Source organism: Chiloscyllium plagiosum, unplaced genomic scaffold (assembly GCF_037043375.1).
Source record: "Chiloscyllium plagiosum isolate Xiang-an unplaced genomic scaffold, Cpla_swu_hap1 HiC_scaffold_39, whole genome shotgun sequence".
NCBI lineage: Eukaryota > Metazoa > Chordata > Chondrichthyes > Orectolobiformes > Hemiscylliidae > Chiloscyllium > Chiloscyllium plagiosum.
Window position 1 is genome coordinate 88509071 of NW_028270177.1, and position 288358 is coordinate 88797428.

The following is a 288358-nucleotide window of genomic DNA, read 5'->3' on the forward strand; positions in this document are numbered from 1 at the left end:
GAAGGACACACACACACACAGTGAGGGAGCTACACGCAGACACACGGCCAGGGAGGGACATGCACCCACACACAGTGAGGGGACTACCCGGAGACACACAGCGAGGGAAAGACATGCACCCACAAACCGTGAGGTGGATACACGCAGACACACAGCAAGGGAAGGACGTGCACACATACACAGTGAGGGAGATACCCGCAGACACACAGCGAGGGAAGGACACGCACACACACAGTGAGGGGGATAGACGCAGACACTCAGCGAGGGAAAGACATGCACACACACACACACACAGTGAGGGGGATACACACAGACACACAGCGTGGGAAGGACATGCACACACACAGTGAGTGGGATACACGCAGACACACAGCGAGGTAAGGCCACACACACACAGCGAAGGAAGGACACACACTCACACAGTGAGGGAGATACACGCAGACACACAGCGAGGGAAGGACACACACACACACAGTGAGGGAGCTACACGCAGACACACGGCCAGGGAGGGACATGTACACACACACAGTGAGGGGTCTACCCGGAGACACACAGCGAGGGAAGGACATGCACACACACACACACAGGGAGGAGGACGCGCACTGACACAGCGAGGGAAAGACATGCGCCCACACACAGTGAGGGGGATACACGCAGACACTCAGCAAGGGAAGGACATGCACACACATACACAGTGAGGGAGACACACGCAGACACACAGCAAGGGAAGGACATGCACACATACACAGTGAGGGAGATACCCGCAGACACACAGCGAGGGAAGGACACACACACACACACACAATGTGAGGGGGATACACGCAGACACACAGCGAGGGAAGGACACATACACACACAATGAGGGGGATACACGCAGATACACAGCGTAGGAGGGACATGCACACACTCAGTGAGGGTGATAAACGCAGACACACAGCGAGGGAAGGACACACAAACTCACACAGTGAGGGGGATACATGCGGACACACAGCGGGGGAAGGACATGCACACACACACACCGTGAAGGGAATACACGCAGACACAAAGCGAGGGAAAGATATGCACCCACACACAGTGTGGGGGATACATGCAGACACACAGCGAGGGAAGGACGCGCACACACACACACAGTGAGGGGGATTGACGCAGACACACAGCGAGGGAAGGACATGCACACACACACAGTGAGAGTGATACACGCAGAAATACAGCGAGGGAAGGACATGCACATACAAACAGTGAGGGGGATGCATGCAGACACACAGCGAGGGAAGGACACGCACACACACAGTGAGGGGGATGGACGCAGACACACAGCGAGGGAAGGACATGCACACACACACACACACAGTGAGGGGGATACACACAGACACACAGCGTGTGAAGGACATGCACACACACAGTGAGTGGGATACACGCAGACACACAGCGAGGGAAGGCCACAAACACACACAGCGAAGGAAGGACACACACTCACACAGTGAGTGAGATACACGCAGACACACAGCGAGGGAAGGACACACACACACACAGTGAGGGAGCTACACGCAGTCACACGGCCAGGGAGGGACATGCACACACACACACAGTGAGGGGACTACCCGGAGACACACAGCGAGGGAAGGACATGCACACACACACACAGTGAGGGGGACCCGCACTCACACAGCGAGGGAACGACATGCACCCACACACCGTGAGGTGGATACACGCAGACACTCAGCAAGGGAACGACATGCACACACATACACAGTGAGGGAGATACACGCAGACACACAGCAAGGGAAGGACATGCACACATACACAGTGAGGGAGATACCCGCAGACACACAGCGAGGGAAGGACACGCACACACACAGTGAGGGGGATAGACGCAGACACTCAGCGAGGGAAAGACATGCACACACACACACACACAGTGAGGGGGATACACACAGATACACAGCGTGGGAAGGACATGCACACACACAGTGAGTGGGATACACGCAGACACACAGCGAGGTAAGGCCACACACACACAGCGAAAGAAGGACACACACTCACACAGTGAGGGAGATACACGCAGGCACACAGCGAGGGAAGGACACACACACACACAGTGAGGGAGCTACACGCAGACACACGGCCAGGGAGGGACATGTACACACACACAGTGAGGGGTCTACCCGGAGACACACAGCGAGGGAAGGACATGCACACACACACACACAGGGAGGAGGACGCGCACTGACGCAGCGAGGGAAAGACATGCGCCCACACACATTGAGAGGGATACACGCAGACACACAGCAAGGGAAGGACATGCACACATACACAGTGAGGGAGATACCCGCAGACACACAGCGAGGGAAGGACACACACACACACACACAGTCAGGGAGATACACGCAGACACACAGCGAGGGAAGGACATGCACACGCACAAACAGTGAGGGGGATACACGCAGACACTCAGCGAGGAAGGAACACATACACACACAGCGACGGAAGGACACACACACACAAAGTGAGGGATATACACGCAGACACACAGCTAGGGAGGGACATGCACACACACACAGTGAGGGGTCTAACCGGAGACACACAGCGAGGGAAGGACATGCACACACACACACAGTGAAGGGGTCAAACACTCCCACAGCGAGGGAAAGACACACAAACTCACACAGTGAGGGGTATACCCGCATACACACAGAGAGGGAAGGACACACACACACACACAGTGAGGGGGATACCCGCTGACACACAGCGAGGGAAGGACATGCACACTCACACAGTGACGGGTTCAAACACTCACTCAGCGAGGGGGGACACGCACTCACACAGCGAGGGAAGGACACACAAACACACACACACTGAGGGAGATACACGCAGATATACAGCAAGGGAAGGACATGCACACACACTCAGTGAGGGAGATACACGCAGACACACAGCGAGGGAAGGACATGCACACACACACAGTGAAGGGGCTACACGCAGGCACACAGCGAGGGAAGGACATGCACACACACACACAGTGTGGGGGATACACGCAGATATAGAACATAGAACATAGAAGAAAACAGCGCAGTACAGGCCCTTCGGCCCTCGATGTTGCGCCGATCCAAGCCCACCTAACCAACACTAGCCCACGCTCCTCCATATGCCTATCCAATGCCCGCTTAAATGCCCATAATGAGGGATAGTCCACCACTGCTACTGACAGGGCATTCCATGAACTCACGGCTCGCTGAGTAAAGAACCTACCCCTAACTTCTGTCCTATACCTACCCCCCCCCCCACTTAATTTAAAGCTATGCCCCCTTGGAATAGCTGACTCCATACGTGGAAAAAGATTCTCACTGTCGACCCTATCTAAACCTCTAATCATCTTGTACACCTCAATCAAGTCACCCCTAAACCTTCTTTTCTCCAATGAAAACAACCCCAAGTGCCTCAGCCTTTCCACATACGATCTTTCTACCATACTAGGCAACATCCTGGTAAACCTCCTCTGCACCCGTTCCAGTGCCTCCACATCCTTCCTATAATATGGCGACCAAAACTGCACACAATACTCCAGATGCGGCCGCACCAGAGTCTTATACAACTGCAACATGACCTCAGTACGCCGGAACTCAATTCCTCTCCCAATAAAAGCCAGTACGCCATATGCCTTCTTCACCGCACTATTTACCTTGGTGGCAACTTTCAAAGATCTGTGTACATGAACACCAAGATCCCTCTGCTCATCCACACTACCAAGTATCGGACCATTAGCCCAGTTCCCCATCTTTTTATTACTCTTACCAAAGTGAATCACCTCACACTTAGCTACATTGAACTCCATTTGCCACCTTTCTGCCCAGTTCTGCAGCTTATCTATATCCCGCTGTAACCTGCCATATCCTTCCTCACTGTCTACAACTCCTCCGACTTTCGTATCATCCGCAAACTTGCTCACCCAACCTTCTAACCCCTCCTCCAGGTCATTTATAAAAATGACAAACAGCAATGGTCCCAAAACAGATCCTTGCGGAACACCACTAGTGACGGCACTCCAAGATGAACCTTTGCCATCAACTACTACTCTCTGTCTTCTTCCAGCCAGCCAACTCCTAATCCAAACCTCCAACTCACCCTCAATGCCATACCTCCGTATTTTCTGCAGTAGTCTACCATGGGGAACCTTATCAAACGCCTTACTAAAATCCATATACACCACATCTACCGCTTTCCCCTCGTCCAACTCATTAGTCACCTTCTCAAAGAATTCAATAAGGTTTGTGAGGCACGATCTGCCCTTCACAAAACCACGCTGACTATCCTTGATCACATTATTCCTATCCAGATGTTCATAAATCCTATCCCTTACAATTCTCTCTAAGATTTTGCCCACAACAGAAGTGAGACTCACCGGCCTATAGTTACTAGGGTTATCCCTACTCCCCTTCTTGAACAAGGGAACCACATTTGCTAGCCTCCAATCTTCTGGCACTACTCCTGTAGACAACGAGGACATAAAAATCAAGGCCAATGGCTCTGCAATCTCCTCCCTTGCTTCCCGGAGAATCCTAGGATAAATGCCATCAGGCCCAGGGGACTTATCTATTTTCACCCTTTCCAGAATTTCCAACACCTCTTCTCTACATACCTCAAAGCCATCCATTCTACTTAATTCTGACTCAGTACTCGCATTGACAACAATGTCCTGTTCCTGATTGAATACAGACGAAAAGTATTCATTCAGTGTCTCCCCAATCTCTTAAGCCTCCACACGCAACGTCCCACTACTATCCTTGACTGGACCTATTCCAACCCAGTCATTCTTTTATTCCTGACATACCTATAGAAAGCCTTCGGGTTTTCCCTAATCCTACCAAATAAGGACCTTTCATGTCCCCTCCTTGCTGCTCTTAGCTCTCTCTTCAGGTCCTTCCTGGCTACCTTATAACTCTCAATCGCCCCAATTGAACCTTCACGCCTCATCTTTACATAGGCCGCCCTCTGCCATTTAACAAGGGATTCCAATTCCTTATTAAACCACGGCTCCCTCACACGACCCTTTCCTCCCTGCCTGACGGGTACATACTTATCAAGGACACTCAATTGTTGCTCCTTGAACAAGGTCCACATATCAATTACGCCCTTGCCTTGAAGCTTACTTTTCCAAGCCACACATCCTAAGTCATGCCTCACCGCATCATAATTTCCCTGCCCCCATCTATAACTCTTGCCCTGTAGTGCACACTTATCCTTCTCCATCACTAGAGTAAAAGTCACCGAATTGTGGTCACTGTCCCCAAAGTGCTCACCTACCTCGAATTCTCACACCTGGCCTGGTTCATTACCCAGAACCAAATCCAGTATGGCATCACCTCTTGTTGGCCTATCTACATATTGCGTCAGGAAACCCTCCTGCACACATTGGACAAACACTGACCCATCTAACGAACTTGAGCTATAGCTTTCCCAATCAATATCAGGAAAGTTAAAGTCCCCCATAACAACCACCCTATTACTTTCACTCTTCTCTTGAATCATCCTCGCAATCCTTTCTTCTACATTTCTAGGACTATTAGGAGGCCTGTAAAAAACTCCTAACAGGGTGAGCTCACCTTTCCTATTCCTAACCTCAGCCCAAACTACCTCAGATGGCGAGTCTTCATCCATCGTCCTTTCCACAGCTGTAATACTATCTTTGACAAGCAATGCCACACCTCCCCCTCTTTTACCCCCACCTCTGACCCTACTAAAACATTTAAACCCTGGAACCTGCAACAGCCAATCCTGTCCCTGTTCTACCCATGTCTCCGTAATAGCCACAACATCGAAGTCCCAGGTACCAACCTACGCTGCAAGTTCACCTACCTTATTTTGTACACTTCTTGCATTGAAGTTTACACACTTCAAGCCACTTTCCTGTTTACAGGCACCCTCCTTTGAAATTGATGCCATGTTCCTAACCACCCTACACTCCAGGTCCTGCACCCTAAAGCTACAGTCTGGGTTCCCATGCCCTGGCAGAGTTAGTTTAAACCACCCCCAAGCGCACTAGCAAACCTCCCGCCAAGGATACTGGTGCCCCTCAGGTCAGGTGCAGACCATCCTGTTTATAGAGGTCCCACCTTCCCCAGAAAGAACGCCAGTTATCCCAATACCGGAATCCCTCCCTTCTGCACCATCCCTGTAGCCACCCATTTAACTGTTCTCTCTCCCTATTCCTCGACTCTCTATCACGTGGCACGGGTAACAAACCAGAGACAACAACTCTGTTCGTTCTAACTTTGAGCTTCCAACCTAGCTCCCTGAAAGCCTGCCTAACATCCTCAGAGCTCCTCCTACCTATGTCATTGGTGCCAATGTGGACCACGACTTCGGGCTGATCCCCCTCCCCCTTAAGGACCCGGAAAACACGAGGGAATGACGTGCACATACACACAGTGAGGGGGATGCATGCAGACACACAACGAGGAACTGACACGCACACACACAGTGAGGGCGATACACACAGACACACAGCGAGGGAAGGACATGCACACACACAGTGAGGGGGATACACGCAGACACACAGCGAGGGAAGGACATGCACACACACACACAGTGAGGGGGATACACGCAGACACACAGCGATGGAGGGACTTGCACACACACACACACAGCGTAGGAAGATACACGCACTCACACAGCGAGGGAAGGACATGCACACACACACACACAGTGAGGGGGATACCCGCAGAAACACAGCAAGGGAAGGATATGCACACACACAGTGAGGGGGTCAAACACTCACACAGCGACGGGGGCACGCACTCACACAGCGAGGGAAGGACACACAAACACACACACACTGAGGGAGATACACGCAGACACACAGCGAGGGAAGGACATGCACACACACACGCATGCAGTGAGGGGGATTCCCGCAGATATACAGCGAGGGAAGGACATGCACACACTCACAGTGAGGGAGATACACGCAGACACATAGCGAGGGAAGGACATGCACACACACACAGTGAGGGGGATACACGCAGACACAGCGAGGGAAGGACATGCACACACACACACAGTGAGGGGGATACACGCAGACACACAGCGAGGGAAGGACATGCACACACACACACAGTGAGGGGGATACACGCAGAGACACAGCGAGGGAAGGACATGCACACACACACACACACACAGTGAGGGGGATACACGCAGACACACAGCGATGGAGGGACTTGCACACACACACACAGCGTAGGAAGATACACGCACTCACACAGCGAGGGAAGGACATGCACACACACACACAGTGAGGGGGATACCCGCAGAAACACAGCAAGGGAAGGACATGCACACACACAGTGAGGGGGTCAAACACTCACACAGCGATGGGGGCACGCACTCACACAGCGAGGGAAGGACACACAAACACACACACACTGAGGGAGATACACGCAGACACACAGCGAGGGAAGGACATGCAGACACACACACACACAGTGAGGGGGAAACACGCAGACACACAGCGAGGGAATGTCATGCACACACACACATTGGTGGGGATACACGAAGACACACAGCGAGGGAAGGTCATGCACACACACACAGTGAGGGAGATACCCGCACACTCACAGCGAGGCAAGGACATAAACATACACACAGAGGGGGGACACGCAGACACACAGCGAGGGAAGGACATGCACGCACACACAGTGAGAGAGATACACGCAGACACACAGCGAGTGATACACGCAGACACACTCGAGGGAAGGACATGCACACACACACACAGTGAGGGGGATACCCGCAGAGACACTGCGAGGGATGGACATGCGCATACAAACAGTGAGGCGGATACACGCAGACGCACAGCGAGGGAAGGACATACACACACACACAAACACACACACACACAGAGTGAGGGGGATAAAGGCAGACACACTGCGAGGGAAGGACATGCACACGCACACAGTGAGAGGGTCAAGCACTCACACAGCGAGGGGGGACACGCACTCACACAGCGAGGAAAGGACACATAAACACACACACACATTGAGGGAGATACACGCAGACACACAGCGAGGGAAGGACATGCACACACACGCACACAGTGAGGGGGATTCACGCAGATATACAGCGAGGGAAGGACATGCACACACTCACAGTGAGGGAGAAACACGCAGACACACAGCGAGGGAAGGACATGCACACACACAAAGTGAGGGGGACACACGCAGACACACAGCGAGGGAAGGACACACACACAGTGAGGGGGAAACACGCAGACACACAGCGAGGGAAAGTCATGCACACACACACAGTGAGGGGGATACAGGCAAACACACAGCGAGGGAAGGTCATGTGCACACACATAGTGAGGGAGATACCCGCACACTCACATCGAGGGAAGGACATACACATACACACAGTGAGAGTGGACACGCAGACACACAGCGAGGGAAGGACATGCACGCACACACAGTGTGGGAGATACACGCAGACAAACTCGTGGGAAGGACATGCACACACACACAGTGAGGGGGATACCCGCAGAGACACTGCGAGGGAAGGACATGCGCATACATATAGTGAGGGGGATACACGGAGTCGCACAGCGAGGGAAAGACATGCACGCACACACAGTGAGGGAGATGCACGCAGACACACTCGAGGGAAGGACATGCACACACACACACAGTGAGGGGAATGCACGCAGAGGCACTGCGAGGGAAGGACATCCGCATACTCACAGTAAGGGGGATACAGGCAGACACACTGCGAGTGAAGGACATGCACACGCACACAGTGAGGGGGATAAACGCAGACACACAGCGAGGGAGGGACATGTACTCACACACAGTGAGTGGGATACACTTCACACAGCGAGGGAAGGACATGCACACACACACACAGTGAGGGGAATACACGCAGACACACAGCGAGGGAAGGACATGCACACACACACACACAGTGAGGGGGATACACGCAGAGACACAGCGAGGGAAGGACATGCACACACACACAAACACAGTAAGGGGGATACACGCAGACACACAGCGATGGAGGGACTTGCACACACACACACAGCGTAGGAAGATACACGCACTCACACAGCGAGGGAAGGACATGCACACACACAGTGAGGGGGTCAAACACTCACACAGCGACGGGGGCACGCACTCACACAGCGAGGGAAGGACACACAAACACACACACACTGAGGGAGATACACGCAGACACACAGCGAGGGAAGGACATGCACACACACACGCATACAGTGAGGGGGATTCACGCAGATATACAGCGAGGGAAGGACATGCACACACACACAGTGAGGGGGATACACGCAGTCACACAGCGAGGGAAAGACACACACACAGTGAGGGGAAAACACGCAGACACACAGCGAGGGAAAGTCATGCACACACACACATTGGTGGGGTTACACGAAGACACACAGCGAGGGAAGGTCATGCACACACACACAGTGAGGGAGATACCCGCACACTCACAGCGAGGCAAGGACATAAACATACACACAGAGGGGGGACACGCAGACACACAGCGAGGGAAGGACATGCACGCACACACAGTGAGAGAGATACACGCAGACACACTCGAGGGAAGGACATGCACACACACACACAGAGTGAGGGGGATACCCGCAGAGACACTGTGAGGGATGGACATGCGCATACAAACAGTGAGGGGGATACACGCAGACGCGCAGCGAGGGAAGGACATACACACACACACAAACACACACACAGAGTGAGGGGGATAAAGGCAGACACACTGCGAGGGAAGTACATGCACACGCACACAGTGAGAGGGTCAAGCACTCACACAGCGAGGGGTGACACGCACTCGCACAGCGAGGAAAGGACACAGAAACACACACACACACACTGAGGGAGATACACGCAGACACACAGCGAGGGAAGGACATGCACACACACGCACACAGTGAGGGGGATTCACGCAGATATACAGCGAGGGAAGGACATGCACACACACACACAGTGAGGGAGATACACGCAGACACACAGCGAGGGAAGGACATGCACACACTCACAGTGAAGGAGAAACACGCAGACACACAGCGAGAGAAGGACATGCACACACACAAAGTGAGGGGGACACACGCAGACACAGAGCGAGGGAAGGACACACACACAGTGAGGGGGAAACACGCAGACACACAGCGAGGGAAAGTCATGCACACACACACAGTGAGGGGGATACAGGCAGACACACAGCGAGGGAAGGTCATGTGCACACACATAGTGAGGGAGATACCCGCACACTCACATCGAGGGAAGGACATACATATACACACAGTGAGAGTGGACACGCAGACACACAGCGAGGGAAGGACATGCACGCACACACAGTGTGGGAGATACACGCAGACAAACTCGTGGGAAGGACATGCACACACACACAGTGAGGGGGATACCCGCAGAGACACTGCGAGGGAAGGACATGCGCATACATATAGTGAGGGGGATACACGGAGACGCACAGCGAGGGAAAGACATGCACGCACACACAGTGAGGGAGATGCACGCAGACACACTCGAGGGAAGGACATGCACACACACACACACAGTGAGGGGGATGCACGCAGAGGCACTGCGAGGGAAGGACATCCGCATACTCACAGTAAGGGGGATACAGGCAGACACACTGCGAGTGAAGGACATGCACACGCACACAGTGAGGGGGATAAACGCAGACACACAGCGAGGGAAGGACACACACACACAGAGTGAGGGGGATACACGCAGAGACACAGCGAGGGAAGGACATGCACATACACACAGTGTGGTGGATACACGCAGACACACAGCGAGGGAAGGACATGCACGCACACACAACGGGAGGGGGTTACACTCAGACACACAGCGAGGGAACGCCATGCACACACACACAGCGAGTGAAAAACATGCACACACACACAGTGAGGGGGATACACGCAGACACACAGCGAGGGAAGGACATGCACACACACACACAGTGAGGGGGATACAGTCAGACACAGAGCGAGGGAAGGACATGCAAACACACACAGTGAGGGGAATACACGCAGACACACAGCGAGGGAAGGACACACACACACAGAGTGAGGGGGATACACGCAGACACACAGCGAGGGAAGGACATGCACACACACACACAGTGAGGGAGATACACGCAGACACACAGCGAGGGAAGGACATGCACACAATCACAGTGAGGGAGAAACACGCAGACACACAGCGAGAGAAGGACATGCACACACACAAAGTGAGGGGGACACACGCAGACACACAGCGAGGGTAGGACACACACACAGTGAGGGGGAAACAAGCAGACACACAGCGAGGGAAAGTCATGCACACACACACAGTGAGGGGGATACAGGCAGACACACAGCGAGGGAAGGACATACACACACACACAAACACACACACAGAGTGAGGGGGATAAAGGCAGACACACTGCGAGGGAAGGACATGCAAACGCACACAGTGAGAGGGTCAAGCACTCACACAGCGAGGGGGGACACGCACTCGCACAGCGAGGAAAGGACACATAAACACACACACACACTGAGGGAGATACACGCAGACACACAGCGAGGGAAGGACATGCACACACACGCACACAGTGAGGGGGATTCACGCAGATATACAGCGAGGGAAGGACATGCACACACACACACAGTGAGGGAGATACACGCAGACACACAGCGAGGGAAGGACATGCACACACTCACAGTGAAGGAGAAACACGCAGACACACAGCGAGGGAAGGACATGCACACACACAAAGTGAGGGGGACACACGCAGACACACAGCGAGGGAAGGACACACACACAGTGAGGGGGAAACACGCAGACACACAGCGAGGGAAAGTCATGCACACACACACAGTGAGGGGGATACAGGCAGACACACAGCGAGGGAAGGTCATGTGCACACACATAGTGAGGGAGATACCTGCACACTCACATCGAGGGAAGGACATACATATACACACAGTGAGAGTGGACACGCAGACACACAGCGAGGGAAGGACATGCACGCACACACAGTGTGGGAGATACACGCAGACAAACTCGTGGGAAGGACATGCACACACACACAGTGAGGGGGATACCCGCAGAGACACTGCGAGGGAAGGACATGCGCATACATATAGTGAGGGGGATACACGGAGACGCACAGCGAGGGAAAGACATGCACGCACACACAGTGAGGGAGATGCACGCAGACACACTCGAGGGAAGGACATGCACACACACACACACACAGTGAGGGGGATGCACGCAGAGGCACTGCGAGGGAAGGACATCCGCATACTCACAGTAAGGGGGATACAGGCAGACACACTGCGAGTGAAGGACATGCACACGCACACAGTGAGGGGGATAAACGCAGACACACAGCGAGGGAAGGACACACACACACAGAGTGAGGGGGATACACGCAGAGACACAGCGAGGGAAGGACATGCACATACACACAGTGTGGTGGATACACGCAGACACACAGCGAGGGAAGGACATGCACACACACACAACGGGAGGGGGTTACACTCAGACGCACAGCGAGGGAACGCCATGCACACACACACAGCGAGTGAAAAACATGCACACACACACAGTGAGGGGGATACACGCAGACACACAGCGAGGGAAGGACATGCACACACACACACACACTGAGGGAGATACACGCAGACACACAGGAAGGGAAGGACACACACACACACACAGTGAGGGGGATACAGTCAGACACAGAGCGAGGGAAGGACATGCAAACACACACAGTGAGGGGAATACACGCAGACACACAGCGAGGGAAGGACACACACACACAGAGTGAGGGGGATACACGCAGAGACACAGCGAGGTAGGGACATGTACTCACACACAGTGAGTGGGATACACTTCACACAGCGAGGGAAGGACATGCACACACACACACAGTGAGGGGGATACACGCAGACACACAGCGAGGGAAGGACATGCACACACACACACAGTGAGGGAGATACACGCAGACACACAGCGAGGGAAGGACATGCACACACTCACAGTGAGGGAGAAACACCCAGACACGCAGCGAGGGAATGAAATGCACACACACAAAGTGAGGGGGACACACGCAGACACACAGCGAGGGAAGGACATGCACACACTCACAGTGAGGGGGAAACACGCAAACACACAGCGAGGGAAAGTCATGCACACACACACAGTGAGGGGGATACAGGCAGACACACAGCGAGGGAAGGTCATGTGCACACACATAGTGAGGGAGATACCCGCACACTCACATCGAGGGAAGGACATACATATACACACAGTGAGAGTGGACACGCAGACACACAGCGAGGGAAGGACATGCACGCACACACAGTGTGGGAGATACACGCAGACAAACTCGTGGGAAGGACATGCACACACACACAGTGAGGGGGATACCCGCAGAGACACTGCGAGGGAAGGACATGCGCATACATATAGTGAGGGGGATACACGGAGACGCACAGCGAGGGAAAGACATGCACGCACACACAGTGAGGGAGATGCACGCAGACACACTCGAGGGAAGGACATGCACACACACACACACAGTGAGGGGGATGCACGCAGAGGCACTGCGAGGGAAGGACATCCGCATACTCACAGTAAGGGGGATACAGGCAGACACACAGCGAGGGAAGGACATGCACACGCACACAGTGAGGGGGATAAACGCAGACACACAGCGAGGGAAGGACACACACACACAGAGTGAGGGGGATACACGCAGAGACACAGCGAGGGAAGGACATGCACATACACACAGTGTGGTGGATACACGCAGACACACAGCGAGGGAAGGACATGCACACACACACAACGGGAGGGGGTTACACTCAGACGCACAGCGAGGGAACGCCATGCACACACACACAGCGAGTGAAAAACATGCACACACACACAGTGAGGGGGATACACGCAGACACACAGCGAGGGAAGGACATGCACACACACACACACACTGAGGGAGATACACGCAGACACACAGGAAGGGAAGGACACACACACACACACAGTGAGGGGGATACAGTCAGACACAGAGCGAGGGAAGGACATGCAAACACACACAGTGAGGGGAATACACGCAGACACACAGCGAGGGAAGGACACACACACACAGAGTGAGGGGGATACACGCAGAGACACAGCGAGGGAGGGACATGTACTCACACACAGTGAGTGGGATACACTTCACACAGCGAGGGAAGGACATGCACACACACACACAGTGAGGGGGATACACGCAGACACACAGCGAGGGAAGGACATGCACACACACACACAGTGAGGGAGATACACGCAGACACACAGCGAGGGAAGGACATGCACACACACACGCATGCAGTGAGGGGGATTCCCGCAGATATACAGCGAGGGAAGGACATGCACACACTCACAGTGAGGGAGATACACGCAGACACATAGCGAGGGAAGGACATGCACACACACACAGTGAGGGGGATACACGCAGACACAGCGAGGGAAGGACATGCACACACACACACAGTGAGGGGGATACACGCAGACACACAGCGAGGGAAGGACATGCACACACACACACAGTGAGGGGGATACACGCAGAGACACAGCGAGGGAAGGACACACACACACACACACACACAGTGAGGGGGATACACGCAGACACACAGCGATGGAGGGACTTGCACACACACACACAGCGTAGGAAGATACACACACTCACACAGCGAGGGAAGGACATGCACACACACACACAGTGAGGGGGATACCCGCAGAAACACAGCAAGGGAAGGACATGCACACACACAGTGAGGGGGTCAAACACTCACACAGCGATGGGGGCACGCACTCACACAGCGAGGGAAGGACACACAAACACACACACACTGAGGGAGATACACGCAGACACACAGCGAGGGAAGGACATGCAGACACACACACACACAGTGAGGGGGAAACACGCAGACACACAGCGAGGGAATGTCATGCACACACACACATTGGTGGGGATACACGAAGACACACAGCGAGGGAAGGTCATGCACACACACACAGTGAGGGAGATACCCGCACACTCACAGCGAGGCAAGGACATAAACATACACACAGAGGGGGGACACGCAGACACACAGCGAGGGAAGGACATGCACGCACACACAGTGAGAGAGATACACGCAGACACACAGCGAGTGATACACGCAGACACACTCGAGGGAAGGACATGCACACACACACACAGTGAGGGGGATACCCGCAGAGACACTGCGAGGGATGGACATGCGCATACAAACAGTGAGGGGGATACACGCAGACGCACAGCGAGGGAAGGACATACACACACACACAAACACACACACACACAGAGTGAGGGGGATAAAGGCAGACACACTGCGAGGGAAGGACATGCACACGCACACAGTGAGAGGGTCAAGCACTCACACAGCGAGGGGGGACACGCACTCACACAGCGAGGAAAGGACACATAAACACACACACACATTGAGGGAGATACACGCAGACACACAGCGAGGGAAGGACATGCACACACACGCACACAGTGAGGGGGATTCACGCAGATATACAGCGAGGGAAGGACATGCACACACACACACACACAGTGAGGGAGATACACGCAGGCACACAGCGAGGGAAGGACATGCACACACTCACAGTGAGGGAGAAACACGCAGACACACAGCGAGGGAAGGACATGCACACACACAAAGTGAGGGGGACACACGCAGACACACAGCGAGGGAAGGACACACACACAGTGAGGGGGAAACACGCAGACACACAGCGAGGGAAAGTCATGCACACACACACAGTGAGGGGGATACAGGCAGACACACAGCGAGGGAAGGTCATGTGCACACACATAGTGAGGGAGATACCCGCACACTCACATCGAGGGAAGGACATACACATACACACAGTGAGAGTGGACACGCAGACACACAGCGAGGGAAGGACATGCACGCACACACAGTGTGGGAGATACACGCAGACAAACTCGTGGGAAGGACATGCACACACACACAGTGAGGGGGATACCCGCAGAGACACTGCGAGGGAAGGACATGCGCATACATATAGTGAGGGGGATACACGGAGTCGCACAGCGAGGGAAAGACATGCACGCACACACAGTGAGGGAGATGCACGCAGACACACTCGAGGGAAGGACATGCACACACACACACAGTGAGGGGAATGCACGCAGAGGCACTGCGAGGGAAGGACATCCGCATACTCACAGTAAGGGGGATACAGGCAGACACACTGCGAGTGAAGGACATGCACACGCACACAGTGAGGGGGATAAACGCAGACACACAGCGAGGGAGGGACATGTACTCACACACAGTGAGTGGGATACACTACACACAGCGAGGGAAGGACATGCACACACACACAGAGTGAGGGGGATACACGCAGACACACAGCGAGGGAAGGACATGCACACACACACACACAGTGAGGGGGATACACGCAGAGACACAGCGAGGGAAGGACATGCACACACACACAAACACAGTAAGGGGGATACACGCAGACACACAGCGATGGAGGGACTTGCACACACACACACAGCGTAGGAAGATACACGCACTCACACAGCGAGGGAAGGACATGCACACACACACACAGTGAGGGGGATACCCGCAGAAACACAGCAAGGGAAGGACATGCACACACACAGTGAGGGGGTCAAACACTCACACAGCGACGGGGGCACGCACTCACACAGCGAGGGAAGGACACACAAACACACACACACTGAGGGAGATACACGCAGACACACAGCGAGGGAAGGACATGCACACACACACGCATACAGTGAGGGGGATTCACGCAGATATACAGCGAGGGAAGGACATGCACACACACACAGTGAGGGGGATACACGCAGACACATAGCGAGGGAAAGACACACACACAGTGAGGGGAAAACACGCAGACACACAGCGAGGGAAAGTCATGCACACACACACATTGGTGGGGTTACACGAAGACACACAGCGAGGGAAGGTCATGCACACACACACAGTGAGGGAGATACCCGCACACTCACAGCGAGGCAAGGACATAAACATACACACAGAGGGGGGACACGCAGACACACAGCGAGGGAAGGACATGCACGCACACACAGTGAGAGAGATACACGCAGACACACAGCGAGTGATACACGCAGACACACTCGAGGGAAGGACATGCACACACACACACAGAGTGAGGGGGATACCCGCAGAAACACTGCGAGGGATGGACATGCGCATACAAACAGTGAGGGGGATACACGCAGACGCGCAGCGAGGGAAGGACATACACACACACACAAACACACACACAGTGTGAGGGGGATAAAGGCAGACACACTGCGAGGGAAGGACATGCACACGCACACAGTGAGAGGGTCAAGCACTCACACAGCGAGGGGGGACACGCACTCGCACAGCGAGGAAAGGACACATAAACACACACACACACTGAGGGAGATACACGCAGACACACAGCGAGGGAAGGACATGCACACACACGCACACAGTGAGGGGGATTCACGCAGATATACAGCGAGGGAAGGACATGCACACACACACACAGTGAGGGAGATACACGCAGACACACAGCGAGGGAAGGACATGCACACACTCACAGTGAAGGAGAAACACGCAGACACACAGCGAGAGAAGGACATGCACACACACAAAGTGAGGGGGACACACGCAGACACACAGCGAGGGAAGGACACACACACAGTGAGGGGGAAACACGCAGACACACAGCGAGGGAAAGTCATGCACACACACACAGTGAGGGGGATACAGGCAGACACACAGCGAGGGAAGGTCATGTGCACACACATAGTGAGGGAGATACCCGCACACTCACATCGAGGGAAGGACATACATATACACACAGTGAGAGTGGACACGCAGACACACAGCGAGGGAAGGACATGCACGCACACACAGTGTGGGAGATACACGCAGACAAACTCGTGGGAAGGACATGCACACACACACAGTGAGGGGGATACCCGCAGAGACACTGCGAGGGAAGGACATGCGCATACATATAGTGAGGGGGATACACGGAGACGCACAGCGAGGGAAAGACATGCACGCACACACAGTGAGGGAGATGCACGCAGACACACTCGAGGGAAGGACATGCACACACACACACACAGTGAGGGGGATGCACGCAGAGGCACTGCGAGGGAAGGACATCCGCATACTCACAGTAAGGGGGATACAGGCAGACACACTGCGAGTGAAGGACATGCACACGCACACAGTGAGGGGGATAAACGCAGACACACAGCGAGGGAAGGACACACACACACAGAGTGAGGGGGATACACGCAGAGACACAGCGAGGGAAGGACATGCACATACACACAGTGTGGTGGATACACGCAGACACACAGCGAGGGAAGGACATGCACGCACACACAGCGAGTGAAAAACATGCACACACACACAGTGAGGGGGATACACGCAGACACACAGCGAGGGAAGGACATGCACACACACACACACAGTGAGGGGGATACAGTCAGACACAGAGCGAGGGAAGGACATGCAAACACACACAGTGAGGGGAATACACGCAGACACACAGCGAGGGAAGGACACACACACACAGAGTGAGGGGGATACACGCAGACACACAGCGAGGGAAGGACATGCACACACACACACAGTGAGGGAGATACACGCAGACACACAGTGAGGGAAGGACATGCACACAATCACAGTGAGGGAGAAACACGCAGACACACAGCGAGAGAAGGACATGCACACACACAAAGTGAGGGGGACACACGCAGACACACAGCGAGGGTAGGACACACACACAGTGAGGGGGAAACAAGCAGACACACAGCGAGGGAAAGTCATGCACACACACACAGTGAGGGGGATACAGGCAGACACACAGCGAGGGAAGGACATACACACACACACAAACACACACACAGAGTGAGGGGGATAAAGGCAGACACACTGCGAGGGAAGGACATGCACACGCACACAGTGAGAGGGTCAAGCACTCACACAGCGAGGGGGGACACGCACTCACACAGCGAGGAAAGGACACATAAACACACACACACACACTGAGGGAGATACACGCAGACACACAGCGAGGGAAGGACATGCACACACACGCACACAGTGAGGAGGATTCACGCAGATATACAGCGAGGGAAGGACATGCACACACACACACAGTGAGGGAGATACACGCAGGCACACAGCGAGGGAAGGACATGCACACACTTACAGTGAGGGAGAAACACGCAGACACACAGCGAGGGAAGGACATGCACACACACAAAGTGAGGGGGACACACGCAGACACACAGCGAGGGAAGGACACACACACAGTGAGGGGGATACAGGCAGACACACTGCGAGTTAAGGACATGCACACACACACAGCGAGTGAAAAACATGCACACACACACAGTGAGGGGGATACACGCAGACACACAGCGAGGGAAGGACATGCACACACACACACACACTGAGGGAGATACACGCAGACACACAGGAAGGGAAGGACACACACACACACACAGTGAGGGGGATACAGTCAGACACAGAGCGAGGGAAGGACATGCAAACACACACAGTGAGGGGAATACACGCAGACACACAGCGAGGGAAGGACACACACACACAGAGTGAGGGGGATACACGCAGAGACACAGCGAGGGAGGGACATGTACTCACACACAGTGAGTGGGATACACTTCACACAGCGAGGGAAGGACATGCACACACACACACAGTGAGGGGGATACACGCAGACACACAGCGAGGGAAGGACATGCACACACACACACAGTGAGGGAGATACACGCAGACACACAGCGAGGGAAGGACATGCACACACTCACAGTGAGGGAGAAACACGCAGACACGCAGCGAGGGAAGGACATGCACACACACAAAGTGAGGGGGACACACGCAGACACACAGCGAGGGAAGGACATGCACACACTCACAGTGAGGGAGAAACACGCAGAAACACAGCGAGGGAATGACATGCACACACACAAAGTGAGGGGGACACACGCAGACACACAGCGAGGGAAGGACACACACACAGTGAGGGGGAAACACGCAAACACACAGCGAGGGAAAGTCATGCACACACACACAGTGAGGGGGATACAGGCAGACACACAGCGAGGGAAGGTCATGTGCACACACATAGTGAGGGAGATACCCGCACACTCACATCGAGGGAAGGACATACATATACACACAGTGAGAGTGGACACGCAGACACACAGCGAGGGAAGGACATGCACGCACACACAGTGTGGGAGATACACGCAGACAAACTCGTGGGAAGGACATGCACACACACACAGTGAGGGGGATACCCGCAGAGACACTGCGAGGGAAGGACATGCGCATACATATAGTGAGGGGGATACACGGAGACGCACAGCGAGGGAAAGACATGCACGCACACACAGTGAGGGAGATGCACGCAGACATACTCGAGGGAAGGACATGCACACACACACACACAGTGAGGGGGATGCACGCAGAGGCACTGCGAGGGAAGGACATCCGCATACTCACAGTAAGGGGGATACAGGCAGACACACTGCGAGGGAAGGACATGCACACGCACACAGTGAGGGGGATAAACGCAGACACACAGCGAGGGAAGGACACACACACACAGAGTGAGGGGGATACACGCAGAGACACAGAGAGGGAAGGACATGCACACACACACAGTGAGGGGGATACACGCAGACACACAGCGAGGGAAGGACATGCACACACACACAACGGGAGGGGGTTACACTCAGACGCACAGCGAGGGAACGCCATGCACACACACACAGCGAGTGAAAAACATGCACACACACACAGTGAGGGGGATACACGCAGACACACAGCGAGGGAAGGACATGCACACACACACACACACTGAGGGAGATACACGCAGACACACAGGAAGGGAAGGACACACACACACACACAGTGAGGGGGATACAGTCAGACACAGAGCGAGGGAAGGACATGCAAACACACACAGTGAGGGGAATACACGCAGACACACAGCGAGGGAAGGACACACACACACAGAGTGGGGGGGATACACGCAGAGACACAGCGAGGGAGGGACATGTACTCACACACAGTGAGTGGGATACACTTCACACAGCGAGGGAAGGACATGCACACACACACACAGTGAGGGGGATACACGCAGACACACAGCGAGGGAAGGACATGCACACACACACACAGTGAGGGAGATACACGCAGACACACAGCGAGGGAAGGACATGCACACACTCACAGTGTGGGAGAAACACGCAGACACGCAGCGAGGGAAGGACATGCACACACACAAAGTGAGGGGGACACACGCAGACACACAGCGAGGGAAGGACATGCACACTCACACAAGGGAGGGGGTTACACTCAGACACACAGCGAGGGAACGCCATGCACACACACACAGCGAGTGAAAAACATGCACACACACACACACAGTGAGGGGGATACACGCAGACACACAGCGAGGGAAGGACATGCACACACACACACACACACTGAGGGAGATACACGCAGACACACAGGAAGGGAAGGACACACACACACACAGTGAGGGGGATACAGTCAGACACAGAGTGAGGGAAGGACATGCAAACACACACAGTGAGGGGAATACACGCAGACACACAGCGAGGGAAGGACACACACACACAGAGTGAGGGGGATACACGCAGAGACACAGCGAGGGAGGGACATGTACTCACACACAGTGAGTGGGATACACTACACACAGCGAGGGAAGGACATGCACACACACACACAGTGAGGGGGATACACGCAGACACACAGCGAGGGAAGGACATGCACACACACACACAGTGAGGGGGATACACGCAGACACACAGCGAGGGAAGGACATGGACACACACACACAGTGAGGGGGATACACGTAGACACACAGCGATGGAGGGACTTGCACACACACACAGCGTAGGAAGGTACACGCACTCACACAGCGAGGGAAGGACATGCACATACACACACACAGTGAGGGAGATACACACAGACACAGAGCGGGGGAGGGATTTGCACACACACACAGTGAGGGGGATACCCGCAGACTCACAGCGAGGGAAGGACATGCATACACAGAGTGAGGGGGATACACGCAGAGACACAGCGAGGGAAGGACATGCACATACACACAGTGTGGTGGATGCACGCAAACACACAGCGAGGGAAGGACATGCACACACACACAACGGGAGGGGGTTACACTCAGACACACAGCGAGGGAACGCCATGCACAAACACACAGCGAGGGAAAAACATGCACACACACACAGTAAGGGGGATACACGCAGACACACAGCGAGGGAAGGACATGCACACACACACACACACTGAGGGAGATACACGCAGACACACAGGAAGGGAAGGACACACACACACACACACAGTGAGGGAGATACACACAGACACACAGCGAGGGAAGGACATGCACACACACACAGAGAGGGGGATACCCGCAGTCACACAGCGGGGGAAGGATATACACACACACACAGTGAGGGGGATACACGCAGACACACAGCGAGGGAAGGACATGCACGCACACACAGTGAGGGAGATACACGCAGACACACTCGAGGGAAGGACATGCACACACACACACAGTGAGGGGGATACCGGCAGAGACACTGCGAAGGATGGACATGCGCATACAAACAGTGAGGGGGATAGACGCAGACGCACAGCGAGGGAAGGACATACACACACACACACACACACACACACACACACAGAGTGAGGGGGATACAGGCAGACACACTGCGAGGGAAGGACATGCACACGCACACAGTGAGAGCGTCAAACACTCACACAGCGAGGGGGGACACGCACTCACACAGCGAGGGAAGGACACATAAACACACACACACTGAGGGAGATACACGCAGACACACAGCGAGGGAAGGACATGCAGACACACACGCACACAGTGAGGGGCATTCACGCAGAAATACAGCGAGGGAAGGACATGCACACACACACACAGTGAGGGAGATACACGCAGACACACAGCGAGGGAAGGACACGCACACACACAGTGAAGGAGAAGTACATGCACACACACAAACAGAGAGCGGGATACACGCAGACACACAGCGAGGGAAGGACATGCAGACACACACGCACACAGTGAGGGGCATTCACGCAGAAATACAGCGAGGGAAGGACATGCAATCACACACACAGTGAGGGAGATACACGCAGACACACAGCGATGGAAGGACATGCACACACTCACAGTGAGGGAGAAACACGCAGACACACAGCGAGGGAAGGACATGCACACACACAAAGTGAGGGGGACACACGCAGACACACAGCGAGGGAAGGACACACACACAGTGAGGGGGAACACGCAGACACACAGCGAGGGAAAGTCATGCACACACACACAGTGAGGGGGATACAGGCAGACACACAGCGAGGGAAGGTCATGTGCACACACATAGTGAGGGAGATACCCGCACACTCACAGCGAGGGAAGGACATACACATACACAGAGTGAGAGTGGACACCCAGACACACAGCGAGGGAAGGACATGCACGCACACACAGTGAGGGGGACACCCGCAGAGACACTGCGAGGGAAGGACATGCGCATACATATAGTCAGGGGGATACACGGAGACGCACAGCGAGGGAAAGACATGCACGCACACACAGTGAGGGAGATGCACGCAGACACACTCGAGGGAAGGACATGCACACACACACACAGTGTGGGGGATACACGCAGACACACAGCGAGGGAAGGACATGCAGACACACACGCACACAGTGAGGGGCATTCACGCAGAAATACAGCGAGGGAAGGACATGCAATCACACACACAGTGAGGGAGATACTCGCAGACACACAGCGATGGAAGGACATGCACACACTCACAGTGAGGGAGAAACACGCAGACACACAGCGAGGGAAGGACATGCACACACACAAAGTGAGGGGGACACACGCAGACACACAGCGAGGGAAGGACACACACACAGTGAGGGGGAACACGCAGACACACAGCGAGGGAAAGTCATGCACACACACACAGTGAGGGGGATACAGGCAGACACACAGCGAGGGAAGGTCATGTGCACACACATAGTGAGGGAGATACCCGCACACTCACAGCGAGGGAAGGACATACACATACACAGAGTGAGAGTGGACACGCAGACACACAGCGAGGGAAGGACATGCACGCACACACAGTGAGGGGGACACCCGCAGAGACACTGCGAGGGAAGGACATGCGCATACATATAGTCAGGGGGATACACGGAGACGCACAGCGAGGGAAAGACATGCACGCACACACAGTGAGGGAGATGCACGCAGACACACTCGAGGGAAGGACATGCACACACACACACAGTGTGGGGGATACACGCAGAGACACTGCGAGGGAAGGACATCCGCATACACACAGTGAGAGTGGACACGCAGACACACAGCGAGGGAAGGACATGCACGCACACACAGTGAGGGGGATACCTGCAGAGACACTGCGAGGGAAGGCCTTTCGCATACATTTAAGTCAGGGGGATACACGGAGACGCACAGCGAGGGAAAGACATGCACGCACACACATTGAGGGAGATGCACGCAGACACACTCGAGGGAAGGACATGCACACACACACACAGTGAGGGGAATACACGCAGACACACAGCGAGGGAAGGAAATGCACACACACACACAGTGAGGGGGATACACGCAGACACACTGCGAGGGAAGGACATGCACACACACACACAGTGAGGGGGATACACGCAGACACACAGTGATGGAGGGATTTGCACACACACACAGCGTAGGAAGATACACGCACTCACACAGCGAGGGAAGGACATGCACATACACACACACAGTGAGGGAGATACACACAGACACACAGCGAGGGAGGGACATGCACACACACACAGTGAGGGGGATACCCGCAGACTCAAAGCGAGGGAAGGACATGCACACACAGAGTGAGGGGGATACACGCACTCACACAGCGAGGGAAGGACATGCACACACACACACAGTGAGGGGGATACCCGCAGAAACACAGCAAGGGAAGGACATGCACACACACAGTGAGGGGGTTAAACACTCACACAGCGACGGGGGCACGCACTCACACAGCGAGGGAAGGACACACAAACACACACTCTGAGGGAGATACACGTAGACACACAGCGAGGGAAGGACATGCACACACACACGCATTCAGATAGGGGGATTTACGCAGATATACAGCGATGGAAGGACATGCACACACTCACAGTGAGGGAGATACACGCAGACACACAGCGAGGGAAGGACATGCACACACACACAGTGAGGGGAATACTCGCAGACACACAGCGAGGGAAAGACACACACACAGTGAGGGGGAAACACGCAGACACACAGCGAGGGAAAGTCATGCACACACACACATTGCTGGGGATACACGAAGACACACAGTGAGGGAAGGTCATGCACACACACACAGTGAGGGAGATACCCGCACACTCACAGCGAGGCAAGGACATAAACATACACACAGAGGGGGGACACGCAGACACGCATACACGCAGAGACACTGCGAGGGAAGGACATCCGCATACACACAGTGAGGGGGATACACGCATACACACAGCGAGGGAAGGACATGCACACACACACACAGTGAGAGGGATACACGCAAACACACAGCGAGGGAAGGACATGCACACACACACACAGTGAGGGGGATACACGCAGACACACAGCGATGGAGAGACTTGCACACACACACAGCGTAGGAAGATACACGCACTCACACAGCGAGGGAAGGACATGCACATATACACACACAGTGAGGGAGATACACACAGACACACAGCGAGTGAGGGACATGCACACACATACAGTGAGGCGGATACACGCAGACTCACAGCGAGGGAAGGACATGCACACACAGAGTGAGGGGGATACACGCAGAGACACAGCGAGGGAAGGACATGCACACACACACACAGTGAGGGGGATACACGCAGACACACAGCGATGGAGGGACTTGCACACACACACAGCGTAGGAAGGTACACGCACTCACACAGCGAGGGAAAGACATGCACACACACACGCAGTGAGGGGGATACCCGCAGAAACACAGCAAGGGAAGGACATGCACACACACAGTGAGGGGGTCAAACACTCACACAGCGACGGGGGCACGCACTCACACAGCGAGGGAAGGACACACAAACACACACACACTGAGGGAGATACATGCAGACGCACAGCGAGGGAAGGACATGCACACACACTCAGTGAGGGAGATACACGCAGACATATAGCGAGGGAAGGACATGCACACACACACAGTGAGGGGGATACACGCAGTCACACAGCGAGGGAAAGACACACACACAGTGAGGGGGAAACACGCAGACACACAGCGAGGGAAGGTCATGCACACACACACATTGATGGGGATACACGAAGACACACAGCGGGGGAAGGTCATGCACACACACACAGTGAGGGAGATACCCGCACACTCACAGCGAGGCAAGGACATAAACATACACACAGAGGGGGGACACGCAGACACACAGCGAGGGAAGGACATGCACGCACACACAGTGAGGGAGATACACGCAGACACACAGCGAGTGATACACGCAGACACACTCGAGGGAAGGACATGCACACACACACACACAGTGAGGGGGATACCGGCAGAGACACTGCGAGGGATGGACATGCGCATACAAACAGTGAGGGGGATACACGCAGACGCACAGCGAGGGAAGGACATACATACACACACACACACACACACACACACACACACAGAGTGAGGGGGATACAGGCAGACACACTGCGAGGGAAGGACATGCACACGCACACAGTGAGAGGGTCAAACACTCACACAGCGAGGGGGGACACGCACTCACACAGCGAGGGAAGGACACATAAACACACACACACACTGAGGGAGATACACGCAGATACACAGCGAGGGAAGGACATGCACACACACGCACACAGTGTGGGGGATTCACGCAGATATACAGCGAGGGAAGGACATGCACACACACAGTGAGGGAGATACAGGCAGACACACAGCAAGGGAAGGACATGCACACACTCACAGTGAGGGAGAAACACGCAGACACACAGCGAGGGAAGGACATCCGCATACACACAAAGTGAGGGGGACACACGCAGACGCACAGCGAGGGAAGTACACACACACAGTGAGGGGGAAACACGAAGACACACAGCGAGGGAAAGTCATGCACACACACACACAGTGAGGGGGATACAGGCAGACACACAGCGAGGGAAGGTCATGTGCACACACATAGTGAGGGAGATACCGGCACACTCACATCGAGGGAAGGACATACACATACACACAGTGAGAGTGGACACGCAGACACACAGCGAGGGAAGGACATGCACGCACACACAGTGTGGGAGATACACGCAGACAAACTCGTGGGAAGGACATGCACACACACACAGTGAGGGGGATACCCGCAGAGACACTGCGAGGGAAGGACATGCGCATACTCACAGTAAGGGGGATACAGGCAGACACACTGCGAGGGAAGGACATGCACACGCACACAGTGAGGGGGATAAACGCAGACACACAGCGAGGGAAGGACACACACACACAGAGTGAGGGGGATACACGCAGAGACACAGCGAGGGAGGGACATGTACTCACACACAGTGAGTGGGATACACTACACACAGCGAGGGAAGGACATGCACACACACACACAGCGAGGGGGATACACGCAGACACAGAGCGAGGGAAGGACATGCACACACACACACAGTGAGGGGGATACACGCAGACACACAGCGAGGGAAGGACATGCACACACACACACAGTGAGGGGGATACACGCAGACACACAGCGATGGAGGGACTTGCACACACACACAGCGTAGGAAGATACACGCACTCACACAGCGAGGGAATGACATGCACATACACACACACAGTGAGCGAGATACACACAGACACACAGCGAGGGAGGGACATGCACACACTCACAGTGAGGGAGAAACACGCAGACACACAGCGAGGGAAGGACATGCACACACACAAAGTGAGGGGGACACACGCAGACACACAGCGAGGGAAGGACACACACACAGTGAGGGGGAAACACGCAGACACACAGCGAGGGAAAGTCATGCACACACACACAGTGAGGGGGATACAGGCAGACACACAGCGAGGGAAGGTCATGTGCACACACATAGTGAGGGAGATACCCGCACACTCACATCGAGGGAAGGACATACATATACACACAGTGAGAGTGGACACGCAGACACACAGCGAGGGAAGGACATGCACGCACACACAGTGTGGGAGATACACGCAGACAAACTCGTGGGAAGGACATGCACACACACACAGTGAGGGGGATACCCGCAGAGACACTGCGAGGGAAGGACATGCGCATACATATAGTGAGGGGGATACACGGAGACGCACAGCGAGGGAAAGACATGCACGCACACACAGTGAGGGAGATGCACGCAGACACACTCGAGGGAAGGACATGCACACACACACACACACAGTGAGGGGGATGCACGCAGAGGCACTGCGAGGGAAGGACATCCGCATACTCACAGTAAGGGGGATACAGGCAGACACACTGCGAGTGAAGGACATGCACACGCACACAGTGAGGGGGATAAACGCAGACACACAGCGAGGGAAGGTCACACACACACAGAGTGAGGGGGATACACGCAGAGACACAGCGAGGGAAGGACATGCACATACACACAGTGTGGTGGATACACGCAGACACACAGCGAGGGAAGGACATGCACACACACACAACGGGAGGGGGTTACACTCAGACGCACAGCGAGGGAACGCCATGCACACACACACAGCGAGTGAAAAACATGCACACACACACAGTGAGGGGGATACACGCAGACACACAGCGAGGGAAGGACATGCACACACACACACACACTGAGGGAGATACACGCAGACACACAGGAAGGGAAGGACACACACACACACACAGTGAGGGGGATACAGTCAGACACAGAGCGAGGGAAGGACATGCAAACACACACAGTGAGGGGAATACACGCAGACACACAGCGAGGGAAGGACACACGCACACAGAGTGAGGGGGATACACGCAGAGACACAGCGAGGGAGGGACATGTACTCACACACAGTGAGTGGGATACACTTCACACAGCGAGGGAAGGACATGCACACACACACACAGTGAGGGGGATACACGCAGACACACAGCGAGGGAAGGACATGCACACACACACACAGTGAGGGAGATACACGCAGACACACAGCGAGGGAAGGACATGCACACACTCACAGTGAGGGAGAAACACGCAGACACGCAGCGAGGGAAGGACATGCACACACACAAAGTGAGGGGGACACACGCAGACACACAGCGAGGGAAGGACATGCACACACACACAAGGGAGGGGGTTACACTCAGACACACAGCGAGGGAACGCCATGCACACACACACAGCGAGTGAAAAACATGCACACACACACACAGTGAGGGGGATACACGCAGACACACAGCGAGGGAAGGACATGCACACACACACACACACTGAGGGAGATACACGCAGACACACAGGAAGGGAAGGACACACACACACACACAGTGAGGGGGATACAGTCAGACACAGAGTGAGGGAAGGACATGCAAACACTCACAGTGAGGGGAATACACGCAGACACACAGCGAGGGAAGGACACACACACACAGAGTGAGGGGGATACACGCAGAGACACAGCGAGGGAGGGACATGTACTCACACACAGTGAGTGGGATACACTACACACAGCGAGGGAAGAACATGCACACACACACACAGTGACGGGGATACACGCAGACACACAGCGAGGGAAGGACATGCACACACACACACAGTGAGGGGGATACACGCAGACACACAGCGAGGGAAGGACATGGACACACACACACAGTGAGGGGGATACACGTAGACACACAGCGATGGAGGGACTTGCACACACACACAGCGTAGGAAGGTACACGCACTCACACAGCGAGGGAAGGACATGCACATACACACACACAGTGAGGGAGATACACACAGACACACAGCGAGGGAGGGATTTGCACACACACACAGTGAGGGGGATACCCGCAGACTCACAGCGAGGGAAGGACATGCATACACAGAGTGAGGGGGATACACGCAGAGACACAGCGAGGGAAGGACATGCACATACACACAGTGTGGTGGATGCACGCAAACACACAGCGAGGGAAGGACATGCACACACACACAACGGGAGGGGGTTACACTCAGACACACAGCGAGGGAACGCCATGCACAAACACACAGCGAGGAAAAAACATGCACACACACACAGTAAGGGGGATACACGCAGACACACAGCGAGGGAAGGACATGCACACACACACACACACACTGAGGGAGATACACGCAGACAAACAGGAAGGGAAGGACACACACACACACACACAGTGAGGGAGATACACACAGACACACAGCGAGGGAAGGACATGCACACACACACAGAGAGGGGGATACCCGCAGTCACACTGCGGGGGAAGGATATACACACACACACAGTGAGGGGGATACACGCAGACACACAGCGAGGGAAGGACATGCACGCACACACAGTGAGGGAGATACACGCAGACACACTCGAGGGAAGGACATGCACACACACACACAGTGAGGGGGATAACGGCAGAGACACTGCGAAGGATGGACATGCGCATACAAACAGTGAGGGGGATAGACGCAGACGCACAGCGAGGGAAGGACATACACACACACACACACACACACACACACACACACACACACAGAGTGAGGGGGATACAGGCAGACACACTGCGAGGGAAGGACATGCACACGCACACAGTGAGAGCGTCAAACACTCACACAGCGAGGGGGGACACGCACTCACACAGCGAGGGAAGGACACATAAACACACACACACTGAGGGAGATACACGCAGACACACAGCGAGGGAAGGACATGCACACACACACACAGTGAGGGAGATACACGCAGACACACAGCGAGGGAAGGACACGCACACACACACAGTGAAGGAGAAGTACATGCACACACACAAACAGAGAGGGGGATACACGCAGACACACAGCGAGGGAAGGACATGCAGACACACACGCACACAGTGAGGGGCATTCACGCAGAAATACAGCGAGGGAAGGACATGCAATCACACACACAGTGAGGGAGATACACGCAGACACACAGCGATGGAAGGACATGCACACACTCACAGTGAGGGAGAAACACGCAGACACACAGCGAGGGAAGGACATGCACACACACAAAGTGAGGGGGACACACGCAGACACACAGCGAGGGAAGGACACACACATAGTGAGGGGGAACACGCAGACACACAGCGAGGGAAAGTCATGCACACACACACAGTGAGGGGGATACAGGCAGACACACAGCGAGGGAAGGTCATGTGCACACACATAGTGAGGGAGATACCCGCACACTCACAGCGAGGGAAGGACATACACATACACAGAGTGAGAGTGGACACGCAGACACACAGCGAGGGAAGGACATGCACGCACACACAGTGAGGGGGACACCCGCAGAGACACTGCGAGGGAAGGACATGCGCATACATATAGTCAGGGGGATACACGGAGACGCACAGCGAGGGAAAGACATGCACGCACACACAGTGAGGGAGATGCACGCAGACACACTCGAGGGAAGGACATGCACACACACACACAGTGTGGGGGATACACGCAGAGACACTGCGAGGGAAGGACATCCGCATACACACAGTGAGAGTGGACACGCAGACACACAGCGAGGGAAGGACATGCACGCACACACAGTGAGGGGGATACCTGCAGAGACACTGCGAGGGAAGGCCTTTCGCATACATTTAAGTCAGGGGGATACACGGAGACGCACAGCGAGGGAAAGACATGCACGCACACACAGTGAGGGAGATGCACGCAGACACACTCGAGGGAAGGACATGCACACACACACACAGTGAGGGGAATACATGCAGACACACAGCGAGGGAAGGAAATGCACACACACACACAGTGAGGGGGATACACGCAGACACACTGCGAGGGAAGGACATGCACACACACACACAGTGAGGGGGATACACGCAGACACACAGTGATGGAGGGACTTGCACACACACACAGCGTAGGAAGATACACGCACTCACACAGCGAGGGAAGGACATGCACATACACACACACAGTGAGGGAGATACACACAGACACACAGCGAGGGAGGGACATGCACACACACACAGTGAGGGGGATACCCGCCGACTCAAAGCGAGGGAAGGACATGCACACACAGAGTGAGGGGGATACACGCACTCACACAGCGAGGGAAGGACATGCACACACACACACAGTGAGGGGGATACCCGCAGAAACACAGCAAGGGAAGGACATGCACACACACAGTGAGGGGGTTAAACACTCACACAGCGACGGGGGCACGCACTCACACAGCGAGGGAAGGACACACAAACACACACTCTGAGGGAGATACACGCAGACACACAGCGAGGGAAGGACATGCACACACACACGCATTCAGATAGGGGGATTTACGCAGATATACAGCGATGGAAGGACATGCACACACTCACAGTGAGGGAGATACACGCAGACACACAGCGAGGGAAGGACATGCACACACACACAGTGAGGGGAATACTCGCAGACACACAGCGAGGGAAAGACACACACACAGTGAGGGGGAAACACGCAGACACACAGCGAGGGAAAGTCATGCACACACACACATTGCTGGGGATACACGAAGACACACAGTGAGGGAAGGTCATGCACACACACACAGTGAGGGAGATACCCGCACACTCACAGCGAGGCAAGGACATAAACATTCACACAGAGGGGGGACACGCAGACACGCATACACGCAGAGACACTGCGAGGGAAGGACATCCGCATACACACAGTGAGGGGGATACACGCATACACACAGCGAGGGAAGGACATGCACACACACACACAGTGAGAGGGATACACGCAAACACACAGCGAGGGAAGGACATGCACACACACACACACAGTGAGGGGGATACACGCAGACACACAGCGATGGAGAGACTTGCACACACACACAGCGTAGGAAGATACACGCACTCACACAGCGAGGGAAGGACATGCACATATACACACACAGTGAGGGAGATACACACAGACACACAGCGAGTGAGGGACATGCACACACATACAGTGAGGCGGATACACGCAGACTCACAGCGAGGGAAGGACATGCACACACAGAGTGAGGGGGATACACGCAGAGACACAGCGAGGGAAGGACATGCACACACACACACAGTGAGGGGGATACACGCAGACACACAGCGATGGAGGGACTTGCACACACACACAGCGTAGGAAGGTACACGCACTCACACAGCGAGGGAAAGACATGCACACACACACGCAGTGAGGGGGATACCCGCAGAAACACAGCAAGGGAAGGACATGCACACACACAGTGAGGGGGTCAAACACTCACACAGCGACGGGGGCACGCACTCACACAGCGAGGGAAGGACACACAAACACACACACACTGAGGGAGATACATGCAGACGCACAGCGAGGGAAGGACATGCACACACACTCAGTGAGGGAGATACACGCAGACATATAGCGAGGGAAGGACATCCGCATACACACAGTGAGGGGGATACACGCATACACACAGCGAGGGAAGGACATGCACACACACACACAGTGAGAGGGATACACGCAAACACACAGCGAGGGAAGGACATGCACACACACACACACAGTGAGGGGGATACACGCAGACACACAGCGATGGAGAGACTTGCACACACACACAGCGTAGGAAGATACACGCACTCACACAGCGAGGGAAGGACATGCACATATACACACACAGTGAGGGAGATACACACAGACACACAGCGAGTGAGGGACATGCACACACATACAGTGAGGCGGATACACGCAGACTCACAGCGAGGGAAGGACATGCACACACAGAGTGAGGGGGATACACGCAGAGACACAGCGAGGGAAGGACATGCACACACACACACAGTGAGGGGGATACACGCAGACACACAGCGATGGAGGGACTTGCACACACACACAGCGTAGGAAGGTACACGCACTCACACAGCGAGGGAAAGACATGCACACACACACGCAGTGAGGGGGATACCCGCAGAAACACAGCAAGGGAAGGACATGCACACACACAGTGAGGGGGTCAAACACTCACACAGCGACGGGGGCACGCACTCACACAGCGAGGGAAGGACACACAAACACACACACACTGAGGGAGATACATGCAGACGCACAGCGAGGGAAGGACATGCACACACACTCAGTGAGGGAGATACACGCAGACATATAGCGAGGGAAGGACATGCACACACACACAGTGAGGGGGATACACGCAGTCACACAGCGAGGGAAAGACACACACACAGTGAGGGGGAAACACGCAGACACACAGCGAGGGAAGGTCATGCACACACACACATTGATGGGGATACACGAAGACACACAGCGGGGGAAGGTCATGCACACACACACAGTGAGGGAGATACCCGCACACTCACAGCGAGGCAAGGACATAAACATACACACAGAGGGGGGACACGCAGACACACAGCGAGGGAAGGACATGCACGCACACACAGTGAGGGAGATACACGCAGACATACAGCGAGTGATACACGCAGACACACTCGAGGGAAGGACATGCACACACACACACACACACACAGTGAGGGGGATACCGGCAGAGACACTGCGAGGGATGGACATGCGCATACAAACAGTGAGGGGGATACACGCAGATGCACAGCGAGGGAAGGACATACACACACACACACACACACAGAGTGAGGGGGATACAGGCAGACACACTGCGAGGGAAGGACATGCACACGCACACAGTGAGAGGGTCAAACACTCACACAGCGAGGGGGGACACGCACTCACACAGCGAGGGAAGGACACATAAACACACACACACACTGAGGGAGATACACGCAGATACACAGCGAGGGAAGGACATGCACACACACGCACACAGTGAGGGGGATTCACGCAGATATACAGCGAGGGAAGGACATGCACACACACACACAGTGAGGGAGATACAGGCAGACACACAGCAAGGGAAGGACATGCACACACTCACAGTGAGGGAGAAACACGCAGACACACAGCGAGGGAAGGACATCCGCATACACACAAAGTGAGGGGGACACACGCAGACGCACAGCGAGGGAAGTACACACACACAGTGAGGGGGAAACACGAAGACACACAGCGAGGGAAAGTCATGCACACACACACACAGTGAGGGGGATACAGGCAGACACACAGCGAGGGAAGGTCATGTGCACACACATAGTGAGGGAGATACCGGCACACTCACATCGAGGGAAGGACATACACATACACACAGTGAGAGTGGACACGCAGATACACAGCGAGGGAAGGACATGCACGCACACACAGTGTGGGAGATACACGCAGACAAACTCGTGGGAAGGACATGCACACACACACAGTGAGGGGGATACCCGCAGAGACACTGCGAGGGAAGGACATGCGCATACTCACAGTAAGGGGGATACAGGCAGACACACTGCGAGGGAAGGACATGCACACGCACACAGTGAGGGGGATAAACGCAGACACACAGCGAGGGAAGGACACACACACACAGAGTGAGGGGGATACACGCAGAGACACAGCGAGGGAGGGACATGTACTCACACACAGTGAGTGGGATACACTAGACACAGCGAGGGAAGGACATGCACACACACACACAGCGAGGGGGATACACGCAGACACAGAGCGAGGGAAGGACATGCACACACACACACAGTGAGGGGGATACACGCAGACACACAGCGAGGGAAGGACATGCACACACACACACAGTGAGGGGGATACACGCAGACACACAGCGATGGAGGGACTTGCACACACACACAGCGGAGGAAGATACACGCACTCACACAGCGAGGGAATGACATGCACATACACACACACAGTGAGCGAGATACACACAGACACACAGCGAGGGAGGGACATGCACACACTCACAGTGAGGGAGAAACACGCAGACACACAGCGAGGGAAGGACATGCACACACACAAAGTGAGGGGGACACACGCAGACACACAGCGAGGGAAGGACACACACACAGTGAGGGGGAAACACGCAGACACACAGCGAGGGAAAGTCATGCACACACACACAGTGAGGGGGATACAGGCAGACACACAGCGAGGGAAGGTCATGTGCACACACATAGTGAGGGAGATACCCGCACACTCACATCGAGGGAAGGACATACATATACACACAGTGAGAGTGGACACGCAGACACACAGCGAGGGAAGGACATGCACACACACACAGTGTGGGAGATACACGCAGACAAACTCGTGGGAAGGACATGCACACACACACAGTGAGGGGGATACCCGCAGAGACACTGCGAGGGAAGGACATGCGCATACATATAGTGAGGGGGATACACGGAGACGCACAGCGAGGGAAAGACATGCACGCACACACAGTGAGGGAGATGCACGCAGACACACTCGAGGGAAGGACATGCACACACACACACACAGTGAGGGGGATGCACGCAGAGGCACTGCGAGGGAAGGACATCCGCATACTCACAGTAAGGGGGATACAGGCAGACACACTGCGAGTGAAGGACATGCACACGCACACAGTGAGGGGGATAAACGCAGACACACAGCGAGGGAAGGTCACACACACACAGAGTGAGGGGGATACACGCAGAGACACAGCGAGGGAAGGACATGCACATACACACAGTGTGGTGGATACACGCAGACACACAGCGAGGGAAGGACATGCACACACACACAACGGGAGGGGGTTACACTCAGACGCACAGCGAGGGAACGCCATGCACACACACACACAGTGAGGGGGATACACGCAGACACACAGCGAGGGAAGGACATGCACACACACACACAGTGAGGGAGATACGCGCAGACACACAGCGAGGGAAGGACATGCACACACTCACAGTGAGGGAGAAACACGCAGACACGCAGCGAGGGAAGGACATGCACACACACAAAGTGAGGGGGACACACGCAGACACACAGCGAGGGAAGGACATGCACACACACACAAGGGAGGGGGTTACACTCAGACACACAGCGAGGGAACGCCATGCACACACACACAGCGAGTGAAAAACATGCACACACACACACAGTGAGGGGGATACACGCAGACACACAGCGAGGGAAGGACATGCACACACACACACACACTGAGGGAGATACACGCAGACACACAGGAAGGGAAGGACACACACACACACACAGTGAGGGGGATACAGTCAGACACAGAGTGAGGGAAGGACATGCAAACACTCACAGTGAGGGGAATACACGCAGACACACAGCGAGGGAAGGACACACACACACAGAGTGAGGGGGATACACGCAGAGACACAGCGAGGGAGGGACATGTACTCACACACAGTGAGTGGGATACACTACACACAGCGAGGGAAGGACATGCACACACACACACAGTGACGGGGATACACGCAGACACACAGCGAGGGAAGGACATGCACACACACACACAGTGAGGGGGATACACGCAGACACACAGCGAGGGAAGGACATGGACACACACACACAGTGAGGGGGATACACGTAGACACACAGCGATGGAGGGACTTGCACACACACACAGCGTAGGAAGGTACACGCACTCACACAGCGAGGGAAGGACATGCACATACACACACACAGTGAGGGAGATACACACAGACACACAGCGAGGGAGGGATTTGCACACACACACAGTGAGGGGGATACCCGCAGACTCACAGCGAGGGAAGGACATGCATACACAGAGTGAGGGGGATACACGCAGAGACACAGCGAGGGAAGGACATGCACATACACACAGTGTGGTGGATGCACGCAAACACACAGCGAGGGAAGGACATGCACACACACACAACGGGAGGGGGTTACACTCAGACACACAGCGAGGGAACGCCATGCACAAACACACAGCGAGGAAAAAACATGCACACACACACAGTAAGGGGGATACACGCAGACACACAGCGAGGGAAGGACATGCACACACACACACACACACACTGAGGGAGATACACGCAGACACACAGGAAGGGAAGGACACACACACACACACACAGTGAGGGAGATACACACAGACACACAGCGAGGGAGAGACTTGCACACACACACAGCGTAGGAAGATACACGCACTCACACAGCGAGGGAAGGACATGCACATATACACACACAGTGAGGGAGATACACACAGACACACAGCGAGTGAGGGACATGCACACACATACAGTGAGGCGGATACACGCAGACTCACAGCGAGGGAAGGACATGCACACACAGAGTGAGGGGGATACACGCAGAGACACAGCGAGGGAAGGACATGCACACACACACACAGTGAGGGGGATACACGCAGACACACAGCGATGGAGGGACTTGCACACACACACAGCGTAGGAAGGTACACGCACTCACACAGCGAGGGAAAGACATGCACACACACACGCAGTGAGGGGGATACCCGCAGAAACACAGCAAGGGAAGGACATGCACACACACAGTGAGGGGGTCAAACACTCACACAGCGACGGGGGCACGCACTCACACAGCGAGGGAAGGACACACAAACACACACACACTGAGGGAGATACATGCAGACGCACAGCGAGGGAAGGACATGCACACACACTCAGTGAGGGAGATACACGCAGACATATAGCGAGGGAAGGACATGCACACACACACAGTGAGGGGGATACACGCAGTCACACATCGAGGGAAAGACACACACACAGTGAGGGGGAAACACGCAGACACACAGCGAGGGAAGGTCATGCACACACACACATTGATGGGGATACACGAAGACACACAGCGGGGGAAGGTCATGCACACACACACAGTGAGGGAGATACCCGCACACTCACAGCGAGGCAAGGACATAAACATACACACAGAGGGGGGACACGCAGACACACAGCGAGGGAAGGACATGCACGCACACACAGTGAGGGAGATACACGCAGACACACAGCGAGTGATACACGCAGACACACTCGAGGGAAGGACATGCACACACACACACACACACACACAGTGAGGGGGATACCGGCAGAGACACTGCGAGGGATGGACATGCGCATACAAACAGTGAGGGGGATACACGCAGACGCACAGCGAGGGAAGGACATACACACACACACACACACACACACACACACACAGAGTGAGGGGGATACAGGCAGACACACTGCGAGGGAAGGACATGCACACGCACACAGTGAGAGGGTCAAACACTCACACAGCGAGGGGGGACAAGCACTCACACAGCGAGGGAAGGACACATAAACACACACACACACTGAGGGAGATACACGCAGATACACAGCGAGGGAAGGACATGCACACACACGCACACAGTGAGGGGGATTCACGCAGATATCCAGCGAGGGAAGGACATGCACACACACACACAGTGAGGGAGATACAGGCAGACACACAGCAAGGGAAGGACATGCACACACTCACAGTGAGGGAGAAACACGCAGACACATAGCGAGGGAAGGACATCCGCATACACACAAAGTGAGGGGGACACACGCAGACGCACAGCGAGGGAAGTACACACACACAGTGAGGGGGAAACACGAAGACACACAGCGAGGGAAAGTCATGCACACACACACACAGTGAGGGGGATACAGGCAGACACACAGCGAGGGAAGGTCATGTGCACACACATAGTGAGGGAGATACCGGCACACTCACATCGAGGGAAGGACATACACATACACACAGTGAGAGTGGACACGCAGACACACAGCGAGGGAAGGACATGCACGCACACACAGTGTGGGAGATACACGCAGACAAACTCGTGGGAAGGACATGCACACACACACAGTGAGGGGGATACCCGCAGAGACACTGCGAGGGAAGGACATGCGCATACTCACAGTAAGGGGGATACAGGCAGACACACTGCGAGGGAAGGACATGCACACGCACACAGTGAGGGGGATAAACGCAGACACAAAGCGAGGGAAGGACACACACACACAGAGTGAGGGGGATACACGCAGAGACACAGCGAGGGAGGGACATGTACTCACACACAGTGAGTGGGATACACTACACACAGCGAGGGAAGGACATGCACACACACACACAGCGAGGGGGATACACGCAGACACAGAGCGAGGGAAGGACATGCACACACACACACAGTGAGGGGGATACACGCAGACACACAGCGAGGGAAGGACATGCACACACACACACAGTGAGGGGGATACACGCAGACACACAGCGATGGAGGGACTTGCACACACACACAGCGTAGGATGATACACGCACTCACACAGCGAGGGAATGACATGCACATACACACACACAGTGAGCGAGATACACACAGACACACAGCGAGGGAGGGACATGCACACACTCACAGTGAGGGAGAAACACGCAGACACACAGCGAGGGAAGGACATGCACACACACAAAGTGAGGGGGACACACGCAGACACACAGCGAGGGAAGGACACACACACAGTGAGGGGGAAACACGCAGACACACAGCGAGGGAAAGTCATGCACACACACACAGTGAGGGGGATACAGGCAGACACACAGCGAGGGAAGGTCATGTGCACACACATAGTGAGGGAGATACCCGCACACTCACATCGAGGGAAGGACATACATATACACACAGTGAGAGTGGACACGCAGACACACAGCGAGGGAAGGACATGCACGCACACACAGTGTGGGAGATACACGCAGACAAACTCGTGGGAAGGACATGCACACACACACAGTGAGGGGGATACCCGCAGAGACACTGCGAGGGAAGGACATGCGCATACATATAGTGAGGGGGATACACGGAGACGCACAGCGAGGGAAAGACATGCACGCACACACAGTGAGGGAGATGCACGCAGACACACTCGAGGGAAGGACATGCACACACACACACACAGTGAGGGGGATGCACGCAGAGGCACTGCGAGGGAAGGACATCCGCATACTCACAGTAAGGGGGATACAGGCAGACACACTGCGAGTGAAGGACATGCACACGCACACAGTGAGGGGGATAAACGCAGACACACAGCGAGGGAAGGTCACACACACACAGAGTGAGGGGGATACACGCAGAGACACAGCGAGGGAAGGACATGCACATACACACAGTGTGGTGGATACACGCAGACACACAGCGAGGGAAGGACATGCACACACACACAACGGGAGGGGGTTACACTCAGACGCACAGCGAGGGAACGCCATGCACACACACACAGCGAGTGAAAAACATGCACACACACACAGTGAGGGGGATACACGCAGACACACAGCGAGGGAAGGACATGCACACACACACACACACTGAGGGAGATACACGCAGACACACAGGAAGGGAAGGACACACACACACACACAGTGAGGGGGATACAGTCAGACACAGAGCGAGGGAAGGACATGCAAACACACACAGTGAGGGGAATACACGCAGACACACAGCGAGGGAAGGACACACGCACACAGAGTGAGGGGGATACACGCAGAGACACAGCGAGGGAGGGACATGTACTCACACACAGTGAGTGGGATACACTTCACACAGCGAGGGAAGGACATGCACACACACACACAGTGAGGGGGATACACGCAGACACACAGCGAGGGAAGGACATGCACACACACACACAGTGAGGGAGATACACGCAGACACACAGCGAGGGAAGGACATGCACACACTCACAGTGAGGGAGAAACACGCAGACACGCAGCGAGGGAAGGACATGCACACACACAAAGTGAGGGGGACACACGCAGACACACAGCGAGGGAAGGACATGCACACACACACAAGGGAGGGGGTTACACTCAGACACACAGCGAGGGAACGCCATGCACACACACACAGCGAGTGAAAAACATGCACACACACACACAGTGAGGGGGATACACGCAGACACACAGCGAGGGAAGGACATGCACACACACACACACACTGAGGGAGATACACGCAGACACACAGGAAGGGAAGGACACACACACACACACAGTGAGGGGGATACAGTCAGACACAGAGTGAGGGAAGGACATGCAAACACTCACAGTGAGGGGAATACACGCAGACACACAGCGAGGGAAGGACACACACACACAGAGTGAGGGGGATACACGCAGAGACACAGCGAGGGAGGGACATGTACTCACACACAGTGAGTGGGATACACTACACACAGCGAGGGAAGGACATGCACACACACACACAGTGACGGGGATACACGCAGACACACAGCGAGGGAAGGACATGCACACACACACACAGTGAGGGGGATACACGCAGACACACAGCGAGGGAAGGACATGGACACACACACACAGTGAGGGGGATACACGTAGACACACAGCGATGGAGGGACTTGCACACACACACAGCGTAGGAAGGTACACGCACTCACACAGCGAGGGAAGGACATGCACATACACACACACAGTGAGGGAGATACACACAGACACAGAGCGGGGGAGGGATTTGCACACACACACAGTGAGGGGGATACCCGCAGACTCACAGCGAGGGAAGGACATGCATACACAGAGTGAGGGGGATACACGCAGAGGCACAGCGAGGGAAGGACATGCACATACACACAGTGTGGTGGATGCACGCAAACACACAGCGAGGGAAGGACATGCACACACACACAACGGGAGGGGGTTACACTCAGACACACAGCGAGGGAACGCCATGCACAAACACACAGCGAGGAAAAAACATGCACACACACACAGTAAGGGGGATACACGCAGACACACAGCGAGGGAAGGACATGCACACACACACACACACACTGAGGGAGATACACGCAGACACACAGGAAGGGAAGGACACACACACACACACACAGTGAGGGAGATACACACAGACACACAGCGAGGGAAGGACATGCACACACACACAGAGAGGGGGATACCCGCAGTCACACTGCGGGGGAAGGATATACACACACACACAGTGAGGGGGATACACGCAGACACACAGCGAGGGAAGGACATGCACGCACACACAGTGAGGGAGATACACGCAGACACACTCGAGGGAAGGACATGCACACACACACACAGTGAGGGGGATAACGGCAGAGACACTGCGAAGGATGGACATGCGCATACAAACAGTGAGGGGGATAGACGCAGACGCACAGCGAGGGAAGGACATACACACACACACACACACACACACACACAGAGTGAGGGGGATACAGGCAGACACACTGCGAGGGACGGACATGCACACGCACACAGTGAGAGCGTCAAACACTCACACAGCGAGGGGGGACACGCACTCACACAGCGAGGGAAGGACACATAAACACACACACACTGAGGGAGATACACGCAGACACACAGCGAGGGAAGGACATGCAGACACACACGCACACAGTGAGGGGCATTCACGCAGAAATACAGCGAGGGAAGGACATGCACACACACACACAGTGAGGGAGATACACGCAGACACACAGCGAGGGAAGGACACGCACACACACACAGTGAAGGAGAAGTACATGCACACACACAAACAGAGAGGGGGATACACGCAGACACACAGCGAGGGAAGGACATGCAGACACACACGCACACAGTGAGGGGCATTCACGCAGAAATACAGCGAGGGAAGGACATGCAATCACACACACAGTGAGGGAGATACACGCAGACACACAGCGATGGAAGGACATGCACACACTCACAGTGAGGGAGAAACACGCAGACACACAGCGAGGGAAGGACATGCACACACACAAAGTGAGGGGGACACACGCAGACACACAGCGAGGGAAGGACACACACATAGTGAGGGGGAACACGCAGACACACAGCGAGGGAAAGTCATGCACACACACACAGTGAGGGGGATACAGGCAGACACACAGCGAGGGAAGGTCATGTGCACACACATAGTGAGGGAGATACCCGCACACTCACAGCGAGGGAAGGACATACACATACACAGAGTGAGAGTGGACACGCAGACACACAGCGAGGGAAGGACATGCACGCACACACAGTGAGGGGGACACCCGCAGAGACACTGCGAGGGAAGGACATGCGCATACATATAGTCAGGGGGATACACGGAGACGCACAGCGAGGGAAAGACATGCACGCACACACAGTGAGGGAGATGCAAGCAGACACACTCGAGGGAAGGACATGCACACACACACACAGTGTGGGGGATACACGCAGAGACACTGCGAGGGAAGGACATCCGCATACACACAGTGAGAGTGGACACGCAGACACACAGCGAGGGAAGGACATGCACGCACACACAGTGAGGGGGATACCTGCAGAGACACTGCGAGGGAAGGCCTTTCGCATACATTTAAGTCAGGGGGATACACGGAGACGCACAGCGAGGGAAAGACATGCACGCACACACAGTGAGGGAGATGCACGCAGACACACTCGAGGGAAGGACATGCACACACACACACAGTGAGGGGAATACATGCAGACACACAGCGAGGGAAGGAAATGCACACACACACACAGTGAGGGGGATACACGCAGACACACTGCGAGGGAAGGACATGCACACACACACACAGTGAGGGGGATACACGCAGACACACAGTGATGGAGGGACTTGCACACACACACAGCGTAGGAAGATACACGCACTCACACAGCGAGGGAAGGACATGCACATACACACACACAGTGAGGGAGATACACACAGACACACAGCGAGGGAGGGACATGCACACACACACAGTGAGGGGGATACCCGCCGACTCAAAGCGAGGGAAGGACATGCACACACAGAGTGAGGGGGATACACGCACTCACACAGCGAGGGAAGGACATGCACACACACACACAGTGAGGGGGATACCCGCAGAAACACAGCAAGGGAAGGACATGCACACACACAGTGAGGGGGTTAAACACTCACACAGCGACGGGGGCACGCACTCACACAGCGAGGGAAGGACACACAAACACACACTCTGAGGGAGATACACGCAGACACACAGCGAGGGAAGGACATGCACACACACACGCATTCAGATAGGGGGATTTACGCAGATATACAGCGATGGAAGGACATGCACACACTCACAGTGAGGGAGATACACGCAGACACACAGCGAGGGAAGGACATGCACACACACACAGTGAGGGGAATACTCGCAGACACACAGCGAGGGAAAGACACACACACAGTGAGGGGGAAACACGCAGACACACAGCGAGGGAAAGTCATGCACACACACACATTGCTGGGGATACACGAAGACACACAGTGAGGGAAGGTCATGCACACACACACAGTGAGGGAGATACCCGCACACTCACAGCGAGGCAAGGACATAAACATACACACAGAGGGGGGACACGCAGACACGCATACACGCAGAGACACTGCGAGGGAAGGACATCCGCATACACACAGTGAGGGGGATACACGCATACACACAGCGAGGGAAGGACATGCACACACACACACAGTGAGAGGGATACACGCAAACACACAGCGAGGGAAGGACATGCACACACACACACACAGTGAGGGGGATACACGCAGACACACAGCGATGGAGAGACTTGCACACACACACAGCGTAGGAAGATACACGCACTCACACAGCGAGGGAAGGACATGCACATATACACACACAGTGAGGGAGATACACACAGACACACAGCGAGTGAGGGACATGCACACACATACAGTGAGGCGGATACACGCAGACTCACAGCGAGGGAAGGACATGCACACACAGAGTGAGGGGGATACACGCAGAGACACAGCGAGGGAAGGACATGCACACACACACACAGTGAGGGGGATACACGCAGACACACAGCGATGGAGGGACTTGCACACACACACAGCGTAGGAAGGTACACGCACTCACACAGCGAGGGAAAGACATGCACACACACACGCAGTGAGGGGGATACCCGCAGAAACACAGCAAGGGAAGGACATGCACACACACAGTGAGGGGGTCAAACACTCACACAGCGACGGGGGCACGCACTCACACAGCGAGGGAAGGACACACAAACACACACACACTGAGGGAGATACATGCAGACGCACAGCGAGGGAAGGACATGCACACACACTCAGTGAGGGAGATACACGCAGACATATAGCGAGGGAAGGACATGCACACACAAACAGTGAGGGGGATACACGCAGTCACACAGCGAGGGAAAGACACACACACAGTGAGGGGGAAACACGCAGACACACAGCGAGGGAAGGTCATGCACACACACACATTGATGGGGATACACGAAGACACACAGCGAGGGAAGGTCATGCACACACACACAGTGAGGGAGATACCCGCACACTCACAGCGAGGCAAGGACATAAACATACACACAGAGGGGGGACACGCAGACACACAGCGAGGGAAGGACATGCACGCACACACAGTGAGGGAGATACACGCAGACACACAGCGAGTGATACACGCAGACACACTCGAGGGAAGGACATGCACACACACACACACACACACAGTGAGGGGGATACCGGCAGAGACACTGCGAGGGATGGACATGCGCATACAAACAGTGAGGGGGATACACGCAGACGCACAGCGAGGGAAGGACATACACACACACACACACACACACACAGAGTGAGGGGGATACAGGCAGACACACTGCGAGGGAAGGACATGCACACGCACACAGTGAGAGGGTCAAACACTCACACAGCGAGGGGGGACACGCACTCACACAGCGAGGGAAGGACACATAAACACACACACACACTGAGGGAGATACACGCAGATACACAGCGAGGGAAGGACATGCACACACACGCACACAGTGAGGGGGATTCACGCAGATATACAGCGAGGGAAGGACATGCACACACACAAACAGTGAGGGAGATACAGGCAGACACACAGCAAGGGAAGGACATGCACACACTCACAGTGAGGGAGAAACACGCAGACACACAGCGAGGGAAGGACATCCGCATACACACAAAGTGAGGGGGACACACGCAGACGCACAGCGAGGGAAGTACACACACACAGTGAGGGGGAAACACGAAGACACACAGCGAGGGAAAGTCATGCACACACACACACAGTGAGGGGGATACAGGCAGACACACAGCGAGGGAAGGTCATGTGCACACACATAGTGAGGGAGATACCGGCACACTCACATCGAGGGAAGGACATACACATACACACAGTGAGAGTGGACACGCAGACACACAGCGAGGGAAGGACATGCACGCACACACAGTGTGGGAGATACACGCAGACAAACTCGTGGGAAGGACATGCACACACACACAGTGAGGGGGATACCCGCAGAGACACTGCGAGGGAAGGACATGCGCATACTCACAGTAAGGGGGATACAGGCAGACACACTGCGAGGGAAGGACATGCACACGCACACAGTGAGGGGGATAAACGCAGACACACAGCGAGGGAAGGACACACACACACAGAGTGAGGGGGATACACGCAGAGACACAGCGAGGGAGGGACATGTACTCACACACAGTGAGTGGGATACACTACACACAGCGAGGGAAGGACATGCACACACACACACAGCGAGGGGGATACACGCAGACACACAGCGAGGGAAGGACATGCACACACACACACAGTGAGGGGGATACACGCAGACACACAGCGAGGGAAGGACATGCACACACACACACAGTGAGGGGGATACACGCAGACACACAGCGATGGAGGGACTTGCACACACACACAGCGTAGGAAGATACACGCACTCACACAGCGAGGGAATGACATGCACATACACACACACAGTGAGCGAGATACACACAGACACACAGCGAGGGAGGGACATGCACACACACACAGTGAGGGCGATACCCGCAGACTCACAGCGAGGGAAGGACATGCACACACACACAGTGAGGGGAATACACGCAGACACACAGCGAGGGAAGGACACACACACACACACACACATTGAGGGGGATACAGTCAGACACAGAGCGAGGGAAGGACATGCAAACACACACAGTGAGGGGAATACACGCAGACACACAGCGAGGGAAGGACACACACACACAGAGTGAGGGGGATAAACGCAGAGACACAGCGAGGGAGGGACATGTACTCACACACAGTGAGTGGGATACACTACACACAGCGAGGGAAGGACATGCACACACACAGAGTGAGGGGGATACACGCAGACGCACAGCGATGGAGGGACTTGCACACACACACCGCGTAGGAAGATACACGCACTCACACAGCGAGGGAAGGACATGCACATACACACACACAGTGAGGGAGATACACACAGACACACAGCGAGGGAGGGACATGCACACACAACACAGTGAGGGGATACCCGCAGACTCACAGCGAGGGAAGGACATACATACACAGAGTGAGGGGGATACACGCAGAGACACAGCGAGGGAAGGACATGCACATACACACAGTGTGGTGGATACACGCAGACACACAGCGAGGGAAGGACATGCACACACACACAACGGCAGGGGGTTACACTCAGACACACAACGAGGGAACGCCATGCACACACACACAGCGAGGGAAAAACATGCACACACACACAGTGAGGGGGATACACACAGACACACAGCGAGGGAAGGACATGCACACACACACACACATTGAGGGAGATACACGCAGACACACAGGAAGGGAAGGACACACACACACACACACACACACAGTGAGGGGGATACAGTCAGACACAGAGCGAGGGAAGGACATGCAAACACACACAGTGAGGGGAATACACGCAGACACACAGCGAGGGAAGGACATGCACACACACACAGTGAGGGGGAGACCCGCAGTCACACAGCGAGGGAAGGATATGCACACACACACAGTGAGGGGGATACACGCAGACACACAGCGAGGGAAGGACATGCACGCACACACAGTGAGGGAGATACACGCAGACACACAGCGAGTGATACACGCAGACACACTCGAGGTAAGATCATGCACACACACACACAGTGAGGGGGATACCGGCAGAGACACTGCGAGGGATGGACATGCGCATACAAACAGTGAGGGGGATACACGCAGACGCACAGCGAGGGAAGGACATACACACACACACACACACACAGAGTGAGGGGGGATACAGGCAGACACACTGCGAGGGAAGGACATTCACACGCACACAGTGAGAGGGTCAAACACTCACACAGCGAGGGGGGACACGCACTCACACAGCGAGGGAAGGACACATAAACACACACACACACTGAGGGAGATACACGCAGACACACAGCGAGGGAAGGACATGCACACACACACGCACACAGTGAGGGGCATTCACGCAGATATACAGCGAGGGAAGGACATGCACACACACACACAGTGAGGGAGATACACGCAGGCACACAGCGAGGGAAGGACATGCACACACTCACAGTGAGGGAGAAACACGCAGACACATAGCGAGGGAAGGACATGTACACACACAAAGTGAGGGGGACACACGCAGACACACAGCGAGGGAAGGACACACACACAGTGAGGGGGAAACACGCAGACACACAGCGAGGGAAAGTCATGCACACACACACAGTGAGGGGGATACAGGCAGACACACAGCGAGGGAAGGTCGTGTGCACACACATAGTGAGGGAGATACCCGCACACTCACAGCGAGGGAAGGACATACACATACACACAGTGAGAGTGGACACGCAGACACACAGCGAGGGAAGGACATGCACACACACACAGTGAGGGGGATACCCGCAGACACACAGCGAGGGAAGGACATGCGCATACATATAGTCAGGGGAATACACGGAGACGCACAGCGAGGGAAAGACTTGCACGCACACACATTGAGGGAGATGCACGCAGACACACTCTAGGGAAGGACATACACACACACACACAGTGTGGGGGATACACGCAGAGACACTGCGAGGGAAGGACATCCGCATACACACAGTGAACGGGATACAGGCAGACACACAGCGAGGGAAGGACATGCACACGCACACAGTGAGGGGGATAAACGCAGACACACAGCGAGGGAAGGACACACACACACAGAGTGAGGGGGATACACGCAGACACACAGCGATGGAGGGACTTGCACACACACACAGCGTAGGAAGATACACGCACTCACACAGCGAGGGAAGGACATGCACATACAAACACACAGTGAGGGAGATACACACAGACACACAGCGAGGGAGGGACATGCACACACACACAATGAGGGGGATACCCGCAGACTCACAGCGAGGGAAGGACATGCACACACAGAGTGGGGGATACACGCAGAGACACAGCGAGGGAAGGACATGCACATACACACAGTGTGGTGGATACACGCAGACAAACAGCGAGGGAAGGACATGCACACACACACAACGGGAGGGGGTTACACAGACAGACAGCGAGGGAACGCCATGCACACACACACAGCGAGGGAAAAACATGCACACACGCACAGTGAGGGGGATACACGCAGACACACAGCGAGGGAAGGACATGCACACACACACACACACACACTGAGGGAGATACACGCAGACACACAGGAAGGGAAGGACACACACACGCACACAGTGAGGGGGATACAGTCAGACACAGATCGAGGGAAGGACATGCAAACACACACAGTGAGGGGAATACACGCAGACACACAGCGAGGGAAGGACATGCACACACACACAGTGAGGGGGATACCCGCAGTCACACAGCGAGGGAAGGATATGCACATACACACAGTGAGGGGGATACACGCAGACACACAGCGAGTGAAGGACCTGCACACACACACACATTGAGAGGGATACACGCAGACACACAGCGAGGGAAGGACATGCACATACACACACACAGTGAGGGAGATACACACAGACACACAGCGAGGGAGGGACATGCACACACAACACAGTGAGGGGATACCCGCAGACTCACAGCGAGGGAAGGACATACATACACAGAGTGAGGGGGATACACGCAGAGACACAGCGAGGGAAGGACATGCACATACACACAGTGTGGTGGATACACGCAGACACACAGCGAGGGAAGGACATGCACACACACACAACGGCAGGGGGTTACACTCAGACACACAACGAGGGAACGCCATGCACACACACACAGCGAGGGAAAAACATGCACACACACACAGTGAGGGGGATACACACAGACACACAGCGAGGGAAGGACATGCACACACACACACACATTGAGGGAGATACACGCAGACACACAGGAAGGGAAGGACACACACACACACACACACACACAGTGAGGGGGATACAGTCAGACACAGAGCGAGGGAAGGACATGCAAACACACACAGTGAGGGGAATACACGCAGACACACAGCGAGGGAAGGACATGCACACACACACAGTGAGGGGGAGACCCGCAGTCACACAGCGAGGGAAGGATATGCACACACACACAGTGAGGGGGATACACGCAGACACACAGCGAGGGAAGGACATGCACGCACACACAGTGAGGGAGATACACGCAGACACACAGCGAGTGATACACGCAGACACACTCGAGGTAAGATCATGCACACACACACACAGTGAGGGGGATACCGGCAGAGACACTGCGAGGGATGGACATGCGCATACAAACAGTGAGGGGGATACACGCAGACGCACAGCGAGGGAAGGACATACACACACACACACACACACACACACACAGAGTGAGGGGGGATACAGGCAGACACACTGCGAGGGAAGGACATTCACACGCACACAGTGAGAGGGTCAAACACTCACACAGCGAGGGGGGACACGCACTCACACAGCGAGGGAAGGACACATAAACACACACACACACTGAGGGAGATACACGCAGACACACAGCGAGGGAAGGACATGCACACACACACGCACACAGTGAGGGGCATTCACGCAGATATACAGCGAGGGAAGGACATGCACACACACACACAGTGAGGGAGATACACGCAGGCACACAGCGAGGGAAGGACATGCACACACTCACAGTGAGGGAGAAACACGCAGACACATAGCGAGGGAAGGACATGTACACACACAAAGTGAGGGGGACACACGCAGACACACAGCGAGGGAAGGACACACACACAGTGAGGGGGAAACACGCAGACACACAGCGAGGGAAAGTCATGCACACACACACAGTGAGGGGGATACAGGCAGACACACAGCGAGGGAAGGTCGTGTGCACACACATAGTGAGGGAGATACCCGCACACTCACAGCGAGGGAAGGACATACACATACACACAGTGAGAGTGGACACGCAGACACACAGCGAGGGAAGGACATGCACACACACACAGTGAGGGGGATACCCGCAGACACACAGCGAGGGAAGGACATGCGCATACATATAGTCAGGGGAATACACGGAGACGCACAGCGAGGGAAAGACTTGCACGCACACACATTGAGGGAGATGCACGCAGACACACTCTAGGGAAGGACATACACACACACACACAGTGTGGGGGATACACGCAGAGACACTGCGAGGGAAGGACATCCGCATACACACAGTGAACGGGATACAGGCAGACACACAGCGAGGGAAGGACATGCACACGCACACAGTGAGGGGGATAAACGCAGACACACAGCGAGGGAAGGACACACACACACAGAGTGAGGGGGATACACGCAGACACACAGCGATGGAGGGACTTGCACACACACACAGCGTAGGAAGATACACGCACTCACACAGCGAGGGAAGGACATGCACATACAAACACACAGTGAGGGAGATACACACAGACACACAGCGAGGGAGGGACATGCACACACACACAATGAGGGGGATACCCGCAGACTCACAGCGAGGGAAGGACATGCACACACAGAGTGGGGGATACACGCAGAGACACAGCGAGGGAAGGACATGCACATACACACAGTGTGGTGGATACACGCAGACAAACAGCGAGGGAAGGACATGCACACACACACAACGGGAGGGGGTTACACAGACAGACAGCGAGGGAACGCCATGCACACACACACAGCGAGGGAAAAACATGCACACACGCACAGTGAGGGGGATACACGCAGACACACAGCGAGGGAAGGACATGCACACACACACACACACACACTGAGGGAGATACACGCAGACACACAGGAAGGGAAGGACACACACACGCACACAGTGAGGGGGATACAGTCAGACACAGATCGAGGGAAGGACATGCAAACACACACAGTGAGGGGAATACACGCAGACACACAGCGAGGGAAGGACATGCACACACACACAGTGAGGGGGATACCCGCAGTCACACAGCGAGGGAAGGATATGCACATACACACAGTGAGGGGGATACACGCAGACACACAGCGAGTGAAGGACCTGCACACACACACACATTGAGAGGGATACACGCAGACACACAGCGAGGGAAGGACATGCACACACACACACACAGTGAGCGGGATACACGCAGACACACAGCGAGGGTAGGATATGCACACACGCAATGTGAGGGGGATACACGCAGACACACAGCGAGGGAAGGATACACACACACATAGTGAAGGGGATACACGCAGATACACAGCGTAGAAGGGACATGTACACACTCAGTGAGGGGGATACACGCAGACACACAGCGAGCTAAGGACACACAAACTCACACAGTGAGGGGGATACCCGCAGACACACAGTGAGGGAAGGACATGCACACACACACACAGTGAGGGACGACCTGCACTCTCACAGCGAGGGAAAGACATGCACGCACACACAGTGAGGGGGATACATGCAGACACACAGCGAGGGAAGGACATGCACACACACACAATGAAGGGGATACACGCAGACACACAGCGAGGGAAGGACACACACACACATAGTGAAGGGGATACACGCAGATACACAGCGTAGGAGGGACATGCACACACTCAGTGAGGGGGATACACGCAGACACACAGCGGGGGAAGGACATGCACACACACGCACAGTGAGCGGAATACACGCAGACACAAAGTGAAGGAAGGACATGCACAAACACACTATGAGGGGGGACTCGCACTCACACAGCGAGGGAAGGACTTGCACACACACACAATGAGGGGGATACACGCAGACACACAGCGAGGGAAGGACATGCACACACACACAGTGAGGGGGATACACGCAGATATACAGCGAGGGAAGGACATGCACATACACACACACAGTGAGGGAGATACACGCAGATATACTGCGAGGGAAGGACATGCACACACACACACAGTGAGGGGGATAAACGCAGACACACAGCGAGGGAAGGACATGCACACACGCACAGTGAGCGGGATACACGCAGACACACAGCGAGGGACACACAAACTCACACAGTGAGGGGGATACATCCAGACACACAGCGGGGGAAGGACATGCACACACACACGCAGTGAGCGGAATATACACAGACACAAAGCGAGGGAAGGACATGCACACACACACACTGTGAGGTGGGACCCGCACTCACGCAGCGAGGGAAGGACATGCGCGCACACACAGTGAGGGGGTACACGCAGACACACAGCGAGGGAAGGACATGCACACACACACACACTGTGAGGGGGATACACGCAGACACACAACGAGGGAAGGACATGCACACACACACACACACTCAGTGAGGGGGATACACACAGACACACAGCGAGGGAAGGAGATGCACACACACAGTGAGTGGGATACACGCAGACATACAGAAAGGGAAGGCCACACACACACACAGCGAAGGAAGGACACACACTCAGACAGTGAAGGAGATACACGCAGACACACAGCGTGGGACGGACATGCACACACACACAGTGAGGGGGACCCGCACTCACACAGCGAGGGAAAGAGATGTATCCACACACTGTGAGGGGGATACACGCAGACACTCAGCGAGTGAAGGACATGCACACACATACGCAGTGAGGGATATAAACGCAGACACACAGCAAGGGAAGGACATGCACACACGCACAAAGTGAGGGGGATACACGCAGACACACTGCGAGGGAAGGACATGCACACATACACAGTGAGGGAATTACCCGCAGACACACAGCGAGGGAAGGACACGCACACACACACAGTGAAGGAGAAGTACATGCACACACACAAACAGAGAGGGGGATACACGCAGACACACAGCGAGGGAAGGACCCACACACACACAGTGAGGGGGATGCATGCAGACACACAGCGAGGGAAGGACATGCACATGCACACAGTGAGGGGAATACACGCAGACACACAGCGAGGGAAGGACACGCACATACACACAGTGAGGGGGATGCATGCAGACACACAGCGAAGGAAGGACACACACTCACACAGTGAGGGAGATACACGCAGACACACAGCGAGGGAAGGACACGCACATACACACAGTGAGGGGGATGCATGCAGACACAAAGCGAGGGAGGGACACACACACACACACACATATACACAGCGAGGGAGTGACACACACACACACAGCGAGGGAGGCACACTCACATACACTGCAAGAGGGACACACATACTCACAGCAAGAGGGGGACACACACAGCGATGGAGGGACACGCGCATGCGCAAACACACAAACACCGACACACAGTGAGAGCTTGACACGCACACACACAGCCAGGGAGGGACATCGACACACAGCCATGGAGGGACACAAACAAACACACATACACACACACACACACACAAAACGAGGGAAGGACACACACACACAACGAGGGAAGGACATGCACACACACAGCAGGGGAGGGAAAATACACAAACACAAAGAGCGAGAGAGGGACACGCACATAAACAACAAGGGAGGGACATACACACAGGGAAGAATGGACAGGCAGACACACAGCGAGGGGGAGGGCATGTGCACATAAATTGAGAGGGGGCACGCACACACAGCCAGAGTGGACACGCACAGACATGGCGAGGGGAGGACACACGCACACACACATACACACAGCAAGGGGGGACAGGCACTCACACAGCGAGGGGCGATATGGACACACAATGGTGGCGATATGCATAAAGAGCAAGGGGGCACACATGCACACAAGGGACGGACACACACTCACAGAGCGAGGGAGTGACACGTGCACACATAGCAAGAGGCACACACACACATGCACAAAGCAAGGGAGGGACACGCACACATACACACAGACACACAGCAAGGGAGGGACACACACACACACACAGACACACAGCGAGTGAGGGACACGCACAAACACACATAGCGAGGGAAGGACACTCACATACACGGTAAAAGGGTCACACATACTCATAGCAAGAGGGGAACGCACACACAGCAAGGGATGGATATGCGCATGCTCAAGGACACAAACACAGACACACAACGAGAGAGGGACACGCACACACATAGCCAGGGAGGGACATGGACACACGCAAACACACACACACAGAGGGCAGGATACTGATACTTAAACAGTGAGGGAGGGACACACATGCACACACACACACACACACAGAGCAAGGGGGTAACTCACACGCACACACACACAGCAAGGAAGGGACATGCACACACACAGACAGCGAGGGTGGAAACACACACACAGGCACGCACACACACACACACACACTGAGCGAGGGAGAGACACACACACATAGAGCGAGGGTTGGACACACATGCACACACACAGAGCAAGGGAGGGACACGCACACACACCGACAGCAAGGGAGGGGGACACACACACACAGTGAGGGAGCGACATGCGCATGAGGAAGCACACAAACATAGATACACACAGAGTGAGAGAGGGACATAGACACACGCAAACACACACACACACACAGCAAGAGAGGGACACGCGCACAAACAGCGAGGGGGAGACACATGCACACACAGCAAGGGAGGGCCACGCACACACACGCACAGCAAGAGGAACACACATACACACGCACACACACACACACACACACACACACAGAGGGCAGGATACTGATACATAAACAGTGAGGGAAGGACACACATGCACACACACACACACACACACACACACACACAGAGCAAGGGGGTAACTCACACGCACACGCACACAGCAAGGAAGGGACATGCACACACAGAGACAGCGAGGGTGGAAGCACACACACACAGAGCGAGGGAGAGACACACATAGAGAGAGAGAGCGAGGGATGGACACACATGCACACACACAGAGCGAGGGAGGGACACGCACACACACCGACATTAAGGGAGGGACAAACACAGACAGTGAGGCAGCGACATGCGCATGAGGAAGCACACAAACATTGACACACACAGAGTGAGAGAGGGGCACGCGCACACACAGCAAGGGAGCTACACATGCACACAGAGGGAGGGAGGGCCATGCACACACACACGCAGCAAGAGGACACAGACAAACACACACACACACACACACCAAGGGGGAATCTCACACATACATAGTGAGGGAGGGACACGCACACACACAGACAGCGAGGCTGGGCACACACACACACACACACACACACACACACACACATACAGCGAGGAAGAGCCACGCACACACACACGCAGAAAGAGTAACACACACACACACACAGAGCGAGGGAGGGACACACACACAGACAGCAAGGGAACGACATGTGCATGAGGAAGCACACAAACACAGATACACACAGCGAGAGAGGGACACGCACACACACAGTCAGGGGGAGACATGCACACACACACAGCGAGAGAGGGACACGCACACACACAGCGAGGGAGGGACACATACACACACAAAGAGCAAGAGAGGGACACGTGCGCACACAGCGAGGGGGAGACAAATGCTCACACAACGAGGGAGGGCCATATACACACATGCACAGCAAGAGGGACACACACACACACACGGAGCAAGGGAAAAACTCACACATACACAGCAAGGGAGGGACACACACACACACACACACAGCGAGGGACGGACACACACACACACACAGTGAGGGAGGGACACACACACACAGTGAGGAGGGGGACACACAAACACAGTGAGGAGGGACACACACACACACAAACACAGCAAGGGAGAGACACGCACACACAGCGAAGGAGGGACAAGCACACACATGTCGAGGGGGAGGGCATGTGCACAGAAATTGACAGGAAGCACGCACACACAGGGAGAGTGGACACGCACAGACACGGCGAGGGAGGGACACACGCACACAGAGCAAGGGGGATATGCACTCACACAGTGAGGGACGGACACACACACAGAGCGAGGGAGTGACATACGCACACACAAGAGGGGGACACACACACAAAGCGAGGGAGGGACACACACATACACACAGATAAGGGGATACACGCAGACACACAGTGAGGGGAGGGACACACACACACAGTGAGGGAGTGACACTCACATACACATCAAAAGGGACACATACTCACAGCATGAGGGGGACACGCGCGCACACACACACACACAGAGCAAGGGAGAGAAGGACATGCACACACAGCGTGGAATGGACACGTGCATACAGCAAGAGGGGACATGCACTCACACACGCACAGTAAGAGGGACACACACACACATAGGGGGAACTGACACATACACAGCGAGGGACATGCACACACACACACACACACACACACACAGCGAGGGAGGGACACGCACAGACACAGACAGCGAGGGTGGTACCACACACAAACACACAAACACACACACACATACACACACACACACACACACACACACACATACACACACACACACACAGAGCGAGGGAGAGGCACATACACACACAGACCGAGGGAGGGACACACACAGACACAGCGAGGGAAGGGCATGCACACACACACAGCGTGGAAGGGACACGCACACACAGTGAGGGAGCGACATACACAAACACACACAGCGAGAGGGGACACGCACAGACACGGCGAGGGAGGGACACACACACACACACACACACACACGCACACACAAGAGGGGGACACACACACACAAGGCGAGGGACACGCACACATACACACAGTTAAGGGGATGCACGCAGATACACAGCGAGGGAAGGGACACACATACACACACACAGCGAGGGAAGGACACTCACATACACTGCAAGAGGGATACACATAAACTACAACAGGGACACACATACTCACAGCAAGAGGGGGGCACGCACACACAGCGAGGGAGGGACACGCGCATGCGCAAGCACAAAATTACAGATACACACAGCGAAAGAGGGACACGAACACACAGCCAGGAAAGGACATGCACACACACAACGAGGGAGGGACACACACAAACACAAACACAGAGCAAGAGAGGGACACGTGCACACACGACGAGGGGGAGACACATGCACACACAGCGAGGGAGGGCCACGCACACACACAGCGAGGGAGGGCCACGCACACACACGGAGATTGGGGGACACGTACACACACAGTGAGTGGGGGACACGGACACACACAGCGAGTGGGGGACACGCACACACACAGCGTGGGAAGGACACGCACACACACAACGACGGAGTGACACGCACACACACAGCGAGGGAGGGACACGCACACACACAGCGAGGGAGGGACACACACACACACACAGCAAGGGAGGGACACACACACACACAGCGAGGGTGGGACACACACACAGCGTGGGAGGGACACGCACAGACACAGCGAGGGAGGGACACACAAACACAGAGCAAGGGGGGATATGCACTCACACAGTGAGGGAGGGACACAGACACAGAGCGATGGAGTGACACACGCACACACAAGAGGGGACACACACACACAAAGTGAGGATGGGACACACACACATACGCACAGTTAAGGGGATACACGCAGACACAGCGTGGGGAGGGACACACACACAGTGAGGGAGTGACACTCACATACAAATCAAGAGCGACACATACTCACAGCATGAGGGACACACACACACACAGCGAGGGAGGGACGCGCGCGCGCACACTCACACACACAGTGCAAGGGAGAGAAGGACATGCACACACAGCGTGGGAGGGACACGCGCATACAGCAAGGGGGGACATACACTCACACACGCACAGCAAGAGGGATACAAACACACATAGGGGGAACTGACACATACACAGCGAGGGACACGCACACACACACAGCGAGGGAGGGACACGCCCAGACACAGACAGCGAGGGTGGGACCACACACACACACACACACACACACAGTGAGGGTGTGACATACACATACAAACACAGAGCGAGGAAGGGATACACACAGACACAGCGAGGGAAGGACATGCACACACACAGCGTAGGGGGGACACGCACACACAGTGAGGGAGCGACATACACAAACACACACAGCGAGAGGGGACACGCACAGACACGGCGAGGGAGGGACACGTACACACACAGCGTGGGAGGGTCATGCACACACAGTGAGGGAGGGACACGCACACATACACACAGTTAAGTGGATACGCGCAGACACACAGCGAGGGAAGGGACACACATACTCTTACACACACACACACACACACACACACACACAGCGAGGGAAGGACACTCACATACACTGCAAGAGGGATACACATACACTACAACAGGGACACACATACTCACAGCAAGTGGGGGGCATGCACATGCAGCGATGGAGGGACACGCGCATGCACAAGCACAAAAGTACAGATACACACAGCGAAAGAGGGACACGAACACACAGCCAGGAAAGGACATGCACACACACAGCGAGGGAGGGACACACACAAACACAAACACACACACACAGAGCAAGAGAGGGACATGTGCACACCCAACGAGGGGGAGACACATGCACACACAGCGAGGGAGGGCCACGCAAACACACAGCGAGGGAAGGCCAGACACGCACACAGCGAGTGGGGGACACGTGCACACACACAGCGAGTGGGGAACACGCGCATACACATAGCGAGTGGGGGCATGTGCACACACAGCGAGGGAGGGACACGCGCACACACAGTGAGTGGGGGACACGCGCACACACACAGCGAGTGGGGGACATGCACATACACAGCGAGTGGGGGACACGTACACACACAGCGTGGGAGGGACACGCACACACACAGCGAGGGAGGGACACGCACACACAGTGAGGGGGACACGCACACACTGCAAGAGTGAGAGATATGCACTCACAGCAATGGAGGGACACACACACAGCGTGGGAGGGACATGCACACACACAGCGAAGGAGGGACACACAAATACAACGAGGGAGGGACACGCACACACATACAGCGAGGGAGGGACACACACACACACACACACACACACACACACACAGCGATGGAGGGACATGCACACGCAAAGCAAGGGAGTGACGCGCACACACACAGCGAGGGAGGGACACGCACTCACACAGCGAGGGAGGGACACGCACTCACACAGCGAGGGAGGGACACGTACACACACAGCGAGGGAGGGACGTGCACACACACAGCGAGGGAGAGACGCACACACACAAAGCGAGGGAGGGACACGCACACACAAAGTGAGGGAGGGACACGCACACACACAGCGAGGGAGGGACGCACACACACAGCTAGGGAGGGATGTGCACACACACAGCGAGGGAGTGACATGCACACACACACACACTCACACAGCGAGGGAGAGACACACAGAAACACAGTGGATGAGTGATACGCATACACACACACACACATGCAGAGCGAGGGGAGGACACCCTCACACGTTGAAAAAGGGGCACACACACTCACAGCAAGAAGGATAGGCACACACACAGCGAGGTTGAGACACGCAGACACAGTGAAGGTGGGACATGTGCTCAAAAAGCGAGAGGGGACACATACACGGCGCGGGGATATGCACACACAAAGTGAGGGAGGGAGACACGCAGACATACGCACACACAAACACACACATTGAGGGAGGGACACGCACGAACACACAGGGAAGAGGGGTACGTGGTCACACAGTAAGGAGAGTTACACACACACACAGCGAGGGAAGGACACACACAGACACACACAGCGAGGGAAGGACATACATACACACACACAGCGAGGGAAGGACACACACACACACACACACACATAAACAGCGAGGGAAGGACACACACGCACACACACAAACACAGAACAATGGAGGGACACGTGCACACACAGGGAAGAGGGGTACGTGGTCACACAGTAAGGAGAGTTACACACACACACAGCGAGGGAAGGACACACACACACACAGCGAGGGAAGGACACACACATGTGTCTCCTCGGACGTGTAATCGTCCAGCTCTCACTCCAGTCTGCTCCCTCACCGGGTCACCGTCTCTGTGACTCGCAGGTACAACTTGGCCTCGATCCTCAGTCCTGATTTGTATTCTCCCAGGTGTGAGTCAGCCTCAAGCTCCTGCTCCAAGTTGCTTTCTCACACGGTCACTCCCTCTGTGACTCGGTGCTGATTTCGAGCCTCCTGCTCTGCTTTTTACCAACTCCAAGTCCCAATCGGCCTCGATCCTCACTGCTGATTTATATTCTCCCGCTTTGTGCTGCTCTCTCTCAGGTTCTCTCCCCTTGTGACTCCCAGATGATGGTAGACCTCAAGCCTCAGCTGAGATTTATAACATCCCATTCCGCACTGCTCTCTTACAGGATCGCCGTTGTGCCTGGAATACAGAGGGTAAGAGGAGGATTAGACAGAGCAGAGGGTGTTACAGTGATTGAGGGAGCTGTAGGGAATGAAACAGATTATCTGGGGAGTTAGGCAGACCTGCAGTAACTAAAGAACGTTACTGGAAGATACAGCGAGAGTTGCAATACTGAAGAAGGCAAAGGAAGTAGAGAGATGGTGGCTTGTTCATGACGGTGCTTTGTAGAGTCTAAAGGGCTTCAAAGTTTGTGAGAAGATTTGTAGCTCGGGTGCTCGTTTTTGTGGATCTGTTCGCCGAGTTGGGAATTTGTGTTGCAGACGTTTCGTCCCCTGTCTTGGTGACGTCTTCAGTGCTTGGGAGCCTCCTGTGAAGCGCTTCTGTGATGTTTCCGGCAACGATATTGATTTGCATCTGCCGCTTCCGGTTGTCAGTTCCAGCTGTCCGCTGCAGTGGTCGGTATATTGGGTCCAGGTCGATGTGCTTATTGATGAAACTGTGGATGAGTGCCATGCCTCTAGGAATTCCCTGGCTGTTCTCCGTTTGGCTTGTCCTATAATAGTAGTGTTGTCCCAATCGAACTCATGTTGCTTGTCATCTGCGTGTGTAGCTACTAAGGATAGCTGGTCATGTCGTTTCGTGGCTAGTTGGTGTTCATGGATGCGGATTGTTAGCTGTCTTCCTGTTTGTACTATGTAGTGTTTTGTGCAGTCCTTGCATGGGATTTTGTACACTACATTGATTTTGCTCATGCTGGGTATCGGGTCCTTCGTCCTGGTGAGTTGTTGTCTGAGAGTGGTTGTTGGTTTATGTGCTGTTATGAGTCCTAGTGGTCGCAGTAGCCTGGCTGTCAGTTCCGAAATGTCCTTGATGTATGGTAGTGTGGCTCGTCCTTTGGGTCGTAGCATGTCTTCATTCCGTTGTCTTTCCCTGAGACATCTGTGGATGAAATTGCGTGGAGTTTGACCCCACCCCGCAGCTCACCAATAGGATAAACAACACACTGAGAAACCTACAAAAAAAAGGACAGATAACCAGGTTTGACCGACAGAGAATGAAAACTGAAAGCAACGACACCCTCAGATTCTATGGACTACCTAAAGTGCACAAACCAGACATCCCACTCAGACCTATAGTATCACTACCAGGGACACCATCACACAAACTGGCTAAAGAACTACAGCAGAAACTGAAACACCTGATCAGCGGATCCAGACACTCTGTAAAGTCAACACAGGAATTCTTGGACATCATCAGAAATATACACATAGACAAGGAAGAAACTATGGTCTCATTCGATGTAACGGCACTGTTCACCTCTATGGACCAAACCCTAGCCAGAGAAACAATAGCCAACCTGCTGGACATACAGAACTGACAACAGGACATTGAACCTATCAACAAAGACGGCATATCAAACGACTGGGCGTGTGCCTCACAACACACTTCACAGTCAACAACCAAATATATGAACAAATCAACGGCACACCCACGGGCTCACCGATCTCTGGACTCATAGCAGAAGCGGTAATGCAAAGATTAAAACAAACTGTCTTACCGCACATTCAACCAAAACTCTGGGTCAGATATGTGGATGACACCTTTGTAATCATTAAGAACACAGAAATAGAGAACACACACCCGATCAGCAACGCCACACTCACAGGAATCCGATTCACCAGAGAGGAAGAAAAGGACAACCAACTCCCATTCCTCGACGTGATGGTACAGAGAACACCGAACAGAGAATTCACCACAAAGGTATACAGGAAAGCCACACACACAGACCGAGTCCTGAACTATAAAAGCAACCACCCCAACATGCACAAAAGAATTTGCATCAAGACACTGTTCAAAAGGGCAACAACACACAACAGTACACCAGAACTGCAAAAAGAGAAAGAAGAACACCTATACAATGTATTCGCCAAAAACGGATACCCCCACAATTTCATTAGGGATTGTCTGTATGGATTTGCTAGACGACTGTCCTCTGACATTGATGAGGGCTGTGCAGATGATGTGGTTTATATGGAGTTCATTAAGGTCTTTGACGAGGTCCCACACGGAAGGCTGGTCCAAAAGGGAAGATCCCATGAGATCCAAGGCAAGTTGGTAAATTGGCTCCATAATTGGTGGAGGGTTGGTTTTGTGATTGAAAGCCTTTGCCCAGCGGATGTACAACAGGGATCTGCGAAGGAGCCATTGCTGTTCATTATGGACATTAATCACTCGGATGTGAAAGCAGAAGGGAACATTAGTAGGTTTGCAGATAACATAAAAGGTGAGGGTGTTGTCCATAATGAGGGGGATGGTCTCAGGCTGCAGTCTGATATCGATCATATGATAAACTGAACAGAGTAATGTCAGACAGAGTTTACTTCTGATCACTGTGAGGTAATGCACTGTGGGAAGTCAAATAAACGAATGATATACATAATGAATGGTAGGTCCTCCTGGAGTACTGAGGAACACAGGGACCTTGGTGGGCACGTCCCTGGATGTCTGAAGGTGTCAGCACAGGTAGACAGGTTGGGTAATACACCTGAATTGGAACAGGAGGGGGACCCACATCCTGGTGGGGAACGTTACTGGAGCTGCTCGAGAGGATTTAAACTCGTCGGGAAGGGCTGTGCGACCCCAAAGAGTCGTAAGGCCGGAAAGAAAGTTGAGGCTGGTACAAATGCTCAAGAGAGCAAAATAAATAGACGAGGCAGGCAAGAACATAGCAGACAATTAGGGAAAACTGATGGATTAAACTGCAGTTATTTCAATGCAAAGGGCCAGACAGAGAAAGCAGATAAACCCAGAGCATGGATGGGAACATGGGATTGGGATACCATAGGTATTACAGAGACACAGCTGAGGGAGCAACAGGACCTGCAGCTCAATGTTCCGGAGACAGATGCTACAGGAAGGATAGAACAGGAGGCAAAACAGCAGGAGAGCTGGTGGTTTTGACTGGGAGAAATATCCCAGCAGGACCTAGAGGGAGTATTCATGCAGGATCGCCCCGTTAAGCGATATCTGTGGAACTGAGAAATAAAAATTGGTCATTAGTTTTCTACGGTCGTACTACAGCAATAGGCAATGGGAGATGAAGGAGCAAATATGTCAGGAGATTTCAGATATCTCTGAGAATAATAGGGTTGTAATGATAGGGGATCCTAACCGTTCCAAATCTGGACTGGGATTGCTACTAAGTTAAGCACCTGGATGGAAGGAATTTGTTAAGTGTGTTCTGAAAACCCCCAGTCATTATGTAAGTGGCCCAACTGGAGAATGGGGCTAAACCTGACCTCCCCTTGGGAAACAAGGTAGGGAACGGGACTGAGGTGTTAGTGGGGGAGCACTTTGGAAAATTACCACAATTGTATTAGTTTGAAAATAGCGATGGAAAAGGACAGGCCTGGTCCACAAGTTAAAGTTACTCAATGGAGCAAGATAGTATTAGACATGAATTTTTAAAGTAGATCTGGGGAGGCTATTTGCAGATAAATCGAAGTCTGGCAAGTAGGAATATTTTAAAACCTAGATAAAAGGAGGGTTCAGCGCCTGCGTGTTCCTGTTAGTGTGCAGCTCAATGCTGACTGAATTGGGAAACACTGGCTGAGTTTCGAGGCTGTGGTCAAGAAAAAAGAGGTCACATGTCAGTTATAACTGGCTGACTCAAGGGAATTCCTTCAGGAGCATCGGGGCTGTAGAAATACACTTAGGATGGAAATCAGGAATGTAAAAAGGGGACATGAGATAGCTATGACAGAGAAAGTTAATGAGAATCCAAAGAGACTCTAAGAGCAAAAGAATAGCTCGGGACAAAACCGGTATCCTTAAAGATCATTGCAGCCAACGATGTGTGAAACTACAAGATCCGAATTAAATATTTCACTTTGGAACTTACTGTGGATAAAGACTGGGGCGCTCAGGGAACTAAGCAGTGTTCGGCCTTACTACTATTGGAACACTGTGTGCAATTCTGGTCTCAATGCCATCGGGAGGATGTCGTGGAACATGAAAGGGTTCAGAAGATATGACCAAAGTTGTTGCCAGGGTTGGAGGGTTTGCACTTCAGGGAAAAGCCTGAATAGGCTGGGGCTGTTTTCAGTTCAAGATGGGAGGCTGAGGAGTTAACCGATAAAAGGTGTTTAAAATTATGATGGTCATCGACAGGGTCAATAGGCAAGGTCATTTCCCCAGGCGAGGGAAACTTTTCAAAGGGGTCTAAAGAACAACTGGCTCCCGCAGAGTGGATGGAATAAGCTGCCAGAGCAAATAGTGGAGGTTGATAGAAATACATTTAAAAGGCATGAGGATGGGTGTATGAATAGCAAGGGTTCAGAGGAATATTGGCAAAATTGTGCGAAATGTTACTAGAAACGCCATGCAGGAGTTGGACCGAAGGGCCTGTTTCCGTGCTGTACATCTCTATGACTCACTGTCTTGAAATGAGTCCACATTATAGAAAAGGAGGTGCTGGAGGTTTTAAAACATAGAGGTAGATAAATCCCCAGGACCTGATCAAATGTATCTCAGGACATTGTGGGAAGCTGATGAAGAAATTGTAGGGCCCCTAGTAGAGATATTTGTACCATAGAGAGCTGCATGTGATAGGCTGTTAGACTGGAGGGTGGCATTTTGGACAATGAAGAAGTTTTTCTGAGATGACAAAGGGATCCTGATGAAATGTGTGAATGGCTGAAAAACTGTAGATGGAGTTCAATCTGAATAAATGCAAGGTAATGCATTTGGTACCACAAACACGGGCAGGACTTATACAATTAATGGCAAGACCTTCGGTAGTGTTGTTGAACAGAGGGACCTCAGGGTTCAGCTACATAATTCTTTGAAGTTTGCAACACGGAGAGACAGGATAGCTTTAAAACGGTGCTTGCCTCACTTGCTTTCATTGCTCAGTCCTTTGGATATAGGAGTTGGGAAATCGCATTGAGATTATACAGGCCATTGGTGAGCCCTCTTCTGGAATATTGTGTCCAGTTCTGGTTGCCCAGTTATAGGAAGGATATTATTAAGCTGGAAAGGGTTGGGAGGAGTTTTACTGGGATGTGGCTGGGTACGAAAGGCTTCAGTATAAAGAAAGGCTGAATAGGGTGGTATTTTTCACTGAAACCTGAATGTTGACAGATGACCTCATAGAAGTTTATAAAGTCATGAGGAGGATAGATAGAGTTAATGAGAGTTGTATTTTCCCATGGACAAGGGAGTTTCAAGACAAGGCACCACATTTTTAAGTTAGAGCAGAGACATATAAAATAAAAGACATGAGAGGCACATTGCACATTGAGAGGCTGGGTTATGTGTGAAATGAACTTCCCAAGGTAGGGGTAAACATGGAGACAATTACAATGTTCAAAAGACATTTGGATTAGTACATGAATAGGAAAGGTTTGAAGGGATATGATCCAGGAACAGGCAGGTGGGATGAGATCCGTTTTCGAGTTTGGTTTGCGTTAACCAAACAGTGTGGTATGATCTTGACTATGATTATAATGTTACGCCATCAATTAAGAAAGGCTGCAAGGAAAAAGCCAGGGAACTACAGACTGATGAGCGAGACATCAGGGTGGGTCAGTTGTTGGAGGTCATTCTGAGAGGTAGGCCTTACATGCATTTTGAAAGATAAGGCCTGATTACGGACAGCCAGCATGGCTTTGTGTGTGGGATAACATGTCTCACAAACTTGACTGGAGTTTGCTCAAGATGTGACCAAAAAGATAGGTGAAGGCAGAGCAATAGACGTTGCATCTGGCTTCTGCAAACCCTTGTTCAGGATGTAGCATGATACATTGTTTAATAAGGGTAGATCACAAGGGATCAGGGAGAGCTAGCCAACTGGATACAAAATGGGATGACAGTGGGAGACAGAGGGTGGTGGGAGAGGGTTTTGTTCAGACTGGAGGCCTCTGACCAGCAGTGTGCTGTAAGTATTGGTGCTGGGACCACTGTTGTGCACTACTTAAATAAACAATTTGAGTGTAAATATAGGAGTCCCTGTTAGTATGTTTTTGGATACCAAGATTAGTGGAAGAGTGGGCAGGGAATATAGTTATCGAAGGGGATGTTAATCAACTGGGCGAAGGAATGAAAGATGGAGTTTAATTCAGGTGTTGGATTTAGTTAAGACAAACCAGAGAGGACTAACACAGGTAATGGTTGGGCCCTGGACAGTGTTGTAGAAAAGGGAGAGACCAAGGGGTGCAGTTACATTGTTCCTTGGATTGGCATCACAGGGCGACAGGGTGTTGAAAACAGTAATTGGCACACTTGTCTTCATTGGTCAGAGCATTGAGTACATGAGTTGGAGATATTGGTAACACTGTCGTCAATATTTCTCCTGGGCAGAGGAGGCCACGGGGTGACCTTATAAAGGATTATGAAACCAATTAGGGTCGAAGTAAGGTGAATTGCCAACGGTAGGTGAGTCTAAAGCTAGAGGCATAAACGTGAGATGAGAGAGAAAGGATTTAAAGAGGGAGCTGAGGGGCAACATTATCCACACAGGATGGTGCAGAGAAGGAATGGGCCGCCACAGGAAATGGTAAAAGCAAGTACAATTACAACATGGATTAGATACTCGGGCAGGTACGTGGAGAGGAGAAGGTTTGAAGGGATATGAGCCAAACACAGGCAAACGCGACACATTCCATTTAGGAAACCTTGGCCAAAGAATCATGCCGCACAGAAACAGACTCGATGTCTCTAGTTATTGGAGGAGGAGACTATCGTGACAAGGCATGTTGCAGAGACTGAAGCAAGTTACAGTGATATGGATGGTCATCTGGACTGGAGGTATCAAATATGTGAAATAATTGGTGATAATGGAGGAGATGACAGAGATAGGAAATGTTATGGGAGTTAGAATGATTGAGGACACTGGTCCTCAATACAAGCCATAGATACAGTGTTGGAGAGGGAATGGGGAACAGAAAGATCCCAGGCAGCTTTACCACCCTCTCGTGGGATGCCTGCTTTCCCCTCAGTTGTTCTGATGCTCCCGAAGAAAGCACAGGCCTGAACTGATAACTGGGAACTCCCGATGCTGTCTCATTACAACAAAACTTGCAGCAGGCGTGGTGATTGAGCCTTGGGTGTGTTTGTACTGTGCTCCCCCTCCAGCACTTTCTCTATGTCATGTCTTGTTAGCTGATGTTTGGATCCCCCTTATTACTTTCTGCTCTGTGCACTGGAGTGATCTTACCTGGCAACAGGATTTATTGAAGACTCCCGACCTCCCTGACTTTGTCTTTCTGGCTGACCAACCATCGTCCCAACCAGCAGTTGGTAAGTCTATTGAGTCAGGAACTCCATGAGTACCTGTAGAAGACACAGAAATAGGCAGAATGGGAAATTCCACTAATGCTTTGAGGGTTACACATATAGAATGGCACTGAGCTAACAGTCTCCATTTCTGACCTGTGCTGCCTCATCTCTCTGGAGTGGAGAATTCTGTTGGCTGATGATCTGGAGTAGCTTCAAGAGTGAGCGACGCTGACAGAGGCAGCAATTAGACCCACACAATGAGGGATACTGCATGGAGAGGTACTGGGTCACATCACCAGAGTGCCGGGTCAAACAATTGTGCAGGAAGAAAGGGTTTTGATTCATGTTGCACTGGGATATTCAAACTGTGAGCAGGCAAAGTGATGGCCTAGTGGCATTATTGTGTGACAATTTATCCAGAAACTCAGCAAGTGTTCTCTAGACACAGGTTCAGATCCCACCATTGCAAATGATTGAATGTGATTTAAATGCTTCAAAAACGATGTAATTAAAAACCTGTAAATGAGTATTAAACAATTGCTGATGTTAAGAAAAATCCATCGGGAGGGCCAGGACAGGCAGCTCACTGTTCCAGGTGACAGATGCTGCAGGAAGGAAAGAAGGGGAGCTGAGAGAGGAGGAGACCTGCTGGTTCTGATTGGGTGAAACATCCCAGCAGGACTGAGAGAGGATATTCCTACGAGACCGCTCAGTGACGCTGTGTCTTCCCTTTCCTCTGATTATTCTGCAGACCCCGAGAGCCCCGCCCTCCTGCACCTTGACCTTCTCAAGATGGCAGCCCTCAGGCCCGCGCTCCCTCTTCCCTCAAACAAATGGCGGACGTGACCCTGGGCCGCTTCCCTGATCAGAGACCGCCGCCTACTTACCCGGGCCTGGAGGGTCTTTGTCGAGTTATTTTTAACCTTTATCCGGGATTTGTGAATTCTATCCGCTCCTTTCTCCCAGAGAGGCTCCCACACATCGGCTCGGAGCGCCGCTCTCTGAAGCCGATCGCAGCCGCTGCTGGAGAAAGCAGCTCCATGTCTCTCTCTCTCTAATGATCAATGCGACACTGCGCATGCTCTACATAGAAACCAATTGCGCGTGCGTCTGAGGTTACCGGTGAGTTTATAGTGAATATTCATATCTGCACAGGATCATGGGTGAAATATTAGTCATTAACAATTGCTCTGTCGAGTTACCGTTATTGAGATGATTAGTATGCAAATACATTGTTCGGATCAACTTAACCATACTAACCAGGTATGCAAATTACCAATCGTTCTGGGAGTTTGAAAATAAGTTTCTTACTCGAGTTGTGTAAACCGATCTGTGAATTATTCACGCTGACCTGTGATTTTTTCTCAGCTCGTCCCCCTACACTATTGCAAAATCACCCATGTGTTTATCTAAGGATTGTTTAAATCTCCCTAATGTACGTTATCAGATTTACATCTCAACTATTTCTTACAAATCTCACATTGATTCATGGGAGAGGTTTAATGCTCCACGATATGGTGAGAATGATCAATCCTGCAAAATCTTTTGCTTTGTGACCAATCCTGAAGCGTTCACTCCCCGAGAATGCTTTGGCCCCGGTCCTCACTCACTCTGGTTAGACGACCGGCCGCTGCTCTCCTGTTCCGGCCCTTCCTCCCAATTGCAGAGTTGATTCAGGGGCGACTCAGCAGGCGAAGGGACAAGGGAAGTTAGAGTCGATGCCTTGTGATGTGGTGAAAATGTCCCGAATCTTCGATCGAGAGGCCTGAGTTCATTTGTGCAGGTGTGTGTAAGAACGACTTTATTAAGAAAAAAACAAGGGAAGGCAGGAACAGAGTACAAACAATAGAACATGCAAACAATGTGGTGGGGCTCTCAATGCTCTGGTGCTTTTAGTCTTTACCATGTGTTTCAGGGCCCCAGTGCATCCCAGTACAGACTGTGCCACTCCTCCTTGTGCACAGCCAGATACCACGATTATGGGGCAAAGTGATGTGGTGGGGTACAGATTCTGGTGCTGGCAGAGCACAGCAGGTCAGGCAGCATCCGAGGAGCAGTAGAGTCGACGTTTCGGGCAAAAGCCCTTCATCAGGAATAAAGGCAGAGAGCCTGAAGCGTGGAGAGATAAGCGAGAGGAGGGTGGGGGTGGGGAGAAAGTAGCATAGAGGACAATAGGTGAGTGGGGGAGGGGATGAAGGTGATAGGTCGGGGACGGGGGGAGGGGGGAGTGGATATGTGGAAAAGGAGATAGGCAGGTAGGACAAGTCAGGACAAGTCACTGGGACAGTGCTGAGCTGGAAGTTTGGAACTGGGGTGAGGTGGGGGAAGGGGAAATGAGGAAACTGTTGAAGGCCACATTGATGCCCTGGGGTTGAAGAGTTATAGAACATAGAACATAGAAGAATACAGCGCAGTACAGGCCCTTCGGCCCTCGATGTTGCGCCGATCCAAGCCCACCTAACCTACACTAGCCCACTATCCTCCATATGCCTATCCAATGCCCGCTTAAATGCCCATAATGAGGGAGAGTCCACCACTGCTACTGGCAGGGCATTCCATGAACTCAAGACTCGCTGAGTAAAGAACCTACCCCTAACATCTGTCCTATACCTACCCCCCCCCCCCCCCCTCAATTTAAAGCTATGCCCCCTTGTAATAGCTGACTCCATACGTGGAAAAAGATTCTCACTGTCGAACCTATCTAAACCCCTAATCATCTTATACATCTCTATCAAGTCACCCCTAAAAGTCACCCCCCAATGCGAGGCGGAAGATGAGGCGTTCTTCCTCCAGGTGTCTGGTGGTGAGGGAGCGGTGGTGAAGGAGGCCCAGGACCTCCATATCCTCAGCAGAGTGGGAGGGAGAGTTGAAATGTTGGGCCAGAGGGTGGTGGGGTTGATTAGTGCGGGTGTCCCGGATATATTCCTTAAAGCGCTCTGCTAGGAGGTGTCCAGTCTCCCCAATGTAGAGGAGACCGCATCGGGAGCAACTGATACAATAAATGATATTAGTGGATATGCAGGTAAAACTGATGGATGTGGAAGGCCAAACGAATGAGAGTGGCGGTGGAAGGGTACTGTTGGGGACGTCGGGAGAGGTAAAAACAGAGGGCTTGGAGGCCCTGGTCATGGCGGATGGAGGTGTAGAGGGATTGGATATCCATGGTGAAGATGAGGCGTTGGGGGCCGGGGAAACGGAAGTCTTGGAGGAGGTGGAGGGCGTGGGTCGTGTCTCAAATGTATGTGGGGAGTTCCTGGACTAGTGGGGATAGTACAGTGTCGATGTAGGTAGAGATGAGTTCAGTGGGGCAGGAGCATGCTGAGACAATGGGTTGTCCAGAGTGGTCAGGCTTGTGGATCTTGGGAAGGAGGTAGAACCGGGCAGTGCGGGGTCCCGGACTATGAGGTTGAAAGCTGTGGGTGGGAGATCTCGATGTTATGAGGTTCTGTATGGTCTGGGAGATGATGGTTTGGTGATGGGGGTGGGGTCATGATCGAGGGGGCAGTAGGAAGAGGTGTCCTCAAGTTGGCGGTTGACTTCAGCGGTTTAGAGGTCAGTGCGCCAGACTACCACTGCGCCCCCTTGATCTGCTGGCTTGATGGTGAGGTTGGGATTGGAGGGCTGCGCGTTGTGAGGGTGAGAGGTTAGAGTGGGGGAGGGGTGTAGACAGGTTGAGGCGGTTAATGTCCCGGCGGCAGTTGGAAATGAAGAGGTCGAGGGCATGTAATAGGCCAGCGCGGGGTGACCAGGTGGATGCAGTGTGTTGGGGGTGGGCGAAGGGGTCCTTGGAAGGTGGGCGGGAGTCCTGATTGTGAAAGTAAGCTCGGAGGCGGTGGAAGAAGTGTTTGACGTCACGGCGTGTATTAAATTCATTGATGCGTGGACGGAGGGGGATGAAGGTGAGGTCTTTGCTGAGAACTGATCGTTCGTCCTCAGTGAGGGGAAGGGCTGGAGGGATGGTGAAAACTCGGCATGGCTGGGAGCTGGGATCTGGTGTGGGTGTGGAGCTGGGAGTGGGGGCGGAGCCTGTAACTGGAGTGGGGGGAATGGGGGTGGAGTCAAGAGCAGTGTTCCACCCCCATTCCCCCTACGCTGACATCATCATCCGGGGAAAAATACTTCCACTGTCTACCTTTGTAATCCTCTGATCATCTTGTATGTCTCTATCAAATCCCCTCTAGCATTATTCTTGCCAATGAGAAGAGTTTCAAGTCTCTCAGACTTTCCTCACAAGACCTTCTCTCCAGACCAGGCAACATTCTGGTAAATCTCCTCTGCACCGTTTCCAATGTTTCCAGATCCTTCCGGAAATATGGGCACCAGAACTGAACACAATATTCCAAGTGTGGCTGTACCAGCATTTTGTACAGTTGCAGTATGGTATTTCAACTTCGGAACTCAATCCCTACACGAATGAAATCTAACGCACCGTTTGCCATCTTAACAGCACTATCAACCTGGGTGGCAACTTTCAGGGATCTATGTACATGGACTCAAAGATCTCTCCGCACACCACACTACCAAGAATCTTTCCATTGACCCAGTATTCAGCGTTCCTGTCATTCTTCTCAAAGTGCATCACCTCACATTTCGTTGCATTGAACTCTATTTGCCACCTCTCAGCCCAATTCTGCAGTTTATCCAAGTCCTCTTGCAACCTGTAACTTTCTTCCACACTGTCCACTACTGCACTGACTTTAGTGTCGTCTGCAAATTTCCTAATCCATTCCCCGATACCTGCAGTGGTCCCAAAACAGATCCTCGTGGCACGTGACTACTAACTGGACTCCAGGCTGAATATTTTCCATCAACCATCACTCGCTGCCTTCTTTTAGAAAGCAAGTTTCTAATCCAAACTGCTAAATCACCCTCGATTCTATGCCTCTGCATTTTCTCCAACAGCTTACCACGTGGAACCTTGTCAAAGGCTTTACTTTTGTCCATGTGCACCACGCCAAATGCCCTACCCTCATCTACAAGCTTGGTGACCTTCTCAAAAAACTCAATGAGGTTTGTGAGACATGACCTGCCCTTGACAAAACCAAGTTAGCTATCTGAAATGAAATTGATGTTTGCCAGATGATTATAAATCTTATCTCTCATAATTCTTTCCTCAACCTTTCCTTCAACAGAAGTAAGGCTCACTGGTCTATAATTACCTGGGTCATCTCGACTGCCTTTCTTGAACAAGGGCACAAGATTTGCAATCTTCCAGTGCTCTGGTACCAAACCTGCAGACATTGACAACTCAAATATCCAAGCCAAACGCTATGCTACCTTCTCCCTAGATTCCCAGAGAATCCTCGGATAAATTCCATCCAGCCCAGGAGACTTGTCTATTTTCACTCCTTCCAGCATTGATAACACCTATTCGCAACAAAGCTCGATCCTTTCTACTCTAATATTTCATACCTCATTCTCCTCCTCTATAACATTCTTCTTTTCCTGAGTGAAGACCGATGAGAGATGTTCATTTAGCATCTCTCCGATCTCCACAGGGTCAACACTCATAGAACATAGAACATAGAAGAATACAGCGCAGTACAGGCCCTTCGGCCCTCGATGTTGCGCCGATCCAAGCCCACCTAACCTACACTAGCCCACTATCCTCCATATGCCTATCCAATGCCCGCTTAAATGCCCATAATGAGGGAGAGTCCACCACTGCTACTGGCAGGGCATTCCATGAACTCACGACTCGCTGAGTAAAGAACCTACCCCTAACATCTGTCCTATACCTAGCCCCCCTTAATTTAAAGCTATGCCCCCTTGTAATAGCTGACTCCATACGTGGAAAAAGATTCTCACTGTCGCCCCTATCTAAACCCCTAATCATCTTATACACCTCTATCAAGTCACCCCTAAACCTTCTTTTCTCCAATGAAAACAACCCCAAGTGCCTCAGCCTTTCCTCATACGATCTTTCTACCATACCAGGCAACATCCTGGTAAACGTCCTCTGCACCCGTTCCAGTGCCTCCACACCCTTCCTATAGTATGGCGACCAAAACCGCACACAATACTCCAGATGTGGCCGCACCAGAGTATTATGCAACTGCAACATGACCTCAGGACTCCGGAACTCAATTCCTCTACCAATAAAAGCCAGCACGCCATATGCCTTCTTCAGCGCACTATTTACCTGGGTGGCAACTTTCAAAGATTTGTGTACATGGACACCAAGATCCCTCTGCTCATCCACACTACCAAGTATCCGACCGTTAGCCCAGTACCCCATCTTTTTATTACTCTTTCCAAAGTGAATCACCTCACACTTAGCTACATTGAACTCCATTTGCCACCTTTCGGTCCAGTTCTGCAGCTTATCTATATCCCGCTGTAACCTGCCACATCCTTCCTCACTGTCTACAACTCCTCCGACTTTCGTATCATCCGCAAACTTACTCACCCAAGCTTCTAACCCCTCCTCCAGGTCATTTATAAAAATGACAAACAGCAATGGTCCCAAAACAGATCCTTGCGGAACACCGCTAGTGACGGCACTCCAAGATGAACCTTTGCCATCAACTACTATCCTCTGTCTTCTTCCTGCCAGCCAACTCCTAATCCAAAACTGCAACTCACCCTCAATGCCATACCTCCGTATTTTTTGCGGTAGTCTACCATGGGGAACCTTATCAAACGCCTTACTTAAATCCATATACACCACATCTACTGCTTTCCCCTCGTCCACCTCCTTAGTCACCTTCTCAAAGAATTCAATAAGGTTTGTGAGGCACGACCTGCCCTTCACAAAACCATGCTGACTATCCTTGATCACATTATTCCTATCCCGATGTTCATAATTCCTATCCGTTACAATTCTCTCTAAGATTTTGCCCACAACAGAAGTGAGACTCAACGGCCTATAGTTACTAGGGTTATCCCTACTCCCCTTCTTGAACAGGGGAACCACATTTTCTAGCCTCCAGTCTTCTGGCACTACTCCTGTAGACAACGAGGACATAAAAATCAAGGCCAATGGCTCTGCAATCTCTTCCCTTGCTTCCCGGAGAATCCTAGGATAAATGCCATCAGGCCCAGGGGACTTATCTATTTTCACCCTTTCCAGAATTTCCAACACGTCTTCTCTACATACCTCAAAGCCATCCATTCTACTTAGTTGTGACTCAGTACTCACATTGACAACAATGTCCTGTTCCTGATTGAATACTGACGAAAAGTATTCATTCAGTGTCTCCCCAATCTCTTCAGCCTCCACACGCAACTTCCCACTACTATCCTTGACTGGACCTATTCCTACCCTCGTCATTCTTTTATTCCTGACATACCTATAGAAGGCCTTAGGGTTTTCCCTAATCCTACCAACTAAGGACCTTTCATGTCCCCTCCTTGCTGCTCTTAGCTCTCTCTTCAGGTCCTTCCTGGCTACCGTATAACTCTCAATCGCCCCAATTGAACCTTCACGCCTCATCTTTACATAGGCCTCCCTCTTCCATTTAACAAGGGATTCCAATACCTTATTAAACCACGGCTCCCTCACACGACCCTTTCCTCCCTGCCTGACGGGCACATACTTATCAAGGACTCTCAATAGTTGCTCCTTGAACGAGCTCCACATATCAATTACACCCTTGCCTTGAAGCTTACTTTTCCAAGCCACACATCCTAAGTCATGCCTCACAGCATCATAATTTCCCTGCCCCCATCTATAACTCTTGCCCTGTAGTGCTCACTTATCCCTCTCCATCACTAGAGTAAAGGTCACCGAATTGTGGTCACAGTCCCCAAAGTGCTCACATACCTCTAATTCTTACACCTGGCCTGGTTCATTACCCAGAACCAAATCCAGTATGGCCTCACCTCTTGTTGGCCTATCTACATATTGTGTCAGAAAACCCTCCTGCACACATTGGACAAACACTGACCCATCTAACGAACTTGAGCTATAGCTTTCCCAATTAATATCAGGAAAGTTAAAGTTCCCCATAACAACCACCCTATTACTTTCACTCTTCTCTTGAATCATCCTCGCAATCCTTTCTTCTACGTTTCTAGGACTATTAGGAGGCCTGTAAAAAAAACTCCTAACAGGGTGAGCTCACCTTTCCTATTCCTAACCTCAGCCCAAACTACCTCAGATGGCGAGTCTTCATCCATCGTCCTTTCCACAGCTGTAATACTATCTTTAACAAGCAATGCCACACCTCCCCCTGTTTTACCCCCACCTCTGACCCTACTAAAACATTTAAACCCTGGAACCTGCAACAGCCAATCCTGTCCCTGTTCTATCCATGTCTCTGTAATAGCCACAACATCGAAGTCCCAGGTACCAACCCACGCTGCAAGTTCACCTACCTTATTTCGTATACTTCTTGCATTGAAGTATACACACTTCAAACCACTTTCCTGTTTACAGGCACCCTCCTTTGAAACTTATGCCATGTTCCTAACCTCCCTACATTCCAGGTCCTGCACCCTAAAGCTCATCTTCCCATTCTGTCTGTGATTGGCCCTATTCCTACGCTAATCATTTTTATTCTTCACATACCTATAAAAAGCTTTAGGATTCTCATTTATTCTATTTGTTCGTGACTGGCATGTCCTGTCTTTGCTCTTTTTAACTCTCTCTTTAAATCCTTCTTAGCTGATCTGTAATTCTCCATCGCCTCATCTGAACCATCTTGCCTCATCAACACCTAAGCCTCCCTCTTCTTCGTAACAAGAGATGCAGTTTCCGCAGTAAACCACGGTTCCCTTACCTTATCACTTCCTCCTGCCTGACAGGGACATACCTATCAAGGACACGCAATATCTGTTCCTTAAATCAGCTCCACATTTCCATTGCCTGCACCCCCTGCATTTTGCTACCCCATTCTGTGCATCTAATTCCTGCCTAATAGCATTATAATTGCCCTTGCCCCATCAATAATTCTTGACCTGTGGCAAGATTCCTTTCCATCACTAAACCACATTTAATTGAATTATGGTCACTCTCTCCAAAGTGCTCACCTACAACTAAATCAAACACCTAGTCTGATTCATTACCAAGGACCAAATCCAATGTGGCCTCCCCTCTTTTCGGCCCTTCAACATACTGTGTCAGGAAACCCTCCTGTACACATTGGAGAACAACTGATTCATCCGACATATTAGAGTTATAGCGTTTCCAGTCAATTTTGGGGAAGTTAAAGTCCCCCATAATGACCACCCTGTTACTTTCACTCTTTTCCAGAATAGTTTTGCTAATCCTCTCTTCCACTTCCCTGGAACTTTCGGAGGCCTATAAAAAAAAACTCCAAGCAGTGTGACCTCTCCTCTCCTGTTTCTAACCTCAGCCCACACTACCTCAGGAGACTAGTCCTAATTACTAGTTCTCTCAGTCACCGTTATACTCACCTCGACTAACATGACATGCATGGACCTGTTGCAGTGCTTCAAACTCCATGAGGCAGCCATACTCTCTGTCAGACAGACTCAGTCTGGAACCTCCTCTGTCCTTAAGACCTTATGCACTGCCTGTGCTCCTCCATTTCCCCTTTGCACGTTCCCTTTCCAATCCACCCCACCTGCATCACTCCACGACTGGTGCTGTCAAGGGCAGAAATCTGTGGAATAGCCTCCCTAACCTTCTCTGTCCTCTTTTAAGTTGTATTTTAAAATCATTCTCTTTAATCAACGTTTTGATCATCCATGAAGCACCTTAGGAAATTTGCCATTGTAAAATATTCCAAACAATGCAAGTAGTTTTTGTTATTGCTGTACATTAGGAGAAACAGGAATGATGCATTGAAAATTCTCACAAAAAAGTCACTGACAAGTGTGGTGTGCAGGCCATCACATTGGGATGGGCAATAAACAAAGAAATAACTATTGCCTGTAAAAATAGTATGGCTATTACCATGGGTGATTTTAATCTACATGTAGATTGATCGAACCAGCTCAGTCAGGGTAACCTTGAGTTTATTAAGTGTATCCATGATAGTTTTCTTGGACAGTATGACAAGGAACTGACAATGGAGCAATCTATCCAGGATCTGGCCGTGTGCAATGAGATAAGAATAATTAATGACCTCAGAGTTAGGGATCCTCTTAAAAGAAGTGATCACTGTACGGTTGAATTTAGAATAAATATGGAGAGTGTGAAGATAAAATCTAATACCTCGGTCCTGTACTTGAACACGGGGAACTACAATAGAATGAGGGAGGACCTGGATAAAGTAGACTGGAAACAAAGATTTTATGGTGGGACAGTTGATGAGCAGTGGAGGATTTTCAAAGACATTTTACAAAGTGCTCAGCAAAGGTATATTCCAGTGAAAAGGAAGAACTGTAAGAAAAGGCATATTCTGCGATGGGTACCTAAGGAAAGTGATCAAACTGAAAGAGAAGGCATACAAAGTGGCCAAAAACGGCATGAAACTAGAACTGGGAAAACTTTAAATGTCGACAGAAAGCCACAGAAGAGCTATAAAGAAACGTAAGATAGAACATAAGAAAAATAAACTAGCACAGACTGTAAAGACAGATAGCAAAAGTTTATATAAACATATATAACGAGAAAAGAGTGGCTGAAGTAAATGTTGGTCCTTTGTAAAATGAGAAGAAGCAGTTAGTTATGGAATATCACAGTGGAGGACTCTAATATCCTGCCAGTAATTAACAAAGGGACAACAATAGGTGAGGATTTGGAAACTATCATTATTACGGAACAGCTAGTGTTGGACTGTTGGAGGTAATTGAGCTAATGATAGAAAAGTCTCCTGACCCTAATGGAATGTATCCCAGGGTACTAAAAGAGATGCCAGGAGAAATAGCAAATGCACTGGCAGTAATTTTCCAATATTTGCTGGACTCTGTGGCAGTCCCAGCAGATTGGAAGGCAGTAAAAGTGACGCCACTGTTTTAAAAAGGTGGACAAAAGATGGGGAATTATACACCAGTTAGCTTTTTCTCTGAATTGGGAAAGATATTGGGTCTATTACCAAGGAAGAAATAGCAGGGAATCTCAATAGAAATTGTTCCATTGGACAGACACAGCATGGGTTCATGAAGGGCAGGTCATACTCGAAATCTTTTGGAATTCTATGAAGACAGTTCGAGCAAGTTGGACAACGGGGACCCCGTGGATGCGGTGTACCTGTATTTTCAAAAGGTCTTCAAAAAGGTGCTGTGCAAGAGGTTGTTGCCTAATATAAGGGAGCATGGCATTAGGGGTAGATTATTAGCATGGATAGAAGATTGGTTGACTAACAGGAAGCAAGTATGGGGATAAATGAGTCTTATTCTGGCTGGTGATCATTGACTAGTAGTATGCCTCAGGGATCAGTGTTGGGACTGCAATTATTTACAATTGATACAGATGATTTGCAGTTGGGGACCACATGCAGGGTGTCAAAGTTTGTATATGAGACTAAGATGAGTAGCAGAACAAAGTGTGTGGAGGACTGTGATACTTTGCAGAGGAACATAGATACATTGAGTGGAGGGCGAAATGGTCTGGCATATGGAATAGAATGTTCATAAATGCAACATTAAAAAAATAATTGAATTTCAAAAAGTTGCATCATTTGCTATGCAGAGGCTCCCCAGTATGCTTCTGCATGAGGGTTGGTCACCAGATACAACAATCAATTCAGAAGGCAAATAGAATTTTGTCCTTCCTTGCTGAAGGGATTGTGTTTAAAAGCAGAGGTTATGTTCCAGCTGTATTGGATGCTAGTGAGACCACATCTGGAGTACTGCATATAGTTTCTGTCTCCTTACTTGCTCAAGGATGTACTGGCACTAGAGGGGGTGCAGAGGAGGTTCTAGGTTGATTCCGGAGTTGATGGGGTTGGCTTAACAGAGACTGAGTAGATTGGGATTATATTGATTGGAATTCAGAAGAATGGAAACTTATAAAATAATGAATGGAATGGATAAAACAGAAGTCGAGAGGATGTTTACACTGGCAGGTGAAGCCAAGACAAGAGGGCATCACCTCTAGATTAGAGGCAGCAAATTTAGGACGGAATTGAGAAGGAACTTCTGAACCACTATGGAATTAATTGCCCAGGGAAGTAGATGATGCTGGTTCAACAAACGTTTTTTAAGCTCAGGTAGATTTTTTTCAAAAAAATAATTAATTATATTGCACTCCCAGAAACATCGTGTGTATTTCTCCTTCCACAGATACTAGTGATCAATGCCAAAGCCCTGGTGCCTGTGGAGAGGGTAATGTTTGACTTCCTTGTACTACTGCAGTTTGTATGATGAAGGTGCTCTCACAACGTGGTTGGGTGAGAGACATAACAAATTATTCACTCAGCGATAGTGAAGAGTAGAAGATTTCTGTACAAATCAACAAGTTTTTAATTTCACAAAAATATTATTGAGAACCTTTGACATAAGGCAACAGATGAAGAATATAATGTCCGGTGATCAAAACCATTGCCAAATAAGCAGTTTTTCAGGACTGCCTTAAAGGAAGAAAGCAGATCTTAGAGAGTTAGGGTGGGAATTCCAGACCATGTTGCCCTGGAAGCGATAGAAACAGTCACACAGGTGAACTCAAAAATGAACACATTGTTGTGAATCTGAACTAAAATGAGTTATTGAGATAGGAAGTGATAGGAATGATTATAGCCAGGAATTAAATCAAAGGTGCGAAAGTAAATTGTTGTTGCTTATAAATGGGAGCCTTTTGATGGATCAGCAAGTTGTGGTACAAGTGAGCACTTGGGCAGTAGAGTTTTCAGTATTCTGGCGATTATAGGGACGGTGAGTGTGGGATGCTGGCCAGGAGTGAGTTTAGATAATGAAATCTAGAGTTAACAAATGAATGAAAGAGAGTTTCAGCAAATGAGCTGAGACTGTGTTGAGGTCAGGTGATATCACTGATGTTGAAATAGTGGTCTTGGAGTGGGACTGGGCTGTCACCCTCACCTCTGGAATTCGGCTGTTTGTCAGTTTGTGAATCAAGTGGCCGAACACAAACTGGGCGTGGCTGAGCAAGTTATTGCTGAGCAGGTGCTTGACAGCACTGATGATGACACCTTCCATCACTTCACTGCTGAGCGAGGGAAATCTCATGGAGGGATATTGGCTGAGTTGGCTGTGCCCTGTGTTTTTGTGTTGAACATCCCTGGGCAATGTTCCACAATGTCGGTAGGTGCCAGTGCTGGAGCAGTACTTGTCTTGGTGGGCAGCAAGTTCTGGAGCACAGCCATCAGTCTTATTGCCACAATGATGGCAGGGCTATTGCCTTGTCCATTTCTTGATCTGAAATCAAATGAGTTTTCAACCAATTCGATTCACATCTGTGATGTCTGGGACCAATGGTGAAGCTCATCCACTTGGCACTGCTGGCTAAAGATTGCTGCAAATGCTGTTGTCTTATCTGTTGCATGGATGCATGAAGCCCCTCCATCAGTAAGGGTCGGGATTTCTGTGATGCTTCCTCCAGTGAGTTGTTTAATTGTCCATCACTATTCATCAATGCAGGCGTGGCAGAGCTGCAGAGCTCACATTTGATACATTCGTTGTGGGATAACTTAGTTCTATTTGGTGTTGCTTGCACTGTTTGGTATGCTGGTTTGGTCCCTGCACCAGGTTGGCAACTCATTTTTAGGAATGCCTGGTACTGCTCCTGGCATTCCCTCCTGCATTCTCGATTGAACCAGGGTTGATCCCCTGGCTTGATGTTAATAGTTGAGTGGGGGATATACCAGGCCATGAGATTTCAAATTGGGATGGAGTACAGTTCTGCTGCTGTTGTTGGCCTACAGTGAGTCAGAAGTTGCAGGGTCAAGAGGGCTGATTTTGTGGTTGTACTTTCCTGTGCATTGGTAGATGTCATGTGGTCCATCCAGTTTCATTCCTTTGTTGTGACTGTGCAGCGATTAATACAATGAGTGATTGGGTTGGCCACTGTCAGGAATGCAACTTTTAAAAACAGGTTTTGTGATTTACATATGAAAGTGAAACTATCATGGTATTCTGACAGATGAAAGACTCAACAGACAACCAAGGTATTTTTCAATGTATAATTTCAGTTACATTACAATGTAAATTTTTGCTATAAATTCTGTGCCTTAGAATTGTGCCCTACACACACAATCACCTGATGAAGGATCGGCGCTCCGAAAGCTAGTGTGCTTCCAATTAAACCTGTTGGACTATAACCTGCTGTTGTATGATACTTCACTTTAGAATATGACAGCACTACTAACAGGGCTGCAAGTAAACAGGCTCAGTCCAGTTAATCAAAACATTCAGAAGGATTTCCTCCAAGTTTGATGACGCAATATTAGTCAAATCCGTCAACTTCAAGCTGCAATGTTGCTTTTAACAAAAACTTCAGGCTGACACAAAGCTCCCCATCCCATTACAATGTGGTAACCGGGCCCAGCCCAGGAATTGGAACTGGGACATTTGTGGACTGTGATCTCAAAGAAAGTGAGCAAACAGAATTCTGACAGATTAGTTCTCAAAGATGAGTAGCAGGTTTGAGACAAGGCAGGTGGTATGCCGCCTTGCACTTAGCTTAATTTCATTTCGTATTTACAGTCGTGTTTTGCAAAATATAAAGAACTAGTTTGTTTTCCATGGTTGGGGAGTTTTATCCTCGTTGATCACAGTTGCTGCCTCTCGCTCTCCAAGTCAAATCATAGGATCGATGACACAACAATAAACTGTAGGTGCTGGAGATCTGAACCCCAGAAACAAAGTGCTGGAGAAACTCAGCAGTTCTAAGGGCATCGGTGAAGAGAAAAAAATGTTTCATTTCAAGTTCACTGACTCTTCTTCTGAACGGACGAAAGGTCATGAGACGTTAAACTTATAATGTTTTATTCCCCTCAGAGATACTGCTGGACCTGCGGTTCTCCAGCACTGTGCTTTCTATATTGAACTTTATTTACAAAACAGACCAGAAAAATACTAATCCCCAAAGGTTCATTGCAAACATGAGCATAGTTTCCACACTTGAGTTACACAAGCACGCCTCAGTTTAAAAACAAGATTTAACTCAACGTGACATTCCATCTCAAAATTAGCCAAGTTACACCAGTAATAAAGCTCATCCACCCAATGAGGCACATCAGCACAACATCCTGCAGTGTTGCACACAGCCACCTTTACTAAAGAATGATCACATGTCACAAAATTGAAGGCTGAGAGCATGTCTCTCTAAAGGAGCTGAAGTCATAACTCTCAATTCTTGGAAGGATTTTTATTAAACCTGATTGAACATTTAAATCTCAGGGCATAATCTTTGTTTTTTTTAAACAACGTTTGTGGGAAACATCCCACATCTTGCTAAAGGTACAGTTCAGTCTGATACATAGAGCCAAAGGTCAAGCAAACATCACACTTTCCATTCACTCGTACAAAGGGCTGACATCACATTTCTTCAGGATTTAAAGTATTTTAGAAATTGTTTGTAAACTCATTTGTCACATTAAAGAACTAGACAAAAATGTTGTTGTATGCAATAAGAGTGAAGCCTGTGACAGCAGATTTATCTTTGGAGGACAATGTGTGTGCTTTCTAATTTCTGGGAGCACTTTGGGACACTGCTTCCAGATGGTGATAGTGAGTATATCTGGAATGCACTGTTTAGATTTGAGAAACTATGGGAGACAATCTGTGGTTTCACTAATACTTGGCTTGCGTTGCTGGTGTACAGTAAGCAATTCATAAAGTTACTTATGTATTGTTGTTGACTACCCGAATGGTATTCAAATCTGCCAGGTTGCCTTCAATAGTGTGAATGCATCTACTGTAAATATTTGGAATATTCCAGAACTGCCCAGTGCTTGGCAAATTCAGGGGGGCGGGGACAAAAAATCACATTGAGTAATTTGAAATTAAGAATCCAAGAGGACGTAACCACTGAAGTATTCAATTCAAATAATTAAATGGAGTACTCACATTTAAAATACCTCTTATCCACAGTAATGGATGGACTGACAGAATTGAGACTAAATTCCGAGCTGGGTAGTGTGAAATGTGCTCTGATAATGTCACCTGCATTTACCAACTATAATTTGGCAAGCTCAGAAATTAAAAAAAAAACAATACGAGCTTCATTGCTGCTCCAGTCGGGTCCCAAGCTCTGTTATTTTTTTCACAATGTTCAGGTTTATTGCATACACTCTGAAACACGTGGTTCTTCTACAGATCCTGCAAGTTTCCCCAATGAGCATAGTCCATCCAAATGATGTTGCTAACTTTGGCCAACTCATTTCGTTCCGAGCCTCTATAACCTGAAGGGTGACCAGAAGCAATTACTCCATATGTGGGAACATTACCGATGAGGATTTTTTCCTTCAGAATTGACTTCCATATATTCAGTGCTCAGAAAAGATAAAAAGCTTGTTACCTTTTATAGAGCAATGATTCAGTGGGAGTAAAACGCCAACCTTTTCTTGCTTAACAATCAAGCTGCCTAAATTCTAAACATGAACACTTCTTAATAGTTCACTAGAGCCTAACGAAATATTTTGAGCGAAACAAATCACATGCTACATAGTTATTCAGATAATAAAACAAGTTTGGTCATTGAAGAACCCAGAGGAAAAGGTCATGAAACAATTCGAGTTTGATATACCTCAATCATCATTTCAAGTGCATTCTCTGCATAAATTCTCCTTTTCATGCTCGAAGTATTCAACTTCTTGAATAATTGAGAGAATGAAATCACAGTTGTGCAACACAAAATCAGACCCTTCAGTCCATGCTGACCAGATATCCAAAATTAATCTAGTCCCATTTGCCAGCATTTGTTCCATATCCATCTTAAACCCTTTCTACTGATTATCAGTTTATTTTACTTTTTCAGCACTTGAAACACTGACATTTTCTTTTCTCCCAACGTTGGTTAAAGAAATCATAAGTTCATTCATCTAGGTTAATTTTGTAATCTTTCACAAAGAAACAAGTGAGAACAACATCTAGCTGAGTGCAAAACAAAATACTGCAGCTGCGTGATATCCGTGAACACTCTAAAGCTGAGGCACTGATACTGCACAAGTTTGTCAGCACGGTTTCAATTACTGACAATAATTTAGTAATGTCTTAGCCTTCCCATAGTTTAGGTAAATGTGAGATATCTGAATTTCATGAATTGGTTCCTATTGCACTTTCATCAACAAAAATTATTCTTGGTTTAATCTACTCAAAGGAGAAAGTGACGACCAAAGAAGCTGGGCATCAGAGTCGAAAAGTGTCATGCTGGAAAAGCACAGCAAGTCAGGCATCATCCGAGAAGCAGGAGAGTTGATGGCTTGGGCATAAGCCCTTCATCAGGAATCACAGGCTTCAGAAAAATAACTGGCATAGACTTATGCCAATACATACGTAGAAGGGTCAAAGCACGTCACTATCAGATTAGAGACGAATTTCAGATTTGGTACCATTCAGTGCAACATTTCAGTATGATATTTACATATGTACCTAAAAGAGAAGTTGTCTATAATTACAAGCTGTAGAATGATTATAGAATCAAACTTGGAAATAAAGCTGGTGAACAAGAATGGCAAAGTGAAGTCCCATCAGTATCGCCTTGGGCAGTGTCAAGTAAGAATTTGAGAGCAGAGTTGCCACTTTGGTGTAACCTGCAGTCTGGCCAAATTGCAGCAAACATCTGTTCAATTTTATCTGCAAACTATTGAATGCAAAATCCTCCTTGCACAATAATGAGGCAGCATTTTGGGATGTCATTTTTAAAATATATTATTTTCAAAGTTACTCACAATTAAGAGTGATCACTTGGTGCTGTCTGCATAACACAGTACGAAAAGGAATTAACAGAAAAAAAACCATTATAACCCAAACTCAGAGTCACTAATTTTTTGATATTGCATTGGTAAAGCATTGATAAGTAATCGATTTTTAAAAATAAATACAGATACATTTACTAACTACATTGGAGTACAGTCAAGTTTATTACTGAACAGTGACAGGATTAGACAAACCCCGCATGGATTTAAGAGACGGGAATCATACTTAGCAAATCTACTGAAAGAATCTACAGAGGCGAATATTAAAGTAAGAAATTTGGAAAAGCTGATCATTAAACATGGTAGACTCGGTTTTGTGAAAGAGAAACTATATTTGACAAATTCGCAACAGTTCATTGAGGACATAACAAGCAGGGATGATAAAGGGCAATCCAATGAGGTTCTGTATTTGGATTTTAAAAATGCAACTGATAAGGTGCTACATAAAAGTTAATTGCACAATTTAGGAGCTCATGGTATCGGTGTAATGTATTAGCATGGACTGAGGATTGGTTAACCACACTGGCAGTTGCTGAGTCCTCACTTGCAGTACTGTATACAATGATAGCTCCCATATTTAATAAAGGATAAACCAACATCGGAGACCATTCAAAAAAGATTCACTTAGCTGCTTCGAAGACGAAAGGGATGATCTATTAAGAATAGATATGCAGGGGTGATCTTATGGAAACAAGATTCTGAGGAGCTTGACAGAGTAGTTGTTGACTAGATCTTCTAGCACCAGTGAAGTCTCAAACCAGGGGACATTACATAATGGAACATTCATTTTAGAAAAAGTAAAGATTTTTTTCTCTCAGTGAATGGCTAGAATTTTCTCACCCAAACAATTGTGAAAGTTAACTGTGGGAGGGGAATGGTTGGGTGACTCTTCGGAGGGTTGTTCTGGCTTGTTGGACTGAAAGGCCTGTTTCTACACAGTAGGGAATCTATGATTCTATCTCAAATTATTTTAAGAGGGCAGATAGTTTTTTGAAATATTGAGCAGTTGAGGGCTATGCGGAACAAGCATAAAAGAGGTGTTGAGGTCTGGGGTGGCCCAGACATGATCTGATAGAATGGGGGAACAAGCTGAAGGGAATGAATGCCCTACGCCTGCTCCGATTCCTTGAGGTGAAAATGTGTTGCTGGAAAAGCGCAACAGGTCAGGAAGCATCCAAGGAACAGGAGAATCGACGTTTCGGGCATAAGCCCTTCTTCAGGAATGAGGAAAGTGTGTCCAGCAGGCTAAGATAAAAAGTTGGGAGGAGGGACTTGGGGGAGGGGCGTTGGAAATGCGATAGGTGGAGGGAGGTCAAGGTGAGGGTGATAGGCCAGAGTGGGGTGGGGGCGGCGAGGTCAGGAAGAAGATTGCAGGTTAGGAAGGCGGTGCTGAGTTCGAGGAATTTCACTGAGACAAGGTGGGGGGAGGGGAAATGAGGAAACTGAAGAAATCTGAGTTCATCCCTTGTGGTTGGAGGGTTCCCAGGCAGAAGATGAGGCGCTATTCCTCCAACCGTCGTGTTGCCATGGTCTGGTGATGAAGGAGTCCAAGGACCTGCATGTCCTTGGTGGAGTGGGAAGGGGAGTTAAAGTGTTGAGCTACGGGGTTTCAGAGGTGTTCTCTGAAACATTCCGCAAGTAGACGGCCTGTCATCCCAATATAGAGGAGGCCACATCGGGTGCAGCGGATGCAATAGATGATGTGTGTGGAGGTGCAGGTGAATTTGTGGCGGATATGGAAGTATCCCTTGGGGCCTTGGATGGAAGTAAGGGGGGAGGTGTGGCCGCAAGTTTTGCATTTCTGCGGTTGCAGGGGAAGGTGCCGGGAGTGGAGGTTGGGTTGGTGGGAGGTGTGGACCTGACGAGGGAGTCACGGAGGGAGTGCTCTTTTCGGAACGCTGATAGGGGAGGGGAGGGAAATATATCCCTGGTGGTGGGGTCCGTTTGGTGGTGGCGGAAATGATGGCGGATGATACGCTGTACATGGAGGTTGGTGGGGTGGTAGGTGAGGACCAGTGGGGTTCTATCCTGGTGGCGGTTGGAGGGGCGGGGCTCAAGGGCGGAGGAGCGGGAATTGGAAGAGATGCGGTGGAGGGCATCGTCAATCACGTCTGGAGGAAATTGCGGTCCTTGAAGAAGGAGGGCATCTGGGTTGTACGGATTTGGAACTGGGCCTCCTGGGAGCAGATGCGGTGGAGACGAAGGAATTGGGAATATGGGATGGCGTTTTTACAGGGGGTAGGTTGGGAGGAGGTGTAGTCTAGGGAGCTGTGGGAGTCAGTCGGTTTATAGTAAATGTCCGTGTTGATTCGGTCGCCCGAGATAGAAATGGAAACGTCTGGGAAGGGGAGGGAAGAGTCTGAGACGATCCAGGTGAATTTGAGGTCGGGGTGGAAGGTGTTATTATGTGGATGAACTGTTCAACCTCCTCGTGGGAGCATGAGGCAGCGCCGATACAGCCATCGATGTAGCGGAGGAAAAGGTGGTGTGTGGTGCCAGTGTAGCTGCAGAAGATGGACTGTTCCACATATCCTACGAAGAGACAGTCCCTCCTCCCTACCTTTTATCTTAGCCTGCTGGACACAATTTCCTCATTCCTGAAGAAGGGTTAATGCCCGAAACGTCGATTCTCCTGTTCCTTGGATGCTTCCTGACCTGCTGCGTTTTTTCAGCAACACATTTTCAGCTCTGATCTCCAGCATCTGCAGTCCTCACTTTCTCCTCGAAGAGCACAGCAGGTCAGGGCACATCCATGAAGCAGGAAAGTTAATGTTTCGGTCATAAGCCCTTCATCAGGAATTCATTTCAGAATTCACTTTTTCCTAATCCTCTGAATGAAGAGAGTGAGTCAACATTTTTAATTTGGGAATTCTTCCTCCGAACAGCTTTTGTTTTCGATCTCCAGTATATGCAGCTCCTTGTTTTATTTTAAATCAGCAATTATTTTGCATGCTGCAGTAGTAATGGACGACCTGATCTGGGAAGAAGCGGAAGGGGTGAGGACAGAAGAGCAGGCAATGTGTCAGTCACAGCTTAAGGCCTTGTCCACCAGAATATGAATCCTGAGGTTAAGGTAAAGGAGTGCTTGTCAAAAGCACCGCACTGGAATTGGACATCATTTGAACAGATGTGACAGATCCAGAGAAAGTGGGAGGATGCAGTTTCTCGCGCAGCTGGTCATTGAGTGGCACAGTGGCGAGCAATACTGGCTTACAGCACCAATGACCTGGGTTCGATTCCACCCTTTGGTGATATTCTGTGCGGTGTTTGCACCTTCTCCCTGTGTGTGCGTGAGTTTCCTCTGGGTGTTTGGTTTTCCTCTCACAACCAAAAATGTCCAGATTAGGTTCAGTGACCTCACTAAATTGGTCCGCAGTATCCAGGGATATGCAGCTTCGCTGGATTGTCTATGGGAAATGTTGAGTTACCGGGGTAACGTTTGGATTTGTTGGTCGGGATGTTATCTGGAGGGTCAATGTGCACTCAGTGGGCCAAATGGCCTGGTTCCACACTGCATGGCTTCTATAATTTCTATGTAGTTGTCTGTGTTTAAAAACACTTCCCAGGAGCCGATGTGAATATTGAGTCACAATTAATTAGAATGGACAGCTTTGAGGTATGTAGGGAAGAGGTGTTGGAAATTCTGGAAAGGGTGAAAATAGATATGTCCCCTGGGCCTGATGGCATTTATCCTAGGATTCTCTGGGAAGCAAGGGAGAAGATTGCAGAGCCATTGTCCTTGATTTTTATGTCCTCGTTGTCTACAGGAATAGTGCCAGTCGACTGGAGGATAGCAAATGTGGTTCCCTTGTTCAAGTAGGCGAGTAGGTATAACCCTAGTAACTATAGGCCGGTGAGTCTCACGTCTGTTGTGGGCAAAGTCTTCGAGAGAATTGTAAGGGATAGGATTTATGAACATCTGGATAGGAATAATGTGATCAAGAATAGTCAGCATGGTTTTGTGAAGGGCAGGTCGTGCCACACAAAATTTATTGAATTCTTTGAGAAGGTGACTAAGCAGGTAGACGAGGGTAAAGCGGTAGATGTGGTGTATATGGATTTTAGTAAGGTGTTTGATAAGGTTCCCCGTGGTAGGCTACTGCAAAAAATACGGAGGTATGGCATTGAGGATGAGTTTGAGGCTTGGATTAGAAATTGGCTGGCTCGAAGAAGACAGAGGGTAGTAGTTGATGGTAAAGTTTCATCTTGGAGTGCAGTTACTAGCGGTGTTCCGCAAGGATCTGTTTTGGGACCATTGCTGTTTGTCATTTTTATAAATGACCTGGAGGAGGGGTTAGAAGTTTGGGTGAGCAAGTTTGCGGATGATACGAAAGTCGGTGGAGTTGTTGACAGTGAGGAAGAATATGGTAGGTTACAGCGGGATATAGATAAGTTGCAGAGCTGGGCATAAAGGTGGCAAATGGAGTTCAATGTAGGTAAGTGTGAGGTGATTCACTTTGGTAAGAGTAACAAAAGATGGGGTACTGGGCTAATGGTCGGATACTTGGTAGTGTGGATGAGCAGAGGGATCTTGGTGTCCATGTACACAGATCTATGAATGTTTCCACCCAGATAAATAGTGCAGTGAAGAAGGCAAATGGCGTACTGGCTTTTATTGGTAGAGAAAATGAGTTCCGGAGCCCTGCGGTCATGTTGCAGTTGTATAAGACTATGGTGCGGCCGCATCTGGAGTATTCTGTGCAGTTTTGGTCGCCATACTATAGGAAGGATGTGGAGGCACTGGAACGGGTGCAGAGGAGGTTTACCAGGATGTTGCCTGGTATGGTAAGAAGATCGCATGAGGAAAGGCTGAGGCACTTGGGGCTGTTTTCATTGGACAAAAGAAGGTTTAGGGGTGACTTGATAGAGGTGTACAAGATGATTAGGGGTTTAGAAAAGGTTGATCATGAGAACCTTTTTCCACGTATGGAGTTAGCTATTACGAGGAGGCATAGCTTTAAATGAAGGGGTGGTAGGTATAGGACCGATATTAGGGGTAGATTCTTTACTCAGCGAGTCGTGAGTTCATGGAATGCCCTGCCGGTAGCAGTGGTGGACTCTCCCTCTTTATGGGCATTTAAACGGGCATTGGATCGGCATATGGAGGATAGTGGGCTAGTGTAGGTTAGGTGGGATTGGATCAGTGCAACATTGAGGGCCAAAGGGCATGTACTGCGCTGTATTTTTTCTATGTTTTTTTTTCTATAAGTCCTGACACAATTTGCCTCAATAAAATGTTATATCTTCCGTTTGTCTAACATGAACTCCATCAGCCTCTCCTCAGCCCTTTAGCCTATCTGATCAGCGTCTCGGTTTACTCTGAGTTAACTATCTTCACTTTCCACTACCTCACTAATTTTGGTGTTACCTGCAAACTCACAACTCCTGCTGTATTCACATCCAAATCATTAATTATAAAATGGCAAAATCCATTCTATCCTTGTGGCCCACTGCTGGTCACAGGACTCCCGGCCAAACATATATAACAGTTCACAAACATTTCCTTCGTCTATTATCCTTCGAGCCAATTACCTCCAACTCTCCCTGTATTCCATGTGATCTCACCATGCTAACCAGTTTACTATGCGGAGCCTTTTTGAATGCCTTACTAAAGTCTATATTCTATTCCACAGTTCTATTTCTGTGCCTTTGTCAATCTTATTCGTCACTTCTTCAAAACGATAAATCAAATTAGTGGGACACGCTTATCATTTACATTTCTAAACACAAGTAAATGCTGTCCCTCAGAATCCCCTCCAACAACTTACCCACCAATGACATCAGTCCCACTTGTCTACAGTTTCCTGGCATTTCCTTACCAACTGTTCTTAAATAATGGCACAAACCTTACCTGTGACTGTCCATGATACAAATATCTCAGCCAGAGACCGTACAATTACTTATCTAGCTTCCCAACTGATCTGGGGTACATCTGATTAGTTCATAGATCATAGAACAGTGCAGCACAGTACAGGCCCTTGAGCCGTTGATGTTGTGCCGGCGGTTTCTTGTACTCTAAGGTCAGATTAACCTTCATGCCCATCATTGTACTAAAATCCACGTGCCTAACCAAGAGTCACTTAAAAGGTCAGAGGGGGTTATCCAAAATAATGCATTTTATAATATCCAGCTCCTCATCTGTAATATGGGCAATTTTCAAGATGTCACTATTCATTTCCCCAAGTTCTCTACCTTCCATAACCTACTCCACAGTAAATACTGATGCTAAATGTTTATTTAGTATCTCACCGATCTCCTGTAGTTTCACGCATAGATCAACATTGCTGATCTTTAATGGATCCTGTTCTCTCCCTGGTTACTCTTTTGACCTTAATGTAGTTGTAGAATCTCTTTGGAATGTCCCTTACCCTATTTTCGAAAGATATCTTATGTCCCCATTTTGCCCTCCTGATTTCCCTCTTGAGTATTAGCCCACATCCCTGGTTCTCCACGATGGATTCACTCGATCCCTATTGTCTGTACCAATCATATACTTCCGCCTTTTCTTGAACAGAGCCTCAATTCTGCTCGCCATTCAGAATTAGCTACACCTACCAGCCTTACCCTGCTCATAGGCAGGAACATTGTGTCGCTAGACTCTGTAACTCACTTGTGAAGGCTTCCCACTTTCCCGGCAATAGCTTCTCCAAAGCAGCTTTCAAAGTGCCAACATAAAACATTCAAAGTTGGCCTGAGTCAAACTTTAAAATTTATATTAGGAGTATTTTTCTCAGTAAGTATTTTACAACTGATAGTAACTGCATAACAGGCTCAAGATGCAGAATGGCCTCACCTGTCCCTTTGTAACAGGGGCATGGGAACAGAATTACTTCCTCCTGTTCCTGCGCAGCAGTCTTGATGCTCTGAATGATGTCCCAAGGTTATGGAAGAATTTGACAACAGCGCACATAAAACCAGGAGCAAAATTACACAAAGTAAATGGACAATAAATATATACATTGGTTTATTGGCTCTGGAAATTACCCCACCAGTCACCTTATGCAGCGGGTTTGTTACTTTTTCACTGTCACCGTTTATAAACAGTATGTAATATACACAGTCCTGCAGTGTTCTGGCACTACTCCCACATACACGGAAGAAACAATAAGAATATTGAAATATTTATGGTCCATCCCAAAGCAACGCCCATCCATTCCACTCACTCCGAGAAAATGTTCACTTTTATTGGGATATGAAAAGTGATGTCAGGAAGGGGTTAACTGGACCTGTTTGTTCAGTGACTGTGATTAATGTTAGTCTCCATGGGTTGCAATTACCCCAGTGGACGGTTTCCATCTTTTAATGATAAGTGGGTTCCGTTCAATGTGTTATCCTACAGTATGGTGGGAGCATCACCAACAGTGTTAACAGGAATCAGCAGCTCCAGAGAGACGGGGGGGGGGGGGGGGGGGGAGGAGAGATCAAAGTCTGATCACAAGAGTCTGGAATGTTTCAACAACGAATCACAATCCGAGAACATTAGACTGGAATGTTTCAACAATGGATCACATTCTGAGAACATTCGACTGGAATGTCACAAGAATGGACAGGAGTTTATACAGGGATGTTTGGTATCTTTCTACGTATTATGATCGAGGATCATTATCGTGGCGGATCAAATATGCACTTTACATGATACAATATTTTTATTAGGAGAAAGTGAAGTCTGCAGATGCTGGAGATCAGAGCTGGAAATGTGTTGCTGGAAAAGCGCAGCAGGTCAGGCAGCATCCAGGGAACAGGAGAATCGACGTTTCGGGCATAAGCCCTTCGTCAGGATTGGGGAAAGTTTGTCCAGCAGGCTAAAATAAGAGGTAGGGAGGAGGGACTTGGGGGAGGGGCGTCGGAAATGTGATAGGTGGAAAGAGGTCAAGGTGAGTGTGATAGGTCAGACTGGGGTGGGGGCGGAGAGGTCGGGAAAAAGATCTCAGGTTAGGAAGGCGGTGCTGAATTTGATGGATTTGACTGAGACAGGGTCGGGGGAGGGGAAATGAGGAAACTGGTGAAATCCGAGTTCATCCCTTGTCGTTGGAGGGTTCCTAGCCGGAAGATAAGGCGTTCTTCCTCCAACCGTCGTTTTGTTGTGGTCTGAAGATGGAGGAGTCCAAAGACCTGCATATCTTTGGTGGAGTGGGAGGGGGAATTAAAATGTTGAGCTACAGGATGGTTGGGTTGGTTGGTCCGGGTGTCCCAGAGGTGTTCTCTGAAACGCTCCGCAAGTAGTCGGGGAGACAGGCCGGCTACTTGCGGAGCGTTTCAGAGAACACCTCTGGGACACCCGGACCAACCAACCCAACCACCCTGTAGCTCAACATTTCAATTCCCCCTCCCACTCCACCAAGGATATGCAGGTCTTTGGACTCCTCCATCGTCAGACCACAACAAAACGACGGTTGGAGGAAGAACGCCTCATCTTCCGGCTAGGAATGCTCCAACCACAAGGGATGAATTCGGATTTCACCAGTTTCCTCATTTCCCCTCCCCCCACCCTGTCTCAGTCAAATCCATCAAATCCAGCACCGCCTTCCTAACCTGAAATCTTCTTCCCGACCTCTCCGCCCCCACCCCAGTCTGACCTATCACCCTCACCTTGACCTCTTTCCACCTATCACATTTCCGACGCCCTTCCCCCAAATCCCTCCTCCCTATCTTTTATCTTAGCCTGCTGGACAAACTTTCCCCATTCCTGAAGAAGGGCTTATGCCCGATACTTCGATTCTCCTGTTCCCTGGATGCTGCCTAACCTGCTGCGCTTTTCCAGCAACACATTTCCAACAATATTTTTATTATCCAATCCTGGCTTTTGTTAGCGCACCTGGTAAGTCTCAATGTTCAGTCATTAATTCTATAAATCATGTTTGACAGTATCATCCTTGCCACTGTTATTGTTCCTGCTAGGACTCTAAATCCACATATTCATTTGACAAACCACTACTAAATTGTTAAATCACTCTCTCCCTCCTTGCTTTTGGCAGTGTTACTCATGGGTTGCTATGCTAACCTGCACAGTTTCAGCTGTGAACCATGATTCGTTGTATCACAGAACTTGCTATCTAAATATTGAAAGCATTGAGGTCACTATCTTCTGTTCTGGTTACAAAATGCATTTCCTTCCTTTGTCTCCATCTCATCCCTGGCCAATATCTGAAGCTGTAATAGACAAATGAAAACAGTGGTGATCCCTTTGGCCATGAACCAATTCCTGACACTACATCCTGACCATTCCTAATTATAACTACTGCTAAATCCAGCATATACTTCACTGGCTCATCTCATCTGCTATTTGAAACATGAGCTGTGAAATACAGTCTTAAAGATGGCATTCGTCTGTTGCTGACACTCACAGCTGCAAACCTGCAGAAACAAATCTGCGTCAATACTCCACAGCTCATATCTGATATCACACAGAACTCCCCATCCATCCATCATTCCTGTGCGTACTGATCTATAATGCTCTTGGGTCCGGCAATGCCTTTACTTTAATATTCTCAAGCACGTCATTAACAGCTGCCCATGAACTATCTCTCTGTGCCCATCATACCAATCCCTAACAGTTGTTCACATTTGAACTGATTTCCATGCGTGCTCTCTCTTAGACAATGATTTTCACATCTAACACTGCCCCAGAACCACACACACGCACACATAAAACCCCTTGCCTTGAACTGATGCATGAAGATACAGAGACATTATTTTGTGGGAGTCTATTTACTGTCATTCGCAGTATAGGCGGTAAATTGTCCCGTGTTAGTCAGTTGCGTAGTGCAAATGTAGCAGCAATATACTGGCAAAGCTTTCCAATACTGCTATGCTGGACAGCTGGTCCAGCTTACTGAGCAATACACTAGCATGGTCTGCACAGCTCCACATGCTGGCCAGATAGTCCACCTTACTGAGCAATGAACTGGGATAGTCTGCCCAGCTCTCCATGCTGGGCAGATAGTCCACCTTGCTGAGCAATGCACTCCATAAGCTGCGCTGCTCTGCATGCTGGGTTGTCTACTTGTCCCAGTCAATAGTTTCTGCGTTTGTTCTGTGAGGCAGATTCAGAATTTAGTAAAACAAATTTGGTCAGCTGCTATGGCAATGCCTTTATTCAATGTTCTCATTCTTGTGACCTGACCCGCCAAGGTCTCACTGCTCCAGTTGGAACCACTCCCTTGTTTGTTCCTCATATTTCAACAACATGCTCTGTTTCTGTCTGAATTGTCCGTTTCTATCGCTAATGTGAATGTCTCTGTCCATCTGTATCTTTCCCTCGCCTTGGTTTTTGGTTGTGCATTGTGTCGAATACTTGCATTATGAAGTTCAGCAAATAATGTAATGATGTGTGTCAGGCTATTGTTCACTTCCCGCTGAGTCCCATGTGTTACTCCATGGACGGGGAGTGTGTGCTGTGCTGTTGTTCACTTCCTGGTGTGTCCCTTGAGGTGCTTCATGAAGAGCTGTGTGTGTATGCAGGGCAGCTGTTCACTTCTCGGTGTATCCCACGTCGTGCTCTATGTTGAACAGGGAGTTTCAGCATTTTGATTCATGTCTTTAAAACTTGATCTGTGCCTGTCCACTGAACGCCTGTGTTTGTCCCTTTCAGCTGATCACGTGGTCAGAAACACAAGGAGGACCCTGTAGTATAATTATAATGGAGTATCTATCTCAGTTTTAGTGGAGGGAAGTCTGATTGTCTCCTGTTATTGAAAATTTAGTGGAGGGGCTGGGGATGGTTTGCTGGAGGTTGTGCTGTGAGCTGCCTCAGACTTTCGGGGAGACCAGAGGATTTGGTGACCCATCTCTGGATGGAGCATGGGACTGTAGTTACAGCATCAGGGTCTGTAACATGAACAACAAATGGAGCAGAGGCTGCAGAGCATGGAAGCTCTGAATCCACGGACTGGGTGTATGTGGGGAAAGGGATCTGACAAATCTGTCTGTGTCTTAACGTAAGCACAGGCTCTCACACACATCCTTAAACATACACACACCCTCTTTCTCTCACACACGGACACAAACATATACATCTGCACCCCCCCCCCCCAGACCCCACCACACACACACACACACACACACATTTGCGGAAAGATTGTATTTCGTTCAAATCAACATTCAATTTTTACGCAGCCAATAATTGTGGCATTTTATAAAGTCCTGCTTTGGAAATAAAACCAGTATGACTCCAGGGTAAAACAAGTTGGACTCCACACAAGTCCTTCCATGATTTGTGCAGGGAAGGTCACTTCTTAGCAAACATAATATAATTCTTTGAGGAATGACAAAGTTGATAGTGGAGAAAGGGCTGTAGGTGTCATATACTTGGACGTTAGTAAGGCGTTTGATGAGATAGACTAATGGATAAGGTGAAGTCGCAAGGCATTCAAAGTGTACTAGCTAGATGGATTAGAGAACTGGCTGGGCAACAGCAGACAGAGAGTAGTAATGGCATGGAGTTTCTCAAATGGACAACTGTTCTGTGTGGTGTTTCACAGGGATGCCTGCTGGGACCACTGTTTTTTGCGATATACTTACATGATCTGATGGAAGGTATCGGTGGTCTGATTAGCAAGTTTGCAGATGATACTAGGATTTTAGAGTAGCAGAAAGTTGAGGGGACGGTCAGAAAACACAGCGGAATGTAGATAGATTGGAGAGTTGGGTGGAGAAAAGGCAGATGTGAGGTGATGCATTTTGGAAGATCCAATACGTGAACGAATTATACAGGAACTGGAAAAAGCCCTGGGGAAAATTGATGTACAGAGAGATCTGGGTGTTCAGGTCCATTGTTCGCTGAAAGTGGCAGGTCGATAGAATGATCAAGAAGGCATACAGCATACTTTCCTTCCTGCATTCTAACAATTTAAGAAGTGGAGAACCACAGACCAGTTAACTCGTCACCTACAGGAGAGAAACTGTTGGAATCTATTGCGTACAAGAGTAGGCATGCCATATTACAGTTGTATAGGACTTTGATTCAGTCACATTTGGAATACTGCGGACAGTTCTGGTTGCCACATTACTGAAAGGATCTGGATGCTTTGGAAAGAGGGCAGAGGATTTTCACCAGAATGTTGCCTAGTATGGAGAGAACGAAATATAAAGAGAGGTTTGGTAGATTAGGATTATTTTCATTAGAAAGACGGTGGTTGAGGGAGAACTTGATTGAGGTCTACAAAATCATGAGAGATGCAAATAGGGTGGATAGCAAGAAGCTTATTCCCAGAGTCGGGACTCAATTACTAGGGGTCAAGAATTCAATATGAAAGGGGAAAGGTTTATTGGAGATAGGCTCGAAAAGTTCTTTGCGCAGAGGGTGGTGGGTGGCTGGAATGAGTTGCCAGCGGAGGGAGTAGAGGCGGGGACGATAGCGTAATTTAATATGAGGAAGCAGAGGGTTACAAACCATGAGGAAATAGGCGACAGATTTAGATAGAGGATCTGGATCAACACAGGCTTGGAGGGCTGAAGGGCCTGTTCCTGTGCTGTGATTTTCTTTGTTATTTGTAAATACTGGCGAAAAGCGTCTCTTGATACTTGAAAGGAAAATGAAATCAAGATCAAATGTGGCATAGCAAATGTGTGGGTACGATAATTTATTGCAGAGAACGAAAGGAGACAAGGAGACGAAACAGTGACATTGCATCTGTCTTCAAAGAGGAAGATCCAGAAAATCTCCCAGAAATACCAAGTCACCACGGGACCTTTGTAACTAAAGACTAAAATAATTCATACACAGTTACGAGGTAGTATTTGGAAACAGAACTGGGATGAGGATTGATAAGTCTGACAGACCAGACATAATTCAAACTGAAATTTCAGAGAAAAAAGAAGTACACATGTTGATTGCAATAGGGGCCACTGTATTTCTCTGTATTCACGTCGGAAGGTTATAAATGCATTCAAATGGTATACGAAGGGGAGAAGTGGGAGAGTGGAGGACTACAGGCCAGTTAGTTGTTATCCACAGTAGGGAATCTGTTGCAACCTATTGTAACGAAGATCTTATTGGACACTGAGAAAGTTATAGCAAATTTCAAGTGAATTGCTGCAGAAGCAGAATCTGCACTGAAACAAACACATGCTCGAGATCACAGTTAGTCAGACAGCATCGTAAAGAGAGAGCAAGCTTACACTTTGAGTCTGCATTTATGAAAGGGAAGTTATAGTTTACGATTTTCTTCTTGAAGATATCTCTTGTATTTTTAAACAATGGCGAATCAGTGAATGTGGTACAGTCAGATATTCAGGAAGAGTTTTAATCAGCACACACAGTAAGTTAGCAGAAAACATTAAAGCAAAGTGTATTGGGAGGAACATATGCAAACAGGAGAATGTAAGCATTAGAGAAACTATTGGAGAACATAGGTGGTGGTAGAAGGTTGTTTGTGTGACTGAAGACCGGTGTATGCTGCTGTGCCACAGGTTTCAGTGTTGTGTCCCTTTAAATGCCTTCATTTAAAGGGAATCCGAATACAGACGATGAAGAATCAACTAGACTCAAAGTGTAAGCTTGCTTTCTCTTTACGATGCTGTCTGACTAACTGTGATCTCGAGCATGTGTTTGTTTCAGTGCAGATTCTGCTTCTGCAGTGATTTTCTCCTACTAGAAGTAAAGACATTCTGCACTAGTAACACAGAGAGTTGGGGAGACTGTACCTGTACAATTTGGATGTCGTGATCTAAGTAAAATATACTGATCACATATACTGAATGGGCTTTCTCCAGATTAATCCCTCAGATGGCACGATGGTCTGCTGAGGAGACTTGGTCTGGGATCAAGGCAGAAATTTGTGTGTGAAACTGGAGACGCTGATTGATTGTTATATGAGAACTTCACGTCTGTTTACTTGGGAAAAGGAGGAGGCAGGTTCAGAATTCAAGAAGATGGACTGGGAAGCTCTTTTACAGATTGATGTAAGATTTGAGCAGGGATTGATGTATTGGCTAATATAAAATTGGACCAATGCCCATGTCCAGATCAGTTACATCTCAGGCTGCAGTTGGAGACAAGGGATGAAAGGCGCTGATGCAAATGTTTAAACAGAATCTGGTCACAGGTGAGGTGTCCAAGGACTGGAGAACACCCTTTATTGGAAGGGTTGTAGAGATAGAGCAGGGAACTATACACCAGTGTGTTTCAGATCAGTGTTAAAGAAATTTTTGCACAAAGTAGGTGGTGGTAGAAGGCTGTTCGTGTGACTGAAGTCCGGTGTCCCCTGGCATACCACAGTGATCAGTGCTGTGTCCCTTATTACTTGTGGTATTCATAAATGGTGCAGGTGTGAATGTAGAGGGGGAGTGGGAGTGTGATAAGTAAGTCTGTGTTTGATACAAAGATTGACCGGGTGGTTGGCAGTGAGGAGGAAGTTCTTATGTTACAGTAAGATACAGATGGAATGGTCAGATGGCTGGATCAATGGCAGATGGAATGTAACTCTGAAAACTGAGGTGATGCACTTTGGAAGAAGGAATTAAATGGGGAATACGCAATGAATTGTAGCACACAAGAAAGCTCATAGGGAGCTTTTCTACACATTCTTGAATGTGACGCGGGAGAATAAAATGTTACGTAAGAAGTCAATGGAAGCAGTAGGCATAACCTTTACTCATCGAGGCATAGATTACAAGATCTATGTTACACTTTGGTGAGGCCAATATGGAATACTGTGTGGAGCTCTGGGAGCCACATTAGAGGAAGTATGTGATTATTCTGGAGGGGATGCAGAGATTCACCTGGATGTTTTCAATGATGGAGCATATCAGCTGTGGAGAGAGGCTGGATAAGCTCGGGTTATTTAGTTTGAATGAGAGAAGGCTGAGGGGGACATGATTCAGAAGTATAAGATTACGAGGGGCATGGACAGGATAGATGGACAGCAGCTGTTCCTTTTAGTCAAATGACCAAGAACAGGGGAGCACACTTTTAAAGGGAAGGATTTGAGGTTTCGAGATGTTTCAGTGATTGTTTTTCACCCATGGGATCTGGAATGCACTTCCTAAGGGGGGCAGTTATCACGGGTCACCTCACAACCATTAAAAAGTATTTGGACGAGCAATTGAAGTGTCATACCATTCATGGCTACGGGACTGATGTAGGAAATTTGGAATAATATAGATCGTGCTGTATTTTTGATGGTACAGAGTCTATCCTTCTGTGATTGTATGGCTGTGAAGGGTCAATTATTGAACAGCTTATGACAGTAAGTAATGGGTTTTTGGAGGAGTACATTAACAAGCGTGAAATGTAAAATCTTCTCAATGTACAATATATCAAGGTGAAATGTTGGAGAAGATAATTGTAGCTTCCTTACAGTCCAAAACTAACGAATGGAGAACAGGGAAATGGCAGACTATGAAGCATCTACTTCAGTTCTGCCTTCATGATCGGATTTTAAAAAAAAATGCTTCCAAACAATTCTGGGTCTACTGAGAAAGAAAGGAAATACAGTCAGATCACTAAATAAGCAGTTTTTGAGAAATTATTTGTACTGAAATCTGAAAAATTCCCATGGAATGATAATCTATATCTCTGATTCCTAAAGGAGGTGGCCATGGGAATAATGGATACTTTGCTTGCCGTCTTCCAAATTCCTGATGATTGAATTGACAGATTTGAGAGCAGCAAATGTAACCCCAATATTTCTAAAGGAGGCAGAGAGACAGCAGGGAATTACAGTCTGCTTCGCACCAAAGAAGCAGTCAGGACAATACAAGAGTCTATTAGAAAGAATGCTTTGCCAGGGAACTTTGAGAATTATGTTAATTTAAAAGTAGTGAACATGGATCAAGACAATATCAAATTATTAATGGTGAATCATATTTAAGAATCCGACTGCGAATTAAATTATGGCGAAGCAATATATGCAGTGAATTTGGATTTTCAGAAACATTTTTGATGACTTCCCAAGTGTAGTGTTGTGACAATACTACTCCTTTAACATGGTTATGCTGTCCTTGTTTTTCTTTCATAGGTCTTAAAAGCAGCGAATCCGAAGAGTCTGGGTTTGACAACTTGGGAATGCTTTCAAGTCTAAAATTAAAACACGTACAATGAGGAGTAAGCTATGCTAGATCCGAGAGATCTTGGTGTCCATGTACACAGATCTCTGAAAGTTGCCACCCAGGTAAATAGTGCGGTGAGGAAGGCATATGGCGTACTGGCTTTTATTGGTAGAGGAATTGAGTTCCGGAGTCCTGAGGTCATGATGCAGTTGTATAAAACTCTGGTGCGGCCGCATCTGGAATATTGTGTGCAGTTTTGGTCGCCATACTATAGGAAGGATGTGGAGGCACTGGAACGGGTGCAGAGGAGGTTTACCAGGATGTTGCCTGGTATGGAAGGAAGATCGTATGAGGATAGACTGAGACACTTGGGGCTGTTTTCATTAGAGAAAAGAAGGTTTAGGGGTGACTTGATTGAGGTGTACAAGATGATTATGGGGTTAGATAGGGTTGACAGTGTGAACCTTTTCCCGCGTATGGAGTCGGGTATTACAAGGGGGCATAGCTTTAAATTAAGGGGGGGGTAGATATAGGACTGAAGTTAGGGGTAGGTTCTTCACTCAGCGAGTCGTAAGTTCATGGAATGCCCTGCCAGCAGCAGTGGTGGACTCTCCCTCTTTATGGGCATTTAAGCGGGCATTGGATAGGTATATGGAGGATAGTGGGTTAGTATAGGTTAGGTGGGCTTGGATCGGCGCAACATCGAGGGCCAAAGGGCCTGTACTGCGCTGTATTCTTCTATGTTCTATGAATAGTTAATGACCTCATAGTTAGGAATCAGCTTGGCAGGAATGATCACAGTATGGTGGAATTTAAAATATAGATGGAGATGTGAAGATAAAATTCAATACCAGGTTCCTGTGCGTAAATGAGGGAGTCTACAAAAGAATGAGGGAGGACTTGGCAAAAGTCGACGGGAAACAAACACTTTATGGTGAGAGGTGACGAGCAGTGGGGGATTTTCAAAGGATTTTTTCAAAGTCCTAAGCTAAAAGTATATTCAGTGAAAAGGGAAGACTCTAAGAAAAGGGGAAGTCTGCCGTGGGTGCCTAAGAAAATACGCAAGGTTATCAAATTGAAAGAGATGGAATGCAAAGTAGCCAAGATCAGCAGGAACCTAGAAGATTGGGAAAAGATTAAAGGTCAACAGAAAGTCACGAAAAGAGCTATAAAGAAAAGTTGGCTAGAACACAAGAAAAAAAATACTAGCACAGTATATGAAGACAGATAGCAGATGATTCCCTAAATATATAAAATGAAAATGAGTGGCTAACTTAAATGTTGGTCCTTGAGAGGATTAGAAGGAGCATTTAGTTACAGGATATGATGAAATGGCTGAGGCATTGAACAGGTATTTTGTATCAGTCTTCATAGTGAACAACACTAATAACATGCCAGTGATCGACGAAGAGATTAAGATTTTAGATTAGAGTGGTGTTGGTAAAGCACAGCAGTTCAGGCAGCATCTGAGGAGCAGAAAAATCGACGTTTCGAGCAAAAGCCTTTCATCAGGAATGCTCTGAACTGTTGTGCTTTACCAGCACCACTCTAGAATCTGGTTTCCAGCATCTGCAGTCCTTGTTTTTACCAAAGAGATGAAGGTAGGTGAGGACTTGTGAACAATCATTATTATCGTTGGGCACGCTAATGGAGCTAAGGGTAGACGAATCTCCTGGCCCTGATGGAATGTATCCCAGGGTACCAAAAAGGTAGCGGGAGAAATAACAAGTGCACTGTGGTAATTTTCTAAATTTTTCTGAACTCTGGGGCAGTCCTAGCAGATTGAAAAACAAGAAATGGGACACCATTGTTTAAAAAGGCAGGTAGATAAAAGTTGGGGAATTATAAACCAGTTAACTTAATCTGAGTAGTGGGGAAGATGCCTTGACTGTATTATCAAGGAAGAAATAGCAAGGCATTTTGATAGAAAACGGCCCATTGCGCAAATGCAGCAAGGATGCATGAAGGGCAGATCATGCTTAACAATTCTTTTGGAAATCTACGAAGACATTACGAGCAAGACAGACAACGAGGCTGCAGTGGATGTGGTGTATCTAGGTTTCAAAAAGGATTTGACAGGGTGCCACATAGTAGGCTGCTGCATAAGATAAAGATGGATGGCGTTACGGCTGAAGTATTAGCATGGATAAAAGATTGGTTGACTAACGGGAAGCAAAGAGTGGGTATAAATGAGTGCAATCCTGTCTGGCAATCAGTGCTGAGTGGTGTGCCTCAGGGATCAGTGTTGGGGTTGCAATTATTCACAATTTATATAGATGATGTGGAGTTGGGAGCATGCGTAGTTAGTCAAAGTTTGCAGATGGCACGAAGATGAGCGGCAGAGCAAAGTGTGCAGAGTACTGTGAAACTTTGCAGAGGAAAATAGTTACATTGCATGAATGGGTAAAGGTCTGGCAGATGGAATACAATGTTAATAAATATGAAGTAATCTATTTTGTTAGGAGTACCAGTAAAAAGGATGATTCCTTGAATTGTGCAAAGATGCAACATGCTGCGGTGCAGAGGGACCTGGGTGTCCTTGTGCATGAATCACAGAAGGTTGATCAGCAGGTACATCAAGTAATTAGGAAGGTAAATGGTATTTTGTTCTTCATTGCGAAACGGTTTGAATTTAAAAGCAGGGAGGTTATGTTGCAGCTGTACAGGGTGCTGGTGAGGTCATACCTAGAATATTGTGAGCAGTTTTCGCCTCCTTACTTGCAAAGCGATGTACTGGCAGTGGAGGTGATGCAAAGGAAATTCACTCTGGTGAATCTGGAGTTGAGGGGGTTGTGTTATAAGGAGAGACAGAGTAGATCAGCATTATATTCATTGGAATTTAGAAGAATGAGGGGTGGATCTTATAGAAACATAAAACATATTATTAAGGGATAAAGTTAAAAAAAATTAGAGAGGATGGTTCCACTGGCAGGTGAAGCACGGACAAGATGGAATAACCTCAATATTACAGGGAGCAGATTTAGGATTGAATTGAGAAAGAACCTTTTCAGCCAGAGGCTTGTAATTCTATGGAATGCCCTGCCCAGTGAAGTAATTGACGCTACTTCAATAAATGTTTTTCGAGCTGAGATAGATATGTTTTGAACAATGAAGTAAATTACGGATACGGTGAGAGCGCGGGTAAGTGGATATGAGTCCACGAGTAGATCATCCTTGATGTTACAGAATGGCTGAGCAGGTTAGAAGGACCAGATGGCCTACTCCTGCTTCTAGTCCTTCTGTTCTTATGAAAGGGGAGTGGCCAGTTCTCCCAGCGCAGACCCTCTGCTTTGATTTGTTTGGACTGATTTTTCACAGACTGGCTGTTTACTGAAAGCAGGCAGCCAGTTGAGAAGCTATCAGGCCAAAGGAAGAGGTCCACGCTGATCCCCCCTCTCTCTGATATCTCTCCTGGAAGAACCTGGGTTTGATTTCCTCTTTCGAATTTTCCATGGGGTGTTTATGGGGATTGTTTCAAGTACTTCGAACAACACCTTAGATTATTTAGATACAGATTACATACAGTGTGGAAACAGGCCCTTTGGCGCAACAGGTCCACACTGACCCCTCAAAGAGCAACCCATCCAGATCCATTTGCCTACATTTACCCCTTCACCTAACACTACGCGCAATTTAGCATGGCCAATTCAACTAATAGGCACATTTTTGGACTGTGCGAGGAAACTGGAGCACCCGGAGGAAACCCACACAGACACGGGGAGAAGGTGCAAACTCCACACAGACAGTTGCCTGAGGCGGGAATTGAATCCGGGTCCCTGGCGATGTGAGGCAGCAGTGCTAACCACTGTGCCACGGTACCACCCAATGGCTTTCAACCATTTTCAGATTCTCAGTTGAGAAGTGGAGTGCTACTGAAGACCAGAAAGCTTCACCTGGAAGATTAGTTGAGTAGCCAACTTTTAATATTTTTTAACATTTATTTATAAAACTTTAAAATGACAAAAGCTGGGAATAGTCACTTTACTTCTACTTACTGTGGAACTAGTAGCATGGATATGGCTTCTAATTGGCTGTCTCTTGGTATTGTCATCCCTAATCATGTTACACAGTAATGCCCGAAATTTTTGTAGGCTGGATTGAAAGTCAGTTCTTGGTCTTCCCATGTACCTACTCCTTATGAATTTAATTTGCTAACATCATTAAGTTAGGATAATCTGTTGGGTTTTCGGATAGTTTGTTATTCTGCATGCTATTCTCTTCTGTTTGTGTTTCATTCCGTAACCTTGAAAATAAATTCTGTTTTATTTAAAACTAAGTGATTTCACCAGCTGCGTCACTCCTGGAATATCTGCCCCTACACCTGCCTAAGGCAACAAGCAAAGTTTGAGTCTGCACTACTTCCTTGAAATGACTTGAGGTGGTCTGTCCTGGCCCATAACAGTGTGCAACAGTGAGATCTATACTGGCATGGCTTGAGAATGGTAGAGAGCTGAAAAGAAGTCAGAATAAGCAGTTCCTTTTTTTGGAGTGGAAAGCAATTACGAGCAGGATGATCCCGGAATTGATGTTTGGCACCCATCTATTCAGGAAGCAGATTAAACATCTGCTCGAGGGTACTAAATGTAATGTTTCAAAGTCTGCTGATGGCACCAAACTGAGAATTGATTGGGTGAGGCGGATGTAAAGAAGTTCAAGGTAATTGAGACACGTGAAGGGGATGGGCAAATACGTGGCAGATGAACAGCAATGTGGATTGACGTAACACTGAACATTTTGGTTGGAAAAATATAATATCAGGCTAGCATTTCAAAAGGAATTGATGTGAAAATGTTGATCTGTGAAGATACTAACGTGCATACTTTTGTTGACTTCTTCACTGAACTCTGAGGTCCGTTCACAGCAGTGACTTCTGAAGCCAGGCGTCAATACTGTGATTGGCACTGGCACGCTGCCCAGTGTACATAGACCCACCAAGTGGATATATGTAACATTGAAAAGGATCTGGATCTCCCTGTACACCAGTCACTGAAATCATTATTGGAGCAACTGAAAGAAGTTAGGAAGGTAAATGATGTATTGACCTTCATTTCCGGGGAATTTGAGTCCAGAAATAAAGGTATCTTATTACAGCTGTACATGACCTTGGTGAGACCCCATCTCGAACATTGTGCAGTAGTGTGTGCAGTTTTGGTCTCCTTACCGAATAAAGGACAAACCTGACATTGAGGGAGAGCAGCAAAGAATGTCCAGACTGACCTCTGGGATGACAAACTTGTTGTGGGAGCAGTGTTTGGGGCGACTGAGTCTGTATTTCATGTGGTTTAGGAAAATCAGTGGAGATCTCAGTGAGATATATAATACTCTGACAGGGCGAGATATATTGGAAGCAGGGATGATAATTCACCTGGCCGGGACGTCTAAAACAAGCAGCCACAGTATTAGGTCCGGTCAGGGCACTCTGCATTGAGATGAGAATAAATGTCTGAACTCACAGAATGGTGAATCTGGGAGTTCTATGCTACACAAGCCTGTGGAAGCCAAGGCACTGAATTTCGTTAAGTATTTCTTGACGCGAAAGGGACAAGGTTGCAGCAGAAATTTGGTGTGGGGAGAAAGGATAAACTATCGTTATATTGAATGGGAAAGCAAAATTGGTGGACTGAAGTTCCTAATCCATATTGTTCCAATACTTAATCACTTCAAAGGATATACAGTATGCAGTGTTTGTGAAAAAAAAATGAAGAGATGTTAGACCAAAAACTAGAATGGGGAGGCTCAATGTGTTGAATGACCTCCTCCTTTCCGATGTTTCTGTACAGTCTGTGGAAAAACTCTGTAAATGTGTCACAAGCTCTCAGCTGTTAGGAAGGAGGCATCTGCTGGATCAACAGGACTGTGTTTCCCATTCCCTTTTCTGATAACGAGACTAGTGCTGAGTGTTCTGTCCAATTTTATCCATTAAGGGCTCGGAACAGTTTGATAAAATAGAATGTCTTGCTTGGCATTTTAGAGACCGTTGAAGAGTTTGCCACATGCCTCTCGTCTGGAGGTACTTTTAGGCCAGAACAGGAGAGCAGGGGAGAATCACTGCCTGAAAGTACATTGGGAAGGCAATTGGTGTTTACAATCGACATTGGCTTCAAGGTCACTGTTACTGACAGCAGATTTTAGATTTCGATATCTTATTAGTTGATTTTAACTTCCACCAGCTGTCAGAGCATTAGCCTGGTCGGGATTGGTAATCCAGTGACATTTCCACAACAGCACCATCTCCACATGGGGATCAATCGGAAACCACACTGAGCACTGCTGCTTGACAGCTCTGTCAAAAAAAAACACACACCATTTTGTCTATCGTGATGGGACTGAGGGGGTGGTAAATGGTCAGATTGTAATTATTCTTCTCTTCAGGGACTGGACATAGTTGAGGAATTTTCCACGTTGCCAGGGAGATGTCAGAGTTGGAGCCGGAATGAAACAGTTTTCCCAGTGACACGGCTTGTTATGCAGCACAAGTCTTCAGCCCTATTGCAGAAATGGTGTCAGGGCCCATTGCCTTTTTCGTACCTACTTTGTTCAACTGTTTCTTAATGTCAGGTGCAGCGAATCGAATTGGTTGGAGACTGACATCTGTGATTCTGTGGGCATCATCTAAGGAACACTTCTGGCTGAGGATTTTGCACACATTGCATACTGTCTTTTACACTGATGTGCAGCAAAGTTCAATTCTTTCGGGAAATGGCAAAGTAATAACCTAGTGGTATTGAGCTGTTAGTCTAGCGACCCATGCAATGCTCATGTGACCTGAGTTCGAATTCTGCCACAGCAAATGGTGGAATTGAAATCCAATAAATGTTTGGAATTAAGAGTCTAATGATGATCATGAAACAGTTGCTGATTGTGTGGGAAACCCATCTTGTTCGCAGATGCCCTTTCGGGAAAGAAACTGCCATTCATTCCTGCTCTGGCCTACTTGTACCTGCAGACCCATAGCAATGTGTTTGACTCTTAACTACCCTCCGGGCAATAAATGATGACCTACCCAGCGACACACTAATCCCATTGAACATTTAAAAAAAAACATTTGTGGAGTCCTCTTCCTTCGTCAATTGTTTCATAGTTTAACTCCATTTCGAACTGGCCGTGGCAGGACTGCAGAGCTTCGATCTGATCTGTTTGCTTTGTAATCATTTCGTCATCTCTATCCGATGTTAGTCCTGCTGTTTGCAATGTAAGTGAGTCGTCAAGTGTGGTATTTTTAAATGGGTTGTCATCAGTTTTAGGTACACACGGCTCTGAACCTGATATGTTCACCTACACTCGTGAATGAAACATCATTCAGCTTAATGGGAATAATGGACTGAGGAATTATCCTGGGCAAAAAGTTACAGATTGTGACTCAGTAAAATTCTCCTTCTGTCCAACTGTGATCTACACTATTACATGAATTCCCGGGTTTGAGCTGCAGTTTCTGCAATGCAATTCTACTGTCTGTCACCCAATTCATACCGAGACCCATTGCCCGTACCCCGTGAGCTACTCTGGTTTCTGATGTGGTAGCAATTCCATTTTCACATTCTCATTCCTCTGAGCGTTTGTTTATTGTGTCAAACCTCTTACTTGTCATGTTTTTAAATACTCCAAAACATATTCCGTGAGGTAGCACCATGGCTCAGTGTTTAGTGCTGCTGCCTCACAGCGCTATGGACCCAAGTTTAATTCCATCCTCCAGCGACCGTCTTTGTGGAACCTGCACATTCTCCCTGTGGGATTCTTCTGAGTGCTTTGGTTCCCTCCAACAAACCAAAAATTTCCAGGTAAGGTGCATTAGTCAGGGGTAAACATAGGATAAGAAAATGGGTGTGCTTGGTTTACTCTTCAGAGGATCAGTGTGGACTTGTTGGCCTGAAGGGCCTCCCAATGATCTCGTCTGTGTCTTTCACACTGTAACGATTCTAATTCGAACATTCATCTGAACGTTTTCCCTTGCAGTTATGCCATTTTCGGTGTTTAAATTGAATGTGCTTCACTCTGTTCTCTCCATGGCTTCTAATATGAACTCTGTATTGTAAATGATTCCAGTCTTATGTAGTTTCAGAACCAAGATATTTGTGCATTTTTTGTTATTTTTGACATCCCAGTGTACGCCAATCCAAGTGGGTCAGGACATTTGAGCAGCTTTGACATATGCCTTTGAACATGTTCAAAACCAGAAATTTCTGGAGAAACCCAGCAGGTCTGTCAGCATCTGTGGAGACAGAGAAACAGAGATAGTGTTTCAAGTCCAGCGTGGCCCTTGTTCAGAACTGGAAAGGGCTGCTTAATGCCTTGGCAAAAGTGGACGAGGGATGATAGGAAACAGAGCATGTGGAGACGCAATGGCACAGAGAGACGGGCTTTTAATTGTGGTGAAAGAGAAACAGATATAAAATTGGTGTAAATTAAAGTGTGGATGGCAGAAATGGGTTGTCTCGATTGAGTGCAGGATAAAAAAGACACAGACGAGATCATTGGGAGGCCAGGAAGTAGAATATATGAAAAATGGTGAACAGCCATAATGGAGCCAGGCTGTGAATTTGGAATTATGTATTAACTCCTGCAGGCTGTGACACATCAAAGTGTAAAGTTAGGTGTTACTCGAGCTTGGGTAATGTTTCACTGGAACATTGCAGCAGCTCAGGACCGAAATGTTAGGATGAGCGCAAGGTCGGTTATTGAAATGAGAAGCAATGAGAGGCTCAGGCTTATTCCTACAGACAGAGTGAAAGTGGTCCTCGAACCAGTCTCTGTTTGGTCTCCCCAGTGTAAAGGAGACAGCATTGTGAGAGCAATGACAGGAGACCGGATTGAAAGAGTAAAAGTGAAATGCTACTTCACCAGGAAGGTATGTTTGGGGTCTTGGACAGTGAGGAGTGAATGGGCAAGTATTACAGCTTCTGTAATTGCATGGGAAGGTGTCATGTGGGAGTTGGGAAGTGTTCGGGATGATGGAGGGTATCACAGAAGAAATGGTCCCTATAAATTCTGTCAGTGGTCACGAGGGAAAGATGTGTTTGATGGTGCTGTCCCATTGGAGATGTGGAAGTGGCGGAAGATGATTCTGTGAATGTGGATTCTAGTACAGTAGAAGTGAGGACGAGGGGAGATCTATCATTGTTCTGGGAAGGAGAGGACGGAGTGAGGGCAGAAGCGTGGGAGATGGGATAGTCACAGCTGAAGGCCCTGTCCACCGGAATTACCGGATTTCCGATTTGAAGGAAAAGGAGGTCACGTCACAAGCAGTTCACTGGAATGTGGCGTCATCAAACAGAAACAACAGAGACGGAGAAACTGGGAGAATGGAGTCAGCCTCCGCTGATCATGTGTACAGCTACATGCAGAAGTCCCCACCGAATGATTGAAAAGAACCAGACATCTAAATTGAGGCTTTCTGTCTCACATCTGATCTGAAGCGGGAAATGGAAGTAGACCCAGATCAGTGGGTATACCTGGGCAGACATTCAAGCAGATATCCAATAACGCTCAGAAATTGTTGTTTCTGTTTAAAAAGTAGGACTCGATTAGAGGATGTACCACCCATGGTTGACAAGGATACTATGATGAGCATTACAGTAGGGTCAGATTTAGGATGTTTATTTCAGGGACCATAAGCAGATGCTGGGCATGACTTTCAGCTGTGCTTCCTGAATTCCCCCCAGAAATCCCTGCCATTGCTGCTCCATCCTCTTCCCTGCTCTTCTCCCCTTCCTGATTCCAGGTTCTCCATCTCCAATTACAGAGCACATTCTCTCACATTATGGTCCCTCCCCACTTCACCTGAAGCTCTTTGACCAAGTCTACCATCCCTGCACTAGAATCAATCTGTATTTTGTGCTGCCACCTTGTCTCTGGTCTGAGTGTGGCTCGGCCTCTTCATTCATGCTGTTTAGACCTCCCACTCACATCTCACTCCGGAAAGTTTCATTCTTGGAGTAAACCGTATTGAAAACACCATTCTCCCTTTGCACTGAATTCACATTGTGATCCCAAATCCAAAAAGTACACCCAACCTTCATCTCACTCTGCTAAAGGTGCATGCTGACCGTGTGGTATAATAATTCTTTTTTTACATAGAACTGGCCAGAGATACGTTTTCACTGTAGAGATCATCACCCCCTTAGACAAAGGAATGTGTTTGCTTGACGTCTTATTAACACTAGTAAGCGTTGCAAGCTGCCCTAGTATTGTAACATGGAGAAAAACAAATCACATTATGAAGTTTGGGCTGAGTGTTGTTTACCTGTCATTTTTAATACTGTTACAAATTTGCAGTGCTTATCTTTAAATGCTTGCTCTTGAAGCTAGAATCAGATGGAGTGTTGAGGGCTGACATTCTAGAAGTTTTAATATCATGGGAGGCATGGATAGGGTGAATAGTCAAGGTCTTTTTGAGAGGATAGGAGAGTCCAAACATAGATGACGTAGCTTTAAGGTTAAAAGGAGGAAATTTAAAAGGGACAAATGGACAACGTTTTCGCACAGATGGTAATTTGCTTATGGAATGAGCTGCCAGAGGAAGATACAAATACAGCTGCAATATTTCAAAGATATTTGGACAAACATATGAATGAGAAACGTTCAAAAGCATATGGGCCAAATGCAAACAGATGAGACTAGTTTAGTTTGGAAAACCTGGTCAGCATGGACAAATTGGACCAAACGGTCTGTTTGTGTACGATATGACTGTATGAATCCAGAAAGCAAGGAAAAGGGGAAGAAAATATATGATGTAAGCAAACTGGCAAGAAATATAAAAACAAGCAGCGCAAGCTTTTTTGTGTATATAAAGAAAGTTCGAGAAGAATGTATGCCTTTTGGTAGAAATGAAGTCAGGAAAATATATTGAGGACGTTTGGAGGGTATGCCTAGAGGGAGCAGACAGATAATTTACACCAGAATTTTATATCATTCCTCACATTAGAAGGCACTGTAAGTATTTCAATGATATAATCAAAATAGCAATAGGAGGGAAGTTCTTGAACTGCCTCTAAAAAAAGGAACAAGGCTTTTTCATAAACAGATAAGAGTTAGGGTACGCAGGTCAGCAGTAATTCACAGTTTGTTTTAAAAGCAGCGGTTACAGAGTGACTGGTGTTACTGTGAGAAATATTTCATAACTCTTTGGATTGCAGGCATGTTCCAGTGAAACTGGAGACCCTACAATGTGGCACCTGTTTTCAAGAAAACAGTGAGACTGAAAGCAGTAACCATTTAGCCTCAACATTATTGTTAGGAATCTGCTAGAGTCTGCCAAGCAAGGAAGACATTGCAGGGCATTTAGAAAAGCTTCACGCAAAGTCAACATGGTTTTGTGAAAGACGATCTATATTTTGCTTGTTAAATCATGCAAAGTTTTTTCTGGAGATCCATGAGAATGTAACAAGCGGACATGATAAAGGGGGATCTGGTAGACACGAGGCTTTCTCGAGATTTTTCATAAGGTTTCACGAAATAAAACTTGTTACACAAGACAGAAGCTCATAATTTGACAGCTAATATATTAGCATGGGATGACGGTTGGTTAACACATAGAAATCGGACTGTCAGGGTTAATGGATCTTCCTGATGAAACATATCTGCTGGAGTATCACAAATATCAGTCCAATGGCAAGAATTAGTTACAATCTATACTGAAAGCCGGAGCTGAGTGCAATATATATACGAGTTTGAGGATGACACTGAGAGCCAAAAGGCAGGCTGCTACTTAATGTAGAGGACACCCACAAAAGGAACAGTGCAAAGGGATGGGATTGTTTTTGTGTCTGAAACATAACGTCAGCATGCTGATGCAGAAAATAACTAGGTTGGTTCATGAGGCGGGTTCCTGGAATGAAAGGGTTGAATTATTGAGTATATCTAAAATGGTGAGGCGTTTATTCATTGCAGTTGAAATGAATGTGGATGATATTACAGAAATGGACAAGGTGCAGAGGGGGCTTGACAAGGTAGCTTTCGAGAATGTGGATCAATTCCAGGGCAGAGAGTTGAACTCAGGGTTGTAGATACAGAATAAGTGATATCGATTTCAAACTGAGATCCAAAGAAACGTCTTCTTTCAGAAGGTAGTGAATGCCTGGAATTCCCTAACCCAGAGGTTGTGGAGACTGGGTCACTGAATGTATTGACAGACTGGCTGGATTGGGTTTTGACATAACAGCGATTTGATGGATACAAGGCGTTAGCAGGAAAGTGGAGTTGAGCCCTGACGTAGATCAGCCTTGTTCTTATTAAATGACAGTGCAGGCTTGAGGGGCCGAATAGCCTGCTCCTGTTTCTATTTCTTATGTTCTTATGTTATTCTTCTGGAAAGTAACTGGTTATTTTCCTGAAAATGGTATTATACAATGTTGCATTAAGGGAGAGCAGAGGATTTCTTTGAGCTAACGCTGGATGCGGGTACAGGGCTGTATTCACAGCGAATCTGGGTCTGTAACATGACCAACATCTGGAGCAGAAGTTACAGAGACGGGAAGCCTGAAAAGAGGGATTGGGGTGGGGGTCAATTCCTGACTCAGCCTGGATTTTCCAATTACATTTCCCAAACTACATCTAACCATCGGGGTGGCCTCGATCTGCACCTGTGTAGCAGGTCCAAAGGGCTGAATGGAACATCAGAGAATAAGGCTGAGGGACACGAGTGGGACATTCGGCCCTTTGACACAACTCCACCAGTTAATAAGGTCATGGCTCATCTCATTGTGGTCCCAGCTGCACGTTTCTCTCCAAGCACCATTATCCCTGATTCACCTGTCTATGGAAAATCAGATGAAGCCAGCCTCGATATAATATAAAGTTTCAGCCATCCCATACTTCTGGGAAGGAGAATTCCTACGTGAATAAATTCCAACTTTGTGATTTCTCCTCACTCCGGTTCTGACTGAGGTTGGAGGGTGTCACTGTTTCATTTTCTAGTCCCACTCCTTCACTGCTCACATCAGATTTTAAATGTGACCAGTTTGGTGATATGGCCGATGATAAAAGTCTTAGACTGGGTCAGGTTCAGTGATAAGAACACGTCAAGCAGATTTCTTTAGTCAGACACAAGTAACTAATATAACTAACGGAGGAGCATGGTCGATCTATGTTTCGCACTGCTGCCTCACATCACCAAGGAGCTGGGTTCAATTCCAACCTCGGGGGTCCTTTATGTGGAGTTTGAACATTCTCCCCGTGTCTGTGTGGGTTTCCTCCCAGTGTTCCAGTTTCCTTCCACAGTCCAAAAATGTGCAGCCTAGAGTGGATTGGCCATACTAATTTGCCCATAGTGCCCAGGGATGTGTATGTTAGGTGTGTCAGTCATGCGAACTGCAGGGTTACATGGATAGGATAGGGGGCAGGTCTGGCTGGGATGCTGTTCGCTGGGTCAGTGTGGATTTGATGGGCAGAATGCCCTGCCTCCACGCGGTTGAGGTTCTATAATAATATCAAGAAGTTTGGACTATACAAATACCCAGTGGGTATCTACCTGATACACGCTGCTGAAGGTCTTGTATGTTTCAGTAAGATCATCTATCTTTCTATGAGTAACCATAATATAAGGCCTTCATCCCTGGAATACATGAAGTGAAACATCTATGAACTGCTTCCAATGTAATTAGATCCAATCTCAGGGAAGTAGACAAAATATAACCTCACACCCCAGGTGAGGCTTTTGTTTTGTTTACTCAGTGCTATGAATTTTTGGAACTCTCTTTCCCGCAGACCATTGGAGGCAGCGATATTGAATATTTTTGAGGCACAGACAGAAGGTTAATAAGTAACAACAGTGTCAAGGATTATCAGGGAATGGGCAGGAATTTGCAGCATGGGGAAATGTTGGTACAAAATGACACTGCGTCAGAACATTCGACAAAACGAAATGGTAATCGAGAAAACATTTTAAAATGCTAACAGTGATAGAACAGAGTTCCAAGGACCATAGGGCTGCTCTATCATTAGAGAGAGACCACTTGTGGTCGTTTAAGCTGAGGGTCACCACACCTCGGGTGATGGGTTAAGGGTGCGACATCATGGTAACCTCTGTCAGTGTGGTGAATTGAACCGGCGCTGTTGGCCTCCATCTTTATCATAAACCAGCCGTCCAGCCAACTGAGTGGGAGACAGTGTAACTGTTACAGACAGAAACAGTCACAGGCAAAGGGCAAGAGAAACTTTCATAACAAGGAAAAAGGTACAATTCAGATAACGGTCAAAATAACGACTTAGGGTAAAAACGTTCTCTGCTAGAAATTGTATTTTATGATGAGACAAGTATTTCAAAGCCGTCTTTGGCTGAATACGATAAGGTGAGACAAATGAAATAACCAGAATTACTAATTGTGATTGGATACCGATAACCATAAAATGAGTGTAGACTTTTGATTGGCCTGTGTAAAATGTGCTTACCATTACATGGATGGAGAAAGCTGATGGAATATATTGTTGGGTGAGTGCGTCCCCTTGGGAAATGCCCTCGAGCAGGCGTTTGAAGAAAACCGGGGTAAAAGTGCCTGAGTGTTGTCTGCTCAGTGACAGGAACCCAGGGGATTGAATGACTGAAAGTTCAGTAACATGGAACTGAGAAAAGCATCAGATCAGCCACAATCTTCTTAAATGCTAGAATACGTTTGAAGGGCTGAATGGCCTCGTGGTGGTTTTGAATTGCATGCGATTTGAAAACTGTACAACTTTGTGTCTTCCCCTACTGTGTTACATCCTGGGACATTGACATTTTCCTGAAAATGGGAATTATTTGGAACACTGACTTGAACATTCCAAAATCAGCATTCTTCAGAATATTCTATCAACACATGGGAGTATTGCAAAGGCGGGAGAGAGAGAGAGAAGACTTTGCATGCAGTAGTGAGAGTTGTGGACCATGAATCGTTTTCGGGTGTCGGTGCTATAACCAATACACAGTAAGTGTGAGGAAGCAGGGAGAATACGGTGCCCTTATCCTGACAGAGTGGAGAAGGTTATTGAAGCTTGTCCTGTATTGCTGAGGAGAAAGTGAGGTCTGCAGATGCTGGAGATCAAAGTTGAAACTTTATTGCTGGAACAGCACAGCAGGTCAGGCAGCATCCAGGGAACAGGAGATTCGACGTTTCGGGCACAGGCCCTTCTTCAGGAATGAGCAGAGAGTGTTCAGCAGGAGAAGATAAAATGTAGGGAGGAGGGACTTGGAGGAGGGGAGTTGGAAATGTGATAGGTGGAAAGAGGTCAAGGTGAGGGTGATAGGTCGGAGTAGGGTGGAGGCGGAGAGGTCAAGAAGAAGACTGCAGGTCAGGAAGGCGGTGCCGGGCTGGAAGGATCCACTACAAACCTACCGACTCCCACAGCTACCTGGACTACACCTCCTCCCATCCTGCCCCCTGTAAAAACGCCATCCCATTCTCTCAATTCCTTCGTCTCCGCCGCATCTGCTCCCAGGAGGACCAGTTCAAAATACGTACAACACAGATGGCCTCCTTCTTCAAGGACCGCAATTTCCCCCCCGACGTGGTCGACGGTGCCCTCCACCGCATCTCCTCCACTTCCCGCTCCTCCGCCCTTGAGCCCCGCCCCTCCAACCGCCACCAGGACAGAACCCCACTGGTCCTCACCTACCACCCCACCAATCTCCATGTACAGCGCATCATCCGCCGTCACTTCCGCCACCTCCAAACAGACCCCAGCACCAAGGATATATTTCCCTCCCCTCCCCTATCAGCTTTCCGTAGAGACCACTCCCTCCGCGACTCCCTTGTCAGATCCACACCCCCCCACCGACCCAACCACCACTCCCGGCACCTTCCCTTGCAACCGCAGGAGGTGCAACACTTGCGCCCACACCTCCCCCCTCACTTCTCTCCAAGGCCCCAAGGGAAACTTCCATATCCGCCACAGATTCACCTGCACCTCCACCCACATCATCTACTGCATCCGCTGCAGCCGGTGTGGCCTCCTCTATATTGGGGAGACAGGCCGCCTACTTGCGGAGCGATTCAGAGAGCACCTCTGGGCCACCCGGACGAACCAACCCAACCAACCTGTGGCACAGCATTTCAACTCCCCCTCCCACTCCACCGAGGATATGCAGGTCATTGGACTCATCCACCGCCAAACCACAACAACGCGACGGTCGGAGGAGGAGCGTCTTATCTTCCGACTGGGAACCCTCCAACCGCAGGGGATGAACTTGGACTTCACCAGTTTCTTCATCCCCCCTCCCCCCACCCTGTCTCAGCCGGATCCTTCCAGCCCGGCACCGCCTTCCTGACCTGCAGTCTTCTTCTTGACCTCTCCGCCTCCACCCTACTCCGACCTATCACCCTCACCTTGACCTCTTTTCACCTATCACATTTCCAACTCCCCTCCTCCAAGTCCCTCCTCCCTACCTTTTATCTTCTCCTGCTGAACACTCTCTGCTCATTCCTGAAGAAGGGCCTGTGCCCGAAACGTCGAATCTCCTGTTCCCTGGATGCTGCCTGACCTGCTGTGCTGTTCCAGCAATAAAGTTTCAACTGTATTGCTGAACATTTCTTCAGACCGCAGACACTGCACTGAGCTGGTTGGTGAGCTCAGGCCATGCTCGGTGGGTCTTGTGGTGTGGCTCCCTCTGTGAAGAAAATGTTTCCCCCTCTGTACTAACACTTCCACCAGGACCTCCATGCCCCTGTCAACAAACTGCAGTGTAATTGACCCATATCTGCCAAGCTCAGGGTAAACTGTGCAGGGCAGCTCCAAACGGAGAGAGCTCAATCGTGTGCCCATTAGCTTTTAAAGATGGCACCAGTGCCAGGGATCACGGACTATCGGAGCATCCGGGAGGTGGTGAGGAACTCCAGCCATGATGGGTGGGATCGGGCTGGCATTGAATGACAGGGACACCATGGGGTGGCTGGGTAGTTAATGAGGTGAGTTCGATATGATAGTACCAGGAAACTAGCTCAGCCTCTTGCAGCCATCCCATCTGTCACACTCAGTGAAAATCACACAAAGATAAATTATTGTTACATTCAGCCCAATGAGTCATAGACTAGCTGTGCCCACTTTCAGTTCAGGGCTGCAGAACAAATGCTCATTCAAAACTGTCCATCACCTGAACCCACACCAATATCCGGTTCACCCTTCAATACTGGGAATACCGGTTCATGTTGCAGGGTACTGTCGAAATAACTTCATATCAGCATGCTGAAACGCGTGATCCTCAATGAAATATTATTTCAATCTCCCTCTCTATTTTTCCCAAAATTCTTTTGTTTGTTGTTATTTAAACTGATTTCCCCACCATCTTTCTCTGGCAGTGATTTTCATACTCACACCACCCGTGGTCATGGCACAATGGAGATATGGAGTTGGAAATGGATGGAAGCTGCACATCCTTTCACTTCCAGTATGGGCTGCAAATTTCCCCACGCTGGGCAGTGATCTAACACAGTGTGACTGAACAATGCACTGGGGTGGTGTGCACAGCTCTCCATGTTGGGAGGGTAACTGTTCCCGGTTTACAGACCAATTCACTGCTTGTCACTGTACAGCTACCCATACTGAACAGAAACCTGTTTTAAAGCAAGACACTAGAGTGTGCTTCATATCACCCCATGCTGGACAGACCATTTCATCTGGGTAACTGAATCAATGCCCCGGTGTTTCTGTGCTGGTCCCCATGTTGGCCAGATAGCCAGTGGCCTGGTGAGGCTTATGCAGTATTCCATCCTGGAGAGATTGCTTGGTTGTACTGGGCCTCGTCTGCACATTGCTCCATCCTGGAAGATTGCTGAGTTGTCCTGAGCCTGGTCTGCACAGTGCTCCATCCTAAACAAATTGCTGGGTTGTCCTGAGCCGGGTCTGTACAATGCTCCATCCTGGACAGATTGCTGTGTTGAACTGAGCCTGGTCTGCACAGTGCTCCGTGCTGAGCAGGTATCTCATCGAGGTTTATACGTGTCTGGGCTGGATCTGTGAAGTGGATTGAGTATCCGGTATAATTCCTTATCGAGCTATCACTCCTCCAGCTCGGCGCAGTCCGCTGTTAAACCCCGTATTTCTGCAACATGTTGTCCATTAAGTAATTAACCAATTAAAACATGAATAGCTGTCCTTCTTGCGATGCACATGAGCAGATGTACCTGAAAATATATGATGAAGGTCGTGTCAACCCGAAAGTTTTCTTATTTTAAAGGTAAGTATGAGGTGCTCTGTTTCAGATGCAATTCGCTTGTTCAAAATATTCGACATTCAGCAAAATACAATATATTCAAACACGGTCGATAAAATACATCAAAAACAAGAGCAACTTGTAATAACTTAATTCTATTGGAAAACATAACAGAATAATAATTTATTTAACTACTATACAATAACTACTTCAAAATGGCAGCATCCAATAAGCACCAGCTTTTCACAAAACAAATTCAGGAAACAGATTGTCTCACATGCGGTTCTCCAATCCAGGAGGAACGAACATAGAACATAGAACATAGAAGAATACAGCGCAGTACAGGCCCTTTGGCCCTCGATGTTGCGCCGATCCAAGCCCACCTAACCTATACTAACCCACTATCCTCCATATACCTATCCAATGCCCGCTTAAATGCCCATAAAGAGGGAGAGTCCACCACTGCTACTGGCAGGGCATTCCATGAACCTACGACTCGCTGAGTGAAGAACCTACCCCTAACTTCAGTCCTATATCTACCCCCCCTTAATTTAAAGCTATGCCCCCTTGTAATACCCGACTCCATACGCGGGAAAAGGTTCACACTGTCAACCCTATCTAACCCCCTAATCATCTTGTACACTTTTTTTTACTATACTTTTATTAAATATATCATTTTGCACAGCTTTCCAACATATGTACATAATAATTCCTGCATTTAATATTTAAGTTATAATAAAGCATTGCTAGCTGAAGTTACATTGGTGATCAAACATCCCCTTTCATTGAGGGGGAGTATATCCTTTCTTGCCAAGTTATTACTCTACACATACAGACACTGATTCTTCTATGCTTCTTTCAAAACAAACCAACTTGATCAGAATTTTCACAACTTTCCTGGTTATTGCAGTAATTATACTAAAACAAACTTGCATTTAAAATAATATTGTCAATACACTGCAACCCAACAGCATTGAATTCATTTATTTATGCACAAGGAACATTTCTTTAAAAGTGATGACTCAGATCCAGTAGAGCTAATCTGCCACAATTAAAACAGTGCATTGTAGAAGTTGAATGTTAAAGCACTAGCCAAAGCAAATTTTAAAACAAAAAATGTTTCAGTACAGTATTGCTTAAACAGTATAAGTTTTGTGGGGAAAGAAAAATGTCTTCCGGTCTTTGGTATACACAGGACCAAGAGAAAGTGTATTTTCCCCACGAGGAATAATACAATCATGCTTGTTTTATTTTGCAATCCAGCATTCAAGTGTGGCAAACAATTAATTTGAACTTTGCTCTTACAAAATAATGTTTGCACTTAGATCTATTCATACAAAGTTACCATCAAAAACAAAACAGCAAATAAAGGTCTAAGTAGACCAAACATCTGAGTGAATTCTCTACAAGTCCCTCCTCCCCATCCCACATATTTTGGTCATTTAAGGCCTCACATTGTCAAAGCCACTTTAATTTCCTACCAAGGAAATAGACACTGTGCACAATCAATGGAGTAAATCTCATCTAAATAATATTGATTGATTGAAAAACCTAAAATTACTCTAATTTCTGCATCAGGTTGGGTTAACCTGTCCAAAAGCTTAAAATGTACAACTTGTAGGAAAGCTCAGAACAAAATTTGGTGGATACAGTAAACTCAAAGTCACAAACAAGTTGAATTAAATTAAAACGAAGACTACAGCTTATAGCTTTAGTTTGACAATTAAGGTAGTGATACAAAAAACCATATAAAATGGTTTCTGCCAATATAATTAATCTTCAAAATGTGTAAATGCATTTCTGTACTTAAACAGTTTAGAATTGATTGACAAAAAATTAGGAGACGATGTATTCCCTTGTAAATACCCATCCTACACCTGAATCTCATCTTTTTAAAATCACTCCTTAAAACCTAAATTGACCATGTTAAAAATCACACAATGTTAAAAATCACACAACACCAGGTCACAGTCCAACAGGTTTATTTGGAAGCATCAGCTTTCCAAACAAAGCTGTTGGACTGCAACCTGGTGTTGTGTGATTTTTAACTTTGTACACCACAGTTCAATACTGGCACCGCCAAATCATAAATTGACATGTTTGGTTATCTAACCCAATATCTCTACGTGGCATGACGCCAGAATATATTTTATTTTGAGAATTTGTGAAGCACCTTGGGACACCTTATATCATACAAAGACAGGCTGTAGTTGTGTCACTTTCAACTTTTAACAAAACAGTTTGTCTATTAATTGTGCCATGAATGCTCAAACATTTGTCCTGTCTTTTCACCAAAATACTAGATTTAAGGAAAAAAAGCAATTCTATTCCAAAGTATTCAGACAAAACTGAAAACAATTCAGATCCAAACTCTAAACATAAATGCCAACAATTTATGCAAAACCAGTAATAGAATACAAATTGTCCTGGTTTACATACGACTAAAAATATAAAATGAAATGCCTGGTACAAGCATGTCTATTTAAATAGTAAAATAACATGTACATGGTACATGTAAATTATTTAAATTAAGTCACAGAATACATAGCACAGCTACAATGAAAAATGACTGTACATGAACATTTTAAAACAAGTTACATTGAATACATCTTTTTTCAAAAGTTACCTGATTTATCATATATAAAGTTAAACATGGCTTTAATCACTCATGCCTGACCTGCTGTGCTGTTCCAGCAATAAAGTTTCAACATTTATCTTACCATCATTTAATGGTTTCGGTGGGGTTAGGCATTTTTGAGAGGCTCCTGCAGTGTCATAGAAGGCGTCGATACACCCTATTTCTCTCTCAGAGAGAGAGAGTGCAGCAGCCGGGAGAGATTTCCTACCTTCCAACCCTGCTGAGACCCTATCAATAACTGGCAAAAGGTAAAACTAAGATTCCTGCTTCTATGAGAGCTTGGCCATCACTCCACAGGACCAGACTGCTGCTTCAAGGACCACAAGAAATAGGGTGTATCGACGCCTTCTATGACACTGCAGGAGCCTCTCAAAAATGCCTAACCCCACCGAAACCATTAAATGATGATAAGATAAATGTTGAAACTTTATTGCTGGAACAGCACAGCAGGTCAGGCAGCATCCAGGGAACAGGAGGTTCGACGTTTCGGGCACAGGCCCTTCTTCAGGATAAATGTCAAAATTAAACATAAATAAATAAAACGAAAGCATGCAGCAGGCCTGGTGATCAGTCATAGACGGTATCGGGAACCCAGCAATTCCTATCCTGTCAAAACACAGTAGAATCATCGACCTTGTGAAGAGAAAGCATCATCTCTCTCCGTCACCTCGAACTTTACAATTGGAGATGTGCAATTCACCCAATAGTCAGCGATGTCAATACCCCACCCAGCCTAAGTATTATTGTGATCTATACAGGATGCAGTGAAATGGGTTAACTGGAGCTGTTTGTTCAGTGACTATGATTGATATCAGTCTCCATGGACCCTAACTGTGTCACTGGAGAGTTTCTCCCTTCCATAATTAAGGGGCATCTTTGAACCTGTTGTCTCGTAGTACCTGTTGTCTCAGCAGCTCCAGAGAGAGGGAGAGGAAGTGAATCAGAACAATAGACTGAAATTAGATTAGATTAGATTAGATTAGATTAGATTACTTACAGTATGGAAACAGGCCCTCCGGCCCAACAAGTCCACACCGACCCGCTGAAGCGCAACCCACCCATACCCCTACATTTACCCCTTCTTACCTAACACTACGGGCAATTTAGCATGGCCAATTCGCCTGACTTGCACATCTTTTTGGACTGTGGGAGGAAACCGGAGCACCCGGAGGAAACCCACGCAGACACGGGGAGAATGTGCAAACTCCACACAGACAGTTGCCCGAGGCGGGAATTGAACCCGGGTCTCTGGCGCTGTGAGGCAGCAGTGCTAACCACCGTGCCACCGTGCCGCCCATATGTTCCAGCAATGGATCCGAATCTGAGAATATTACATTGGAATATCACTACAATGAACAGGAGTTTATCTTTGGGTTTTTACTGGCTTTCTCAGGATTGCCCATCGTTAGAGTTGCGGATCGAAGCCATACTGAGGATTATTCAAGCTGGTTACTACCCCATCCTCGCTATTATTGGTGTTCCTGGTAAGTCTATCCCTGTCAATTCTATAAACTATGGTGAAAATCATTGCTAATTCTGTTAATCATATTTCGCAAAGACGTAGAGTATTTTATTCAGTTTCGGTCACAAACTCCACTTCCTTTAAATTAATTTCAGACTTTTCACTCATAAACATCTCAGAAGGAACATGACTGTTCACAACCTCAACCTGACTTTTGCCCTGAACTGTCTTATGTCTCGATATTCTTTCTGTCATCGAATCTCCCCACACCCAACTCGATAATATCCCTAGTCTCGACCTCTGCCTCAATGCTGTTGCTGAATTAAACATCATCTAGCCCTTTGTTAACTTCATAATTTATGGCTCCCGTTGTATTCTGACCTCTCTACAAGTGACAAATATTTTGACCACCAAGTTGTTGCCGTCACTACAGGTACTTCACAACAGGTACTCTGTATCAGATTCATAATGTCAACGCACTGTAATTCAGAGGCAAAGGTGATGACTCTAAAGGCTTTGTTTGAAATCCTACCACAGCCGATGACTGAACTTAAAGTCGAATGGCAAAAATTGGAATGAAATTTCACTGATGGAAAAATTAAACAGTCAGGATTTATTTTAATATTTCACTGATAGCCTTTGGTAAAGAAACTTAACATTATTGCCCGGTCTGGACTAAGGGCGACTTAAATTCCACAATAAAATGGTTGGCTCCATGTTGTCTTGACAAATGGCTTCAAAGCCAAGGGCAATTAGGATGGACAACACATGCTGCCTTTGCCAGTGATGCTGACATACCATGAAACAACATTAAAGGTGAAATAAACCAAGGAACTGTGGATAATGGAGATCTGAAATAAAATTCTCCAGTGTCCAGAGAGAGAGCGAGAGAGAAAGGAAAAGAAAGCAAAAGGATTGCTGATGATGGATTGGATGGAAAATAGAATGACAAGTTATTCTAACATTTCTGCCTTTCCCATATTTCCGAAAATCACGTCCATTTAGGTATGTCCCTGATTAAAGTGAGTTATGTTCCCTCTGTCTCTCTTCTCTGAGTGTGATGATCTATTTCATTGGCAAAACTGGTGCGGCCCTGACAGTTGCTGAGATACAGAAGAAGGAAATGTTACAGAGGCAGCTGCTTCTTTGGAGAGAGATCTGTTACTGTGGGGCTTTCCAGAGATGCAACGGCTTTCTCAGCCAGGAAGAGAAACTAAGGAGAGGGAGGCATTTTCAACACTGAATGGGTGTTAATTATGAAGTTAACAAAGGGCTAGATGATGTTTAATTCAGCAACAGCATTGAGGCAGAGGTCGAGACTAGGGATATTATCGAGTTGGGTGTGGGGAGATTCGATGACAGAAAGAATAAAACAGTTCAGGGCAAAAGTCAAGTTGAGGTTGTGAACAGTCATGTTCCTTCTGAAATGTTTATGAGTGAAAAGTCTGAAATTAATTGAAAGGAAGTGGAGTTTGTGACCGAAACTGAATGTGTGGGGCATTGACTTGCTGCTGTCATTAGAAAGTCAGTGAAGTTTCTGTGGATGGTGTTCTCGTGTTTGTTTTGTCAGCTGCTGAGTTCATTCAGGGAGACCCGAGGGTCTGGTGATCGCACTCTGGACACTGCATTTACAGCGTGTCTGGGTCCATGGTAAACAAATGGAGCGAAGACTACACAGAAGGGAAGCTCTGGAAACAAGGAGGAGCAAAGCACTGCACTTTCCTTCCTGGGATTTCCAGGAACATTTGTCTAAGCTGAACCCATTCAGGTGTAAAGTGTGAAACCAGCTTGTTTCAAAAATGAGGTGCTCACTGAGCTGTGTCCTTCCTTCAGTATAACCTGTAGCCTCACACCAGGGACAGGACTGTGCTGACACTCAGTATGAATTTACTTGTTTTAATTCTGTAACTTTCCAGGCAGGAGTGGGTAATGTATCAACCATCTCTGAAGTGTAGTCCTCCGATGTATGACGAGATGACAGAAGCCACCGCCTGCTGAGAGGAATGCATTGGTTCCATCTCCACAGGAGAAGGTACAGAAACCAACTTCCAGATATACCAGAGAGAAGGGGGACTGGTGAAAATGAGGAAATGCAGGATATTAGAATTAATGCAGGTTATCCTTTTGGAAATCTAATTGAACTGAAGTTTCATAAGTTGCTGCATCTGATGAGTTACATCCCAGAGTATTGAGCAGATGAAAACAGAGCTAGTGAAAAAAATTATTGATTATTCTTCAAAGCTGGTTAGATTCTGGAAAGGATCCTGCAGACTGGAAAGCAGCTATTGGAAACATAAATATTTAAAACAGGACGGAGAGAGAAAACATAAAGCTAAATAGCTTGGTGAAAAGAAAAATCACTGGAACCTTTTATAAGGAACGTGACAACTAGACACTTGGAAAATAATGATACGATTTGGTAGAATCGGTCTAGATTCAGGAAAGGGAAATGATTGTCGATAAACCTTTTTGTGAAGATTGTGCATTGTGCCATCGACAATTGAGAACCAATGGGACTGGACTATTTGAGTTTTTAGAAGACGCTTGACCTGATTGAATACAGGTGAGTGGGGAATGTGAGAGTCCATGGGTAAGTCGGGGAGGAATATATTCCATATGGATTAAACATTGGTAATGGAGCTACGAGAAGAATACTGTTTTTCTCTGAACTGAAGGCTTGATGGGTGGCAGCAGGATCAGTGTTTGGTCAATAGCTGTTCACAAGGTATAAAAATAATTCACAATCAACACGACCAATGGGAAAGATGTTCTAACTCTGGTGCTTCAATCATTTTGCATGAAGAGCCACATATCACTTACTTTCTGCCCCATAAGAATTCTGTTTGCGAATTATGACCAAGGACGTCCAAGTCCTTTTCAACAATAGCTCTTCCCAATCGCTCACCATTTAATAAATGTAAGTGTACATGATGATATTTGTTGTTCAGCTTACCAGACTAAGTCCTGGCATGATGGTACCACGCGGAGTGAGTGCAGTGACTATGTGTTTAATGTGTAGGGCTCTGAGAAAATAAGAAGCTGCAACTTGATGATTATGGACGGACATTCATTATGTCCCAAACAGCAAAATAATGTGAAATTTCCATACTTTTCATTGAATGATTCATTCCCGATAGTTTACATGCATCTGCAGAGCCCCATGTCGATTGACAGAGAGCTACAGGCTCTGAATGAACTAGGGACACTTCAATGCACAGTTAGTGTTTGACACTGCATTGAATGTCACTTTGTGCACAATCCTGTCAGCAGCTACGATAACTGCATTTTTAAAGAGTTAGTCATTCCCCACCAGCTTCTGACCTCCATGGAGACCGTGGGTCTGCCTTCTTGGAGATTGAAAACAATTATTTGGAAATTATTTTTAAAAGGTTGGCTTCATTTCGAATGCCAGAAAACCATGTTGAAGTAATACTTATGTAATGCCAGAGTATGAGTAATTAAGTCACGTGGATCAATTTGGAGCAGTCTATCTGTGCAGCCCCTGCTCCTTTTGTTTGCAACATTAAAACATCTCTGACCCATTCCTGTTCCTGTGTTAGTGGCTTGAGAAGCTGATTGGCCTCTTCCTGTTCCTTTTTAATGACACCGGGAGTGAAATGGTCTCGTCCTGATCCTTTGTAAGTGGGTGTGGGAGTAAGCAGATTCCTTCTCTTCCTGTTTTATCGGCAGGAGCGACTGAATGGGCTATCCCTCTTTTTAATCAGTAGTTTTGATGGGCTGAATGGCTTCCTCATATTCTTGTGAAACCAGATTGAAGTGCTCAATGTGCTCCTCCTTTTACTGTGGAAATGTACAGTGCTGTAACATGAATGTTACCCAGATTTAAGCAGCACAATCTTGGATGTTGTCCAGGTCTAGTTGCACATGGACACAGACTGCTTCAAGAGCTGAAGAGGGACAACTTGTTCTAAACATTATGTAAACTTCAGTGAATATCCCCACTGCTGCTAAGTTTTGACTCAATGGGTTGAAAGGCCTCCGTCCAAACTGCAGGATTCCCCGCTGACAAACAGAAGATGCCTGAGCTGAGGGCGCTACCTTGAGGATCTCCTGCAGAGATGCCCCATGACCGAGATCATTGATGCCCACCAATGATAGTCATCTTCCCTTGTGCCGTGAATGGCTCCAAACAGTGGAGAGGTCACAATCGATTCTCATTAAATGTGATTTTCCTCGGGCTCCTTGATCTCATCCTCAGTCAAATACTGCCTAGAGTTCAGGGCCAGTCTCTCTTACCTGAGCCTCTGTGTTCCCTCTTTTGCTCATATCAATATGTCATGATGTAGAAGCAGAGAATGTTTTCTTCAAACAGAGGGTAGTGAATGTCAGGAATTCTCTTACACAGAGTTAGGGGAGCTAGATCACTGAAAGGGACCAGTGGTGTTCTGCAGGGAGCGGCTCTGGGACCCCTACTCTTTGTTATTTCTATAAATTATTTGGATGTGGGTGTGGAATAGTGGTTTAGCAAGTTTGTCAATGACACAAAGGTTGTTGGAGTGGTACAGAATGTGGAGGGCTTTTGTAGGTTGCAACGGGACATTGACACGATGCAGAGCTGGGCTGAGAAGTGGCAGATGGAGTTCAAACTGGAAACGTGTGAAGTGAATCCCTTTGCAAGCTCGAATGTGAATGCAGAATACATGGTTTAGGACAGGATTCTTGGCAGTGTGGAGGAACAGAGCGACCTTGAGGTCCATGTCCACAGATCCCTCAAATATGCTCCAAAAGTTGATGGTGTGATTCAGAAGGCATATGGTGTGTTGGCTTTCATTAGCAGGGGGATTGAGATTAAGAGCCGTGAGGTTATGCTGAAGCTGTATCGAGCCCTGGATAGACCAGGATATTGCGTTCACTTCTGGTCACCCCATTATAGGAAGGATGTGGAAGCTTTAGACCGGAAATTTACCAAGATGCTGCTGGACTGGAGGGCAAGTTTTATGAAGAAAGCATGAGGGAGAAAGGGCTTTTCTCATTGGAGGAAATAAACATGACAGGTGACTTGATAGAGGTGTGCAAGATGATGAGAGGCATAGACAGACTGAATAGCTAGCGACTGTTTCCTAGGGCAGAAATATCTATCACAAGGGGTGATAATTTTAAGGTAATTGGAGGAAGGTTTAGGGAGATATCAGAGGTAGGTTGTTTAGACAGAGAGTGGTGTGTGTGCGGAATGCACTGCCAGCAGTGGAAGTAGAGTCAATTCCGTGAGGGAAACTTAAGAGAATCTTGGATAGGCATATGGAAGAACGTGAACGGAAGCATGTAGGATAGTCTGATCAGGATAAACGGGTAGGATAAACGGGTCGTACAACATCGAGGGCCGAAGTTCCTGTACTGTGCTCTACTGTTCTTTGTTCTGTGTTTTATGGACGTGCTCATAGAGGTTGGATAGGGGTTTTGATGTATCAGAGGTGAGGGCTATGAAGCCTTGATCTTAGGGAAAGGCAAGGCAGGCTTGGGAGGTGAACGACATGCCTTTGTTTCTCAAATTCTCACATTCTGTTATTGGAAAAATAGATTAGATTAGATTAGATTAGATTACTTACAGGAAGGTACCTGGAAGTTCTGTTATGGAATGTTGCAGTCAAGGAGCCCAGAGGACTTTGTGAGCCATCTCTGGATGAGGTCTGGGTGCTGTATTCACAGTGAATCTGGGTCTACTAACAAATGGAGCACAAGTTGCAGAGAGGGGAAGCTCTGTAAAGAGAAATGACGGGCCGCTTTCATTTCCAGCCTGAGTTTTCCAATTACATTTTCCAAATCTCCCAAACCGAGTGTGACAGTCATGACAGAGTGAATGTTCTCCTCTGTTTCTGTGCACCAGGTGATAGCAGTAAGTGGCCTCCAACAGCTCAGATCCAGCAGGTTTGAGGGTCTGAATGGAACACAGAAACAGGAAATGACGAGCAGGAGTGGGTCCTGAGATAATTTGAGCCTTCTCCACCAGGCACCAAGATTGTGGCTGATCAGGTTTGGTTTCAGCCCCACTTTCTTGTCTGTATCCCATTAGCTATGACGCAGTCTCTGTGAAATCTTTAACTAACTCAGCTGTGAATACTTGCAATCAGAGAGGCACCACAAACTTCTGGGGAAGAGAATTCCCATTCAAATGCCCTTTTAGCATTTTTCCTCATCCCTGTGATAGAATAGGAGAGTCATACAGCATGGAAACACACCCTTTTGTCCAAATTCTCCATGCTGATCAGACATCCTAACCTGACCTAGTCCCAATGCCAGCATTTGGTCCATATCACTCTGAACCATTTCTATTTATGTATCTATCCAGATATATTTTAAACATGTAATTGTACCCGCTTTCACCACTTCCTCTGACAGCACTTTCCGTGCACCCACCAATCTCTGCTTGAAAACGTTTCCCCTCAGGTTCCATCTAAATCTTTCCCCTGTCCTATTCAACCTATGCCGTCTAGTTCTGGAAGTCCCTACACTGGGAAAAAAAGATGTTGGCCATTGCGACTATAAATGGCCCTCAGGATTTTATAAGCCTCTGTCATGTCACTATTCAGCCTCCAACAGTCCAGGGGGAAAAGCCTCAACCTGTTCATTCTCACCTGCAGCTCAATTCCTCAGGTTCCAGAACATTCTTGTAATTTTTTCTGCACCCTCTCAAGCTTAGCAACATCCATCCTTTAGTAGTGCCAACTGAATTGTACGCAGTATTCTTTCCGTGGCCTCACCAACGTCCTGTAGAAACGTAATATGCTACCCCATCTCCTATACACAATGTTCTGACTGAACATTAATACTCTGTCTACCTGCTACTCCACTTTCAAGTATCTATGAACTTGCATCCGTAGGTCTCTTTGTTCAGCAACATTCCCCAGGGTACTACCCTGCTTTAACTTACCAAAATGCAAAACTTCACAAATATCTGCATTAAATTCTATCTGCCAGTCCTTGGCCCTTTGTTTATCAAGGGTGCCATTGTACTCTGAAATAATCATCACTGTCCACCGCCCCACTTTTTTTTTAATGTTACCTGTAAACCTACTAACCATGCCTCCGATAATCACATACAAGTTGTTTATATACATGATAAAAAGCACTGAGCTCAGCACTGATTCTTTCAGCACATCGCGGCCCACAGGCCTACAGTCTGGAAAACAACGCATGATCTTCAATCCAATGTTGTATACAATTGGTTGGCCTTTCCTGAATTCCATATGACCTAATCTTAGTATTCTGTGTTCGATGAGGAACCTTATTAAATGCCTTGCTGAAGTCTGTGTGAACAATGTATACAACAGTGCTTTCCTCAATCTTTTTCGTCATTTTTTTTTCAAAATACCAATCACATTAATGAGACATGATTTCCATCGTACAAAGTCATGTTGACTATTCCTAATAAGTTCTCGTCTTTCAAAATGCATGTAAATCCTATCCCTTAGAATCCCCTCCAAAAATTTCCTCTACACTGGCATTAGGCTGACTGAGTCGATATTTCCTGTGTTTTTGGATCGCTGTTCCCTTTTCTAGTCCCACTCGTCCACTAGCCACAAAAAATAATTATAATTTGATTGGTGATATGGCCAATGATATAGTCCTCAGAGTGTCTCAGGGTCAGTGTTAGGAACAAGTCAGACAGATTTATTTAATCTGTTAAAACAACATGTATATGACCAAAGCAAAGTTGCTCAAACTATGATGGAAAGAAGAATGACGAGTGGATATTGCAAATATGTACATTGATATTTCCCTTTGAAACATACTGCAGAACACACACACACACACACACATACACACACACACATACATACACACACACACACACACACACACACACACACACACACACACACACACACACACACACACACACACACACACACACACACACACACACACACACACACGTCTGTTTGATATCAAACTGAAAAGGAAAATCTCTGCAAAGTTATCTTGAAAGAACGTTGTCCAAGTATTATTCGAACTCATGACCAAAGGAAGAATGAGAGTTTGACCCAAATGCTATTCTACTTGTGGAGTCATCAAGTCCTACAGCATGGAGAGAGGACCTTTGGCCCAAACTGGTCCATGCTGACGCAAATATCCATCCACATTAACCTCTTTTCCCAGCACATGTCACTTGTCGTCCTTTCCCGTCTATGTAATTGTCCAAATGCCGTTTAAATATTGTTAATATAAATGCTTCAACGACTTCCGCTGGCAGCTCATTCCCTTTGTGTACCACTCTTTGTGTAAAACAGTTTCCATCTGTTTCCCTTTTATTCTTTCCCATCTCACCTTAAATTGATGCTCTCTCGTCCTCAATTCCCCAACTCTGGGAATAAAGGCTCAGTCCATTCACCCTATCCATGCTTCACATAATCTTCTACACTTCTATAAGATCCCTCTCAGTCTCCTACGCTCTAAAGAAAAAAAGTTCTCATTTGTCCAACCTCTTCCTATAATTCATACTATTGAGTCCTGGCAACATCTTTGTAAATTCCGTCTGAACACATTTCAATTTAAAAACATCCTTCTGATCGCAACGTGACCAAAATTGAACACAACACTATAAGTGCAGTCTCACCGACATCCTGTAAAACTGCAACATAACTTATCAACTTCTCTCCTCCATGTCCTGACCGTTGACTGCCAGTGAGCCAAGAGCCTTCTTCACTGCCCATGTCTACCTGTGACTCCACGTTCAGAGAACGGTGGACCTGAACTTCATGGTCCCTCTGCTCATCGACACTGCTTATGGCCTTACCATTCACCATGAAACTCCTACATTGATCTAAGTTTGCAAAACATATTCCTCAGCCCACTTCTCCAGTTGATCAAGATCTGCTGCAATTTCTGATAACCTTCCTCACTGTCCACAATACCACCAGCTTTAGTTCACCTTCAAATTTACTAATCATGCCTTGTACATTCTGAAGAATATCATTGAAATAGATAATAAACAACAATGGGCCCAGCACTGACCCCTGAGGCATTTCATGTGTCACAGGCCTCCAGTCCGAGAGCATCCTTCCACTATAACCCTCTGTTTACTACCATCAAGCCAATTGTGTTACAATTTGTCAGCTCCCTCTGATTCCATGCGATTCTAACCTTCAAGACCAGCCTATCAAGAGTAATCTTGTCAAAGGCCTTACTGAAAACCATACAGACTATGTCTACCACGCTGCTCTCATCAATATTCCTGGTCACTTCATCAAAGAACTCAAAACAAATTTGTGAGGCATGATCTCCCACTCACAAAGTCATGCAATCGTTCCAGTCTAAAAACAACTATTAATAATAATTATTAAAATAAATAACAACAAACAATAATAAATAATAGCAACATGACATTTTCAGTGGACAATGGTTTGTGGCATTGGAATGTGCATCATTGGTGAAGGGCAGAATAGATTTTGTACCTGTGTCATTGAACTGCGTTGAAAAAAAACACGGGTGGCATGGTGGCTCAGTGGTTAGCACTGCTGCCTCATAGTGCCACGGATCCGGGTTTGATTTCAGTCTCGGGTGACACTTTTGTGGAGTTTGCACGTTCTCCCTGTGTTTGTGTGAGTTTCCTCTGGGAGCTTCATTTTCCTTACACAATCCAAAGAAGTAAAAGTCAGGTGAATTGGCAACAGCCTTATGTGCATTAGTTAGGGATAAATATAGATTAGGGGCATGGGACTGGGCAGGTTGCTATTCAGAGGGTCGGTGTGGCCTTGTTGGGCCAAATGTTCTGTTTCCATACTGTAAGAAATTGAAAAAAGATAAACTATTTCTAATCAAACCCTGTCTTTCCAAACATGTGCATATCTTATCCCTCAGAATCTTCTCAAGTAACCTACCTACTACAGATGTTAGGCTTCCCGGTCTATAGTTCCCACATTTTTCTTTGCTTCCCTTCTTGAAAAATGGCACAACGTTTGCTACACTTCAATATTCTATAACCTAACCTGCAGCTAACGGTGATGCACAAATATCACGCAGATCCTCGTAGTTTCTTCTGTAGCCTCTTGCAGTATTCTTGGATGCATCTGTTTAGGACAAGGAGTTTTATCCACCTTCATACATTCTAATGCATCCAACACGTCATCTCCTGTGATATTGACTAACCCCAAGATATCACCACGACCTTTGTTAACCTCCCAAGTCTTCTTGTATTTCTCCACAGTAAAGACAGAGGAGAAATATTCATTGAGAATCTCACACATCTCCTATGGTTCTAGCCATGCATGTCCACTTTGGACCTTGGGGGGTCATATTCTCATGTAGTTATTCATTTAACTTTAATATACTTAAAGAGGCTCTTTGGATTCACTCTAATCTTCTCAGATAATGCTATCGTGTGTGCCCTTTTCGCCCTTCTGATTTCCTTCTTCAGTAAACTCCTGTATTCCCCGTACACCGCCACGGATTCCCTTGATCCCAGCTGCATGGACCTCAGCCACGCCTCCTTTTGGCTGGTTAAAGCCTCAATATCTCCTGACATCCAGGGTTCCCTCTTCCTGCCAACTTTGCCTTTTACCCTCACAGGAACATTTTATCCTTGAACTCCAGCCATTCCACTTTTAAAGGCCTCCCACTAGCCGGAGGTCCCCTCGCCTCTAAACAAACTCCTCCAACCAACGCCTACAAGCTCCTATCTAATTCCATCAAAGTTCGCCTTCCCCCAATTTAGAAATTGAACATGCGGGCCAGTTTTGTCCTTCTCCATAATTATTTTAAATCTATGGTCACTGGTCTCAGCGTGCTCCCCCACTGTCACCTCTGTCACCTGTCCTGCCCTATTTCTTAGAATAGGTCAAGTTTTACCCCTTCCCGAATTGCACCCTCTACATACTGCTTGAGGAAACGGTTCTGAACACACTTAATAGATGTACTCCATCTCAGTCCTTAATTCTATGTAATTAACAGTCAATGTTAGGAAAATTAAAATCTACGACTATGGCGATCTTATTGGACCTGCAATTATCCCCAGTCTCTGCATATTTTAATTATTCTAATTCCCGTTTACTATTAGGGGGCCTATAGTACAACCCAAATAATATCATCATTCCCTTTTTATTTCTTAGCTTCCCCCACAAATCCTCACTGGATGATCCATTAGTTATTTTATCTCTGATTACTGCTGTGGTACTCGCCTTAATCAAAAATGAAACTCCCCACACCTCCTTCCACCAACTCTGTCTCGCAGAAAGCACCTGTACCTTGGTACATTAAGTTGCCAGTCCTGTCCCTCCCTTGGCCATGTTTCTGTAATGGCTTTAATATTGCAGTCCCACGTACCTCTCCACGCACTGAGTTCATCCGCCTTACCTGTCAGCCATCTTACATTGAGACAGATGCAATTTAATTCAACAGGCATTCCTTGCTCCCTGTCGTGTTCCTGCCTAACCTATCTCTGCACTTTACTGTTTGTGATTACGGTATCTCCTTCCAGCCTCGCACTTGCAACCCTGCTGTTGAGGATCCCACGCCGTCCCCCACGCCAGCCAATCGAGTTGAAATACTCCCTTGTAGCACTAGCAAACCTGCCTGTTAGGATATTAGTCCACTTCCAATTCAGGTACAACCCGTCCTTCCTGAACACGTCACCTCTGCCCCACAAAAGGTCCGAGTGATCTAAAACTCTGAATCGCTACCTCCTGTACCAATTATTTACCCACGCATTCCTCTGCCATGTCCGCCTGTTCTTACCCTCACTAACACGGAACACTGAAATTAAACCGGGCATTACCACTGCCGTGGCCCTGTCTTTTACCCTTTTTCCTCGCTCTCTATAATCACTCTGCATGACCTCATCACTACTTCTATCTGTGTCATTTGTACCAATGTGCACAATGACTTCTGGCTGCTCCCCCACCCCGGTGAGAACATACTGCAGCCGCTCTGAGACATCCTGGACCCTGGCACGTAGGAAGCTATACATCATCTTGGATTCCCATTTGCAGCCATAGAATCTCTTGTCTGATCCCCTCACATATCGAGTCTGAATAATTACTTCTGAAGTTATTCGTCTCACATAACCTTCTGACAATGGGATTTCTTCCTGAAACAGTTGGATTTGGCTGAATTGATTTGCTTCAGGCAGTGGGGAGATTCCAATGAATCATCATCAGGAATCCTCCATGAGTTGAAAGGACGACTAGGCTTTTTTTTCACTCCCACGCAGTGTTGTGTTGAGCGGCAGGGAAACAGAAAAGGAGCATTAGGCTGTTCCTTCACAGATAGGCTACATTTTTCCATCTGTAAGCTAAAACAGTAACGTTATCAGGCCCCAAACTGGACAATGTGAGCTCTCCTTGAACATTGTCTGAACTATATGACTCCATCACATTCTAGACTCCAGGTCAGTGCATAATTGCTGTTGTCGAACACCGAATCAATTCATTAACAATGAATGGCCCTACTTGTTTTGAAGATGTGTTAATATGTGCCTGCATAATGTAAACATAAGCGTTTGATGACTTCACAATATCTGTGTTAAGATGAATATGTTTTATTCTTAAACAAATACAGAAAGTGCTGGAAAAGATCAACCTGTCTGGCATCAGATATGAAGAGAAATCAGAGTTCAATGTTTCGGTCCAATGACTTTTCCTTTGAACTTGACTTGTTCTTAAATTATTTCCCCAATTTTATTCTCCCCCATAAGAAGAAATATCCATCCAGTATTCACCAACTACACTCTTCTCAAGATGTTATACGGTCAATAAAACACCTCTCATTTTCAAGTCGAACTGTTCCTTCTTCGTAACGTAATGCCTTCATCCCAAGAATGAGTAAAGAGAAAAATCTTTGAAACGTTTCGAAAGCAATATTGTTTTTATCAGTTAAAGCAATTATAACAACACATAATACATCAGATGTGATCTCAGCAATGCCCTGTACTGGTGCAAACATCATCGCTAAGATCAAACACAACACCCCTTGCACGAAACAGAATAATTCCATTTACTTCCAAATCACCAGCTACATCTTCAGAGTATTTTGATGTGATTCATGTACTAAGACACACAGATCCCTCTGTACCACTCAGTTCTGCATTCTCCTTGCATTTAAATAATTTTCTGCTGTTTTGTCTTTTCACCAAAACAGAAAATTCCCATCACAGAAATGTTGTACTTTTTTTTCTGCTGAAGGTTTGCTCAAAACTGTCCTCTGTCTGTATGCCATTGCTTGATTCTCTGCCCCTCCCCTGTCTGCATCCCATTGCAGACGCTCTGCCCTCCCACCTGTCTGTATCTCATTGCAGAGGCCCTGCCCTCCCCCTGTCTGTGTCCCATTGCAGACGCTCTGCCCTCCCCTGTCTGTATCCCATTGCAGACGCTCTGCCTCCCCTGTCTGTATCATATTGTAGACGGTCTGCCCTCGCCCTGTCTGTATTCCACTGTAGACGCTATGCCTTGCCCGTCTGTATCCCATTGCAGATACTCTGCCCTTCCCCTGTCTGTATCCCATTGCAGACGCTCTGCCGTCCCCCTGTCCGAATCTCATTGCAGATGCTCTTCCCTCCCCCTGTATGTATCCCATTGCAGACGCTCTGCCCTCCCCTGTCTGTATCTCATTGGAGACGCTCTGTCTCCATTTGACTTCTTATTGATTGACTATCCTGATGTATGAGCAAACTGAGCTCCATCCCCTTCATCCAATTCATTGGTGTGGATTATAATTTGTTGATGACCTCACACAGATCCCTGAAGAATTCCACTAGTTACAGCTTGCCAAACACAAAATAAGGAATGATCTCTTCTCTGTATTTCCTGATGCTGCCCAAGGCGTCCCTGCTCCTCCGTAACAGCCTGGGATGGTTATATGACGTCCTCCTGCGCTGTGTAATTTACTGACATGATTAACATACTTCATTCTATTCCTGTCTAACCCCATAGAGGTGTAGCATGGCCTTCCCCTGCTGTATTATCACGATGCTGACTGGCTGAATGGGATCTTTCTCTCCCTCTGTAACAGCCTTGGGGGTGAATTGACAGAACAACGGATGAGGTAGGAGCAGCAGTTGGTCATTCGTCCCCTCCAACTTGCTACTCAGTTTAGACAATGGCTTGTCTGATTTTAACTGATTAGCCATTTCCTGTCAGTTTCCAATAAACAGTGACCCTCCTGTCCATCAATGGTCAGTCAAGGTCAATCTTGAATATCCTCAATGATCCAGACTTCACTATCCTCGGGGGATGAGAACGCCACAGATCGCATAATCCAAAGGAGAAAGGAGCAACGTTATCTCAAATTGAAATGGGAGACCCCTTTTATATTAAAGTGTGTTGACTTCACCTCCTCTTTCCAGAAACAAGTGCACAGCAAATAGGAACAAACATATACCATTCAGCCCCTCAAACGTATCCCACAGTCACATTGACTGTTCAGTTAAGTATTTATCAAACGTAGCTTTTTTTGCACCCTTGGAAAATAATCCTGACACCTTAAGGCCACAGAGCATAAGAAATTGGAATTAGGCCATTTGGCCCATCAAGTCTACTTTGCTATTTGATCCTATCGGTTGTGTTTCTCAATACAACGTTCCCGCCTTCTCACTGTAACTCTCGATCGTTGTTTTAATCTAACCTTTGTCTTACAGACATGGTTGCGTCAGTGTCTTGTATGTGTGTGTGATTGCGTGTGTGTTTCTGTGTATATCTGTTTAATGGCAGGAGACAGGGTGGCGGGGGATGGTTGTTTTTTGAAATGGAAGCCTGTGGGCAGCGATGATCCAGAGGCAAAATTGTTGGGTCAACTTTTGTTTGTCATTTATATAAATTATTTAGATGAGAGTTATAGAAAGCATATTTCGCAAATTTGCGGATGACGTCAAGTTTGGGTGTACAGTGGACAATGTTTATATAATGGTGAACAACTGAAGATTACAAAGAGACCTTCATTAATTAAATCAATGATTCACAGAGATGTACAACAGTGAAACAGACCCTTCAACTCGTTCATGCCATCCGATTATTCTAAATTAATCCACTCCCTTTTGCCAGCATTTGGCCCATGTCCCAATAATCATAAAGCCATCCATTTGCCTTTTAAATGCTGTAATTGTTTCTCTGGCAGCTTATTCCACAGAAGCACCACCCTCTGCAGGAAAAAAAAGTTGTTCTTCATTGTCTTCCAAATATTTCTCTTCCCACCTTAAACCTATGACTCTCCTACCTTGGGGGGAAGGAACCTTTACCACTCACCCTAACCATGTCCTTCATAATTTTATAAACCTCTAGAAAGTGTAAATGTGACTCCAATCAAGACAGTTGGCTGTGCTTTCAGCCATCCTGGGTCTATAGTCTCAAATTCAGTAGTCGTACCTCTTCCTTCTCCATCAAGGCACGATTCCAAAAAAGTTTAATCAACTTGTTCAGACATATTATGAAACAGCTCTGTGGGATTTGAAACGGGAATTTTTGGCACAGTGATAGGGCCACTACCATCATTCAGTATTAGCCCCTAAAACTGCAACATGATGCTCCTGTGTGTTTGTTCTTCAGCCTGTTTTAGTACGCCGTGACACACTTCCACAGGACATGAATACACACCACCTTCTCCAGAGATAAGGGCAGTACCGCACGTTCATGGACAGGAATCGAATCTAGAGATTCGGCTCAGAAACGTGGGCACCACCCAGTACACAAGGCCTAAACCATGCCCAGATTTTGTGTCTTATTTTAAGTATATGGATTTATTACATTCTGGTTAATATTACCAAATTATGCAGGGGACATTTCTCATTGGAAAATAAGTACAATTTATTAGCCTCAACTATAGGATGTTGAGTGCATTCGCTGTGCCATTGCGATAAACTATGAACTTGGCTATGATTTCCGGTTTAAATGACTATTACCAGTAGTCTGCTATATCAGGGGAATAAATCTTGCAAACACACTCTGCACTATGAAGGATCTAGAGTAGATATCAATACTGAACACCAGAGACGAAGCGAGAGCACAATTCTGGGCCCAAAACACCGGTCACTATTTCAAATATCTACCATGTGGCTTCCCTATTCCTAAAATCATTCATTGATACAAGATAACTGTTTCCTTTCCAGACTCTCCTTACCCACTCTTCCCTCTGCCTGCGCAAGGCAAACCAAGCTCTGTGTCTTTGGGAAAGTCAAGGCTGTTGTTTGTGGACCTACTGGAGAGGGGAGTGTCCTTTTAGTCCGAAGGGGGAATGTAGAGGGGATAGTATTATCACCCACTGAGCTGATATGTGGCAGATGGAGTTTAACTTGGATACATGCGAGGTATTGCATTTTGGTAAATCAAACAAGGGGAGGGCTTGTACAATTAATGCTGGGCTTTGTTAGTTATGTAGAGAAGAGGGACCCGGGGCACAGGTATAATTCTTTGAAGTTTGTAATGCAGAGTGTTTAAGGTTACTTCATTGCACAGACCTTTGAAATTAGAAGTTGAGAAGTTATGCTGAGATTGTGCAGAACATTGATGAAGCCTCTTCTGTTGTACTGTGTGCAATTCTAGTCGTTATGTTATAGGAGGGATATTATTAAGCTGGTGAGGGTTGGGAAGAGATTTACCAGGTTGTTATCATGAACACTTCATCTTCTGCCTCGGGAGCCTACAAACACAAGGCATGAACATTGACTTGACCAGTTTCCAAATCACCCTCACCCACCTAGATCCCAATCCAACTCTCGGACTCAGGTCCGCCCTCTCGGGGACCTATCTGTTCATGTTCCTTCCCACCGACCGCTCCACACACCCCTCGACCTATCATTATCACCTTCCACCTTCATCCACGTATTGCCTACCTTTCTACAGCCTCACCTCACCACCCGTTTTCTATCAGCCCTCTTCCCCTTCCCCAGTCATGAAGAAGGGTCCTGACTGAAACGTTGACTCACTTGCTCCTCGGTTGTTGGCTGACCAGCCGTGCCTTTTCCACCACCACATTTTATCTACACTGAATTGTCCAGCATCTGCAGTCCCCACTGTCTCTTCGGTACAATTCTCTGTGAACATAATGCCGTTGTCTGCTGTAAACGCACATAGTCTAAGGGACATTTTCTTCAAGATCATGGATGATAGAAGTTCTCTCAATGTTTTATTGATATTGTAAAGCCTGAGCAGCAGTTACAGGATTTATAAACATTAATAAACATGGAAGCATATTCATGTTCCGATAAATCTCCAGCATTACTCCCATATCCAAGGCAGATTGAATTGAATTGACCTATCAGCCCCAACATTCGTTCCCTCAGTCACCTTCACATATCCCTATCAGAATGTGTAAATATTAATCATTATTTTGAATTTTAATAAGATAATATTCAATTGAAACGGGTGAACAGCAGCTATTAATTCAGTGAATGTTATTGATGTCAGTCTCCCTGGATCCTAAATGTGTCACGGGAATCCTATTAATTAAGGATTCGGTTCAATTTGTTATCCCATAGTATGAGCAGGAGCTCACTGACAGCACTAACAGGGATCAGCTGCTCCAGGGAGAGGCGGTGGAGAGATGATAATCTCAGAACATAAGGCTGGCATGTTCTAACAATGGATCAGAATCTGAGAACATTAGAATGGAATGTTCCATCAATGGATCAGAATCCGAGAACATTAGACTGGAATGTTCCAACAATGGATCAAAATCTGAGAACATTAGACTGGAATGTTCTAACAATGGACAGGAGTTTATCGGATGGTCCTTACTGGATTTCCCAACCTGGAATATCATTAACATGGTGGATCTATCATGTTCCGCTGGTTATTCAAGCTGGTTACTATCCCGTCCTCGCTATAGTTGGTGCTCCTGGTAAGTCAGTCTATCTGTTCATTAAGCCAGGTTAAACTGAATTGCGGCTCATATTATTTAAAATTTAGAAAGGTGCATATCAACATTTTCAATTCCAATGAAATATTCCAGTTCACCCAAATTATAGCGAGCAAATTACTCATGACAGATTACTCACCAACATGCATGGAAGAACCAGACTGTTCTCAAACTCCATAATCCTTCTAGCCCTGCACAAATGTACATATCCATATCCTCCCCACTCACTAATAATGTCCAATCCCACCACCATGATATCCCCATCTCCTCCTCAGCCTCAATGCATCTTCTGAATAAACCATCAATTGTGTCTTTGTTAAATCTGGACACAGGTTACCAAGTCCCTTGGTGGGCGGCACGGTGGCACAGTGGTTAGCACTGCTGCCTCACAGCGCCAGAGACCCGGGTTCAATTCCCGCCTCAGGCGACTGTGTGGAGTTTGCACGTTCTCCCCGTGTCTGCGTGGGTTTCCTCCGGGTGCTCCGGTTTCCTCCCACAGTCCAAAGATGTGCAGGGAAGGTGAATTGGCCATGCTAAATTGCCTGTAGTGTTAGGTAAGGGGTAAATGTAGGGGTATGGGTGGGTTTCGCTTCGGCGGGTCAGTGTGGACTTGTTGGGCCGAAGGGCCTGTTTCCACACTGTAATGTAATCTGTAATCTAATCTAAACCACATGTTAATTACAGAATAATTACTCTTGAGTATGTTGAACTTGTTCATTGCACAGAATCCGTCAGACAGACAGGCACTGCATGCTGCTTAAGTCATTGCACATAATCTAGAGGCACAGAATAATAATCTGTTGATATCTCATGAAGGACATTGGTGCAATTAAAATTGAACTATCATCATTTGTGAGAGAAAGCCCATCTGCTTACTTCATGTCCTTCAAAGAAATCATTGGGTTATCCTTCCCCAGTCAGGTCTGTGTAAACACCCAGCAATGTGTTTTACTCTTTACTGTCCTGTGGAACAGCTGAACCAGTCACTCAGTTCAAGATCCGTATAACATGCTGGCCTGGCCAGGGCTGCCCAGATCCCGTGAGGGAAGTACAAAAGTAAAGTTAGCTCCCTTCCTGTGCCTGCTTTCCTTATTCCTACTCTTCATTTCCATTCAGCTAGGTTACCATTCCCTATTGCAAGTGCAATCTGTCTGACTGAGTCTCTCCCTAAGAGTGATGGTATCTCCACGGGCACGTCTGGTACTGGTTTTACTGATGTTGACATACCGATGTAAGAAACTTTTCAATTCCATGTCAGTGGCTGTGCATAGAGAAGGAATGGGTTTTTACATCATAATACAGAAATGGAGACCGGTAAGTGAGGGAAAGGAATTATTATGGTGGGCGGCACGGTGGCACAGTGGTTAGCACTGCTGCCTCGCAGCGCCAGAGACCCGGGTTCAATTCCCGACTCAGGCGACTGACTGTGTGGAGTTTGCACGTTCTCCCCGTGTCTGCGTGGGTTTCCTCCGGGTGCTCCGGTTTCCTCCCACAGTCCAAAGATGTGCAGGTTAGGTGAATTGGCCATACTAAATTGCCCGTAGTGTTAGGTAAGGGGTAAATGTAGGGGTATGGGTGGGTTTCGCTTCGGAGGGTCGGTGTGGACTTGTTGGGCCGAAGGGCCTGTTTCCACACTGTAATCTAATCTAATAAAAAATCTAATCTATGTTCATCGCTGAGATTGTTGTTGAGGCAGTATTTGGGATAATGTGGATAGATTTTCTCTCCTTTAAAAGAAATGATCTCATTGCAACAGAGTCAGTGTAAAGGAATTCCACCAGAGTAATTCCTGGGCTGCTGGTAAAAGAGGAGTGAGCGAAGGTTAATCTGTAGAACTGCCAGAGAATAAGAGGTCATTGCATTGAAACTTGATGGTGATGGACAATCACTTGTTATGTTCTACACAGACACTGAGAAGGTGATAAATGCCATGGCTTGTTTTTTTTTTATTTTATCGGGATGCATGATTCTGGATATTTAAGTGCCACTGAGGATAATATCTTCAATCAAATCCTGCCTTGATATCCGGCTCAATCCCTCATACCTGAGCAAATCAGTTAACCCCTTTTGTTAATGTTAATAGGATGGTGTCTGTCTGGAGAGTGCGTTCTTCTCACAGAGGGTAGTGAATGTCAGCAATGTCAGTGAGAGACATGTATTCTGTGAGCCATCTCTGGGAGAGATGTGGGCCAAATATTTACAGTGAGTCTGGTTCTACAGCATGACCAACAAATGAAACCCCAGTTGCAGAGAGGAGACACTCTGTGAAGAGATGGGAGGCCTCTGTCGTAACCAGCCTGGATTTCCCATCACATTTTCCAACCCACACCAAACCACGCAGTGTTGAGGACTGAATGATATCCTGTGTTACTGCGGATCAGGTATTTGGAGCAAGTGGTCTCTAGCTGCTCCTGTTCAGGTGGTTGTAAGGACTGATTGGAACATAGGAAATAGGACTGAGGAGCAGGAGTGGGTCATTAGACACGTTGTCATTGCTCGACCAGACAGTAAGTTCATGGCTAATCTGAGTGTGGTCTCCGCAGCACTTCTCTGTCTGCCCACAATTTTACTCCATTCACGTCTGTCCAATGTTGAATAAACTCAACTTTGAATAAATACTAGTAAACTGCACAAAGTCAAAGTGCACAGGCAGCACAATTCTGGAAGGCAACAGACATTTATCTATCAGTCTTGTTCCTATCCAATTAATTCTGCTGCAGTTGATCATTTTTGATTTGTTCATGGAATGTGGCAGCTGTTGATGGGCCAACATTTATGGATCATGTGTAATTACACTGGAAGTGGTGGTGATGAGCTACGATTTTGGGATGAACTTCCGCGGAAAATAATTCTCATTTGAACAGCCCCGTGAGAACTACTCATTCCTGCTCCGACCACAGTTGGAAGGTTACTGTTTCCTTTACCGGCCCCACTTCTCCACTGGTTATAACAGATTTGAAGTGTAACCTAGTTCATTTTCCCGAAAAATGTGAGACACAGAGTCACACATGTACAGACACATACATAAATGCGCATGTCTTAAGACGAAAAAGAATAAGGAAAGGATTCCAGAGTTTCATAGTAGTTGAACTTATATCAAATGGAAAAGATATGATGTGTCCCAACTTCTATTCTGTCTGTGATATTATTCTACTCAAACAAATTGCAGGTATGAAACTTCTTCCTGAAACAGTTGGATTTGGCAGAATTTCCTTTACTTCAAGCAGTGGAGCGATTCCCATGAATCTTCAACAGGAATCCTCCATGTTTGGTAAAGATGACTCAGGGATTTTTTACTCTCGCACTTTGCTGTCAGGAGGGTCAAAATGATAGAGAGGAAGCAATCGGCTGCGGCTTACGACCATAAGATCATCGGCCGTAGGAACAGAAATTAGACCAATCAGCCCAACTTGTCCGATCCACCATTGAATTATGGCTGACATGTTTCTCAACCACATTCTCCTGCTTTCTCCCTGTAACCCTTGATCCCTTTGATACTCAAGAACCTATCTATCTCTGTCTTAAATATACTCAATGACCTAACATCCACTGCCTTCTGTGAAAATGAATTCCTTAGATTCTCCACTCTCTGGCTGAAGACGTTTCTCCTTATCTTAATTCTAAAAGGTTTTCCCTTTACTCTAAGGCTGTGTCCTTGGGTGTTAGATTCTCCTACCAATGGAAGTCTTCTCAACATCCACACTGTCCAGACCATCCAGTATTCTGTATGTTTCAATTGGATCCCCCCCCCCCCCTCATCCTTCTGAACTCCATCAAGAACAGACCCAGAGTCGTCAATCGTTCTCATATGTTAAGCTTTTCATTCCTGGGACTATTCTCGTGAACCTCCTTTGAACCAATTCCAAGGCCAGCACATCCTTCCTGATATATGGGGCTCAAAACAGCGCACAATGCTCCAAATATGGTCTGAGAAGAGCCTTATACAGCCTTAGAAGTACGTCCCTGCTTTTACATTCAAATCCTTTCAAATAAATGCCATCATTGCATTTGCCTTCCTAACTACTGACTCAACCTGCACGTTTACGTTGAGTGAATCCTGGTGTAGAAGTCCCAGTCTCCTTGCACTCCAGATATCTGAATTTTCTCCACATTTAGAAAGAAGTCCATGTTTGGATTCTTCCTACCAAAGTGCATGTTCTCACAATTCTCCACTTTGTACTCCACCCACCACTTCTTTGCCCATTATCCTAACCTGTCCAAATCCTTCCTGCCTCTTCGACATTACCTGTCCCTATACCTATCATCTTCAAATGTAGCCAGAATGCCTTCAGTTCCTTCATCTGGATCGTTAATGCATAAACTTGTGGTTCCAAAGCTGAGACTTATGGAACACCACTTGTCACCGACTGTCAACCTGAGAAGGACACTTTTATCGACATTGTTTGCTTCCTGCCAGACAGCCAAACTTCTACCCATGCTGGCACCTTTCCTCTAACACAATGCTGAAAATGTGTTGCTGGAAAAGCGCAGCAGATCAGGCAGCATCCAAGGAGCAAGAGAATCGATGTTTCGTGCCCGAAACGACGATTCTCCTGCTCGTTGGATGCTGCCTGACCTGGTGCGCTTTTCCAGCAACACATTTTCCGCTCTGATCTCCAGCATCTGCAGTCCTCACTTTCTCCTCTAACACAATGCCCCTTGCCTGACTCAGTAGCCTCCTGTCAGCACATTGTCAAAGACCTTATGGAACTCCAGGTGGACGGCGTCCATTGACTTTCCTTGTTTGAAGCTGCTCATTATGTCCTCAAGGTTTTCTAGCAGATTTTCCAGGCATGACCTCCCCTTGATGAAACCATACTAACTTTGTCCTACTTTACCATCCACCTCCAAGTATTCAGAAATCTCATACTTCACAACGGGTTCCAGGATCTTCCGCACAGCCAAGTTTAGATTAGTCAGTCTGTAAGTTTCCGTATTTTGGTTTACTCCCTTTTTAAACAGGTGTTCACGTTAGCGATTTTCCAGTCGTCTGGGAAACTCCCTGATTCGCGCGACTCCTGAAAGATTACTACCAATGCCGTCACTGTGTTATCAGCTGTCTGCCTTAGAACTCTGGATTGGAGTCCATCTGGTCCAGGTGATTCACTTACCTTCAAGGCCATTCAGTTTTTTTCAGTACTTTCTCCTTGGTGATGGCCACTATACCTACCTCTGTCCACTCACCCTTTTCAATTTTTGGGATATTACTCGTGTCTTCCACCGTTAAGACTGACACCTAGTAATTATTCAGCTCCTCAGCCATTTCCTTGTTCCACACTACTATCTCTCTTGTATCAATTTCTTGCGATCAAATGCCAATGTTTGACTCTCATTTGCCTTTTATGTATCAAAAGACGCTTTTACAGTCTTTCTTTACATGATTGGCTCACTTACTCTCATATTTAATCTTCTCAATCCTTAAACAGTAAATTCAAACTCAATTTGCTTTCAGTGACAGAAAGAGTGAAGGAAAGAGAGTGTTGCATGCAATAGTGAGAGTGGCGGAGCAAGCGCCTTGTTCAGGGCTAGGTGATATAATAGATATGGCAAAAGTGAGGACTGTAGATGCTGGAAACAAGATTTACATCAAAGTGTTGCTGGAAAAGCACAGCAGGTCAGGCAGCATCCGAGAAGCAGGAAAATCGACATTTCGGGCAAAAGCTCTTCATCAGGAATATAACAGATATACAGTGAGTGTGAGGGACTAGAGACAATACGGAAACACTTGCCCTGGCAGAGTGCGGAAGGTTATTGACGCATGTCCTGTATTGAGGGGCATTTCTTTGGATCCTCTCAGCATTGGGGTGAGCCTCCCAAATGTCTTGTCCACGTCTATCACTAATAACACCACAGACCATATCCCTCAGCTTCTTCAGAATCAGTTTGCGTCGATCTTGCAAACAACAAGGAAGAACATACATTCGTGCCTTCCATATCCAAACCAAAACTGTTGTGCAAAGTTTGTGCATCCTATGCTCTAGAAATTAGACATACAAATATAATCGGTGCTGCAGTAGTACTGGATCATCTAAAATTGCATCTACACTGCGCCAGCTAAATGATTGCTAATGCTGTGAAAAGTAAATTTCATAAATGTATATGAGGTAGATTGAAGAGTATGTTGTTGATCAAAGTAGAGAGCAGGTAATTTCGGGCGTGGTGTTGTGTGGTCACAAGGGCTAATTAATAATCTTGCTCTTAAGTAACTTTTGAGGAATCGTGACATTAATATGCTGCATTTTACACGGCGTCTGCATGCAATATACAATTTTTGAACATTACACTCAAATATCATGGAAGCCCGGGGATGAGAGGGTCAAGTGAATTGGAAAAATAGAATATGACATTTAGTGTGAGCCAAATAATGGCTGTTATTGATAGAAATACTGCAATGTCTGAAAAATACGTACATATCACTAAGTTACAAACATCAAAGAATGGGAAGGTGACTCAATGATGGTTAATGTAAGAACTTAAAGATTGCGGGAAATCAAAGAAAGCAGTTTCAGGAGATTTCCAGATATTGTGGAAACCTGAACATTCTGAGAGATTTACTTTTCTGAAAATAAGGACGGAGTAAGAGTTAAGGAAATAAAAAAGAACATGAATACAAACAAACAGGAAACACACAGACTGCTTACATCTACGATCCATATACTAAAGGAAACAAAAGCAAGGTCAAATGAGGAAAATTGTAAGGTATTAGAGAATTTATTATGGTGAAAAAGGACAAGGGCAGAGAAACTAACCAGTTACCTCACACCTGTCTTCATGGAGAAAACTCCAGGAAATCTCTGAGGCATAGCATGTGGTCACATGGGTCTTCTGAAACTAAAGACATAAAGTCAATGCGTAACAGCAACAAGATCGTACTTGAAAGTGAAGCTAGATTGATCATTGCTAAGTCTGATGGGCCAGATGTACTTCACATCAAAATGTCAGAAATAAATCAGCATATTAATTGAACTGTCGGGTGACTGTGTTTTATGTTCCTGTAGATCCTATAAAGGCTATAAGCCATTGTAGATAACTGGAAGGTAGTAAACGTGATCCAAATATATACACAGGCAAGAAGAGATAATGCAGAGGACTGCAAACCAATTAATTTTACATCTGTAGGGAAACAGTTGGAATCTACTATATAAGATGTGATATTGGGCATTTAGAAATGAACAGCAACATTGCAAAGAATCACTGTTTATTTCTGACAGAGAAATCATACCTGACAAACTTCGGAATTGTTTGAAGTTGTTTCTTGCAGCATAGACAATGGACAACCAGTGGAAGTGGTGTGTTTGGATTTTCAGAAGTCTTTCTGTAAGAACTCACACAGTAAGTTCGTAAATACAGGTTGTGCTATCCTGCTCTTGGTGGATCTTCATGCTGGCTTCGGCCTAACGCCAATTCAGGGACCAGCCAGGCGAGGAGCTATGGCCTCAGCAGCCGCCCTCAGCCCAGGCCAGGACATTCGCAACACAGTCGAGGTGACTTGAAGAAGGTGGAGGATCATACACCTGTCAATCGGAGCGTGTTTGTGAAGATTCTGGTTGAGTGCTGTAGGTTTGAAGCAGCCGATGAGTGCTGCATGCACAAATGTGTGCGAAGGATGGGTCTGACCTCGCTGCCGTGGAAAGCTCTGAGTAGTTGGACCGTTCCGTATCACCTGTCCTTTGTGCAGAAGTTTATGAAGAAAAACGACTTTGACCACAAGTCCATCAGGAAGTGGTCAGCATGTAGTGTCCTTGAGACCCTTCGGGAAAAGGAGAAGGCGGATCCTATCGAGCGGTTCCCTGAGCAGTCTGTTACAGCTACTTGGCAGAATGCCTCATCGCCAGAACTTTCCAACAAGCACCAACACATGGCTTGGCTGCTGGTGAGAAGGGCTCAGCCTGTGCGATCCTTTATGCATGCCCGGGCTCTCAGCCGCACCGCACGCTGCCCTCAAAGCGGCTGCGGGGGGGATGAGACTGTCACAAATTTCCTTCTGGAATGTGCCTATGCAGAAGACGTCTGGAGGGGAATGCAGGGGTGTTTGTCGAGGTTCATCCCGAGCAGCGCCGTGACGCGGGACTCCGTGCTCTACAGTCTGTTCCCCGGGACGAACACTGAGATGAACATCAACTGTGCCTGGAGGATCATCAACTCGGTGAAGGATGCTCTCTGGGCGGTCGGAAACCTGTTGATCTTCCAGCTGAAGGAGTTGACCCCGACTGAGTGTTGCAGACTGGCACATTCCAAGGTCCATGACTACATGTTGAGGGACGTGCTGAAGCTTGGGGCAGCTGCCGCCAAGGCACGGTGGGAAAAGACCACTGTGTAACATCTGCCTGCCTAAGAAGAACAGGGGGCCCACACAGTCACTTGGGCTCTGCTGACGCCTCAGCTAAATATATGGACATATGATTGATAAACGTACAGACCTGTATATAAGAATGATATATTCTGATCTCTGCATGTAAATGTTTACTTATTTATGGCATGGAAAATGTGAGAACTGCAGATGCTGGAGATCAGAGCTGAAAATGTGTTGCTGGAAAAGCGCAGCAGGTCAGGCAGCATCCAAGGAACAGGAGAATCGACGTTTCAGCTTATGTATGGCATGACCAACTGTACAGTCTATCAAATTATTTTATGAATTAAGTATATTTTTGAAATTAAAAAAAAGATGTGTGAAATTAAAAAAAAAAGATGCAGGATTTTCCTGGGACAGGCTATTTCGATGTGACCTTCAGGACCATAAAGCAGTGCGAGCAGCTCCTGAAGGTCTTCAAGAAGGAAGGGGAGCCTCTGTTCTCCATCTTGTCAGCTGTTGTGTGTGCGTCCTGCACAGAGCAGTCGGTTTGTTACGATTCTTATGTACAGCTCCCACCTTCCAGCTGCTGGTGTCCTCACCTTCCTGAGAAGATATGTCCAGGTTGAGGCAGAAAGCACTGATGTGGTTGACCCTTTCAGAATCTGGAACCAGCAAGCGGCACGTCAGGGTAACCCTGAGGGTCAATGCCGTGGGAACATCCTCCACCCACCCTCCAGCTTTGCAATCGGAGGGAGGAGAAGGTACATGACAGACGGAGTGCAGACAAAAGAGTGCCAAATCTGCGGAATGTCAGGCCACATTGTGGCTGACTGTAAGGTCATTATCTGTCGGAACTGCAAACAGGAAGGTCACCCGACCAAGGAATACAAAGAGGCCAAGAACTGTAATCTGTGTGGAGAGGCAGACCACGTGTACACGGCCTACCCAAGACGAGCATCCGCCACCTACGCACAGATGGCCGGCGGTGGACGGCAAAAGATAAGCAAGGCAGCATAAACCAGCAAGGGAACGGTGCCTGGTGGCGCCCAGAAGGAAGGACAGGCTGGAGCGGAGCAGATAGCAGCCAGCAGGTAGGGACAGTAGCCGATCCAAGCTCCCACAGGACAGACGGAGGCAATGGAAGAGGAAGGAACCAAGGATGCAGAGGAGTGGATTCCTATTAAAAAAAAACAGGAGGAAAACGCGCCAGGCCACCAAAACCTCCTAGCAAAGGGGGAAATGGCAGCTGCACGGTGAGGATACAGGCATCTCTTCGGATGGTGAAGATGAGCGCCATGGTGGCACAGTGGTTGGCACTGCTGCCTCAATTCCCGCCTCAGGCAACTCTCTGTGTGGAGTTTACACATTTTTCCCTGTGTCTGCGTGTCTTTCCTCCGGGTGCTCCGGTTTCCTCCCAGAGTCCAAAACAATGTGCAGGTTAGGTGAATTGGCCAGGCTAAATTACCCATAGTGTTAGATGAAGGGGTAAATGTAGGGGAATGGGTCTGGGTGGGTTGCGCTTCGGCAGGTCTGTGTGGACTTGTTGGGCTGAAGGGCCTGTTTCCACACTGTAAGTGATCTAAGCTAATGAAAGATGGGCTCAGGGAGGGTGATCATCAGAAGAAGAGACAGAGCGCTGCGGGGAGAAAGGAGGGCAGAACCTCCCAAACAGGAAACGACGAACCCTCTGAGGTGACTGGTAAAGACCACCTTCCACCAAATGAAAACTAGGAGGTACTCACCACCCCACAGCTCCAGGTAACTGGGAGCAGCGACTCTCTTCTGATCTGAGCTGAGGATTAAGGAAACCATTGCCTTCTCATGTCAAAGCCAGATTTGAGGAAGATCCTTTGGTACTCTCCCTGCAATAAACAGTTTATGCTTGAATTAAAGTCCACCCTCTGCCTGTGTCCTGTCTGCCTCCAGAGTCTGTGTCCCGAGCTGGGGAATCTCGCTCCTACAATAATCAAGGACATACAGATCAGACGGTAAACTAAAAACAGACTGAGTCATACAGGCTACATCACAAATGGCATGAAATAGGCAAGATCAACGTGAGTAAGATCAGCACTATTTGAAGTCAGAGATTCCATTCCTCAGTTTGCCAATGGTTGGGAAGATACTGTTCATGAGCCACTGGTTTGTGTGTTTAAGCTTCTGTACAGTCTGCCTGATGGAAGAGATTTTAGGTGATCCAGAGTGCGATGGGTCTTTGCTTGCCAGTCTTTCCGCGGCAACGAGCCAAGTAAATGGAGTCAATGGATGGGAGGTTGGCTTCCTTCATGGCATGGGCTGTGCACACAACATTCTGTCATTTCTCGTTCTGTTCTGGGCTGGGCTGTTGCCACACCAGGCCATTATGCACCCGGATGGTTTGCTCTCGGTGGTGTATTTGTAGAAATTGGTGAGGATCCTTGTAGGCATGCCAAATGTCCTGAGCTGCTGGAGAACGAAGAGGCGTTGTTGTGCGACTGTCACATCTAACTGGGAAGTCCAGGACAGGATGTCAGTTATCGTCACTCCGAGGAACTTAATGCTGTCCACCATTTCAACTTCAGTTCCATTGATGTAGATGGGGGCATGTTCTCCTCCTTTCTTTCTGAATTCATTGATCAGTTGGTTCGTTCGGCCAATGTTGAAAAAGAGGTTGGTCTCAGTGCAGAACGTCACAAAGTCCTATATTTCCGTTCTGTATTTTGACTTGCCATCATTTTATATGTGTCCTACTATGATGGTGTCATCAGTGAACATGTAGATAGCATTCGTTCAAAATTTGGCAATACAGTCGTGGGTGTCCAGGGAGTATAGTAGGGGGCTGAGGACACATCCTTTGGGATTTCAGTGTTGCATGTTATCATGGAAGAGACTCGCTTACCTATTTTCACTGGTTGTGCACTGTGGGTCAGAAAGTTGAGGATCCAATTTCAGAGGGCGGAGCCAAGACTAAGGTCAGGGAGTTTTGTGATCAGTCTGAAGGGAATAATGGTGTTGAAGGTGAACCTATAGTCAATGAGCAGGAATCTGACGTGGGTGTCCTTGTTATCCCGATGTTCCAGGGATATGGCACCCGCTATGGACCATTCCACTGGTAGGAAAATTGTAGGAGATCGAGGCAGGCTGGGAGATTGGAACTGATGTGGGCTATGACTAGCCTCTCGAAGCACTTCATGTCCCCCTCAGTCTCCTGCGCTCTTAAGAGAAATGTCCCAGCTTATCCAACCTCTCCCTATGACTCAGACCCTTGAATCCTGGCAAAATCCCTGTAAAGTTCCAGTTTAATACCATCCTTCCTATAGCAAGGTGGCCAAAACTAAACACAATGTTGAACTTGGAACTATTTGCAACCGTAAGTTTTACTCTGCTGCCAATTGTTATGCTGCTGTGATATTATTTTATTATTTGTATTATTCTGAAATCTCATTATTTATTAAATCCTCTGATGTCAATCCCCTCGGGTGCACGTCCTCCTGACTGCTTGAATTTCAATCAATCTATTTTGTTTGGACAGATATTTTTGAGGCCGCTGCATATCAGAGAACAGGAAGAGATGATGGATGTTTGTGCAGTGGGTGTCCTTGACTGGACCAGCTTGTCTCTCCAGGCACGTAAAGCTTTTATTGTGGGTCAGACTACCTCAGAATTGTTACATCACAGAAGGAAGCTATCCAGCCCATTGTAGGTGCATGAACAGAGAACATTACAGCTCAGTACCTGCAACATCCTTCAGCACTGCCCACAGCTCCACCGACCTGACTGTGAACCGTAAATTTGCTAACTCATCCTTCCATTCCTCATTAAGGTCATTTTCAAAAAGACAAACAACAGTCACCCCCAAACAGTTTTTTGCAGTATACCACGAGCAACTGACCTCGAGGGTGAACATTCCCCATCAACTACAACCCTCTGTCTCTTTTCAGCTAGCCAATTTCTGATCCAAACCGCTAAATCACCCTCAATTCCAATGGACAGAGTCGTCATCTCTGGGTTGTTGCCAGTGCCACGTGACACTGAGGCAAGGAATAGGGAGAGAGGGCAGTTGCACACGTGGCTGCAAGGATTATGTAGGAGGGAGGGGTTCAGGTATTTGGACAATTGGACTGCATTCTGGGCAAGGTGGGACCTGTACAAGGAGGACGGGTTGCACCTGAACCAGTAGGGCACCAATATCCTGGGAGGTAGGTTTGCTAGCACTCTTCAGGGGGGGTTGGTTAAGCTAATTTGGCAGGGGGATGGGATCCAGACTTGTAGTCCAGCAAGTAGGTTAGCTGTTTTTCAGGATGTCCAAGAATGTAGGGAGGCTGTGGAGAAGGTAGCACTGACAGGGAATACTTGCGGACACAGAGATGGACTCAAGTGTGTATACTTCAACGTAAGGAGTATCAGAAATAAGATGGATGAACTTAAGGCGTGGATCGGTACTTGGGACTACGATGTGGTGGCCATCACATAAACGTGGATAGAAGAGGGACAGGAATTGTTGTTGGAGGTTCCTGGTTACAGACTTTTCAGTAAGATTAGGGGAGGTGGTAAAAAAGGAGCGGGGGTGGCGTTGTTAATTAGAAATGGTATAACGGCTGCAGAAAGGCAGTTCGAGGGTATCTGCCCTTGGAGGTAGTATGGGCTGAAGTCAGAAATAGGAAAGGAGCAGTCACCTTGTTGGGTGTTTACTATAGGCCCCCCAATAGCAGCAGAGATGTGGAGAAACAGATTGGGAAACAGATTTTGGAAAGGTGCAGAAGCCACAGGGTAGTCGTCATGGGCGAATTCAACTTCCCAAATATTGAGTGGAAGCTCTTTAGATCAAGTAGATTGGACAGGGCGGTGTTTGTGCAGTGTGTCCAGGAAGCTTTTGTAACTCAGTATGTAGCACCCTCACTTGACCACTTCCTTCTTTCCTGACAGATATAAACTTATAAAGACACACAGTCGCTGTTGTTTGAAAAAGCTCCACATTTAAATTGTGCGCATCCCCTGCAGTTGCCTTCCCCATCCTATGTATCCTATAAACCTGTCCTAATCGCATCATAATTGCCTTTTCCCCAGCTATAACACTTGCCCTGCGGTATAGACCTGTCCCTTTCCATCGCTAAGATAAACATAACTGAATTGTGGTCACTATCAGCCAAGTGTTCTCCTACCTCCAAACCTAATACCTGGTCTGGTTCATTACCCAGTACCAAATCCAATTTGGCCTTGTACTTTGTTGGCCTATGTACATACTGTGTCAGGAAACCATTCTGCACACATTGGACGAAAACTGACCCACATAAAGTAATTGAACTGCAGCGTTTCCAGTCAATATTTGGAAAGGTAAAGTCTTCTCTAACAACTCCTCTGTTATTTTCGCTCCTATCCAGTATCATCTTTGTAATCCTTACTCTACATCTCTGGAACTTTTCAGAGGGCTATAGAGAACTGTCAACAGGGTGACCTCTCCGTTTTTGTTTCTAACGTCTTCCCATACTAACTCAGTAGTCGAGTCCTCATCAAACATTCTTTCTGCCAATGTAATATTGTATTTGATTAACAATGCCAACCCCCCACCCCCCCACCCCGCCACGTTTAGTACCTTCCTTGTACTTAATGAAGCATTGAAACCCTGGACCCTCAAAAGATCAGTCCTGTCCCTGCTCTATCCATTCCTCCAAAATGGCCACAACATTTGTGAAAAGATTTGTAGCTCGGGTGCTCGTCGTTATGGTTCTGTTCGCCGAGCTGGGAGTTTGTGTTGCAGACGTTTCGTCCCCTGTCTAGGTGACATCCTCAGTGCTTGGGAGCCTCCTGTGAAGCGCTTCTGTGATCTTTCCTCCGGCATTTGTAGTGGTTTGTATCTGCCGCTTCCGGTTGTCAGTTCCAGCTGTCTACTGCAATGGCCGGTATATTGGGTCCAGGTCGACGTGTTTGTTGATAGAATCTGTGGATGAGTGCCATGCCTCTCGGAATTCTCACGCTGTTCTCTGTTTGACTTGTCCTATAATTGTTGTGTTGTCCCAGTCGGACATCAAGCTGTACAACTGCACAATTTGGAAACAGGGAGTGATTGGAGGGATGTTAAACGAGGGCGTGTTGGATAGATAAGAATTGAGCATGAGGGGAGATCGACAGGAACAGACAGAAAATGGAAGTTTTATTTAGAAATTCCCGCGGATTGCAAGGCCTTTATCTAGTACCATACCCTGTGAGCACTGTGCGGATACTGGTTGTGGCCTCAGATCATTTATCTCCAATAATATCACATAGCTGAATTGCTGACAGTTAAACAGAGTCCAAAAGGCCAAGCGATTTTTGTTTTTGCAATTCGAAGGTGGTTAAATTTAAATACACTGTGTGAACAGCAGCAGGAACTGAGAATCCTGCTCGATACTGAGATACTGCGCCAGAAAATCTCAATGAGGTGGATCACTGACAGAGGGGAAATCAGCATCTCAGCTGTGGGCCATATAATGATTGAGAAAGATTGCACACCACTTCCCTGGTTTTGTAATACATTTCAATTTATGTAGCTCAATATCATGAGTGTATCTTATCTCTTTGTACTTTCCATAGTTTAGTATGGACAGAAAATCACTTTGTTCCTGTATTTTGTGTTCAATAATCAGATTTTACTCCTCATTCCTCACTTTAAATGTATCTTTGAATCTGTTCTTCATATGAGTTATAAAGAGTAACATTGCAACACTGATGACTGAGGAATATTATTATCCCTCCCTCCAGTCTGAACTGCCATGTCCCACAATTCTCTCTGTTTTCTGTCTCCTCCACAGTGCCATCATCACACTGTAATTGAAGTCCAGTAAATGACATTTCATCACAGTTCACAAACATCGATAACATCAATAGCACAGGCCTCATCTGCCTCTCTTTGAAACTGGAATAACAATCTGAATGGCGTTTGTCACGTTCAGTTCTCTGTTAACATATCCATGCCATTTGTCTGTTGTGACCCCACGTTTCTCAGACACACATTCCCCTCAGATCATGAACTATACAAATTGTCTCAATGTTTTATTGAAATTATAATGCTTGATCACTAGTTACAGAATGTATGTTTTCATTTATAAACAGAGAAACATGTTTCCGTTCTGATAAACATATGGCATTACTCCTGCATCCAAGGCAGATTAAATGGTTACACTCAATTCATCTACCAGCCTCAAGATTTGTTCCATAAGTCACCCTCACATATCCCATCCAGAATGCGAAAGTTTGAATCATTGTTTTGAATTTTAATAAAATATTGAATAGAAAGGCGTTGGCTGGAGCTATTTGTTCAGTGTCTGTGATTGATGTCCATCTCCGTGGATCGTAAATGTGTCACTGGAGGGTTTGCCCCTTCTATTGATTAAGGACTCGGTTCAATATGTTATCCCAGTATGGGTGGGAACATCATCGACTGGACTAACAGAGATCAGCAGCTCGAGAGACAGGGGAGAAGAGATCAGAATCTGAGAACATTACGCTGGAATGTTCCAATAACACACAGGAGTTTATCCTTGGGTCTTTACTACCTTTCTCAGCCTTTCATATCATGAGTATCACGGATCGAAGGTATCGTTTGGATTATTCAAGGTGGTTACTATCCCATCCTCGGTATAGTTGGTGTTCCTGGTAAGTCATTCCATCTGTCCATTAAACTGAGTTGAACTGAATTGCTGTTCATATTTAAATTTTAGAATTTGGAAGTCATCATTTTCAGATACAGTCAAAAATTTTATTCCTTACAAATTATAACTAGCAAATTACTATTCACAACTTACTCAACAATACACGAGGAGAAACCAGACTGTTCTTAATCTCCATGATCTTTTTTCTCCATTCAGGTTTACATTTCTACATATTCTCCCCACTCACCAATCCTGCCCAAGGCCACTAGCAGGATATTTCAGTCTCCTTCTCAGCCTCAATGCAGCTGCTGAATAATCCATCGTTTGTGCCTTTGGCAAACCCAAATATAACAGTTTCAAGTCTCTTCTAACTGTGCTTACATCACAAAATATTTGCACTTGAGATGGTTAATTTGTCCTCTCCACAAAGTCTGTCAGATGGACAGACAGTGCATTGTGCTCAAGTCATTGACTCATAATCAAGCGGCACAGAATAATAATCTTTTGGTGTCTCATGAAGGAAGTTGATGGAATGCAAATGAAATCATCACCACTTCTTTTAAACAGAAGCCTATCTGTTTGCCTCATGTCCTGTAGAGAAGCCAATGGGTCATCCTTCCCTGGTCAGGTCTCGATGTGACTGCAAACCCACAGCAATGTGCTTTCCTCTCTGCTGTACTGTGGAACAGCTGAAACAGCTATTCAGTTCAGGATTGGCATAACATGCTGGTCTGACCAGGGCTGCACATATCCCGTGAGAGCAGAACAAAAGAAAAGACAGCTCCCTTTCTCTGCCTGATTTCCATGTTCCTCCAAGTCATTTCCATTCAGATAGGTGACCATTCCCTGTTTCGAGTGTCTCCCTCCGAGAGTGATATTCATCTCTATTGGCACCTCTGGCGATGACTTTATTGATGCTGATGTACAGATGTAAGTAATGTCTAAATTCCACATCATTCGCAGTGTAGAGAGAAGGAATGTCTTTTTACAGCACAGGAAACAAGCTGAGACAGCTAAGGAAGGGAACAGAATTATTGCGATCAACCCTGAGAGTGTTGTTGAGATAGTATTTGGGGTATTGTTGACAGATTTTCTCTCCTTTCCAAGGAATAATCCTCTTGGTAGAAAGAGTGTAAAGGAGTTTCACCAGACTCATTGTTGGGATGATTGTACTATCGGGAGTGCATGAGGAGTAATCTGTAGCGCTTTGAGGAATAGGAGGTGATTGCATTGAACCTTAAGGGGATGGACAGTCACTCATTAGATTCCAAACAGACACTGATACGATGATAAATGCCATGGCTTGTTTATTACTTGGTTTACATGATTCTCGATAGTTTAAAAGCCTATGGGAACGTCCCTCTCACCCCACGCCACTCCCCATTTCGATTGAGAGAGAGGGAGAGAGAGAGGGCCATTCTTTGACCAAACTCCCCCTACATTATGAACGTCATGTTATGCACAATCCCGACAGGAGCCATAGTACCTTCATGCTAAAACAGTTAACTATTTCCATCAGCTTCTGACCTCCATGGAGAACATGGGTCTGTCTTCTCGGTGATGGAAGATGCCTCTTTGAGATTTGGCACAAAACATCTCGCTTCCTTCCTCACTGCCGGCAAACCACGTTAAAGTACCATGTGTTGCACAGGCAATGGAGCCACGAGGAACATCGTGAGCCGTCTATGAGTGCATTCACTGCTCCACTGGATATTCAGGTTGGATCACCAATGACACCCTCCTGTTCCTGTATAAGTGTCTTGGGGGACTGAATGGCCTCCTCCTGGTTCCGTAGTTTCAAGGATCTGATTGGGCTCTTCCTGTTCCTGTTTAACAGCTCAATGTACTGACCAGACCACTTCTCTTCCTGGGGAACAGGCAGCAGGATTGAATGGGCTGTCACTCTTCTTGTTCAGTCATTTCGATGGGCTGAACGGCTTCCACATATCCGTGTAACCAGCTTGAGATGCTGAATGAGATACTTTTTAAAATGTGGAAATGTGCAGTGTCTGGCCGTGCTGTTGCATGAATGTTACCGACACTTTCACAGCACAAACATGACTGCTGTCCAGGTCTTGCTGCACATGGACACAGAGACTGATTGAGGAGCTGAGGGGTGACAAAATCTTCTGAACATTGTGTGACTTCAGTGATCACACCGCCTCTGATATCATGATGGATGGGCGGTGCCAGGGGTGCGGGTGCGTAGATGTCGACCAAAGAGCTGAAGATGTTTGTACTGAGCACTTTAACTTGAGGATCTCCTGAAGAGATGATCCGGGACTGAGAGGATTGTCAGCCACCGCCCACAAACATCTTCCTTTGTGCTCTGAAAGACCCCAACTAGTGGGACGTTACCCCTGATTCCCATTCAGCCCAAATAAGTCGGTAGTCCTGATGACATTCTCAGTCAAATATTGCCTTGACATCAAGGCCATTCACTCTTTCCTGAGGCCCTGTGTACACCTCTTGTTCATTTCAATAGGTGATAGCGTATTTGCAGGGAGTGTTGTCCTCTCACAGACGATATACACTGTCAGGAATTGTCTGGGCAAGAGAGTTAAGGGAGCTACATCACTGAAACTATTTAAAGAGGAGATAGATGGATAGTTGACCTGTCAGAGAGCTGAGGCGTGTAAAGAATTGGGCATTAAAGAGGAGTTAATGTTTACAGTAGATCAGCTATTATTGTATACAATGGCTTGACTGTCCGAATTACCTGAACCTGTTCCTGATGTTCTCATTTTCTTTAATTGGAAATTAAACGGTTGTAATTTTCCTGGACGTTCTGTTATTGAATGTTGCAATCAGAGAGAGCAAAGCCTTTTTGAGTCATCTCTGAGTGAGGTTTGGCGGCTTTATTCATTATGAATCTTGGTCTACACCAAGACCAACAAATGAAGCACAAGTTGCAGAGAGGGGCCACTCTGTAAAGAGACCCGAGGCGTCTTTCGAACCCAGCCTGCATTTCCAAATGACATTTTCCAATCCATACCAATCTGTGTGTGACAGTTGCGAGGGATTGAATAAGATCCTGTGTTGCAGTGGACCAGGTATTTGTAGCAAGTGGCCCCCATCTGCTCCTTGCAGGAGCTGTGAGGGGCTGAATGGAACATTGGAACATAGAACTGAGGAGCAGGAGTTGATCATGAGACACTTTGTCACTACTCCACCAAGCACTAAGTTCTGATTATTGTCTCAACAACAGTTTACTCTCTGTGTGCCATATTCCTACATTCATTTGTCTGCCAAATGTTTAACATACATAATTTTAGATAAATGGAAATATCCAGACATCACAAACTTCTGGGGAAGGGAATTCACATTTAAAAACAGCCCTTTGAAAATCTCTTGTTCATGTTCTGTCCAATGTTCGAGGGTCACTAATCCCTTTTCCCACACCTCCGGGTGAAAGCACATTTCAATTGTAACCCGTTTAGTCATGTGTCCAATGATATCGGTCTCAGGCTGGGTAATTTCCAAGAAAAGTGTGAGACACACAAAGTTGAACTCTGAACAAATGGTAAAATGATAGCGTGTCTCAAATGATTTTCTGCCATTTTCTGCTCTAACACCTTGTTTTCAGGCAGAACACAGTCAGAGACAGAGAGAGCAATTGGCTGATGCTTCTGAGGCAGGAAATATTTTTCTCCCTCCCTGTGTGGAAAAAAAAATAATGTCAACGGAACACCAAACTGGGACATGTGTACTCTCCATGAACATGCTATGGAATGGATGATAATGGACTGTAAACTGTATGCAGCAACATTGCTTTTGTTATGCAATGTGTCTTTCATGAGCAAGAAAAAGTGCCCGCTTTATAGTTTGATGAGATGTTTATATGTGTCTTCGTAATTTTTAAAAATGGGTTAATATCTTCATAATATTTGTGTTAATATCAATACATCTCATTCGTAAAAAAAATATTCTCCAGCTTTAGCCTCCTTAGCAAGAGAAAATATGTATCCAGCTGATACACTTATCTGAAAACAGTGGTTCAATAAGATTTCTCATCTAAGACCTAAACAGATCATCCCCGATAACAAAAGGCTTTCATTTCAGGAATGAGTAAAGGGAAGCATCTTTGAAAATCTTCAAAAGGAACTATATCCGTTTTTTTAGTTTAGAGGATCAAAACTGCACCCAGTGTATCTGATGTGGTTGCAGCAATGCCCTGTACAGATGCAGTAAAACATTCCCTATTAAACCCAATAACCGTGGCCATAAACAGCATCATTTCACTTACCGTCCAAGTCACTTGCAGCATCTGCAGACAGACTTCATATGATTCATGTACCAGGAATATGAAAAATATCTGCATCACAGAGTTCTGTGATCTCTCTCCATTTAAATTGTTTCCTGCTGTTCTATCCTTCCTAGCACAATAGACAACTCATGTTGTATTATTTCTGCTGAAGGTTTGCTCACTAACCTTCCCTGTCTATATCACAATGCAGATTCACGACCTCCATTCAAAGATATATCGAATAATATTCATTCAATCCCTTCATCCAGATATTTGACATTGATTATTGATCATTGATGACCCCACAGTGATCTCTGAGGCAAAACTAGTTATATATTGGTAAAAAATATTCATTTATCTCCACTGTTTATTTCCTGTCAGGGATAGCATCCTTGTTCCTATGCAGCAGTTCAGGCGGGTTGAATGGCCTCCTCCTGGGCTGTGTAATGTACTCAACAAGCTGAATTACTTCATTCTATATATCCTGTGTAACTCCTTTGACGGGCAGAATGATCTCCTCCCATCTCATTGTAACGATCCTGTGTGGCTGAATGGGGTGGTCCCCTATCCTGTAACAGACTCGAGGGGTGGATTGAGGGAACAGCACATGGAGTACGGGCGGCAGTTGGCCATTCGGCTGTACCATTCGGAATGCTCATGGTAGATCCGATTGTGTCTAACCATCCCTCTTCTGTCTGTTCCCAATAAACATTGACTCTCCTGTCCAGCAAAGATCAGTCGAGCTCAGCCTAGAATATCTTCAATAACCGAGTCTTCACTGCTCTCTGAGGATGAGGACACCACAGGTAGCACAACACTAAAGGGAAGGGCACATCCTGATTTCACTGTGGGTCCCATTATTTTACATCTGCCTTAACCTCACATCAAATGATGCCCCTTTTCGGATATAAGGATACAATAACTATGAATAGACATAAACCATTCCGCCATCCAGCTCTGTTCCACAATACCACTGACTCTTTCCAATCAAATATTTATCAAACCCAGCCTCTGCTGCTGTCTCAGGAAGAAAATTCCTGATAGAATAACACCACACAAGCATTAAAGAAAGGAAGAGAATTAGTACATTCGGCCCATCAATTCTGACATGCTATTCAATCATTTCTTATAAGTTCCTCAACATCATTCTACTACTTTCTCCCTAGAATTCTTGATCGCCTTATAAATCAAAAACTTATTTATTTGTGTCTTAATGACACCAGTGTCTGTGTCTTTGTGTATGGATATGTGTGTGTGTCTATGTGCTTGTTATCTTTGTATCTTTTGTGACTACGTCTGTCTGTCTGTGTAATCAGACTGTGTGATTCTAACTGTGTTCCTGTCTATTTGTGTTTGACTGTATATGTCTATGTGTGCTTCTTTGTGTGTGTGTGCCTATCTCCTTGTATGCATTGTGCATGTTAGTATTTTGTGGTGTTTACCAATATTTCTGTGTATTTCAATGACTGCATCTCTGTGCAATGGGGCATCTGTTCTTTTGCGAGTGAGAGAGATGAGGTTGGAATTGCCAGTGATTTTAAATTGAGAATTGCTCTTTCCTGACTATTGCTCCTTACTGGGTTGGTGGGACGTGGATGTTTCAGAATTTCCACACAAGGCCTCCTGGTCCTTTCCGGCACCTACAAGGGTCCTCCCCACATGGCGGGTTAGGGGATGAGGGAAAGGATGTCAGGCACTCCACAACCCGGCTTGGCCCTTTCTGTCATATTCTAGGCTGTTTCTCCTGGAATGGGAGAAGGGAAAGGAAGGAGTGAGGGTGGGATGGGTATCCCTGCTGTTAGTGCTGGTTTCGGTGGATGGGGGAAGGGTGAGGTGTCAGGATGGAGTCTGTCCATTGTGTTGTATCCACGCCATGTTATTAGTGTGCAGGGCTATTGTGTCAGTGACAGAAAAAGTGGGGGAAGGAAGGTGCTGAATTCAATAGTGAGAGTGGTCATGCTTGAGCCTTATTTGGAGAGACAGTGTGAGCATTGTTCAGGGGTAGGTGCTATAACAGATATACAGTGAGTGTGAGGGAGCAGAGAGAATATAGTAACACTTATCCTGACAGAGCGGAGAGGATGGTGATGCTTGTCCTGTATTGCTGAACAATTCTTCATATCATCCCAGCGTCAAGGCAAGTCTACCTTGATGTCTTGTCCAAGTTTATTACTACTAACGCCACAGACACTGTCCCTCAGATTTCACAGAATCAGTTTGGGTGGATCTTACAAATAGCAAAGAGAAACAAACATTGGTGCGTTATATATCGAGACCAAAACTGTCGCACAAATATATTGCATCATATGCTCTGGAAATTGGATATGCAAGTATATGCAATGGCCTCGTGGTATTATCGCTGGGCTCTTAGCCCAGAGACCCAGGGAATGTTCTGAGTACCCAAGTTTGAATCCTGTCATGGCGGATGGTGGAATGTGAATTCAATTAGTATCTGGAATCAAGGGTTTATGATGACCAGTAACCCATTGTCGAATGTTGGAAATACTCATCTGGTTCACTGATGTCCTTCAGGGAAGAAAACTGCTGTCCTTACCTGGTCTGGCCTGCTTATGACTCCAGATCAAGGCAATGCTGTTGAAAATTAACAGCCCTCAGGAATGGGCAATAAATGCTGGTTATAAATTCAACGCCCTCATCCTGTAAATGAATAACAAATAATCGTGGGTGCTGCAGTAATACTGGATGGCATCAAGTTGCCTCGAAACTGCGTTAACTAAGTGACTGCTCGTGTTGTGACAAATAAATTCCATATGTGTATATCAGGTGGGTTGAAGAGTATATTGTGAACCAAACTAGAGAGCAGGTTATTTTGGATTTGGTGTTCTGTGGTCCGAAAGACTAATTATTAACCTTGCTCTGAAGCAGCTTTGAGGAATTGGGACATTAATATGTTGCATTTTACATACCGTCTGCATGCAATATAGACATTTTGAACATTATAGTCAAACATCGTGGAAGCCTGGAGGCGCGAGGGTCAAGTTAGCTCCAGTGAATTCGAAAAGAACAATATAACATTCAGTGAGAGACAAGCAATGGTTGTTCGGGTCACAGAGTCCTGCAGCATAGAGACAGGCCCTTCGGCCCAAAGTAGTCCAGTCCAGAAAAATTGTCCATTCACACTAACACCGTTTCCCTGCTCTTTCCCGGTATCCTTCTAAGCCTTTCCTGTCCATGTATTTGACCAAATGCCTGTTAAGTGTTGTTAATGTACCTGCCTCAACGATTTCCGCTTGCAGCTCATTCCATATGCATACCACCCTCTGTGTAAAAAAATGTTGCCCCTCATATTGCCGTTTATTCTTTCTCCTCTGCCCGTAAACTGATGCCCTCTAGTCCGGGATTGCCCAACATTTGGGAAAAAAGACTGAGTGCATTCACTATCCATGCCTCCCATGATCTTATACAATTCCATCAGATTCCCCCTCAGTCTCATACACGATAAAGTAAAATGTCCCAGCTTGTCAAACCTCTCCTTAAAACCCAGACCATTGAGCCCTTGGCAACATCCTTGTAAAGTTCCTCTGCAGTCTTTCCTGTTTAATAACACCCTTCCCTTAACAAAGTGAACAAAACTGAATATAAAGCTGTAATATGGCCTCACCAGCATGCTGTATAACTGCAACATAAATCCCCAACTTCGATATTCAATGACCTGACTGATGAATGTCAGTATGCCAAACGCCTTCCTCACTGTCCTGTCTATGTCTGAATCAACTTTCAGAGAACCGTTCACCTGGATTCCAGGGTCTGGCTGTTCCACCACAACCCTTAAGGCCCAATCATTCACCAGGAAACTCCGACATTGGATTGACTTTGCAAAATGCAAGAACTCACATTTCTCCACATTCAATTCCATTGGCCATTTCTTGGCCCCCTTCCTCAACTGATTAATTACTGCTGCAATGTCTGATAACCTTCCTCATTGTGCACGATACCACATTAGTTATTGTCATCTACAATCTTAATAATCATGCCTTGTACATTCAAAATTAAATCATTATACATAAAACAAACAGTAATGTCCCAGCACCAAACACTGAGGCACTCCACTAGTGACAAGCATCCTACCACTATAACTCTCTGCTTCCTACCATCAAGATAATTTTGTATCTAATTTGCCCTGTTTCCACTCAATTCCATGAAATCTCACCTCACAGAGCAGCGTACCATTGGAACCCTTATTGAAGGCCTTGCTGAAATCAATTGGACTACATATATCACCCTGCCATCAAAGAACTCTAATAAATTTGTCAGCAATGATCTCCCATACACAAAGTCGTGCTGACTGCTCCTAATCATACTCTGCCTTTCCAAATGTATGTTTATCTTATCTTTCAGAATATTCACAAGTACCTTACCAACTACAGATGTTCGGTTTACTGGTCTATAGTTCCCAGGATTTTTTTGTGGCCCTTCTTGAAGAAGAGCACAGAATTTTCTCCACTAATCCGGGACCTCACCCATGGTCACCAATGATGTAACAATATCAGCCAGGCCCCCGCAATCTCTTTTCTGTCCTCTTAAATGTTCTTGGATTTATCTGTTTCTAGAAATACTGCAAAGTCTGAAGCAAAAGTCAATTTATTTATGGTAATTGCACCCAAAAGTGAGAAAGTGACTTAATGATGCTTAACATAACAAATTAAAGATTATATTAATCATATGAAGTAACTTCAGAAGAATTCCAGACATTATGGAACCCTGAGAAATGTGAGAAATTTACAGTCCAGAAAAGGAGGGCCATGAAACTGAGAAGGAAATCAAAAAGCGAACATGCATGCTAACAAACAGGAACACAAAGGCTGCATAAATTTATATATGTATTTCAAAGGAAACAAAATAGAAGCAAGGTCAAATGTGGAAATTTGTAATCGGGAGAAGAGAGGATGTTGTGGAGAACAGGGAAATGGCCAAGAAAATAACCAGTTACTTTGCATCTGTCTTCATGGAGGAAGATACAGAAAATCACCCAGAAATACCACGTGACCATATCGGACGTCTGCAGCTAAAGACACAAAGTCAATTCCTATCAGGAACAAGATAATACTTGAACATGGAGCTGGATGAAGCATTGCCATGTCTAACTAAACAGATGTAAATCATTTCAAAGTGTCAGAAATAAATCAGCAATAGAAGTATTAATTGCACTGTCGATGACTGTATTTTATTTTCCTGTACATTCTAAGAGGGTGGAATTGTAGATAAATGGAAGGTAATAAACGTGATCCAAGCATGGTAGGGAGATGAATGGAATGGATCCAGACACCTAGACACGGAAAAAAGTGATAGTGTGAACAAATGCAGACCAATTAACTTGACATCTGTAGAGAAACGTTTGGAATCTATGAGACAGGATGCAATATTGGATATTTAGAAATTAACAGCAACATTGGAGAGAATCAGTATACATTTCTGAAAGGAAATCATACCTAATAACTTCGGAATTTTTGAAGGGTATTTGGAAGAATATATGTAAGTGGAAAGTTAAAGTTGGGTTCACCTTCAATGAAAGGCGTCAGAATATCGATGCAACAAAATGCTAAATTAGTTTCAAAGTGTATTAGTGAGACTTTACCTGGAATATTGTGTACACAGTTGGTGAGCCTGTACCTGGAGTATTGTGTGCACGGTTGGTGAGACTGTACCTGGAGTATTGCGTACAGGGTTGGTGAGACTATACCTGGAGTATTGTGTACAGAGTTGGTGAGTCTGTACCTGGAGTATTGTGTACAGGGTTGGTGAGACTGTACCTGGAGTATTGTATACAGTTTTGGTGACATAATCTGAGAAAGAATATATTGACCACAGAGGAAGTGCAATAGACATTCTCCAGATTCGTCCTTCCGATGGCGAGATTGTCTGATGCAGAAACTCAGACTGTGTTCGCTAGGGTTTCAAAGAATGAGAGGTGATCGCAGTGAAATTAAGAAAATTCACTAAACTTTTGGCAAGGTGGAAATAAACAGGATGTTTTTCTGGCTGTCTACTCTACAGTTAAGGCAAATAATGGCAGGATAAGGGACAGGCCATTTAAGACTGCAATAAGGAGGAAATTTTTGACTCGGAGAGAACTGACTAATACAGGGGCATGGAAACCTGCTGGCACGGCAAGTTTAGGGAGAATCCCCAGGTATTCAACAAGTGTGTCATGTAGAACAGAATAACCAGGGAATAGGTAGGAGTCATTAGTGACTTGCCAAGTTGCATCTAAATCAACTTTAGTGGTAGGAGTCAGAGGGTGATGGTGGAAGCCTGTTGGTGTGACTGGAGGCCGGTGTCTAATGGTGCACCATAGGGATCAATGTTGTGACCCTCAATATTTGTGATTCGGAGGTGCCTGAGTTGGACTCGGGTCGACAAAGTTAAAAATAACACACACCAGGTTTGTTCGGAGGCACGAGATTTCAAAGCGCACAACCACTTGATGAAGGAGCAGCACTTCGAAAGCTAGTGCCTCCGAATAAACCTGTTGGACTATAACCTGGTGTTGTGTGATCTATAACCTTATCATTTGTGGTATTCATATATGGTGCATCTGTAAATATGGAGGAGGGGCGGGGAGAGTGTGATAACTAAGTTTGTGTTTGATACAACGATTGACCGGGTGGTTGGCAGTGAGGAGGAAGGTCTTTTGTTACAGGAAGATACAGATGGAATGGTCAGATGGACAGATCAATAGCAGATGGAATGCAACCCTGATAAATATGAGGTGATGCACTTTGTAAGAAGGAAGGAAATAGCGGAATACTCAGTGAATGGCAGCACACTAGGGAGCTCAGAGGCAGCTTCTCCACACATCCCTGAATGTGTGTGGACAGGTTAATACACAAGTTGAGAAAGTAAAGGGGAGCGTAAGCATAGCCTTTATTCATCGAGGCACAGATTATAAGAGCTCTGCAGAACATTGGTTTGGCCAAGATGGAATACAGTGTATAGTTCTGGGATCCAATTACAGGAAGGGTGTGATTGTACTGGAGGGGATTGCAGAGGAGATTCACCAGCATGTTCCCTGGGATGGAGCATATTAGCAATGGAAAGAGGGTGGATAAGATCGGGTTGTTTACATTGGAGTTGAAAATGTGTTGCTGGAAAAGCGCAGCAGGTCAGGCAACATCCAAGGAGCAGGAGAATCGACCTTTCAGGCATGAGCCCTGCTTCAGGAAGAAGGGTTCATGCCCGAAACGTCGATGCTCCTGCTACTTGGATGCTGCCTGACCTGCTGCACTTTTCCAGCAAAACATTTTCAGCTCTGATCTCCCGCATCTGCAGTCCTGACTTTGGCCTGCTGGACACACTTTCCTCATTCCTGAAGAAGGGCTTATGCCCGAAACGTCGATTCTCCTGTCCCCTGGATGCTGCCTGACCTGCTGCGCTTTTCCAACAACACATTTTCAGTCCTCACTTTCTCCTTGTTTACATTGCAGCAGAGAAGGCTGAGGGGGGTGCGATTCAGAAGCAAGAGTATGAGGGACATGGAGGGGTGGATAGACATCAGCTGTTCCTTTTAGTCAGAGGGAGAAAAACATTCTTAAAGTAAAGGGTTTGCGATTTAGAGGGGACTTGAGGATCATATTTCACCCAGATGGTTTTTGGGTCTGGAATGCACAATTAAAGAGGGAGTTGTCACGGGTAAACTCGCATTTGTTACAAAGTACTTGGACGACCACTTGAAGTGTCATAGCATTCGCAGCTCTGGGGCTCGTGTAGAAAAGTGGCACTAATGTAGACCGTGCTGTATTTTTGATGAGTACATGGTTGTGCAAGGTCAATCATTGAGAAGCTTAAGACAGAAATCGATGGGTTTCAGAACACTCTATATGCACAAGGGTAATAAGAGTGAACTTGTAATAGCTTCATAAAGTACATCAGTGGCAAAATTAAAGGAAAAGAACGTGCAGCTTCTTTACAGTCTGAAACCAGAGAATGGAGAAGAGGGAAATGGCAGAACTATGCAGCAAATATTTCAGTTATGTCTTCACAGAAGAAAACAAAACAAAAATCAATCTTCCCAGCAATACAAGGAAAGCTTAATCTGGTGAGAAAGAAAAGGGGAGTAGAATACAATTAGCAAATAAATGTTATGGAGAAAGTACTTTAACTGAAAGTAGTGGGCTGAGACAAAGGCAACAGTGATTTATCAAATGGGAATCATATTTGAGAACCTGACTTTCAGCAAAACTATGGAGAAGCAATCAATGCAATACGATTGAATTTTCAGGAAGATTTTTGATAAAGCTCCAAGCCTACTATGCAAATTCGAATCCTATGGGACTGGGGCTAACAGAAGGTTTGCGGTTTTAGAATGGGAGAGCAAACAGGAAACAGTGAGTACTACTAAATCGATTTTGTTTACAGCAGAGGGCTCGGGGGTATAGCAGAATTCAGTGTTTGGGCTCTAGCTATTTCAAATACACACCAAACTTTTGTTAGAGGGAATCAAATGTAATGTTTCCAAGCCTGCTGAAGGCACTACTCGATTTCGGATTATGAGTGGGTTCGGAGGATGTAAGAAAAGCTCCAAGGTGACTGAGGCAAGTGAGATGTCTGTGCAAATACGGGGCAATGAAGAGCAATGTGGGTAGATGTGACGTTGTGCCCTTTGATACGAAAAAGAAAACGGTAGCCTACCAGTTGAAAAAGTTGGAAAATGTTACTCGCTTAAGGGACTTATGATACTTTTTGTTTAATTGTTCACTGACCTCCGCCGTCCACTGGTAGGAGAATTGTAGGTGATTGAGGCAGGCTTGGAGACTGGAACTGAAGTGGGACATGACTAGTCTCTCGAAGCACGTCATGCCCCCCTCAGTCTCCTGCGCTCTAAAGAGAGATGTCCCAGCTTATCCAACCTCTCCCCATGACTCAGACACTTCAGTCCTGGCAAAATCCCTGTAAAGTTCCAGTTTAATACCATCCTTCCTAAAGCGAGGTGACCAAAACTCAACACAATGTTGAACTTGGAACTATTTGCAACTGTACGTTTTTACTCTGCTGCTAATGGTTATGCTGCTGTGATATTGTCTTATTATTTGTGTTATTCTGAAATCTTATTATTCATTAAATCTCCTGATGGCAATCCCCTCGTGTGAACGTCCTCCTGACTGCTTGAATTTGAATCTATCTGTTTTGTTTGGGCAGATATTTTGAGGCCGCTGTATATCAGAGAACAGGAAGAGATGATGGATGTTTGTGCAGTGTGTATCCTTTACTGGACCAGCTTGTCTCTGCAGGCACCTAAAGCTTTTATTGTGGGTCAGAGTACCTCAGAATTGTTACATCACAGAAGGAAGCTATTCAGCCCATTGTCAGTCCATGAACATAGAACATTACAGCTCAGTATCTGCAATATTCTTCAGCACTACCCACAGCTCCGCCGACCTGACTGTGAATCGTAAATTTACTAACTCATCTTTCCATTCCCTCATTAAGGTCATTTTCAAAAAGACAAACAACAGTCGCCCAAAACAGATCCTTGCAGTATACCACGAGCGACTGAACTCGGGGATGAGCATTCCTCATCAACTACCACCCTCTGTCTTCTTTCAGCTAGCCATTTGCTGATCCAAACCGCTAAATCACCCTCAATTCCACGTCTCCGTATTTTCTGGGAGAAAGTAAGGACTACAGATTTCGAGATCAGAGTCGAAAGTGTGGTGCTGGAAAAGCACAGTATGTCAGGCAGCATCCGAGGAGCTAGGGGAAAGTGAAGACTGCAGATGCTGGAGACCAGAACACTGATTCCTGATGAAGGGTTAACAAATGAACATCGACTCTCCTACTACTTGGACGCTGCCTTATCTGTTCTGCTTTTCCAACACGACACTCTCCATATTTTCCGCAATAGTCTAATATGGGGGACTTATCAAATGTTTTACTGAAATCCTTATGCCCCACTTTACCCTCATCCACCTGTTTGGTCACTTTCTCAATGAACTCAGTAAGATTTGTGAAGCATGACATACCCTTCACGTAACCTTGTTGACTATTCCAAATCAAATGATACCTTTCTAGTTGATAATAAATTCTATCTCTTATAATCCTTTCTAACAATTTTCCGATAACCAAAGTAAGCCTGGTATATAATTACCAGGGTTGTCTCTTCTCCATTTCTGGAACAAAGGGACAACATTTGCTATCATCCAGTCTTCTGGCACTATTCCTGCAGACAATGGCGATGTAAAGATTCGAACCAATGTTCTGTAACTTCCTCCCTAACTTCTCAAAGAATCCAAGGATTAATTCCATCTGGCAAAGGGAACTTATCTATTTTCACACTCTCTGGAATAGCTAACATCTCCACCTTACGAACTTCAATCCCATCTAGTCTAATAATCTTTACTCCATATAGGCCTCGACAGCATTGTCTTTCTATTGTGAATAATGATTCAAATATTTATTTAGTGCCTGTCCTATCTCCTTAAACTACACACACAACTTCACACTACTGCCGTTGATTGACCCTAATCTTAATTTGGTCATTCTTTTATTCATGGCATACTGATAGAAAGCTTGAGGTTTTTCCTGGATCCTACTTGCCAAAGATTTCTCATGCTCTCTCTTGGCTATTCTTATCTCTTTCTTTAAGTCCTTCCAGGATAACTTTTAACTCTCAAGCATCCGAACTGAGCCTTCACGTTTCATCTTCACATAAGCCTCCTTCTTCCTCTTGACAAGAGATTCATTGTCTTCAGTAAACCACAGCAGCCTCACTCGACCACTTCCTCCTTTCCTGTCATGCATTAATTTATCAAAGACACACAGTAGTTGTTGTTTGAAAAAGCTCCACATTTAAATTGTGCCCATCTCCTGCAGTTTCCTTCCTCATCCTATGTATCCTAAAACCTTTCCTAATCGCATCATATTTGCCTTTCCCCCAGCTATAAGTCTTGCCCTGCGGTATATACCTGTCCCTTTCCATCGCTAAGATAAACATAACAGAATTGTGGTCACTATCAGCCAAGTGTTCATCTACCTCCAAATCTAATACCTGGTCTGGTTCATTACCCAGAACTAAATCCAATTTGGTCTTGTACCTTGTTGGCCTATGTACATACTGTGTCAGGAAACCATTCTGTATACATTGGACAAAAACTGACCCAGTCAATATTTGGAAAGTTAAAGTCCTCCATAATAACTACTGTTATTTTCGCTCCTATCCAGTATCATCTTTGTAATCCTTACTCTACATCTCTGGAACTTTTCAGAGGGCTATAAAGAACTGACAACAGGGTGACCTCTCCGTTTTTGTTTCTAACCCCTTCCCATACTAACTCAGTAGACAAGTCCTTATCAAACATTCTTTCTGCCAAAGTAATATTGTCTTTGATTAACAATGCCACCCTCCCCCACTCCACATGTCGTACCTTCCTTGTTCTTAATGAAGCATCTAATCCCCAGACCCTGCAACGATCAGTCCTTCCCCTGCTCTATCCATTTCTCCAAAATGGCCACAACATTTGTGAAAAGATTTGTAGCTCGGGTGCTCGTTGTTGTGGTTCTGTTCGCCAAGCTGGGAATTTGTGTTGTACACGTTTCGTCCCCTGTCTAGGTGACATCCTCAGTGCTTGGGAGCCTCCTGTGAAGCGCTTCTGTGATGTTTCCTCCGGCATTTGTAGTGGTTTGTATCTGCCGCTTCCGGTTGTCAGTTCCAGCTGTCCGCGGCAGTGGCCAGTATATTGGGTCCAGGTCGATGTGTTTGTTGATAGAATCTGTGAATGAGTGCCATGCCTCTAGGAATTGCCTGGCTGTTCTCTGTTTGGCTTGTGCTATAATAGTAGTGTTGTCCCAATCGAACATCAAGCTGTACAACTGCACAATGTGGAAACAGGGAGTGATTGGAGGGATGTTAAACGAGGGTGAGAAGACAGCATGAGGGGAGATAGACAGGAACAGACAGAAAATGGAAGTTTTATTTAGAAATTCTCACGGAGTGCAAGACCTTTATCCGGTGCCATACCCTGTGAGCACTGTGTGGATACTGGCTGTGGTTCCAGAGCATTTATCTTCATTAATATCACAAGAGCTGAGTTGCTGACAGTTAAACAGAGTCCAAAAGGCCAAGTGATTTTTTTTTTTACAGTGACAGGGTGGTTTAATTTAAACAGACTGGGTGAACAGCAGCAGGAACTGAGAATCGTGCTCGATACTGAGATATCATTAATAGCTTTAAATTAAGGTGGTGGGGGGGGGTAGGTATAGGACAGATGTTAGGGGTAGGTTCTTTACTCAGCGAGTCGTGAGTTCATGGAATGCCCTGCCAGTAGCAGTGGTGGACTCTCCCTCATTATGGGCATTTAAGTGGGCATTGGATAGGCATATGGAGGATAGTGGGCTAGTGTAGGTTAGGTGGGCTTGGATCGGCGCAACATCGAGGGCCGAAGGGCCTGTACTGCGCTGTATTCTTCTATGTTCTATGTTCTATGTTCTATATTGCGCCAGAGAATCTCAATGAGGTGGATTACTGACAGAGGGGAAATTAGCCTCTCAGCTGAGGGCCTAATAATGATTGAGACAGATTGCACACCTCTTCCCTGGTTGTGTAATACACATTTCAATTTATGTAGCTCAATATCAAGAGTGTATCTTATCTCTTTGTAGTTTCCATAGTTTAGTATGGACAGAAAATCACTTTGTCCTGTATTTTGTGTTCAAGAAACAGAATTTGCTACTCATTCCTCACTTTAAATGTATCCTTGAATCTGTTCTTCATATAAGTTATAAAGGGCAACATTCCAATACTGATGACTGGGGAATATTATTGTCCCTCCGTCCAGTCTGAACTGCCATGTCTCCCAATTCTCTGTGTTCTGTCTCCTCCACAATGCCATCATCACACTGTAATTGAAGTCCAGTAACTGACATTTCATCACAGTTCACTACCATCGATAACATCGATAGCACAGGCCTCATCTGCCTCTCTCCGAAACTGGAATAACAATCTGAATTGCATTTGCCACTTACAATTCTCTGTTAACATATCCATGCCATTTGTCTGTTATGACCCCACGTTTCTCAGACACACATTCCCCTCAGATCATGAACTATAAAAGTTATCTCAATGATATATTGAAATAATAATTCTTGCTCACTAGTAACAGAATGTATGTTTCCATTTATAAACAGAGAAGCATGTTTACTTTCTGATAAACTTATGGCATTACTCCTGCATCCAAGGCAGATTGAATGGTAACACTCAATTGATCTACCAGCCTCAAGATTTGTTCCATAAGTCACTCTCACATATCCAATCCAGAATGCGCAACTTTGAATCATTGTTTTGAATTTTAATAAACAATATTGAATTGAAAGGCGTTGGTTGGACCTATTTGTTCAGTGACTGTGATTGTTGTCAGTCTCCTTGGATCATAAATGTGTCACAGGAGAGTTTGCCTCTTCTATTGATTAAGGACGCAGTTCAATGTGTTATCCCAGTATGGGTGGAAACATCACCGACCGGACTAACAGGGATCAGCAGCTCGACAGACAGGGGGAGGAGAGATCAGAATCTGAGGACATTAGATTGGAATGTTCCAATAATGGATCAGAATATGAGAACATTAAACTGGAATGTTCCAAAAGACAGGAGTTTATCCTTGGGTCTTTACTACATTTCACAGCCTTGGATATCATTAGCAACACGGATCGAAGATATCCTTTGGATTATTCAAGGTGGTTTTTATCCCATCCTCGCTATAGTTGGTGTTCCTGGTAAGTCATTCCATTTGACCAATAAATTGAGTTGAACTGAATTGCTGTTCATATTCAAATTTTAGAATTTGGAAGTCATCATTTTCAGATACATTCAAAAATTTTATTCCTTACAAATTATAACTAGCAAATTACTATTCACAACTTACTCAACAATACACGAGGAGAAACCACACTGTTCTTAAACTCCATGATCTTTTTTCTCCATTCAGATTTACATTCCTACATATTCTCCCCACTCACCAATCCTGCCCAAGACCACTATCAGGACATTTCGGTCTCCTTCTCAGCCTCAGTGCAACTGCTGAATAATTCATCATTTGTGCCTTTGGTAAATCCAGATGTAACCGTTTCAAGTCCCTTCTAACTATGCTTCCGTCACAAAATATTTGCACTTGAGTTGGTTAATTTGTCCTCTCCTCAGAATCAGTCTGATGGACAGACAGTGCATTGTGCTCAAGTCATTGACTCATAATCAAACGGCACAGCATAATAATATTTTGTTATCTCATGAACGAAGTTGATGGAATGCAAATGAAATCATCACCACTTGTTTAAAACAGAAGCCTATCTGCTTGCCTCATGTCCTGTAGAGAAGTCAATGGGTCATTCTTCCCTGCTCAGGTCTCTATGTGACTGCAAACCCACAGCAATGTGATTTACTCTTTATTGACCTGTGGAACAGCTGAAACAGCCACTCAGTTCAGGATCGGCATAACATGCAGATCCGACCAGGGCTGAACACATCCCTTGAGAGCAGAACAAAAGAAAAGACAGCTCCCTTTCTCTGCCTGATTTCCATGTTCCTGCAAGTCATTTCCATTCAGGTAGGTGACCATTCCCTGTTTCGAGTGAAGTATTTCGGATTGAGTGTCCCTCCGAGAGTGATATTCATCTCTATTGGCACATCTGGTGATGATTTTATTGATGCTGACGTACAGATGTAAGGAAGTTCTAAATTCCGCATCATGCGCAATGTAGAGAGTAGGACTGGCTTTTTACGGCACAAGAAAGAAGCTGAGACAGCTAAGTAAGGGAACAGAATTATTGCGATCAACCCTGAGAGTGTTGTTGAGATAGTATTTGGGGTATTGTTGACAGATTTTCTCTCTTTTATAAGAAATCATCCTCTTGGCAGAAAGAGTGTAAAGGAGTTTCACCAGCCTCATTGTTGGGATGATTGTACCTCCCGGGAGTGCACGAAGATTAATCTGTAGCGCTTTGAGGGAATAGGAGGTGATTGCATTGAACCTTAAGGGGATGGACAGTTACTCATTAGATTCCAAACAGACACTGATACGATGATAAATTCCATGGCCCTTTTATTACTTGGTTTACATTATTCTCGATCGTTTAAAAGCCTCTGGGAACGTCCCTCTCAACCCACGTCACTCTCCATTTCGATTGAGAGAGAGAGAGAGAGAGAGAGAGAGCGGGTCAGTCTTTGACTAACCTCCCCACACATTATGAACGTCATGTTATGCACAATCCCGACAGGAGCCATAGTACCTTCATGCTAAAACAGTTAGCTATTTCCATCAACTTCTGACCTCCATGGATAATATGGGTCTGTCTTCTCGGTGATGGAAGATGCCTCTTTGAGACTTAGCACAAAACATCTGGCTTCCTTCCTCAATGCCGGCAAACCACGTTAAAGTATCATGCGTTGCACAGGCAATGGAGCCACGAGGAACATCGTGAGCCGTCTATGAGTGCATTCTCTGCTCCACTGGTTATTCAGGTTGGAGCACCAATGACACCCTCCTGTTCCTGTATAAGTGTCTTGAGGGTCTGAATGGCCTCCTCCTGGTTCCATAGTTTCAAGGGTCTGATTGGGCTCTGCCTGTTCCTGTTTAACAGCTCAATGTACTGACCAGACCACTTCTCTTTCTGGGGAACTGGCAGCAGAATTGAATGGGCTGTCACTCTTCTTGTCAGTCGTTTCGATGGGCCGAATGGCTTCCACATGTCCGTGTAACCAGCTTGAGGTGCTGAACGAGCTCCTCTTTTAACTGTGAAAGTGCAGTGTCTGGTCGTGCTGTTACATGAATGTTACCGACACTTTAACAGCATAAACCGGACTGCAGTCCAGGTCTTCCTGCACATGGACACAGAGACTGTTTCAGGAACTGAGGGGTGACACAATATTCTGAACATTGTGTGATCTTCAGTGATCAACCCGCCTCTGATCTCATGATGGATGGGCGGTGCCAGAGGTGCAGGTGCGTAGATCTCGACGAAGGAGTTGAAGATTTTTGTACTGAGGACATTAACCTGAGGATCTCCTGAAGAGATGATCCGGGACTGAGAGGATTGTCAGCCACCGCCCACAAACATCTTCCTTTGTGCTCTGAAAGACTCCAACCAGTGGGAGGTTACCCCTGATTCCCATTCAGCTCAAATAAGTAGGTGGTTCCGATGACATTCTCAATCAAATACTGCCTTGATATCAATGCCATGCACTCTTTCCTGAGCCCCTGTATTCATCTCTTGTTCATATCAATAGGTGACAGCGTATTTGCTGGAAGTGCTGTCCTCTCACAGAGGGTAATCACTGTCAGTAATTGTCTGGGCTAGAGAGTTAAGGGAGCTACATCACTGAAACTATTTATCGAGGAGGTAGATGGGTAGTTGACCTGTCAGAGAGCTGAGCGGCATTAAAGAGGAGTTAATGTTTACAGTAGATCAGCCATTATTGTATACAATGGCTTGACTGTCCGAATGACCTGATCTTGTTCCTTATTTTCTAATTTTCTTTAGTTGCAAAGTAAATGGTTGTAATTTTCCTGGATTTTCTGTTATTGAATGTTGCAATCAGAGAGAGCAAAACATTTTTGAGTCATCTCTCAGTGAGGTTTCGGGGCTTTACTCATGATGAATCTTGGTTTAGCCCATGACCAACAAATGAAACACAAGTTTTAAAGAGACCAGAGACATCTTTCGAACCCAGCCTGCATTTCCAAATAACATTTTCCAATCCATGCCAATCTGTGTGTGACACTTGTGAGGGATTGAGTGAGATCCTGTGTTACAGTGTACCACATATTTGGAGCAGGTGACTCCCATCTGCTCCTTGCAGGAGCTGTGAGGAGCTGAATGGAACATAGGAACATCGGACCGCGGAGCAGGAGTTGGTCATGAGGCACTTTGTCACTGCTCCACCACGCACTACGTTCTGATTATCGTCTCAGCAACAGTTTTCTGTCTGTGTATCATTTTCCTACATTCGTTTGTCTGTCAAATGTTAAACACACACAATTTTTAATAAATGGAAATATCCAGACATCTCAAACTTCTGAAGAAGGGAAATCACTCTTTAACAGCGCTTTGAGAATCTCTTGTTCATGTTCTGACAAATGTTCGAGGGTTATTAATGTCTTTTTCCATACCTCCTGGTGAAAGCAAATTTCAACTGTAACCCGTTTCGTCATGTGGCCAATGATATAGATCTCAGGCTGGGTAATTTTCTAGAAAAGTGTGAGAAACACAAAGTTGACCTCTGAACAAATGGCAAAATGATAGAGTGTCTCAAATGTTTTTTCTGCCATTGACGTTATTCTGCTCCCACAAATGTCTGGTGATGGGATTTCTTCAAGGAACAGTTGGATTTGGCTGAGTTCCCTTTGCTTCGGTCAGTGGAGAGATTCCTATGAATCCTCATCAGGAATCCTCCACGAGTGGTAAAGATGACTCAGGGATTTTCTGCTCTTACACCTTGTTTTCAGGCAAAACAAAGTCAGAGACAGAGAGAGCAATTGGCTGCTGCTTCTGAGGTAGGTAATATTTTTCTCCCTCTCTGTGTGGAAAAATACAATAATGTCAACTGAACACCAAACTGGGACATGTGTACTCTCCATGAACATGCTATGGAATGCATGATAATGGACTGTATGCTGTATGCAGCATCATTGCTGTTGTTATGCACAGTGTCTTTCATTAGCAAAAAGAAGTGCCCGCTTTATAATTTGATGACATGTTTATCTGTGTCTGTGTAATTTTAAAAAATGGGTTAATATCTTCATAATATTTGTGTTAATATCAATACATCTCATTCGTAAAAAAAATATTCTCCAGCTTTAGCCTCCTTAACAAGAGAAAATAAGAATCCAGCTGATACACTTTTCAGAAAACCGTGGTTCAATAAGATTTCTCATCTAAGACCTAAACAGATCATCCCCGATAACAAAAGGCTTTCATTTCAGGAATGAGTAAAGCGAGGTTTCTTTGAAAATCTTCGAAACGAATTATATCCGTTTTTTAGTTTAGAGGATCAAACTGCACCCAGTGTATCTGGTGTGGTTTCAGCAATGCCCTGTACAGATGCAGTAAAACATTCCCTATTAAACCCAATACCCGTGGCCACATCATTTCACTTACCGTCCAAGTCACTTGCAGCATCTGCAGACAGACTTCATATGATTCATGTACCAGGAATATGAAAACTATCTGCATCATAGAGTTCTGTGATCTCTCTCCATTTAAATTGTTTCCTGCTGTTCTATCTTTCCTACCACAATAGACAACTCACGTTATATTATTTCTGCTGACGATTTGCTCACTAACCTTCCCTGTCTATATCACAATGCAGATTCACTACCTCCGTTCGAAGATATATCGAATAATATCCATTCAATCACCTCAACCGGCTTTTTGAAATAGATTATTGATCATTGATGACCCCACAGTGATCTCTGAGCCAAAATCAGCCAAAAATAGTTTGATAAAAAATATTCATTTGTCTCCACTGTCTATTTCCTGTCAGGGACAGATTCCCTGTTCCTATGCAGCAGTTCAGGCGGGTTGAATGGCCTCCTCCTGGGCTGTGTAATGTACTCAACGAGCTGAACAACTCAATTCTATATTCCTGTGTAACTCCTTTGAGGGGCAGAATGGTCTCCTCCCTCTCATTGTAACGATCCTGTGTGGCTGAGTGTGGTGGTCCCCTACCCTGTAACAGACTCGAGGGGTGGATTGAGGGAAGAATACCTAGGGTAAGGGCAGAAGTATATCTCTGTAAAAGCATCGACGGATGAATTGAGGGAACAGCACATGGGGTAGGGGCGGCAGTTGGCCATTCGCTGTACCATTCAGAATGCTCAAGGCAGATCCGATTGTGTCTCACCATCCCTCTTCTGTCTGTTCCCAATAAACATTGACTCTCATGTCCAGCAAATATCAGTCGAGTTCAGCCTAGAACATCTTGAATAACCGAGGCTTCACTGCTGCTTGAGGATGAGGACACTACAGGTAGCACAACACTAAAGGGAAGGGCACATCCTGATTTCACTGTGGGACCCATTACTTTAAATCTGCCTTAACCTCACATCAAATCACTGCCCCTTTTTCGAATATAAGGATACAATAACTAGGAATAGACATATATCATTCCACCCACCAAATCTGTTCCACAATACCACTGACTCTTTCCAATCAAATATGTATCAAACCCAGCCTCTGCTGCTGTCTCAGGAAGAGAATACCTGATAGAATAACAAGCATTAAAGAAAGGAACAGAATTAGGACATTCGGTCCATCAAGTCTGACATGCTATTTAATCATTTCTTTTATGTTTCTCAACATCCTTCTCCTACCTTCTCCCTCGAATTCTTGATCTCCTTATAAATCAAAAACGTATTTATTTGTGTCTTAATGACACCAGTGTCTGTGTCTTTGTGTGTGTATATGTGTGTGTGTCTATGTGCTTGTTATCTGTGTATTTTTTGTGACGATGTCTGTCTGTCTGTGTATCAGACTGTGTGATTCTATCTGTGTCTGCCTATCTCCTTGTATGCATTGTGTATGTTAGTATATTGGGATATTTACCAATATTTCCGTGTATTTCAATGCCTGCATCTCTGTGCAATGGGGTACCTGTTCTTTTGTGAGTGAGAGAGATGAGGTTGGGACTGCCAGTGGGTTTAAATTGAGAATTGTTCTTTACTGAATATTGCTCCTTACTCGGTTGATGGGACGTGGATGTTTCAGAATCTCCACACAAGGCCTCCTGGTCCTTTCCGGCTCCTACCAGGGTCCTCCGCACATGTCAGGGTAGGGGGATGAGGGAATGGATGTCAGGCACTCCACCACCTGGCTTGGACTTCCTGTCGTATTCCAGGCTGTTTCTCCTGGAATGGGAGAAGGGGAGAGAAGAAGTGAGGTGGGAGTGGGTGGCCCTGCTGTTAGTGCTGGTGTAGGTGGATGGGAGAAGGGTGAGGTGTCAGGATGGAGTCTGTCCATAGTGTTTCATCCACACCGTGTTATTAGTGTGCAGAGCTATTGTGTCAGTGACAGAAAAAGTGGGGGAAAGAAGGTGCTGAATTCAATAGCTAGAATAGTCATGCTTGAGCCTTATTTGGAGAGTCAGTGTGAGCCGTGTTCGGGGGTAGATGCTATAACAGATATACAGTGAGTGTGAGGGAGCAGAGAGAATATAGTAACACTTATACTGACAGAGCGGGGAGGATGTTGATGCTTGTCCTGTATTGCTGACCAATTCTTCATATCATCCCAGCGTCTCGGCGAGTCTCCCTGAATGTACTTTCCAAGTCTATCAATAACAACACCACTGACCCTGTCCCTCAGATTTCACAGGATCAGTCTGGGTGGATCTTACAAATAGCAAGGAGAACCAAACTTTGGTGCATTATGTATCGAGACCGAAACTGTCGCACAAATATATTGCATCATATGCTCTGGAAATTGGATATGCAAGTATATGCAATGGCCTCGTGGTATTATCGCTGGGCTCTTAGCCCAGAGACCCAGGGAATGTTCTGAGTTCCCAAGTTTGAATTCTGTCATGGCAGATGGTGGAATTTGAATTCAATAAGTATCTGGAATCAAGGGTTTATGATGACCAGGAATCGGTTGTGGAAAAACTCATCTGGTTCACTGATTTCCTTCAACTCTCTCACAGACCTGTAAAGGACCTCTGCTGTTCTTCATTTACAGAAAAATCCATAGACTGAACAAACAGTTCTTTCTAGCCATATCGGAAATTAAAGGTAGTAAGTACCAAAAACTTTCATGCACTTACCCCCAAACTCCGGATTCCTCAACCGTTCCAGAAACGTCCATCGGCCTCCGAAACCAGTCCGGCGCCATTACACACGCGGCCGCTACAGCGCCCGCGGTAATAGCCGCAGACGCCGCCGATGATGACGTCACTTCCGCCCCCACCGACCTCGCAACCTTCATGATCGCGGCCCAAACAACCGCCTCCGGGATCGCCGCACAGACAATCTGCTCTGCGATCGTCATGAAGACAATCGCCAACAGATTGGCGACCTCCGCGGCTATGGGGAAGAACTCTGTCTCCGTGGTCGCCGCAGCTACTTCCGCCCCCAGTGACGTCAGCAACCGACATTTGGACCACATCGCCGCATGTGTCTCCGCCCCCCCGCCGCGACTCGTCACCACGCCTAACCCCGCCCCCCCGCCGCGTTCCGTCACCACGCCTAACCCCGCACCCCGCCGCGTTCCGTCACCACGCCTAACCCCGCCCCCCCGCTGCGTTCCGTCACCGCGCCTAACTACGCCTCCACGCCGCGTTCCACCACCACGCCTAACTCCGCCCCCCGGCCGAGTTCCGTCACCGCGCCTAACCCCGCCCCCCCGCCGGTCCAACTCCGCCCCCTACGCCGACCTCTGTCCCCGCCCCCAGGCCTAACCCCGCCCCCACATCCAGCTCCAGTCCCACACCAAGTCCTAGCTCCCCGCCCTGCCGTGTGTTCACCATCCCTCCAGACTTGCCCCTCTCTGAGGATGAAAGATCAGTCCTCAGCAGAGGTCTCACCTTCGTTCCCACACGTTCTCGGGTCAATGAATTCAATACACGGAGTGACATCGAACAATTCTTCCGCCGCCTTCGCCTCCGTGCCTTGTTCTTCAATCAAGACTCTCGCCCACCCTCAGACGACCCCTTCTCCCACCTCCAACACACCCCGTCCACCTGGACACCCCGTGTTGGCCTCCTACCAGCCCTCGACCTCTTCATAGCAAACTGCCGCCGCGATATTAACCACTACCTGAACTCCCACACCCCTCCCACCCACTCCAACCTCTCACCCTCGGAACGCGCAGCCCTCCACTCCCTCCGTTCCAACCCCAACCTCACCATCAAACCAGCTGACAAGGGAGGCGCGGTAGTAGTTTGGCGCACTGACCTTTACACCGCTGAGGCCAAACGCCAGCTCGCAGATACCTCCTCCTACCGTCCCCTTGACCATGACCCCACCCCCCACCACCAAACCATCATCTCCCAGACCATCCATAACCTCATCACCTCAGGGGACCTCCCATCCACCGCCTCCAACCTCATAGTCCCACAACCCCGCACCGCCCGTTTCTACCTCCTGCCCAAAATCCACAAACCTGACTGCCCCGGACGACCCATCGTCTCAGCCTGCTCCTGCCCAACCGAACTCATCTCGGCATACCTCGACACGGTCCTGTCCCCATTAGTCCAAGAACTCCCCACCTACGTTCGTGACACCACCCACGCCCTCCACCTCCTCCAGGATTTCCGCTTCCCCGGTCCCCAACGCCTCATCTTCACCATGGACATCCAGTCCCTGTACACCTCCATCCCCCATCACGAAGGACTCAAAGCACTCCGCTTCTTCCTTTCCCGCCGTACCACCCAGTACCCTTCCACCGACATCCTCCTTCGACTGACCGAACTGGTCCTCACCCTGAACAACTTTTCTTTCCAATCCTCCCACTTTCTCCAAACAAAAGGAGTAGCCATGGGCACCCGCATGGGCCCCAGCTATGCCTGCCTCTTCGTAGGGTATGTGGAACAATCCATCTTCCGCAACTACACTGGCCCCACCCCCCATCTTTTCCTTCGCTACATTGATGACTGTATCGGCGCTACCTCGTGCTCCCACGAGGAGGTTGAACAGTTCATCCACTACACTAACACCTTCCACCCCGACCTCAAATTCACCTGGACAGTCTCGGACTCCTCCCTCCCCTTCCTAGACCTTTCTGTTTCTATCTCAGGCGACCGAATCAACACGGACATCTACTACAAACCAACCGACTCCCACAGCTACCTGGACTACACCTCCTCCCATCCTGCCCCCTGTAAAAACGCCATCCCATTCTCCCAATTCCTTCGTCTCTGCCGCATCTGCTCCCAGGAGGACCAGTTCAAAATACGTACAACACAGATGGCCTCCTTCTTCAAGGACCGCAATTTCCCCCCCGACGTGGTCGACGGTGCCCTCCACCGCATCTCCTCCACTTCCCGCTCCTCCGCCCTTGAGCCCCGCCCCTCCAACCGCCACCAGGACAGAACCCCACTGGTCCTCACCGACCACCCCACCAATCTCCATGTACAGCGCATCATCTGCCGTCACTTCCGCCACCTCCAAACAGACCCCAGCACCAAGGATATATTTCCCGCCCCTCCCCTATCAGCTTTCCGTAGAGACCACTCCCTCCGCGACTCCCTTGTCAGATCCACACCCCCCACCGACCCAACCTCCACTCCCGGCACCTTCCCTTGCAACCGCAGGAGGTGCAACACTTGCGCCCACACCTCCCCCCTCACTTCTCTCCAAGGCCCCAAAGGAAACTTCCATATCCGCCACAGATTCACCTGCACCTCCACCCACATCATCTACTGCATCCGCTGCAGCCGGTGTGGCCTCCTCTATATTGGGGAGACAGGCAGCCTACTTGCGGAGCGATTCAGAGAGCACCTCTGGGCCACCCGGACGAACCAACCCAACCACCCTGTAGCACAGCATTTCAACTCCCCCTCCCACTCCACCGAGGATATGTAGGTCATTGGACTCATCCACCGCCAAACCACAACAACGCGACGGTCGGAGGAGGAGCGTCTTATCTTCCGACTGGGAACCCTCCAACCACAGGGGATGAACTTGGACTTCACCAGTTTCTTCATCCCCCCTCCCCCCACCTTGTCTCAGCCGAATCCCTCCAGCCCGGCACCGCCTTCCTGACCTGCAGTCTTCTTCTTGACCTCTCCGCCTCCATCCTACTCCGACCTATCACCCTCACCTTGACCTCTTTTCACCTATCACATTTCCAACGCCCCTCCTCCAAGTCCCTCCTCCCTACCTTTTATCTTCTCCTGCTGAACACTCTCTGCTCATTCCTGAAGAAGGGCCTGTGCCCGAAACGTCGAATCTCCTGTTCCCTGGATGCTGCCTGACCTGCTGTGCTGTTCCAGCAATAAAGTTTCAACTGCTGTGCTTACCAGGTCTGGTCTGAATGTGACTTCAGACCCAATGCAATGCTGTTGACTCTTAACTGCCCTCAGGCATGGGCAATAAATGCTGTTTAACCAGCGACGCCGTCACCCTATTAATGAGTAACAAATAATCGTGGGTGCTGCAGTAATAATAGATGGCATCAAGTTGCATCAAAACTGCGTTAACGAAGTGTCTGCCAGTGTTGTGACAAATAAATTCCAGAAGTGTATATCAGGTGGGTTGAAGAGTATTTTTTGAACCAAACTAGAGAGCAGGTTATTTTGGATTTGGTGTTCTGTGGTCCGAAAGACTAATTACTAACCTTGCTTTGAAGCAGCTTTGAGGAACTGGGACATTAATATGTTGCATTTTACATACCTTCTGCATGCAATATAGAAAGTTTGAACATTATAGTCAAACATCGTGGAAACCTGGAGGCTAGAGGGTCAAGTTAGCTCCAATGAATTGGAAAAGTGCAATATAACATTCAGTGAGAGACAAGCAATGGTTGTTCGAGTGACAGAATCCTACAGCATAGAGACAGGCCCTTCGGCCCAAAGTGGTCCATTCCGGACAAAATTTCCATTTACACTATAACCATTTCCCTGCTATTTCCCAATACCCTTGTAAGCCTTTCCTGTCCATGTATTTATCCAAATGCCTGTTAAGTGTTGTTAATGTACCTGCCTCAACCGTTTCCACTGGCAGTTCATTCCATATGCATACCAGCCTCTGTGTAAAAAAAGTTGCCCCTCATATTCCCTTTTATTCTTTCTCCTCTGCCCGTAAACTGGTGCCCTCTAGTCCGGGATTACCCAACAATGGGGAAAACGACTGAGTGCATTCACTCTATCCATGCCTCCCATGATCTTATACACTTCCATCAGATTCCCCCTCAGTCTCATACACGATAAAGTAAAATGTCAAACCTCTCCTTAAATCCCAGACCATTGAGTCCTAGGCAACATCCTTGTAAAGTTCCTCTGCAGTCTTTCCAGTTTAATAACATCCTTATTATTCACTTAATAAAGTGAATAAAACTGAATATAATGCTGCAATATGACCTCACCAGCGTGCTGTATAACTGCAACATAAATCCCCAACCTCGATATGCAATGCCTTGACTGATGAATGTCAGTGTGCCAAAAACCTTCCTCAATGTACTGTCTATCTCTGAATCAACTTTCAGAGAATCGTGCACCTGAATTCCAGGGTCTGGCTGTCCCACTACAACCCTAAAGGCCCAACCATTCACCATGAAACTCCGACATTGAATTGACTTTGCAAAATGCAAGAACTCACATTTATCCACATTCAACTCCATTTGCCATTTCTTGGCCCCCTTCCTCAACTGATTAATTACTGCTACAATGTCTGACAACCTTCCTCACTATGCACGATACCACATTAGTTATTGTCATCTACAATCTCACTAATCATGCCTTGTACATTCAAGATTAAATCATTATACATAAAACAAACAGTAATGTCCCAGCACCAAACACTGAGGCACTCCACTAGTGACAAGCATCCTTCCACTATAACTCTCTGCTTCCTACCATCAAGATAATTTTGTATCTAATTTGCCCTATTCCTAGTCAATTCCATGCAATCTAACCTTACAGAGCAGCGTACCATGAGAACCCTAATTGAAGGCCTTGCTAAAATCAATTGGACTGCATATATCACCCTGCCCTCGTCAATGTTGCTCGTCACGTTTAATCGAAGAACTCTAATAAATTTGTCAGCAATGATCTCCCATACACAAAGCCGTGCTGACTGCTCCTAATCATACCCCGCCTTTCCAAATCTATGTTTATCTTATCTCTCAGAATCTTCACAAGTACCTTACCAACTACAGATGTTCGGTTTCCTGGTCTATAGTTCCCAGGTCTTTCTTTGTAGCATTTCTTGAAGAAGAGCACCGCATTCCCAGTCCGCCAGTCATCTGGGACCTCACACATGGACAGCGATGATGTAAAAATATCAGCCAGGTCCCCGCAATCTATTTTCTGTCCTCTTGAAATGTTCTTGGATATATCTGTTTTTAGAAATACTGCAAAGTCTGAAGCAAAAGTCAATTTATTTATGGTAATTGCACCCAAAAGTGAGAAAGTGACTTAATGATGCTTAACATAACAAATTAAAGATTATATTAATCATAAGAAGTGACTTCAGAAGAATTCCAGACATTATGGAAACCTGATAAATGTCAGAAATTTACAGTCCAGAAAAGGAGGGCCATGAAACTGATAAGGATATCAAAAAGCGAACATGCATGCTAACAAACAGGAACACTAAGACTGCATACATCTACATATGTATTTCAAAGGAAACAAAATAGAAGCAAGGGCAAATGTGGAAATTTGTAATCGGGAGAAGAGAGGATGTTGTGGAGAACAGGGAAATGGCCAAGAAAACAACCAGTTACTTTGCATCTGTCTTCATGGAGGAAGATCCAGAAAATCACCCAGAAATAACACGTGATCATATAGGACTGGTGGATCTAAAGACACAAAGTCAATTCCTATCAGTAACAAGGTAATACTTGAACATGAAGCTGGATGGAGCATTGCCATGTCTAACGAAACAGATGTAATTCATTTCAAAGTGTCAGAAATAAATCAACAAAAGAAGTATTAATTGCACTGTCGATGACTGTCTTTTATTTTCCTGTGCATTCTAAGAGGCTGGAAAGCGAGTGTAGATAAATGGAAGGTATTAAACGTGATCCAAGCATGGTAGAGAGATGAATGGAATGAATCCAGGCATCTAGAAAGGGAAAAAGTGATAGGGTGAACAAATGCAGACCAATTAACTTGTCATCTGTAGAGAAACGTTTGGAATCTATGAGACAGGATGCAATATTGGATATTTAGAAATTAGCAGCAACATTGGAGAGAATCAGTATACATTTCTCAAAGGAAATCATACCTAATAACTTCGGAATTTTGGAAGGGTATTTGGAAGAATATATGTAAGTGGAAAGTTAAAGTTGGGTTCACCTTTAATGAAAGGCGTCAGGATATTGAAGTAACAAAATGCTGAAGTAGTTTCATACTGTATTAGTGAGACTTTACCTGGAATATTGTGTACACAGTTGGTGAGCCTGTACCTGGAGTATTGTGCACAGTTTTGGTGACCTAATCTGAGAAGGATATATTGACCACAGAGGAAGTGCAATGGACATTCTTCAGATTTGTCCTTCAGATGGCGAGATTGTCTGATGCAGAAACTCGGCATGTGTTCGCTAGTGTTTCAAAGAATGAGAGGTGATCGCAGTGAAATTTTAAAAATTCACTAAACATAAGACAAGGCGGAAATAAACAGGACATTTTTCTGGCTGTCTACTCTACATTTAAGGCAAATAATGGCAGGATATGGGACATGCCATTTAAGACTGCAATAAGAAGGAAATTCTACGCTCGGACAGAACTGACTAATACAAGGGCATGGAAACCTGCTGGCAGGGCAAGTTTAGGGAGAATCCCCAGGTATTCAGCAAGTGTGTTAAGTGGAACAGAATAACCAGGGAATACGTAGGAGTCATTATTGACTTGTCAAGTTGCATCTAAATCAACTTTAGTGGTAGGAGTCAGAGGGTGGTGGAAGAAGCCTGTTTGTGTGACTGGAGGCCGGTCCCCAATGGTGTACGACAGGGAGCAGTGTTCTGTACTTATTATTTGTGATTCGGAGGTGCCAGTGTTGGACTGGGGTGGCCAAAGTTAAAAATCACACAACACCAGGTTTATTTGGGGGTTCGAGCTTTCAGAGCGCACAACCACCTGATGAAGAAGCAGCGCTTCGAAAGCTAGTGCCTCCGAATAAAACTGTTGGGCCTGGGTAAACCTGGCGTTTTGTGATCTACAACCTTACTATTTGTGGTATTCATAAATGGTGTATCTGTGAATATGGATGAGGGGTGGGGAGAGTGTGATAACTAAGTTTGTGTTTGATACAACGAGTGACCAGTTGGTTGACAGTGAGAAGGAAGGATTTATGTTATAGGAAGATACAGATGGAATGGTCAGATGGAGAGATCAATGGCAGATGGAATGTAACCCTGATAAATATGAGGTGATGCACTTTGGAAGAAGGAGCCAGACAACGGAGTACTCAGTGAATGGCAGCACACTCGGGAGCTCAGAGGTTGCTTCTCCACACATCCCTGAATGTGACTGGCCAGGTTGATATTCAAGTTGAGAAAGTAAAGGGGAGCGTAAGCATTACCTTTATTAATCGAGGCACAGATTATCAGAGCTATGCGGAGCTTTGGTGAGGCCAAGATGGAATGCTGTGTGTCCTTCTGGGAACCACATTATAGGAAGAATGTCATTGCACTGGAGGGGGTGCAGAGGAGATTCACCAGGATGTTCCCTTGGTTGTAGCATATCAGCTATGGAGGGAGGCTGGATAAGCTCGGGTTGTTTAGTTTGGAGCAGAAAAGGCTAAGGGGGATGTCATTCAGAAGGATAAGATTATGAGTGACATGGACATTGTGGATAGACAGAAACTGTTCCTTTAATTCAGAGGGAGAAGAACAAGGGGGAGCACACACTTAATGTGAAGGCTTTGAGATTTCGAAAGGACTTTGAGGATTGATTTTTACCCACAGGATTTTGGGGTCTGGAATGCACTACCAGAGAGGGAGTTATCACGGGTAACCTCACAACTGTTACAAAGCACTTGACGACCTCTTGAAGTGTCATAACATTTCCAGCTATGAGGCTCGTGTAGAAAAGTAGGACTAATGTAGACCGTGCTGTATTTCTGACGGTGAAGAGTCTATGCTTCTATGAGTGTATGGTTGTGCAAGGTCAATCGTTGAGAAACTTAAGGCAGGAATCGATGGGTTTCAGAACACTCTATATGCACAAGGGTAATAAAAGTGAACTTGCAATATCTTCAAAACGTACGTCAATTGCATAATTAAGGGGGGGGGGGGAAGTGCAGCTTTGTTATAGTCTGAATCCAGAGAATGGAGAATGGAGAACAGGGAAATGGCAGAACTATGCAGCAAATATTTCAGTTATGTCCTCACAGAAGAAAACAAAACAACAACAACAAAAAAATCTTCCCAGCAATACTAGGAAAGTTTAATCTGGTGAGAGAGAAAAAGGGAATAGAACAAAATTAGCAAATAAATGTTATGGAGAAAGTATTTTAACTTAAAGTGATAAGCTGAGACAAAGGCAACAGAGTTATCAAATGAGAATCATATTTGAGAAAATGACTTTTAGCATAAACTGTGGAGAAGCAATCAATGCAATATGACTGAATTTCAGAACGACTTTTGCTAAAGCCCCAAGCCTACTATACAAATGTGAATCCTATGGGACTGGGGCTAATAGAAGGGCATGGTTTTACAATGGGAGAGCTAACAGGAAACAGTGAGTAGGAATAAATCAATTTTATTTAGAGCAGAGGACTCGAGGGAGTAGCAGGATGCAGTGCTTGGGCCCGAGCTATTTCAAATACACACCAAACCTTTGTCAGAGGGAATCAAATGCAATATTTCCAATCATGCTGATGGCATTAATTGATGTCGGATTGTGAGTGAGTGAGGAGGATGTAAAAAAAGCTCCAAGGTGACTGAGGCAAGTGACGTGTCTGTGAAAAGGCGAAGCAATGAAGAACAATATGGGTAGATGTGACGTTGTGCCCTTTGATAGGAAAAAGAGAACGGCAGCCTACCATTTGAAAAGGTTGGAAAATATTACTCTATAAAGGGACTTATGCTTCTCTTTGTTTCATTCTTCACCGACCTCCGCCGTCCATACAGGGCAGTGAGCTCTGAAACCAGAACAAAATACTGGGAATGGAATTGGGACACTTACCAGTGTACATAGACCCACCAGTTGGGTAGCTGTAACATTGAAAAGGATCTGGATCTCCCTGTCCACTAGACACTGAAAGTAATTTTTGCAGGAACAGAAAGAATTTAGGAAGGCAAATGGTGTGTTGACCTTCATGTCAGGGGGATTTGAGTCCAGGAGTAAGGGTGTCTTACTGCAGCTGTACAGGGCCTTGGTGAGACCCCATCGCGAACATTGTGCTGTATTGTGTGCAGTTCTGGTAAAGGCGAAACCTGACATTGAGGGAGAGCAGCGAAAGATAACTAGACTGATCTCTGGGATGACAGGCTTGTTTTGGGAGCAGAGTTTGGGGTAACTGTGCCTGTATTCCATGGGTTTTAGGAAAACGAGTGGAGATCTCAGTGAAATGTAAAAGCCTCTGACAGGGCGAGACAGATTAGAAGCAGGGATGATAATTTTGAGCCATTTCAGGGACAATTGAAAAGTTTATCACATGTCTGAACGTCGAGAGTCACTTTTAGGCCAGACCAAGAAACCACGGGAGATTCACTTCCTGAAAGTTCATGCGGAAGCAAATAGCTGTTTACAATCGACATTGACTTCAGAGTAACTATTACTGGTACCAGATTTTAAATCTCGATATTTTATGAATTATTTTTAACTTCCACCAGCTGCCAGCGCATTAGCCTGGTGTGGATTAATAACCCAATGATATTTCCACAGCAGCACCATCTCCACATGGGGACCTACCTGAAACCACATTGAGCAGGTCATTTCTGTGCTGCTTGACAGCTCTGTCAAAAAGAACTCCTACCAATTTGACTGTCGTGATGGGACTGAGTGGGAGATAATTTGTCAAATTGTAATTATACTCCTTTTAGGGGACTGGACATAGCTGAGTAATTTTCCACATTGCCAGGGAGATGGAGCTGGAACAAAACAGCTTCACCAGGGACACGGCTTGTTGTGCGGCACAACTCTTCAGTCCTGTTGCAGGAATGGGGTCAGGGCCCATTGCCTTTGTCATAATATACTGTGTTCAACTGTTTCTTCATGTCACGTGCAGTGAATCAAATTGGTGGAAGGGTGGCATCTATGATGCTGTGGGCACCATGACGAGAGCGATATGGATTATTGACTCCACACTTCTGGCTGAGGATGGTGTAGGTACTACATCCTTGTCTTTTACACTGATATGCAGGACTGTTCCATTATTTAGGATGGGGATGTTTGTGCAGCCCTTTCCTTCGTCATTTGTTTCATCATCCATCACCATATATGACTGAATGTGGCAGGACTGCAGGGCTTTAATCAGATCTGTTGGTCAAGAACGGTGGTTTTAATGGGTTAGCATGAGGTTTAAGTTCACGTGGTTCTGACCCTGCCACGTTCACCCATACTCGTCACTGAACCATACATCATGTTGATGGTCATGGCAGACTGAGGAGATTATTCCGGGCAAAATATTACAGGTTGTGGTTGAATGCAGGTCTGCTTCTCCTGCTGCTGTGGTTACAGCAGCACATGAATACGCAGTTTTGAGCTGCAATATCTGCAGAACAATTCTGCTGTCTGTCCCTTAGTTAACATCGAGACCCATTCATCCATCAGTCCTCTACTCAGTGGGCGGTACGGTGGCACAGTGGTTAGCACTGCTGCCTCACAGCGCCATGAGACCCGGGTTCAATTCCCACCTCAGGCGACTGTGGAGTTTGCACATTCTCCCCGTGTCTGCGTGGGTTTCCTCCGGGTGCTCCGGTTTCCTCCCACAGTCCAAAGATGTGCAGGTCAGGTGAATTGGCCATGCTAAATTGCCAGTAGTGTTAGGTAAGGGATAGATGTAGGGGTACGGGTGGGTTGCGCTTCGGCGGGTCGGTGTGGACTTGTTGGGCCGAAGGGCCTGTTTCCACACTGTAAGTAATCTTATCTAATCTAATGACCTATTCTGATTTCTGATGTGCTAATACTTTCATTTTCAAATCCTCGTTCTGCTGAGGGTCACTCCCCGGGTCATGCTTTCAATCTAACACATTCTGCAAAAGCATTTAACTGATATTAATTCAATTATTTAATTCGTCTGTAGTCTTTCTTCAGTAATGCCATCTTCTGTGTTTGAGGGAAATGTGTTTCCCTCTGTTTCTCGCCCTGAGCATGATTAAGAGTTATGTAGTGTCAGCCTTACGTAGTTTCAGAGGCAATGAATTCTCTAGATTCCTAATCATCTTCACCACATTGTATATTTCCTCTTTTGGTTTGATACCTTATCACTCATGGCTGCCTTGTCATCCCACGAGTATTTTGCATCTCCTTTGGGATGAATTTCTGATATCCTCCAAGTTATCCCCAGAAACCCCTGGCATTGCTGCTCCATGGTCTTCTCTGTTCGGCTCTCCTTCCAATTAACTCTGGCCAGCTCCTCCCACATGTCTTTGTACTTACGTTACTCACTTATAATCACATTACATCGAGAAAAGAGCAATAGACATAAACCGAAAGAAGGAGTTTTGAGAGATGGGACACGAAGAATAATTGGATTCTTGGACTAGATAAAACGCGAGAACGAGAGACAGAATGTAGATGTGGAGATAAGAAAAATTAGAAAACTAGATTATCGAAAGAAGTAGATGTACATCCCTCAATGCTTTGGCAATTCCTGTGTGCTGTGGTCCTTTGTATAGTGCATATACAACAGAGTAAAATGTTTTAAATGCTGGATCTGATGCCAGAATTTTTCTCTCCAATAATATGACAGACGGTAGCTTTGGAAAGAACCCAGCAGGCCAATATATTGAAATCGTGATAGAAAGGGGATTAACTGAAATAAGTTGGGACACCATAACCAAGATTTATAACACACATTACGAAAAGAATGAGAGACAAGAGTAGGGAATCCCAGAAAAGGGGGAACGTTGAGAGAAGGGGAACATATCACTTCAGACGAGGATCAAATAATGTGTTAATGCTTTATAAATGTTATACATCATGTGCACCATTTTTCGTTAACTGTGTCTCCGTTGTTCATTCAGAATGTGTTGTACACATATGAGCAATCTTCCTTATCTGAACATACACTGATTAAAGAGTGTATATAAAATCGTTTTTACTCCATTTCAAACTGTCCTGTTGTCGTGCTACCAGGATACATGAGCACTAATTGGCCACCAAAAGTCATGACCCACTATCACTAGTTTCCATACATACAGACAAGGAAGAACACCACTTTGACTGGGACTATACACACGTCCTAGGAAAGGCGAAACTAAGACATGCACAAAAGTTCTGAGAGGCATGGCCATCTAACCAGAAGTACATTAATAAACACATCAATTTAGATCCTATCTACCTTTCCTTGAAAAAAAGAACTGGAAATGACATCACCCAACTTAAGAAACCAAAACCTATAAATAGAGAGGTGGGACATACCACCAGTGTGTCACTGGAGACTCTTATTGATGCTGTTACCTAGTCATGGTGACGAAACATCTGAAAACAAACCTTCTAGCTCAGCAAGTTAACTTACATATTTATAAATTGATATTTTTCTTTTAATACTGGAATTTGGGACTACTTTGTCACTCATATTTTAACAGAGTATGAGGCGAGGTGAGTTTTTCTAGGTGTGTGGTTTTAATTAACAGAGGGTTTAGACATTGACATCATAATGGTTTGAGGCCCCGTCGTATGGAGTTTGGACAGATTTGAACAGATTTGGGGTAAAAAAGGACCCAGAAGATTCCATCAATTGGCAGTTAGTGACCTCGACCTCCAAATAAAACAGGTGAGAAAATTCATTTAATTTTGTTTCCTTGTGGTTGGTTAAATTAGAAGAAATGGCTTTTAACATTACGTTAAGAGGTTCTGGGGTTTGAAGATGATTCCCAAATTTTCCAAGAAGGCGTAGAAAGACAAAGGAAGGGCAAAATTTTCGAATTAACAATTAGATTAGAATTGTTTTTCACTAGGGACAAAAGGAAAGCTGAAATCGTAATGGAGTTGTTCAAGCACTTTGGTGTATCAGAGAAACAGGCAACTGCAGGCGAGTTGGAAAAACTTAAATTGCACATGTGGCAACAGGAGTTTGAAGATAAAGAAAGAGACAGAAAAAGAGAGAAAAAGAGAAAGAGAAAGAGAGGAAAAGGAGAGGGGGAATTTGAAATTCAGAAGTTTGGAATTAAGTAAGAAAGCTAAATTAGCAGGAAGAAAATGAAGGGAGAATGTAGAGATATATACAACCATGATAATATATTGCCATATTTCGGTGAGGAAAATGTCAAAACCTTTTTTTATTATATTTGCAAAATTGGCTTGGCAGATGGCGTGTCCCGTGAACTTGTGGGCAATGCTAGTTCAGACTAAGCTGGTAGGCACAGCTTGAAAGATATATGCAGTGCTGTTGCATGAGGGTGTAAGTGCTTATGAATATGTCAAACAGGCTACTTTGAGTGCTTATGAATTGATACTAGAAGCATATAGACAACTGTTCGGAAATATAGAGACGGAACCAGGTCAGGCTGATGTTGAGTTTGAAAGAAGTAGCCACAGTCAGTTTGAGAAATGGGTGCAGGCTTTAAAAATGGACAAGACCTGTGAGGCCCGAAGGGAGATTATTCTGCTGGAGGAGTTTAAAGACTCACTTCCAGAGATTGTAAGAATTCATGTGAATGAATAGAAAGTTTAAGAAATGAGAAGCACGGCAGTAATGGCAGGTAAATATGCATTGGCGCATGAGATGAAATTTAGCTTCTGGGAGGATTTTCATCCTGTGAGGGATAGAAATTGGGAGAAAGGGAGATTCTACACTGCAAAACATAGAGTAAAGCACACAGGCAATACTTTACCACAGGTGAAAACAAAGCCCAAGGGGGTTGAAAGGTGGTGAAAGTCCTCAGGTGTTCTCACTACAAGGGAGTGGAACACATAAAATTAAAGTGCTGATGGTTTAAGAAGGACACTGGGAAAAGGTGTTTTCACTGCAGTAAGCTGGGACACACAGTGCTGGGAATTGAAGAAAGACACTTTGGAATAAGATGTGGTAAAAGGTTAACCAAGTGGCATTAGTGAACCTGGAAAAGGAGACCCAAAGTGGAGCTGAGGAGCCTCAGGAGAGTGCACAGTCTCGACAGTGGTTGGGTATGGAGTCAGTGCCTGATTTCCATAAAGAATTCACCTCTGTGGATAAAGTTTACTAAGAAAAAAATGGGGTGGGGGGAGGAGGACAAGAAGTTATAATTTTGTGAACTACAGGATCTGTTCAGTGTCTAATAGTTGAGAAGTGAGGAGCCAGAAAGGCACAACAGTTCAGTCAGCATCTGAAGAGCAGGACAATCGACATATCAGGAATAAAGGAGGTAAAAACAACCCACCGTCAGGAATGTTGCAGGGGGACAAGGGGGCTGAAAGATAAATAGGAGAGTAGGAGATGGGCTGGCAGGAGGGTCATTGGGACGGCAATAAGAAGATGTAGGTGGGAGTGATAGTGATATATCGGAGGAGACGTTGGAGTGGGTAGGTGGGAAGGAAGTTGGACAATTAAGACAGTTCAAGGGGGCTGTGTTAATTTGAATGGTTGGAACTGGGATGAGGTTGGGGGAGGGGAGATTTGGAAATTTGTGAAGTTGACGTTGATGCTGTATATTTTGAGTGTTCCATCTGTCCTACCACCTATCCACTTCACCCTCCTCTCCGACCTATTGCCATCACCCCGCAACTGCATCTACTTATCGCCTTCCAAGCTCCCTTCCATCCAGTTCCACCCCATCCTCCTATTTAATTCTGAACCCCCTTCCCCCTCACTTAACCCCACTTTCCTGATGAAGGATTTGTGCCTGAAACGTCAACTCGCCTGCCACTCGGATGCTGCCGACCTGCTGAGCTTTTCCAGCCCTACACTTTCCAACTTGGATCTCCAGCATCTGCAGTCCTCACTTTGTCTCGGCCTCTAATAGTAAGAGATGGAAGTATTTTCACTCTTTCTGGCATTTCACTCAAGAGCGTGATAATTTGTGGAATGCAGACTGAAACTAAGCATTCCCTTGAGTAACATCAGGTTGGAGTGCCAAATCAAGATTGGGGAAGTAATATCGTGAGTGAATGACAGGGTGTCCGTTCCAGGAATACAGTTTGTTCTTGGAAAAGATTTAGCGGGATTCAAGGTGGGAGAGGAACCCCTTGTGGTTGAGAAGTCAAAGGAAGACTAGGGAACTGGGGAATTAAAATAAAAATATCCAGGGAATTTTTCAGACTGTAGTAAAAAGATCCCACTGTCATAAGTTACAGCAGGAAGGAAAAATGAAAGAAAAAAACAAAGGAGTTGATGTTCAGTGAATTCACACCCTGTATGATGTAACGATGCAGAAAATTTGTATATATTGTACACACACACACACACACACACACACGGAATCAGAATATATTGGCGAACGTTATTAAAGATAGAATCCTAAAATTTAAATGGACACCACGACACATTACTGCAGAAGGGAAATTGACTGAGTTGCACCAGATTGTGTTATCAGTAGCATACAGTGTTACAGGTAGAACATAAACTAACTGCAGGCGGTCACCTACGTGTACAGACTCAGGCTAAGTTACAGAAGCATTTATAGTGGCCTGGAAGCACAAGGACATGGTTACTTTTTGTTGTACATGCCATACATGTCAAATGGTCGGTAAGTAACAGGCAGTAATAAAACCAGCACCTTTGTTGCCAATTCCTGTATTTGAAGAACGTTTCACATGGGTTATGATTAATTGTGGAGCTCCCCTTTCTAAAATAAAAGTGGAAACCAATATCTGCTGACCAGAATGAATGTATCTACCAGATTTCCAGGGATACTTCCATTATGGAGTGTTAACGTAAAGGGGGGGGGGGAGGGGGGTTGGAGTTGGTAGCTTTCTTTACTCACTGTGGACTACGCAGTGTGATTCAGTCAGACCATGGGTCTCATTCTACCGCTCAACTATTTAAAGAAGTCATGGATAGCTTCAGCATACAGCAGTTTAAATCACGCCTGTCCCATACCGAATCCCAGGGAACCTTGGAAAATTGGCATTAGACATTGAAGACAATATTAACAGCATTCTGTCAGAATTACCCGAATGATTGGAATAAAGGCATCTTATCGTATTGATTGCCATCAGAGATGCCCCAAATAAATCTACTCGCTTTACTTCCTTTGAGTAAATATTCGTACATGAAGTGAGAGGTGCTTTGAAAAGTATTATATATAAATTGACAGGACCAAAGTCGGAAATCTCACAGTTGAATTATGTGTCTGAGGTGAGGGTGAAATTAGATGGAGTAGGTGAGTTAGCTAAACAGCACCTGAAGATGGTACAGTATAGAATGAAGCAGTTGGCAGATAAAAACACTGAAACATTGACGATTTCCTGTGGGGATGACGTATTAGTATTGCCACCAGTGGTAGGAAATCCCTTCAAAGCCAGATTTAGTGGCCCCTTTCAAATTAACATAAATGTTGAGTCAGTTAAACTATCGGGTAAAGATAGCGGATATGACAAAAAAGTGTTAGAGTGTGTCATATGAATTAATAATGCTCCAGACACATTGAAGACTGCGGAACAGAGTTATGGCTAGATAAACAAATTGTGCAGTTTATCTGTATGATGTAGTGATCTTTAGCAAGTGATCGAAAGCTCACATGTTACTTTTGGCAGAGCGTGTTGAAAGATTACAAGAAGCAAACTTGATAATAAATTTGAGAAAACAGAATTCACGAAGGCAGAGGGGACATTCCTGGGACATGATATTGGACATGGAAGGTTGACCCCATGGAACACATGGAAATTCCACAACCGTTCTCGAAGAAAGAGGTGGTTCGATTTTTGGAACTGAGTGGACTCTATCGGAACTTTCTTCCAAACTTCAGCAGAGTATTGCACCCCTGATGGATTTACTAATGAGAACACAGAATTGTGGTGGACAAAACAATGGAGGGAGGCATTTGAGAATTATCAAACAGGATTAATCATCGCACCAGTTTTAAACGCACCAAATATTTTGAAAACCTTTGAAAATTGTGTTTGATGCGAGGGATATAGGGGTCGGAAATGTACTGATGCAGAAAGATGATGATGGAATTGAATGGCTAATTGGCTACTTGTTAAAAAAACTCAATATCCACCAGAAGAAAATGCAAAATCTCCATTATTGAACAAGGAAGATTGAGTTTCATACAAGTTTAAGTTTCTTACTGGCCTGACAATATTTTAATGTTTATATGACAAACAAATTTTCGGAGATGGATGTGGGCAACAACCTCTCGCATTTTTTGGAATATTTAAAGACCAGAATATGAGAATATTTCGTTGGGGTCTTATGTTACAGACTTTAAACTTACAACATGTACATTCTGTGGGTCGTATAAATGTGATAGCAAATGTGTTATCACGGATTTAAAGGAAACTGTGGAGATAAAATTTGACTTATTTCAGTATTATATATGTTTACAGAATTAATGTGAATGGTATAACTGAAATTAATACTTTTGTATTTCATAATAATGGGATTAAGAATTAAAGGAAAAGAAATGAAGCCATCTTTTCATTCTGATGGTTCATTTTATTTCTGAAGAAGGGCGGTGTTATGAAGACGAAAACATGTCTGGTCACTTTAAGACAGAATGGGTTTTGCTGAATAGAAAGTACAGCCACAGATGTCAGCTAAAGGTCAGACTGTTTCAAATGTCACAATTCGCTGGGAAATGGATACCTGTGTTTTGGTTGCTGTTTTGACAACAATTCAACTACAACCAAAGAGTTTAAATAACGCTTAGCATACCAGAAGCCAACGGAAATCGATATTATTGTTTGAACAACTGGAAAGTATGAGATTTGTTGTAACGTGGGAAGTATATGAACCCAGCATTTTGAACACTAGACAGAGAGCCACTGCCATTCAACAGCAGAGTAACTGCTGTAGATCAGGAGTGCTAACTGGTCATCTCAAACACTCTCTATCAAAGGTACATTTTCATGTCAAACCTACTTGCAGTAAAAAAAAAACATGACCCAGGGAGATCAGCAGCTGGAAGAGTGAACACAGCGGGAAAAATAGAAACTGTGTGGTCTTGAGATTGTAATGTTTAATATGTGGGTTGTTGGAGCAGCATAATTTTCTAGAGTTGGAGTCAGATAGTAAGACGTTAAGAACAGAGGGGCTTGTATTTGTGAATAGTTGTTGTTTAGTGTTCACGATTAAAATTAAGAAATACACTTGTTAATTTTTCTTGATAGTGGAAGGTAGGAGATCTGCGTCACTCATATTTTAACAGATGATGAGGTGAGGTGAGCTTTTCTGGGTGTTTGAATTTAATTAACAGAGTGGGTCGACTACACCTTGTAATTGTCCATCCACACTAACCCCATTTCCCTGCAGTTAGCCCATATCTTTCTAGTCCTTTCCTGTCCACATATTTATCCAAATAATTTTGAAATGTTTTTCATGTACCCCCCTCAACCACATCTGCTGGCAGCTCATCCAAGTACCAACCCTCTGTGTTAAGAAGTGGCCCCTCAGGTTCACTTTTATTCCTTCCCTTTTAACATTAAACTGATCCTCTCTAGTCCTCGATTCTCTAAACTGTGGAAAAAGACTGAGAGCATACATCCTATCCGTACCCCTCATGATCTTATACAGCTCTACAAGGTCCCCCGTCAATTTCCTGCACTGTAAAGAAAAGGGACCAGCTTGTCCAACCTCTCCCTATATCTCAGACCATTGAGACCCGCCAACTTCCTTGTAAATTTCTTCTGCACTCTTTCTAATTTAATCACATCCTCCCTATAACAAATGGGACAAAACTGAACAGAACACTCTAAGTGCGGCCTTAACAAAGTCCTGTGTAACTGCAACAAAAATTCCCAACTTCTAAACTCAATGTGCTGCCTGATGAAGGCCAGTGTGCCAAATGCCTTTTGCACTGCGCTGTCTACCTGTGACTCCACTCTCAGAGAACCGTGCACCTGAACGCCAAGGTCTCTCTGCCCACTGCACCCCGTAAGGCGCTCCCATTCACAATGAAACTCCTACCTTGATTTGAGTTTCCAAAATGCAAGACCTCACACATCTATATTAAATTCCATTTGCCATTTCTCGGCCCACTTCCCCACCTGATTAAGGTCCTGCTGCAATTTCTGATAAACGTCCTCACTGATCACGCTACCACTTATTTTAGTGTCATCTGCAAACCTACTAATCATGCCTTGTACATTCTCAACCAAATCATAGATAACAAACAGCTATGAACCCAGCCTCCAGTCTGACAAGCATCCTTCCACAAAACCCTCTGCTTCCTCCCATCAAGCCAACTGTGAATCCACTTGGCCAGTTCCCCCAGCATTCCACGCGATATAACTTTCCAGAGCAGCCTGCCATGTGGAAACTTATCAAAGGCCTTACTGAAATCCATAGAGACTACGTTTACCGCTCGGACATCGTCAACCTTTTTGGTCACTTAATCAAAGAACTCGAACAAATTTGGGAAGCATGATGTCCCAATTACAAGTCTATGCTGACTGTTCCGAATCAAACCCTATGTATGTAACGGATGCAGTCAATGGTAGGCTGTCCTTCATTGTAAAATGATTCGAGTACATAAGTAAAGCCATCTTTCTGCTGTTGTAGAGCCTTGCTGAGAGAGCATTAGGGGCACTCTATACAGATTTGATCTCCTTTGTAAGGAATGATCTCCTTACCACAGACAAGGGTGATGGTAGCATGAGAATAAAGTGAATAAACTTTATTGGGCAGCACGGTGGCACAGTGGTTAGCACTGCTGCCTCACAGCGCCTGAGACCCGGGTTCAATTCCCGCCTCAGGCGACTGACTGTGTGGAGTTTGCACATTCTCCCCGTGTCTGCGTGGGTTTCCTCCGGGTGCTCCGGTTTCCTCCCACAATCCAAAGATGTGCAGGTCAGGTGAATTGGCCACGCTAAATTGCCCGTAGTGTTAGGTAAGGGGCAAATGTAGGGGTATGGGTGGGTTGCGCTTCGGCGGGTCGGTGTGGACTTGTTGAGCCGTAGGCCATGTTTCCACACTGTAATGTAATCTAAACTAAGTGTTTAATCTGTAGAGCTGTGGGAGAAGATGAAATGGCGATGCTGAAACACGAGGAATTGCAGCGATCACTTATTTCCAACATAGACATTGATAGGGTGAGAAATTCCATACTTTAACAAGGTTTCTTTTATTGCCATGTGTATCTCAGTGCAGGGAAGAACTTTACGTATGAGTAGTGGAGGCAGATCATAGTAAACATGGCCAGCCAGATCATAGGGTGGAAATAAACCTGGACAGAGTAAGGCAAACAGGTGACACTGAACATGACGTGCACGAGACAAGACCAACATGAACAAGATCAGCATTACTTGAACTTAGAGAGTCCATTCATCAATCTAACGTGGCTTTCCTAATAGGTTATATGCTTTAATTAACTCTCCCCACATTATTGTGCAGTCCGCGCGTGTGAACCCGTATTGAAAGTCATGTTGCTCACAAGCCCCAACAGCAGCCACAATACGTTCCATCTGAAACACGTAGCTTTTCCCAACAGCTTCCACCCTACATAGAGACCACCAGGCTGGCTTCTCGGAGATGAAATATGTCTTCTTGAGACGTCACAAAAAACATATGGCTTCCCTGCTCACCGCGAGAAAACCACGTTAAAGTGTCACGTGTGTATCATGAACAACGGAGCCAGGAGGAACAACATGGAGGAGTGTGTCTGTGCAGCCTCTGCCCCACTTGTTCATCATGTTAGAGCATCAATTAGGAGACACTTAACACTGCTGATGCTGGAGATCAGAGGAGAGAATCGATTGCTGGAAAAGCACAGCAGGTCAGGCAGCATCCGAGAAGCAGGAGAATCGATGTTTTGGACATAAGACATTGATCATGGATCAGCAAAAATCACCTCATTCCGCCCCGTGTAAGTTAATTGAGTTGGAAATAGCCTCCTACTGTTCCTGTGTATGTGTCTCAAGGGACTGACTGGCTTCTTCGTCCTCCAATTGGACAGGGCCAAGGGCCTGACTGGGTTACCCCTGGTTCCTGTTTGACAGTTCGATGTGCTGACAAGAGTGACAATGCTGCAGCTTTAAGAGGTTATTTTGTCCTGGTATCTTTTAAGGGAGAGATTGAATGATTGTTACCAAGCTGGCTAGTTCAGACCACTTGAGTAAACAGCTACCAAGGCCTTAGGTTAATTTAATGCAGCCTGAATGGGTGTGGACAGCTCTCACACATTAGGATCTCTGGGTTTGGTTTTTTAATAACATCAAAAATTATAGGGGTGTCCACAGAGTTGGAAGCGTCAATGAATGTCTCCTGGTTGCTACTCTCTCTGAAGTTTCTCTTGATGCTGTTTTCAATTCCTGGATTGGAGAAATATTTGTGACATTCTGTGTCTAAATTTTCCTTTTTGCCAAGGGCTGTGTTTATGGGTGGTTCCTATGTTGGACGAGTTCATTAGTAATAGTTCCTAGATCTATTATTCTGTTAAGTTGTCCAATAGAACTACGTTATTCTAAATTCCTCTTTCTTTGGTTTTACTTCATATTTCGTGTTTCAATAAGTGGTGTTTTGCTTACCACCGAGTAGTTTGACCAGTCACATTGCATCTGGAACAGAAACTTTACATTTCCTTTAAAATAAGAAAACATTAAAGTCTAGGCTACTGCCTTCAAATATTTTCGAGGGGCTCTGGTGTGGTCCATCCCACTAGACACCTTCTGTTCCTGAGTAATAGGCTGGAGGCACTGAATGGGCTGTCCCGCTTATTCTCCAATAGTGTCAATGGGCTGAATGGCTTCCTCATATTCCTGTGAAAACAGCGTTAGGTAATGAATGAACTCTTATTTTACTGTGGCAGTGCGCAGTGGCAGGCAGTGCTGTTACATGAGTGTTACGGACCCTTTAACAGCACAAGTCTCAATGGAATCTCGGTCTTGCTGCACATGGACACAGGCTGGTTCAGGAGCTGAGGGGGGATAAAATGGTCTGAACATTGTGGAATCTCCAGTGAACATCCCCACTTCTGATCTTATCGTAGGGAAGGTTTTTTTAGATTAGATTAGATTACATTACAGTGTGGAAACAGGCCCTCCGGCCCAACAAGTCCACACCGACCCGCCGAAGCGCAACCCACCCATGCCTCTACATTTACCCCTTACCTAACACTACGGGCAATTTAGCATGGCCAATTCACCTGACCCTGCACATCTTTGGACTGTGGGAGGAAACCGGAGCACCCGGAGGAAACCCATGCAGACACGGGGAGAATGTGCAAACTCCACACAATCAGTCGCCTGAGGCGGGAATTGAACCCGGGTCTCAGGCGCTGTGAGGCAGCAGTGCTAACCACTGTGCCACCGTGCGGGGAGACATTGATGAAGCAGCTGAAGATGTTTGTGAAGAGGAAGCTACCCTGAGGATTTCCCACAGAGGTGACCCAGGACTGAGACGATGAACATCTTCCTTTGTGCCATGTTTGACCCCAAACACTGGACAGTTGACTCTGATTCCCATTAAGTCCAGTTTTGTTAAGCTCCTTGATGTCAAGAGAAGTCAACCACTGCCTTGATATCAGGACCAGTCATTTTTACCTGAACCATTGTGTCAACCTCTTTTGTTCATATGAATAAGCCATGATACAGGAGCAGCAATTGTTTTCTTCAAACAGGTGGTATTGAATATCAGGATTTCTCTTCTCCAGAGTGTTCGAGGAGACAGCTGTCAGAAAGTATTTGAAGAGGAAATAGATGGATATTGACCTGTCAGAGAGTTGAGGGCTATGAGGAATTGTCCATTAAAGAGGATTTGAGACCAAGAGCAGATCAGCCATGATCTTAGTGAAGGGCAAGGCAGGCTTGGGGAGTGAACGACCTGCCCCGTTTCTGATGTTCTCACATTCTGTTATTGGAAAGTTAGTGGGTGTTATTTTCATGAATGTTCTGTTATTACAAATTGAAGTCAGAGAGACCAGACGATTTTGTGAGCCATTGCTTGGTGAGGTATGTGGGCTGTATTCACAGTAAAACTGCGTCTACAATATGACCAACAAATGAAGCGCAAGTTGCAGAGAGGGGAAGCTCTGTAAATACAGATGAGGGGCCTCTTTCATACTGAGCCTGGATTTTCCAATTACATTTCCCAAATCACCTCAAAGCGTGTGTGACAGTATTGAGAGGCTGAATGGTCACCTCTGTTTCTGTGCACCAGGTTATAGGAGTAAGTGGCCTCCAACTGTTCCTGTCTAGCAGGTTTGAGGGGCTGAATGGAACACAGAAATATGGGACTGAGGAACAGGAGCGGGTCATTAGATACTTTGAGCCTTCTCCACCAGGCACTAAGATTGTGACTGATCAGGTTGGGGTCTCAGCCCCACTTTCTTGACTGCGTCCCATTGTGCATGACTCACTTCTCTGTCATATATTTAACTAACGCAGCTTTCAATTATCTGAATTCCCTTTGCTTTCGGCAATGAGGAGGTTCCAATGAATTCTGGTCAGGGATCACCCAAAAGGTAGCACGGTGGTTAGCATTGCTGCCTCACAGCACCAGGGACTTGGGTTCGATTCCAGCCTTGGGTGACTGTCTCTGTGGAGTTTGCACATTCTCCCCTTGTCTGTGTGAGCTTCGAAATGGGTGATCTAGTTTCCTACTAAAGCTCAAACTGTGTAGGTTCGGTGGATTGGTCATGCTAAATTGTCCGTAATGTTCAGGGATTTCTAGGTTAGGTGCATTAGTCAGGGGTAAATGTAGGGGAATGGGTTGGGAAGGTTGGTATGGACATGTTGGGCCGCAGGGCCTGTTTCAACACTGCAGGGATTCCATAAAAATAAGAATGGTAATGACGACTGTAGTTTTTTTTTAGCTCGCATACATTGCTGTGATGAGGAACAATGAAGTAGAGAGAGTGCAATAGGCCATTCCTTCTCGGGTAGATTACGTTTTCTCCCTTTCTGAGCTGAATCACACAGTAATGTGATCCTCTCCCAAACTGGACCATGTGAGGTCTACTTGTACATTGTCCAAACTATGTCTCCATCACATTCCCTGTTCTATGTAGGTACATCGTTGCTGTTGTCATACACAGAGCCATACCCTTAGCAGAAACTGGTCTCGATCGATTGAAATATGTTTACATGGTCCTGCGTCATTAAAAAATAAAATGTTTAATTTATTTAGAATACCTTTGTTAAAATGAATGCATTTTTCAAAGAAATACAGAAATTGCTGGAAAAGCTCGGCAGGTCTGTCAGCATCAAGATGCCTTTTACATGCTTTAGTTGTATCAGCCTACACCACTTCCTCTGGCAGCTCATTCCATACGCACACCGTCCTCTGTGTGAAAAGGTGCTCCTTAGGCCTCTTCAAAACCTTTCTCCTCTCACTTTCAACCAATGCCCTCTAGTTTTGGACGCCCCTAACCTGGGGAAAAACCCTGACAACTCACCCTATCCATGACTGTTCTGATTTTATAAACCTTTACTGCTGCGAAATGTGACTCCAATCAACACGAATAGTTATGTTTTCAGTCATCCCGGGCCTAAATTCTGAAATGCAATACTGACAGCTCTTCCTTCTCCACCAAGTCACAATTCTAAATCCATTTTAATCGGTTTGTTCAGATGTATCCTGAGACACTTCTGTGGGCTTTACGCCTGGACCTTTGTGCCCGGAGTTAGGAACACTAGCATCACTCAGCAATACCCATAAAGCTGTAACATTATTATCCTGTGTGTTTGTTCATCAGACTGTCCTGACATGCTGGGACATACCTCTGCAACAGGCAGGACTTGAATCCAGGCTTCTAGCCCAGAGCTAGGAACACTACCACACAAGTTCAGGAATTGTACTCAAATCCAGAGCTCTGGCTCAGAGACAGGGACACTACCCACCACACTACCATACCCAGATTTTGGGTCATATTTTAGTGCCCACTTTCAGCTCGATGTGGATTTATTATAATCAGGTTACCATTACTGAATTACACAAAGCACTCCGTATTGTTAAACAAATGCATGATATTTGTCTCAACAGTAGGATGTTGAGTGTATGTGCTGTGCCATCAAAATTAACTATGAATATCTTTAATCGCTATTATTGGTAGTCTGCAATATTAGGGAAAGAGATCCTGCAGACACACTCTGCACAATGAAGGGTCTCAAATAGATATTTATTACTAAACACCAGAGATGGAGAAAGATCATAATTTTTGGCCCCAAAACAAGGATCAGTATTCGCCAACTCTAACGTGTGACTACCCTCTTCCTAAAACCATGAAATGATACCAGGCCACTGATTACTGTCCAGCCTCTCCTCCCCACTGGCTGTGTCTGCAATCTATCCCTCCTCCCCCAAACCACACAAGGCAAACCAAGCTCAGGGTTTTTGTGAAAATCAAGGCCGGAGTGTGCATGAATCCTGGAGAGGGATGGGCATTTTAAAATTGAAGGTGGGGGGTGGGGGTGAGTTGACAGTAATATCACACACTGGGCTGAGGGGTGGCAGATGCAGTTTCGTTTGGATTAATGCGAGGTGTTGGATTTGGTAAATCAAACAAGAGCAGAACCTATACAATTAAAACTAGGGTCTTTGGCAGTGTTGTAGTACAGAAACATAGGCCGTCAGGTATAATTGTTTAATATTTGCATCTCATATAGGTTGTGTGGTTAAGAAGATGTTTAGCACACATGTCTTCATTGGTCAGACCTTTGAGTATTGGAATTGAGATGTCATGTTGAGGTTGTACAGGATATTGGTGAGACCTCTTCTGGAATACTGTGTCCAGTCTGGTCATCCAGCCCGCTCATTCCATACGCACACCTCCCTCTGTGTGAAGCAGCTACTATTAGGTCACTTTTAAATGTTTCTGCTCTCACCTTAAGCCTATGTCCTCTAGTTTTGGACCCCCGTACACTTAGAAAACACCTTGGTCAAGGTCAATAATATCACTTTGATATTATTGACCTTGATATTTTTAAGCTGGAGAGAGTTCAGAAGACATTAACCAGGATGTTGCTGGGAAAGGAGGGATTGAGCTATAAGGAAAGGCTGGGTAGGCTGGGACCTTTTTCACTGGAGAGTATGAGATTAAGGGGTAACTTTACAGAGGTTTCTAAAATAATAAGGGGTACAGATAAGCTGAAGGGCTGATGTCTTTTCCCTCGAGGTGCGGATTCATAACTGAGGGATATTTTAAGGTGCGAGGAAAAAGATTTACAAAAGTCATGAGAGGTAATTATTTTAGACAGAAGCTGGCTTGTGTGTGGAATGACCTTCCAGAGGAAGTGATGAAAGCAGGGACAGCTCCAACGTTTAAAGGGCATTTAGATCAGTACATGGATAAGACATCCGTTTGGATGGTGCTGTGAGCAGCTGCCCTCTCCCTCCCCCTCTCTGAATGAATCCCTGTTGGTTTTCACCCTCTGCCAATGCCTGTGCAGTGGCGTGTGGAGGGCAGCAGAGGGTGGCATTGCATCACTTAAAGCACCACAGAGACTGCCAGACCTGCCCCACACACAGACACACAGATACACACATGGGAATGGTTAGGACACGGCGTGAAGTTCATCTGGTAACTTAAATGAAACATAAAGAAATACTCAATTCGCCTCTAAACTGTTAAAATATGAGTGACAGATCTACCAATTTCCACTGTTTAAATGAAAACATTAATTTATTTTTTTTCACTCTGAAACTGAACATTTTACATCAACTATTCACAACTATGAGAACCCCTTTCTCTTAACTACATATTACCCGACTCCAGCTCTATAACAATATACTGTCTCTGGGTCTGCCATCCTCTCATATCACAGGTGCTTGTAAGCTCTCAGTTCAGAACAGAATTCTCTCTCTCTTAAAGGTACAGTAAACACTTTCAACTTCATCACATTATACCCTGATGAATATAGATAAGTGGAACATATCCGGACTTCTCTCGCTCTGTGGTTTGTCAATATTTCATCTACTCTGTCTCGTAAGTGTCAGGATTTTTGTTGCTCCATTGACAGTATGTCATTTTTTGACTCTGTCCGTGGGAATATATCAATATTTCACTTGCTCACACTCGTGAGTATGGCAGGATTTCAGTTGTTTCATGGGGACTGTGACACTATAACAATCTCAATATTTGTAGATGCACCAAACCTGGAAGAACTCTGAAGTCTTTGGAGTACAGTGTGGAACTCTAACACGACAGTGATACGTTGGTGTAGTGTTCAGGTTGATGGCAGATTGGGATTAATGCAGAGCTGTGTGAGGTGATGCACTTTAGTAGGAAAGACAATGAAAGACAGTTTAAAACAGACTATACCACTATAAAGTGGCTGCAGGAGCAGAGAGCGCTGGGTGTATATGAGCACAGATTGTGGAAGATATCAGGACAAGTGAGGAGAGCAGAAGCTATAACAGATTAGTTTCAGTATCTTTGCTGTTTACAGGGGGAGGTGTAGGAGGGAGCCTCCGTGCTCCCTTCCTGGGAGGTGGGGGTGACGATGTGTTGTGAGCCTACCCTCCTGCCCAACGAGACCGTGGGGATTCCATTTGTACCAGCTCGATACAAAAGGGAGATGGCATTACGACCACGGTTTCTAAGTTGTGCCGGGGTGAAACGGAGCTGCTGATGGTTTTATAGTGAGAATTGTCCTTCACTGATCATTGCTGCTTACTCGGTCGGTTGGACGTGGATGTTTCAGAATCTCCACACGAGGTGTCCCTGTCCTCTCCGGCTCCTAACAGGGTCCTCCCCACATGGCGGGGGTAGGGGAGTGAGGGAACGGATATCGGGCACTCCGCCACCCGGTTTGGCCCTTTCTGACCTATTCCAGTCTATTTCTCCAGGAATGGGAGGAAGGGAGGGGATGGGTGGCCCTGCTGTAGGTGGGGGACAGGGTCATGGTGAGGTGTCCGGAGGGAGTCAGTCCACAGTGTTGTATCCATGCAGTGTTATTAATGTGAAGGAGGTGGGGGGAAGTGGAGGGAGGGAGGGGGAGAGGGAGAGAGAGAGAGGGGGAGAGAGAGAGAGAGACTTGTTCGGGGGCCGGTGCTATAACAGATACACAGTGAGTGTGAGGGAGCAGAGAGAATACAGTGACCCTTACCCTGACAGAGCAGGGAAGTTTATTGCTGCTTGTCCTATATTGCTGGACATTTCTTCAGACCGCAGATACTGGACTGAGCTGGGTAGGGAGCTCAGACCATGCTCGGTGGGTCTGGTGGTGTGGCCCCCTCTGGGAAGAGAATGGTCCCCCTCTGTACTAGCCCATCTACCAGGAGCTCCATGCCCCTGTCGACAAACCGTGGTGTAATTGCCCCTTATCTGCCATGCTCGGGGTAAACTATGCAGGGCAGCTCCAAACGGAGAAAGCTCAAACATGTGCCCATTGACTTGTTAAAGATGACACACGTGCCAGAGATCACGGAATCTCCAGGGCACCCAGGCGGTGGTGTGTACCTCCAGCCATGATGTGGGAGAATCGGGCTGATATTGAATGAGAGGGACACCATGGGGTGGAGTGGGTAGTTAATGAGGTGAGTTCGATGAGATAGCACCAGTGAACGAGCTCAGCCTCGTGCGGATGATCCCTGTGTCACACTCAATTAAAATGGCTCTGAGAGAAATTATTGTCAGAATCTGCGCAATGAGTCATAGATTCTGTTGAAACCACTTCCAGTTACAAAGCTGCAGAACAACCCCTCACCTGACTTCTCAATATTACCCCTTTTTTCCATCTTTCGTGTAAAGACTGGCTCATGTTACAGGATGCTATCGAAGTGTCTACATTTCAGCATTCTGAAACGTGGGAACACATCCTTCCATGACACTGTCTCTCAGTCTCCCCCTCTTTGTCTATGCCACAAACCCATCCCATGTGGTGATATTTAAACTGATTTCCCCGCCATCTCTATCTGGCAGTGATGTTTACACCCACTTGTCAGGGCACAATGGAGATATGGAGCTGGAAATGGATGGGAGCTTCACATCCTGTCACTTCCAGCATGGGCTGCAAGTTTCTCCGCGCTGGGCAGTGATCTAACACAGTGTTACTGAGCAATGCACTGGGGTGGGGTACACAGTCCTACATGCTGGGAGGGTAACTGTTCCTGGTTTATAGATCAATGCACTGGTTTGGTGTACACAGTCCTACATGCAGGGAGGGTAACTACTCCTGGTTTACAGATGAATGCACTCGGGTGGTGTACACAGTCCTACATGCTGGGAGGGTAACTGTTCCTGGTTTACAGATGAATGCACTGGGGTGGGATACACAGTCCGACATGCTGGGAGGGGAACTGTTCCTGGTTTACAGATGAATTTACGGGTGATCACAGCAGAGGTCGCTGTGCTGATCAGAGTATCATCATGTTGGTGGGGTGGATGTGGGGGAAAGGTGATGGTGAGGTGTTACCTGGAACGTTCTGTCCCTGACATTCTATAACTGACATTCCCCAGAACGTTCTGTCCCCAACATTCTATAACTGACATTCCCCGGAACGTTCTGTCCCTAACATTCTATAACTACCATTCCCCGGAACGTTCTGTCCCTGACATTCTACAACTGACATTCCCCGGAACATTCTGTCCCCGACATTCTATGACTGACATTCCCCAGAACGTTCTGTCCCTGACATTGTTTGTGAACGGCCGGACGTCAGTGAATTGAACAAACGATAAGATCCCGAGGGAAGAGATCCCGTTCCAGGGAGAAGGAGACACTGTTCCGAAGGCCCCTCAGGCAGTTAAAGGGGTGAATACGTTTTCCCTGCGTTTACATTTCTTCACGACACAGGATCGACCACAATTTAGACCAAAATACAGAAATTCCCAAACTCCGTTTGTCTTCAGGAATCTGGGAGAGAATCCTTCAGGACAGCAACGTTTCCACCCTCCGTATTAGGAACTGGGAAGGAGTGACCTGTATCTGCTCTCGAATGATCGACTGTGTGGGAATGTTCTAGAAACCATCTGTCCTTATGGATGTGTCTCTGTGTGTTTGGGGAAGGAGGGTTTCTTGTGGTTTATGTCATATTTTTGTCACTAATTCTGACCTTCCCATTTGTTATTCCAGCTCCAATTATTTTAATAAATCCCTGAATACAGGGACACATTTGAAAACATCACTGGGTTCCCAATCAAATGGGTCCCTTTGCCTCCAGGCTGATCAATAATGGGTTTGTTTTCCTTCCTCACAGTTAACGTAGTGACCATCTACGTCCTGCTCTATAAAGATTGTGGATTGTCTCCATGTGTCAGACGTTACCTGGGGGCCATGGCAGCGGCGGATCTCCTGGTCATTATTCTCGACCTGATCCTGAGACACATTCCCATTGTTTATCGGGAACAGTTTTATTTCCTGTACTCCGTCCCCGTGTGTAATATCCACGCCGTCCTGCTTTATGCAGCCACTGACTGCTCTGTCTGGTTCACCGTCACTTTCACCTTTGATCGGTTTGTGGCCATTTGTTGCCAGAAGCTGAAAAGTAAATATTGCAGTGAGAAAACAGCGGCTATGGTTCTGGGAGCAGTGACTGTGCTAAGCTGTTTAAAGGACATTTCCTGGTATTTTATGCTCATGGCTCGGTATCGGCTGGTGAACCTCCCCTGGTTTTGTGATGTAACAATCACTGTTCGATCTTCCAGTGTCTGGGTCACAATCGAGTTCCTCCACCACATTCTAACCCCGTGTGTCCCATTTCTCCTGATTCTGCTGCTCAATGTTCTCACCGTCAGACACATTTTAGTGACCAGCAGAGCCCGCAGGAGACTCCGCGCTCACACCAATGGGGACGCTCAGTCTGACACTGAAATGAGAAACCGAAAAAATCCATCATTTTATTGTTTGTGATCTCGGCCAATTCCATCCTGTTATGGTCAACGTTAATGCTGTTTTCTATATGGGCCCGGATGTATAAGTTTGGGTATGAGTCTGTGTATCTCCATTGTTTTGTGCAGGAATTGGGCTTCATGCTGCAGCACCTCAGTTGCTGCACAAACACCGCGATTTATGCCGTGACCCAGACTAAGTTCAGGCAGCAGCTGAAGAATGTGCTGAAATATCCCTTCACCCAGATCCATCCATCCATCAAATTCCCTCGTTAATCAATCCATCCGGGATTTTCTCATTTCAGTTCAGTGTTTTCGTGATGGAGCAGCCTGTCGCTATGGTAACAGACTGAGGGACGCGCTGGTTTGTCCATCCTTATCCCACAGGAGGGTTACAGGGAAACATTTCAATGTTTCTCACAACTCAGGGGCCGGTGAGAAAAGGCACCATCCCACTGACTGTAACCATCACTTCCATTTGAAAACAATAAAAATGTTGATTAAAGCGTGCCGAGCAGCAGAGTGACCGATGTTATTGTGTGTCTTTGTGTTGGAGAAGCTGAGCTGGACAGAGACAGACTCAGCCCCAAGTCCTGGTCCTCAGGGAAGGGGAGGGCACCGCGCCCTGAGTTCAGGAGCTGGATGTTACTCCCTCTGTCCCCCCACTGCAGCCTGGCCTCCCCATTTCCTCTCCCCTACTCTTTCTCATCACTTGTCTCTCTCTCTCTCTTTCTGCACACTCACTCTTTCTCACCACCTCTCGCTTTCACTCCCTCTCTCTCTCACACACCCCCAAACCCCATTTCTCCACCTGCCTCCACTCTTCACTCTCCCCCTCCCCTTCACTCTGCCGTCTCTGTCTCCTTCCCGCAATTCCATCTCTACCCCATATTCCCCTCCTCCTCCCTCTTTGTGTTGGAGAAGCTTAGCTGGAGAGAGACAGCCCCAAGTCCTAGTCCTCAGGGAAGGAGAGGGCAACGCTGTAAATCCACAATTCAGTGGCTGAGCTATTTCAGGTTTTGCTTTATACATTACAAACAATACACCATATACATTGTTGTATAGAGCTATTCGTCTATGCATAAATATTGGAGCTGATCTGTTTACATGTAAATATTACTGTGCATCGAACTATCTCAGTTTATTTAGAAATCTTTTTTGTATGGGAACTGTTTGTTTATAAATACAAATATTGTTGTGGATGGGAAGTGTTCATGTTTATATTTAAATCCTGTTTTGTTTTGGAGATGTTCATGCTTTTTCATAAATATTGTTGTGGATTGGAATTGATATGAATTATTTCCCAGACCACAACAACTTGCTGTATCAAAACATCTGCCCCCTTGATACCTTTTGCTCAATTCGATGGGCCCTGATAACATCAGCAACAGCACATTTGCCTTGTGTGTCAGAAAGAGTAGTTACATTTCACTTAAACCCTTCCTCAATCTCATTAAGAAGTGATTAATCAAAGAAACGACATGTTAGAAATAATTGAATGAACAACAGAAAGGAATCTTTTTTAAAATTTCACTGGAATTTCAGTGTAGATTCTGAAATCTGCTCTAAACCCACTAAAGGGCAGACTATTGTAAACTCCCCATGGGGCAGGCAGACAGACTCACAGCAATGTGCTTTGAGCCCACTAGAGGGCAGACTATTGTAAACTCCCCATGGGGCAGTCAGACAGACTCACAGCAATGTGCTCTGAGCCCACTAGCGGGCAGACTATTGTAAACTCCCAATGGGGCAGTCAGACAGACTCACAGCAATGTTCTCTGTCCCCACTAGAAGGCAGACTATTGTAAACTCCCCATGGAGCAGTCAGACAGACTCAAAGCAATGTGCTCTGAGCCCACTAGAGGGCAGACTATTGTAAACTCCCCATGGGGCAGTCAGGCAGATTCTGGACAGAGATCAGAATAAAATTACATTAAATGTATGAACAGAAGACAAGAAGCAGTGTAACGTTTCCAACATTTTACATCTTGGTAAAGCACGCTGTAATGAGGAGAAAAGAAGCATTATGTAGCAATCCAAACCAAAGAGCTTTTGGAGAGAATTACACATTAAAAAGAGGATATCTTCAACTGGACGTTAATGTAATGCAGCATTTTTTTCAGGAGCATCCAAATGTGACAGGACCGATGCTTAAACCCAGAAAAGAAAAGGGACTGTGTTCATCCAGAGAAGATGTATTCTCATTCGGATCAAACTCAATCTCAGCAGAGCTCACTGGTTCATGGTATTTGCATCAGTCTGTGCAAACACCTTGTGTAAACATGTGGAATAAACTTGTGTTAATTTGGGCCAAACTGTTGTCTTAAAATTCTTGTCTTAATTTGTGCAATAAGCCTGTGCTCAGCCAGGCAAAAATATTGGATGAATTTGTCCAAAGAATGTGTGTGAACTTGTACAAATGTCTGGTGTCAGTTTGTTGGGGAAACATGTGTGGTTTTGTGTTGTGTGTGTCTGGGGTTGTTTAGGATTTGAACCTGCAGCTTTGTGTCTGTGTCTGTGTATATATTCCCAGGCTGGGCTGAGTGGGTGGTTTGGGGGGGGGGGGGGGGGGGAACAGAGACAGGAACAGACTGGGTCAGCCCTGGTTTAACACATTGACCTGCTGATTCCTCCCAGACCCCCCTGCAATCTCACAAAGATGGTAGTTGGTGTGTTCCATACCTGGGGGAGGTGGGTTCCAGGTAATGGAGCTGGGAGCTGACTGGATCAGCTGGGATTTGGGAGGAGATGATGGGTTGCGTGACAGACCTGGGGCTATTTAAACCAGGCTCAGGAAGCCATCGTTCCTTTTGCCATGTGGTGTGCCTAAGGGTGAGTATTGGGGACTTAGTGTTTCTATGTCTCTCTGTGTGAGTATGAGTGTGAGTGAGAGAGAGAATGTGAGTTGTGTTTGAATCTCAATCCCAGGGTTGACCCTTTAAGCAGCCTCCATCCCTGATGGGACACAGAAAGAGACCTTGGGGAGATGGAGCCGACAGCAGCTGGGGGGATGGTGAGTATGGCGCTCCTTACCCTCTCCATGTCTTCCCTTGCCTCACTTTTCTCTCGACCTCACTTTCCCCCTTCACTCTCTATCTCTGTGTCTCTCCATCCACCTTTCTGTCTGTCTTGTGTTCTCTCCTTCTAACTCAATTTCTTTGTCTCTCTCTGCCTTTCTTCAATTTTCTCTCTCTCTGTCTTCTCTCTCTCTCTCTCTCTTTGTCTCTCTTTTCTTTCTCTCTCTGTCCTCTTTTTTTTCTCTCTGTCCTCTTTTTTTCTCTCTCTCTTTGTCTCTTTTTTCTCTCTCTCTTTGTCTCTTATTTTCTCTCCCTCTTTGTCTCTTTTTTCTCTCTCTTTGTCTCTTTTTCTCTCTCTCTCTTTGTCTCTCTTTTCTCTTTCTCTCTCTGTCCTATTTTCTCTCTCTCTCTATCCTCCTTTCTCTCTCTCTCTATCCTCCTTTCTCTCTCTCTCTCTGTCCTCTTTCCTCTCTCTCTGTCCTGTTTCCTCTCTCTCTCTATCCTCTTTCCTCTCTCTCTGTCCTCTTTTCTCTCTCTCTCTCTCTGTCCTCTTTTCTCTCTCTCTCTCTTTGTCCTCTTTTCTCTCTCTCTCTCTCTCTGTCCTCTTTTCTCTCTCTCTCTCTCTCTGTCCACTTTCCCCCCCTCGACTTCCCCCCCTCGACGCCCCCCTCGACTTCCCCCCGACTTCCCCCCCCGACTCCCCCCCGACTTTCCCCCCTCGACTTTCCCCCATCGACTTTCACCCCCTCGACTTTCCCCCCCTCGACTTCCCCCCCTCGACTTCCCCCCTCGACTTTCCGTCCCCTCGCCTTCCCCCTCGACTTTCCCCCCTCGACTTTCCCCCCTCGACTTTCACCCCCTCGACTTTAACCCCTCGACCTTCCCCCCCTCGACTTCCCCCTCGACTTCCCCCCCCTCGACTTTCATCCTCGACCTTCCCCCCTCAACACTTCCCCCCTCGATTCTTCCCCCCTCGACTCTTCCGCCCACGACTCTTCCTCCCTTCGACTCTTCCCCCCATCGACTCTCCCCCCCTCCCCAATGCAACAGGACTCTCACATAAACGCCCCCAAAAACACACATGCCAGTCCTCCCCTCCCTCGGTGTCTATATATATCGATATATAACGTTAAACATCACACAACAGTAGCTTTCGGAGGATCCTGTTACACTACAACCTGGTATTGTCCCAGTCGAACACCAGCATCTCCATCATCGAAATATAAAGATCACCATTGAGCTTTTAACCAGATGCTTGCTTGAAATACACACAGCAAAATCCCATGAGCAGCAGTGTAATAAAAGAATGACTAGGGTAGGAATAGGTCCAGTCAAGGATAGTAGGGGGAAGTTGCGTGTGGAGGCGGAAGAGATTGGGGAGACAATGAATGAATACTTTTCTTCAGTATTCACTCAGGAACAGGGCATTGTTGTCGATGAGAGTACTGAGGCACAAATAAGTAGAATGGATGGCTTTGAGGTATGTAGAGAAGAGGTGTTGGAAATCCTGGAAAAGGTGAAAATAGATAAGTCCCCTGGGCCTGATGGCATTTATCCTAGGATTCTCTGGGAAGCAAGGGAGGAGATTGCAGAGCCATTGGCCTTGATTTTTATGTCCTCTTTGTCTACAGGAGTAGTCCCAGAAGACTGGAGGATAGCAAATGTGGTTCCCTTGTTCAAAAAGGGGAGTAGGGATAGCCCTAGTAACTATAGGCCGGTGAGTCTCACTTCTGTTGTGGGCAACGTCTTAGAGAGAATTGTAAGGGATAGGATTTATGCACATCTAGATAGGAATAATGTGATCAAGGATAGTCAGCATGGTTTTGTGAAGGGCAAGTCGTGCCTCACAAACCTTATTGAATTCTTTGAAAAGGTGACGAAGGAGGTTGATGAGGGGAAAGCGGTAGATGTGGTATATATGGATTTTAGTAAGGCGTTTGATAAGGTTCCCCATGGTAGGCTACTGCAGAAAATACGGAGATATGGCATTGAGGGTGAGTTGGAGGTTTGGATTAGGAATTGGCTGGATGGAAGAAGACAGAGGGTAGTAGTTGATGGCAAAGTTTCTTCATGGAGTGCCGTCACTAGCGGTGTTCCGCAAGGATCTGTTTTGGGACCATTGCTGTTTGTCATTTTTATAAATGACCTGGAAGAGGGGTTAGAAGGTTGGGTGAGCAAGTTTGCGGATGACACGAAAGTCGGAGGAGTTGTTGACAGTGAGGAAGCATGTGGCAGGTTACAGCAGGATATAGAGAAGCTGCAGAGCTGGGCAGAAAGGTGGCAGATGGAATTCAATGTAGCTAAGTGCGAGGTGATTCACTTTGGGAAGAATAACAAAAAGATGGGGTACTGGGCTAATGGTCGGATACTTGGTAGTGTGGATGAGCAGAGGGATCTTGGTGTCCATGTACACAGATCTCTGAAAGTTGCCACCCAGGTAAATAGTGCGGTGAGGAAGGCATATGGCGTACTGGCTTTTATTGGTAGAGGAATTGAGTTCCGGAGTCCTGAGGTCATGATGCAGTTGTATAAGACTCTGGTACGGCCGCATCTGGAATATTGTGTGCAGTTTTGGTCGCCATACTATAGGAAGGATGTGGAGGCATTGGAACGGGTGCAGAGGAGGTTTACCAGGATGTTGCCTGGTATGGAAGGAAAATCGTATGAGGAAAGACTGAGGCACTTGGGGCTGTTTTCACTAGAGAAAAGAAGGTTTAGGGGTGACTTGATTGAGGTGTACAAGATGTTTAGGGGGTTAGATAGGGTCGACAGTATGAACCTTTTCCCGCGTATTGAGTCGGGTATTACAAGGGGGCATAGCTTTAAATTAAGGGGGGGTAGATATAGGACTGATGTTAGGGGTAGGTTCTTCACTCAGCGAGTCGTTAGTTCATGGAATGCCCTGCCAGTAACAGTGGTGGACTCTCCCTCTTTATGGGCATTTAAGAGGGCATTGGATAGGTATATGGAGGATAGTGGGTTAGTGTAGTTTAGGTGGGCTTGGATCGGCGCAACATCGAGGGCCCAAGGGCCTGTACTGCGCTGTATTCTTCTATGTTCTATGTTCTATGTAACCACAGACAGATGGTTTGTGTCCCTGATGCTGGTTAAGAGTTTGATTCTGTCTCCCGGACAAGCGGGAGCAATCCTCCTGTTGAAAAAATTCTAAACATTTCCCCCATCCTTCTCTGTGCGCCGCACTCTCTGATCCCCGTCTTGTGCTCTTTCCATATGAGATCTCCCTCCCTCCCTCTGTCTCTGTCTCTGTCTGTCTCTGTCTGTCTCTGTCTGTCTCTGTCTGTCTCTGTCTGTCTTTCTCTGTCTTTCTCTGTCTGTCTCTGTTTGTCGCTGTCCGACGCTGTCTCTGATCTCTCTTCCCTCCCTGTCTCTGTTCCCCCCTTACTCCCCCCTTACTCTGAGATGTTTCTGTTCCTCCTCTATCTCCCTTTATCTCTGAAATCTCTTCCTCTGTGTTCATCCCCTCTCACTGTCTCTATCTCCAAGATCTTTCTCTCTGTCTCTCAGATTTCTCACATTTTAGCCCCTTGGCCTATGCACATGACTCTGACATTAGACTGGGTCTTTGGAGAGAGTTTCTCATTTTAAAGTATTCATTCCCTCCTCCGGGAGTCCTTCCTCTCAGACCCCGGGGGCGTATGGAGTTTGTGTCACAATCCCAAGGCCCCGGTTCCTTTAACCCCAGGCCTTTCTCAAATCCATTTTAAACCAAAGAGCCTTCCACTGGGATAGTCAGCGCTCTCTTTCACTACTGTCTCTCTCTCTCGCCCCCTTCACAGCCCCATTCTCCCTACACCCCTCTCTCTGTCCCTGCAGCTGGAGTGAGAGAGGGAGGCAGTGCCTTCTGTGGGATCAGACTGTGCAGCAGCTCCCCCTCCATCTTTCGCTCCTTTGCCTCCCCCAGTCCAGACCAGAACACACCACCTTGTGGTTAAAAATCCCAGAGACAGCCTGAACCCCACCATTCTTCTCTGTCTGTGTGTGTCTGTGTGTGTAAATGAACGACAAGGGGACAGGATGGTTTCTGATTATTCTCTCGCTCTGTGTCTGATGATTCCTCGCGGCAGAAGTGATTTAATTCTCTCTGTCTCTGTGTCGTCCCGAGCTTCAGCTCCTGGATCCAATCTCCTCCTCACCCCCAGGGTTGGGGGGAACGGGGTGTGGGGAAACGCACTGCGAAATAAAAACAAATCAATTTGAAATAAAATACAACAGTGGCACCAAAAGCACAGCAACATCCCACAGCTCTCTGCCTTCCCCAATCTCCCACGTGATCCTGGTTCAGTTTAATTATTGCAGAATCAATGAATTGCTGACCATCACAGCGACATTGAAATACACAGACATCACAGCAGAGCAGTAGATCAGAGACTAGAAACATTAATAAACACGTACGCACAGCAAGATTCCGCCAGCAGCATTCTAACCCTACACACATCGTGGCTGATGCTGGTTAAGGGTTGACATATTTGTGTCAAATCCCAAGGCCCCAGTTACCTAAGCAAAACAGGCTTCAAACCTGTTCAAAAACGACAAGACCGCAATCCGACAGGACCCGCTTAACCAGAGGTCCCTGTAAAAGCCAGCACTCCTCCTCAGAGAGAGGAGATTAAACCTCGGGGTAATATGCAGACAAAACTTACCTGGGCCCAAGAGGCTGCAGCCTGTCAAACAGGCCTCAGGACTGTGTTCCCCCTCTGGAGGAAGCTCTTGTTTGAAGGTTTCCTGCTCCCAAACACACACTTTTCAAATCCCCAAGTGGCCAGGAAGATCCATTTGGGAGGAAAGAGGCAGCATTAGTGGGAAGGCTGAGCAGGAAAATTTTTCACAGGCAGATAGCACAGCAAGATCACGGCTTTTCCTTCTCAGTGAGACAGACAGTTTCTCAGCAACATCCAAACACAAACACGTCGGATGGTGAGTTGAGTTTTCATGTTGAAACGTTTTTGAAATGACGGGTTAACTGATTAAACAACTCACATCCTGCAACGATGGCATCAGGGCAATTGACGCACAGCAAGATCCCACAAGTGACAGTGCTGCAGAAGCTCGATAATCTGATCGATTTCATTTCCAGTTTAATTACTTCCTGTCACTCCAGAAACAAATATTGCAGCTATTTCACAATCTCACACCGCCCCCTTTCTCTCCTGTTTCTCTTGCTCTCACCATTTTCCATTTCTTTCTCTCACTATCTTTCTCTCCGTGTCGAATTCGATCATCCTGCCCTCTCTATGACCCACTTTCCTCTGATACTGTGACAATTCTTTCCAGAGGGTCAGATATTTTGGGTTAGAGTTCCCTCCCGAGGGAGTCCCGTCTCCCAGATCCTGGGGGTTTCACCTGTTTGTGTCACCAATGCCTCGGTTACTTTAACCCCAGGCTTCAAACCTGTGATCTGACAGGTCCCAGTTAACCAGAGGTCCCGACAAACCAGGCTCGTACCCCCACCCCAACCCCCGGGGGAAGAAACAGACCCCCACTCACCTGGGCCCCACGGGCTGCAGCCTGGCCTACAGGCCTCAGGCATGTGCTCCCTGCCATCTGGATGTTGTTCTTGTCCAAGGCTTTCCTGGCCCCCAGGCATTTTGGATCTTCACTTTCCTGCTTTCCCAACAAAAGTTCCTCGGGATAAAAGAAAGAAGAGAAGAGTTGGTGGAGGGGCGGGGGAGCGAGAGCAGTGTGATGACAAATTACACAGCAAGATCACATTTTAAACACAATCCCACCACTCCCTTCCCCCATCCCAAATGCATTTCATAACCTCACAGCAACATCAAAATACAAACAAATCATAAGAAAGCAATTAACCAGAGGCTGGAAACATTATTAAACACACACACACACAGACACACACACACACACACACACACACACAGTCACACACACACACACACACACACACACACACACACACACACACACACACACACACACACACACACACACACACACACACACACACACACACACACACACACACACACACACACACACACACACACACACTCACAACCAGACAGGGAGGGCTGCTCACTCTCCATACAGAGAGAGAACAGGGTTTGAGAATGAATCTGACAAATTCCATGCGCACATTTATTCTGAGTGAGGTGTTAGTGGAGCCCACCCCTGCCTTCTCTGACACGTTGCATCGTCTGTCAGTCTGCTCCCTGGGGAGGGCTCAGTCTGATTGACATGTTAATTCCCAGGTCATGAGCCTTGTGGGATCTTGCTGCCCACTGAGATGTTAATTCTGGGGCAACAAAGTGTCACCCTTCCCATTTGCTACAACTCTCTTTTTTTATTGAAGCCTTTTTAGTTGTGTCAGTGCAGTTTGAAAATATTAAAGATTACTCTCACACTAGCGTCTCAGAGCCTGACTATAGGTAGGCTTCCTGAGACAGACACACACACACACACACACACACACACACACACACACACACACACACACACACACACACACACACACACACACACACACACACACACACACACACACACACACACACACACACACACACACACCTGGCAATGGAGAGGGGGATATTTGCTGAAGTTTTCTTGGGATTTTCCTGCTGTATGTGTGATTCCCAGAATTAATCTCTGTCTCTGTCCTTGTCTGTCTCTGTGTGTGTGTCTCTCTCTGTCACTCTCTTTCCCTCTTTCTCTGTCCCTATCTCTGTCTCTTTCTCTCTGCTCGTGTGTGTCTCTCTCTGTCTCTTTCTCTCTGTTCCTGTGTGTCCCATTCTCTCTCTCTCTCTCTCTGTCTTCTCTCTCTGTCCCTATGTCTCTCTCTTCTCTGTGTCTCTGTCTCTATCTCTGTCTTTTTCATTCGGTCCCTGTATCTCTCTCTCTCTCTCTCTCTCTCTCTCTCTCTGTCTCTCTGTCTTTCTCTGTCTCTCCCTGCCCTGCTCTACATCCAGCCATTTCTAACTTGATTTTGAGACTTTTATTTCCTTTCCCTTTCGCAAAAATATTGGCAGAGTTTTGGAATTTAAATCATGGATCACGTGCTTGCTCCTCAACACCCACATTTCACCCTCACTGCTCCCCTGCCTTCACCCTCCCCCATACACACTGAGACACACACACCGACACACACACACACAGACACACACACCGACACACACACAGACACACACACACACAGACACACATACCGACACACACACCGACACACACACACACAGACACACACACAGACACACACACAGACACACACACACACACACACACACACATCTCAACACCGGACATGGGCATTGTGCACAGATTTAGTCTGGGGGGGAGAATCACTGAGGGTCTGAGCTCAAGTATCATTACAGAAATGTCTCTGTGTGAGAGAGATAGTGAGACCATGCGTCTGTGTGTGTGTGAGAGAGAGTGAGAGAGAGTGAGACCATGTCTCTGTGTGTGTGAGAGAAATAGTGAGACCATGCCTCTGTGTGTCTGTGTGTGTTTGTGTGTATGTGTGTGTGTGAGAGAGTGAGACCATGCCTCTGTGTGTGTGTGTGTGTGTGTGTGTGTGTGTGAGAGAGAGAGAGAGAGAGAGAGAGAGAGAGACCATGCCTCTGTGTGTGAGAGAGATAGTGTGACCATGCCTGTGTGTGTGTGTGTGTATGTGTGTGTGACCGTGCGTGTGTTTCCATCTGAGTGCCCAGTTTCCGTGTCAGTGCTGTCCCTCCATAATGTAACTGTGTATAAACCACGTGTTCATGTCCCTGTCCCAGTAATGATCCACAAACCATACACTGTCCCTCACTCTCATTTACTCACACTCTCACACGTGTACACACACACACACTCCCTCACACACCACATTCAGTCCTTCACACACATGCCCTTTCACACACTTGCAGACATCCACGCTGACATGCACACACACACAGTCACTCACAAATGCACGCTCAAACATTTTCACACGCACTATCACAATCTCTCTCACACACCCACACACAAACATACACACACGCACGCACACTCTCTCTCTGTCTCTCTGACATACACACACTTTCACTCACTCATTCTCACTCTCTACACTCTCTCTCACACACTCGCTTCCACATACTCTCTCAGTTACACACATTCTTACACAGACTCTCTCATACACACTTTCTGACACACGCGCCCCCACACACTCCCATTCACCATCTCATATATGCCCACTTTCACACACTCTCTCTCTCCAAAACTCTGTCTCTCTCACACACACTTGCAAAGTCTCTCGCACATGCCCTCTCTCTCACGTGCGAACTCACTCTCGTTCACTTGTACACACACTCTCTCTCACATGCACACACACACACGCATGCACTCACTCTTTCACATACACACACACTTCCTCTCTCTCACACTCTCTTTCTCGCACTCACACACACTCTCATGCATGAGCACATCATATCTCACACACGCTCACTCTCTCATTCACATGCGCACAATTTCTCTCACGTGCGCTCACTCTCACACACAGGCATTGTCTCTCTCACACACACATGAATTCTCTCTCGCTCTCTCTCAAACACACGCATTCTCTCTCTCACGCATGCATTCGCTCGCTCGCACACTCATTCTCTCTCTCATGCATGCATTCTCTCTCTCTCTCACCCAAACACTGATTCTCACTCTCTCTCGCACATGTATGCTCTCTCTCTCACACACGCATTCTCTCTGTCACTCGCACATGCGTTCTTGCTTTCACACACACAGGCAATCTCTCTCACACACGCATTCTCTCTCTCACGCACACATGCATTCTCTCTCTCACACGCATGCATTCTCTCGCTCACACACACGCATTCCCTCTCTCACACACACGCATTCTCTCTCACACGCACGCATTCTCTCTCACACATGCACGTATTCTCTCTCTCACACACACACACATTCTCTCACTCAGGCATTCTCTCTCTCTCGCACATGCATTCTCTCTCACATGCACGCATTCTCTCTCTCACACACACGCATTCTCTCACTCACGCATTCTCTCTCGCTCACGCACACAGGCATTCTCTCGCACACACGCATTCTCTCTCTCATACACACGCATTCTCTCTCTCACGCACAAATGCATTCTCTCTCTCACACGCATGCATTCTCTCGCTCACACACACGCATTCTCTCTCTCACGCACACTCATTCTCTCTCACACACACGTATTCTCTCTCTCACACACATTCTCTCTCTCACACATACGCATTCTCTCACACACACGCATTCTCTCTCGCACACACACTCATTCTCTCTCTCACACAGGTATTCTCTCTCTCACACACACATTCTCTCTCTCACACATATGCATTCTCTCTCTCACGCACACGCATTCTCTCTCGCACACACTCATTCTCTCTCACACACACTCATTCTCACTCTCACATACGTATTCTCTCTCACTCACATTCTCTCTCACATACACATTCTCTCTCACACACACACATTCTCTCTCTCACACACGTATTCTCTCACACAGACACATTCTCTCTCACACACGCATTCTATCTCTCATGCACATGCATTCTCTCTCACACACGCATTCTCTCTCACACACACACATTCTCTCTCTCACACACACATTCTCTCTCTCACACACGCATTCTCTCTCACACACACACGCATTCTCTCTCTCAAACACACGCAATCTCTCTCACACACACACACATTCTCTCTCTCGCGCACACATTCTCTCTCACACACGCATTCTCTCTCTCAGACACACGCATTCTCTCTCTCGCACACACGAATCCACTCTCTCACGCACACTCATTCTCTCTCTCACACGCATTCTCTCTCACACACACAGGCATTCTCTCTCTCGCACACATGGATTCTCTCTCACACGCACACTCATTCTCTCTCTCACACGCATTCCCTCTCTCTCTCTGTCCCTCTCTCTCTGTGTCCCACACTCTCTCTGTGTCCCTCACTCTCTCTGTATCCCACTTTCTCCTTGTCTCTCTCTCGCTCTCTGCCCTTCTCTCTCTGTGTCCCTTTCTCTCTGTTTCTCGTTCTCTCTGTTTCTCTCTCCCGATGTCTCTCCGTCTGTCCCTCTCTCTCTCTCTGGCCCTCTCTCTCTCAGTCTCTCTCTGTCCCCCTCTCTCTCTCTCTGTGTGTCCCACACTCTCTCTGTGCCCCTCTCCCTCTGTCCCTCTCTCTCTGTGTACCTCTCTCTCTGTGCCCCTCTCTCTGTGTCCCTATCTCTCTCTGTGTCCCTCTCTCTCTCTCTGTCCCTGTCCCTCTCCCTCTCTCTGTCCCTCTCTCCCTCTCTGTGCCCCTCTCCCTCTCTGATTCACTCTCTCTCTCTGTCCCTCTCTCTCTGTCTCTGTGTCCGTTCCCTCGGTTTTCCTCTCTCTCTGTCCCTCTCTCTCTCTCTCTGTCCCCCTCTCTCTCCGTGTCCCTCTCTCTCCATATCCCTCTCTCTCCGTGTCCCTCTCTCTCCCCGTGTCCCTCTCTCTCCGTATCCCTCACTCTCTCTCTGTGTATCCCTCTGCTTCTCTCTCTCTGTACTTGTCCCTCTCTCTCTCTCTGTGCCCCTCTCTCTCCCTGTCCCTCTCTCTCTCTCTCTGTATCCCTCTTCCTATCGATCTCTCTCTGTCCCTGTCCCTCTCTCTCTCTGTCCCTCTCTCCATCGCTGTCTCTTTCTCTGTCCCCCTCTCTCTCTGTGTCCATCTCTCTCTCTCTGTCCCTATCTCTCTCTCTGTCACTCTCTCCTTGTCCCACTTTCTCTCTCTCTGTGTCTCTCTTTTCTCTCTCTCTCTCTCTGTCCATCACTCTCTCTGTATCCCTCTCTCTCTGTCTGTGCCCCTCTCTGTGTCTCTCTCTCTGTCAATCTCTCTCTGTCCCTCTCTCTGTTCCTGTCCCTCTCTTCCTCTCTGTGTCCCTCTCTCTCTCTCTGTCCCTGTCCCTCTCTCTCCCTGTGCCCCTCTCTCTAGTGGGCGGCACGGTGGCACAGTGGTTAGCACTGCTGCCTCACAGCGCCTGAGACCCAGGTTCAATTCCCGCCTCAGGCGACTGACTGTGTGGAGTTTGCACGTTCTCCCCGTGTCTGCGTGGGTTTCCTCCGGGTGCTCCGGTTTCCTCCCACACTCCAAAGATGTGCAGGATCAGGTGAATTGGCCATGCTAAATTGCCCGTAGTGTTAGGTCAGGGGTAAATGTAGGGGTATGGGTGGGTTTCGCTTTGGCGGGTCGGTGTGGACTTGTTGGGCCGAAGGGCCTGTTTCCACACTGTAATGTAATCTAATGTAATCTAATGTCTCTCTCTCTCTGTCCGTCTCCCTCTCTGTTTCGCTCTCTCTATCCCTCTCTTTCTCTGTCCCTTTCTCGCTCTATGTCCCTCTTTCGCTCTCTCTGTCCCTCTCTCTCTGTGTGTCCCTCTCTCTGTCTCTCTCTCTCACTCTCTCTCTCTGTCCCCCTCTCTCTCTGTCCGTGTCCCACTCTCTCTTTGTGTCCCTCACTTTCTCGCTGTCCCTCTCTCTCTGTATCTCTCTGTCCATATGCCTTTCTCTCTGTTTCCCTCACTCTCTCTGTCTTTCACTCTCTCTCTGTGTCTCTGTCTCTCTCTGTCCCTGTCCCTCTCTCTCTGTCTCTGTCCAACTCTCACTGTCCCTTTCTCTCTTTGTCTCTTTCTCTGTCCGTCTCTCTCTAATCTGTGTCACTCCCTCTCTGTGTCCCTCTCTCTCTCTTTCTCTCTATCCGTCTCTCTTTCTGTGTCCCTCTGTCTGTCTGCCTGTCCCTCTGTCTCTCTGTCCCTCTCTCTCTGCGTCTCTCTCTCTCTCTGTGTCCATCCCTCTCTCTCTGTGTTGTCCTATCTCTCTATGTCCCTCTCTCACGCTGTCCCTCTCTGTCAGTGTCCCTCTCTCTCTTTCAGTCTATCGGTCTCTCTGTCCCTCTCTCTCTCTGTGTCCCTCTCTCTGTCTCTCTCTCTCACTCTCTCTCTCTGTGTCCCACTCTCTCTCTCTGTCCGTGTCCCACTCTCTCTTTGTGTCCCTCGCTCTCTGTGTCCCTTTCTCTCTCTGTGTCCCTCACTTTCTCGCTATCCCTCTCTCTCTGTCTCTCTCTGTCCATATGCATTTATCTCTGTTTCCCTCACTCTCTCTCTGTCTTTCACTCTCTCTGTGTGTCCCTCGCTCTCTGTGTCCCTCTCTCTCTTTGTCTCTCTCTGTCCCTGTCCCTCTCTCTCTGTCTCTGTCCAACTCTCACTGTCCCTTTCTCTCTTTGTCTCTTTCTCTGTCCGTCTCTCTCTAATCTGTGTCACTCCCTCTCTGTGTCCCTCTCTCTCTCTCTTTCTCTCTATCCGTCTCTCTCTTTCTGTGTCCCTCTGTCTCTCTGTCCCTCTGTCTCTCTGCCCCTCTCTCTCTGCGTCTCTCTCTCTCTGTGTCCATCCCTCTCTCTCTGTGTTGTCCTATCTCTCTATGTCCCTCTCTCACGCTGTCCCTCTCTGTCCGTGTCCCTCTCTCTCTTTCTGTCTATCGGTCTCTCTGTACCTCTCTCTCTCTGCGTCCCTCACTCTCACTGTCCCTCTCTCTCTCTCAGTCTCTCTCTCTCTCTGTGTCCCCCTCTCTCTCTGTGTCCCTCCCTCTCTCTCTGTGTCCCTATCTCTCTGTGTCCCTCTCTCACTCTCTGTCCCTCTCTGTCCGTGTCCCTCTCTCTCTCTGTGTCCCTCTCTCCCTCACTGTGTCCCTCTCCCTCTCTTTCTGTCTCTCTCTCTCTGTCCCTCTCTTTCTCAGTCTCTCTCTTTCTCTGTCCCTCTCTTGCTCTCTGTCCCTCTTTCGCTCTCTGTGTCCCTCTCACTCTCTGTCTGTCCCTCTCTCTGTGTCCCTCTCTCTCTCTCTGTCCCTCTGTCTCTCTGTCCCTGTATTATTGTCTCTCTGTGTCCCTCTCTCTCTCTTTCTCTCTCTATCCATCTCTCTATCTGTCCCTCTCCCTCTCTGTCTCTCTCTGTCCCTCTCTCTCTCTGTGTCCCTCTCTCTGTCTCTCTCTCTCAATCTCTCTCTCTGTGTCCCCCTCTCTCTCTGTCCGTGTCCCACTCTCTCTTTGTGTCCCTCGCTCTCTGTGTCCCTTTCTCTCTCTGTGTCCCTCACTTTCTCGCTGTCCCTCTCTCTCTGTCTCTCTCTGTCCATATGCATTTCTCTCTGTTTCCCTCACTCTCTCTCTGTCTTTCACTCTCTCTGTGTGTCCCTCGCTCTCTGTGTCCCTCTCTCTTTCTGTCTCTCTCTGTCCCTGTCCCTCTCTCTCTCTGTCTCTGTCCAACTCTCACTGTCCCTTTCTCTCTTTGTCTCTTTCTCTGTCCGTCTCTCTCTAATCTGTGTCACTCCCTCTCTATGTCCCTCTGTCTCTCTTTCTCTCTATCCGTCTCTCTCTTTCTGTGTCCCTCTGTCTCTCTGTCCCTCTGTCTCTCTGTCCCTCTCTCTCTGCGTCTCTCTCTCTCTCTGTGTACATCCGTCTCTCTCTGTGTTGTCCTATCTCTCTATGTCCCTCTCTCACGCTGTCCCTCTCTGTCCGTGTCCCTCTCTCTCTTTCTGTCTATCGGTCTCTCTGTCCCTCTCTCTCTCTGCGTCCCTCACTCTCACTGTCCCTCTCTCTCTCTCTGTGTCCCCCTCTCTCTGTGTCCCCCTCTCTTTCTGTGTCCCTCCCTCTCTCTCTGTCCCTCTCTGTCCGTGTCCCTCTCTCTCTCTGTGTCCCTCACTCTCTCTCTGTCTGTCACTCTCTCTGTGTCCATCCCTCCCTCTCTCTGTGCGTGTGTCCCTCTCTCTCTCGATCTCTCTCTGTCCCTGTCCCTCTTTCTCTGTCTCTGTCCCACTCTCACTGTTCCACTCTCTCTCTCTGTCTCTTTCACTGTCTCTCACTCTCTCTGTGTGCCTCACTCTCTCTATGTGTCCCTCTCACTTTCTGTGTCCCTCTCTCTCTCTGAGTATCACTCTCTCTCGATCTCTCTCTCTGTTTGTACCTCTCTCTCTTTCTGCATCCCACTCTCTCTGTCCCTCTCTCTGTCCCTTTCTCGCTCTTTGTCCCTTTTTCGCTCTCTCTGTCCTTCTCTCTCTCTGTGTCCCTCTCTCTGTGTCTGTGTCCCTCTCTGTGTCTCTCTCTCTCTCAATCACTCACTGTCCCTCTCGTTCTTCCTGTCCCTCTCTCTCTCTCTGTCCCTCTCTCTCTGTCTCTGTGTCCGTTCCCTCTCTGTTTCCCTCTCTCACTCTGTCCCTCTCTCTCTCTGTCCCACTCTCTCTCTCCATGTCCCTCTCTCTCCGCGTCCCTCGCTCTCCTTTCCCCTCTCTCTGTGTCCTTCTCTCTCTGTCAATCTCTCTATGTCCCTCTCTCTGTTCCTGTCCCTCACTCTCTGTCCCTCTCACCCTCTCTTTGTCCCTCCCTCTCTGTGCCCCTCTCTCGCTCTGTCCCTCTCTCTCTGTGTCTCTCTCTCCCTCTGTCCCACTCTTTCTCTGTCCCTTTCTCGCTCTTTGTCCCTCTTTCGCTCTCTCTGTCCTTCTCTCTCTCTGTGTCCCTCTCTCTCTGTGTCCCTCTCTCTCTGTCCCCTCTCTCTCTGTGCCCCTCTCTTTCTGTGTCCCTCTCTCTCTGTCCCTGTCCCTCTCTCTCTCTCTCTCTCTCTCTCTCTGTCCCTCTCTCCTTCTCTGCGTCCCTCTCCCTCTCTGTCCCTCTCTCTCTCGGTGTCCCTCTCCCTCTCTGATTCCCACTCTCTCTATGTCTCTCTCTCTCTGTCCCTCTCTTTCACCTTCCCACTCTCTCTGTGTCCCTCTCTCGCGCTCTGACCTCATACGCTCTTTGTGTCCCTCTCTCTCTCTGTGTTCCTCTCTCTCTGTGTCCCTCTCTCTCTCTCTGTGTCCCTCTGTCTCTCTGTCCCTATCTTTCAGTCTCTCTGTGTCCCTCTCTCTCTCTTTCTCTCTGTCCCCCTCTCTCTCTGCGTCTCTCTCTCTGTACCTCTGTCTCTCTTTCCCTCTTTCTTTGTGTGTCCCTCTCTCGCTGTGTCCCCCTCTCTCTTTCTGTGTCCCACTCTCTCTGTCCCTCTCTCTCTCTGTCTCCGTCTCTCTCTCTGTCCCTTGCTCTCTCTCCCTGTCTCTCTCTCTTTCTCTCTGTCCCCTCTCTCTCTGCGTCTGTCTCTCTGTACCTCTGTCTCTCTGTCCCTCTCACTCTATGTGTGTCCCTCTCTCTCCGTGTCCCTCTCTCTCTCTCTCTCTCTGTCCGTCACTGTCTCTGTGTCCCTCGGTCTCTCTGTCCCTCTCTCTCTGTGTCCCTCTCTCTCTCTCTGTCCCTCTCTCTCTTTCTGTGTCCCACTCTCTGTCCCACTCTCTCTGTGTCCATCTCTCCCTCTGTCCCTAGCTCTCTCTCTCTGTCACTCTCTCCGTGTCCCTCTCTCTCTCTGTCCGTCACTCTCTCTGTGTCCCTCTCTTTCTGTCTGTGTCCCTCTCTGTCTCAATCTCTCACTGTCCCTTGCGCTGTTCCTGTCCCTCTCTCTCTCTGTCCCTCTCTCTCTCTGTCCCTCTCTCTCTTTCTTTGTCCCTCTCTCTCCGTGTCCCTCTCTCTCTCTGTGTATCCCTCTTCCTCTCGAACTCTCTCTCCATCCCTGTCCCTATCTCTCTCTGTCCTTCCCTCTCTCTGTCTCTCTATCTCTCTGTCACTCTCTCCTTGTCCCTCTTCCTCTCTCTGTGTGTCTCTCTCTATTGTCTCTCTCTCTCTGTCCGTCACTCTCTCTGTATCCCTCTCTCTCTGTTTGTGCCCCTCTCTGTCTCTGTCTCTCTCTGTCAATCTCTCTCTGTCCCTCTCTCTGTTCCTATCCCTCTCACTCTGCCCCTCTCTCCCTCTCTGTGTCCCTCTCTCTCTCTGTCCCTGTCCCTCTCTCTCTGTTCCTTTCTCTCTCTCCGTGTCCCTCTCTCTCTCTGTGTGTCTCTCTCTGTCCCTCTCTTTCTATGACACTTTCTCGCTCTCTGTCCCTCTTTCGCTCTCTCTGTCCTCTCTCTCTGTGTCCCACTCTCTCTCTCTGTCTCTCTGTCCCTGTCTTTCTGTCTCTCTGTGTCCCTCTCTCTCTCTCTCTCTGTCCATCCCTCTCTGTGTCCCTCTCTCTCTTTCTGTGTCCCACTCTCTCTGTCCCTCTCTCTCTGTCTCCGTCTCTCTCTCTGTCCCTAGCTCTCTCTCTCTGTCACTCTGTCCGTGTCCCTCTCTCTCTGTCCGCCACTCTCTCTGTGTCCCTCTCTCTGGGTCTGTGTCCCTCTCTGTCTCTCTCACTCACTCTCTCTCTCACTCAATCTCTCTCTGCCCCTCTCGCTGTTCCTGTCCCTCTCTCTCCATGTCCCTCTCTCTCCATGCCCCTCTCTCTCCGAGGCCCTCTCGCTCTACGTGTCCCTCTCTCTCCGCGTACCCCGCTCTCCCTGTCCAATCTCTCCGTGTCCTTCTCTCTCCCTGTCCCTCTCTCTCCGTGTTCCTCACTCTCTCTGTGTATCCCTCTTCCTCTCCATCTCTCTCTCTGTCCCTGTCCCTCTCTCTCTCTGTGTCCCCCCTCTCTCTCCCCGTTTCTCTCTTTCTCTGCCCTATCTCTCTCTCTCTGTCCCTCTCTCTCTCTATATATATATATATCTCTGTCACTCTCTCCTTGTCCCTCTTAATCTCTCTGTATGTCTCTCTCTCTTGTCTCTCTCTCTCTGTCCGTCACTCTCTCTGTATCCCTCTCTCTCTGTCTGTGCCCCTCAATGTGTGTGTCTCTCTCTGTCAATCTCTCTCTGTCCCTCTCTCTGTTCCTGTCCCTCTCTCTCTGTCCCTCTCACCCTCTCTGTGTCCCTCTCTCTCTGTCCCTGTCCCTCTCTCTCTGTCCCTCTCTCTGTCTGTCTCTCTCTCTCTCTGTGGGTCTCTCTCTCTGACCGTCTCTTTCTCTGTCCCTCTTTCGCTCTCTCTGTCCTTCTCTCTCTCTGTGTCTCCCTCTCTCACTGTGGCCCTCTCTCTCTATTCCCCTCTCTCTGTGTCCCCCTCTCTCTCTGTCCCACTCTCTCTGTCCCTGTCCCGCTCTATCTCTCTCTATGTGTGTCCCTATCTCCCTCTCTGCATCCCTCTCCCTCTCTGTCCCTCTCTCTCGGTGTCCGTCTCCCTCTCTCATTCCCTCTCTCTCTATGTCTCTCTCTATGTGTCCCTCCCTTTCTCCTTCCCTCTCTTTCTCCGACCCTCTGTCACGCTCTGTCCCTCATTCGCTCTCTGTGTCCCTCTCTCTCTGTTTTCTTCTCTCTCTCTGTCCCTGTCTTTCTGTATCTCTGTGTCCCTCTCTCTGTGTGTCTCTCTCTATCCATCTCGCTCTGTCCCTCTCTCTCTCTGTCTGTCCGTCCCCCTCTCTCACTGCCTCTCTCTCTCTCTGTCCCTCGGTCTCTCTGTCCCTTTCTCTCTGTGTCCCTCTCTCTCTTTCTGTGTCCCACTCTCTGTCCCCCTCTCTCTCTGCGTCTCGCTCTCTCTCTCTGTCCCTAGCTCTCTCTCCGTCCGTCACTCTCTCTGTGTCCCTTTCTCTCTGTCTGTGTCCCTCTGTGTGTCTCTCTCTCTCAATCACTCACTGTCCCTCTCGTTGTTCCTGTCCCTCTCTCTCTCTGTCCCTCTCTCTCTGTCTCTGTGTCCGTTCCCTCTCTATTTCCCTCTTCACTCTGTCCCTCTCTCTCTCCATGTCCCTCTCTCTCCGAGTCGCTCTCTGTCCCTGTCCCTCTCTTTCTCTGTATCCCTCTTCCTCTCGATCTCTCTCTCTGTCCCTGTCCCTATCTCTCTCTCTGTCCCTCTCTCTCTGTCTCTCTCTCTTCCTCTCGATCTCTCTCTCTGTCCCTGTCCCTATCTCTCTCTCTGTGTCCCTCTCTCTCTGTCTCTCTCTCTCTCTGTCACTCTCTCCTTGTCCCTCTTTCTCTCTCTGTGTGTCTCTCTCTCTTGTCTCTCTCTCTCTCTCTGTCCGTCACTCTCTATGTATCCCTCTCTCTGTCTGTGCCCCTCTCTGTGTCTCTCTCTCTCTCTGTCAATCTCTCTCTGTCCCTCTCTGTGTTCCTGTCCTTCTCTCTCTGTCCCTCTCACCCTCTCTGTGTCCCTCTCTCTCTGTCCCTGTCCCTCTCTCTCAATCCCTCTCTCTCTCCGTGTCCCTCTCTCTTTCTATATCTCGCTCTCTGTCCCTCTTTCGCGCTCTCTGTCCCTCTCTCTGTGTCGCTCCCTCTCTGTGTCCCTCTTTCGCTGTTCCTCTCTCTGTGTCCCCTTCTCTGTCTGTGTCCCTCTCTCTCTGTCCCTGTCACTCTCTCTCTCTCTGTGTCCCTCTCTCCATCTCTGTGTCCCTCACACTCTCTGTCCCTCTCTCTCTGTATCTCTCTCTCTGTGTCCGTCTCCCTCTCTGATTCCCTCTCTCTCTGTCTCTCTCTCTCTGAACCTCTCTTTCTCCGTCCCTCTCTTTCTCTGTCCCTGTCTCGCGCTCTGTCCCTCTTTCGCTCTCTGTGTCCCTCTCTCTCTGTGTCCCTCTCTCTCTGTGTCCCTCTCTCTTTCTCTCTCTGTCCCTCTGCCGCTCTGTCCCTGTCTTTCTGTCTCTCTGTGTCCCTCTCTCTCTGTGTCTCTCTCTACCAATCTCGCTCTGTCCCTCTCTCTCTTTGTCTCTCTGTCCCCCTCTCTCTCTGCGTCTCTCTCTCTCTCTCTCTCTCTCTCTGTCCCTCGGTCTCTCTGTCCCTCTCTCTCTCTCTGCCCCTGTTGCTCTCTCTCACTCTCTGTGCCCCTCTATCTTTCTCTGTGTCCCTCTGTCTCTCTGTCCCTGTCTTTCTGTCTCTCTGTGTCTCTCTCTCTCTGTCCCTCGGTCTCTCTGTCCCCCTCTCTCTCTGTGCCTCTTACCCTCTCTGTGTCCCTCTCTCTCTGTCCCTGTCCCTCTCTCTCTGTCCCTCTCTCTCTCTGTCTCTCTTTCTCTGTGGGTCTCTCTCTCTGTCCCTCTCTTTCTCTGTCCCTCTTTCGCTCTCTCTGTACCTCTCTCTCTCTGTGTCTCCTTATCTCACTGTATCCCTCTCTCTCAATTCCCCTCTCTCTGTGTCCCCCTCTCTCTCTGTCCCTCTCTCTCTGTCCCTGTCCCTCTCTCTCTCTATGTGTGTCCCTCTCTCCCTCTCTGCGTCCCTCTCCCTCTCTGTCCCTCTCTCTCTCTGTGTCACTCTCTCCCTCGGTGTCCGTCTCCCTCTTTCATTCCCTCTCTCTCTATGTCTCTCTCTCTGTGTCCCTCTCTTACTCCTTCCCTCTCTTTCTCTGACCCTCTGTCGCGCTCTGTCCCTCATTCGCTCTCTGTGTCCCTCTCTCTCTGTTTTCCTCTCTCTCTGTGTCCCTCTCTCTCTCTCTGTCCCTCTGTCTCTCTGTGCCTGTCTTTCTGTATCTCTGTGTCCCTCTCTCTCTCTGTGTCTCTCTCTATCCATCTCGCTCTGTCCCTCCCTCTCTCTGTCTCTCTGACCACCACTCCCCACCCCCCGCCCTCTCTGTCTCTCTCTATATCTCTCTCTGTGCCTCGGTCTCACTGTCCCTTTCTCTCTGTGTCCCTCTCTCTCTTTCTGTGTCCCACTCTCTGTCCCCCTCTCTCTCTGCGTCTCTCTCTCTCTCTCTGTCCGTCACTCTCCCTGTGTACCTCTCTCTGTGTCTGTGTCCCTCTCTGTGTGTCTCTCTCTCAATCACTCACTGTCCCTCTCGCTGTTCCTGTCCCTCTCTCTCTCTGTCCCTCTCTCTCTGTCTCTGTGTCCGTTGCCTCTCTGTTTCCCTCTCTCTCTCTGTCCCTCTCTCTCTCTGTCTCTCTCTCTCTCTCCATGTCCCTCTCTCTCCATGTCCCTCTCTCTCCGAGACCCTCTCTCTCCCTGTCCCTCTCTCTCCGTGTCCCTCACTCTCTCTGTGTATCACTCTTCCTCTCGATCTCTCTCTGTGTCCCTGTCCCTATCTCTCTCTCTGTCCCTCTCTCTCTCTCTCTGTCACTCTCTCCTTGTCCCTCTTTCTCTCTCTCTGTGTCTCTCTCTCTCTTGTCTCTCTCTCTCTCTCTGTCCGTCACTCTCTCTGTATCCCTCTCTCTCTGTCTGTGTCCCTCTCTGTGTCTCTCTCTCGCTGTCAATCTCTATCTGTCCCTCTCTGTGTTCCTGTCTTTCTCTCTGTGTCCCTCGCACCCTCTCCGTGTCCCTCTCTCTCTCTGTCCCTGTCCCTCTCTCTCTGTCCCCCTCTCTCTCTGTGTCCCTCTCTCTCTCTGTGTCTCTCTATCTGTCCCTCTCTTTCTCTGTCCCTTTCTCGCTCTCTGTCCCTCTTTCGCTCTCTCTGTCCCTCTCTCTGTGTCGCTCTCTCTGTGTGTCCCTCTCTCGCTGTCCCTCTCTCTCTGTGACCTCTCTCTGTCTATGTCCCTCTCTCTCTGTCCCTGTCACTCTCTCTCTCTGTGTCCCACTCTCTCTGTGTCCCTCTCTCTCTCTCTGTCCCTCTGTCTCTCTGTCCCTGTCTTTCTGTCTCTCTATGTCCCTCTCTCTCTGTGTCTCTCTCTAACCATCTCGCTCTGTCCCTCTCTCTCTCTGTCTCTCTGTCCCCCCTCTCTCTGTATCTCTCTCTCTCTCTCCATGTCCCTCTCTCTCCATGTCCCTCTCTCTCCGAAACCCTCTCTCTCCCTGTCCCTCTATCTTCGTGTCCCTCCCTCTCTCTGTGTATCACTCTTCCTCTCGATCTCTCTCTGTGTCCCTATCCCTATCTCCATCTCTGTCCCTCCCCCTCTCTCTCTCTCTCTCTGTGTCTCTGTCTCTCTGTCACTCTCTCCTTGTCCCTCTTTCTCTCTCTCTGTGTCTCTCTCTCTTGTCTCTCTCTCTCTCTCTGTCCGTCACTCTCTCTGTATCCCTCTCTATCTGTCTGTGTCCCTCTCTGTGTCTCTCTCTCGCTGTTAATCTCTCTCTGTCCCTCTCTGTGTTCCTGTCCTTCTCTCTGTGTCCCTCTCACCGTCTCTGTGTCCCTCTCTCTCTCTCTGTCCCTGTCCCTCTCTCTCTGTCCCTCTCTCTCTCCGTGTCCCTATCTCTGACTGTGTCTCTCTATCTGTCCCTCTCTTTCTCTGTCCCTTTCTCGCTGTCTGTCCCTCTTTCACTCTCTCTGTCTCTCTCTCTGTGTCGCTCTCTCTGTGTGTCCCTCTCTCGCTGTCCCTCTCTCTCTGTGAACTCTCTCTGTCTGTGTCCCTCTCTCTCTGTCCCTGTCACTCTCTCTCTCTCTCTGTGTCCCTCTCTCCCTCTCTGTGTCCCTCTCCCTCTCTGTCCCTCTCGCTCTGTCTCTCTCTCTTTCTCTGTCCGTCTCCCTCTCTGATTCCCTCTCTCTCTCTGTCTCTCTCTCTTTGACCCTCTATTTCTCCGTCCCTCTCTTTCTCTGTCCCTCTCTCTTTCTCTGTCCCTCTTTTGCTCTCTGTGTCCCTCTCTATCTCTCTGTGTCCCTCTCTCTCTGTGTCCCTCTCTCTCTCTCTCTGTCACTCTTTCTCTCTGTCCCTGTCTTTCTGTCTCTCTGTGTCCCTCTCTCTCTGTGTCTCTCTCTAACAATCTCGCTCGGTCCCTCTCTCTCTCTGTCTCTCTCTGTCCCCCTCTCTCTCTGCGTCTCTCTCTCTTTCTCTCTCTCTCTGTCCCTCGGTCTCTCTGTCCCTCTCTCTGCCCCTATCCCTCTCTCTCTCTCTGTGCCCCCTCTCTCTCTCTCTGTGTCCCTCTGTCTCTCTGTCCCTGTCTTTCTGTCTCTCAGTCCCCCTCTCTCTGTCCCTCGGTCTCTCTGTCCCTCTCTCTGTGTCCCTCTCTCACTGTGTCCCTCTCTCTCTTTCTGTGTCCCACTCTCTGTCCCTCTCTCCCTCTGTGTCCATCTCTGTCTCTGTCCCTAGCTCTCTCTGTCACTCTCTTCGTGTCCCTCTCTCTCTGTCCGTCACTCTCTCTGTGTCCCTCTCTCTATGTCTGTGTCCCTCACTGTGTGTCTCTCTCTCTCAATCTCTCACTGTCGCTCTCGCTGTTCCTGTCCCTCTCTCTCTCTGTCCCTTCTCTCTCCGAGTCCCTCTCGCTCTCCGTGTCCCTCTCTCTCCGCGTCCCTCTCTCTCCCTGTCCCTCTCTTTCCGTGTCCCTCATTCTCTCTGTGTATCCCTCTTCCTTTCGATCTCTCTCTGTCCCTATCCCTCTCTCTCTGTCTTTCCCTCTCTGTCTCTGTCTCTGTCACTCTCTCTCTCTGTCACTCTCTTCTTTTCCGTCTTTCTCTCTCTGTGTGTCTCTCTCTCTCTTGTCTCTCTCTCTCTCTGTCCGTCACTCTCTCTGTATCCCTCTCTCTGTCTGTGCCCCTCTCTGTGTCCCTCTCTCTCTCTGTCAATCTATCTCTGTCCCTCTCTGTGTTCCTGTCCTTCTCTCTCTCTGTCCCTCTAACCCTCTCTGTGTCCCTCTCTCTCTGTCCCTGTCCCTCTCTCTCTGTCCCTCTCTCTCTCTCCGTGTCCCTCTCTCTCTCTCTGTGTCTCTCTCTGTCCCTCTCTTTCTCTGTCCCTTTCTCTCTCTCTGTCCCTCCTTCGCTCGCTCTGTCCTTCTCTCTCTCTGTGTCCCTCTCCCTCGGTGTCCCTCTCTCTCTGTGTGTCCCTCTCTCGCTGGCCCTCTCTCTCTGTGTCCCCCTCTCTCTCTGTGTCCCTCTCTCTCTGTCCCTCTCTCCCTCTCTGTGGCCCTCTCCCTCTCTGTCCCTCTCTCTCCCTCTCTCACTCTCTCTCTGACCCTCTCATTCTCCGTCCCTCTCTTTCTCTGTCCCTCTTTCGCTCTCTGTGCCCCTCTCTCTCTCTGTCCCTCTCTCTCTGTGTCCCTCTATCTCTCTCTCTCTGTCCCTCTGTCTCTCTGTCCCTGTCTTTCTGTCTCTCTGTGTCACTCTCTCTCTCTCTCTCTCTCTCTCTGTCTCTCTCTCCCCGTCCCTCGGTCTCTCTGTCCCTCTCTCTCTCTGTGCCTCTTACCCTCTTTGTGTCTCTCTCTCTCTCTGTCCCTGTCCCTCTCTCTCTGTCTCTCTCTCTCTGTGGGTCTCTCTCTCTGTCCCTCTCTTTCTCTGTCCCTCTTTCGCTCTCTCTGTCCTTCTCTCTCTCTGTGTCTCCCTATCTCACTGTGTCCCTCTCTCTCAATTCCCCTCTCTCTGTGTCCCCCTCTCTCTCTGTCCCTCTCTCTCTGTCCCTGTCCCTCTCTCTCTCTATGTGTGTCCCTCTCTCCCTCTCTGCGTCCCTCTCCCTCTCTGTCCCTCTCTCTCTCTTTGTCACTCTCTCCCTCGGTGTCAGTCTCCCTTTTTCATTCCCTCTCTCTATGTCTCTCTCTATGTGTCCCTCTCTTACTCCTTCCCTCTCTTTCTCTGACCATCTGTCGCGCTCTGTCCCTCATTCGCTCTCTGTGTCCCTCTCTCTCTGTTTTCCTCTCTCTCTGTGTCCCTCTCTCTCTCTGTCCCTCTGTCTCTCTGTGCCTGTCTTTCTGTATCTCTGTGTCCCTCTCTCTCTCTGTGTCTCTCTCTATCCATCTCGCTCTGTCCCTCTCTCTCTCTGTCTCTCTGACCACCACCACCCCCCCCCCCCCCCGCCCTCTCTGTCTCACTCTATATCTCTCTCTGTCCCTCGGTCTCACTGTCCCTTTCTCTCTGTGTCCCTCTCTCTCTTTCTGTGTCCCACTCTCTGTCCCCCTCTCTCTCTGCGTCTCTCTCTCTCTCTGTCCGTCACTCTCCCTGTGTACCTCTCTCTGTGTCTGTGTCCCTCTCTGTGTGTCTCTCTCTCAATCACTCACTGTCCCTCTCGCTGTTCCAATCCCTCTCCCTCTCTGTCCCTCTCTCTCTGTCTCTGCGTCCGTTCCCTCTCTATTTCCCCCCCTCTCTCTGTCCCTCTCTCTCTCTGTCTCTCTCTCTCTCCATGTCCCTCTCTCTCCATGTCCCTCTCTCTCCGAGACCCTCTCTCTCCCTGTCCCTCTCTCTCCGTGTCCCTCCCTCTCTCTGTGTATCACTCTTCCTCTCGATCTCTCTCTGTGTCCCTGTCCCTATCTCTCTCTCTGTCCCTCTCTCTCTCTCTCTCTGTCACTCTCTCCTTGTCCCTCTTTCTATCTCTCTGTGTCTCTCTCTCTTGTCTCTCTCTCTCTCTGTCCGTCACTCTCTCTGTATCCCTCTCTCTCTGTCTGTGTTCCTCTCTGTGTCTCTCTCTCGCTGTCAATCTCTATCTGTCTCTCTCTGTGTTCCTGTCCTTCTCTCTGTGTCACTCTCACCCTCTCTGTGTCCCTCTCTCTCTCTGTCCCTGTCCCTCTCTCTCTGTCCCTCTCTCTCTCTCTCTGTCCCTCTCTCTCTTTGTGTCTCTCTATCTGTCCCTCTCTTTCTCTGTCCCTTTCTCGCTCTCTGTCCCTCTTTCGCTCTCTCTGTCCCTCTCTCTGTGTCGCTCTCTCTGTGTGTCCCTCTCTCGCTGTCCCTCTCTCTCCATGACCTCTCTCTGTCTATGTCCCTCTCTCTCTGTCCCTGTCACTCTTTCTCTCTGTGTCCCACTCTCTCTGTGTCCCTCTCTCTCTCTCTGTCCTTCTGTCTTTCTGTCCCTGTCTTTCTGTCTCGCTCTGTCCCTCTCTCTCTGTGTCTCTCTGTCCCCCCCTCTCTCTCTGTCTCTCTCTATCTCTCTCTCTGTCCCTCGGTCTCACTGTCCCTTTCTCTCTGTGTCCCTCACTCTCTCTCTCTGTCCCTCTCTCTCTTTCTCTCTCTCTCTCTCCATGTCCCTCTCTCTCCATGTCACTCTCTCTCCGAGACCCTCTCTCTCCTTGTCCCTCTCTCTCCGTGTCCCTCCCTCTCTCTGTGTATCACTCTTCCTCTCGATCTCTCTCTGTGTCCCTGTCCCTATCTCCATCTCTCTCTCTCTCTCTCTCTCTCTCTCTGTCTCTCTGTCACTCTCTCCTTGTCCCTCTTTCTCTCTCTCTGTGTCTCTCTCTCTTGTCTCTCTCTCTCTCTCTGTCCGTCACTCTCTCTGTATCCCTCTCTATCTGTCTGTGTCCCTCTCTGTGTCTCTCTCTCGCTGTCAATCTCTCTCTGTCCCTCTCTGTGTTCCTGTCCTTCTCTCTCTGTCCCTCTCACCCTCTCTGTGTCCCTCTCCCTCTCTGTCCGTCTCGCTCTCTCTCTCTCTCTCTCTGTCTCTGTCCGTCTCCCTCTCTGATTCCCTCTCTCTCTGTCTCTCTCTCTTTGACCCTCTATTTCTCCGTCCCTCTCTTTCTCTGTCCCTCTCTCTTTCTCTGTCCCTCTTTCGCTCTCTGTGTCCCTCTCTATCTCTCTGTGTCCCTCTCTCTGTGTCCCTCTCTCTCTCTCTGTCCCTCTGTCTCTCTGTCCCTGTCTTTCTGCGTCTCTGTGTTCCTCTCTCTCTCTGTCTCTCTCTCTCTAACAATCTCGCTCGGTCCCTCTCTCTCTCTGTCTCTCTCTGTCCCCCTCTCTCTGTGCGTCTCTCTCTCTTTCTCTCTCTCTCTGTCCCTCGGTCTCTCTGTCCCTCTCTCTGCCCCTATCCCTCTCTCTCTCTCTCTCTCTCTCTCTCTCTCTCTGTGCCCCCTCTCTCTCTCTGTGTGTCCCTCTGTCTCTCTGTCCCTGTCTTTCTGTCTCTCAGTCCCCCTCTCTCTGTCCCTCGGTCTCTCTGTCCCTCTCTCTCTGTGTCCCTCTCTCACTGTGTCCCTCTCTCTCTTTCTGTGTCCCACTCTCTGTCCCTCTCTCTCTCTGTGTCCATCTCTGTCTCTGTCCCTAGCTCTCTCTGTCACTCTCTCCGTGTCCCTCTCTCTCTCTGTCCGTCACTCTCTCTGTGTCCCTCTCTCTATGTCTGTGTCCCTCACTGTGTGTCTCTCTCTCTCAATCTCTCACTGTCGCTCTCGCTGTTCCTGTCCCTCTCTCTCTCTCTGTCCCTCTCTCTCTCCGAGTCCCTCTCTCTCTCCGTGTCCCTCTCTCTCCGCGTCCCTCTCTCTCCCTGTCCCTCTCTTTCCGTGTCCCTCATTCTCTCTGTGTATCCCTCTTCCTTTCGATCTCTCTCTCTGTCCCTATCCCTCTCTCTCTGTCTGTCCCTCTCTGTCTCTGTCTCTGTCTCTCTCTCTCTCTGTCACTCTCCTCTTGTCCCTCTTTCTCTCTCTGTGTGTCTCTCTCTCTTGTCTCTCTCTCTCTCTCTCTGTCCGTCACTCTCTCTGTATCCCTCTCTCTGTCTGTGCACCTCTCTGTGTCCCTCTCTCTCTCTGTCAATCTATCTCTATCCCTCGCTGTGTTCCTGTCCTTCTCTCTCTCTGTCCCTCTCACCCTCTCTGTGTCCCTCTCTCTCTGTCCCTGTCCCTCTCTCTCTGTCCCTCTCTCTCGCCGTGTCCCTCTCTCTCTCTCTGTGTCTCTCTCTGTCCCTCTCTTTCTCTGTCCCTTTCTCTCTCTCTGTCCCTCCTTCGCTCGCTCTGTCCTTCTCTCTCTCTGTGTCCCTCTCCCTCGGTGTCCCTCTCTCTCTCTGTGTCCATCTCTCGCTGGCCCTCTCTATGTGTGTCCCCCTCTCTCTCTGTGTCCCTCTCTCTCTGTCCCTCTCTCCCTCTCTGTGTCCCGCTCCCTCTCTGTCCCTCTCTCTCCCTCTCTCTGACCCTCTCTTTCTCCGTCCCTCTCTTTCTCTGTCCGTCTCTCGCGCTCTATCCCTCTTTCGCTCTCTGTGCCCCTCTCTCTCTGTGTCCCTCTCTCTCTGTGTACCTCTATCTCTCTCTCTCTGTCCCTCTGTCTCTCTGTCCCTGTCTTTCTGTCTCTCTGTGTCCCTCTCTCTCTCTCTCTGTCTCTCTCTCTCTGCCCCTGTCCCTCTCTCTCGCTCTGTGTCCCTCTCTCCCTCTCTGTGTCCCTCTCCCTCTCTGTCCCTCTCTCTCTGTCTCTCTCTCTCTCTGTGTCCGTCTCCCTCTCTGATTCCCTCTCTCTTTATGTCTCTCTCTCTTTGTCCCTTTCTTTCTCCGTCCCTCTCTTTCTCTGTCCCTCTCTCGCGCTCTGACCCTCTTTCGCTCTCTGTGTCCCTCTCTCTCTCTCTCTGTCCCTCTCTCTCTGTGTCTCTCTCTCTCTCTCTGTCCCTCTGTCTCTCTGTCCCTGTCTTTCAGTCTCTCTGTGTCCCTCTCCATCTCTTTCTCTCTATCCATCTCGCTCTGTCCCCCTCTCTCTCTGTCTCTCTGTCCACCTCTCTCTTTGCGTCTCTCTCTCTCTGTCCCTCGGTCTCTCTGTCCCTCTCTCTCTCTCTGTGTCCCACTCTCTCTCTGTCCCTCTCTCTCTTTCTGTGTCCCACTCTCTCTGTCCCTCTCTCTGTCTCTGTTCGTCTCTCTCTCTCTCTGTCCCTAGCACTCTCTCTCTGTCACTCTCTCCGTGTCCCCCTCTCTCTCTTTGCGTCACTCTTTCTGTGTCCCTCTCTCTCGGTCTGTGTCGCTCTCTGTGTCTCTCTCTCTCAATCTCTCTCTGTCACTCTCGCTGTTTCTATCCCTCTCTCTCTCTCTCTGTCCCTCTCTCTCTGTCTCTGTGCCCGTTCCGTCTCTGTTTCCCCCTCTCTCTCTGCCCCTTTCTCTCCCTGTCCCATGTCTCCGTGTCCCTCCCTCTCTGTGTCCTTCTCTCTCCGTGTCCCTCACTCTCCCTGTGTATCCCTCTTCCTCTCGATCTCCCTCTCTGTCCCTGTCCCTCACACTCTCTGTCTCCCTCTCTCTCTTTCTCCGTTTGTCCCTTTCTCTGCACCTATCTCTCTCTGTCCCTCTCTCTCTCTGTCTCTGTCTCTCTCTCTCTGTCACACTCTCCTTGTCCCTCTTTCCCTCTCTCTGTGTCTCTCTCTCTTGTCTCTCTCTCTCTCTCTGTCCGTCACTCTCTCTGTATCCCTCTCTCTCTGTCTGTGCCCCTCTCTGTGTGTCTCTCTCTCTCTGTAAATCTCTCTCTGTCCCACTCTGTGTTCCTGTCCTTCTCTCTCTGTCCCTCTCACCCTCTCTGTGTCCCTCTCTCTCTCTGTCCCTGTCCCTCTCTCTCTGTCCCTCTCTCTCCGTGTCCCTCTCTCTCTCTCTCTCTCTCTCTCTCTGTCCCTCTCTTTCTCTGCCCCTTTCTCTCTCTCTGTCCCTCTTTCGCTCTCTCTGTCCTTCTCTCTCTCTCTGTCCCTCTCTCTCAGTGTCCCTCTCTCGCTGTCCCTCTCTCTCTGTCCCCCTCTCTCTCTCTGTGTCACTCTCTCTCTGTCCCTGTCACTCTCTCTCTCTCTTTGTCCCTAGCACTCTCTCTCTGTCACTCTCTCCGTGTCCCTCTCTCTCTCTCTTTGCGTCACTCTCTCTGTGTCCCTCTCTCTCGGTCTGTGTCCCTCTCTGTGTGTGTCTCTCTCTCTCTCAATCTCTCTCTGTCACTCTCGCTGTTCCTGTCCCCCCGTCTCTCTCTCTGTCCCTCTCTCTGTCTCTGTGCCCGTTCCATCTCTGTTTCCCCCTCTCTCTCTCTGTCCCTCTCTCTCCCTGTCCCATCTCTCCGTGTCCCTCTCTCTCTGTGTCCTTCTCTCTCCGTGTCCCTCACTCTCCCTGTGTATCCCTCTTCCCCTCGATCTCTCTCTCTGTCCCTGTCCCTCTCTCTCTGTGTCCCTCTCTCTCTTTCTCCGTTTGTCCCTTTCTCTGTACCTATCTCTCTCTGTCCCTCTCTCTATCTGTCCCTCCCTCTCTGTCACTCTCCCCTTGTCCCTCTTTCTCTGTGTGTGTGTGTGTCTCTCTCTCTGTCCGTCACCCTCTCTGTATCCCTCTCTCTCTGTCTGTGCCCCTCTCTGTGTCTCTCTCTCTCTCTGTCAATCTCTCTCTGTCCCTCTGTCTGTTCCTGTCCCTCTCTCTCTCTGTCCCTCTCACCCTCTCTGTGTCCCTCTCTCTCTCTGTCCCTGTCCTTTCTCTCTGTCCCTCTCTCTCTGTGTGTCCCTCTCTCTCTGTGTCCCTCTCTCTTTCTGTGTCCCACTCTCTGTGTCCCTCTCTCTCTGTCTGTGTCCCTCTCTGTGTCTCTCTCTCTCAATCTCTCAATGTCCCTCTCGCTGTTCCTGTCCCTCTCTCTCTCTGTCCCTCTCTCTCTGTCACTGTGTCCGTTCCCTCTCTGTTTCCATCTCTCTCTCTGTCCCTCTCTCTCTCTGTGTACCTCTCTCTCTCTCTCTCCATGTCCCTCTCTCTCCATGTCCCTCTCTATCCGTGTCCCTCTCTCTCCCTGTCCCTCTCTCTCCCTGTCTCTCACTCTTCCTCTCGATCTCTCTCTGTGTCCCTGTCCCTATCTCTCTCTCTATCACTCTCTCCTTGTCCCTCTTTCTCTGTGTGTGTCTCTCTCTCTCTTGTCTCTCTCTCTCTCCCTGTCAGTCACTCTCTCTGTATCCTTCTCTCTCTGTCTGTGTCCCTCTCTGTGTCTCTATCTCGCTGTCAATCTCTCTCTGTCCCTCTCTGTGTTCCTGTCCTTCTCTCTCTGTCCCTCTCACCCTCTCTGTGTCCCTCTCTCTCTCTCTGTCCCTGTCCCTCTCTCTCTGTCCCTCTCTCTCTCTCCGTGTCCCTATCTCTGACTGTGTCTCTCTATCTGTCCCTCTCCTTCTCTGTCCCTTTCTCGCTCTCTGTCCCACTTTCGCTTTCTCTGTCCCTCTCTCTGTGTCGCTCTCTCTGTGTGTCCCTCTCCCGCTGTGACCTCTCTCTGTCTGTGTCCCTCTCTCTCTGTCCCTGTCACTCTCTCTCTCTCTGTGTCCCTCTCTCCCTCTCTGTGTCCCTCTCCCTCTCTGTCCCTCTCTCTCTGTCTCTCTCTCTCTCTGTCCGTCTCCCTCTCTGATTCCCTCTCTCTCTGTCTCTCTCTCTTTGACCCTCTATTTCTCCGTCCCTCTCTTTCTCTGTCCCTCTCTCTTTCTCTGTCCCTCTTTCGCTCTCTGTGTCCCTCTCTCTCTGTCCCTGTTCCTCTATCTCTGTTCCTCTCTCTCTCTCTGTCCCTCTCTCTCTGTGTCTGTCTCTCTCTGTCCCTCTCTTTCTCTGTTCCTTTCTCGCTCTCTGTCCCTCTTTCGCTCCCTCTGTCCTTCGCTCTCTCTGTGCCCCTCTCTCTCTGTGTCCCTCTCTCTCTCTGTGTTCCTCTCTCTCTGTCCCTCTCTCTCTGTGTCCCTCTCTCTCTGTGTCCCTCTCTCCCTCTCTCTGTCCGTCTCCCTCTCTGATTCCCTCTCTCTCTATGTCTCTCTCTGTCCCCCTGTTTCTCCGTCCCTCTCTTTCTCTGTCCCTCTCTCGCGCTCTGTCCCTCTTTCGCACTCTGTGACCCTCTCTCTGTCCGTCACCCTCTCTCTCTGTGTCCCTGGCTCTCTCTCTGTCCCTCTGTCTCTCTGTCCCTGTCTTTCTGTCTCTCTGTGTCCCTCTCTCTTTGTCTCTCTGTCCATCTCTCTCTATCCTTCACTCTCTGTCCCTCTTTCTCTCTGTCTCTCTGTCCGCCTCTCTGTCCTCCTCTCTCTCTGCGTCTCTCTCTCTTTCTCTCTGTTCCTCGGTCCCTCTGTGCCTCTCTCTTTCTGCGTCCCTCTCTCTCTCTCTGTCACTCTCACTCACTCTGTCCCTCACTCTCTCTGTGTCTTTCTCTGTCCCTCCCTCTCTGCCCCTCTCTCGCTCTATGTGTCCCTCTTTCTCTTTCCCTGTCCCTCTCCCTCTCTGTGTCCCTCTGTCCTTCTCAGTGTCCCTCTCCCTCTCTGTCCCTCTCTCTCTATCTGTCTATCTCTCTCTCTCTGTCCCTCTCTTTTTCTGTCCCTCTCTTTCTCTGTCCCTCTCTCGCGCACTGTCCTACTTTCGCTCTGTCCCCCTCTCTCTCTGCGTCTCTCTCGCTCTCTGTGTCCCTCGGTCTCTCTGTCCCTCTCTTCTCTCTGCATCCCTCTCTCTCTTTCTGTCCATCGGTCTCACTGTCCCCCTCTCTCTCTCTGCGTCCCTCACTCTCTCTGTCCCTCTCTCTCTCTGCCCCTCTCTCTCTGCGTCTCTCTCTCTGTGATCCTCACTCTCTCCGTGTCCCTCTCTCTCTCTGTCCCTCTCTCTCTGTCCCTCTCTTTCTCTCTGTGTCCCTCACTTTCTCTCTGCCCCACTCTCTCTGTCTGTCTCTCTCTCTCTGTGTCCCTCTCTCCCTCTCTGTGTCCCTCTCTCTCTGTCCCTCTCTGTCCATGTCCCTTTCTCTCCGTGTCCCTCACTCTCTCTCTGTCTTTCACTCTCTCTGTGTGTGTATCTCTCTCTGTGTCTCTCTCTCGCTCTCTCTTTGTCCCTCTGTCTCTCTGTCCCTGTCTTTCTGACTCTCTGTGTCCCTCACTCTCTCCGTGTCCCTCTCTCTCTGTGTCCCTCTCTCTCTCTGTCCCTCCCTCTCTCTGTGTCCCTCACTTTCTCTCTGTCCCTCTCTCTCTGTCCGTCTCTCTCTCCGTGTCACTCAATCCCTCTCTGTGTCCCTCTCTCTCTGCCCCTCTCTGTCCATGTACCTTTCTCTCTGTGTCCCTCACTCTCTCTCTGTCTTTCACTCTCTCTATGTGTGTGACCCTCTCTCTCTGTCTCTCTCTGTCCCTGTCCCTCTCTCTCTCTGTCTCTGTCCCACTCTCACTGTCCCTCTCTCTCTCTGTCTCCTTCCCTGCCCCCTCTCTCTATCTCTGTGCACCACCCGCGCTCCCTGTGTCCCTCTCTATCTTTTCTCTCTATCCCTCTCTCTTTTTCTGTGTCCCTCTGTCTCTCTGTCCCTCTGTCTCTCTGTCCATCTCTCTCTCTGCGTCCCTCTCTCTCTTTCTGTCCATCGGTCTCTCTGTCCCTCTCTCTCTCTGTCCCTATCTCTCTGTCTCTCTCTCTCTGTGTCCCTCCTCTCTCTCTCTGTCCCTATCTCTCTGTGTCCCTCTCTCTGTCCCTCTCTGTCCGTGTCCCCCTCTCTCTCTGTGTCCCTCACTCTCTCTGTCTGTCTCTCTCACCGTGTCCCTCTCTCTCTCTCTGTCGCTTTCTCTCTCGATCTCTCTATTTCCCTGTCCCTCTTTCTCTGTCTATGTCCCACTCTCACTGTCTAACTCTATCTCTCTGTCTCTTTCTCTGTCCATCACTCTCTCTGTGTCCCTCTCTCTCTCTCTCTGTGTCCCTCTCTCTTTCTCTGTCCCTTTCTTGCCTGAGTGTCCCTCTCTCTCTCTCCCTCTCACTCTCTGTGTCTCTCTCCTGTGTCTCTCTCTCTCTCTCTGTCCATCACTCTCTCTGTATCCCTCCCTCTCTGTCTGTGCGGCTCTCAGTGTCCCTCTCTCCCTGTCCCTCTCTCTCTGTCCCTCTGTCTCTCTGTGTCCCTCTCTCTTTGTCTCTCTGTCCATCTCTCTCTATCCTTCACTCTCTGTCCTTCTTTCTCTCTGTCTCTCTGTCCGCCTCTCTGTCCTCCTCTCTCTCTCTGCGTCTCTCTCTCTTTCTCTCTGTTCCTCGGTCCCTCTGTCCCTCTCTCTTTCTGTGTCCCTCACTCTCTCTGCGTCCCTCTCTCTCTCTCTGTCCCTCACACTCTCTCTGTCCCTCACTCTCTCTGTGTCTTTCTCTGTCCCTCCCTCTCTGCCCCTCTCTCGCTCTATGTGTCCCTCTTTCTCTGTCCCTGTCCCTCTCCCTCTCTGTGTCCCTCTCTCCCTCTCAGTGTCCCTCTCCCTCTCTGTCCCTCTCTCTCTATCTGTCTATCTCTCTCTCTCTGTCCCTCTCTTTTTCTGTCCCTCTCTTTCTCTGTCCCTCTCTCGCGCACTGTCCTACTTTCGCTCTGTGTCCCTCTCTCTCTGTGTCCCCCTCTCTCTTTCTCTCTGTCTCTCTGTTCCTCTGTGTCCCTCTCTCTCTCTTTCTCTCTCTATCCATCTCGCTCTGTCCCCCTCTCTCTCTGCGTCTCTCTCGCTCTCTGTGTCCCTCGGTCTCTCTGTCCCTCTCTTCTCTCTGCATCCCTCTCTCTCTTTCTGTCCAACGGTCTCTCTGTCCCTCTCTCTGCGTCCCTCACTCTCTCTGTCCCTCTCTCTCTCTGTCCCTCTCTCTCTGCGTCTCTCTCTCTGTGATCCTCACTCTCTCCGTGTCCCTCTCTCTCTCTGTCCCTCTCTCTCTGTCCCTCTCTCTCTCTCTCTGTGTTCCTCACTTTCTCTCTGCCCCTCTCTCTCTGTCTGTCTCTCTCGCCCTGTGTCCCTCTCTCCCTCTCTGTGTCCCTCTCTCTCTGTCCCTCTCTGTCCATGTCCCTTTCTCTCTGTGTCCCTCACTCTCTCTGTCTTTCACGCTGTGTGTGTGTGTATCTCTCTCTGTGTCTCTCTCTCGCTCTCTCTTTGTCCCTCTGTCTCTCTGTCCCTGTCTTTCTGTCTCTCTGTGTCCCTCACTCTCTCCGTGTCCCTCTCTCTCTGTGTCCCTCTCTCTCTCTGTCCCTCCCTCTCTCTGTGTTCCTCACTTTCTCTCTGTCCCTCTCTCTCTGTCCGTCTCTCTCTCCGTGTCACTCAATCCCTTTCTGTGTCCCTCTCTCTCTGTCCCTCTCTGTCCATGTACCTTTCTCTCTGTGTCCCTCACTCTCTCTCTGTCTTTCACTCTCTCTATGTGTGTGACCCTCTCTCTCTGTCTCTCTGTCCCTGTCCCTCTCTCTCTCTGTCTCTGTCCCACTCTCACTGTCCCTCTATCTCTCTGTCTCCTTCTCTGCCCCCTCTCTCTATCTCTGTGTCCCACCCGCGCTCCCTGTGTCCCTCTCTATCTTTTCTCTCTATCTGTCTCTCTTTTTCTGTGTCCCTCTGTCTCTCTGTCCCTCTGTCTCTCTGTCCCTCTCTCTCTCTGCGTCCCTCTCTCTCTTTCTGTCCATCGGTCTCTCTGTCCCTCTCTCTCTCTGTCCCTATCTCTCTGTCTCTCTCTCTCTCTCTCTCTCTCTCTCTGTCCCTCCTCTCTCACTGTGTCCTTATCTCTCTGTGTCCCTCTCTCTCTGTCCCTCTCTGTCCGTGTCCCTCTCTCTCTCTGTGTCCCTCACTCTCTCTGTCTGTCTCTCTCACTGTGTCCCTCTCTCTCTCTCTCTCTGTCGCTCTCTCTCTCGATCTCTCTATTTCCCTGTCCCTCTTTCTCTGTCTCTGTCCCACTCTCACTGTCTAACTCTATCTCTCTGTCTCTTTCTCTGTCCATCACTCTCTCTGTGTCCCTCTCTCTCTCTCTGTGTCCCCCTCTCTCTCTCTGTCCCTCTCTTGTCTGAGTGTCCCTCTCTCTCTCTCCCTCTCACTCTCTGTGTCTCTCTCCTGTGTCTCTCTCTCTCTCTGTCCATCACTCTCTCTGTATCCCTCTGTCTGTGGGACTCTCAGTGTCCCTCTCTCCCTGTCCCTCTCTCTCTGTCCCTCTGTCTCTCTGTGTCCCTCTCTCTTTGTCTCTCTGTCCATCTCTCTCTATCCTTCACTCTCTGTCCCTCTTTCTCTCTGTCTCTCTGTCCGCCTCTCTGTCCTCCTCTCTCTCTCTGCGTCTCTCTCTCTTTTTCTCTGTTCCTCGGTCCCTCTGTCCCTCTCTCTTTCTGTGTCCCTCACTCTCTCTGCGTCCCTCTCTCTCTCTCAGTCCCTCACACTCTCTCTGTCCCTCACTCTCTCTGTGTCTTTCTCTGTCCATCCCTCTCTGCCCCTCTCTCGCTCTATGTGTCCCTCTTTCTCTGTCCCTGTCCCTCTCCCTCTCTATGTCCCTCTCTCCCTCTCAGTGTCCCTCTCCCTCTCTGTCCCTCTCTCTCTATCTGTCTATCTCTCTCTCTCTGTCCCTCTCTTTTTCTGTCCCTCTCTTTCTCTGTCCCTCTCTCGCGCACTGTCCTACTTTCGCTCTGTGTCCCTCTCTCTCTGTGTCCCCCTCTCTCTTTCTCTCTGTCTCTCTGTTCCTCTGTGTCCCTCTCTCTCTCTTTCTCTCTCTATCCATCTCGCTCTGTCCCCCTCTCTCTCTGCGTCTCTCTCGCTCTCTGTGTCCCTCGGTCTCTCTGTCCCTCTCTTCTCTCTGCATCCCTCTCTCTCTTTCTGTCCAACGGTCTCTCTGTCCCTCTCCCTCTGCGTCCCTCACTCTCTCTGTCCCTCTCTCTCTCTGTCCCTCTCTCTCTGCGTCTCTCTCTCTGTGATCCTCACTCTCTCCGTGTCCCTCTCTCTCTCTGTCCCTCTCTCTCTGTCCCTCTCTCTCTCTCTCTGTGTTCCTCACTTTCTCTCTGCCCCTCTCTCTCTGTCTGTCTCTCTCGCCCTGTGTCCCTCTCTCCCTCTCTGTGTCCCTCTCTCTCTGTCCCTCTCTGTCCATGTCCCTTTCTCTCTGTGTCCCTCACTCTCTCTGTCTTTCACGCTGTGTGTGTGTGTATCTCTCTCTGTGTCTCTCTCTCGCTCTCTCTTTGTCCCTCTGTCTCTCTGTCCCTGTCTTTCTGTCTCTCTGTGTCCCTCACTCTCTCCGTGTCCCTCTCTCTCTGTGTCCCTCTCTCTCTCTGTCCCTCCCTCTCTCTGTGTTCCTCACTTTCTCTCTGTCCCTCTCTCTCTGTCCGTCTCTCTCTCCGTGTCACTCAATCCCTTTCTGTGTCCCTCACTCTCTCTCTGTCTTTCACTCTCTCTATGTGTGTGACCCTCTCTCTCTGTCTCTCTCTGTCCCTGTCCCCCTCTCTCTCTGTCTCTGTCCCACTCTCACTGTCCCTCTCTCTCTCTGTCTCCTTCTCTGCCCCCTCTCTCTATCTCTGTGTCCCACCCGGGCTCCCTGTTTCCCTCTCTATCTTTTCTCTCTATCTGTCTCTCTTTTTCTGTGCCCCTCTGTCTCTCTGTCCCTCTGTCTCTCTGTCCCTCTCTCTCTCTGCGTCCCTCTCTCTCTTTCTGTCCATCGGTCTCTCTGTCCCTCTCTCTCTGTCCCTATCTCTCTGTCTCTCTCTCTCTCTCTCTCTCTCTCTGTCCCTCCTCTCTCACTGTGTCCCTATCTCTCTGTGTCCCTCTCTCTCTGTCCCTCTCTGTCCGTCTCCCTCTCTCTCTCTGTGTCCCTCACTCTCTCTGTCTGTCTCTCTCACTGTGTCCCTCTCTCTCTCTCTCTCTCTGTCGCTCTCTCTCTCGATCTCTCTATTTCCCTGTCCCTCTTTCTCTGTCTCTGTCCCACTCTCACTGTCTAACTCTATCTCTCTGTCTCTTTCTCTGTCCATCACTCTCTCTGTGTCCCTCTCTCTCTCTCTGTGTCCCCCTCTCTCTCTCTGTCCCTCTCTTGTCTGAGTGTCCCTCTCTCTCTCTCCCTCTCACTCTCTGTGTCTCTCTCCTGTGTCTCTCTCTCTCTCTGTCCATCACTCTCTCTGTATCCCTCTGTCTGTGCGACTCTCAGTGTCCCTCTATCCCTGTCCCTCTCTCTCTGTCCCTCTGTCTCTCTGTGTCCCTCTCTCTTTGTCTCTCTGTCCATCTCTCTCTATCCTTCACTCTCTGTCCCTCTTTCTCTCTGTCTCTCTGTCCGCCTCTCTGTCCTCCTCTCTCTCTCTGCGTCTCTCTCTCTTTTTCTCTGTTCCTCGGTCCCTCTGTCCCTCTCTCTTTCTGTGTCCCTCACTCTCTCTGCGTCCCTCTCTCTCTCTCTCTGTCCCTCACACTCTCTCTGTCCCTCACTCTCTCTGTGTCTTTCTCTGTCCCTCCCTCTCTGCCCCTCTCTCGCTCTATGTGTCCCTCTTTCTCTGTCCCTGTCCCTCTCCCTCTCTAAGTCCCTCTCTCCCTCTCAGTGTCCCTCTCCCTCTCTGTCCCTCTCTCTCTATCTGTCTATCTCTCTCTCTCTGTCCCTCTCTTTTTCTGTCCCTCTCTTTCTCTGTCCCTCTCTCGCGCACTGTCCTACTTTCGCTCTGTGTCCCTCTCTCTCTGTGTCCCCCTCTCTCTTTCTCTCTGTCTCTCTGTTCCTCTGTGTCCCTCTCTCTCTCTTTCTCTCTCTATCCATCTCGCTCTGTCCCCCTCTCTCTCTGCGTCTCTCTCGCTCTCTGTGTCCCTCGGTCTCTCTGTCCCTCTCTTCTCTCTGCATCCCTCTCTCTCTTTCTGTCCAACGGTCTCTCTGTCCCTCTCCCTCTGCGTCCCTCACTCTCTCTGTCCCTCTCTCTCTCTGTCCCTCTCTCTCTGCGTCTCTCTCTCTTTGATCCTCACTCTCTCCGTGTCCCTCTCTCTCTCTGTCCCTCTCTCTCTGTCCCTCTCTCTCTCTCTGTGTTCCTCACTTTCTCTCTGCCCCTCTCTCTCTGTCTATCTCTCTCGCCCTGTGTCCCTCTCTCCCTCTCTGTGTCCCTCTCTCTCTGTCCCTCTCTGTCCATGTCCCTTTCTCTCTGTGTCCCTCACTCTCTCTGTCTTTCACGCTGTGTGTGTGTGTGTATCTCTCTCTGTGTCTCTCTCTCGCTCTCTCTTTGTCCCTCTGTCTCTCTGTCCCTGTCTTTCTGTCTCTCTGTGTCCCTCACTCTCTCCGTGTCCCTCTCTCTCTGTGTCCCTCTCTCTCTCTGTCCCTCCCTCTCTCTGTGTTCCTCACTTTCTCTCTGTCCCTCTCTCTCTGTCCGTCTCTCTCTCCGTGTCACTCAATCCCTTTCTGTGTCCCTCTCTCTCTGTCCCTCTCTGTCCATGTCCCTTTCTCTCTGTGTCCCTCACTCCCTCTCTGTCTTTCACTCTCTCTATGTGTGTGACCCTCTCTCTCTGTCTCTCTCTGTCCCTGTCCCTCTCTCTCTCTGTCTCTGTCCCACTCTCACTGTCCCTCTCTCTCTCTGTCTCCTTCTCTGCCCCCTCTCTCTATCTCTGTGTCCCACCCGCGCTCCCTGTGTCCCTCTCTATCTTTTCTCTCTATCTGTCTCTCTTTTTCTGTGTCCCTCTGTCTCTCTGTCCCTCTGTCTCTCTGTCCCTCTCTCTCTCTGCGTCCCTCTCTCTCTTTCTGTCCATCGGTCTCTCTGTCCCTCTCTCTCTCTCTGTCCCTATCTCTCTGTCTCTCTCTCTCTCTCTCTCTCTGTCCCTCCTCTCTCACTGTGTCCCTATCTCTCTGTGTCCCTCTCTCTCTGTCCCTCTCTGTCCGTGTCCCTCTCTCCCTCTGTGTCCCTCACTCTCTCTGTCTGTCTCTCTCACTGTGTCCCTCTCTCTCTCTCTCTCTCTGTCGCTCTCTCTCTCTCGATCTCTCTATTTCCCTGTCCCTCTTTCTCTGTCTCTGTCCCACTCTCACTGTCTAACTCTATCTCTCTCTCTCTTTCTCTGTCCATCACTCTCTCTGTGTCCCTCTCTCTCTCTCTGTGTCCCCCTCTCTCTCTCTGTCCCTCTCTTGTCTGAGTGTCCCTCTCTCTCTCTCCCTCTCACTCTCTGTGTCTCTCTCCTGTGTGTGTCTCTCTCTCTGTCCATCACTCTCTCTGTATCCCTCCCTCTCTGTCTGTGCGTCTCTCAGTGTCCCTCTCTCCCTGTCCCTCTCTCTCTGTCCCTCTCTCTCTTTGTGTCCCTCTCTCTCTTCCCCTGTCCCTCTCTCTCTCTGTGTCCCTCTCTCCCTCTCTGTGTCCCTCTCCCTCTCTGTCCCTCTCTCTCTCTCTCTCTCTCTGTCCGTCCCCCTCTCTGTTTCCCTCTCTGTCTATCTGTCTCTCTCTGTCCCTCTCTTTCTCTGTCCCTTTCTCGCTCTCTGTCCCTCTTTCGTTCTCTCTGTCCCTCTTTCGTTCTCTCTGTGTCCCTCTCTCTCTCTCTGTCCCTCTCTCTCTCTCTGTGTCCCTCTCTGTCTGTCTCCTTCACTCTCTCTCTGTCCCTCTGTCTCTCTCTCCCTGTCTTTTTGTCTCTCTGTGTCCCTCTCTCTCTTTCTCTCTCTATCCATCTCTCTCAGTGCCTCTCTCTCTCTGTCTCTCTGTCCCTCTCTCTCTCTGTGTCCCCCCCTCTCTCTCTCTGTCTTTCTGTCCCTGTCTTTCTATCTCTCTGTGTCCCTCTCTCTCTTTCTCTCTCTATCCATCTCTCTCTGTGCCTCTCTCTCTCTCTGTCTTTCTGTCCCTCTCTCTCTCTGTGTCCCTCTCTCTGTGTGTGTGTCTCTCTCTGTCTCTCTCTCTCTCTCTCTCTCTCTGTCCCTCCTCTCTCACTGTGTCCCTCACTCTCTCTGTCTGTCTCGCTCACTGTGTCCCTCTCTCTCTCTGTCGCTCTCTCTCTCGATCTCTCTATTTCCCTGTCCCTCTTTCTCTGTCTCTGTCCCACTCTCACTGTCTAACTCTATCTCTCTGTCTCTTTCTCTGTCCATCACTCTCTCTGTGTCCCACTCTCTCTCTCTGTGTCCCCCTCTCTCTCTCTGTCCCTCTCTTGTCTGAGTGTCCCTCTCTCTCTCTCCCTCTCACTCTCTGTGTCTCTCTCCTGTGTGTGTCTCTCTCTCTGTCCATCACTCTCTCTGTATCCCTCCCTCTCTGGCTGTGCGGCTCTCAGTGTCCCTCTCTCCCTGTCCCTCTCTCTCTGTCCCTCTCTCTCTTTGTGTCCCTCTCTCTCTGCCCCTGTCCCTCTCTCTCTCTGTGTCCCTCTCTCCCTCTCTGTGTCCCTCTCCCTCTCTGTCCCTCTCTCTCTCTCTCTCTCTCTCTCCCTCTCTCTCTCTGTCCGTCCCCCTCTCTGTTTCCCTCTCTGTCTATCTGTCTCTCTCTGTCCCTCTCTTTCTCTGTCCCTTTCTCGTTCTCTGTCCCTCTTTCGTTCTCTCTGTCCCTCTCTCTCTCTGTGTCCCTCTCTCTCTGTGTCCCTCTCTCTCTCTCTGTGTCCCTCTCTGTCTGTCTCCTTCACTCTCTCTCTGTCCCTCTGTCTCTCTCTCCCTGTCTTTTTGTCTCTCTGTGTCCCTCTCTCTCTTTCTCTCTCTATCCATCTCTCTCAGTGCCTCTCTCTCTCTGTCTCTCTGTCCCTCTCTCTCTCTGTGTCCCTCTCTCTGTGTGTGTCTCTCTCTCTGTCTCTCTCTCTCTCTCTCTCTCTCTGTCCCTCTCTCTCTCTGTCCATGTCTCGCTCTCTCTCTCTCTCTCTGTGTCCCTCACTCTCTCCGTGTCCCTCTCTCTCTCTGTTACCCTCACTCTCTGTGTCCCTCTCTCTCTCTGTGTCCCTCACTTTCTTTCTGTCCCTCTCTCTCTGTCCCTTTCTCTCTCTCCGTGTCCCTCTGTCTCTGTGTTCCTCTCTCTCTCTCTGTCTCTCTCTGTCTCTGTCCCACTCTCACCGTCCCTCTCTCTGTGTGTCTCTTTCTCTGTCCCTCTCTCTATCTCTGTGTCCCTCCCTCTCTCTATGTGTCCCTCTCTCTCTCTGTCCCTACCTCTCTCTCTCTGTCACTCTCTCCGTGTCGCTACCTCTCTCTCTGTCACTCTTTCCGTCTCCCTCTCTCACTCTGTCTGTGTCCCTCTCTCTCTCTCTCTGTGTTCCTCTCCGTGTCTCTATCTCTCTCATTCTCTCTGTCCCTCTCGCTGTTCTTGTCCCTCTCTCTCTCTGTCCCTCTCTCTTTGTCTCTGCATCCGTTCCCTCTCTGTTTCCCTCTCTCTCTGTCCCTCTCTCTCTCTGTCCCACTCTTTCTCTGACCCTTTCAGTCTCTCTGTCCATCTTTCGCGCTCTCTGTCCCTCTCTCTCTGTCTGTGCCCCTCTCTGTGTCTCTCTCTCTGTCAATCTCTCTCTGTCCCTCACTGTGTTCCTGCCCCTCTCTCTCGGCCCCTCTCACCCTCTCTGTGTCCCTCTCTCTCTCTGTCCCTGTCCCTCTCTCTCTGTGTCCCCCTCTCTCCCTCTCTGTGTCCCGCTCACTCTGTGTCCCTCTCTCTCTGTGTCCTCTTTCTCTGTCCCTCTCTCTCTCTGTCCCTGTCTTTCTGTCTCTCTGTGCCCCTCTCTCTCTCTTTATCTCTCTATCCATCTCGCTCTGTCTCTCTCTCTCTCTCTGTCCCCCTCTCTCTCTGCGTCTCTCTCTCTCTCTCTGTCCCTCGGTCTCTCTGTCGCTCTCTCTCTCTCTGTCCCACACTCACTCTGTGTCCCTGTCTCTCTCTGTGTCCCTCACAATCTCTGTGTCCCTCTCTCTCTCTGTCCCTCTCTCTCTTTCTGTGTCCCTCTCTCTCTCTGTGTCCCTCTCTCCCTGTGTCTCTTTCTCCGTCCCTCTCTCTTTCTGTGTATCCGTCTCTCTCTCTGTCCCTAGCAATCTCTCTGTCACTCTCTCCGTGTCCCCTTCTCTCTCTCTGTGTCTCTCTGTCTCTGTCTCTCTCTCTGTCCCTCTCTCTCTCTCTCTCGGTGACCCTCTCTCACTCTGTCCATCTATCTCTCTCTGTGTCCCTCTGTTCTGTCCCTCTCTCTCTGTCCTTCTCTCTCTCTGTCTCTCTCTCTGTCCCTCATTGCCTCTGTCCCCCTCTCTCTCTGGGTCCCTCTCTCTGTGTCCCCCTCTCTCTGTGTCCCTCTCTCTCTGTGTCCCTCTTTGTCTCTCTGTCCCCCTCACTCTCTCTGTTTCCCTCTCTATCTGTCCTTGTCTCTGTGTGTGTGTGTCTCTCTTGTCCCTCTCTTGATCTCTCTCTCCCCCTCTCTCTCTCTCTGTCTCTCCGTCACCCTCTCTCTTACTCTTTGTCTCTGTCCCACTCTCTCTCTCGGTCCCTCTCTCTCTCTGTCCCTCTCTCTCTGTGTTGCTGTCAAATATCTGAAGGACAGGGAATCCCTAAGTACAGACGCAGATGTAAACTCAATTTAAACTCTCTCTCTATCACACACACCCACACATAGAAACTGAATATAATGTGGAGAAATGTCCATGTGCAGCACAGATTTCCAAACTAACTCAGTGACAGACGAAAACTCCACTCTCTGCCAAGTCCCCACTTCCAGACCCAGGGAGGTTTTCTGACCCAGGGCAGGTTTCTGACTGGATATTATGACATTGCAACGTGTAGCTACTGAGTGTAACAGTTTGCTACATCCCATCATGTCATTTATTTTGCTGTCAGTGTTTTGTGAATTATATTGAAAACATTGGCAGATGCAAGAGAATATTATTGAAGGTGATTTGCAGTAAGAATAGAAATAGCTGAATGTTTCCGTTTAAAATGGTGAGAAATTCTGAAACGATATTGTCTAGGGGTTTTGGCTGATCTTGCACAGAAACATCAGAAAGTTAGCATGATATTACACGACTTTACTGACTCCCCACGGTCCTAGTTTGAGGACTATCCTCCTCTGTTTTCCCCTTTCACCGAAGATATGAATATACCTTTAATAATGCACGGCCATTCTGGTTACAGTGCTACCGATCTCTCACTGTCTCATTTATCTTCAATCCTGTTGAAAGATATTTAAACCAACAGACACACAAAGTTCCAGAAAGAGCTTAGTCCAATTGCAGGTGCATTATTTTTGTTTATTTGTAGACAACACACAATTTGAACCCACAGAAGGTCAGTGTGGGATTTGAGAAACCCTTCAATTTGGGCTGAGGCCGAGCCAGGCAGGTTTCTGATCCAACGCTGCAAATCTACAATTCAGTGGCTGAGCTCTTTCAGGTTTTGTATATTATGTTTCTCTCATATATTAGGAGCTTGGAAAGTAAGGCAGACCTTACTGGAATGTCACATTGTATCTAAGCATACACTGTAAACAGGTTCTGGGATTTGCATTTTAATCACCTTCAAAGAGCTGTTTCTCTGCTAGCATCAATGAATGGAAATGGCTTTTGACACATTGCCCCCTCTCCCTTGCTGAAAGTATTCCTGACACAAGTCAGTCAGGCAGACATTTTAGATTTGTCCACAGCCACCATTTTATATCAGCAAAACAATGACATTGGGTTTATGAGTAAGGAAAAGCAAGAGAGACTGGCAACATCAATACAGTTTGAAAATATATAAAACATTGAACACGCACACAGAATCACACACAAACAGACATACACAGACACACAGAATCACACACAGAGACATACAGACACCTTCCAGAAGCTGTCTCGATTTCCTACCCTACAAGGGAATTCATGTTATGATGAAGCATTCATGCAGGACAGTAAACAGCTTTTGAGTCTTTCCCCATTGTGACAGAAATTCAGCCCCAATCTGAAACTTGGAGATATGTAACAGAACAGAAATGAACCATCAGCTTTGTATGTTCCTGCTCCCAATGTAACACTTGACCATTGAGTTTATCTTGTCTTCAGTCTAACATCCAACAAGGATCACTTCACAGATCCAATAACAGATCCTCAGGAGTGAGTTCCAGGCTGGAATCTCATTGAGGGGTTTAACGTTTATCGAAGTGGAATAGAATTGAAGGTTTTGGGATGTTTTTGAAACATGCCAGTCACACATACATGGAAGTGAGTTACATGTTAGAATCTAATCGAGAGGGTTCCGGGTGATTCATATAATCCGGACAGTGGGGAAACAAGCCCTTCAGCCCAACAAGACCATACTGACCCTCAGAAGAATAACCCATCAAGACCCATTTCCCGACATTTACCCCTGACTAATGCACCTCACATACACATCCCTGAAGTCCGTGGGCAATTTTAACAGGGTTTGGATTGGATGGTTAATATACAGAATAACAGATACCCAGGAGTGTGATACAGACTGGAATCTAATCAAAGGATTGAGGTGGCTTATGTGCAGAATTCCTTAAAATTGGAAGTCAGTTACAGATTGGAATTTTATCAAGGGCTTTTGGGATGATTATGTGTAGAATAACAGATACCCCGGAGTGAGTTACTGACTGTAATCTAATCGAGGGTTTCAGCGTGGTTTATATCCAGAAAAACAGGGAGCCCAGAGTGAGTCATAGAATCATAGAATCATAGAGATGTAACGCATGGAAACGGACAATTCGGTCCAACCTGTACATGGATGGTGGATTACTGATGCTGGAAGAGCACAGCAGTTCAGGAGCATCCAACGAGCTTCGAAATCGATGTTTCGGGCAAAAGCCCTTCATCAGGAATAAAGGCAGTGAGCCTGAAGCGTGGAGAGATAAGCTAGAGGAGGGTGGGGGTAGAAAGAAAGTAGCATAGAGTACAATGGGTGAGTGGGGGAGGGGATGATGGTGATAGGTCAGGGAGGAGAGGGTGGAGTGGATAGGTGGAAAAGGAGATTGGCAGGTAGGAAAAGTCCAGACAAGTCATGGGGACAGTGTTGAGGTGGAAGTGAGGAACTAGGTTGAGGTGGGGAAGGGGAAATGAGGAAACTGTGGATGTCCACATTGATGCCCTGGGATTGAAGTGTTGCAAGGCGGAAGATGAGGCATTCTTCCTCCAGGCGTCTGATGGTGAGGGAGCGGCGGTGAAGGAGGCCCAGGACCTCCATGTCCTCGGCAGAGTGGGAGGGGGAGTTGAAATGTTGGGCCACGGGGCGCTGTGATTGATTGGTGCGGATGTCCCGGAGATGTTCCCTAAAGTGCTCTGCTAGAAGGCGCCCTGTCTCCCCAATGTAGCAGAGACCGCATCGGGAGCAACGGATACAATAAATGATATTAGTGGATGTGCAAGTAAAACTTTGATGGATGTGGAAGGCTCCTTTAGGTCCTTGGATAGAGGTGAGGGAGGAGGTGTGGACGCAGGTTTTACAGTTCCTGCGGTGGCAGGGGAAAGTGCCTGGATGGGAGAGTGGGTTGTAGGGAGGCGTGGACCTGACCAGGTAGTCACGGAGGGGACGGTCTTTGCCGAAGGCAGAAAGGGGTGGGAAGGGAAATATATCCCTGGTGGTGGGGTCTGTTTGCAGGTGTCGGAAATGTCGGGGGATGATTTGGTTTATGCGAAGGTTGGTCGGGTGGAAGGTGAACACCAGGGGCGTTCTATGGTCCATGCCGACCAGATATCCCAACCCAATCGAGTCAGATTGTCCCTCTCTCTCTCTGTCCCTCTCTCTCTGTGTCCCTCTCTCGCTCTGTCCCTGTCTCTGTCCCTCTCTCTCCGTGTCCCTCACTCTCTCTCTGTCTGTCACTCTCTATGTGTCCCTCTCTCTCTCTCTGTCCCTCTCTCTCTCGATCTCTCTCTGTCCCTGTCCCTCTCTCTGTGTCTCTGTCCCACTCTCACTGTCCCTCTCTCTCTCTGTGTCTCTTTCTCTGTCCCTCACACTCTCTGTGTCCCTCTCTCTCTGTCTCTGTCCCAATGTCACTGTCCCTCACTCTCGCTGTCCCTCACTCTCTTTCTTTCTCTATCCCTCTCTCTATGTGTCCCGCTCTCTCACTGTCCCCCTCTCCCTCTGCATCTCTCTCTCTCTCTTTGTCGCTCCCTCTCTCTCTATCCCTCGTACTCTCTGTCCCTCTCTCTCTCTCTGTCCGTCACTCTCTCTGTGTCCCTCTCTCTCTGTCCCTCTCTCTCTGTCCATCCCTCTCTCTCTGTGTCCCTATCTCTCTGTGTCCCTCTCTCTCTCTCTCTGTCCCTCTCTGTCCGCGTCCCTCTCTATCTTTCCCTCACTCTATCTCAGTCTGTCACTCTCTCTGTGTCCCTCTCTCTCTCTCTGTGTGTCCCTCTCACTCTCGATCTCTCACTCTCTCTGTCCCTCTCTCTCTCTGTGTCCCTCACTCTCTCTGTGTCCCTCTCTCTCTCTGTGTTCTTCTCTCACTCTGGGTATCCCTCTCTCTTGATCTCTCTCTCTCTCTGTGTTCCCCACTCTCTTTCTGTGTCCCACTCTCTCTGTCCCTCTCTCACTGTGTCCGTCTCTCTCTCTGTCCCTCGCTCTCTCTCTCTCTCTGTCACTCTCTCCGTGTCCCTCTATCTCTCTGTCCGTCACTCCCTCTGTGTCCCTCTCTCTCCGTGTCAACTCTCCCTCTCCCTCTCCGTGCCCCTCTCTACCCGTGTCCCTCTCTCCCCCTGTCCCTCTCTCTCCGTATCCCTCACTCTCTCTCTGTGTATCCGTCTTCCTCTCGGTCTCTCTATCTGTACCTGTCCCTGTCTCTCTCTCTCTCTCTCTCTCTCTCTCTCTGTCTGTCCCTCTCTCTCTGTCCGTCTCTCTCTCTCTGTCAGTCACTCTCTCTGTATCCCTCACTTTCTGTCTGTGCCCCGCTTTGTGTGTCTCTCTCTCTGTCAATCTCTCTGTCCCTCTCTCTGTTCCTGTCCCGCTCTCTCTGTCCCACTCTCCCTCTCTGTGTCCCTTTCTCTCTCTGTCCCTGTCCTCTCTCTCTCCCTCTCTCTCTCTCCCTGTTCCTCTCCCCTGTCCCTCTCTCTCTGTCCCTCTGTCTCTCTGTGCCCCTCTCTCTCTCTGCCCCTGTCCCTCTCTCTCATTGTGTCCCTCTCTCCCTCTCAGTGTCCCTCTCCCTCTCTGTCCCTCACTATTTCTGTCTCTCTCTCTCTCTCTATGTCCGTCTCCCTCTCTTATTCCCTCTCTCACTATATATGTCTCTCTCTCTCTCTCTCTGTCCCTCTCGTTCTCTGTCCCTCTCTTTCTCTGTCCCTCTCTCGCGCTCTGTCCCTCTTTCGCTCTCTGTGTCCCTCTCTCTCTGTGTCCCTCACTCTCTCACTCTCTGTCCCTCTGTCTCTCTGTCCCTGTCTTTCTGTCTCTCTGTGTTCCTCTCTCTATCTCTTTCTCTCTCTATCCATCTCTGTCTTTCCCTCTCTCTCTGTCTCTCTGTCCCCCTCGCTATCTTCCTCGCTCTCTGCGTCTCTCTCTCTCTCTCTCCCTCTGTTCCTCGGTCTCTCTGTCCCTCTCTCTCTGAGTATCCCTCTCTCTCTCTCTCGATCTCTCTCTCTCCGTGTCCCTAGTTCTCTCACTCTGTCACTCTCTCCGTGTCCCTCTCTCTCTCTCTCTTCTGTCCGTCACTCTCTCTGTGTCCCTCTCTCTATGTCTGTGTCCCTCTCTGTGTCTCTCGCTCTCTCAATCTTTCTCTGTCCCTCTCAATCTCTCTCTGTCCCTCTCTCCCTCTCTGTGTCCCTCTCTCTCGGTCTTTCTCTCTCTCTGTCCCTATCCCTCTCTCTGTCGCTCTCCCTCTCTGTGTCCCTCTCCCTCTCTATCCCTCTCTCTCTGCCCCCCTCTCTCTCTCTGTCTCTCTCTCTCTCTGTCTCTGTGTCCGTCTCCCTTTCTGTTTGCCTCTCTCCCTGTCTCTCTCTCTGTGCCCCTCTCTCTCTGTGTCCCTGTCTCTATCCGTGTCCCTCTCTCTCTCCGTGTTCCTCACTCTCTCTGCCCCCTCTCTCCGTGTCCCTCACTCTCTCTGTCCCTCTCTCTCTGTCCTTTTCTCTCTCTCTCTGTCCCTCTCTCTCTTTTTCTGTCCCTCTCTCTGTGTGTCCTTCTCTCTCTCTGTCCCTCTCTGTCCCTGTCCCTCTCTCTCTCTGTGTCCCTCACTCCCTCTCTGTAGTCACTCTCTCTGTGTCCCCCTCTCTCTCTCTGTCCATCTCTCTCTCGATCTCTCTGTCCCTGTCCCTCTCTCTCTGTCTCTGTTCCACTCTCACTGTCCCTCTCTCTCGCTGCCTTTTTCTCTGTCCCTCACTCTCTCTGTGTCCCTCTCTCTCTCTGTGTCCCCCTCTCTCTCTCTGTGTCCCTCTCTCTCTTGGGGCCCTCTGTCACTCTGAGTATCCCTCTCTCCCTCGATCTCTCTCTCTCTCTCTATGTCGCTCTCTCTCTGTGTCCCCCTCTCTCTGTGTCCCTCTCTCTCTGAGTATCCCTCTCACTCTCGATCTCGCTCTCTATATGACCCTCTCTCTCTTTCTATGTCCCACTCTCTATGTCTCTCTCTCTCTGTGTCAGTGTCTCTCTCTGTCCCGAGCTCTCTCTCTGTCGCTCTCCGTGTCCCCCTCTCTCTCTCTCTCTCTGTCCGTCACTCTCTCTGTGTCCCCCTCTCTCTCTCTGGAAATTTGGTAGAGCTGCTCGGGAGGATTTAATTTAGTAAGATGGGTCAGTGGGACCCAGGGAGATAGTGAGCAAAGATCTGAGACTGGTACAGTTGAGAAAGAAGCGAGTCAAACAGTCAGGGCAGGCAGGGACAACACAGAGAACAAGGTAGGACTGATAAATTAAATTGCGTTTGTTTCAATGCCAGATGCTTAACAGGGAAGGTAGATTAACTCATGCCATCGTTAGGAACATAGAACTGGGATATCATAAGTGTGACAGAAACATGGCTCAGGGATGGATCGGACTGGCAGCCTACTGTTCCAGGTTACAAATGCAAAAGGAAGGATAGAAAGGGAGGCAAGAGAGGAAGGGTTGTGGCTTTTTTTGATAAGGAATATCATTACAGCTATACTGAGGAAGGATATTCCCAGAAATACATCCAGGGAAGTTATTTGGATGGAACGGGAAATAAGAAAGGGATGATAACCTTATTGTGATTGTATTATGGACTCCTAATAGTCAGAGGGAAATTGTTAAAAAAAACAAATTTGTCAGGAGGTATCACTTAATTGTAAGAATAAAAGGACGGTTATGGCAGGGGTTTTAAATTTCCAAGCATAGACTCGGATTGCCATAGTGTTAACGATTTAGATGGAGAGGAATTTGTTAATTGTGCACTAGAACATTTTCTGATTCAGTATTTGCATGTACCTACAAGAGAAAGTGCAAAACCTGACCTACTCTTAGGAAATAAGACAGGGCAAGAGTCTGAGGTGTCAGTGGGGGAGCACTTTGGGACCAGAGAAAATAATTCTATTAGTTTTACAATAGTGATGGAAAAGGATAGAACAGATGTAAAACTTGAAATTTTAAATTGGACAATGGCCAGTTTTAACGGAATTAGACAAGAACAATAAAAAGCTGATTGGGGGCACATGTTCGAAGGTAAAGGGACGGCTGGAAAACGGAAGCCTTCAGAAATGGGATAATGAGATTCCAGAGAAATTATATTCCTGTAAGTGTGAAAGGAAAGGCTGGTAGGTATAGGGAATGCTGAGTGATCAAAGGAATTGAGAGTTTGGTTAATAAAAAGAAAGAAACATATGTCAGTTGTCTAAAGGATAGGTCGAGTGAATCCTCATTAAGGTATAAAGGCAGTAGGAGTATACTTAAGAGGGAAATCAGGAAGACATGAAGGGGACACAAGATAGCTTCGGCAAATAGAGTTAAGAAGAATCTGAAGGGTCTTTACAAATTCATTAAGGAAAAAAGAGAAACGAGGGAAAGAATAGGGCCTCTCAAAGATCAGCAAGGCAGCCTTTGTGTGGAGCCGAAGGAAATGGGGAGATACTAAACGAGCATTGTGCATCAGTATTTATTGTGCAAAATGACGTAGAAGATATAGAATGCATGGATGCAGATGGTGACATCTTGAAAAATGTCTATAATACAGAGGAGGAAGTGCTGGATGTCTTGAAATGCAGAAAACTGGATAAATCCCCAGGACCTGATAAAGTGTACCCGAGAACTCTTTGGGAAGTTAGGGATGTAATTTCTGGGCCTCTTAGGGAGATATTTATATCATCGATAGTCACAGGTGAGGTGCCAGAAGACTGAACATTGGCTAACATGTTGCCACTGTTTAAGAATGGTGGTAAGGACAAACCAGGGAACGATAGACCGGTGAGCCTGACGTCGGTGGTGTGCAAGTTGTTGAGGGACAAGACGTAAATGTATTTGGAAAGGCAAGGACTGATTTGGGATGGTCAACACGACTTTGTGCGAGGGAAGTTATATTTCACAAACATGATTGAGTTTTTTGAAGAAGTAACAAAGAGGATTGATGAGGGAAGAGCCATAGACGTGATCTATATGGACTTCAGGAAGACGTTCGACAAGATTCCCAATGGGAGAGTGATTAGCAAGGTTAGATCTCATGGAATACAGCGAGAACTATCCATTTGGACACAGACCTGGCTCAAAGATAGAAGACAGAGAGTGGTGGTGGAGGGTTGTTTTTTTCAAATTGGAGGCCTGTGACCTGTGGAGTGCCACAAGAATTGGTGCTGGGTCCACTACTTTTCATTGTTTATATAAATGATTTGGATGTGAGCTTAAGAGGTACAGTTAGTAAGTTGCAGATGACAACAACATTGGAGGTGTAGTGGACAACGAAGAAGGTTACCTCCGAATACATTGGATGTTGATCAAATGGGCTGAGAAGTGGCAGGTGGAATTTAATTTAGCTAAATGTGATGTGCTGTATTTGGGGAAAGCAAGCCTTAGCAGGACTTATACATTTAATGGTCAGGTCCTGGGGAATGCTACTGAAACAAAGGTCCTTGGAGCGCAGGTTCATAGCTCCTTGAAAGTGGAGTCTGAGGTAGATAGGATTATAAAGAAGGTATTTGGTAGGCTTTTCGTTATTGGTCAGAGTATTGAGTACAGGAGTTGGCAGGTCAACTTGCGGCTGTCCAGAACATATTTTAGACCACATTTGGAATATTGCATGTAATTCTGGTTTCTTTCCTATTGGAAGGATGTTATGAAACTTGAAAGTGTTCAGAAAAGATTTACAAGGATGTTGCCAGGGATGAAGGATTTGAACTATAGGGAGAAGTTGAATACGCTCGGGCTGTTTTCCTTGAAGCGCCACCGGCTGAGGTGTGACGTTATAGAGTTTTATAAATTCATGAGGAGTACGAATAGGGTGCATAGACAAGGTCATTTCCCTGGGGTGGAATAGTCCAGACCTAGAGGGCAAAGGTTTAGGGAAAGAGAGGAAAGATATAAAGGAGAACTAAGGGTAAAGTTTCCATGCAGAAGGTAGTGTGCGCATATATGGAATGAACTGCCACAGGAAGTGGTGGAGGCGGATACAATTGCAGCATCTAAAAGACGTCTGTATGGGTATATCAATAGCTGAAAATGTGTTGCTGGAAAAGCGCAGCAGGTCAGGCAGCATCCAGGGAACAGGAGAATCGACGTTTCGGGCATAAGCCCTTCTTCAGGAATGAAGAGTCAATAACTACAAACTGCAGGGTAAACTCAGACAAATATTTAAGTTCACTGCAAAGTATAGTGCTAATGTCAATAATTACAAACAACAAAGCAAAATCAGAGAGCTATTTACAGTTCAGTACAGGATATACTGCTCATGTCAACAACGACAAACTGCAGGGTAAACGCTGACAGATACTCACAATTCAGTGTAGGATATACTGTTCATGATAATAACTAGAAAGTACAGTGTAAACTCAGACAGATGTTCACTGTTCGGTCCAGCTTGCACTGCTCATATCAATAAGTACCAACCTACAGGGTAAACTCCGACAGCTACTTACAGTTCAATGCAGGATACATTGCTCATGTTAATAACTTCAAACTACAAGGTAAACTCGGCTAGCAATTTACAGTTCAGTGCAGATTATACTGCTCATGCTAATAACCAAAAACTACAGGGTAAACTTAGACAGATAGTTACAGTTCAGTGTAGGATACACTGGTGATGTCAATAACAATAAACGTCAGGGCAAACTAAGGTCCTGTAACACATTTTCAGCTCTGATCTCCAGCATCTGCAGACCTCACTTTCTCCCTGGGTATATCAATAGGAAGTGTTTGGAGGAATATGGGCCAGGTCTTGGCAGGTGGGACTAGATTGGATTGGGATATCTGGCAGGCATGGACGAAGGGTCTCATTCCACGCTACGCATCTCTATGACTCTATGACTCGGCAGCTATTTACAGCTCAGTCCGGGTTATACTGCTCATGTCAATAACTCCAAATTTCAGGGTAAACTCAGACAGCTATTTACAGTTCAGTGCAGGGTGTACAACTCATTTCAATAGCTAATAACTACCGTGTACAATCAGATATCTATTAAACTTCAGTACAATTTATACTGCTCATGTCAATAACTACAAACTGCAGGGTAAACTCAGACAAATATTTAAGTTCAGTGCAAAGTATAGTGCTAATGTCAATAATTACAAACAACAATAAACGTCAGGGAAAACTAAGGTAAGTATTTACATTTAATTGCAAGGTTTACTGCCCATGTTAATAACTAAAATATTACAGGGTACACTCAGACACCTATTTACACTACAGTAAGGTATATCGCCCGTGTAATAACTAAAAGTTTACAGGGTAACTCAGAGAGCTATTTACAGTTCAGCACAGGGTTTACTGCTAATGTCAAGAATTTCAAATTACAGGGTAAACTCAGACAGCTATTTACAGAACAATGCAGAATGTCCTATTCATTTCAATAACTAATGAGGACAGTGTAAAATCAGACATCTATTTACACTTCGGTGTAGGGTACGCCACCTATGGCAATAACTTCAAACTACAGGGCAAACTCAGAAAGCTATTTTCAATTCAGAACAAGCTATACTGATCATGTCAATACCTACAAAGTATAAAGTAAACTCAGACAGCTATTTACAGTTCAGTGGAGCGTATACTGCTCATGTCAAGAACTTCAAATTACAGAACGAACTTGACAGATATTTTAAATTCCATGCAGATTATACTGCGCATGTCAGAAAATGCAAACGACAAGGTAAACTCAGAAAGCTATTTACAGTTTAGTGCAGGTTATACTACTAATTTCAATAACTAATAACTACAGTGTAAAATCAGACATCTATTTACACTACAATGCAGGGTAAGCTGCTCATGTCAATAACTATATACTACAGTGTAAACTCAGACAGCTATTTACAGTTCACTGCATGTTATATTGCTCATATCAATAATTAAATATTTACAGAATAAATTCAGTGAACTATATACAGTTCAGTGCAGGGTATACTACTCATGTTAATAACTAAAAAGTACAGTGCATACTCAGACAGCTATTTACAGTTCAGCGCAGATTGTACTGTTCATGTCAATAACTACAAACTACAGTGTAAACTCAGACAGATAATTACAGTTCAGTGCAGGGTATATTGCTCATGTCAATAACTACATACTACAGGGTAAATTCAGACAAATACTTACAGTTCAGTGCAGATTACACTGCTCATGTCAATAAAAACAAAATACAGGGTAAAATCAGAGAGCTAGTTACAGTTCAGTACAGGGTATATTGCTCATTTCAATAACTATAAACTGCAGGCTAAACCCAGACAGAAATTTACAGCTCAGTGCAGGGTGTGCTACACATGTCAATAACTAAATAAGTGTCTGAGTTTACCCTGCAAAATGACATGAGTATCACATTCTGCACTGAGTTTTATATTACTGTCTGAGATTACCCTGTAATTTCTGAATATTGATACGGGCAATGTGCCCTCCACTGATCTGTAAATAGCTCGCTGGGGTTACCGTGCAGTTTGTAGTTATTGCTATGATCAGTTTAACCGAACTGAAATGTAAATAAATGACTCAGTTTATTCTACAATTATTATAGTTCAGTTCAGCCTAAACTGATCATATCAATAACTATAAACTAGAGGGTAACCTCAGTGAGCTGTTTACAGATCAGTGGATGGTACATTGCTCATGTCAATAACTAAAAACTTCAGGGTAATCTCAGACAGTATTTTTCCAGTTCAGTGCTGGTCATGCTGTTCCTGTGAATAACTACAAACCACAACAATATTTAAAGTTAAGTGGAGATTATACTTGCCACCATCAAGACAGCAGACAAGGAGGGTGCTGTAGTAGTTTGGTGCACTGACCTCTACACCGCTGAAGCCAGGCGCCAATATGAAGACATCTCCTCTTACTTCTCCTCAACCATGACCTCACCCCCATCACCAAACAATCATCTCCTAGACCATACAGAACATCATCAGCTGACGGCATATCCCACCCACAGCTTCCAACCTCATAGTTCGGGAACCCCAATTCTACCTCCAACCCAAGGTCGACAAGCCTAACAACCCTATCATCTCAGCCTGCTCCTGCACCACTGAACCCATCTGCACCTACCTCGATACTGTCCTATCCCCCGTTACATACATTTAGGACACCACCCATGCCCTCCACCTCCTCCAAGACTTCTGCTTCCCCGGCTCGCAACGCCTCATCTTCACAATGGACATCCAGTCCCACTACACCTTCACCTGCCATGGCCAGGGCCTCCAAGCCCTCCGTTTCTTCATCTCCTATTGTCCCCACCAGTACTCTTCCACTGACACTCTAATTCGTTTGGCTGAACAGATACTCAAACTCGACAATTTCTCCTTCGAATCCTCCCACTTTCTCCAGACCAAAGGGGTAACCATGGGCCTCAGCTATGCCTGTCTCTTTGTTGGCTACATAGCACAGTCCATCTTCTGGTGCTACACTGGCACCAGTCCCCACCTCTTTCTCCGCTACATTGATGACTATATCAGCGCTACCTAGTACTCAGACGAGGTGGTTGAGCAGTTAATCAACTTCACCAACACATTGCAGCTCCACCTTAAATTAACCTGGACCATCTCAGACACTTTATTACCCTTCCTAGACCTCTCCATCTCCATCCACGAGGACCAACCCAACACTGACATTTTTTACAAAACCACTGACTCCCACATCTACTTGGATTACACTTCCTCCCACCCTACCTCGTGTAAAAATGCTATCCCGTATTCCCAATTGCTCCGACTTTGCCGCATCTGCTCCCAGTTCCATCACAGATCACACCAATCTTTAAAGACTGAAATTTGCCTTCCCACATGGTTGACGATGCCCTCCAACGCATCTCATCCAGGTCCCGCATCTTCACCCTTGAACACCACCGTAACAAGGGCAGAACCCCCCAGTCTTCACCTTCCACCCCACCAACCTCCACATAAATCGCATCACTTGCTGACATTTCTGCCACCTACAAATGGACCCCACCACCAGGGATATATGTCCCTTCCCACCCCATCCGCTTTTCACAATGATCTTCCCTCCGCGTCTAGCTGGTCAGTTACATGCCCCTACCAACCCACTCACCCCTTCTGACACCTTCTCCTGCCACTGCAGGAATTGCAAAACCAGCGCCCACATCTCCCCCCCTCACCTCCGTAGAAGGCACCAAAGGAGCGTTGCACATCCATCAAAGTTTCACCTGCACTATCAGACGTAATTTAATGTAGCCGTTGCTCCCGATGCGGTCTCCTCTACATTGGGGAAACTGGATGCCATAACGCAGAGTGCATTAAGGAACATCTCCAGGACACCCACACCAATCAATCCCACTGTCCCGTGGCTGAACATTTCAACTCCCCCTCTCACTCTGCCGAAGACATGCAGGTCCTGGACCTCCTCCATCGCAACTCCCACACCACCCTATGCCTGGAGGAATATCGCCTCATCTTCCGGCTTGCAACACTTCAACCCCAGGACATCAATGTGGATGTCACCAGTTTCCTCATTTCCCCTTCCCCCACCTTACCCCAGTTCAAACCTTCCAGCTCAGCACCATCCTCATGACTTGTCCCACCTGCCAATCTTGCTTCCCACCTATCCGCTCCATCCTCCTCTCTTACCTACCACCTTTACCCCACATCCATCCACCTATTGCACTCTCAGCTACCTTCTCCCCAGCCCCACCTCACGCCATCCTCTTTATCTCTCCACCCACAAGACTTCCAGCATCATTCTTGAAGAAGGAATCTGGCCCGAAATATCAATTTGTCTGCTCCTCCGATGCTGTCTGGCCTGTTGTGCATTCCCAGTAACACACTCTCAACTCTGATCTCCAGCATCTGCAGGCCTCACTGTCTCCAAATATTTTACATATTCATCCCAGCTACAGAGACACCAGCAAGTTCACACTGGGGAGAATCTTTTCAGTTGCTCCGACGTTGGATAGAATTAACTCGTTCATCCAATCGGCTAACACACCAACGTGTTCACACTGGAGAAAGACCATTTCCTTGCTCGATGTGTGGGAAGTCATTTAGTCAGTCATCCTCCAGATTGAGAGACAAGCAAATACATACTGGGATGGGGGGCGGGATATTGTTTACCTGCTTCCAGGGAATCATCCAGTCACCCAGCCTACTGAGACCAATATTGAGTTCACACTGCGGAGAGACCAACACATCTGCTCTGTGTGTTGGAAAGAATTCAGTTAGGGATCCAACCTGAGGATACCCCAACGAATTCACACTGGAGAGAGAAACCATTCACTTGCTCCACGTGTGGGAAAGGATTCACATAGATATCTCACCTGCGAATACACCGGTGAGCTCACACTGGGAATGCACCATTCACCTGTTCTGTGTGTAGAAAGGGATTCAGTCAGGTATTTAACCTGCTACCACACCAGCGAGTTCACACTGGAGAGAGACCATTTACTGGCTGTGATTGTAGGAAAGCATTCACTTTGTCACACAAGCTGCTGAGATGCCAGCGAATTCATAAATGGGCATAGTGTAGGGTTTTATTTTCTTGTATTTAGACCGAGTAATTGAAAATGGTCTTTGGCAGATAAAATGTTCACACAATTGTGCATCTGGAAGACCTGGTATTAAAAATAATCAACATTGTGTTGTACACATTCTTATTGGGTAAAGGCAATCAATCTACACAGAGTATAAACAGGGATTGTCTGATCCATTAGGACTGGTTAAACAACCAGGAGTTCATGGAGTGACGCCAGGTAGCGGACGTTGAAGTCATTGACATCCATTCCAAACTATGCATTCTGGGGTTTGTTTCTGATGATGTTTGGAAACACCGTCAGTCTGGTTATCTTTTTGAGACAAAAACAATATTGATCAGGTTTCTGTTAAAGACATCGCAAACAAGTCGATGTCATATCTCAAAAGCAACTGACTTTCTTCTGAAGTGCTCTCCATCTCACTCTGAAATCAGCTTCTACGTTTTATTTCTGGAATGTCGTTCAGGAGTTCAATAAATCTATTCAGTGGAAGAAGTTCTCACCCAATCTTTTCTTAATCATTCACTCATGGTTTTGAAGCTCTAACAAAAGTTATTGATTCACTGGAAAGAGGGATTTCCATGATTGAGTCACTTCAACTCTCACGTTATGTAAAAATCGCTTTTGTTCACTTTTAAACTTGCGTGGCTCTGGTCCAGCATTTCCAAATCTCGTGAATAAATTTGTGTTGCAGACGTTTCGTCCCCTGTCTAGGTGACATCTTCAGTGCTTGGGAGCCTCCGGTGAAGCGCTTCTGTGATGTTTCCTCCGGCATTTGTAGTGGTTTGTATCTGCCGCTTCCGGTTGTCAGTTCCAGCTGTCCGCTGCAGTGGCCGGTATATTGGGTCCAGGTCGATCTGTTTGTTGACAAATATCAACAAACACATCGACCTGGACCCAATATACCGGCCACTGCAGCGGACAGCTGGAACTGACAACCGGAAGCGGCAGATACAAACCACTATAAATGACGGAGGAAACATCACAGAAGCGCTTCACCAGAGGCTCCCAAGCACTGAAGATGTCACCTAGACAGGGGACGAAACGGCAGCAACGCAAATTCCCAGCTCGGCGAACAGAACCACAACAATGAGCACACGAGCTACAAATCTTCTCAAAAACTTTGATCTCGTGAATAAAATCATGAATTCTCTGTATCATCCCAATGAAACCGTTTGCAACCTTTCTGATGTTTTTATGTCTCAGTAAACCACGTCCCTGGGCTTTCTAACATCTTGCTATCCAGGAAGCCGCATGTGTTCCCTTCCTAACCTCTTCACATGTTTATGATGGAGAATGAGGACAAGGATTACAGACAATGCTCCGACTGACGGTGACCGAAAGATTTTACAGTTACACTATGTACTCTTTGCTTTTTAAATATGAGTTCTCTATTTATAAACTATAATTAGGTAAAGTATTATCTATTTAGTTCATGAACATCGTATCCATGGAGATTTAAATTATCTATGAATTCCTTTATTCTTTCATGGAATGTTTGAAAGGTTTATAAATACAAGATCTCTATATCCCCGTGCCCTGAGTGAGTTTCAGATATTTCTAAAGGTAGCTGAAATTCAAATACCTCATAGTGGGTCCACAGTCATTCCAGTTCAGACTGGTTGCGGACAGTAAATACCATCACCAAAGGCCACAGTGGATCTGAAATCAAACACTTTACACATAGTAATTGTCGAAGCTATTGTGTATCTTATTTCCGTGTTCTTGCCCACTTTGTTCATGGATTGAGTTCTCCAGCATGATTAATTTCTGAATAGACACATCCCCTTCACTTCTCATTAGAAACTCCATGGAGTATTGAATAATTGTACTCATATGCTTCCAGAGGACAGTCCTGCCTTACTTTGATGAATCAGTGAACATTCCCCTCGTATCCTCGAAGGCAATGATTTCCTTCTCCAGTTTAGGAGATCATTACAGCGCCGAGCCCCATGCATGTGTTCGTTAAAACCAAAACAGTTGCAGCAAGATTATCAGACTAAGATTTTGCAATCTGCTTGCATTGGTTGTCCCAAAAGTTACTTTCCTCATCGTGGAATGTTTATGGATGATAGCATTTTCTGAATATTAAGCAATGACATTGCAATTTTGTCAGAACACTAACATTGGCTGTTCTTTCTTTCCCTTACGGTTCCCCGTTTAATATACCTAATTTTCGCAGTTTATTTTACTTTTTCATCAACTTCAATCAGTCTCGCTCCTGATTACTATTCCGAGAGAATGCCATCATTTTGTCAATTTATATGCAGTGCAGCTGTCGGGCGCAGTGACTGTGATTCATCTGCGCAGATGCTGCCAGCTCTGCTGAGGTTTTACAGCAATTTCTGTTTTTGTTTCAGATAGGCAGATGTTTTGGCAGTTTATGAGAGCAGTGCATTCCAGAAGCAAACAGAGAGCACGGGCCTGGTAGTGTGAAATGAGACAGGAATAACGAATGAATCGAGAGTGTGGTGTTGGAAATGCACAGGGGGTCAGCAGCATCCGAGATTCAGGAGAACCGACCTTTCAGGCATAAGCCCTTCATCAGGAATGAGGCTTGTGAGTCCGGCTGAGGGACACTGCTGAAACCAGGCGCCAACTCTCAGACACCCCCTGAGTGAGTGTCAGCTATGTCGAAAGGTAGATGAAGTTCAAATACCTCATAGTGGGTCTACAGTCATTCCTGTGCAGTCTGGTTCTGCACAGTAAATACAATCACCAAAGGCCACCGTAGATCTGAAATCAACACTTTCGACATAGTAATTATCGTAGCTGTTGTGCATCATGTTTCCATGTACTTGTCCACTTGTTCATAACTTCATGTGTACCTGTTTTGAGTTCTCCCGCATGATTAATTTCTGAATGATTAATTTCCTTCACCTCTTATTCGAAACTCCGTGGTGCATTAAATAATTCTACTCATCTGCTTCCAGAGGACAGTCCTGCCATTACCGGGATGAATCAGTGAACATTCCCCACGTGTCCTCAAAGGCAAGGATTTCCTTCTCTAGTTTAGGGATCATTACAGCACTGAACCCCATGTGTGCGTTCATTAAAACCAAAACAGTTGCAGCAAGACTTTTCAGACATTTTGCAATCTGTTTGTATTGGTTGACTCAAAAGTTACATTCCACATTGTGGTATGTTTGCGAACGATAGCATTTTCTGAATCTTCAGCAATGACATTTCAATTTTGTCAGAACACTATCATTCGCTGTTCTACCTTTCTCTTACGGTTCCCCCTTTTATTTTTTATTTTTCATCCACTTCAATTAATCTCGGATTACCAATCCGAGAGAATGTCATAATTTTGTCAATTTATATGCAGTGCCTCTGTCGGCTGCGGTGACCAAGTGGAAAGGTATTGGTCACGTGAACCAAGTAGCAGTAGCGGGCTGGTGCAATCTGGCCATTCTATCGCAGTCACTTTTAAAACATTTAAGATAATCTTTAGCCAAATCATTTTGGCAGAAAATAAGAAAAAAAAACCCCGAAAGAACTATTGATGTTGAAAACCAAACAAAAACAGAGGTTGCTGGAAAGGTTCAGAAAGTCTGGCAGCATCTGTGGATGGACGGACCCAGTGGATCTGAAACGTTAACTCTGATTCATCTGCGCAGATGCTGCCAGCTCTGCTGAGGTTTTACAGCAATTTCTGTTTTTGCTTCAGACAGGCAGATGATTTGGCAGTTTATGAAGACAGTGCTTTCTGGAGGCAAACAGACAGCACGGACCTGGTAGTGTGAAATGAGACAGGAATAATGAATGAATCGAGAATTATAGTGTTGAAAATGCACAGAAGGTCAGGCAGCATCCGTAGAATCGACGTTTCAGGCATAAGACCTTCATCAGGAATGGGGCTTGTGAGTCAGGCTGAGGAACACTGCTGAAGCCAGTCACCAACTCTCAGACACCCCCTCTTACTGTCTCCAATCACAACTTCACCTTCCATCACCAAGCCATCATCTCCCAGACCATCCACAAGTAATCACCTCTGGGGATCTCCCATCCACAGCCTTCAACCTCATTGTCCGTGAACTCCGCACTGACCAATTCTACCTCCTTCCGAAGATTCACAAACCTGACTGCCCCAGTGGACCCATTTTGTCAGCCTGTGCCTGTTATGCTGGACTCATTTCTTCCGATCTCGACACCATCTTGTCTCCCCAGTCCAGGAAATCCTCGTCTGCGTTCGTGACACCCCCTATGCACTTCACCTCCTCCATGATGTTCGTTTCCCTGAACCCCAACGTGTTATATTCACCATGGACATTCAGTCCCTATAAATATCCATCACCAAGACGAATGTATCCAAGCCCTCTATTTCTTCATCTTACGCTGTTTCAATCAATTACCCTTCCACTGACACCCTTATGCACCTGGTTGAACTTCTCCTCACCCTCAACAACTTCTCCTTCCAATCCTCCCACTTCCTCTAAACCAAAGGGGTAGCCATGGGCACCCGCATGGGATCCAGCTATGCCTGCCTGTTTGTCAGATATGTGCAACTGTCCATCTTCCGCAGTTACACAGGCACCATACTCCACCTATTCTTCCACTACATTGATGAATCTTTTGTCGCCGCCTTGTGTTCCCAAGAGGAGGATGAACAGTTCATCAACTTGACCAACACCTTCCACCCAGACCTCAAATTCACCTGGATCATCTTGGTAACTTCCCTTCCCTTCCTGGACCTCTCCATTACGGTCTCTGGCGACTGAATAATCACAGACATATACCACAAGTCCACCGACTCCCACAGCTACCTAGACTGCACCACCTCCCACCCTACCTTGTGTAAAAAACGCCATTCCTTATTCCCAATTCCTCCTCCTCCAGCACATCTGTTCCCATGATTCCACCTCAGAAAGTCCCAGTTGGTCTCCTTCTTTCATGATCGCAAATTCCCTTCCCACGAGGTTGACTTCCAGTGTATCTGCTCCACTTCACCACCGCCAACCTTGTACTCCACCCTTCTCAATGCAACAAGCACAAAACCTCCTGGTGCTAACCTTCCACCACACCAACCTCCGCATAAAATGCATCATGTCCCGCCACTTCTGCCACCTCGAAACAGATCCCACCACCAAAGGCATATTTCTCTCCCCCTCCTATTAGCATTGTGATAAGACCATTCCGGCCATGACGCCCTTGTTAGGTCCACACCCCCCACCAGCCCACATCCCACTCCTGGAACCATTCCCTGCCACCGCAGGAAGGGTAAAACCAGCGCCCACACCACTCCCCTCATGATTTTAGATTAGATTGCTTACAGTATGGAAACAGCCCCTTCGGCCCAACAAGTCCACACTAACCAGCCGAAGCGCAACCCAGTCAGACACATTCCCCTGCATTTACCCCTAACACTACGGGAAATTTAACATGGCCAATTGACCTACAACTTTGGACTGTGGGAGGCAACCGAAGCACTCGGAAGAAACCCACGCAGACACGGGGAGAATGTGCAAACTTCACACAGTCAGTCGGGAATTGAGCACGGGTCTCGGCCGCTGTGAGGCAGTAATGCTAACCACTGTGCCACCGCTCATCTCCGTCCAAGGCCCCAAGGGATCCTTCCATATCCGTTGGAAATTCACCTGTACTGCTACCAACGTCATTTATTGCATTCGTTGCACCCAGCATCGTCTCCTTTACATCAAGTACACAGGACATCTTCTTGTAGATCATTTCAGAGAACATCTCTGGGACACCTGCACCCATGAACCCCACCGCCCTGTGATTAATCACTTCACATCCGCTCTCCACTCCATCAAAGACACACAGGTCATGGGCCCCCTTCATCGCCAGACATTTACCACCCACTGGAGGAGGAACGCCACATATTCCAACTTGGGAACCTGACACCACACGGGACAACTATGGATTTGAACAGCTTCCTCATTTTCCCTCTCCCCCAAGCCCAAACCTTCAGCTCGGACCACCCTGTGGACCCATTTTATCACTGCACCCTCTGACCTATCATCTTCTCCCTCACCTTCATCCACCTCTCGCTTTCCCAGCAACATCCCACAACCCCATACCCCTACCACCTCTCTTTTTAGATTACTTACAGTTTGGAAACAGGCCCTTCGGCCCAACTAGTCCACAGCGCCCCGCCCAAGCGTAACCCACCCATACCCCTACATTTACCCCTTACCTAACACTACGGGCAATTTAGCATGGCCAATTCACCTAACCTGCACATCTTTGGACTGTGGGAGGAAACCGGAGCACCCGGAGGAAACCCACGCAGACACGGGGAGAACGTGCAAACTCCACACAGTCAGTTGCCTGAGGCGGGAATTGAACCCGGGTCTCTGGCGCTGTGAGGCAGCAGTGCTAACCACTGTGCCACCGTGCCGCATAGAAACGTGAATTCTTCTGCTCCTCTGACGCTGCCTGACCTGAAATGCTGTTCCAACACCACATTCCCGACTCTGATAACCAGCATCTGCAGTCCTAACTTTCTCCTAGAAATAATCAATGACCTCGGAGTCAAGATGCCCTGGATTGCAGTGATCACAGTGTGACTACGTTCTGTGTTTATTTTGGGTGAGGGCAGGCTGGATCTGAGACGAGCGATTAGCACCAAAACAACGAAAATAGTATCAGATAGCGAAGTTAGGGCGGGATGAAGTGAAGTGGAAAATTCTGTCACAAGGTGGGTCAGTACAACTGCATCACATCACCCAGACTTTAAACGACATGCAGACTGAGTAAAGACCCTGAATGCAGGCACAATGACACGTAAAGTGGAAAGGAGACAATACAAAACAGTGAGATGGAGTTGAATTATTTATGTGAAAGGGTTCAACATTTAAACTATTTTACATACAGACTGCCCTCACATTAGAAAAATGAATTTCCTGCAGTGTAACGGCGATATTTGCCTGCAACATCACAATGTTGAGAACAATTACATAGATTATTCTGGAGCAACGTGGCCTAGTGAAAGCATGATCTGCCCATCAACCAGAATTCAATACTTCAAAGCTCTCCTCTGCGCTGTACAACTTATGTGCTGCTTCTGTAGTCAGATTTCAATCGCTTCACAGTGTATCTTCATCTGCTTCCTGCTTCACTTAAACACTTGAAACCTGAACAAATCAACATTGTTTCCACTTTCACCTATCTTCTCTAACTCCTGAGCTTACACAGGTACGATTGAGCGATTGGCCTTCTCGAGCGCGCTCATTTTGGTATGATCTGAATGATAAAGTGCACTGTTTCTGATCCACAGGACACACGGCAGAATTTCACCACGCGTGACGGTGCTGTTTATCCCATACCCGCCGGCTGAACTGTCTCCATTGGCAGAGTATTCAGACATTTCACTCCACTTGCAGGCTTCCTCTCACTGGCACAGCCAAATGCATCAGCTGCTGGAACTAGCAACTTTGATTGCGAACTTCCTCCAAATATCATTTATTTGAGACAGAGAGAAAGATGCCCAGCTGGTGGTCAAGAAAGAAATGGGCTACGGACCATCTCTCCTCAGTAAAATTCAAGTAAGTGTATTTTTGTGTAACCTGTTTTGTGTTCAGAATCCATCTTCACATCCTGCCGAAAGGCTTTTGTGTCAGAGGCGTCGGTTTCCTTTCTGCAATCAGGCAGCAGTTAGCATCTGAGCCCAAACTGTCCCAAATGAAGAGACTCCGAGTGAAACTTTCATTCAGTGAGAGCCATCCCCATAGCCCTGAGCTGCGGGGCTGCATGCAGTCCAAAGAGGAAGGGAGGGTTAAAAACGAGCGATTGTTTATCCCACAGCCGCTCTTTCCCACAGACATAGAGCAGCGTCGTGTGATGTCAGTCAAGTACCGATAGAAGCCATTCAGCCTATCAAGTCCACGGCAACTCTCTATTGCTTGCTTCTCTCTGAGTTTATTCATCATCGGTGGTCTTTGTTCTAATACTGGGAACTGTGTCTGTGTCGGAATGCTGTCTCCATTATGTTGGTCCACATGTCATTCACGGCCTTTCATTTCACCGGAGGGCCCTGCTGTGTGAAACAGAGTTGGAAATAACTGCAAGGCGTTATATGCATGGTGCACACCACAACTGATATCTCTCACCTTCACCAGTGTATTCCCGGCTTAGGCAAGTGACTTTGCAAATCAGATCATAGCAGACGAACAGAGAACAGGAAAATATCTTCCATACCTTCATAAGTGTGTTTCCTCAAATGTGTAAATTTGGCAGGTGTATCAATACGAGATATTTATTTCAGATGCGATTGAGAGACAGGACGCAGAAGGCTTATCAATATGTAATACGAAGTGTGGAGCACTGTTATAAAGGAACATTGGCAGGAACAGTACACACACTGAAAGCTGGAATTGCCAATGAGCAGAGGATGCGTTTTACCCATGAATTTCTGGTTTATGGGTCGACCAAGCTCCCGCTGGGCCGCTCTGTTAGCGCTGACCACAGCAGTGCCAACTGTCTTCAGCTTTTTGTGGCATGTACCTTCGAGGATGACGTCAAAAGATCATCACTGTTATTGTGTGATACACTGTAGCATAGATGTGTCCCGGCTGTGTCGATATAATCACTCTGTAACTTCCCAAATCCTGTTGATTTAACTGCGATTTCACTCAGAATGACAAAATATGCCACACTGCAGATTGAGGCCATGCAGCCCATTTTCGCTGTGCTCTTTCCACACAATGACGAAATGACTGTGTTTTGATTGATTGATTGTCACATGGATGTACGTACAGTGGAAAGTTTTGTTTGCAATTGGCAAAGGCAGATTATAGTAATTTAGGACATGCAGATCACAGCGTGAGAAAAGCAAAATTTGGACAGACTCAGGAATTCAGGTTACTCCGTCCAGGACGTGCACTCATCAAGCTCTGCATTGGCAGGAGCAGCATTAGTTCCTGTCAGACAATCCATTTCTCAGAGCAGTAACGGCCTAGAAGAAGCTGCTCTTGAACTTGCTGGTGCGTGTTTTCAAGCTTTGGAACCTTGAACTGACCTTGACCTCATCAAAATCATACTTTCTCAATCAAAAATGAGGCAGTGAGCAAAATTGCAGGGCTCCTCCGGGATGTGAACCCGAGAGCTCTCGCTTGTAAGTCACCCGCCTAAGGTCATAACACATCTAAGACAAACGAGCCAGAACGGCGCCAGATGTGGTCGCTCTAAATCCGGTGATTTTTCTTGTAAGCTAAAGTTATTTCGGCTGTTTCGGTTTGAAAGCAGCACAAACTTTTAATAACATCTCCTTTCCATTCTGACTCGCTTCTCCCAGGAGGCTGTGTTAGCTGCTTCTCCCGGGCGCTCCCTGTTGATGACTGGACAATCTCATCTTCCATTGGCAGGCAGTGCTGGTGGAGAGCAGCATGAACGCGCTCTTCGGCTCCATATTAAACACGGGGTTGTGGAGCGGGGGAGGAGGCTGACGGGATTGGGAGGTATGGAAATTCTGGAAATGTGTAGAAAAGGGAGATCGCGCATGCACAGGAACTCATCTTCTTTTGAGAACCTTGTGCAAATAACGCCATCCGAGACAGATATAAAAGTGCATAACTTCTAGTAAAGAGAGAATCTCTCCCAGCCATCGGGAACCGTGTCTGTGTCCTTCTCGAAGTCACGGGAGACCTCTGCTGTCTGAATCAGCCTGGGATGTTACTGCAGCGAGTCCTGTCACTCACACACACTCCACTTGATATGTATACATTTTACCACGTTACATCCAGTTCAGAGAGTAGATTGTACAGCTCACATCATCCCAGACTAAGAGGGAACAAAATTGATGTGGGAGAGCAGACAGTCTCGACTGATTCCAGCATTTACAATCCTGGCCCGTGTGACAAAACAAAGGAACCAGGAACTGTTTATCTTGCTTCTTAAAACAGGTGATTAAATTTTGAAGTGCATAAATATTTCTCCCTGGTGTTCATGAAATAATCAAGAGCAGAGTATGGTTCCCTGAGTATGATTTGACTTCTGGGTTATGGACTGTGATATTCTGCTCATATGATTTGAACACATACAAAGAAATGACTCAGTGACAAGATCTGCTGAATCGGATTCCGTGAAGAACAGAAGCCGATGGAATGAAAAGAGGCATGAAAGTGGGAATATAGCATTACCTGTGAGGAAACTGTTTTCCAGACTCGAGGAGAGTACACAGTGCTGTTTCCAGGGGTTAATACCTGGATACGTAGACTGAATTAGCGTTGGGTGTTATTTACAATAGTGCAAAAGCACGGATCTTATGTATAGAGAGGAGAAATTCAAAATCCTCAATGAGGCAAAACACACAAAATTTTGTAAACAACAAAGCAACCACATAAACTGGTGTTACATCATGGGGTAAACACCCCAACCCCAACCCCCCGCCCCGCCGGTCAAATTTCGCTCAGAATCGCTCTCTGTCAAATTCCTGAGTCCGAAATTCGAACAGTGAATGTTCTATGTTAATAAAACCTGCTCTGATCTCACAACTTCAGCATTTCATAGCCCAAGTATATATGGCTGACAATAGTAATTGATACCTCACTGTGTTACTTCACCAAATATAATAACAACAGCCACTGAAGTGACTGGCATTTGAACCGATCCTGCTGCAGCCAATCGATTCAGCTGTAATTGAAATTGCTTCCACCTTTCCTGTGTCGGTAATAAGATTGCATAGCTTAGCGGTGAGTTTTCATGTGTTGAATTGGGCTCAGCATCGTTTCTCAGGTTGAAACTTACTGGGATACAAAGACATGATGAAAGACATGGGCAGCATTTGCTGGAATATAAAGACATTAGGAATGACCCGGCCAGATTTCGCTTGATACAAAATCGATACAAGCGATAGAAATGAGGTTTACTAGGAGATAAAACCACTGGAAAAGAAAAGAGGGGGTTAATGGGATGGTGGGGTAGATAAAGAATCATGCGGGAGTAATCAGGAGAGACATAGTTGTGACCGAAGGGAGGTTATCCAGCTGATGTGAAGTTGGTAAGAGTAAATATGAGAGAAATTCCCGCGTTTAGGTGAGTGGAAATTAGAGGTTAAATCTTCAAAGCCTTTGGGGAACGATAAAGGTGTTTGGAGCAATCATTCTTTATTCTGAGAGTTATTGAACTTGGAGATGAATTTTCAGACATAAAAACATTTTAGGAGCTGATTCCAGAATATTTGAAAAGCGTGAGCAGAGTCACAGGGATTAAATGTAACAGCGACAGGGTTTCTGGGATGCCTGGATGGCGAGGTAAAAGGGACACCCTCGATTTGGTTAACATTCTTCGGAAAGAAATGTCATAACACCTGCAACTGAAAATGTTAAGTATAAGAAGAGCTGCTGGCGTTGAAAGGTGCAGCAGCTCATTCTACATGAGACATTATAGGTTGTAAATGCACTGAGCTTTTTTGATTTCGCTCTACATTGAATGGAAGTCGGTGCTCAGTCCGCTGTCTAACTGGTTTATGAGAAATTTGAGACCAACAACATGGGATTAATTCTCTCACTGTCTCAGGTAAACATAAGGAGCATTATCTCCCCCGCTCTCCTGATCTGTAATACTACGGTGCCTTTGGTGAGTAAGATTTAGCTCGTCGATGTAAAACATCATTATCATTGATATCTGTTGCCTTGAACATTTAGTCACAATCACCAAAAAGGGGAGTCCATTTAATGCTCACTGAACTCCGCTTGGAAAATCCTGCGACAAGATTCGACCTTATTACAGTTTGAACCCTCTGTTCATCCCAACAGCAAAACTACGTGTTATGCTTTTACCAGATTTAGTGACAACAATCAAACTCCCAAAGAGATAGATCGAATACTTTCGATTGGTTTAATGAGCTGTGCGAGTTTGCAGGACATGGAATGATATGAAACGAGATAAACAGACTTTCCCAGAATGTTATCCCGTGCAGGGTCAGCGATTTGAGAAAGGTCATCAAGCTAAAACTTCACCTCTGTATCTCTATCCACAGACGGATATTCACCTTGGAAATATTTGTAGCTTTTCAGTTAATAATTACACGTTTCCCACATATGGAACATTTCCCCAAATCAGAACCTGACGTTTTCAAATAACTGCTATTTTACTCAACATGGTTTTCAACTGCGTTTCAGTCTGATGCTCCAATATTTCCTGGTCAATAACAGTAACAGTATCGTCAGATAAGCATTGAACTTACAACCTTGGCAGTTTAGGAACCTTTAAGTACCAGGCACTGACACATTGCGCTCCTCAAGCCGCAGACAGCAAAACTGTCACGTGGCCTACTCCTACCTTGGGAACTTTTACTCAACTGCTTTAATTTTGCTGTGATAATTAGATTCCCTACCGTGTGGAAACATGCCCTTCGGGCCAACAAGTCCGAAGAGAAACCCACGCAGAACCATTTCCCCCTGACTAATTTGGACTGTGGGAGGAAACCCACTCAGACAGGGGGAGAACGTGCAAACTCCAGGCAGCTACCCGAGGCTGGAATCGAACTGCGGCTACAGCTGCTGTGAGGCAGCAGTGATAACCACTGAGCCACCATGGCACCCCTGAACCATGTGGTTCTGAAATTAAAACTGACACAGGCCAGGTGAAACTGACATCAACCCGTGGGTTTTGAAACATCAGGTTCAGGAAAGGACACGAAAATGTGCAAAATTGAATTCATTGAAAAATGGGTTTCTGTTGGTTCCTGCGTTGTTTACAGACAATGTTACATTGCCGCAGTCACAGGGCTTTTCCTTTGATCGGCATCAATTCGGCACGGAATTCGAATCAATGAAAGTTCACTAACCTCCTTCTGAAAAGTCATGCAAGTAACATGAAACATATTGCATTCATCAATAATCTTCACCATTCCTACATCCAAGAACACGTTGCACAATTTCCATGAATACTGAAGATGTAAAAATGTTATGAAAGAATAAATTCAATTTCAGTTTAAATTGTAAAGTAGGAAGAATGCACAGTAAGACTCAAAATGGCACGAAGTCATGTACGTCACCAAGTCCAAAACTGCAGACCAGCAGAGGGGAAAGCTTACCCTGAACCCCCAATATTCACACATTTGCTTGTTCCATGTGCCGAGTTGGAAATCTGTGTGAAGGAGCATGTAGTCTGACAGAGCGCCTGAGAGAATCCTTCACTCTCTGATCTAAAGCTGCAACAGGAGCTGTGTATTCCAGATATGAGAGCGGTGGTGTAAGGGGGAGGACCTGCACACAATAGCTTAGATAGAGCCGAATGAGCAAATGAAACAAATGATGTAGAAATGGGTCTTTTAGAATAAAGTTTGTGGGCGGCACGGTGGCACAGTGGTTAGCACTGCTGCTTCGCAGCGCCAGAGACCCGCGTTCAATTCCCGACTCAGGCAACTGACTGTGTGGAGTTTGCACGTTCTCCCCGTGTCTGCGTGGGTTTCCTCCGGGTGCTCCGGTTTCCTCCCACAGTCCAAAGATGTGTAGGTTAGGTGAATTGGCCATACTAAATTGCCCGTAGTGTTAGGTAAGGGGTAAATGTAGGGGTGTGGGTGGGTTGCGCTTCGGCGGGTCGGTGTGGACTTGTTGGGCCGAAGGGCCTGTTTCCACACTCTAATCTAATCTAAAAAAAGTATATTTTCCTTCGTGCTGCCCTGTTTCCTTTTCCTGAGCCTGATGTTCCA